This window comes from Coenobita brevimanus, chromosome 110, assembly GCF_032717465.1.
Source record: "Coenobita brevimanus isolate Jiangsu-jjx chromosome 110, ASM3271746v2, whole genome shotgun sequence".
NCBI classification, from domain to species: domain Eukaryota; kingdom Metazoa; phylum Arthropoda; class Malacostraca; order Decapoda; family Coenobitidae; genus Coenobita; species Coenobita brevimanus.
Genome location: NC_137063.1, coordinates 10461850 through 10750207, shown reverse-complemented (window position 1 = coordinate 10750207; position 288358 = coordinate 10461850). Strand labels below are relative to the sequence as shown.

General features: G+C 43.9%; 1 protein-coding gene and 1 pseudogene across 1 annotated transcript; both read left to right on the top strand.

Annotated features, from left to right (window-relative positions):
* Positions 1–56087: 56087 nt before the first annotated feature.
* LOC145417427 (pleckstrin homology domain-containing family F member 2-like) lies at positions 56088–271455 on the top strand. Its single transcript, XM_080286110.1, has 10 exons — positions 56088–56103; positions 85640–85842; positions 111026–111089; positions 115767–115892; positions 159346–159452; positions 164001–164151; positions 199751–200053; positions 203401–203439; positions 204749–204843; positions 270888–271455. The coding sequence occupies exons 1-10, from the start codon at positions 56088–56090 to the stop codon at positions 271110–271112; spliced, it is 1329 nt and encodes a 442-aa protein (XP_080142236.1). The 3' UTR covers positions 271113–271455.
* On the top strand, positions 215440–215554 carry LOC145417649 (5S ribosomal RNA; annotated as a pseudogene).
* Positions 271456–288358: the final 16903 nt, after the last annotated feature.

Here is a 288358-nt window from a genome sequence, read left to right as displayed (position 1 = left end):
TCCTCACCCGTCGTACTCGTGAGAAAAAAAGATGGAACCATGCGCTTCTGCGTTGATTACCACAGAGTAAACAACGTTACCATCAAGGACGCCACGCCCCTACCCAGAATCGACGACTTCCTTGACTCCCTGCACGGCTCAACATGGTTCTCTACCCTAGACCTGCAATCAGGTTACTGGCAGGTCCCCGTTCACCCAGACGACAAACAACAGACCGCCTTCTCAACCTCGAATGGAAAACACTATGAATTTAACGTCCTTCCCTTCGGACTCTGCAATGCCCCCACCACATTTTCCCACCTCATGGAATCTGTCCTGAGCGGTCTGACCTGGGAAACCTGCCTGGCCTACCCGGATGATGTCATAGTCTTCAGTCACACCTGGTCCAACCACCTCCACTGCCTCAAACAGGTGTTCCAACGCATACGCCAGGCTGGGCTTAAACTCAAACCCACAAAGTGCATCCTGGCTGAACGATCAGTCTCCTTCCTAAGGCACGTGATCAAAGCCTAAAGCATCTCACCTGACCCCGACAAACTACGTGCGATCACCGACATCCCCCTCCCTCGCGACATACACGAAACCAGGGCCTTCCTAGGTCTAACCTCATATTACAGACACTTTGTAAAGGGATTTGCCAACATCGCCAAACCCCTCCATGACCTGACAAAAAAGGGCGAACCATTCATATGGACAGAGCTGAGAAAAACTGCATTCAACACCCTCAAGTTCAAGTTGATCTCTGCCCCCATCGTCGCATTCCCAGATTACAACCTCCCCTTCCGTCTATATACCGACATCTCCCTCATAGCCATAGGGGCTGTCCTTGCCCAAGTCCAACATGGCCGCGAACACATAATCGCCTGTGCCAGCCGCACCCTGAATCCGGCTGAAAGAAATTACGCGGCCACCAAACGCGAGTGCCTCGGAATCATCTGGTCCCTCGAATACTTCCATTCATATATCTCCGGCACCCACGTAGTTGTCATTACTGACCACCAATCCCTACAGTGGTTGCGCCAATCCAATACCACCAACGCCCAACTCATACGATGGCGAGAGGCACTCGAAGAGTATGATTTCGAGATATCATACTGACCAGGCAAGTTGCACACTAACGCCGATGCCCTTTCCTGGCTACCCATCAATGCCATTTGCCCAGAACCAGACCTAATCCAAATGTGGAAAAATAAGCAACGTCCTACCTGGATCCTGCCAAGCACATTCGCCAAGCTCCACCTTCACAGCGATCACCTGTTCGATCCCAACGGCCACATCGTCCTAGACCCTACCACCGCACACGACGCTATGCTGCACCTTCACGCCAACAATGGCATCCACTTTGGGACTAATAAACTCTTACAAGTTTTCAGTGATATGTACTGGACAGCTAACCCATCCACCATTGCCAAAAACATCATCCAATCCTGCCGCGCCTGTGCTTTGGGGAAAGACATCACTCGCACACCCGGCCCTTCAGGAAAACTAACAGCACAGAAACCGTGGCAATTACTTTCCCTTGACGTCGTCGGCCCCCTCACACCCAAAGCAGGATACAAATACATTATCACGTTCGTGGATGTGTACTCGAAATTCATCATCGCATGTCCCGCCAAAGATCGCAATGCTGTATCAGTTGCCGACGCCCTGACCCGCCACTTCTTCCCTTATTTTGGCATTCCCCAAGCCCTGCACTCGGATAATGCCCCAGAATTCACTGGCAAAGTCTGGGAAGAACTGGCAAAAATATTCAGTTATCACGTCTCCCACTCACCCCCCTACTGGCCCCAAGGTAACAGCATCTGCGAGAGGAGCCATCGCTCCCTCATGAACCAAGTCCAGATACGCATCATGGAAACAGGGAACGACGATTGGCCTGCCCATGTCAAAATTGTTCAATGGGGCCTCAACACTTGCCCACGAGATGACAGCATAACCCCCCACGAACGAGTTTTCGGGGAAACTCTGCCCCTCCGCCACCACCTCCACCCGCCCACCCCGCCCTCCACCACTATCCCTCATCACCACCTCAAACGCCGCCTCCACCACCTCCAAGCCCAACAAGACCTTACGCCCGACACCAACCACTCCAACCCCTACAAACCTGGCCAGTCCGTCGTCGTGGCACTCCTACCCGCCCCCACCAAGACCTCCCCCCGGTTCGATGGTCCCTTCAAAATAGTCAGAGTCCCTAACCCTTACCAAGTGATCATTGACCAACAAGGACAGCAATGCACCTATTGCAATTCCCACGTGCGACCTTTTCACCCCTCCAACAATGATCACCCTCACACCCGCGTGCCCCGCACCTCTTTCCGCGCACCTGTCCCCTCTGCGTCTTCTAAGAATTACCCCCCAAACTCCTACTCTTACTCCTTCTCACCACCACCCTCCACCTCACCCACGACCACGCCGCCTCCCACAACACCCACTCCCGACGCACCACCCTCCAACACCGACCCTAACCCCCAAACCCACCCCCTTAATCACGACCATCCTACCTCTACACCACCTTCACCGCCTAAATCACTGCCCCCACCGCCCACAGCCGAATCCTCGGCCCACCAGCCTGACCACCCCCCGCCCGACGCCACCACGTCCCTGCAACCCACCACTCACCCCCCTTCCACCTGTCCACCCACCACCTCCCACACCACACCACACTCCAGCCCACCACGCACAAGCACTACCCACCCAACCACACCCCCCCTACCCCATGACCATTCTCATGATACGCCTCACACCGCACCCCCACCTGCCTCTCCCCCCCAATGGCAGCACGCCCTCACCACCACCACCACGTGCCCAACCACCCTCACCACCCACACCCACCCTCACTACCACCACCACCAGGTCAGGACATCTTTCACGCCCACCCTACAGATACACACCAACACCACCGCCCACACACCCCACCATCCACCACCACAAACCACCCACACCCCAAACACCTCCCCCATAACCCTCCCTCTCCACCAAGCACGATGGAATCCTCCGAAATCCCAATTCCCCACAGTACAATGCTCCTCCCACCGACCCATCCCCCATAAAAGCACCAATCTACCGTCACTCGCCAGCATTCAGCTTTTACCTTCCCACCAGGCACCGTTTCCCGAGATGAGGATCACCAGAGTCCATTGGCTACCCCACGACCGCCCACATGTCAAGATCCGGGAGACTCACCATCTTCTCCGCCTCTTATGCCAGACCGACCACCCATCCTCCCTCCGGCTCATTCTGAACCCCCACCGAGAGCCAAACCCCGTCACCTTCCACTGGACCAGCCTCCTACAACATCTCACCCCGGCCCACCAGACATCCACCACCACAACATACCACCTCCAGTCACGGGGTCGTGACTTCTTTACCACGGAGGGTGGTAAAATACCCACCGCCGGACCACCCACCCCGCCACCCACCACCCCACCACCGAGCCACTACCACACCACCACCCCAGGAGGACACAATGGTGGGGCTAGTGACCAAGTACAAGAGGGTCACCGGGACACTACTGTCCTGAGTCCTTTTTCCCCGCAACTACCCCAACACCAGGTGAGCGGAAAGAGGCAATGACCTTGCCAGCAGGACACCCGTCACCAGAATCGGGGTGGGACTGAACAAGATTCAGTCCCAGGTAACACCGTGTCGACGGTCACTGTACGTCATGGGGAAGGAGCGGCCACTGTACACCCTTCAGTTACCACCCGAAGGGCAGGAGGCCCAAGGCTACGGCCAGAAGTACACACCAGGATAAGGGGACCCTCGGCTACGGCCTCAGTGTGTACCGGGGAGGGCACTGCCTCTGTGCACCCCTCTCCTGCTGTTTTCTCCTACGGGAGCAACACCGAGTCGACAGCCACTGTACGTGACAGGGAAGAAGCGGCCACTGGACGTCCTACAGTTGCTTCTCTAAGGGTAGATAAGCTACTGGCTACGGCCAAAGTACGTACCAGGGTAGACAGGCCCTCAGCTACGGCCTCAGTACGTACTGGAGATGGCGCGGCGTCTGTGCACCCCTCTCCTGCTTTTCCTCCCTACGGCAGCAACACCGCGTCGATGGGGAAGGAGCGGCCACTGTAAGCCCTTCAGTTGCTTCTCATAGGGCGGGTAAACTCATGGCTACGTCCGCAGTACGTACCAGGGTGAGCAGACCCAAGGCTACGCCCTCAGTAAGTACTGGAGAGCGCACGGACTACTTGTACCCTTCTCCTGCCTTTTCCTCCTGTGGGAGCAGCACCACCAGCACGGCCACTGTACGTGCGGGGGAAGGAGCGGCCACTGTACGCCCTTCAGCTGTGTGCCCTAGGAGTCACGGAACCGCGTTCAAGGCCACTGTACGTGACGGGGAAGGAGCGGCCACTGTACGCCCTTCATTCGTGACTCTGAGAGCACTCCCAATGCAGGAAGTTCCTTGCGCGGTCGACCCCTTCCCTCTCGGCTGTGTGAGACGCCCTTTGTCACCATCTGGGAGCGTTGCCCCCGAGGTGTTGCCAGAGTGGTGGCAAGGCCCAATCCAGGCCCTACCTCCTACCCCTGGGAGATCCCTGCTCCTGCCGGACACCTGACAGAGACTGTGCTGCAGCTCACCCCTGTCGGCGCCTCCCCCTACAGGCAACCGCAGTCCTAGGACCCCCAGGCCCAACCAGCAGCCTCCAGGTGAGGGCAACCCAGGCTCTCTCTCCCCACGGAGCCAGAGGCGACAGGCCCGCCTCCTACAGCTGTTTGGCCCCAGTCCCTAGGGCCACCTCTCAGGTCGAGGCCCCCAGACTGGAGGGCCTCCCTGCACCCCACCAACGAGGCTCCAGTACGAGGGCCTCCTCTCAGGTCAAGGCCCTCAGACAGGAGGGCCTCCCTGTACTCCACCGACGACCAGGACCTGGGTAGTGACTCCCCTGTGAGCAGTGTATTGCCCTCTACAGGAAGGCTCCCCCTAGGGCCTTCCCCGCACGCCCGTATACCAGAGTGATTTATACCCAGGACACACGGGTAAATAGTGACGCCCCTTGTACCGAGAACAACCCAGGGGGAAAATAACAGTGATCAGTGACAAAGTGAGGGCCAGTGTAATACCAGTGAAAGTTACCATTAACCTATAAGAGCCCGATACCCAGGAGAATAGAAAATAGCCTGAGTCCTAAATCAGAGAACTTTTAGTAACTGTGAACTGAGACTAGGGTGCGTGGAAGAATCAAAAGTTTGTGTATAAGTGCCGCCGCAACTAAGTGACTACATCAAGTGTTGCGATCAGCACCCTGTCTAATTATAGTAGTATTCACCCCACGGACTCTTAACCTTGTTCATTCCCAGTGCATCTAACTAAATATATATTCAGCCCAAAGATGAAACACGGGTATCGCAATATTATAACTAATAACATAAGTGTACATGTATAATACTGTGTCTCAAGTGTAACTGTGAATCTTGGTGTTAAAGGCTAACTCTGTGTCCCTGTCTTCTGTATATCCAATACCACTCTGTGTTATATTGTAACGGTGTAGAAATTAAGGCAATAGATGTGTTAAGGTATACTGCCTGGTTTTTATGTCCTGTTCCTTTGTGGGTGCTTTACTTCCGGTCCGGAAAGAGGACCCCGCTCATTCGCTGGTGTTCTTAGGACGAGAAGTCGACCTAAACACACCCAGCATAACGCTGGTGGCCAGCGGTGGTTCTGGATCCGAATAAAGCACGGAGGAACGATAAAGGAAAACTTGCACAATGGCAGCCAAACCTCACATTCAATTGCCGAAATTCAACTCGGAGCAATGTGACATTCATGTGTACTTGGATGGTTAAACCCCTCTTAGACATAGGGTTCGACTCAGACAGACAAAAGATAGCCGTCACATTACCTAACCTGGGTAAAATAATCGCCACTGTCGCACCAAAAATCGTCCCAGAATTGACATGGGACCAATTCTCACACATTGTGAGACAGGCTTTCATGCCTTCTATGGGCAGAGTTGTCGCCCTCTCTCAACTCGACGCCCTCACCTACGACAGTAACCTAGACGACACCTTCGTCCAGGCTTGGTGCTTTGTCAGCGCCGCTTATCCCGAGGCAGCCACAAATACTCGGGATCTACACACTTTCAATGCCCTGCTGAGGATTTTCCCTAGCACAGTCAGGAAGCATTTTTCCATCTATGATCCCTCAGGGAACATGGATCAGGACCTGCAACTCGTCTGACGTCTCCTCGCCGCCCGTCCCCTGCCACAACCTATCCACGCGGTGAGCAGATTCCCCACAACCAAGACCCCCCACCAAAACCAAAGCCACCGCCTCACCAATTACCCACAGAGCCGCCTCCTACTGTGCCCAGGGCCCACCCGTAGAAGAAACGCCCCAACCCCAGGGATCAAGGCAACCTCATCACAATTAATCCCTGGGAATTCACGGCCTGCAGTCGCACCTGTCCCCTGCATGATATAAGAGAGCAGCTCAAGGCAAGCAGGCACAGAACCTTTCCATAGGGGCGCAAAAAGGTCTCCTCCTTAGAAGATGACGCGCCGCCCCTAGCCTACTCAGGACCGGATGACGAGGAACATGACGAACACGTCCACACTCAGCAGATGGATTTTTAGGCCCACCCCCACACCTCCTCACGGTGGCGGGGGCCACCTCACACAACTACAGGCCCCCAGTCTATGACAAAATTTGGCTGAACGGGGTCAAGGCTAGACTACTGGTAAACACGGGAGCAGCCAGGTCATGCCTCTACTCCCACTTCTACTCCCGCCACACCTCTGCTTTCGGCCTTCGTCTCCCCACATCAGCCAACCTCATAGACACGGGGGATGGCCCCCTACCCATCCGTGGGAAAACCCGGGCCCTTCAAACCAACACTTAACAACGAGTATCCACCAATCACCCCTTCATCATATTTGATTCCACATGCCGTCAGTATGATGGATACCTTGGGCTGGACCTCCTCCAAAAACTCCACGTGACCATTGATTGTCATCAGTGCCACCTCCACTTCAGTCCAGCCCCCCCCCAAACAAGCATCAATCACAAAAGGAAAAAAAAACCTAGAAGAAGAAAGAAACACAACACCACCACCCACACACCACGCTTACACACACACCCCTCTAACACTCACCTGCCCCAACCCACCTGTACATGCAACCCCACCCCAACCTCACTCCATCCCTCTCCATCCCCATCTCCCGCTCCACTTCTACTGGCCCCCTCTCCATCTTTTCCTGCCACTATCGCTTCCACAGTCACCATTCCACCCCACCACGAAGCTTGGGTAAAACTAAACAGACCCTCGGGTACCTCCGTCCTTTTCTCACCTTCCTTACCCACCGGACCCCTCTCATCCTGTTTAGTGTCCCGCACCTTCCTCCCCCCTATGCCCAGGAAATCCGTATTGCAAACCTCACCACAACACCACTAACTCTACCGCGAGGACTCCTCATTGGCGACACAGAAGAAGCCGAACCATGCCAAACACCACCCCCTAACCACCCCACTCTCCCCGACCTACCATCACACCTATCCCCTTCCAAACCAACAGCCTCCGACAACTACTCCTGAACTTTCAGGACCTTTTTTCCTCCGGCGCAACAGACCTCGGCCACACTACTTATCTCAGTCACGAGATACACACGACCGGACCTCCCATTCGCCAACCATCACGCCGGAAAAATCCTAAGCAACGAGCACAAGAAGACCGGCAGGTCCAGGCCATGCTTGATGCCGGTGTCATCTCCAACTCCACCAGCCCGTGGTCCTCACCCGTCATACTCATGAAAAAAAAGACGGAACCATGCGCTTCTGCGTTGATTACCACAGAGTAAACGACGTTACCATCAAGGATGCCACGCCCCTACCCAGAATCGACGACTCCCTTGACTCCCTGCATGGCTCAACATGGTTCTCTACCCTAGACCTGCAATCAGGTTACTGGCAGGTCCCCGTTCACCCAGACGACAAACACAAGACCGCCTTCACAACCTCGAACGGAAACCACTATGAATTTAACGTCCTTCCCTTCGGACTCTGCAACGCCCCTGCCACATTTTCCTGCCTCATGGAATCTGTCCTGAGCGGTCTGACCTGGGAAACCTGCCTGGCCTACCTGGATGATGTCATAGTATTCAGTCACACCTGAGCCGACCACCTCCACTGCCTCAAACAGGTATTCCAACGCATATGCCAGGCTGGGCTTAAATTCAAACCCACAAAGTGCATCCTGGTTGAACGATCAGTCTCCTTCCTAAGGCACGTGATCAAAGCCTAAGGCATCTCACCTGACTCCAACAAACTACGTGCGATCGCCGACATCTCCCTACCTCACGACATACACGAAACCAGGGCCTTCCTAGGCCTAACCTCACGTTACAGACGCTTTGTAAAGGGATTTGCCGACATCGCCAAACCCCTCCATGACCTGACAAAAAAGGGCGAACCATTCATATGGACAGAATAGAGAAAAACTGCATTCAACATCCTCAAGTCCAAGTTGATCTCTGCCCCCATCGTCGCATTCCCAGATTACAACCTCCCCTTCAGTCTATATATCGACATCTCCCTCCTAGCCATAGGGGCTGTCCTTGCCCAAGTCCAACACGGCCGCGAAAACATAATCACCTGTGCCAGCCACACCCTGAATCCGGCTGAAAGAAATTACGCGGTCACCAAACGCGAGTGCCTCGGAATCATCTGGTCCCTCGAATACTCCCGTTCATAGATCTCCGGCACCGACGTAGTTGTCATTACTGACCACCAATCCCTACAGTGGTTGCGCCAATCCAATACCACCAATGCCCAACTCATACAATGGCGAGAGGCACTCGAAGAGTATGATTTCGAGATATCATACCGACCAGGCAAGTTGCACACTAACTCCGATGCCCTTTCCTGGCTACCCATCAATGCCATTTGCCCAGAACCAGACTTAATCCAAATGTGGAAAAATAAGCAACGTCCTACCTGGATCCCGCCAAGCACATTCGCCAAGCTCCACCTTCACGGCGATCACCTGTTCAATCCCAACGGCCACATCGTCCTAGACCCTACCACTGCACACGACGCTATGCTGCACCTTCACGCCAACAATGGCATCCACCTTGAAACTAAGAAACTCTTACAAGTTTTCAGTGATATGTACTGGACAGCTAACCCATCCGCCATTGCCAAAAACATCATCCAATCCTGCCGCGCCTGTGCTTTGGGGAAAGACATCACTCGCACACCCGGCCCTTCAGGAAAACTAACAGCACAGAAACCGTGGCAATTACTTTCCCTTGACGTCGTCGGCCCCCTCACATCCAAAGCGGGATACAAATACATTATCACGTTCGTGGATGTGTATTCGAAATTCATCATCGCATGTCCCGCCAAATTTTGCAACCTGTATCAGTTGCCGACGCCCTGATCCGCCACGTCTTCCCTTATTTTGGCATTCCCCAAGCCCTGCACTCGGATAATGCCCCAGAATTCACTGGCAAAGTCTGGGAAGAACTGGCGAAAATATTCGGATATCACGTCTCCCACTCATCCCCCTACTGGCCCCAAGGTAACAGCATCTGCGAGAGGAGCCATCGCTCCCTCATGAACCAAGTACGGATACGCATCATGGAAACAGGGAACGACGATTGGCCCGCCCATGTCAAAATTGTTCAGTGGGGCCTCAACACATGCCCACGAGATGACGGCATAACCCCCTACGAGCGAGTTTTCTGGGAAACCCAGCTCCTCCTGCCCCTCCGCCACCACCTCCACCCGCCCATCCCGCCCTCCACCACTGACCCCCTTCACCACCTCAAACGCTGCCTGCACCACCTCCAGGCCCAACAAGACCTTACGCCCGACATCAACCACTCGAAACCCCTACAAACCTGGCCAGTCCATCGTCGTGGCACACCTACCCGCCCCCACCAAGACCTCTCCCCGGTCCAATAGTCCCTTCAAAATAGTCAGAGTCCCTGACCCTTACCAAGTGATCATTGACCAACAAGGACAGCAACGCACATATCGCAATCGCCATGTGCGACCTTTTCACCCCTCCAACAATGACCACCCTCACACCCACGCGCCCTGCACCTCTTCCCGCGCACTGTCCCCTCCGCGTCTTCTAAGAATTACCCCCCAGACTCCTACTCTTACTTCTTATCCCCACCCTCCACCTCACCCACAACCACGCCGCCTCCCACAACATCCACTGCCAACACACCACCCTCCAACACCGACCGTAACTCCCAAACCCACCCGCTTAATCACGACCATCCTACCTCTACACCACCTCCACTGCCAACATCACCGCCCCCGCCGCCCACAGCCAAATCCTCGGCCCACCAGTCTGAACACCCACCTCCCGACTCCACCACGTCCCCGCAACCCACCACTCACCCCCCTCCCACCTGTCCACCCACCACCTCCCACACCACACCACACTCCAGCCCTCCACGCACAAGCACCACCCACCCAACCATACCCCCCCTACCCCATGACCATTCTCGTTATACGCGCCACACCGCACCCCCACCCGCCTCCCCCCCCAATGGCAGCACGCCCTCACCACCACCACCACGTGCCCAACCACCCTCACCACCCACACCTACCCTCACTACCACCACCACCAGGTCAGGACGTCTTTCACACCCACCCTCCAGATACACACCAACACCGCCGCCTACCTCCCACACACCCCCACCATCCACCACCACAAACCACCCACACCCCAAACACCTCCCCCATAACCCTCCCTCTCCACCAAGCACGATGGAATCCTCCCAAATCCCAATTCCCCACAGTACAATGCTCCTCCCACCGACCCATCCCCCATAAAAGCACCAATCTACCGTCACTCGCCAGCATTCAGCTTTTACCTCCCCACCAGGCACCATTCCCCGAGATGAGGATCACCAGAGTCCACTGGCTACCCCACGACTGCCCACATGTTAGGATCCGGAAGACACACCACCTTCTCCACCTCTTACGCCGGACCGACCACCTATCCTCCCTCCGGCTCACTCTCAACCCCCACCGAGAGCCAAACCCCATCACCTTCCACTGGACCAACCTCCTACAACATCTCACCCCGGCCCACCAGACATCCACCACCACAACATACCACCTCCAGTCACGGGGTCGTGACTTCTTTACGACGGAGGGTGATAAAATACCTGCCGCCGGACCCCCCATCCCGCCACCCCCCACCACACCATCGAGCCGCTACCACACCACCACCCCAGGAGGACACAACGGTGGGGCTAGTGACCCAGGTCAAGAGGGTCACCAGGACACTACTGTCCTGAGTCCTTTTTCCTCGCAACTACCCCAACACCAGGTGAGCGGAAAGAGGCAACGACCTTGCCAGCAGGACACCCGTCACCAGAATCGGGGTGGGACTGAACAAGATTCAGTCCCAAGTATCACCGCGTCGACGGCCACTGTACGTGACAGGGAAGGAGCGGCCACTGTATGCCCTTCAGTTACCACCCCAAGGGCAGGAGGCCCAAGGCTACGGCCAGAAGTACACACCAGAGTAAGGGGACCCTCGGCTATGCCCTCAGTGTGTACCGGGGAGGGCGCTGCCTCTGTGCACCCCTCTCCTGCTGTTCTCTCCTACGGGAGCAACACCGCATCGACGGCCACTGTACATGACGGGGAAGGAGCGGCCACTGCATGCCCTTCAGTTGCTTCCCAAAGGGCAGGCAGGTTTACGGCTACAGCTGAAGTACACACCAGGGTAATCAGACCCTCGGCTACGGCCTCAGTGTGTACTGGAGAGGGTGCGGCCTCTATGCACCCCTCTCCTCCTTTTCTTTCCTATGATAGCAACACCGCGTCGACGACCACTGTACGTGATGGGGAAGAAGCGGCCACTGTACGCCCTTCAGTTGCTTCTCTAAGGGTAGATAAGCTACTGGCTACGGCCAAAATACATACCAGGGTAGACAGGCCCTCGGCTATGGCCTCAGTATGTACTGGAGAGGGCGCGGCCTTTGTGCACTCCTCTCCTGCTTTTCCCTCCTAAGGGAGCAACACCATTTCGACGGCCACTGTACGTGATGGGGAAGGAGCGGCCACTGTACGCCCTTCAGTTGCTTCTCATAGGGCGGGTAAGCTCACGGCTATGGCCGCAGTACGTACCAGGGTAAGTAGACCCAAGGCTACGGCCTCAGTACGTACTGGAGAGGGCACGGACTCTGTGTACCCTTCTCCTGCCTTTTCCTCCTGTGGGAGCAGCACTGCCAGCACAGCCACTGTACATGCGGGGGAAAGAGCGGCCACTGTACGCCCTTCAGCTGTGTGCCCTAGGAGTCACGGAATCGTGTTCACGGCCACTGTAATGACAGGGAAGGAGCGGCCACCATACGCTCTTCATTCGTGGCTCTGAGAGCACTCCCAAAGCAGGAAGTCCCTTGTGCGGCCAACCCCTTCCCTCTTGGCTACGTGGGACGCCCTTTGTCACCATCCAGGAGTGTTGCCCCCGAGGTGTCCCCAGAGTGGTGGCAAGGCCCGATCCAGGCCCTACCTCCTACCCCTGGGAGATCCCTGCTCCTGCCGGACACCCGACAGAGACAGTGCCGTAGCTCACCCCTGTCGGTGTCTCCCCCTACAGGCGACCACAGTCCTAGGACCCCCAGGCCTGACCAGCAGCCTCCAGGTGAGAGCAACCCAGGCTCTCTCTCCCCACGGAGCCAGAGGTGACAGGCCCACCTCCTACAGCTGTTTGGCCCCAGTCCCGAGGGCCACCTCTCAGGTTGAGGCCCCCAGACCGGAGGGCCTCCCTGCACCCCACCAACGAGGCTCCAGTACGAGGGCCTCCTCTCAGGTCGAGGCCCTCAGACAGGAGGGCCTCCCTGTACTCCACCGACGACCAGGACCTGGGTAGTGACTCCCCTGTGAGCAGTGTATTGCCCTCTACAGGAAGGCTCCCCCTAGGGCCTTCCCTGCACGCCCGTACACCAGAGTGATTTATACCCAGGACACACGGGTAAATAGTGACGCCTCTTGTACCGAGAACAACCGAGGGGGAAAATAACAGTGAACAGTGACAACGTGAGGGCCAGTGTAATACGAGTGAAAGTTACCATTAACCTATTAGAGCCCGATACCCGGCAGAATAGAAAATAGCCTGAGTCCCAAATAAGAGAACTTATAGTAACTGTGAAGTGAGACTAGGGTGCACGGGAGAATCAAAAGTCTGTGTATAAGTGCCGTCGCGACATCAAGTGTCGCGATCCGCATCCTGTTTATTTATAGTAGTATTCACTCCACTGACTCTTGGCCTTGTTCATTCCCAGTGCATCGGACTAAATATATATAATAAGAATTCTTCCTAAAGACGAAATAAGGGTATCGCAATATTATAACTAATAATATAAGTTAAATACCCACCGCCGGACCACCCACCCCACCAACCCCCACCTCACCACCGGGCCGCTACCACACCACCACCCCAGGAGGACACAACGGTGGGGCTAGTGACCCAGGTCAAGAGGGTCACTGGGACACTACTGTCCTGAGTCCCTTTTCCCCGCAACTACCCCAACACCAGGTGACCGGAAAAAGGCAACGAACTTGCGGGCGGGACAGCCATCCCCAGAAGTGGGGTGGGACTGAACAAGATTCAGTCCCAGGTAGCACCGTGTCAACGGCTATTGTTACCGCCTCAAGGGCAGGAGGCCCAAGGCTACGGCCAGAAGTGTGCACCAGGGTAAGGGGACCCTCGGCTAAGGCCTTAGTGTACACCGGGGAGGGCATTGCCTCTCTGCATCCCTCTCCCGCTGTTCTATCCCATGGGAGCAACACCGCGCCGATGGCCACTGTATGTGGCGGGGAAGGAGCGGCCACTGTACGCCCTTCGGTTGCTTCTCTAAGAGAAGATCAGCTCCTGGCTACGGCCAAAGTACGTACCAGGGTAGAGAGGCCCTTGGCTACGGCCTCAGTACGTACCGGAGAGGGCGCGGCCTCTGTGCACCCCTCTCCTGCTTTTCCCTACTGCGGGAGCAACACCGCGCCGACAGCCACTGTACGTGGCGGGGAAGGAGCGGCCACTGTACGCCCTTCAGTTGCTCCTCGTATGACGGATAGGCTTACGGCCACAGCCGCAGTACGTACCAGGGTAAGGCGACCCGAGGCTCCGGCTTCAGTACGTACCGGAGAGGACACGGACTCCGTGTATCCTTCTCCTGCCTTTTCCCCCTGTAGGAGCCCTTTGTCACCATCCGGAAGTGTTGCCCTGGAGGTGTCGCCAGAGTGGTGGCAAGGCCCAATACCGGACCTACCTCCTATGCCTTGGAAATCTCTGTTCCTGCCAGACACCAGACAGAGACGGTGCCGCAGCCCAACCCTGTCGGCGCCTCTCCCTATAGATGACCACAGTCCCAGGACCCCCAGGCCCAACCAGCAGACTCCAGACGAGGGCAACCCAGGCTCCCTCACCCCACGGAGCCAGAGGCAACAGGCCCGCCTCCTCCAGTTGTTTGGCCCCAGTCCCGAGGGCCACCTCTCAGGTCGAGGCCCCCAGACAGGAGGGCCTCCCTGCACCCCATCAACGAGGCTCCAGTACGAGGGCCTCCTCTCAGGTCGAGGCCCCCAGACAGGAGGGCCTCCCTGCACCTCACCGATGACCAGGACCTGGGCAGTGACTCCCCTGCAGGCAGTGTATTGCCCCTTGCAGGCAGGGTCCCCCTAGGGCCCTCTCCTCACGCCCGTACTACAGAGTGAACGCTACCCAGGAAACACGCCCCTTGTACCGAGAACAAACCAGGGGAAATAACAGTGAACAGTGACCGAGTGAGGACCAGTGTAAAGCCAGTGACAGTTACTATTAGTCTATAAGAACTCGATACCTGGCAGAACAGAAAATAACTTAAACCCTCATTAAGAGAACTTTCCCCAAATAAAAGAACTTTCAGTAACTGTGAACGGAGACTAGGGTGCACGGGCGAGTCAAAAGTCTGCGTGTAAGTGCCGCCGCGACTAAGTGACTACATCAAGCGTTGCGATCCGCACCCTGCCTTATTTATAGTAGCATTCCTCCCATGGACTCTTAATCTTGTTTATTCCCCTTGCTTCCAACTAAATATATATTCTGCCTAAAGATGAAATACAGGTATCGATACATATAGTTCATGACATTAATGTACGTGCATTATACCGTGTGTTAAGTGTGACTGCGCATTGTGGTGTCACAGGCTAACTCTGTGTCCCTGTCTCCTGTATATCAAATATCACTCTGTGTTGTATTGTAACGGTGTAGAATTAAGGCAATAGATGTGTTAAGGTATACTGCCTGGTTTTTATGTCCTGTTCCTTTGTGGGTGCTTTACTTCCGGTCCGGAAAGAGGACCCTGCTCAGTCGCTAGTGTTTTTAGGACGAGAAGTCGACCTAAAAACACTCAGCATAACACTGGTGGCAAGCGATGGTTCTGGATCCAAATAAAGCACCGAGGAACGATAAAGGAAAACTTGCACAATGGCAGCCAAACCGCACATTCAGTTGCCGAAATTCAACACGGAGCAATGTGACATCGATGTGTATTTAGATATGGTTAAACCCCTCTTAGACATAGGGTTTGACTCGGACAAAGAAAAGATTACAGTCATATTACCTAACCTGGGTAAAATAATTGCCACTGTCGCACCAAAAATCGTCCCAGAACTGACTTAGGACCAATTCTCACAAATTGTGAGACAGGCTTTCATACCTTCCATGGGCAGAGTTGTTGCTCTCTCACAACTCGACGTCCTCACCTACGACGGTAACCTAGACGACACTTTCGTCCAGGCTCGGCGCCTCGTCAGCGCCGCTTATCCCGAGACAGCCACAAATACTCGGGACATACACACATTCAATGCCCTGCTGAGGATTCTCCCTAGCACAGTCAGGGAGCATTTCTCCATCTATGATCCCTCAGGGAACATGGACCAGGACCTGCAACTCGTCCGACGTCCCCTCGCTGCCCGTCCCATGCCACAACCTCTTCATGCGGTGACAAGATTCCCCACAAACCAGAACCCCCCACCAAAACCAAAGCCGCCGCCTCACCAGTCACCCATGGAGCCGCCTCCTACTGTGCCCAGGGCTTACCCGCAGAAGAAACGCCCCAACCCCAGGGATCAAGGCGACCTCATCACCATTAATCCTTGGGAGTTCACGGCCTGCAGTCGCTCCTGCCCCCTGCACGACATAAGAGAGCAGCTCAAGGCAAGCAGGCACAGGAACTTTCACCAAGGGCATAAGAAGGTCTCCTTCTTGGACGACGACGCCCCAGAAGACGACACGCCGCCAATAGCCTACCCAGGACCGGACGACGAGGAACACGACGACCACAGCAACCTCAGCAGATGGATTTTTAAGCCTGCCCCTGCACCTCCCCACAGTGGCGGGGGCCACCTCACACAACTACAGACCCCCAGTCTATGACAATATTTGGCTGAACTGGGTCAAGGCGAGACTACTGGTAGACACGGGAGCAGGTAGGTCATGCCTCTACTCCCACTTCTGCTCCCGCCACACCTCTGCTTTCGGCCCGCTTCTCCTCACCTCAGCCAACCTCGTAGACACGGGGGATGGCCCCCTACCCATCCATGGGGAAACCCGGGCCCTTCAAACCAGCACTCACCAACGAGTGTCCACCAACCACCCCCTCATCATATTTGACTCCACATGCAATCAATATGATGGATACCTTGGGCTGGACCTCCTCTAAAAACTCCACGCAACCATCGAATGTCATCAGCGTTGCCTCCACTTCGGTCCAGCCCACCCCAACCAAGCATCACTCAACAAAGGAAAAAAAAATCTAGAATAAAAAAGAAAAACAACACCACCTCCCCCACACCACCCTCACCCCCCCCCCTGGCACTCACCTGCCCCAACCCACCTGTACATGTAACCCCACCCCGACCTCACTCAATGCTTCACTCCATCCCCCTCCATCCCCACCCCCCACTCCACTTCTACTGGCCCCCTCTCCATCTTTTCCTGCCACTATCGCTTTCACAATCACCATTCCACCCCACCACGAAGCTTGGGTGAAACTGAACAGACCCTCGGGTACCTCCGTCCTTTTCTCACCGTCCTTACCCACCGGACCCCTCTCGTCCTGTTTAGTGTCCCCCACCTTCCTTCCCCCCTATGCCCAAGAGATCCATATTGGAAACCTCGCCACAACACCACTAACTCTACCGCGAGGACTCATCATTGGCGACACAGAAGAAGCTGAACCATGCCAAGCACCACCCCCTAATCACCCCACTCTCCCTGACCTACCATCACATCCATCCCCTTCCCAGACCAATAGCCTCCGACAACTACTCCTGGACTTTCAGGACCTTTTCTCCTCCGGCCCAACAGACCTTGGACACACTACTTATCTCAGTCACAAGATACATACTACTGGACCTCCCATTCGCCAACCATCACGCCGGAAAAATCCTAAACAACAGCCAGAAGAAGACCGGCAGGTCCAGGATATGCTTGATGCCGGTGTCATCTCCAACTCCACTAGCCCGTGGTCCTCACCTGTTGTACTCGTGCGTAAAAAAGACGGAACCATGCGCTTCTGCGTCAATTACCGCAGAGTGAACGACGTTACCATCAAAGACGCTACGCCCCTACCTAGGATCAACGACTCTCTTGACTCTCTGCACGGATCGACATGGTTCTCTACCCTAGACCTGCAATCAGGCTATTGGCAGGTCCCTGTCCACCCAGACGACAAACACAAGACCGCCTTCTCAACATTGAATGGGAAGCACTACGAATTTAACGTCCTTCCCTTCAAACTCTGCAACACCTCCGCCACATTTTCCCGCCTCATGGAATCTGTTCTGAGCGGGCTGACCTGGGGGACCTGTTTGGCCTACCTGGATGACGTCATCGTCTTCAGTCACACCTGGGCCGACCACCTCCACCGCCTCAAACAGGTGTTCCAACACATACACCAGGCTGGGCTCAAACTCAAACCCACAAAGTGTGTCTTGGCCGAATGATCAGTCTCCTTCCTTGGACACATGATCAATGCCGAAGGCATCTCTCCTGACCCCGACGTGCGATCGCCGACATCCCCTACCTCGTGACGTACACGAAACCAGAACCTTCCTAGGCCTAACCTCATATTTACAGGCGTTTCGTAAAAGGATTTGCAGACATCGCCAAACCTCTACACGACCTGAAAAAAAAAGGTGAACCATTCATATGGACAGAACCAAGAAAAACCGCATTCACCACCCTCAAGTCCAAGCTGACTTCTGCCCCCGTCGTCGCATTCCCAGATTACAACCTCCCCTTCCGTCTATATAGCAACATCTCACTCATCGCCATAGAGGCTGTCCTTGCCCAAGTGCAAGACGGCCGCGAACATATCATCGCCTGTGCCAGCCGCACCCTAAATCCTGCGGAAAGAAATTACACAGCCACCAAACGCAAGTGCCTTGGAATCATCTGGTCCCTCGATTACTTCTGTTCATATATCTCAGGCACCCACGTGATTGTCATTACTGACCACCAATCCCTACAGTGGTTACGCCAGTCGAACACCACCAATATCAGAACTCCATATTATAATTACAAATCATAATAGATAGATAGATAAATAGATAGATAGACAGCTCTATGCGAGCCTGGGAATAGGAAATGAGCTTGCAAATTACACTGAGGAAAGCTGACGACAGTGGCCAGTAAGGAGATGATGCAGTTAGTTGTCAGCAATCCACCCGTGAACAAAGCCCTAGTGACCATACACACACATACATACTCACACACAGGCTTCTTAAACTTTCCATCCACAAGGAACACACGTGATACGTCTCCTGTTTCACCAGAATTTAGGAAAGAGAGCTCAGAAGGAGACAGGCCTTAGAATAGACAGGTCGCAGGGAGAAGGGCTTGGCAACTTGAGAGAGAGACAGAGAGAGCGAGACAGAGAGATAGCTAGCGGGACTGGACTCTATACTTCGCTCTGTGTGAGAGACTTGTTAATATTTCCAAGACAAATAAAAATAGTCCCATACTATTCTTTACCTCTCCTGTCACTACATGACAAATGGAAAAGAAGATTATCTACTACAAGCTACTCCAGTATAATAATCGCTCGTCCACATGTCTAATATATATATAACTCAACCACAAAGGAACCACAAAGTCTTTTATGACATTTGGTAGCAGCGAATCTACGGACATCGTCTCCGAATTAAAAGCAAATTTCTACAAAAGCAGGCGAGACTCTACAAGATTAGCTTCAGTTCTACAGTGAATTCCTATAAAATACAGCCTACAATGCAAATAGCCTACAAGTCTACAAAACAACTCTATAATCTTCACGTAACTTCAAGCAGCAACAAGAAGAATATAAAACAAAGCAAGTAAAGAAGAGGAAAGACCAAAGCAACAAGCACACAAACCCCCACCACTCTCTCCCGCCTACGCTGACGCAGAGGTCAAGACGACGAAGCAAACACCAAGTCCATATTCACAACTCATCTTACTCACCCGTCTTCACTCAAGTTACTCATCGCTACTCATTCACTCACCACAGCTACCAGTGTGGGAAGCCGACGTCACCATGTGCTGAGATGACATCACAACGCGAGTCTGCCATGCCAAGCAACGTGTGACTGACACCAGGCACTTCTCACCCACTACTCATTACTCATTATTCACATAGCTCCTACTCATACTCATTTATTTTCACAGTTAAGTTGGAAATTTGACGTTCTATGCTGAGGTTTGCCTGGGACAGCTGTTAACCACCACAAGCACCAGGCCATGGAATTTCCTGAGTAATATCGTCCATCAACACACCACTAGAATTATCAAGAGATCTTCAATCAAACCTGTATTTTTCTTCCGAGATCGACTTTTGTATCGACACACCTCTACGATCTGTATCAAGTGGGTAAAATTATACTTACTGTAATGCTGTGTTTTTAAGGCGACTTCTCGTCGTAGATACACGAGCACTGGAACGGGGTCCTTTTACTAGACCGGATGTAATGCACTAACAAAGGAACAGGGCATAAAAAGAGACAGTATACCGTATCACATCTATTGCTTAAGTCCTACTCATTACAGTGTACATACAATGATATTTAGCACATAGGAGAACAGAGATACAAGATTACACTCAACTGCACAGAATGATCACATATATATTAACACTGTGGCACAGGGAAGTCGTGGATATTCTTCACTGTCACTTGGATGGAATATTACATCACTGGGGTTGTTAGTTTGAATTAATTATTATGTCACCTCAAGATAATAATAAACTGGGGCCATTCACTTTAGATCACTGAGATTGGGAGTCTGTTTCGGGGATATTTACTATAATAGAGGTAGGGTGCGGATGGCGACACTCGACACTGTCACCAGGTCGCGGGGACACATACACTTGCCTTTCGGCTCACTCGCACACCTACCTCTAGTTTCACAGAAAACTCCCTGGTTCCTTGATGCAGGGGGGGACTGAGTTATTTACCAATTTACACTTCTTACCCTGATTGCACGAGTTTCTGTTAGGCCACTGTTTAATATATTTTCTACATAAACACTGTCACTGTACTCTGGATCACTGTCACTGTCACTGTCTTACCCTTGTTTCCTGGGTTGTCAAATCATTGGTACTTACGGTCAGGGAGGCTCACCTGTTTGGGGCCTCGACCTGAGGGGCGGCTCCTTTCTTAGGGCCGCGCTGGTGGGGTGCAGGGAGGCCCTGTGGTCTGGGGGCCTCGACCTGATCGGGGGCCCTCGGGACTAGGGCCGAACAGCCGGAGTAGTCGGGCCTGCTTCCTCTGCCTCCGAGGAGTGAGGGAGCCTGGGTCTCCGTTGTTGTAGACTGCAGTGGTGGGCCTGGGCGTCCTGGGGCTGCGGGTGCTCAGGGGAAGAGGCGCCGTCAGGGCTGGGCTGCGGCAGCGTCTCCTGCAGGGCTCCGGCAAGGCCAAAGAACTCCCGGGTGTGGGCGGTAGGTCCGTTATCGGGCCTTGCCACCACTCTAGTGTCTCCTCCGGGCCTATAAGCCTGGATGGCAACGAAGGGCTCCCCGAAGGGAAAGAGGCTAAAGGGAGACTCACGCTCTTCGTGGTTCCCTGAGTGTGTCTATAGGTCTGAGTAGGGGCTCTACTTCCCCTATTGTGCACCTTGGCTGTAGCCGTGAACTTGCCCGGCGTACGGGGGACACCTATAGGGTGATCGAGGTCGCCCTTTCGCCGTGGCAAGGTACCGCCGGCATGGTGTTCCTTCCGCAGTAGGAGACAAGCCGGAGTGAGGGGCTCAGGAGCCGCACTGTCTCCAATACGGACAGATCCTACCGTCAGGGAATTCCCCACCCTGGTACTTGCCCCGGCCGAAGCCGAGTGTCTGCCCGTACGGAAAGCGACTAACGGGTGAACTGGTTCGCCCGTCCGTTGCGGCAAGATACTGACCCCGGGACGCCGCTTCCGTAATTGGGTAGCGCTACACGTACGGTAGCAGGGTCTCTCTACCCTGGACCGTATTCTGGCAGTAGCCAAAGAGCAACTGGAGAGGGATGCACACAGGCAACTCTCTCTCCTCAGCATGTTAAAGCCGGAGCCTGGGGTCACCTTCCCCTCTACACACTCTGTCAGGCCGTAGCCTGTGTCTATCTCTCTTTCTCTCTTTAGGCCGTAGCCTTGGGCCTCTTGCCCTTGGGCCTCCTGCCCTAGAGGGTGTAACAAGACCGTCAATACGGTGTTACCTGGGACTGACCTCTTTTCAGTCCCACCCCTGGTCTGACGGTCACTACCCCGCCCGCACAGTAGTTCAGTTTGCCTGAACGCCTGGGGTTGGGGCACTTGTGGGGAATAGGGGCTCAGGGTCGGGATGCCCCGATGACCCTCTTGCCCGGAACTACTAACCTCACCAGTGTGTCCTCCTGGGGTGGTGGTGGGGTGGCGGCTCGGTGGTGGTGTGGGGGGTGGTGAGGTGGGAGGTCCTGCGGCGGGCACGGCGGGCATTTTACCACCCTCCGCGTCATTGAAGTCACGGCCCCGTGACTGGAGGTGGTAGGTGGTAGAGGTGGCTGTCTGGTAGGCTGGGGTAAGGTGTTGGGTGAAGCTGACCCAGTGAGTGGTGAATTGGTTGGGCTCCTGATGGGGGCTGAACATGAAGTGGAGGGAGGACGGCTGGTTGGTCCGGCGTAGGAGGCGTAGCAGGTGGTTGGTGCCTCTGATTCTGGTTGGTGGGTGGTTGTATGGTTGCCATCGGACTTTTGTCACCTTCATCTCGGGGAATGGTGCCTGGTGGGGAGATGAAATTTGAATGCTGGAGAGTGATGGGAGGTTGGTGCTTTTATTTGGGCTAATTTGGTCGGAGGAGCGTTGTTCTTTGGGGAATTGGGAGTTGGGAAAGTTCCAACGTGCTTGGTGGAGGGGTAGGGTTATGGGGGAGGTGTTGGGGGTGGGTGGGGATGGTGGATTTTGGGGTAGGTGTGTGCTGGGTGGAGGTGTCGGGGTGTATCTTGCGGGTGGGCGTGAGAGTCGTCCTGATCTGGTGGTGGTAGTAGTTATGGTGGGTGTGGGTGGTGAGGCTGGTTGAGTGCGTGGTGGCGGTGAGGGTGTATGGTGGTGAGGGAGGGGAATGGTTGGTGGTGCAGTGTGGCGTGTATAATGGGAGTGGTCATGAGGAAGGGCGGTGGTGGGTGTGGGGGTGGTGTGACTTTCGGGGGGGGGGGGCGGCTGTGGTGATGAGGGCGGCCTGGGTGGAGTGAGTTGAGAGGTGGTGGATGGAGGGGTGTTCGGTGGGTGAATGTCTGGTTGTGAAGTAGTGGTGGTGGTATCAGGCTGTGGTGGTGGTGTATTGGGGGGTGAGCTGGTAGCTGGAGAGTTTGAGGAGGGGGGTGAGAAGGAGTAGTAGTAGGAGTCTGGGGGGTGATGCTGAGGAAGGTCAGGGTGGCCAGGTGTGCGGGCCGGGGTGGAGGTAGGCTTAGTGCGGGGGTGGGTGGTGTCGGGTGGGTTGAAGGGGCGCACGTGGCGGTTTCTATATGTGCGGTGTTGCCCCTGTTGATCCACGGTGACTTGGTATGGGTTAGGTGCTCGCACAATTTTGTACGGTCCGTTGAATCGGGGGGAGGTCTTCGGTGGGGTAGGCAGGTTTGCAACCACAACAGACTGGCCAGGTGTGTATGGGTTGGAGTGGGTTGTGTCAGGTGCTAGGTCTTGTTTTGAGTGTAGGTGGTGGAGGCGGCATTTGAGGTGGTGGAGAGGGTCGGTGGTGGAGGGTGGAGTGGGCGGTTGCAGGTGGTGGCAGAGTGGCAGGAGTAGGGGTGGTTCCCCGAAGACTCTCTCATGCGGGGTTATTCCATCTTCTCTTGGGCACGTATTTAACCCCCATTGTATGATCTTGACGTGTGCAGGCCAGTCTTCATTCCCCGTTTGCATAATGCGTGTGCGGACCTGATTCATAAGGGAGCGATGGCTTCTCTCGCATATGCTGTTGCCTTGGGGCCAGTAGGGCGATGAGTGAGAGATGTTGTATCCGAATATGCTGGCTAGTTCTTCCCAGATTTTTCCCGTAAATTCTGGAGCATTATCCGAATGAAGGGCTGTGTGGAATCCCAAAAAAAGGGAAAACATGTCTGGTGAGGGCGTCGGCGACTGACAGTGCGGTGTGATCCTTGGCGGGGCAGGCGATGATGAACTTAGAATATACATCCACGAAGGTAATTATGTACTTGTAGCCTGCTTTTGGTGTGAGGGGGCCGACGACGTCTAGGGAGAGTAGTTGCCACGGTTTTTGTGCTGTGACTTTTCCTGTAGGGCCTGGTGTTCGGGTGATGTCCTTCCCAAGGGCGCATGCTCGGCATGATTGTATGATCTTCTTTGCGATGGTGGATGGGTTTGGGGTCCAGTACATATCGTTAAAGACTTGTAGCAGCTTCTTCGTTCCCAGGTGGATGCCGTTGTGGGCATGGAGGTGGAGCATGGTGTCGTGGGCCGTAGCTGGGCTGAGGACAATGTGCCGTTCGGGTCAAAGAGATATTCGCCATGTGGGTGGAGTTTGGTGAATGTGGTCTGTGGAATCCAAGTTGGGCGTTGTTTATTATTCTACATTTGGACCAAGTCGGGTTCTGTCTTGATGGCGTTGATTGGGAGACGGAATAGGGCATCGGCGTTGGTGTGTAGCTTGCCTGGTCGGTATGCGATTTCGAAGTCATATTCTTTGAGGGTTTCTCGCCAGCGTATCAGTTGGGCATTGTTTGTGTTTGACTGCCGTAGCCACTGTAGGGATTGGTGATCCGTAATGACTACTACGTGGGTGCCTGAGATGTAGGACTTGAAATATTCTAGGGACCAGATGATCCCTAGGCACTCACGCTTTGTGGCCGCGTAGTTTTGCTCTGCCGTGTTCAGGGTGCGACTGGCACAGGCGATGATGTGTTCCCTCCCATTTTGTACCTGCGCAAGGACAGCTCCTATGGCGATGAGGGACACATCAGTATACAGGCGGAATGGGAGGTTGTAGTCTGGGAACGCAACTACTGGGGCGGTGGTTAATTTTGATTTGAGGGTGGTAAAGGCCGTTTTTCTTGTCTCGGTCCACACAAAAGGCTCACCTTTTTTTGTTAGTTCGTGAAGGGGTTTTGCGATGTCAGCGAATCCTTTGACGAATCGCCTGTAGTACGATGTTAACGTTCAGGAAGGCTCTGACTTCGTGCACGTCACGGGGTAGTGGGATGTCTGCGATGGCTTGAAGCTTATCTGGGTCTGGTGAGATGCCTTCGGCATTAATAAGATGTCCCAGGAAAGACACTGATCTCTCCGCCAGTACGCATTTCGTTGGTTTCAGTTTTAGTCCTGCTTGGCGTATGCGGTGAAACACTTGCTTGAGGCGGTGAAGGTGGTCGGTCCATGTACGACTAAAAACAATGACGTCGTCAAGGTACGCCAAGCAAGTCTCCCAAGTTAAACCACTAAGGACGGACTCCATTAAACGGGAGAATGTGGCAGGGGCGTTGCAGAGTCTGAAAGGGAGGACATTGAATTCATAATGTTTGCCATTCAATGTGGAGAAGGCGGTTTTGTGTTTGTCGTCGGGATGCACAGGGACTTGCCAGTAACCTGACTGCAGGTCTAAGGTGGAGAACCATGTCGAGCCATGTAACGAGTCAAGTGAGTCGTCGATGCGTAGTAGGGGAGTGGCGTCTTTGATTGTGACATCATTGACTCGGCGGTAGTCAACACAGAAATGCATTGTCCCGTCTTTTTTTCTTACGAGTACCACCGGAGAGGACCATGGGCTAGTAGAGTTGGAGATTACGCCGGCATCTAGCATGTCCTGGACCTGCCGGTCTTCTTCCTCTCGTTGCTTCGGATTCTTCCGTCGCGATGGTTGGCGAATTGGACGTCCGGTCGTGTGTATCTCATGGCTGAGATAGGTGGTATGGCCAAGGTCGGTTGGGCCGGAGGAGAATAGGTCTTGAAAATCCAGGAGGAGTTGTCGGAGGCTGTTGGTTTGGGTCGGGGATAGGTGTGATGGTAGGGCGGGGAGAGTGGGTGGGTCTGGGGGTGGCGTTTGGCATGGTTCGGCTTCTTCAGTATCGCCGATGATGAGTCCTCTTGGTAGGGTTAGTGGTGTAGTAGCGAGGTTGGCGATACGGATTTCCTGGGCATGTGGGGGGAGGAAGGTGGGGCCTACTAGACAGGAAGAGAGTGGTCCGGTGGGGATGGATGGTGAGAAGAGAACGGAGGTATGGGAAGGTTTGTTCAGTTTTACCCAAGCTTCATGGTGTGGTGGAATGGTGATAGAGGAGGCGACAGTGGCAGGAAAAGATGGGGAGGGATGCAGATGATGAGTGGTGGGTGGTGGTGATGGGGGTCTAGTGGTGTGAGGGGCTGGGTTGGGTTTAGGTGTGTCTGTGGTATGGGACAGGTGAGTGTCTGATGGTAGTGTGTGGGGGTGGGTGTTCTTGTTGTGCCTTTGGTTTTTTTTTTTTTTCTTCTTTCTTCTTGACTGCTGGTTGGTTGGGGTGGGCTGGACTGAAGTGGAGGCGGCGTTGATGGCAGTCAATGGTGGCGTGTAATTTCTGGAGGAGGTCCAGCCCTAAATATCCATCATATTGACTGCATGTTGAGTCGAATATGATAAATGGGTGGCTAGTGGATATTTGCTGATGGATGTGGGTCTGAAGGGCCCGAGTTTCCCCACGGATAGGCAGGGGGCCGTCCCCCACGTCGACGAGGTTGGCTGAGGTGGGGAAGAGGGGGCCAAATGCACCCATGTGGCGGGAGTAGAAGTGGGAGTAGAGGCACGATCTGGCTGCTCCCGTATCCACTAGTAGACGTGCCTTGACCCCGTTTAGCCAAATCTTGTCATAAACTGGGGGTCTGTAGTTCTGTGAGGTGGCCCCCGCCACCGTGGGGAGGTGCGGGGGCGGGCCTAAAAATCCATCTGTTGTGGAGTGGTGTCTTCTTGGTCGTCGTCATCCGTTCCCGAGAAAGCTTGTGGCGGTGCGTCGTCTTCCTGGGCGGCGGCGTCTAAGGAGGAGACTTTCTTGCGCCCTTGTTGAAAGGTTCTGCGCCTGCTAGCTTTGAGCTGCTCCCTAATGTCGTGTAGAGGGCAGGTGCGACTGCAAGCCGTGAATTCCCAGGGGTTAATAGTGATGAGGTTTCCTTGTTCCCTGGGGTTTGGTAGCTTCTTCTGCGGGTAAGCTCTAGGGACTGTGGGGGGCAGCTCAGTAGTTGGCTGGTGAGGCGGCAGCTTAGGTTTGGAAGGGGGGTGTTGCCTTGTTGGAAGACGTGTCACTGCGTGGAGTGGCTGTGGTGTGGGGCGGGCGGCGAGCAGACGTCGGACGAGTTGTAGGTCATTTTCCATGTCCCCTGACGCGTCGTAGATTGAGAAATGCTCCCTGACTATGCTGGGGAGGATCCTCAATAGAGCATTGAATGTATGGATATCCCGGGCATTTGGTGGTGCCTCAGAATAGGCAGCGCTGACGAGGCGCCTGGCCTGGGTGAATGTGTCATCCAGGTTTCCGTCGTAGGTGAGGGCGTCGAGTTGAGAGAGAGTGACAACTCGGCCTATTGATGGCGTGAATGCCTGTCTCACTATTTGTGAGAATTGGTCCCATGACAGTTCTGGGACGATTTTTGGTGCGACACTAGTGATTATTTTACCCAGGTTAGGTAGTGTGACTGCGATCTTTTCTCTGTCTGAGTCGAACCCTATGTCTAGGAGGGGTTTGACCATGTCCAAATATACATCTATGTCGCGCTGGTCCGGGTTGAACCTCGGCAATTGGATGTGTGGTTTGGCTGCCATTGTAAGTTCCCTTTTGCGTTCCTCCGTGCGTTACTCGGATCTAGAACCACCGCTTGCCACCAGTGTAATGCTGTGTTTTTAAAGCGACTTCTCGTCGTAGAAACACGAGCACTGGAACGGGGTCCTTTTACTAGACCGGATGTAATGCACTAACAAAGAAACAGGGCATAAAAAGAGACAGTATACCGTATCACATCTATTGCTTAAGTCCTACTCATTACAGTGTACATACAATGATATTTAGTACATAGGAGAACAGAGATACAAGATTACACTCAACTGCACAGAATGATCACATATATATTAACACTGTGGCACAGGAAAGTCGTGGATATTCTTCACTGTCACTTGGATGGAATATTACATCACTGGGGTTGTTAGTTTGAATTAATTATTATGTCACCTCAAGATAATAATAAACTGGGGCCGTTCACTTTAGATCACTGAGATTGGGAGTCTGTTTCGGGGATATTTACCATAATAGAGGTAGGGTGCGGATGGCGACACTCGACACTGTCACCAGGTCGCGGGGACACATACACTTGCCTTTCGGCTCACTCGCGCACCTACCTCTAGTTTCACAGAAAACTCCCTGGTTCCTTGATGCAGGGGGGGACTGAGTTATTTACCAATTTACACTTCTTACCCTGATTGCACGAGTTTCTGTTAGGCCACTGTTTAATATATCTTCTACATAAACACTGTCACTGTACTCTGGATCACTGTCACTGTCACTGTCTTACCCTTGTTTCCTGGGTTGTCAAATTACTGGTACTTACAGTCAGGGAGGCTCACCTGTCTGGGGCCTCGACCTGAGGGGCGGCTCCTTTCTTAGGGCCGCGCTGGTGGGGTGCAGGGAGGCCCTGTGGTCTGGGGGCCTCGACCTGATCGGGGGCCCTCGGGACTAGGGCCAAACAGCCGGAGTAGTCGGGCCTGCTTCCTCTGCCTCCGGGGAGTGAGGGAGCCTGGGTCTCCGTCGTTGTAGACTGCAGTGGTGGGCCTGGGCGTCCTGGGGCTGCGGGTGCTCAGGGGAAGAGGCGCCGTCAGGGCTGGGCTGCGGCAGCGTCTCCTGCAGGGCTCCGGCAAGGCCAAAGAACTCCCGGGTGTGGGCGGTAGGTCCGTTATCGGGCCTTGCCACCACTCTAGTGTCTCCTCCGGGCCTATAAGCCTGGATGGCGACGAAGGGCTCCCCGAAGGGAAAGAGGCTAAAGGGAGACTCACGCTCTTCGTGGTTCCCTGAGTGTGTCTATAGGTCTGAGTCGGGGCTCTACTTCCCCTATTGTGCACCTTGGCTGTAGCCGTGAACTTGCCCGGCGTACGGGGGACACCTATAGGGTGATCGAGGTCGCCCTTTCGCCGTGGCAAGGTACCGCCGGCGTGGTGTTCCTCCCGCAGTAGGAGACAAGCCGGAGTGAGGGGCTCAGGAGCCGCACTCTCTCCAATACAGACAGATCCTACCGTCAGGGAATTCTCCACCCTGGTACGTGCCCCGGCCGAAGCCGAGTGTCTGCCCGTACAGAAAGCGACTAACTGGTGAACTGGTTCTACCGTCCGTTGCGGCAAGATACCGACCCCGGGATGCCGCTTCCATAATTGGGTAGCACTACACGTACGGTAGCAGGGTCTCTCTACCCTGGACCGTATTCTGGCAGTAGCCAAAGAGCAACTGGAGAGGGATGCACACAGGCAACTCTCTCTCCTCAGCATGTTAAGGCCGGAGCCTGGGGTCACCTTCCCCTCTACACACTCTGTCAGGCCGTAGCCTGTGTCTCTCTCTCTTTCTCTCTTTAGGCCGTAGCCTTGAGCCTCTTGCCCTTGGGCCTCCTGCCCTAGAGGGTGTAACAAGACCGTCAATACGGTGTTACCTGGGACTGACCTCTTTTCAGTCCCACCCCTGGTCTGACGGTCACTACCCCGCCCGCACAGTAGTTCAGTTTGCCTGAATGCCTTGGGTTGGGGCACTTGCGGGGAATAGGGGCTCAGGGTCGGGATGCCCCGATGACCCTCTTGCCCGGAACTACTAACCTCACCAGTGTGTCCTCCTGGGGTGGTGGTGGGGTGGCGGCTCGGTGGTGGTGTGGGGGGGTGGTGAGGTGGGAGGTCCTGCGGCGGGCACGGCGGGCATTTTACTTACTCATTTCTTCTCAGTGCTAAAATTAGCTATATTCATCTTATTTACTCATCTCTTTTGCTAGGACATAAATAAACAAGAGGCATATTTCATAACATCATATCTTAATGACAGGAATATTTTCGCCACCACCCACGTTAATACCAGATGACACAATTTGCCACAACATCAGACTCACAATTAAGAGAGCCTCAAGGCAGCCCACCCCTTGTACAAACCTCACCACACACTAAATATCGAGAAACAAATACGGCAGTTTCAGATGATGAGTGGGAAACCACCTCTGACGTAGGAAGTACGGACTTTGCCGCTGCCTTGCACACGTATGCCAATACACTTAACAGGGTTCACCGGTCCGGTCGTACATATTCCACCATTCCCTCACACAACGATAAACACGTCCAAGTTGAATTAACAGGGCAAACAGTAAAAATGGATCAAGAAACAAATACCGCTGATCTAACAACCACACCTCACGTGTTTGTGTATCACGAGGATAAAACTACCCCAAAATTCTCTGGCACAGACAAAGATCTCATTGATGTCATTTCATTAGTCAGTCAGTGCGAACAAATGTTCATCAAGCGCCACATACTAGATGAACAAGAGAAAATTGCTATTTTTTCATCTTGCATAAGCCAGGAAAGATGTCCAGCGAGCAACTTGCTTCGCTCCGACAAGCTCTATCGTGCTAGGACATATAATGAATTTAAAACTGAATTTCTGAAGAAATTTTCTGGAGGTATGAACTTCTTGCCAGGTATAATTCCAGAATTACATAAAATTGTAGATCTTGTAAGGGAGCACACTACAAACCATGTGCTCAGTGAAATAACTGCTGATGTCTCCACAATCAAGACAACATTATTAGCTACTTTGGAAAATTCTAATTGGATAACAGATGATGGAAAGATGTCCCCAGACCTCGTCGTGGACATCATTGGTTATGTAGCTGCCTTGTGTAAATTACCTGATAGGACCGTTAAGATCGCCAAGACGATCGCGTACACCCCAGGAATGTGCTTGCTAGACTTAATGAACGAGGTAGAGATGCAGTGCAGTAAAGTAGGTGTGGTCGACACACATGCACATTCTGGTAGAATCAGGGTACCTGAGACAGTATCAGCTGTGAAAACATCTACACCGACCCCAAACAGAGAACAAAATCGATCGCGACCAGCAATCAGGCAGGCCAAACAAGCAAACGCGCCAAGGCCTCGTTCTCAGACGCCTTCCTACAGGCAGTTTCATAAGTTTTCGCGCAGCCCGAGCAGGTCTCGCGCCATAAACAACACTTCTTATGGGAAATCACCTCGTAGGTCACAGTCAAGGGATAGGTCCATTCTATGTCATTATTGTGCAAAACCAGGACACACAAGGTATGAATGCTTTATCAAGGCAAAAGAGGACAAACAAAAGACACAAGGATTTGGTCTTTACTGTAGGCATCATAGATACCAAGGGCACTGGACTAGTGATTGCAAAACAGTAGAAAAAATTGTGTCTATGTTCAAATCGGGGGAAGACCAAGTCATGACAAAAAACGAACAAACGTAAAGAAGAACAAGGCTAAACTTCACATAGGAGGCATGTTGGGAAATGAGTGTATCTTGTTACCAGCTGTATGTGAGGATCAAAACGTTTCCTTATTTTTAGATACAGGCTCTCCAGTGAACTTAATAACACATGAAGAACTAAATAGAATTCTTAAAAATAAAAAGAAAGTAACTTTTCTGGATGAAGCTGATTTAGATTTATACACAGTAGATGGACAAGAGATTACAGTGAAGGGTATGGTAAGATTAAATCTCAGTTTCACAGAAACTACAAGACCATTCTCTGCATTTTTCTATATCGTTGAAAACTTAGCAAGTAAAGCTCATATGTTACTGGGCTTAAGATCCATGAGAGCTGAGAACATAACTATACTCCCACAAATGAATGGAATAGACTTTGATAATGAATTCATAGAGGAAATAACTTCAGAGCCCTCACCGATTGGTAGAAGAGAGCCAAAAAGAATTGGTAATATTAAAGGCTTAAACAAACATACACAAACAGATGAGTGTATAGATCCACTCCCACCACCAACCCCATCCTCCAGAATTAGTGACCCAGATAACAGTACTGATTTATCAATTTTTCCAGCCCATCTCACTAATGATTTAGTTATACCACCTAATTCATACATGAAGGTTACCATAAAGAGCAAATTACGGAATAGTACTGTTCTTGTCTTAGAAGAATTATGTAAAGGGATTGTCAGTAGAAAACGCATTATGTCATACGAACGACGAAGGGCAAACTCAGATATTCATAATTAATCACATGAATGGGGAAGTTCAGTTGAAAAAGGGAACTTGTATAGTTAATATTGACAAATGTCCCGCCCCTGTGAAGGAAATAGTTATAGCTGGAGTAACAAGTGAGATAAAATCTACGGATAGAGAAAGAATAAAAGAGAATTTAATTCACTCAGGTGAATTTGATGAAGAAAATGATTTGTTAACCCTGCTGGAAACACACAGGGACACCGTAGCATTGCCCGGAGAACAATTAGGGTGTACTAACTTGATTAATCACATGATTAATGTGCACCCAGAAACACCACCAATTTTCGTACCAGCTTACCGCATACCACACTCCCAACGTACACTTGCAAATCAGTATGTCCATGAAATGTTAAAACTTGGAATCATTGAGCCTTCAGTCTCCCCGTGGAATGCCCCCCTATTCTTCGTGCCCAAACGAAATGGAGAAATGAGTGCGGTAGTAGATTACCGTAAACTAAATAATCACACAATCCCAGACAGATTTCCCATGCCATTGCTAAGCGATGTTCTACAGAATATTGGTCCTGAGAATAATGTATTCTCGACCATCGATCTCCTAAACGGCTACTATCAGATTCCGGTATCTAAGGAGTCACGTAAATACACTGCCTTTTCAACAAACAGAGGCCATTATCAATATACAAGAATGCCAATGGGACTGAGGACAGCCCCAGGCACATTCCAGCGTCTTATGAATTACGTATTGTCCGGAATTTTAGGACAAGGAATATTTGTTTATCTTGACGATATTATAATCGCAACGAAGAATATTAAGGATCATCTCAGGAAATTAGACTTACTCTTACAAAAGCTTAGTGATGCTGGACTAAAAATTAAACTTTCTAAATGCAAATTTTGCTTTAAGGAAATAAATTTCTTAGGCCACAAATTAAGTTCTGATGGTATTCACACCACTGATGACAAAATACAGGCAGTGAGAGATTTTCCTAAACCCACTACGACTGACGAAGTTAGACAATTTTTAGGTCTGGCCGGGTACTATAGGTCATTCGTACCACAGTTCTCTCATATAGCCTTTCCTCTATTCCAACTACTCAAAAAAGATGCTGTATTCCAATGGGAAGAAGAACAAAAAAGGGCATTTAACAATCTAAAAATTAAACTAACAAATGCACCTTGTTTAGCATATCCGGATTACACAAAATCATTTCTTATTTGTACAGACGCATCAGTTAAAGGTTTAGGGGCTGTACTGATGCAGGAAGATAAAAGAGGAAAGAATCAACCAATTGCATTTGCCAGCAGACAAACAAGAGGTGCGGAGAAAAATTATTGCACTACAGACTCAGAGGCACTTGCAGTGGTTTTTGCATTACAAAAGTTTCGAGATTTGGTATATGGTTACGAAATCCACTTATTCACCGACCATAAACCACTGGTGGGTATGTTTAAAGAAAAACTCCTTTCTGGGAGGAGAGCAAGATGGAAGTGTACAGTTGAAAACTACAATGTACAGATTCATTATATACAAGGTAAAATGAACATAGTAGCTGACGCATTATCTAGGAACCCGAACACAATTCAGGTCGCGGCGTTAGATCTCAAAGGAAATATCCCAAACCACGAGGATATCGCAAAGGCACAAAGACTTGACCCAATATGGTCTAAAGTAATATACAAGTTAGAAAGTGGAGATGACATACAATTACCCAAACTGCATGTCCCACTTGAACAATTCACAATGGTCAATAATACATTATACAAAATTAACTCTAAACAACCAAAACGCCAAAGAAATACTAACCAGTTGGTAGTACCTAATGACATGATACCCCAAGTATTACTATTGATACACGACAGCCTACATGCAGGACATCCTGGAAAGGATAAGACATTCAACCAAGCCCAGCTATTATATTACTGGCCTTCATTACGAAAAGATATAAACAATCATATAGACAGATGCGAATCATGTGCGAAACACAAAGGATACCCAATCACACCTGCACCGATGGGTAATTACCCTGTACCACATCAACCATGGGACGTTGTCGCTGTTGATTTACTCAAGATGCCATTATCATACAATAATAACCTATACTTATTCGTAGCAACGGATCATTTTTCCCGTTATGTCATTTTAGCTCCAATTAAAGATAAGACAGCAGAGACAGTAGCAAAGGCAATAACAGATAATGTAATATGTCGCTTTACTACCCCAAAGGTACTAATAAGTGATAATGGAGGAGAATTTAATTCTGAGATCTTACAAGAAATATGTAAACAATACAACATCAAAAAGGTTAACGTTTTGGCCTATCACCCAGCATCGAATGGGTTGGTAGAGAGACAAAATAAAAAGGCATTAGTTGTGCTACGACACATTCTCAGTGAAAATTATGCAAGCTGGGATGATTGGATTCCCAGAGTAGAAGCCTCAATTAATGGGTCTATAAATAAATCCATCGGTGACACACCACATTTCATTATATATGGCACAGATAAAAAATTACCATATGAGCTCCTAGAAGGTGACAGCATGCCTATATACAATTACGATGATTACTCTAAATTCCGTTTACGTGAATTCCAGGACATTCACAAAAGAGTCAAAAAACAATTAACGATGTCCAAGGAAGAAATGACGGAGGCATTTAACAAGAAGGCAAAAGATTCACCTATCAGCTTAGGAGACATTGTTTACGGTGTCATTCATACGAGAGACAATAAATTATCCCCAAAATTTGAGGGCCCATACAGAGTAATTAACATAAAAGCAAACAAAGTTTTAATTAAGTCACTTTCAAGTGGCGAGGAGAAACAAGTTCATATTGACCATTTAAAACGAGTTTCAAGGGAATTATCACATAATTATTCAGCCTCGAATACAACCGAACAGGCGAACGTACCTCAAGAAACCAAGCAAGAACACAACAATGATTACAAAAAGAAATTAAGGTCATATACCAAACAATCGAACATAGGTGCAACTGTTCCAATCAAATCTACAGTACATCATTTACGAGAATTAAATATCGATTTAAACTCCTTCTATAAATGAAATAACAATCAACCGTAACGCACATCATCACTATCATCGACCACAGCATTATAGGAAATTAATAGATTTTTTTTTTTCGGTAGGTTACGATGAAGGGACTTATGCTATTGATTCTCCTCTACATAGCAAGAGGATATGCGCACTTAGACCCCAAACATATAGTACGACAAGGATGCCTCATAGCTCCAACGGCCACGACTACAATCGTTAAGGACGTCATGAGTACTGAAATAAGTCTAGATTACTTGTATGACTTACCTACTTATCTAGACAGACTTGCGACGCCGATGCGAACTCTGGACTTCATGATAGGAAATTATGTTTCACAAGCACATAACACCAAGGAAGTGAATGAAATGGTAAAGTTAGCGAAATGGAAACTAGAACAGGCGAAGTCAACTATGCTCGTCATGATCCAAGATCTCCCATCTTATGGAACGGAGGTACTGAGCGACAGGAACAACATCACACGTACTCGCCAAAAGCGCGGTTTGTTCGACCTGGGTGGCGCAGTTCTTGGGAACATCTTTGGATTGGCTACAGAGGATGACCTTAAAGAAATAAACAACAAATTTAATAAGATAGCTCAGGTACTAACATACCAAGATAAATTCATCACAGGACAGAACTCAGCAATGAAGACAATTGTGAAAAATCTGAAACAAGCAGAAAACATAGCTCTCGAGAGTGTAGATAAAATAAATAAATTGGAGGGAAACGTTACACTTTTCCAACACTTCTCCATCATCACAGAACATATTGACACGATTCTACTACAATTAGAGAACACTAGAGATCGTTTCAGGGCACTTATGCCAGGAATTTCGAATGCTGGTGATGGCAAGATCACAATTGACTTACTCCCAGTTCATGAGCTACGTCAGATAGTTAGTCAAGGCATGCATAATAAAATGCCCGTTGCCGGACCTTCCGCCCCGCCACCCCCCACACCACCACCGGGCCACCACCACCCCACCACCCGAGAAGGAGATAACGGACAGGTTAATGACCCAGGACAAGAGGGTCATCCAACCACCACTGACCTGTGCCCCTTCTTCCCGCAACTGCCCCAACGCCAGGTGAGCCTAGATCCGCAACAACTTCAACGGCGGGTTGACCATCGACAGCAGTGGGGTGGGACTGATACAATATCAGTCCCTAGTAGTTTTGTGGTGACGACCACAGCTTCACCCCAACGGGACAGGAGGTCCCTAGGTGAGCCATGAGGTGTTTACACCTACTGCCACCGCGAGCCACGGGGAAGTACCATCCTCTGCCGCAACAACCCTGGTGAGCCACGAGGGGCTAGTACCCTCTGCCACCGTGAGCCACGAGGGCGTAATACCCTCTGCCACCGTGAGCCATGAGGGCGTAATACCCTCTGCCACAACCAGGACAGGAGGTCCTTTGACGAGGGAGGAGAACCCTCTATAACAAATAGGGCAGGAGGCCCAATAGTAGATTGTACGGGGCTCACACCCCCAGCCACTCCAAGGGTAAGAGACCCTCACACCAAGCCACAAGTGGGTCCCAGGACCGATCAACCTGGTGCCACGGCAGTTGTGAAGACAAGAGAGAGAGTCACCTCTGTGCTACCCTCCATAAGTGCAAGAGAGACCACGGCCTCCGTGTGTCCTCTAAAGTCAGCTAACTCCTGCAGGAGTAGCCGGACACCACCCGGGAGAGTTGCCCAGAAAGTGTCACCTGAACAGAGGCCCGGTCCCAGTCGGGACCTACCTCCCACCCCCGGGAAATTCTTGTCTTCCCCAGGTACCAGCAGGAGACGAGGCCGCAGCCCACACCTGAGACTGACGGCGCGTCCCCCGGCAGACCTCCGCAGCCCTCGGACCCCCAGGCGAGCCCAGCAGCCCGTCAACGCCGACCTCCCCCTGCCGCAGACCCTACGACGTCAGACCCGTTGGCTACACCTGTTTGGCCCCAGTCCCTAGGGCCAACATAGACGGGCCTCCCTTCACTGTGACCAGAGGAGGGCCTACAACAGGTCGAGACCCCAGGCAAGAAGGTCTCCCTGCACCGTGACCAGAGTGAGGACCTACAACAGGTCGAGACCCCAGGCAAGAGGGTCTCCCTGCAACATCGGACCCGGGTCAAGTCTCCCCCCAGTGGGTACGGTGATTCCCGCCACGGGTAGAGCCCCCGGAGGTCCCCTTATAGTGACAGAGTGATATCGCCCCAGAAACTCGGGCAAGATTAGTGACTTTTCCTTTTCTATAGTGAGACAGAGACAGTGATCCAGTGACAAAGTGAACCAGCGGGATTACACCAAAAAGTGTCCGTAAATACCTTCCCTTGGAAAAGACTATAAGTTCTGGGCCCGTACAACTAGTGCTATTCCCAAGTCCAGTCTAGAGGAGTCCCCCCCTTGCCAGTGTACGTGCGGGCGAGAATTGCCGCACCGAGCCCAAACAGTGAAGTATAGTGATCTGCTCCCCTTGTTCTTTTATAGTAATAATCCCTCCCCGGCTCATCAAGCCCAGACATCTCGATTGCCCCAGTACACTAAGACCGTTTGGACTTTAATGCAAGTTAGTCTCATTCACTTATGGACCCTTAACCCATTGTCAAGTATAGTTATAGTGTGTGTGAACATCCCGTGTTGTACTAACGTAACTTTGTATATCTGTATCCTCTGCCCATAATATCATTCTATGTAATATTGTCAAGGTGTTAGAATTAAGGTAATAGATGTGTTAAAGGTGGACTGCCTAGTTTTTATGTCCTGTTCCTTTGTTAGTGCATTACGCCCAGTCCGGAAAGAGGACCCCGCTCAGTAGCTAGTGTTTTTGGTACGAGGAGTCGGCCTAAAAACACTCAGCATAACACATAAACATAAATTGAAGCCGTTGTTCCACAGTAGGGAATTTATGCAATATTACCCGTATTTAGAAGCAACACTAACACCAACATCAGTGGTAGTTCATGTACCATTCATCACTGAAGACCTGTTCACAGTATACCAAATACACCCCTTCCCCTATAAAAATAACAACACTTTGGTCATCATCAACATCAACACAGACACCGAACTCATCATGGTCTCCAAGAGACGGGACACTGTCACTTTCGCAAGTGAATCAACGATTGAACGAAAGTGCCGCACATCCTTACATGCTGTTCATCTTTGTCCTGCGTACATTTTCACGTTTCAGCCTACTGATACAGTCCCTTGTGAAATGGCTATCATCAGAAATGACAATATTCATCATCACTGCAACTTCACTTTTGCTCCAGATAAACTTGTACACCATCAATGCATTGGACACTCACAGTTTTTTTATTTCCCTCATAACACATCAGTTTACATAGTCTGTCCAGATATACCACCATCTCATACATCAGCATCAGGATTATACATAGCACCAGACTACTGTGCAGTATTTACACCAGCCATGTCTACTTTATCCACCATTAATCACTACGCCATTCTCAATCATACACACAAACATTTCCACCCACTGCCTGATATGAACTTAAACATGAGCACAAGTATTAAGCTGACTTCACCTAAGTTTGAAACTATGCAGCTGATCAATGAAACAATGAAGCCCTGGGAAGATTTGAGTTTGAGTATGTTCAACCCATATTATGTGTATAGCCCAGCATCTACTGTCTTTATAATCGTCTGCATTGTAGTTGCAGTACTGCTGTTCGCAATGCACAGAATGCATGCAAGAATTGCTAATTTGGAGTCATTATTTAGTGGAGGGAGAGTTAACATCAAAGTTAACCACCCTGAATGAAGTGTATATATTTTGTATATAGTATTAATTATATATATGAAAAAAAAATAAAAAAAAGAATGACCCATGTATGGCAGACCAGTACCATTATCTTTAAATGAAATATTAATAACTCTTACCATAATCTTAATTTTAAACTATTTTTTTTTCTTGCATGTATGCATTTCACTACAATAACCCAAGTATACAGTATACTGTATTACAATTAAATAATTTACTTTAATGCATTTATTCAAATATGTATACAACTTGTTTAAAATGTAATATTACTGAATAATCACTATTTACTATGAATATTATATGTATACAATATTCATACAATTATGTTACTTTTACAATATTATGTATTTCATTTAATTAGCTTATAAGTTCATTATAATGTGTATATAATGTGTATTAATATGTTAGGACTATTGACTGTCGATGGTACGCCATTTTCGCGTGACCGAGCAGATATCAGAACTCCATATTATAATTACAAATCATAATAGATAGATAGATAAATAGATAGATAGACAGCTCTATGCGAGCCTGGGAATAGGAAATGAGCTTGCAAATTACACTGAGGAAAGCTGACGACAGTGGCCAGTAAGGAGATGATGCAGTTAGTTGTCAGCAATCCACCCGTGAACAAAGCCCTAGTGACCATACACACACATACACACATACTCACACACAGGCTTCTTAAACTTTCCATCCACAAGGAACACACGTGATACGTCTCCTGTTTCACCAGAATTTAGGAAAGAGAGCTCAGAAGGAGACAGGCCTTAGAAGAGACAGGTCGCAGGGAGAAGGGCTTGGCAACTTGAGAGAGAGACAGAGTGAGACAGAGAGATAGCTAGCGGGACTGGACTCTATACTTCGCTCTGTGTGAGAGACTTGTTAATATTTCCAAGACAAATAAAAATAGTCCCATACTATTCTTTACCTCTCCTGTCACTACATGACAAATGGAAAAGAAGATTATCTACTACAAGCTACTCCAGTATAATAATCGCTCGTCCACAAGTCTAATATATATATAACTCAACCACAAAGGAACCACAAAGTCTTTTATGACACCAACGCACAACTCATATGATGGCGAGAAGCACTCGAGGAGTATGATTTTGAGATATCATACCGACCAGGCAAGCTCCACACGAATGCCAACGCCCTTTCCCGTCTACCCATCAATGCCATTTCCACGGAACCAGATCTTATCCAAATGTGGCACAATAAACAACGCCCTACCTGGATCCCGCCGAGCACATTCGCCAAACTCCACCTTCACGGCGATCACCTGTTCGATCCCAACAGCCACATCGTCCTAAGCCCTACCACCGCCCACGACACTATGCTGCACCTTCACGCCAACAATGGCATCACCTGGGGACTAAGAAACTCTTACAAGTCTTCAGTGATATGTACCAGACGCCTAACCCATCCACCATTGCCAAGAACATCATACAATCCTGCCGCGCCTGTGCTTTGAGGAAGGACATCACTCGCACACCCAACCCTTCAGGAAAACTAACAGCACAGAAACCTTGGCAATTGCTTTCCCTAGATGTCGTCGGCCCCCTCACACCAAAAACAGGGTACAAATACATTATCACATTCGTGGATGTGTATTCAAAGTTCATCATCGCATGCCCCGCCAAAGATCACAGCGCGGTATCTGTCGCCGACGCCCTAACTCGCCACGTCTTCCCGTATTTTGGCATTCCCCAAGCACTGCACTCGGATAATGCCCCATAATTCACTGGCAAAGTCTGGGAAGAACTGGCGGATATATTCGGGTATCATGTCTCCCACTCATCCCACTACTGGCCCCAAGGTAACAGCATCTGTGAGAGGAGCCATCGCTCCCTCATGAATCAGGTCCACACACACATCATGCAAACAGGGAACGATAATTTGCCTGCCCATGTCAAGATTGTCCAATGGGGCCTAAATACATGCCCACGAGAGGACGGTATAACACCCCATGAGCGAGTTTTCGGGGAAACCTCGCTCCTCCTACCCCTCCGCCACCACCTCCACCCTCCCACCCCGCCCTCCACTACTGACCCTCTCCACCACCTCAAACACCGCCTCCACCACCTACAAACCCAACAGGAACTGACGCCCGATGCCAACCACTCCAACCCATACAAACCTGACCAGTTCGTCGTCGTAGCACACCTTCCCGCCCCCACCAAGACCTCCCCCCGGTTCAATGGCCCCTTCAAAATAATCCGAGTCCCTAACCCCTACCAAGTAATCATTGACCAACAAGGACAGCAACGCACGTACCGAAATCGCCACGTGCGACCCTTCCACCCACCCAACAATGACCACCCCCACACCCGCGCACCCCACACCTCTTCCCGCACAGCTGTCCACACCGAGCCTTCCGAGAATTACCCCCCAGACTCCTACTCTTACTCCTTCTCATCCCCACCCTCCACCTCACTGACGACCACGCCGCCTCCCAACACACCCGATCCCGACTCACCACCTACCTACATCACCGCCACCGCCCAACGCCAGCACCTCCTCACAGCCCACCACTCAGCTCCCTACCACCTGTCCACTCACCACCTCCCACACAACACCGCCTCCACCGCCTACATCACCACCACCGCCCAACACCACCACCTCCTCACAGCTCACCACTCACCTCCCTACCACCTGTACACCCACCACCTCCCACACCACACCACACTCCAGCCCACCACGCACAGACACAACCTGCCCAACCTCACCCCCCTCCCCCATGACCATTCTCATTATATGCGCCACACCGCATCCCCACCAGCCGCCCCCCCTAACGGCCGCACGCCCTCACCACCACCACGTACACAACCACCCTCACCACCCACACGCACACTCACTACCACCACCACCAGGTCAGGACGCCTTTCACGCCCACCCTCCAGATACACTCCAACACCACCTCCCATCGCACACCCACCCCACCGCTCACCACCACAAACCCCCCCTACCCCAGACACCTCCCACATAACCCTCCCTCTCCACCAAGCATGATGGAATCCTCCCAAATCCCAATTCCCCACAGTACACCACTCCTCCCACCGACCCATCCCCCATAAAAGCACCAATCTCCCGTCACTCTTCAGCATTCAGCGTCTATCTCCTCACCAGGCACCATTCCCCGAGATGAAGATCACCAGAGTGCACTGGCTACCACACGACCGCCCACATGTCAGGATTCGGGAGACCCACCACCTTCTCCGCCTCCTACGCCGGACCGACCACCCGTCCTTCCTCCAGCTCACTCTCAACCCTCATCGGGAGCCTAACCCCATCACCTACCACTGGACCAGCCTCCTACAACACCTCACCCCAGCCCACCAGACATCCACCACCACGACATACCACCTCCAGTCACGGGGTCGTGACTTTTCTACCACGGAGGGTGGTAAAATACCCGCCGCCAGACCACCCACCCCGCCATCCCCCACCCCACCACCGGGCCACTACCACACCACCACCCCAGGAGGACACAACGGTGGGGCTAGTGACCCAGGTCAAGAGGGTCACCGGGACACTACTGTCCTGAGTCCCTTTTCCCCGCAACTACCCCAACACCAGGTGACCGGAAAAAGGCAACGAACTTGCGGGCGGGACAGCCATCGCCAGAATTGGGGTGGGACTGAACAAGATTCAGTCCCAGGTAACACCATGTCGACGGCTATTGTTACCACCTCAAGCGCAGGAGGCTCAACGGCAGGAGGGCCAAGGCTACGGCCAGAAGTGTGCACCAGGGTAAGGGGACCCTCGGCTACGGCCTTAGTGTACACCGGGGAGGGCGTTGCCTCTGTGCATCCCTCTCCCGCTGTTCTATCCTACGGGAGCAACACCGCGCTGACGGCCACTGTACGTGACGGGGAAGGAGCGGCCACTGTACGCCCTTCAGTTGCTTCTCTAAGGGAAGATCAGCTCCTGGCTACGGCCAAAGTATGTACCAGGGTAGAGAGGCCCTTGGCTACAGCCTCAGTACGTACCAGAGAGGGCGCGGCCTCTGTGCACCCCTCTCCTGCTTTTCCCTACTACGGGAGCAACACCACGCCGACGGCCACTGCATGTGGTGGGGAAGGAGCGGCCACTGTACGCCCTTCAGTTGCTCCTATACGACGGGTAGGCTTACGGCCACAGCCGCAGTACGTACCAGGGTAAGGCGACCCGAGGCTCCGGCTTCAGTACGTACCGGAGAGGACACGGACTCCGTGTATCCTTCTCCTGCCTTTTCCCCCTGTGGGAGCCCTTCGTCACCATCCGGGAGTGTTGCCCCGGAGGTGTCGCCAGAGTGGTGGCAAGGCCCGATACCGGACCTACCTCCTACGCCTGGGAAATCTCTGTTCCTGCCAGACACCAGACGGAGACGGTGCCGCAGCCCAACCCTGTCGGCGCCTCTCCCTATAGGCGACCGCAGTCCCAGGACCCCCAGGCCCGGCCAGCAGACTCCAGACGAGGGCAACCCAGGCTCCCTCACCCCACAGACCCAGAGGCGACAGGCCCGCCTCCTCCAGCTGTTTGGCCCCAGTCCCGAGGCTCAGGTCGAGGCCCCCAGACAGGAGGGCCTCCCTGCACCCCATCAACGAGGCTCCAGTACGAGGGCCTCCTCTCAGGTCGAGGCCCCCAGACAGGAGGGCCTCCCTGCACCTCACCGACGACCAGGACCCGGGCAATGACTCCCCTGCGGGCAGTGTATTGCCCCTTGCAGGCAGGGTCCCCCTAGGGCCCTCTCCTCACGCCCGTACTACAGAGTGAACTCTACCCAGGAAACACGGGTAAATAGTGACGCCCCTTGTACCGAGAACAAACCAGGGGAAACAACAGTGAACAGTGACCGAGTGAAGACCAGTGTAAAGCCAGTGACAGTTACTATTAGTCTATAAGAACCCGATACACGGCAGAACAGAAAATAACTTAAACCCTCAGTAAGAGAACTTATAGTAATTGTGTGAGTCCCCAAATAAAAGAACTTTCAGTAACTGTGAACGGAGACTAGGGTGCGTGAGCGAGTCAAAAGTCTGCGTGTAAGTGCCGCCGCGACTAAGTGACTACGTCAAGTGTCGCGATCCGCACCCTGTCTTATTTATAGTAGCATTCCCCCCACGAACTCTTAATCTTGTTTATTCCCCTTGCTTCCAACTAAATATATACTCTGCCTAAAGATGAAATACGGGTATCGATACATATAGTTCAGGACATTAGTGTACATGCATTATACCGTGTGTTAAGTGTGACTGCGCATTGTGGTGTCACAGGCTAACTCTGTGTCCCTGTCTCCTGTATATCAAATATCACTCTGTGTTGTATTGTAGCGGTGTAGAAATTAAGGCAATAAATGTGTTAAGGTATACTGCCTGGTTTTTATGTCCTGTTCCTTTGTGGGTGCTTTACTTCCGGTCCGGAAAGAGAAGAGGACCCCGTTCAGTCGCTAGTGTGTTTAGGACGAGAAGTCGACCTAAGAACTCAGCATAACAATAAGTGTACATGTATAATATTGTGTCTCAAGTGTAACTGTGAATCTTGGTGTTAAAGGCTAACTCTGTGTCCCTGTCTTCTGTATATCCAGTACCACTCTGTGTTATATTGTAACGGTGTAGAAATTAAGGCAATAGATGTGTTAAGGTATACTGCCTGGTTTTTATGTTCTGTTCCTTTGTGGGTGATTTACTTCCGGTCCGGAAAGAGGACCCCGCTCAGTCGCTGGTGTTCTTAGGACGAGAAGTCGACCTAAAAACACCCAGCATAAGAATAATGTACTGAAAAGTATTTAAGTTTATTACCTGTAACTATTTAGCCAATACCAGTTTTACCTATACTAATATTGCCTATCATAATATACTGAAAAGTACTTAAGTTTTTGGTGGACTACTAATGCAATATTTTCAAAGAATTCTTTAAGTTAGTTGCAGGTGTGTTTGTATTTCTAGTATGCTACTTAAATTAATAATTCAATAGGTCAGAATACTGCAGTAAGTATATGTGAATAATTTCAATGATGTAGGAATGATGTGGAAGAAAGTATTACAAATAGTTTAAGTCTAAACTTAATTCCATATTCACCTGACAGGAATTACTTAATCAGTACATAACATTCAATCAGTCTCTCTTTGCTTACGTTTCCATAATTTCTGACATTATACTGTACCTTGCACTTTTGTGACTAAAATGCTTGCCGTGCCCGCCGCCGGACCTCCCACCTCACTACCCCCCACACCACCACCGAGCCGTCACCCCACCACCACCCCAGGAGGACACACCGGTGAGTTTAGTGACCTCGGGCAAGAGGGTCATCAGGGCATCACGGTCCTGGGTCCCTATTCCCCGCAAGTGCCCCAACCCCAGGTGATCAGGGGAAGTGAACTACTGTGCGGGCGGAGCAGTGATCGACAGAATAGGGGTGGGACTGAACCAAATTCAGTCCCAGGTAACACCATATTGACGGCTTTGTTACACCCTCTAGGGCAGGAGGCCCAAGGGCAAGAGGCCCAAGGCTATGGCCTAATAAAAAGTAAAAAGGGGAAGGCGACCCCAGGCTATGGCCTAATAGAAAATGTGAAGGGGAAAGCGACCCCAGGCCCCGGCCTTAACACACTAGGGAAAGAGAGTTGCCCCAGTGCATCACTCCCTTGCTGTTCTCCCCTTCAGGAGCAACATCCCGTGGACGGTCCCAAGCCGCAGCATGAGGGCGACCCCGTTTGCCCAGCAGATGTTCCTGTTGGGGCCGATCGGCTCCCGGCTACGGCCAGAATACGGATCAGGGTAAAGAGCCCCTGCTACCATACGTGTAGCACTTCCCTATTACGAAAGCAACACTCCGTGGACAGTCCCAAGCCGCAGCGTGCGGGCGACCCCGTTCGCCCGGCAGTTGTTTTTCGTACAGGTAGACACTCGGCTCCGGCCGGGGCACGTACCAGGGTAGAGAATTCCCTGAAGGTAGACTCAATCCGTATTGGAGAGAGTGTGGCCTCTGTGCCCCTCACTCCGGCTTGTCTCCTACTACAGGAGCAACACCACGCCGGCGGTCCCAAGCCGCGGCGAAAGGGCAACCCCGATCACCCTATAGGTGTCCCCCGTACGCCGGGCAAGTTCACGGCTACAGCCAGAGTGTGTTATAGGGGAAAGAGACCCCAGGCTCCGGCCTCCAGACACACCCAAGAGGCCACGGGCAACGTGAGTCCTCCTCCAGCCTCTTTCCCTTCGGGGAGCCCTTCGTCACCATCCGGGAATATAGTCCTGGAGGAGACACTAGAGTGGTGGCAAGGCCCGATATCGGGCTTACCGCCCACACCCGGGAGTTCCTTGTTCCTGTCCGAGCCCCGTAGGAGACGCTGCCGCAGTCCAGTCCTGACAGCGCCTCTCCCCCTTGGTGCCCGCAGTCCCAGGACGCCCAGGCTAGACTCTCCAACTCCCAACGAAGGTGATTCGGGCTCCCTCACTCCCCGGAGTCGGAAGAAGCAGGCCCGAATACTCCGGCTGTTTGGTCCCAGTCCCGAGGGCCACCTATCAGGTCGAGGCCCCCAGACCAAAGGGCCTCCCTGCACCCCACCGGCGCGGCCCTAGTACGAGGGCCGCCTCCCAGGTCGAGGCCCCAGACGGGGGAGCCTCCCTGTACCCCACTTACGAGTGCAACTTAAAGTGACTATACCCAGGAAACAGGGAAAACAGTGACAGTGACTCCACAAGAAACCATAGTAAATAGTGGCCCATCAGAACTCAATGCTAACAGGGCAGAAAGTGAACTTTGTGAATTATCCTAGTCCCTCCCCATATAAAAGAACCAGAGAGTTTTCTATGAACATCGAGGTAAGGGCGCGGGCGAGTCAAAAGCTAAGTGTACGTGTCTCCGTGACAAGGTGACAGAGTTGAGTGTCGCTATCCGCACCCTACCTCTTTTATAGTAATATTCCCGTACCAGACTCCCAACCTTGTATATTCCTAAAGTGAACAATCCCATTTATATACTGCTTCCAAGTGACATATAAACCCTGTTAAAGGAAACTCACAATCTCCCTGTGTGATTATTGTAGTGTGTATGATTACTCTGTAGAGCCAAGTGTTAACTCTGTATCTCTGTGTCCCTGTATCTTGAATATCATTCTATGTGTATTGTTACGAGTAGGATCTAGGTAATAGATGTGTTAAGGTATACTGCCTGGTTTTTATGTCCTGTTCTTTTGTTAGTGCTTTACTTCCGGTCTAGAAAGAGGACCCCGCTTCAGTAGCTAGTGTTTTTACGACGAGAAGTCGCCTTAAAAACACAGCATTACACTGGTGGCAAGCGGTGGTTCTGGATCCGAGTAAAAGCACGGAGGAACGAAGAAAGGAAACTTGCACAATGGCAGCCAAACCGCACATCCAATTACCGAGATTCAACCCGGACCAGTGCGACATAGAAGTATATTTAGATATGGTCAAACCCCTCCTAGACATAGGGTTCGACTCAGACAGAGAAAATATTGCAGTCACACTACCTAACCTGGAAAAAATAATCACTACTGTCGCACCAAAAATCGTCCCAGAACTGTCATGGGATCAATTCTCACAAATAGTGAGACAGGCTTTTACGCCATCAATAGGCAGAGTTGTCGCTCTCTCTCAACTCGACGCCCTCACCTACGACGGGAACCTGGACGATACATTCATCCAGGCTCGGCGCCTCATCAGCGCTGCCTATCCCGAGGCACCTACAAATGCCCGGGATATACATACATTTAATGCTCTATTGAGGATTCTCCCTAGCACAGTCAGGGAGCACTTCTCAATCTACGACCCCTCAGGGGACATGGAAAACGACCTGCAACTCGTCCGACGTCTTCTCGCCGCCCGCCCCACACCACAGCCACTCCACGCGGTGACACGTTTCCCAACAAAACAAAACCCTCCATCCAAACTTAAGCTGCCGCCTCACCAGCCAACTACAGAGCCGTCTCCCACTGTGCCTAGAGCTCATCCGCAGAAGAAACGCCCAAACCCCAGGGAACAAGGAAACCTCATCACAATAAATCCCTGGGAATTCACGGCTTGCAGTCGCACCTGCCCCTTGCACGACATAAGGGAACAGCTAAAGGCTAGCAGGCGCAGAACCTTTCACCAAGGGTACAAGAAAGTCTCCTCCTTAGACGACGACGCCCTGGAAGACGACGCACCACCAACACACTACTCGGGAACGGATGACGACGACCAAGACGACACCACTCCGCAACAGATGGATTTTTAGGCCCGCCCCCGCACCTCCCTACGGTGGCGGGGGCCACCTCACATAACTACAGACCCTCAGTCTACAACAAGATTTGGCTGAATGGGGTCAAGGCACGACTACTGGTGGATATGGGAGCAGCCAGATCATGCCTCTACTCCCATTTCTACTCCCGCCACACCGCTGCATTCGGCCCTCTTCTCCCCACCTCAGCCAACCTCGTCGACGCGGGGGACGGCCCCCTGCCTATCCGTGGGGAAACACGGGCCCTTGAAACCCACACCCACCAACAAATATCCACTAGCCACCCATTCATCATATTCGACTCGACGTGCAATCAATATGATGGATATCTCAGGCTGGACCTGCTCCAGAAACTCCACGCCACCATTGACTGTCATCAACGCCGCCTCCACTTCAGTCCAGCCCATCCCAACCAAGCATCAATCAACAAGAAAGAAAAAAAAAAACACACATCGAAGAAAAATCAGGAACACCACCCCTCACACACCACACAAACACACACTACCATTAAACACTCATCTGTCCCAAATCACTCATACACCTGACCCCAACCCAACCTCTCACACTACCTCACCCCATCCACCCCCATCACCACCCCCCATCACACATCATCTGGACCCCTCCCCATCTTTTCCTGCCACTACCGCCTCCTCAATCACCATTCCACCCCACCACGAAGCTTGGGTAAAACTAAACAAACCTTCACATACCTCCGTCCTCTTCTCACCATCCATCCCCACCGGACCACTCTCCTCCTGTTTAGTAAGCCCCACCTTCCTCCCCCCACATGCCCACGAAATCCGTATCGCTAACCTCGCCACAACCCCACTAACCCTACCAAGAGGACTCATCATCGGTGACACAGAAGAAGCCGAACCATGCCAAGCACCACCCCCAGACCATCCCACTCTCCCTGACCTACCATCACACCTATCCCCTGCCCAAACCAACAGCCTCCGACAACTCCTCCTGGACTTTCAGGACCTATTCTCCTCCAGCCCAACCAACCTTGCCCATACCATCTATCTCAGCCATGAGATACACACGACCGGACCTCCAATTCGCCAACCATCACAACGAAAGAATCCAAAGCAACGGGCAGAAGAAGACCAGCAGGTCCAGGACATGCTAGATGCCGGCGTGATCTCCAACTCCACTAGCCCATGGTCCTCACCAGTGGTACTCGTACGGAAAAAAGATGGGACAATGCGCCTTTGCATAGACTACCGCCGAGTCAACGACGTCACAGTCAAAGATGCAACGCCCCTACCCCGAATCGACGACTCACTGGACTCCTTACATGGCTCGACGTGGTTCTCCACCCTAGACCTACATTCGGGTTTATTGGCAAGTCCCTGTACACCCCAACGACAAACACAAAACCGCCTTCTCAACATCAAACGGGAAGCATTATGAATTCAACGTTCTTCCTTTTGGACTCTGCAATGCCCCTGCCACATTCTCCCGTCTGATGGAGTTAGTTCTCAGTGGACTAACCTGGGAGACTTGTTTGGCGTATCTCGACGACGTCATCGTCTTCAGTCGTACCTGGGCCGACCACCTTCACCGCCTCAAACAAGTGTTCCACTGCATACGCCAAGCAGAACTAAAATTAAAACCAACAAAGTGCGTCTTGGCCGAGAGATCTGTTTCTTTCCTGGGACACCTAATTAACGCCGAAGGCATCTCACCAGACCCAGATAAACTACGTGCCATCGCCAACATCCCCCTACCTCTTGACGTACATGAAACCAGAGCCTTCCTAGGCTTAACATCATACTATAGGCGGTTCGTCAAAGGATTTGCTGATATCGCCAAACCCCTACATGACCTAACAAAAAAGGGCGAGCCGTTCGTGTGTACCGGACCAAGGAAAACTGTATTTACCACCCTCAAGTCCAAATTAACCTCTGCCCCAGTAGTCGCTTTCCCAGACTACAACCTCCCATTCCGCCTGTATACTGACGTATCGCTCATTGCCATAGGGGCTGTCCTTGCACAAGTGCAAGATGGGCGGGAGCACATCATCGCTTGTGCCAGCCGCACCCTGAATCCTGCAGAACGGAACTACACGGCCACCAAACGCGAGTGCCTAGGGATCATCTGGTCCCTAGAATACTTCCGTTCCTACATCTCAGGCACCCATGTGATAGTCATTACAGATCACCAATCCCTGCAATGGCTACGGCAATCAAACACCACCAATGTGCAACTGATACGGTGGCGAGAGACACTCGAAGAGTATGATTTCGAAATCGCATGCCGACCAGGCAAACTCCACACAAACGCCGATGCCCCGTCCCGTCTTCCAATCAACGCCATCTCGACAGAGCCAGACCTGGTCCATATGTGGCACAACAAACAACGCCCTACCTGGATCCCACCGAACACATTCGCTAAACTCCACCCACACGGCGAACACCTGTTCGACCCAAACGGACACATCGTCCTAAGCCCCGCCACTGCCCACGACACCATGCTCCACCTCCATGCCCATAATGGCATCCACCTGGGAACAAAGAAACTGCTACAAGTCTTTACCGACATGTACTGGACCCCTAATCCATCCACCATCGCCAAGAAAATCATACAATCATGTCGAGCCTGTGCTTTAGGAAAGGACATCACCTGAACACCACGCCCTACAGGAAAATTAACAGCACAAAAACCATGGCAACTACTCTCCTTAGACGTCATTGGCCCTCTCACACCCAAAGCAGGCTACAAATACATAATCACCTTCATGGATGTATATTCAAAGTTTATCATCGCATGCCCCGCCAAAGATCACAGTGCAGTATCAGTTGCCGATGCCCTCACCCGACATGTATTCCCTTATTTTGGTATTCCACAAGCACTACATTCAGATAATGCTCCAGAATTTACGGGAAAAGTCTGGGAAGAACTAGCAAACATATTCGGATACCACATCTCCCACTCATCCCCCTACTGGCCCCAGGGTAACAGCATCTGCGAGAGAAGCCATCGCTCCCTTATGAACCAGGTCCGCACACGCATTATGCAAACAGGAAACGAAGACTGGCCTGCCCACGTCAAGATCATCCAATGGGGCTTAAATACGTGCCCACGAGAAGACGGAATAACTCCACATGAAAGAGTTTTCGGTGAATCGCCCCTACTCCTACCACTCCGCCACCACCTACAGCCACCCACCCCACCCTCCACTACCGACCCTCTCCACCACCTCAAACGCTGCCTCCACCATCTGCATTCACAACAAGACCCAGCACCCGACAAAACCCACTCCAACCCATACAAACCTGGTCAGTCCGTAGCCGTCGCAAACCTACCTACCCCACCCAAAACCTCCCCCCGATTCAACGGACCTTACAAAATTGTGCGAGTACCCAACCCATACCAAGTCATTATAGATCAACAGGGACAACACCGCACATATAGGAATCACCACGTGCGCCCCTTCCACCCACCTGACACTGACCACCCCCGCGCTAGGCCTACCTGCACCCCTGCCCGCACACCTGTCCACCCCGACCTTTCTCAGAATCACCTCCCAGACTCCTACTCCTACCCCTTCTCACCCCCTTCCTCAAACTCACCAACAACCAGCCCACCCCCCGACACACCACCACCACAGGCCGAAACCACCACCACTTCACAACCTGCAATTCACCCACCTAACACCCATCCACCCACCACCTCCCAACCCACTCCGCCCATGCCGCCCACACCACCACCACCGCCCACCCACCCCCAAAAACCACACCACTCACCACCCCACCACCTCCACACCCACCACCACCCTCCCGCATGACCACTCTCATTATACGCGCCACACCACGCCCCCAAGCATCCCCTCCCCTAGCCCCAGCACACCCTCACCACCACCATGCACACAACCACCATTGCCACCCACATCCACCATCACTACTACCACCACCAGATCAGGACGCCTCTCACGCCCACCCGCGAGGTACACCCCAACACCTCCACCCATCGCACACCCATCCCAACACCCACCCCCTCCACATACCCCCCCAAACACCTCCCCCATAACCCTCCCCCTCCACCAAGCACGGTGGAATTTTCCCAATTCCCAATTCCCCAGAGGACGACGCTCCTCCCACCGAATTAGTCCCAATGAAACCACCAACCTCCCGTCACTCTCCAGCATTCAAATTTCACCTCTCCACCAGGCACCATTCCCCAAGATGAAGGTGACGAAAGTCCATTGGAAACCCTACAACCGCCCACCAGCCAGAATCAGGGGCACCTACCACCTGCTCCGCCTCCTACACCGGACCAACTATCCATCCTCCCTCCACCTCACACTCAACCCCCACCAGGAGCCCAAAGCATTCACCACCCACTGGGTCAGCCTCACCCAACACCTTACCCCGGCCCACCAGACATCCACCTCCACCACCTACCACCTCCAGTCACGGGGCCGTGACTTCAACATCGCGGAGGGTGGTAAAATGCCCGCCGTGCCCGCCGCCGGACCTCCCACCTCACCACCCCCCACACCACCACCGAGCCGCCACCCCACCACCACCCCAGGAGGACACACCGGTGAGTTTAGTGACCTCGGGCAAGAGGGTCATCAGGGCATCACGGTCCGGGGTCCCTATTCCCCGCAAGTGCCCCAACCCCAGGTGATCAGGGGAAGTGAACTACTGTGCGGGCGGAGCAGTGATCGACAGAATAGGGGTGGGACTGAACCAAATTCAGTCCCAGGTAACACCGTATTGACGGCTTTGTTACATCCTCTAGGGCAGGAGGCCCAAGGGCAAGAGGCCCAAGGCTACGGCCTAATAAAAAGTAAAAAGGGGAAGGCAACCCCAGGCTACAGCCTAATAGAAAGTGTGAAGGGGAAAGCGACCCCAGTCCCCGGCCTTAACACACTAGGGAGAGAGAGTTGCCCCAGTGCATCACTCTCTTGCTGTTCTCCCCTTCAGGAGCAACATCCCGTGGACGGTCCCAAGCCGCAGCGTGAGGTATTGGAGAGAGTGTGGCCTTTCTGCCCCTCACTCCGGCTTGTCTCCTACTACAGGAGCAACACCACGCCGGCGGTCCCAAGCCGCGGCGAAAGGGCAACCCCGATCACCCTATAGGTGTTCCCCGTACGCCGGGCAAGTTCACGGCTACAGCCAGAGTGTGTTATAGGGGAAAGAGACCCCAGGCTCCGGCCTCCAGACACACCCAAGAGGCCACGGGCAACGTGAGTCCTCCTCCAGCCTCTTTCCCTTCGGGGAGCCCTTCGTCACCATCCGGGAATATAGTCCCGGAGGAGACACTAGAGTGGTGGCAAGGCCCGATATCGGGCTTACCGCCCACACCCGGGAGTTCCTTGTTCCTGTCCGAGCCCCATAGGAGACGCTGCCACAGTCCAGTCCTGACAGCGCCTCTCCCCCTTGGTGCCCGCAGTCCCAGGACGCCCAGGCTAGACTCTCCAACTCCTGACGAAGGTGATTCGGGCTCCCTCACTCCCCGGAGTCGGAAGAAGCAGGCCCGAATACTCCGGCTGTTTGGTCCCAGTCCCGAGGGCCACCTATCAGGTCGAGGCCCCCAGACCAAAGGGCCTCCCTGCACCCCACCGGCGCGGCCCTAGTACGAGGGCCGCCTCCCAGGTCGAGGCCCCAGACGGGGGAGCCTCCCTGTACCCCACCTACGAGTGCAACTTAAAGTGACTATACCCAGGAAACAGGGAAAACAGTGACAGTGACTCCACAAGAAACCATAGTAAATAGTGGCCCATCAGAACTCAATGCTAACAGGGCAGAAAGCGAACTTTGTGAATTATCCTAGTCCCTCCCCATATAAAAGAACCAGAGAGTTTTCTATGAACATCGAGGTAAGGGCGCGGGCGAGTCAAAATCCAAGTTTTTTTTTTTTTTTTTTTTTTTTTTTTTGCCTATCGACCATTGAGGCCGAAGCCTCTGGTCATTAAGGCAAATATATATATATGTATATATATTGACACATATATACATATATATACAAACATATATATATACATACATACATACATACACACATCCATGCATATGAACATACACACTTTCATGCACACGTACATATATATATAATAATTTTTATTTTATTATTTTTTTGTAGTTTTATTTTTATTATTTTTATTTATTTTTTATATTTTTAACCTTATATTACTTATAAACAAAATACCTAATCTAAAGACCCTAAAACTAACCACCTAACAGACAAATCGCTAACCTATACTAAATCCTAAGAGACAAATAACTAGACCTACACTAATGTTCAAAAAGCCTCGACCAAGAGAACACCATCGAGTCATCGACTGCAGATATGTAATGCTTTTCTACATTACATACCTGCACTCATCACCTGATGACTGTCAGTCGAGGCACAACCTAATACGTGTCTCCGTGACAAGGTGACAGAGTCGAGTGTCGCTATCCGCACCCTACCTCTTTTATAGTAATATTCCCGTACCAGACTCCCAACCTTGTATATTCCTAAAGTGAACAATCCCATTTATATACTGCCTCCAAGTGACATATAAACCCTGTTAAAGGAAACTCACAGTCTCCCTGTGTGATTATTGTAGTGTGTATGATTACTCTGTAGAGCCAAGTGTTAACTCTGTATCTCTGTGTCCCTGTATCTTGAATATCATTCTATGTATATTGTTACGAGTAGGATCTAGGTAATAGATGTGTTAAGGTATACTGCCTGGTTTTTATGACCTGTTCTTTTGTTAGTGCTTTACTTCCGGTCTAGAAAGAGGACCCCGCTTCAGTAGCTAGTGTTTTTACGACGAGAAGTCGCCTTAAAAACATAGCATTACAGTGGCATATTGCAGTATGAAGCAATATCAGGGCAGAGCATATTCGGGGCTGCTGTCTTGGTCCCGGTATAAGGAAAGACTACTATTTTTGTACTTTGCTACCTAACAGACACAATTTATTAAGTTTCATATTTGTGTCAGTGTTTGACTAAGCTAATGCTGGGTCGGAGCATATTATTTTGAAGATGCTGTCTGGGCCCCGGTACAAGGAAAGATTGCTGTCATTGATATATTTTTGTTACTTAGTACCTAACAGTTATAATGGAACGAGTTTCATCCATTCTTCTTAATGTTTGAATAAGTCACATAATTTTGACCCTCAAAAAGTTGCTGGTCGGGACTAAAAAAAAAAAAAAAAAAAAAAAAAAAAAAAATTGTTGTTGCCATTCTCATATTCCATCATGTTTGTATAGATCTAGAAAGTTGGTTTTAACCGTTTCTCTCATTTTGTAAAGAAAACCAGTTTAGTCAAGAATAAGCAATTTTGCGGCTGCTGTCTGGGTCCCGGTACAATAAAAAATTGCTGTCATTGATATATTTGTGTAACTCAGTACCTGACAGTTAAAATGCAACAAGGTACGTCCATTCCTCTCCATGTTTGAATAATGCAAAATTTGACTCCCCCAAAATGTTGCTGTCTGGGGTCAGGTACATGCACAAGTTGCTGTCAGTGTGATTACTATGTCCCTTAACTTCCAAAAAGTGATTACCATATAAAAATGTCCATTCCTCTTACCCATTTGAATAAATGTTTTTTTTACACCTTAATTAAAGGTACCGTACAGGGTGTAGGTACAGGATATTAAGCGGCAGCAACTAAGATTCGTGATTCTTAGGACTGTTCCAATGTAATGAGGCCAACAAACCTTATTCCTCTGTTCACTTGAATAATTGGTCTGGGCTCCCGGACTATTATCTGTATACTCTGGCCCGGTCAAGAATAAAGAACCCAGAGCCCGCGCTGTATCTGGACCCAAGAGGTTGGGCACAATACGCTGCATAACAGATTTCATGCAAGTTGGGGTGGATATCTGTTTGTGAAAAGGGTTAACTGCTGGGTCGAACACCTTTAGTTTGAACGTCTCCCCTAGGCTAAATGAAATAATCAAGAAATTGCAAGATGGTAAGATGGACGCCATCTGAGCCCAGGGGTTAAGAACAGTTCCCAAACCCGCAGTCAACTCAAATTTTCCCGAAACCCCTCAAAACTAGCCCAAATATGCGGGAAAGGGACAACCTTGGCAACTCCGCGGCTAGAGAATGAGTCAGTGTCTTGAGTGAGTCACCATCCATAGACGAAGATTGATGAAAAATTATTTTAAAATATTAATTCAAGGTATATCTGCTAAATAACAATTAAAATCTCTGAATTATAAAGGAAACCTATATGTTAGCTAGCGGGGATAGAAAAGAAAATTAATGCAATTATATACCACGACTTTTGTCAAAGGTGCATTTAAATGTGTTAAAATATTGTTAGTACTAAATCGTAAGATGAGAAAAGGCAAAATATAAAGAGCTAACCTTAAATGATATTTTCAGGGAAGCCGAGTATAACAAAACAAAGATGGTGGACCGACTAGGTAGGTTTCTCCACAAGTTTTGATTATTTCTCAATTACTTTTTGCGTAATGCGCAATTTGTATTAGTAATACCAGGGGGGAGATGGTGCGCGGAATCTTTATTTATTTTGTGTAAGTAAATGATTGTCATTGTCATCTGTTTGCCGATTTGGCCAGACGAAGTTGAAGTGATAGAATGTTTGTTGGGTATTTACTCCACTTGACGGCTTCACGTTAAGTTTGTGCAAGCTTAAACGTTAATGGATGTATGTGGATCCGAAGAATATGCATTAGATAATGATCGCATGAGCAGATACGATGCACACACACACTCATTTAAATGGTAACTTAGGGGGTTGAGGTAGGTATATCAAAGAACTTCATGTAACTTACCTAAATTCAGGATTAGAAAGTGACTTTTCTGCCGTACCATGGTAAAATATGCACAGCATTTGGTACGTCATAAAGTACATGGACTCACTACATTATAGAACTTCTTCCACAGTGAGTACGGCACTGTAGCCTGCTACTTAGTGAATAGCAGTAGAACAGATGCCAACTGGCTGGACAAATAGCTTTTTATTTGATATTTAGATCTGACTGGAAACAATTGTTTGGATAATTTTTTAGGCCAGAACATTCATGAATTTCAGTACTTTTAATGGATTTTTTAACGTAAATAATTTCGTGTCAGTTCTCCCTACGTGTCAAGTGGGGTTGGTGGAGGATTAGTGCCCCTCCCTGTAAAACAATTAACTCTAAGCCTTTGGCCACCCCGTTTGGGATACATGGCGTCTGGCAATGAATGAATGAAAAATTTGCTGAAAGATAGAATTTTACTCAGTACCTTTACATTTTGCTTCCAGATTGATCATAACAGATGTACCGTATCCTAACATAACCTTCTTGGATATTGGATGTGGATGTGATAGGAAGCGTTAGGAGGAATACACTGAGGTGGTTTGGCCATGTGGAGAGGATGGAGGGTGAAAGACTGATGAAAAGAGTGTATGTGAGTGAGGTGGAGGGGGGAAGAGGGAGGGGGAGGCCGAGGATGAGGTGGAGGGATGGGGTGGAGAGGTATATGAGAGAGGGGGGTGTGAGTTGGGAGCAGGGCGGTGAAATGGCGGGGGACAGGGCGATGTGGAGGTGATTTGTTTGTAGCCACCCCGAATGAGATTGAGGCATCTGGAAATAGATAGATAGATAGATATTAAGGGCAATATGGCCTCCTCTGTGGAGGACCCAAATGAAAAGAAACCAGTATTCCAAATGAAATAAGGTTGAGTTACCATACATAAGACGAAAAGAAAAAAATATTGATTTATCAGACAGATATATAAAAATGATAAAATTCACAAATGTACTCTTCCAAGCAGTTTCTGGAGTTTTCACCCAACCCTGTGTAGCCTAATCAGTAAAGTTTTAGTTTAGGGGCGTCACTGGAAGGAGCCTACCAATCATTGCCCTTATTTTGAAGATCGCTTGTAATATTCTGAATACAGTAAATTCTCAATTATCCGCTGTAATTTAGCCAAGCCCTGGGTACACTGAATAACATAAAACACCGCGTATTGCATAGTATCCCCCCTGTTGCCTCAGCATTCCGCTTTGAGCCGGATATTGTGTCATTGTCCATCTTGACCCTCTATCCTAAAAAGTTTCCCATGAGTAAAAAATGAAAACTAAGCACAAAATGCAATAAATTAATCATATAGTATGGTGCAGTAATACAGCATCGGTTGGCTACCGATTACGAGCCAGTTGATAAGTCTCAATGGCGGAAATTGCATAGAACCGTCAGTTACATTCTGTTTCGGTGTCAAATATTGCCTAATTTTGCTGGATATTGCTTAAATAGAGCCGAGCCAGCAGTTCCAGGTATTGTGACGACAGTTAACTGAGAGTTTACTGTATTTGGGCATTACAGCAGTGTACAACTGGGCTGCAGTTCTGCACTTGGTGTTTTACTATTTAGCTATGTATTTCATTTGTGAGAAGGTGATACATAATAAATGCTTATAGCCTACAGTAAACTCTCAGTTATGTGGCATACTTCAGCCAAACCCTACACCGGATGTTGCAAAACACCAGATATTCCATAATACCCCCCCATAGGCTCAGTATTTGGCAGTGAGCTGGATATTGCATTATTATTTGTCTCAACTTTTTGTCCTAAACACTTTCCCTTGAGTAAAAGTTGAAAATTAGCTTTAAATGCAATAAAGTTATGATAAAATACAGTACGGTACTGTAATACAGCGCCGGTTGGCTGCCATTTACAAGCTGGTTGATACACCTCGATATCATAGCCTATACAGTATTGCATAGAACCAGCTGTTATGTCCCATTTCAGCAAAAGATACTGCATAATTTCTCCAGATATTGCATTAATAGAGCCGAGCCAGGAATGCTGGGTATTGCTTTGGGCCAGATACTGTGACAACAGATAATTGAGAGTTAACAGTATATGACAGCTCATGCCACACCCTTCTCTTGTCCGCCATGGACAGTCATAACATATCGTATCATTTATAAAGGCTCCAACATGCATGCATGCATTGGCCTTGGTCACCTGATGACTGTTTTCCATAGTGCTTGATTTTTGGCCTCCTCTGTATTCAGCCCCTTATCCCTGAGGTCACACTTGTGACCTAGTCCCTGGTCTTTCTCAGTCTGTCTCTTGCAACCATACCCTTAGCATTCACACCTCTCACTTCCCTCACGCATAATCATCCGTCCCCTTAATGTGCCCAAACGTGCTCCATCTACTCCTCATCATCGTAACACCAATACGCTCTAGTCCCATCCTTCCTCTCGCTTCTTCACCTGTGATTGCATTGTTTCCCTGGTGTTTAGCATTAAAATGGATAATCCTATGTGTGTTTTGATGCCTACATATGGCAGATTGACCTGAGAACAGTGCCAAAATGGTGGGGTACTGTATACAGTATATAGTACAGTACTGTAGTGTATAGGTAGGGTGTATTTTGGTTTTCAATGTTTTTTTGTTTTTTTTCATGGTTTTCTTGGTGTTTAGCATTACTCTGGATATTTCTCTGTGTGTTTTGATGTCTTAATATAGGAGATTAACCTGAAAATTGCCAAAATTAGGAGGGATACTGTACATATGGTAGTGTATAGGTAGGGTGTTTTTTTGGTTTTCTTTTTTTTTTTTAATGGGTTTCATGCTGTTTAGCATTACTTTGGATATTCCTTAGCATGTTTTGATGTCTAAATATGGCAGACTGACTTGACCTGGAAACAGTGCCAAAATTAGGAAGGGTATTGTACGTACAGTAGTGCATGGGTAGGGTATTTTTGGTTTTCATTGTTTTTTCTGCATGGCTTTCTTGGTGTTTAGCATTACTTTAGATATTCCTAGATGTGTTTTAATGTCTAAATATGGCAGATTGACATGAAAACAGTGCCAAAATTAGAAGGGGTACTGTACATACAATAGTTTTTTTTTTTTTTTTTTTTTTTTTAGAATTACTTTGGATATTACCATGCATGTTTTGACATCGAAATACTCTGTGGCAGATTGATATGAAAACAGTGCCAAAATTAGGAGGGGTACTGTACAGTCATAAGAAAAACTATAATTACCCTTCAGAGCTATGCACTATGACATCGGCAAAGTTTTATGGAATGATGGGACAGGAAAGTTTGTACCGCAAACCCATCAATGTCGGTTATGTGAGACACAGATATTAGAATTTCTGCTACCGGTAATAAGTAATGAAAGCCAGTTAGATCATTTGGCCTCTGTGGATAAAGACAATACCTTTTATTATCCGGCATCGAACTCATTAAATAAAAATACAGTATAACAAAATGGTGTAGAGTCGGCAACACATATGCAGACGGGCAATGAGTATGTGCACCCATGCCAGACGTATGATAGTAATTCAACCGATACAAGCCAAGTTGGTAAATTTCAGTGTAATAATGATATGTATTGCTTTCTGCATATAAATGCAGAGTGATTATAGCCCCTCGTGCACTCTGTGATGTCTCCATAAGGCATAACATGGATATACCACACCCCATCTATATTAACTCTGAAGCATCCATCTGAAGCATTTAACTACCCGTCTAAAGCAAACAAATGAACTCATGCACCCCTGCTAGAGTATCAAAAAAAAAAAAAAAAAAAAAAAAAAAAAAAATCGATGCCAATAGATTTAATACCTTTCACAATAATTTATTTGTTGTACTCCATAGGCAATAAGTATTGAATAGTAGGAAACTAATTAATGTGGCGAGTTTCACTTCTAATCCTCCGCGGAGCGCTCAGGTTAACGCAAACACGTCCTATATATTTCCCCGCCATATGGCTCATTCATGCTCATTATTCCACCTCTTGTAATGGGATTGTGATATGGCAACACTAGATAGGGGAGGGGCGAACATCAAGGACCTGCCCACATAGCCCAGCTAACGTTCGTTTAGCATCGAACGTTCCTGGGGGTAACGATAGTTTTTCCTATGACTGTACATACAGTATGGTAGTGTATAGGTAGGGTGTTTTTTGGTTTTCATTGTTTTTATTTGCATGGTTTTCTTGGTGTTTAGCATTACTTTGGATATTCCTATGTGTGTTTTGATGTCTAAGTATGCCTGAATGACTGGAAAACACTGCCAAAGTAAGCAGAGGTACTGTACAAATAGATTATGTAAAAGTTGGAGGTTGAGTATAAGTAGGGTCTGGGTATAGTAAGCGGGATATTGTTCATTATCCAGACATTGCCACTACCTGGACATGTCTTTGGCTCTATTACGTCGGATAATTGAGGGACTACTGTACATACAATACAATAATTCAATCTATGATGTACAGTTCTCGCTTCCTCCCTATATATATTTCATGGAGCTGTCTGACAATGAATGTTGCATCAGTGGTCAGAGGCATTCTCCAGATCAAGAGAATGTATTAACTCTTCCATTTTATATACAGTATTTTTCCTGAAGCTGTTGGTGAATATTGCATTGGTGGTCCCTTTGACATAAACCCAAACTGTATCTCATGAGTATTCATTCTTTCCTTCATCATACATTCCAGATCTCTCTCCATTATATTGATTACATTGCTTTGATTAGTATAATGAAAACTGTTGCCCATGTTATGGTAAACAGTCAAACCTGTTGGATTAAGTATGTACAGAGGAACACATGACAAGGATCTGGCTAGTTTATAAAAAAAAAAAAAAAAAAAAAAAAAAAAACCTGCATGTGGTTAGGCCAGTGAGTTAGACCCAGGATTTGGGGGTTATAAATTGTGTGAGAATTAATGTCTGGCCTTTATTTTCTGGACCTTTTCTCACCCCAACTTTAAATGGGAGAAACATGACAGGATAATGGTGATGACTAATGCTGAGACTTCTATGGTTTGGAACAGTAGTCTATCTATCTATCTATCTATTGCCAGACGCTATAATCCCGTAAGGGGTGGCCATTTGACTTTGAGTTAGTTGTTTTACAGGGAGGGGCACTAACCCTCCACCAACCCACTTGTTGACACGTAGGGAACACGTATAGTTTGGTTATATGGTTACCACCCAGCGTTGTAAATGGTTTCCTGGCTTACTGGAAACCATTTGGCTTGTCACTCAATGTAAAGCCACCTGTAAAGGAAAGAAAAGCAAACAGAAGTGACAGGAAAGATGGGAGAAATAGGAAGAGAGGAGGGCAGGCACAGAAAATGAATGAAAAAGGCTAAGGAAGGAGTAGGCAGCACTACATCAAGTGAGTGGATGATGGTTGCCACTATACAGTGGTTAAAATTGGTACTGTATTGCCTTTGTGGCACTATATTCCATTTTAGAAATTATGTGACCACTTCCTTGTATAGCAAAGTAATAGTAGCTAAATACAATACATTGCACTTGATTTGAGTAATTAAAGATTGAGCCATCTTTCAAAAATGGGTAATATTAGTGTGATGGCATAGGAGTCAAGGCTTTTACTTCAGTATTAATCTGTCATCAGTATCTTAGTATAATAATTGGGTAACTGGGATCCAGAAATAAAAATAGGAAAGCTTGGAAGTAGGAAAACTTAATGATGAGATCATGTTGTTGCCCACTGCTTTAATTAGGTCCATGGTAAATGTGCTTTTGATAGTCCTAGGTCATGCCAGATGATTTTAGAATAGGGAATAATGAATATATGTTCAACAGTGTTTGTTTAGTCAGAGTAAAGCTGTAATCTCTTATCTGGGTAGTGGGAGTGACCCCCAGCTGCCAGCATCCCTTACTCACTCTTTTATACTCCACATTCATTGCTCCTAGTCACACCACCTCTCAGCACACATACACACGCTCAGCCTCAGCAGGGATTTACCAGTAAAAGTTAGTAAAGGATATTTTCTTGCTTGTGTTTTTGTGTGATTATGACTGTAAATGATCAAGTAATTGGTCCTTGGCAACTCAGTACCATCCTGTGCTCAGCTCTTGTTTATAATTGATATTATTATTATTTTTTAAAACATATATCTGTCCCTTGTTTCTTCCTTATGTATCTCATTTGCCAGACTGGTAACCATAACATTAGAGAAAACATATTTGTCAAAATTGTATTGGCAACAGGGGAATATGAGAGATGCTTGTGTGATGAGCTTGTTAGGAGTTATGTTGTGGTGGCAGAGGTTGTTGGCAGCCAGGCAGGACAGTGAGGGGGAGGCACCCTATTGTTTCACTAACTGTTGGGTGCAGCAGCAGTGCAGGGGTGGTGAGGGATCTTGTGTTAGTTGTTTAGACAACAGAAGAGCTCACTAGTAAGTATATATTTTTCCATAATATTTCTTCACAGAAAAGCCATGTATTTAGTGGGATGTTTAGCTTTTGTTTGGTATAAAGATATAAAATACCACATGATTCATGAGTCATTCATTTTTTTGTTAATCAGTGTTGTAAAGTCCCTTGTAATGTGTTACAAGTTAAATGATTTCCAACCAAGTAAAGATTTTATACGGTATATATCAGTTTCATAGGAACATTGATTTTGTACAAGAATACTTTTCACACTAGTTTGTGACAAGTCTCTGATTGTTGACATGTATTATACTGAGTTTTCATTTATGTTCTTTAATGTGTTGTTTACTTAATGATGATAGACACTGATATAGGAACATGCATCTGAATAGTTAAGAAGTTTTAAGAAATGTGAATTGTCTACCTATGCTTCTCATAAGTTTTATTGTTCATATTACCAGCTTGTTCCTTATGTTTCCTTGAATTATTTTCTTGTGCGGAAAGAAATCAGAAAGAAATACAGTACTGTAATTATCAGTCAAGAGAGACTTTTTCTTATTTTATTTGATTAAGAAATGTGTGCAGGTATAACTGGTATGAATAGGGAATAAATAAAGTACTTGGGTGAGATACTAGTGAGACAGTACAGTGGTGTGGTCAGAGAGGAAGTGGGGCAAGAGGTGAGTGAGTGTGAGTTAATATTGTCAATGAATGTTTGAATGAAAGAAGGTCAGACTACCACCAGTGAAGGCAAGAGAGAGGGAGGATGAGAGATAAAGTGTTGAGTAAGATTTTGTTGAATTTTTCCTGTCTGTAGAAGTGACAGATAGAAAAAATTTTATATAGATACAGAGTCATGCTTGATACTTACAAGTTAGCACCTGTATTCATAGAAGCCAACCCAGCCTGTGACATCTCCTGGCTATACAGAGTGATTGGGCACCTCCAAATAGAGTGTTATGTGAGAACTGGTGTAACTGTAGATGGGATTGCCTTGAAATGAAGCCATACAGAGGGAGGGTGGGAGGGAGGGTTAGCCTATTCTTCAGATTATGTCAGGAAGAGGTGGAGTGGGTAGGCAGGGGGAAGGAGGGTAGAATGTGTGTGGTAGGACAGTGACAAGGAGAGTAGAAGAGAAGTAAATAGAGAAAAATATAAGTGCAAAAGGAAAGCATAAAAAAAGATAGATGGATGGAGTATAGGTTAATTAAGGAAGGAGAGGCAAAGGTGAGGGAAAGTAATAGGGCCGTGATAGTGAAAAATAGAAATGAATAAGAGTATAAGTGGGATACCAGTAAAAGTAGAGTGAGAGAAGGGAGGAAAGGATGAAGTTAAAGCCAGGTAGATGGGGGGAGGGAGGTGGGAAGTAGAGGAAGAAGAGTGTATTTGTAGCATGTGAGAGGAAAGAATATGGTACAAATGAGTAAACAGTGAATTGGGCAGAAAGAGTATGAGAAAGGAAGGATGGCTGGGGTAAAGTTAGAGAGGGAATCTAGTAAGAGGGGCGGGAGGGATGCGTGAGTGGGGGATATTGTACTGATCCTGGTAGTGTGAGGAAGTGCGCAGTGTAGGCTGAGTTACTGTTACTTGTGGATGTGTGTTTGTGTAAATGTGTGTGGTTGTGGGTTTTTGGACCAAATTGCTGTGCATAGTGACCTGTGATGTTATAATTTAATGATTCAGTATAGTGATATACCCTAAAAATGTACTGTACTTGAACTTAAATACTGTATATATATATACTGTATGTGTATATATATATATATATATATATATATATGTGTGTGTGTGTGTGTGTGTGTGTGATATCACACCACAGAAATAATATTTTTGAAAGTAAACCATTTACATAACTAATAAAATTTAGATGTGCAAAGCTCTTACTGCTATTGTTTTTGACGTGTGATGAATACAGTATATGCAACAATTTCAAAGTTATGACTTTGTAATTACTAAAATGATATATGTGCATTCTGAAACTTCTGGTCTCAGATGTTAGTTGTAAAAGATATCTTGGGCCAGTGTTATACAGTGTGCTGTGTTGATTCATTGCCACCTCAGGCCCTTCCATCAGTATCATATACATATATCTGGCTTTTTACTTCAGTTTTCATTCTTAGTAAACTTTTTCTCTGTCTTTTCATTTGTATAATGATTCTGGTTATCTCTTCATTGTATCTGTTCCTTCAGCTTCCTTGTCTCATCTTCTGTGTACAAAAATATAACTGTGTCAAGGATGGTGGAAGAGTTGGTGAAGAAACTAGACATTCCCAGTGGTGAGTGTGTGATCATATTTAAAGCAAGGAAAATATGGTGCTGTACAGTATATGGAATTAAGCTTGTAGCAGAATGTTCATACATTACCTGTTTATACAACATGCTGTGCATCCATTACATATTGTTTTTTTTCTGACATTGTAAGCCCTAGTTGTATGTCTTGGTTGTTTTCTGATGTATTAGAACTTTTTCCATATAACTAGTATTGGCAGATCTTTATTAGTAGCAGTAGAATTTTGGCAGTCAGTTTTTCTGTAAAATTTTGTTGGCCTAGTTTAATGAATGATCTTCACAAAGGTGACATAGCAGTATCATGTGGACTCCCTACGGAGGCAGTGCTTGATCCCTGAACGAACAATGTCCACTTATCCAAATTTCCATTTTTTACACCAGATCCCTTGTTGTAGGTGGGGGTGTCCATCATCCTCTCACTTGATGTAGTGCTTCCTACTTTTTCCTTCGTGTTTGTCTTCCTCTCTTCATTTATCTTGAGAACCAACTTTCCTGTCACTATTTGTTACTCTTCTTTCCACTTCTGGTGGCTCTGCACTGTGACAAACCAGTTGGTTTCCTGTATCCCAGGAAACTATTTACAATGTTGGATGGTAACCATATAACCAGATTTCAAGGTGAAGTGGAGCCTGCAATGGTGTCTCTGCTTACTGGATGGAGAGACACAAATGCAGCATCCACCCAAGAACCAAACATTTACATTATTCCATGTGCCTTGCTGTGGCAAACCTTTGTCAGTTGCATTGGAACATTGATACACTGTGTGGGATGGCCCTGCAGGGGCAGTTGCTTGCTTGTGGTTGATGGATATGATTGATCAGACAGACTGGGGTAACGCAACAACAACAACAGATCGCTTTATCTGAATTGCCATTCCCATTTATCTGGTTTCACAAATACAGGTACAAGAAAAACCCCTGTGAAAAATTTTTTAAATCGCACAAACTGCTTGACAAACAAGTACCAACCAACCCCCTAGAAAGTGTGTTTCTACTGGTACTGCATTTTTCTTGCAATAAAAACACTTTAACCCATGGACTGTGGCTATATGGTCAGTTTAGCAACCATTACAAAATAACTTCAAATGTACCTCATCTTGGAAATGGTTTGATACACCAACCCATGAAATATTTTTGCACAACTCACCATTTTTACAGAGTTATTTTGGTCGGAAAATCCCATTTGATGAGAAACTGGCAAGTACTTGAGTGGGACTTAGTGCTGTCAAAGCCTGAGTGGGTTGCCATTTAGTGTAATAAGCCATAAGTTGAGCATGATGTGCTTCTTTTGATAATGTAATTCATAATTGCCTGTCTTCCCTTAGTCACTGTCAGCCTTGTGTTTAACTTTAGCTTCAAGAACAGGTTTTTCTAGACAGATTTGAGCCTTCTTTAGCTGCAAAAGCCATGGGAAGTAGATCAGCAAGTGCATGAATTTTGTTCATAGTATCTACTGTTCCTTTGTTTCTGGGGTCACTGATGGAGATGAGAGATAATAGATAACTTAATATTACATAAAAATTATGTTGTGTTGCTCCTACAAGAAACACTGTGGTGAATTGTTAACTGGCTGCGTCTCGACCAATTTTTCACCACTGCCCCCCTCCCCCCCCCAATCCCAGCAGAGTTTTGAAAAAAAATTTGTATGGGGCTAAAACCTCTGCTTATTATGAGAAACATTGGAAAATGCTTAAAAAAGCGCTTACCAGAGCTTAGAAATGGTCTGGGCAGGTGACCCTTTAAACACGTGATACCGTGTTCTCTGGAGACGCGCTGCAGCTGTTGCATTTTCTTTGTAGCAGTAACTATTGCAAACAACTCAGAATAGGTAGATATTTGTTCATTTGGTACGAATTTATATGTAGTACATGAATATACAGTAATCCCCATACTTTCCGGATGCCCACTTTCTGGACACCCCACTTACCAGACATTATGGGCCTGGACCTTCGGAACCCAAAAATGACCAAAAAAAGAAAAAAATCCCCCCAAAATCCTAATTTTTTCCCACCCGTAATTTTAAATTGCTGCACGGCACCGAACAGCTGGTTTACACCATGGCCCCTTCACCCCTTCCTTCCTCCCCCCTCCCCTGTCAGGGTTGCCATTTTCCCCGGAAAACAACTAACTAAAAAAACAAACAAGAAGCCTCGGACAAGGACTGACCAAATGATGACGACCCAGGACCGGACAAATGACTTGGTAATGGGTACATGGAATGTAAGAGGAGCGAATGATGAGGTGAAAGAGAGAGAGATTGTCCAGGTGCTTGAGGGTGCGAAAGTGGATGTATGTGGAATAACTGAAACAAGATGGGGAGGAGAAAGTGTGAGAGACTGGGAGTATGGATGGGATATATGTGCAGGAGTAGGTGAGAATGAGAGGGCAAAGGAAGGAGTGAGTATAGTTGTGAGTAAAAGATGGAAGAAGAGCATAACATAGTATGGATCAGTTGGGTCAAGGATTGTGTGGGTAAAGTTGAAAGTTGGAATACAAATGTGGGCGATTGTGTGTGTGTATGCGCCAACGCAAGATCGTGCTAGCAGAGTGAGAGAAGAGTTCTGGACAAATGTAGAAGTATGCATGGAAAAGTTTGGAAGCTGCAATTAAGGAGAAAAGAAGGCTTTTCCGGGAATGGAAGAAGGGTGGTAGCAAAGAGGAATATTTGGCTGCCAAGCGTAGGGCTAGGAGAGAGGTATACAGGGCAAAGTCTGAGTCACAGAGACAATTACTTGATAACCTAAATCATGGGGAAAGGAAAAATATATTTAGGGTGGCAGGTCAGGTGAAGAGGGATAATCGGGATATCATAGGTGAGCAGTGTGTGAAGAATGATGAAGGAAGGGTAGTGGTGAACAGTGAGGATATTAAAGATGCATGGAGAGAGCATTATAACCGGTTGTTGAATGAGGAGTTTGACTGGGACAGGGAAGGTTTGGAGCCAGCAGATCCAGTGTCTGGCCCTTGGCCTTTGATTGATACTGCTACTGTGAGTGAGGCAATAGGCAGGATGAGGGTGGGGAAGGCAGCAGGTGTGTCTGGGTTGACTGCCGAAATGTTGAAGGCCTCAGGCGATATAGGGGTGAGTTTAGTCACTGACCTGATAAATAGGATTATTTATGAGTGTGTTGTCCCAGATGATTGGCTGAAGAGTGTAATTGTAAATGTGTATAAAGGGAAGGGTGATGCCCTGGAAAGAGGGAATTATAGAGGTATAAAGCTTTTAGATCAGATAATGAAGGTAATGGAGAGAGTTTTAGAAGGTATGATTAGAGAAAGAGTGAATATTGATGAGATGCAGTTTGGGTTTATGCCAGGTAGGGGGACCACTGATGCCATATTCATTGTTCGACAGCTTCAGGAAAAATATACTGTATTGGTAGGAGAAGGGATCTTTATTTTGTTTTTGTTGATTTGGAAAAGGCCTTTGACAGAGTCCCTAGAGAGGTGGTGAAGTGGGCAATGAGAAAGCTTGGCTTGGAGGAGTGGCTGGTTAGGGTGGTTATGGCCATGTATGTGGGTGCTCACACCCAGGTGAGAGTGAATGGAGATTTGAGTGATGAGTTTTCCGTGAATGTTGGTGTGCATCAGGGGTCAGTCTTGAGTCCCATGTTGTTTATCATGGTACTTGAAGCCCTTTCACGTGACTTTAGAAACGGACTCCCGTGGGAGTTGTTGTATGCTGATGATTTGGTGTTGATTGCAGAGAATGAAAGGGAGGCGGAGGAAAAGTTTAGGAAGTGGAGAGATGGTATGGGGCAAAAGGGTTTAAGGGTAAATGCAGATAAAACAAAAGTGATGATATCTAGGGTTGGTGGCGGTACTGTCAAAGACGAGGGAGAGTGGCCATGTGCAGTTTGCCACAAGGGCGTGGGAAGTAATTCCATCTTGTGCGGTGTGTGTGATAAATGGGTGCATAAGAGATGTAGTGGTATCAGAGGTAGACTGCGAGATAATGCTGATTTTATGTGTACGGCGTGCCGGGGTGAGCAGGTGGAGATCGTCAGACGTGAAAGAATTGAACTTGCTGGTGAATCTCTTGAGTGTGTGGAAGAGTTTTGTTATTTAGGAGACATGTTGTGTGCTGGAGGTGGGGCTGGAGCTAGCTCTGTGGCTAGGGTGAGAAGTGGTTGGAAGAAGTTCAGGGAGCTCTTGCCTCTCCTGACATTGAGGGGGCTCTCCCTACGTGCTAAGGGGTCTTTGTATGCAGCATGTGTTAGGAGTGTAATGCTGTATGGCAGTGAGACCTGGGCAGTGAAGGAGGAAGACATTCGCCGGCTCAGACGTACAGAAATGACAATGATTAGGTGGATGTGCAGTGCGTCCCTGCGTCCAAGGCCTGGAGGGGCTGGGTTTACAATGGAAGAGTTGAGAGGTAGGATGGGACTGGAGTGTATTGGTGTTGTGATGAGGAGAGGTAGATTGAGGTGGTTTGGACATGTGGAGAGGATGGGGGATGATAGTTGGGTGAGGAAGGTGAGAAGTGTTAATATTGGGGGTGGGGTTATGAGGGGTAGACCGAGAAAGACATGGGATGAGGTCATTAAGTGTGACCTTAGGGTTAAGGGACTGAACAGGGAGGCTGCAGTGGATCGTGCAGCATGGAGAGCCGCCATTAGGTGACCAAGGCCGACACATGCAAGCATGTTGGAGCCTTTAAAAAACGAAAACGAATGAGAGAGCGTTTTTGATCGGTGATATGAATGGTAAAGTTGGGAATGTGAAGGTAGATGGAATAGTTGGTGAGTGGGGTGTGCCTGCTGAGATAAATGAGAAAGGGAGTGCGTTAGTGGGCATTTGTGCTGGGAGGGGGTTGGTGGTAGCCAATACCCTCTTCAGGCATAAAATGATCCACAGGTATACATGGCGAGTGATGAGAAGGGTGGGTGGTGAACTGAATGAAAGGAAGGCAATGATTGATTATGTGTGTGTGGATGAAAGGATGCGAAGATGTGTAATGGATGCAAGAGCTTATAGAGGTTGGGGGAGTGGACTTTCTGACCACTACTTGGTGGTGGCCAGAATTAGGATTCAAGTAAGATGGAGGAATAGAAGAAGGGAAAGACGAGAGGAAGGAGTAGTTGCAAGGAGAGTGGAAAGGTTACAAGAGGATGAGAAAAAGGCAGAGTATAAGAGAGAAGTGGAGGAACGATTGGGTGGGCAAATATGAATTGGAGCAGATGGGAGACGTGGAAGGTGTGTGTAGGATATTTACAGAAGAAATATGTGCAACATGTGATGTGGTGTTTGGAAGGAAGAGAAGACGGAGGGGGGTACAAGGAACAGCGTGGTGGACTGAAGAGGTGAGACAGGCTATGGCACAAAAGAAGAAAGCATACAATGAATGGATGAGAAATAGGGGCGTGGAAGAAGTTGAGAGGCGGAAGAGAGAGTTATATGTAGAAAGAAAGAGAGAGGTGAAAAGATTAGTAAGAGAGAGTAAGAAGAGAGTGGATGAGGAATTTAAATGTAAAGTGGAGGGACTGTAAGAAAATGTTCTGGAAAGAGGTGAAAAGAGTAAGACAGGTCGGAAGTGAAGTTAGCAGGGGAGTGAAAGATAAAAATGGTAGATTACTAGTGGAGAAGGGAGAAAAAGTGAGCAGATGGAGAGAACACTTTAAGGAATTGTTGAACATAGAGGATGGAAGTAATGCGAGTATAAGTGGCTGGGAGAAGGAGGGAGGTGAGAAGACAGGAAGAAATCAGTAGGATAAAAGTTGTGGAAGCAATGAAGAAAGTTAAATCGGGGAAAGCCCCAGGAATTGATGGAGTGTGTGGTGAAATGCTGAAGCATGGGGGAGAGATAGTAGTAGAATGGATGTAGAAGATGTGCAGATTGGCCTGGGAGGAAGGTAGAGTCCCGGAGGATTGGAAGTCAGGTATAATTATTCCCTTGTACAAAGGAAAAGGGGAAAAAGAAGTATGTGGTAATCATAGGGGCATTTGTCTTCTTAGTATAATAGGAAAAGTGTATGGTAGGATACTTATTGACAGAGTTAGGGAAATAACAGAGGAATTAGTTGGAGAAGAACAGGGAGGCTTTAGGAAGGGAAGAGGTTGTGCAGATCAGAGATTCATTCTTAGATCTTTAGTGGAAACGTTTCTAGAGAAGGGAAAGAAGTTGTATGCGGCTTTCATGGAGTTGGAGAAAACATATGACAGGGTGGATAGACACGGATTGTGGAAAGTATTAAGAATATATGAAGTAGATGGGAAGTTGTTGAATGCTGTGAAGAGTATGTATGATGGTGCTAAGACTGCAGTGCGAGTGGATGGTGAACTGAGTGAATTTTTCTCTTTGAAGGTTGGGTTGAAACAGGGATGTGTCATGTCTCCATGGTTGTTCAATCTGTACATGGATGGGATAATAAAAGAAGTACAAGGTAGGGTAGTGGATGTTGGAGTGGCCGTGGTGAGAGAGGGTAGTGTTTGGAAACTCCCTGTACTGTTTGCAGATGATACTGTGTTGTTAAGTGAAGACAAAGGGGAGCTGCAAGGCTTGGTGGATGAGTTTAGGAGTGTGTGTAAGAAACGGAATCTAAAGGTGAATGTAAGGAAGAATAAAGTGATGGTCTTTGAGAGAGGTGAAGTCAGTGAATTTACAGCGAGGTTGGATGGTGAGGAATTGGAAAATGTGAGTATGTTTAAGTACATGGGTAGTGTGATGAGTAAGGATGGAGGTTTGGAGGGTGAAGTGCTTGAAAGGGTACAGCAGAGAAGAAAGGTTGCTGGTTCTTTTAAAGCAGTGATAAGAAACAGGGAAGTGAGCATGGAAGTGAAAAAGTTACTACATGACAGTATTGTGATACCAACTCTAACGTGTGGAAGTGAAGCTTGGACGTTGTTGGAAGGGCACAAGTCAAGAGTGAGAGCAGTGGAAATGAGTTATTTAAGAGGAGCCTGTGGAGTCACATAGAGAAACAGGCTGACAAATGAGGATATAAAGGAGCATTGTGGTGTGGATGCGGATGTGATAGGAAGCTAGGAGGAATGTGCTGAGGTGGTTTGGCCATGTGGAGAGGATGGAGGGTGAAAGACTGACGAAGAGAGTGTATTTGAGTGAGATGGAGGGGGAGGCTGAGGATGAGATGGAGGGATGGAGTGGAGAGGTATATGAGAGAGGGGGGGGTGTTGGGAGCAGGGCAGTGAAATGGCGGGGGACAGGGCGACGTGGAGGCGATTTGTTTGTGGCCACCCCAAACAGGATTGAGGCATCTGGCAATAGAGAGATAGATAAATTAGATAGTTACACATGGGTGACTTTAGTCACTCTTCCTGAAGAACTGGAACATATCCATTCATAATGTAATCATTGCACATTTACAGTTGCACAGTAGAAGCAACAGAATGGATATAGCACTCAATAGCTCATGGATTTTATGGGGTTATGTCTCATGGATAAAGAAGGTTACTAATGTGACATTAGCCCTTCCCCCCCAATGAGTACATATCCAGTCATCATATACTCATTACACAGCAGCACAATGCCTTTAACAGAGTTCAAACAACACTCAGTAATACGTGAGTTATGTGGGGTTATGTGGAGTGGCCATAGAAGGTTACTGTATTCCCAGATAAATTGGAATATCGGTTTGCTCAAAGAGTTTTGGTGCAAAAAAAAAAAAAATGCAGTATAAACACACTCTGTGGGATTGTCTGAGCATTTCTTTGTGTCTAGCAGTTCATATAATTGAAAAGGACATTTATGGAGGTACTTTTTGTTTCATGAATTAAAATTCAGTTAACCCTTTGAGATTCTGATGACTCGTTTTCACGTTATTTCAGATTCAACCTCAGAGATTCTGATTACGCGTTTATGTGTCATTTTAAGATGCTATCTTTAAATATTCACCATAAATTGCATTTACGTGTCATATGAAAGAGACTCATACATGATGTCGCGGAATGCCTGCTTTGTGCATGGTGGGCAATAGTTTTGTAGTTTTGCATGGTTTAAACCAGATTTATGTATCTAGTTTTTTTTTCTAAATATTTTTCTATGGCAAGGTATAAAGATTTTGTTTTTCATGTAACTTCAGCCCGTCATTTTGACTTTATTTTCTTTGTTTTCCTTTTTTGAACATGCTGTGATAAAGTGCAACTATTCAGCTTTAAAATAACACCACAACCAGCACCCTGTCGTAAAAAGTGTACCGATCAGAGAAAAAGATCACGAAGTGAATATGTGGCCGAGACTCATATAAAATTGTGCATCTCTTTCCTTTCCCTTTACTGCAGAATAAAATGCAGATATAATCATAATCTGTATATCATTTTAATTATTTTGTCGCTTTGCATGGTTTAAACCAGATTTATATATCTTAATTAGTTTCTTTTCTGCCAAATATTTTTCTGCGGAAAGGTATAAAATTTGTGGATTTCGCCTAATTTCAGTTCGTCATTTTGACTTTTTATTTTCTTTGTTTTCATTTTTCTCAACATAGTACAATTGTTCAGCTTCAAAATAACATCACAGCCAGCATCCCGTCATAAAAAGTGTATTTACACTGACTGATCAAAGAAAAAGATCGCGAAGCAAATATGTGGCTGAGGCTCATAAAAAATTGTGCATCTTTTTCCTTTCACTTTTCTGCACAATTAAATGCAGAAATAACCATAATTTATACATCACTGTAAAAGTAATATTAGTTTTGCATGGTTTAAACCAGATTTTTATATCTTATTTTTTTCCTAATATTTTTCTGTGGCAAGGTATAAAGTTTTTGGTTTTCGCCTACCTTCAACTCGTCATTTTGCCTTTTTATTTTCTTTCTTTTTCTAATTTGGACATAAAATGATAAAAGTACAATTATTCAGCTACAAAATAACACCATAACCAGCATCCTATCATAAAAAATGTATTTACACTGACCAATCAAAGAAAAAGATTGCAAAGTGAATATGTGGCCAAGACAAAAAAAAAAAAAAAAAAAAAAAAAATTGTGCATCTCATTCCTTTCACTTTACCACGCAATAAAATGCACAAATAACTATGATCTATATATCGTTATAAAGATAATTTATTTTCGTTTGGATGGTTTAAACCAGATGTACAGTATATACAATATCTATTTTTTTGCCGAATTTTTTCTACAGCAAGGTATAAAATTTTTGGTTTTTGCCTAACTTCGGCTCATCATTTTCACTTTCTATTTTCTTTCTTCTCGTTTTTTGAACATAGAGTAATCCCTCCCAAGATCCGACGTAATAGAGCCAAAGGCATGTCCGGGACTTGGTCTTGTCCGGGACCTAAGAAAGATGTCCCTGGACAGGTACTTATAGACCCCAGCCCAACCTAACTTTGAAAGCCACCTAAATAACTCCCTACCGGACATGCACAGCACCTATTTAAGACCCTGTGCACACAAATAAGGCATAGAAACCGTAAGATAAATGAAAAGGAACCAGAAAATGAGAAATTAGAAGTGAGTAAGGAAAATATTTAGCAGCATACAGGGTGCTTACGACATGTCCATGGCCGTCACGAAGATTAACCCGCCTCCTCTCAGGCTCTGACAGTGGTGAAGGTGCACTTGAAGCACGTACAGTAATCCAGTGTTGCACTGCACTTAATCCTTTGGACTCTGAAAGATAGAGAATGCGAGTTTGGGGGAGGTATAATGATTTTAACCCGCATTGACCTAAGAGCAAAAAATATAGAAATTGAAAATACCATGGCTGAACTTTTGGGAGTTGAAATAGAAGACAGTTATGGAGAAAAAATAGATGTAATAGTATTTTATATGCCTTCCAAAACTAGGGCATGGACAAAAGAAGATTATGAACAGTTAATAAGAGAATCCATTATTAAACTAAAGATGATACTTGAACGAAGAAATAGAATAATAATAATGGGAGATTTTAATTGTAGAGAAGTGGACTGGGAAAGTATAGATGCTGGGAGCAATGAGGAATCATGGGGAAATAAATTAATGGAATTGGTGATGGAAAACATGTTAACGCAAGTAAGTAAAGAAAATACAAGAATTAGGGGTGACGACGAGCCATCATGGCTTGATTTAGTATTCACAGAGGACCCAAATGATGTGAGGAACATAACCTACCAATGCCCCTTTGGTAAAAGTGATCATCTGGTTATTGAGATGGAAGTGTGGAAGTGGTGGGAGTAAGGGAAGGAGAAAGGGATGAAAAACACAGGAAGAATAGATGCAATTACGGGAGGGCAGACTTTCCCTCCCTGAGGAACTTTTTCCAAAATGTACAGTAGACTGGAGTCAAATGAATACGATCACAAATGTTGACGAGAAGTATGAGTTTTTGATAGAGGTGTATAACACAGGAGTTAGTAAATATGTCCCAGAATTTTCTGCAGCTATGGAAAGGAAGAAAGAATGGTTTAACAACAGATGTAGAGTGGCACATGAGGCAAGAAAAAGAGCATGGAATAAAGTGAGAAGAAGGTATGGTGAAAGGGCTTGGGAGGAGTACAAGCAGGTAAGAAATGAATATGTAAGTGTGTGGAGAGAAGAAGAAAGGAAATATGAAAAAGATATTGTAAATAAATGTAAAAAGGAGCCGAAATTATTTATAGGTTTGTGAATGGTAAAATGAAAGTTAAGGACAGTATAATACGATTGAGGGATAGAGATGAAACCAAGGAAAGAGAAGAAGAATTGTGTGAAATAATGAACAGCAAACTGCAGCCAGTCTATGTGCTGGAAGAGGAATTTAGGGAACCTGAAATAGAACCCAGGGTGACGGGAATGGCTGAAATTACAGCGGACGTGAATGAGGTGCTGCAGCTGATGAGGGATTTGGATGTAAGAAAAGCAATGGTACCAGATGGTGTGTCTGGATGGATCCTGAAGGAATGTGCAGACCAGTTAGTAGGGCCTGTTTATGTCATCATTAAGACTTCGCTGGAAAATGGACAGTTACCTAAAGATTGGAAAAGAGCAAATATTGTGCCAGTCTTCAAGGGAGGAGATAGGGGAGATCCACTAGCATCACTTACTAGTATTATTTGTAAAATCTGTGAAAAAATTGTTAGAAAAAGATGGATAAAGTATTTAGAAGAAAATGAAGTGACAACACCAAGACAATTTGGTTTTAGGGAAGGACGATCATGTGTTACTAACCTATTAAGTTTCTACAGTAGGGTAATAGATGTCATACAAGAGAGAGAGGGATGGGCAGGTTGCGTCTATCTTGGCCTAAAGAAAGCATTTGACAAGGTACCCTATAGGAGACTGCTGTGGAAGTTGAAGACCTTTGGAGGGGTGCATGGGAAACTATTAAAGTGGATGGAAGCTTATTTGATAGGAAGGCAGATGAGAACAGTTATAAGAGATAAGGTTTCACAATGGAGAAACGTGACTAGTGGAGTACCCCAGGGCTCTGTCTTAGCCCCAATAATGTTCCTGATTTATGTAAATGATTTACCAGGGGGTTTAAATAGTTACATGAGTATGTTCGCAGATGATGCTAAAACCATGAAACATATTAAAGGTACTGATAGTTGTAAAAAACTGCAAGAGGACTTGGACAAACTCCACAGCTGGAGCCAGACTTGGAAAATGGATCTCAGTGCCAAGAAGTGTCATGTATTAGAAATGGGAATGAGTGAAAAAAGTTCGCACTGGACATAGAAAATGGGCAATGAGATAATTTGTAAGAGAACAGATGAGAAAGACTTGGGAGTGACTATTCAGGATGACTTGTCACCAGAAAAACATATACACAAAATCATTGGAGGAACTTATGGATTACTGACCAATATGAGAGTGGCTTTTAATTACATGGATGAGGAAATACTGAGGGAGTTGATAGTGACCATGATAAGACCAAGGCTAGAGTATGCGGCTGTGGTATGGTCACCACATTTGAAGAAGCATATTGATAAACCAGAGAGGGTTCAACTGATGGCAACAAGGATGATACCATGTTTAAGAGAACTCACCTACGAGGAGAGACTGGAAAAACTGAAGTTATCAACGCTGCATGAGAGAAGAGAAAGAGGTGACTTGATCACGATATTTAGAAATGTAAGAGAATTGGAAAGGGTGGATAGAGAGGATCTTTTTGTGTTGGAGGATGGAAGAACAAGGGGTCATGACTTCAAGTTGAGGAAAAGTAGATGTCTTAATAATCTTAAAAGGTTCAGTTTCCCGATCAGAAGCATAAGTATTTGGAATGACTTAGACAAGGAGCTGGTGCAGGCAAAGAACATTTATGTGTTTAAAACTAGATTGGATAAATGTAGATATGAAGAGAGGACAACACGAGCTTAGCTCAATTCCTGTATACTACAAATAGATAAATACACACACACACACACACACACACATACAGCTTAGGTTAGAGACTCCCCGTCCTTCCACTGTACCACTCTCTTTTTATACAGTACCTGTTAGTCTTTTGTGTCTGAAGGAGCTCTGGAAAGGTATTAGTTACCATCAAGCATCACGTGGTATAAATGTCCTTCAGAGCACTACCATTACCATCCACTTCTGTGGATACACCCCTTAGGCTAAGCACCCCATATTTTCTGCCATTACACATTGTCCCTGGGAAGTACTACCATGAGATTTGAATGTGGCTGTAAGATTGGTCATTAGCCACACAATCATCACACTCCAGCAGAGAACATTCAATCACATATATATAGGACTCAAGAGTCCAAGCTAATTCTAACACTGATATAAATGATGTTCCACATCTCAAATTGTTTTTTTCCCTACAGTTTCTAGTGACTTTTGGAATGTAATTTGTTGGTTTTGGTGCTGGGTTTAACTTCCAGTCCGTAGAAACCATAAGTTGTACTATGGCCAGGCTCAGTATTGGGATTCCTCTAACAGGAAGCATTGCATCCTTTGACTGATGGATCGATATATTGATATCCCTTCAGAAACACTGTAACTAACATCAGACGTCTCCAAACATACTTCAGCATTCTCCCAAACCCTGCTTTCACACTAGTAATTCAGTCCTTTGTCAAATCATACATGCATAATCACCTATACCGTACTTGTATTCCTACTTTCAGTCTTACTCATGCAAGCCTAGATCCAACTGACCCATACTTCCTTATAGTTTCATACATTACCGGTATATAATCCCTCTTTGCTTTCTCATTTTCATCCACTGTAGCCCACAAACCCAGTCCATGCTCCCAGTCTCTTGCACATATACACTGCCATTTGCTTTCAGTCAACCTGTATATGTCCACTTTTTTTTTGTCTAGCAACTTTTGGCCTACCTACAGTATGATAAACTTCCTTAATTTTTTGAACTACTCATTCTACCAGTTTTGAGGCTGCAGGGACTGTTGTTTGAAATGTTTTTAATGTATTAGAGAAATGTTTGGAACTTCCGAGTAAAGCGGTGAGTACAGTAATGCCACGATATACAATACCCCTAGATGCGATACCTCGGCTTAGCGATGGGGGTACAAATTGCACCAGGCCCTGATACCTGATGGGCGGGCCCCGGTTTAACAATGGGCCCTCCGATGTCGCACCCGGAAATGATGGGCCGAAATTTTGAATTGCACGCATTCCCGTGGGCAGCTGAGCCCGCCCGCCTCCCAGGATGCGCAGAAACGCTTACGCAGGCCCCATACCCATTGCTCACCCCCCGCTCACCCATATTGCTCTTCTCGCACCGGCCATTTCAGAGTGAGGATCTCCCTTACGCTCGCCTGCCACGTATCGTATTGCATCACCAATATTACGCAAGTTGCTATCGTAGTGCATCGTAACTGTGTTCGAGCAGTGCCGTGAGTAGAGCAGTGATACTGATCGTGAGTGGAGTGAAATATTATGATTTTGGGCCCAAATAAATGAGATAATGTCTGGTAAGGGTGCTGCACGTGGTAAGGCTAGTGGTGGTGTTAGTGGAGGCCCTAGTCATGGTGGTAAGCAGCCTGCTAGTGGTGATGCTGGTGATGTTCCTGCGAAGCATGCACGTAAGACTGTGTCACTGGAGGTGAAATTAGACATCCTTAAGCATCACGACAAGGGCAAAGGTTAGTGTTTTATCACCTCGGCTCTCCTCCTGGCTCAGTCGACTGTCTCCACAATCATAAAGAAGAAGGAGGCCATTAAGGCTGCTGCTGGGGAGGTTGCAACCTTATCCACCTCCTGTATCACCCACCAGCGAAAGCCTGTGATGGAGGAGCTGGAGCGGATGCTGTGCACATGGGTGGAAAATCAGAACCGGCGGAAGGCACCCATGAGCCAGGCTATTATAACTAAGGCTGTCTCGCTCTGGGACCAGCTAAAGGTCAGGAATGAGCTTGATGAAAGTGAGACCTGTAAGGCTTGCCATGGGTGGTATGACTGGTTTAAGAGGCGGGCAAATCTCCACCACATGAAGATGTACGGTGAGGCAGTGAGTGCAGATATGGTGGTGGCGGCAGCGTTTCCTGATGAGCTGAAACGCATCGTTGCAGAGGGTGGCTATAGTGCGAAGCAGGTGTTGAATTTGGAAGAGAATATCCTCTAAGACATATCCTGCAATAGAGGAAAGGTCTTCGCCAGGATTCAAGCCCTTGAAGGACCGGCTGACACTGCTGCTGGGGGACAACGCCAAGGGCGACCGCAAATTGAAGCTGCTCCTAATCTACCACTCGGAGAACCCCAGGGCTCTGGTGGGGTACTTTAAGGAGAACCTTGGAGTTATCTGGAAGTCGAACATGAAGGCTTGGTTGACTTCAGATATCTGTTCGTTGTATTTTCACTCATACCTCTCTCGTACCTTGTCTTCTTAGTATAATAGGAAAAGTGTATGGTAGGATACTTATTGACAGAGTTAGAGAAAACAGAGGAATTAGTTGGAGAAGAACAGGGAGGCTTTAGGAAGGGAAGAGGTTGTGTAGATCAGATATTCTTTCTTAGATCTTTAGTGGAAAAGTTTCTAGAGAAGGGAAAGAAGTTGAATGCAGCTTTCATGGATTTGGAGAAAGCATATGACAGGGTGGATAGACAAGGATTGTGGAAAGTATTAAGAATATATGAAGTAGATGGGAAGTTGATGAATGCTGTGAAGAGTATGTATGATGGTGCTAAGGCTGCAGTGCGTGTGGATGGTGGACTAAGTGAATTTTTCTCTTTGAAGGTTGGGTTGAAACAGGGATGTGTCATGTCTCAATGGTTGTTCAATCTGTTCATGGATGGGGTAATAAAAGAGGTACAAGGTAGGGTAGTGGATGTTGGAGTGGCCCTGTTGAGAGAGGATAGTGTTTGGAAACTCCTTGTACTGTTGTTTGCAGATGTTACTGTGTTGTTGAGTGAAGACGAAGGGGAGCTGCAAGGCTTGGTGGATGAGTTTGGGAGAGTGTGCAAGAAACAGAATCTAAAGGTGAATGTAAGGAAGAGTAAAGTGATGGTCTTTGAGAGAGGTGAAGTCAGTGAATGTACAGTGAGGTTGGATGGTGAGGAATTGGAAAATGTGAGTGCGTTTAAGTACTTGGGTAGTGTGATGAGTAAGGATGAAGGTTTGGAGAGTGAAGTGCTTGAAAGGGTACAGCAGAGAAGAAAGGTTGCTGGTTCTTTGAAAGCAGTGATAAGAAACAGGGAAGTGAGCATGGAAGTGAAAAAGTTACTACATGATAGTATTGTGATACCAACTCTAACGTATGGAAGTGCAGCTTGGACGTTGTTGGAAGGACACAAGTCAAGTGTGAGAGCAGTGGAAATGAGTTATTTAAGAGGAGCCTGTGGAGCCACGTGGAGAGACAGGCTGACGAATGAGGATATAAAGGAGCGTTGTGGTGTGGATGTGGATGTGAGAGGAAGTGTTATGAGGAACACACTGAGGTGGTTTGGCCATGTGGAGAGGATGGAGGGTGAAAGACTGACGAAGAGAGTGTATGTGAGTGAGGTGGAGGGGGGAAGAGGGAGGGGGAGGCCGAGGATGAGATGGAGGGACAGGGTGGAGAGGTATATGAGAGATGGGAGCAGGGCAGTGAAATGGCGGGGGACAGGACGACGTGGAGGCGATTTGTTTGTGGCCACCCCAAACGGGATTGAGGTGTCTGGCAATAGATAAATAGATAGACCTCTCGTGTGCTGAAGAGGTATGCATCTCATGAGAATCTGGCAAACAGATTTCTCCTGGTGGTGGATAATGCGCCTAGCCACCCGCCTGCAATGGAGGAATGGGCCAGCAATATTGAGGTGGTGTTCCTACCCCCCAACACCACATCTTTGTTGCAGCCAATGGACCAAGGGGTGATCGCTGCCTTTAAGGCCTACTACCTCCGCCACACGATGAAGCAGTTGGTAAGGGCCTGCGACAGTGACGACAAGACAACAGTATGGCAGTTCTGGAGAGAGTACAACATACGCCACGTCATGGAAAATATAACTGCATCATGGGACGAGGTGAGCCAGGCGATGATGAATGGTGTGTGACGGAAACTGTGGCCGGAATGTGTTCACTCCTTCACCGGCTTCCCTGAGGGCGTGCAACCTCCACCTATCAAGCATGTGCGGCAGGACATTGTCGAGTTGTCGCACGAGGTGGGTTTCAGGGAGGTCGACGAGGATGACTTGGAGGAGGATCTTGAGAGCCACAGGGAGGAGCTCAGCAACGAGGAGCTCCTCAATATGGAGATCCAGCGGGTGCACCAGGAGGCAGAGGAGGAGGAGGAGGAGGTTGTGCCTGAGGTCCGAGCTCTCAACATCAAGATCCTGAAGGAGAAGCTGACAAAACTGGACAAGATTATAGACTTCATGAACACACACGACCCCCTCCCGGGGCGAAGCAGGGACACAGCTAATCGGCTCGAGGAGAGTATGCAAGAGTACAGGACGATGCTGGAGGAGAAGAAGAGGGTGGCCAGGCAGACTACGATCACAGCCATCTTTAATTTCTTCAAGTCCAGGACGTACGCATGCACGTCAACATGGTGCCTGGTGAGCCTGTCCGAGACGTACTGTGGTATGTCCTGATGTATCAGTTTTCCTCTAGTGTGTTTCACTCACTGGTACAGAGGTGTGGGAGAGTTTTTCAAGCCTGGTATTGGCCACTGATGCTATCAGAAGCTCTGCCCACTAACCAATCAGGAGAGATACATTTGAAAACACAGGCCCCCTTCCCCCTACAAACCAATCATAATTGTTATAAGTGATACCCCAGCCACATCACGGTGTCCTCAGCCAATTACATTGGATTTTTTTTAGTTTTTGCTCATCACTCATGAAAGGAGGACTCGTTGCCTTTGTCCTCTCCCTGTCTCACCATTTTTGGTGGCTGTTTGAATACAGACACAGCAAACGTCGCCATGGCTCACTCTATTGGGGATAGTTCAGATGATGTGTATGTGCCAAGTTATTCAGGTAGTAGTGTAACATCTGACAGTGAATTCTCTTGAGAGTGGTAGTGAATTATCAGAGGATACAGAGCCTCTCGAAGAAGAAGGCTGTCGGCTTGTGGCAGACATTTTCTCAGATGAGAGGCCTGATGATGTACCCCTGTTCAGTGACGAAAATGCTGGTGTAAATTCTGCATTGGGACCACAGTGTTTCACTACCCCTGGTGCAGTATTTAGTTACTTTTTCGATGATGAAGTGATGTCTAAATTATGTGCATGGATCAATGAAAGAGCTGAAGTTTACTTACGAGAAAATCCAGGTAAATCCAAAGTGCATGGACTGAAGTGGCGACCAGTGACGACAGAGGAACTGCACATGTTCTTTGGCTTTCTCATGGTGATGGGTATGATAAAAATGCCAAATATGCATATATATTGGTCACACAATGTGATGTTCGGAGGACCACCTATATTTTGCAAAGATGTGATGAGCAGAAACTGATTTCATTCCATTTTGAAATTTCTGAGGTTCTCTTCAACTGCATCTGTGAAAAAAAGTGACCCTAGTTCAAGGATTGAGCCCTTTTTAGAGCTACAGTACTTCGAAAACGATGCCAGACTCTGATCGGACCATGAATAGACGTAGCTGTTGATGAGGCACTCGTTTTGTGGAAGGGACAACTTGGCTTTCGACAGTTTATCAAGACTAAAAGATCTCAATTTGGTGTAAAAGTTTTTGTGTTATGCCCATCTGGTGATGAGTGGAGTAGTTATTCATGGAACTATGAAATTTATTATGGAAAGAGTAATTACAAAATAGATGACCCAGCTGCTTCTCACCTCTCGGTTTCTGAGGACATTGTTGTGTACCTAATGAAGGATTTGTTGGATCAGGGACGACACGTTGTCACTGATAATTGTTACACAAGTCTCAGACTTAGTGACTACCTGCTGACACGAAATGGGACACGAGTCTCAGACTTAGTGACTACCTGCTGACACAAAATGCAATGCTGACTGGAGTTGTGCGTAGTGGTAGTGGGCCCCCCCAAGAGAATTGTGAGTGAAAAGTTGGAAAAGCATCAGTCAGTCTTTGCTAGAAAAAATAATACTCTGGTTGTGAAATATCAAGACAAAAAAGAAGTTACTGTACTTATAACCAAATACAAAGCAGGCATGGTAGAAAAAACAAAGACATATTTTGGAAATAAGACTGTATTTTTCAACAGGCCATTACATATTGATCGCTACAACAGCAAAATGGGCAGTGTAGATATGGCAGACCAGGTGCTTGAGCCATATATATCTGAGAAAAAGAGTTTGGCATGGTTCAAGAAGATAGGGATTCACTTCATATTTTGCACTCTTTTGAATGCCTTTCTCTTCTACCGTAATGTGTGCCAGTTCAACGGTGAATTTCTCCACTTCATCAAAACTCAGTAAGCAATGGGTGTGTGACCACAGCAGTGGTGCTGATGCTCTCATTATGCAAGAAGATACAAAGACATTGAAAAGACCATTGGAAGTGATAGAGCTCAAGGATCTCGTTCATGCGTGGGTTCGCCATGAAAAGTTGAGGAAACAAAAGCGTTGTAGAGTGTGTACTAGGAAGGAACACAAGAGGAAAGACACAGTGTATTACTGCCCTGGATGTCCGAGGGAGCCAGGTCTATGTTCAATGGACCACTTCAGGGAGTGGCACACTGATGTACCAGATAATCCAAAGCCAGGCTCAAGTGGTGTGCCATCAAGAAAGAAAAAACACCTCTGCTAAGCCCCCTCACCTTTGTATATACAGTAATCAAACCAACAACACAGCATGACAGAATGTAAGTACATTGACTACTGTATTATTCCAATATATTGCAACTGATCTAGTATTTACTGTATATTATATATCCCCAACACATTATATATCGTATTTAGAATGAAAAAGTACATAAGGAAATAAATATATAAAATATATATATATATATATAAAGAAAATTGTAAGTAATGTGAGGTACACGAAGTACGTGGACGCCATTGGAGAGGCTGGGATTGACGTGTAACAGCGTGGTCAACATCTGGGTGTGAAGGGGTTAAGCAGGCCTCCACCAGGCCAGCAAGTCGCATAGGATCTCCCCAGCCCTTGACGAGCAGAGCATGTCCCCAGCCTTCAACCAGCAGGGCATCTCCCCAACCCTCAACCAGCAGAGAAACACCAAGAGACACCTCCCACCGAGGACGTGCTCGGCCCGTTGTGCTGGACCTAACCTCCAGCCGATCACCGTCTCCCATGTCACCTGTGTCTCCATTAAGGCACTCTGCCACTCCATCACTGCCTTCCTCACCCCGCCCTTCATCTCCCACACCACTTCGGCCATTGTCTCTCTCCCTTGCCACGACGAGAGCCACCGCAACTGACTCCATCGCTACCTCATCATTCATCGCAACAGTCTCCCTCGCCACCTTACCAGACATCGCAGCTGTCTCCCACACCACCTCCTCTATCATCGCATCGCACTGCATCGCCACCCCCCAGAGCCATCGCATCGTACCTCATCACCACTGCCTGAGCCAGCGCATCGCACCCCATCACCTCCGCTTGAGTCATTGCATTGCACTCCATCGCCTCCGTCTGAGTCATCACATCACACTCCATCGCCACCACTCTCTGACCTTCCCCTGGAGATACTGTTTGAGGGCTTTGAGGAGGGAGCTTGAGTGTTGGGGAACACCACATGTCCCCTAGCCTCGGGGGGGGGGGGGATAGCGAGGATGATGACCAAGACTGGACATGGCCTTACAAGAAGTTAGTGATGAGAGGTGTGTGATTTTCTCTAACATATTCCTTATGATTTTTAGGCTTTATCTGTTGCTTTCAGTGAGTTATTTACAGGTGTTAGGCTTGGGTTAGCTTCTTTGACAGCTGTCAGGCCATTTAGATTGTCTTTAAACTGGTTTTTGGGCTCATCTGGGTGGGTTTTGGACTTGGTTTGGGGGGAAACCCAAGGCTGGTAAATGGTCCACATTGAAATACCTGTATGTTAAAAGTATCCCAATATACGATACGTTGCCTAATGATGGGGTTTTACCTAACCAATTAGATTGTTAAACCGGGGTATGCCTGTATAGTTCTCATTTGTATGATTTGCTGTATAATAATCATTTATTATGTTTTATGTATTGTACATTGCCATATTGACTGATGATCTATTGTAACTGAGTATGCTAAAAGGTGCCTTTATCCACAGTGAACAGCGAGGCCAATGCACGGAGAATTGCCATGGTGGAGTCGTGCTTCGGCACCTCTGGGCAGCCCCTCAGTGAGGCTGGCCGAGTGCTGGTGGGTGAAGGTGTTCTCACTAAGATGTGCCGCAAGAAGCCAAAACCACGACAGTTCTTCCTATTCAACGATATTCTCGTCTATGGCAACATTGTCCTTAATAAGAAAAAGGTGAGAATGGGGAAGGCAGCAAAGTGGCAGAGGTTTGTGAAGAGTGGAGGGATATCTATAATGCAGAGGACTTTATTGAAGTAGGGAAGTAGGAGCAGGTATTGTACTGCTCTTGGTTGAGGATAGGTTACATATATTAAAATGGAAAAGAAGACTTTGGAAAGAGTTTCCAATAAAAGAATAAGATGAAAATGGGAGAAAATAATTTTTAAAGTTGAGTAATTAAATGACAAAAAAGGGAAGATTATCTAATAAAACAGAGTTTAAGGGAAACAGGAATGAATGGTAGAAAAGAAGAGATTTACAAAACTATGGAATGATAGGAGAGTATTGTCAGTTGTTTTATGGTGAATGAAAAGGCATGTGAAATTTAAAGAATAAGAGAATTTAGCTTATTTTAATTTATTGAGTGAATTTTGTTGAAAGAAGGTTTTTACAAGGCCCAGACCCCATTTTTCATTTTCATTGAACTTGGAGGTGCCCATAGGAGAAGATGAGCATCTTTAGTAAGATCACTCAGTCATCTTATAGCATTGTCCAGAGGTTTTAGTTGGTGATAGGAGGAATTGTGTCAGACTCAGAGAGCTGAGGATAGATTCAAGGAGGAACTGTGTCAGACTCAGAGGGATGAGGAAAGATTGCAGGAGAAATTGTCAGACTCATAGAACTGAGGAGAGATTGCAGGAGGATTTGTGTCAGACTTAGAGAGCTGAGGAAAGATTGCAGGAGGATTTGTGTCAGACTTAGAGAGCTGAGGAGAGATTGCAGGAGGATCGGTGTCAGACTCAGAGAGCTGAGGATAGATTGCAAGAGAAATTGTGCCGGGAGGGGATTGGTGATAGCCAATACCCACTTCAGGCACAAAATGATCCACAAGTATACATGGGGAGTGATGAGAAGGGTGATTGGTGAACTGAATGAAAGGAAGGCAGTGATTGATTATGTGTGTGTGGTTGAAAGGATGCGAAGATGTGTAATGGGTGCAAGAGCTTACAGAGGTTGGGGGAGTGGACTTTCTGACCACTACTTGGTGGTGGCCAGAATCAAGATCCAAGTAAGATAGAGAAATAGATGAAGGAAAAAACAGGAGGAAGGAGTAGTTGCAAGGAGAGTGGAAAGGTTACAAGAGGATGAGAAAAAGGCAAAAAATAAGAGAGAAGTAGAGGAACGATTGGGTAAACATGAATTGGACCAGATGGGGGATGTGGAAGGTGTGTGCAAGATATTCACAGAAGAAATATGTGCAGCATGTGATGTGGTGTGTGGGGTGAAGAGAAGACATAAGGGGGTGCAAGGAACAGCATGGTGGAATGAAGAGGTGAGACAGGCTGTGGTACAAAAGAAGAAAGCATACAATGAATGGATGAGAAATAGGGGCGCGGAAGAAGTTGAGAGGCGGAAGAGAGAGTTATATGTAGAAAGGAAGAGAGAGGTGAAAAGATTAGTAAGAGAGAGTAAGAAGAGAGTGGATGAGGAATTTGGAAGGAATTTAAGTGTAAAGTGGAGGGACTGTAAGAAAATGTTCTGGAAAGAGGTGAAGAGAGTAAGACGGGGTGGCAGTGAAGTTAGTAGAGGATTACTAGTGGAGAAGGGAGAAAAAGTGAGCAGATGGAGAGAACACTTTAAGGAATTGTTGAACATAGAGAATGGAAGTAATGCGAGTATAAGTGGCTGGGGAATGGCTGGGAGAAGGAGGGAGGTGAGAAGACAGAAGAAATCAGTTGGATGAAGTTGTGGAAGCTATGACGAAAGTCAAATTGGGGAAAGCCCCAGAAATTGATGGAGTGTGTGGTGAAATGCTGAAGCATAGGGGAGAAATAGTAGTAGAATGGATGTGGAAGATGTGCAGATTGGTCTAGGAGAAAGGCAGAGTTCCGGAGGATTGGAAGTCAGGTATAATTATTCCCTTGTACAAAGGAAAAGGGGAAAATGAAGTGTGTAGTCATCATAGGGGCATTTGTCATCGTAATGTAATAGGAAAAGTGTATGGTAGGATACTTATTGACAGAGTTAGGGAAATAACAGAGGAATTAGTTGGAGAAGAACAGGGAGACTTTAGGAAGGGAAGAGGTTGTGTAGATCAGATATTCATTCTTAGATCTTTCGTGGAAAAGTTTCTAGAGAAGGGAAAGAAGTTGTATGCAGCTTTCATGGATTTGGAGAGAGCATATGAAAGGGTGGATAGACAAGGATTGTGGAAAGTATCAAGAATATATGGAGTAGATGGGAAGTTGTTGAATGCTGTGAAGAGTATGTATGATGGTGCTAAGGCTGCAGTGCGTGTGGATGGTGAACTGAGTGATTTTTTCTCTTTGAAGGTTGGGTTGAAACAGGGATGTGTCATGTCTCCATGGTTATTCGGTCTGTACATGGATGGGGTAATAAAAAAGATACAAAATAGAGCAGTGGATGTTGGAGTGGCTCTAGTGAGAGACGGTTGTGTTTGGAAACTCCCTGTACTGTTGTCTGCAGATGATACTGTGTTGTTAAGTGAATATGAAGGGGAGCTGCAAGGCTTGGTGGATGAGTTTGTGAGAGTGTGTAAGAAACGGAATCTAAAGGTGAATGTAGGGATGAGTAAAGTGATGGTCTATGAGAGAGGTGAAGTCAGTGAATGTACAGTGAGATTGGATGGTGAGGAAATGGAAAATGTGAGTACGTTTAGGTACTTGAGGAGTGTGATGAGTAAGGATGGAAGTTTGGAGGGTGAAGTGTTTGAAACGGTACACCAGGGAAGAAAGGTTGCCGGTTCCTTGAAAGCAGTGATACAAAACAGGGAAGTGAGCATGGAAGTCAAGAAGTTACTACATGACAGTATTGTGATACCAACTCTAACATATGGAAATGAAGCTTGGATGTTGTTGGAAGGACACAAGTCAAGAGTGCGAGCAGTGGATATGAGTTATTTAAGAGGAGCCTGTGGAGTCACATGGAGAGACAGGCTGACAAATGAGGATATAAAGGAGCATTGTGGCGTGGATGTGGATGTGATAGGAAGCGTTAGGAGGAACCCACTGAGGTGGTTTGGCCATGTGGAGAGGTTGGACGTTGAGAGACTGACAAGGAGAGTGTATGTGAGGGAGGTGGAGGGGGGGAGGGGAAGGCTGAGGATGAGATGGAGGGATGGAGTGGAGAGGTATATGAGAGAGAGGGGTGTGGGTTGCGAGCTGGGCAGTGAAATGGCGGGGACAGGATGACGTGGAGGCAGTTTGTTTGTGGCCACCCCGTACGGGATTAGGGCGTCTGGCAATAGACAGATAGATAGACAGAAGTTTGTTCAGACTCAGAGAGCAGGGGATAGATTGCAGGAGATATTGTTCAGACATAGAGAGCTGAGGATAGATTGCAGGAGGACTAGTGTCAGACTTTGAGAGCCGAGTCCCATCCAACCCCTCAACTCTTCCATCATAAACCTAGCCCTCCCAGACCTCACAGTCTGGGATGCACTGCACTTCCACCCAATCATTGTCATTTATGTATGTTTGAGCCTGCAAATATCTTCTTCCTTTACTGCCCAAGTCTCATTACCATACAGCATTACACCCGTAACATATGCTGCATACAAAGATCCCTTAGCACCGAGGGAGAGCCCCCTCAGTGTCAGGAGAGGCAGCAACTCCTTGAACTTCTTCCAGCCACTCCCTCACTTGCCACAGACCTAGCTCCAGCCCCACCTCCGGAACATAACATGTCTCCCAAATAACAGAACCTTTCCACACACTCGAGACTCACCAGCAAGTTTAATCCTTTCATGCCTCACAATCTCCACCTGCTCTCCTCAACACACCAGACACATGAAATCAGCATTTGCTCACAGTCTACCTCTAATACCCCATTTATCATAGACACTGCATAAGATGAAATTACTTCCCATACCTTTGTGGCAGATCACACATGGCCTCTCTCCCTCTTCTTAGTATTGCTACCAGCCCTAGGTACCATCACTTTTGTTTTATCTGCATTTGCTCAAAAGCCCCTGTGCCCCGTACCATCTCTCCACTTCCTGAATCTGTCCTCCACCTCCCCTTCATTCTCTGCAGTCAACACCAAATCATTGGCATAAAAAATCTCCTGTGGGAGTCCATTTCTGAAGTCACATGAATGGGCTTCAAGTACCATGATAAACAACAAGGGGCTCTAAACTGACCCCTGGTGCACACCGACATTCACGGAAAGCTCATTACTCAAATCGCCATTCTCCCATGCCTGGGTGCGAGCACCCACATACTTGGCCATAACCGCCCTAATCGGCCACATCTCGATCCCAAGCTTTCTCATCGTCCACTTCACCACCTCCCTTGGGATTCTGTCAAGCGCCTTCTCCAAATTAACGAAAACAAATTACAGTTCCCTTTTCCATCCATTCATCCATTATTGAATCCTGTGTTTTCCCATGATGAGCATAAGAGCCCAAGGCTAGGCAAGTTGGTCCTGACATTAAAGATGAGAGTGACCTGCCTCACTCATCCCTGAGTGGTATTGCATGAGCAATAAACCCCAACCATCCCTTGGATATAAACCTGCTCCTGCTCAATCCGATTGGTGCACCGTAATTACTCACCAAACCACCAGGCATCATAATTTGGTAATATGATTACCACCCAGTGTAGTAAATTGTTTCCTGGTGTACAGGAAACCATTTGGCTTGTTACTCAGTGTAGAGTCACTCATAGGCAGAAGGAAGAGGAAAGAATGAAGGAAAGAAAGATAGAAGAGAGAGTTTAAAGTCACCTGTAGGCAAAAGGAAGGGGAAAGAATGAAGGAAAGAAAGACAGAAGAGGAAGGAAAGAAGAGAGGAAAGGGCAAATACCCAAAGCAGCACTACGTCGAGTGAGTGGATATTTTTCCTGAAGTTGTCAAGCAATGAATATGGCATCAGTGGTCCCATTGCCTGGCATAAACCCAAACTGCACCTCATCAGTATTCACTCTTTCTCTAATCATGCCTTCTAGAACTCTCTCCATTACCTTCATAATCTGATCAAAAATCTTTATGCCTCTATAAATTCCTCTTTGCAGGACATCACCCTTCTCCTTGTACACATTTACGATTACAGTCCTCAGCCAGTCATCTGGGACAACATACTTATATCATCATCATCATCCTGACCTCCTTTCCCACCCTAGGGCAGGTTGAGGAGTGCAGTGTCCAGCCCAAATTTGCCCAATCCAGTGGGCCATGCTTCCATTCAGTTATCATTCAAGCTCCCGGAATCCTGGCTCTATCGGGTACACCAATAACATTCGCCACGTTGTGTAGCTTCACATAAACATATCTGGTAGAGTCAATCTGGATGCTTCCGCTTTAAAAAGGGGTGCCAAATCCCTGATCATGCACCTCTTCTCACAACATTCATCCAGCCATCTCGATATCTTGTCAGTTCCCTAGCCTCACCGACTTCCAAAAACCTCTCTTCCTCACACACTCATCCACCATATCTCTCCACCTTCTCCTTGGCCTACCTTGCCTCCTCCCTCCTTCAAATTCGCTCAGATATACCATTTTCACCACTCTGTTGTTATCCATTCTCTCCACATGACCATACCATCTCAGTACACCCTCTTCGATTCTGGTGTCCACCGACTTCCTCACTCCACATCTTTCATGAATCACAGTATTTCGTATCCTGTCCATCCTCTGTACTCCATATACATTCCTCAGCAGTCCCATCTCCACCGCTCTTACTCTCGACTTTTAATTTTCCTGACACACCATAGTCTCACATCCATATGTTAAAGTTGTCACTAACACTTCTTCATGTAAGCCTCATGCAGCTGCAACACTCAAGCCTCTGTTTCTTATCAAGGCCTTCATTGCACCAGCTACTTTTCTTCCTTGTGTCACTCTGCTTTCAACTTCTTTTTCCTCATTTTCCTTTCTTATCTATCATTGTACCCAGGAATTTGAACTCTCACCAATTCCAGTCTCTCTCCATTCACTGTAACCACGCTGGGAATCACCTTCTCTCTCAATATCCATCACTTTACTCTTTTCTACATTTTCTCTCAAGGCACGACACTCACAGACCTCAGCAAAACTCTGCACTATCCTACCCAGTTCCTGTCCAGTATTTGCAAGCAGTACTGCATCATCAGCATACAGCAAGTTTGAGATATTCCATCCATCACCATTCATTACCAACACCATCCCCCTTTCCATTACTCGTGTTTTTACTTTTATCATCACCCCATCCATATATATATTGAACAGCCATGGAGACATCACACAGCCTTGTCGCATTCCCACATTGTTTGTGAACCATTCACGTAGATCCCCATTATTTGATCCACACATGTTCTGCCACTCTTAAATCCACCCTGTTCATCACTCACTAGAACTTCTGGTATCTCTCTTACTTTCTCTATAATAATTCTTCCATATACCTTCCCTACCCCACCCAGTAAACTTATGTCACGATAATTCTTGCACTCACTTCACTCACCTTTATTTTTGTACAGGGGTACAGTCACAGCCTTTTTCCACTCTGCTGGCACAGTTTCACTCATCCATGCCATCTTACATATTTCCAACATGCACTTCATTCCACTCTTTCCACTACACTTAATCATCTCTGCATACACCTCAGCTGCTTTCCCATTTTTCAGCCGCTTCACAGCACTCTTCACCTGTGCGAGTGTCACGTCTCCTGGCACTGCATTCCTTCTCTGCACTCCACCAAAACCAGTCATGTTTACAGCTACTCTGCTCTCTCTGTTCCCATTCATTAGGCTTTCAAAATATTCCTTCCATCTGGGTTAATAATCTACCACCTACATCCTTCACACCATCACATTTTTTTCCACTTTCACTTCTACATTTCTGCACTTCGTTCCAGAATAACTTCCTATTTGCAGAGTACAATAATCCCTCTAATATCCGAACGCCCAATATCCAAACATCCCCACTAACTGGACATAATCGTCCCGGGATCCAACATTCCCAGAATGGTCCGAAAACCGCAAAAAATAATTAAAAAAAAAAACGAAATTTTCCCGCCTGTAATTTGAACTTGCCGCGCGCGGCGCGGGACAGCATTGTTGTGGCACGTCATTCCTCCGACGTCTGATAGAGCGTTGGTGCATCCTCCCCACTTTCCACCTGTCTCTCGCCGTGAGTGCACGCTCGTCGTTATGGCTGCCCACGTGCTCGCTTTTGTGGTGGTGCCTTACCTGCTGCAGGCACTCCTCCTGCTCTCGGGCCTCCTATTAGTGTGTGTGATGATGGCCTCGCCGCCTGAGAAGAGGAAGAGAGTGGAGTTGACTCCGGAGAAGAAACGGGAGATATTGGAGAAAGTAGATGCGGGGTGGTCTTCTTCTTGCATCCTCCGCGAGTTCAACCTGGCCCGATCTACTTTGTTCGCTATTAACAGATCCCGAGACAAACTCATGCAGTACACAGCTGACTGCTCGTCGAGAAGCAAATGCAACATGCAGAGGAAGGTGATGTTTACTCCCAAGTTTGCTGAAATCGACCGCTCCACGTTGATTTGGTATCGACAGCAACGTGCTGCTGGTGTGATGGTATGTGGAACGGAGCTGAAGGCTGCTGCTGAGAAGTTCGCCAGGCTTCACGACGCCCTAGACTTCAAGGCATCCGAGGGTTGGCTCTTTGCGTTCAAGTTACGGCATGGCCTTACCAACCATAAAGCTCATGGCGAAGCTTTGGACGCTAACGAGGATGGAGTTGACGAGTTTCGGCACAAGGTAAAGGGCTTGATCGACAGGGAGGGTCTCACTCTCGGTCAAGTCCACAACGCTGACGAAACTGGTTTATTCTATCGCTCTTTGCCAATGAACACTAGCTGAGGAGACGGAGAGGCATGTATCTGGCCGCAAGCTCTCCAAGGAACGGATATCTGCTTTGTGTTGCGCCAATGCTAACAGCATGCACCGGCTTAAGCCCGTTGTTGTTGGCCGTGCAAAGCAGCCTCGGTGTCTTCGTGGGGTGATGGATGTCCTTCCTGTCGTCTGGTACCATTCTTTGAAGGCATGGTTTACAGCCCTGATCTTCAAAGACTGGTTCCACCGCCACTTCATCAAGGAGGTCATCAATTACCAGACGAAGACACTGGGAATCCCGCACGACCAGGTAAAGGCCCTGCTTCTCTTCAACAATGCACCTGCCCACCCTTGCGACAAGGACTTGGTGGCTGAGAATGGCCGGATTAGGTGCATGTTTCTGCCACCTAATATGACTGCTCTCATCCAACCAATGGACCAAGGAGTGATCGTGGCAACAAAGCGCCTATACTGACGGAAGTTCCTGGACGAGGTGATGGTTGTTCTCGAGGACGAGGACGAGCGCTGGGGGGGACAGGACACACGAGGCCAGCGGACTTTGGAAAACCTTCACCGCTACAACATCAAGTCTGCGCTCTACAACTGGGCTAGTGCATGGAAGGAAATCCCTGTCAAGACTCTGGAAAATGGTTGGTCTCGTCTGCTTCTCTGAACGGATGTGGAGTACAATTTTCTAGGGTTTGACGTGGATGACTTCCATGCACGGCTACGTACGCACGGCGACGATGTTGATGTGGACGATGTGCGTGAGTGGTTGGATGACGACGAGGGCGATCCTGGGTATCAGACATTGTCTGATATCGAGATCGCGTCTTCAGTTGCAGGTGTCAGTACCGAGCTTGAAGATTCCGACGAGGAAGGCAACGATGATGCGGACTCCTCTCAGCAGGACACTACTCCAGCCATTCCCAAGCTGAGCGCACTCCGGGAACACCTAGAGTTCGTCCTAGACTACCTGGAACACCCGGACTGCGACAGGGAGATGGGGCCCTTGGGACTTGTGGAGGAAGTGCGTGCTTTCAGGCAGCGCATCATCAATCGTCAGAATCGTCGGTCCTTGCGTCAATCAACCACTGACAGTTTTTTCAGGCCCATGACCCCCACTGTGCCCAGCCCTGGCTCCACTCCATTGCCTCCCCAAGACAGGCCCTCATGCTCCGAGCCACAGCCCAGCACATCGGCCACGGTGGAGTCACCGCTCGACGTGAGTTTGCGTCTGTCTTCAGAGTCGTCTGCAGTGGGTTCGCCATCACCACGACCCAGCGACGCACCCCTAGGTCACCTGTCAGTGATACTCTCGGACTCTGACAGTGAATAAACAGCAAGAACTTCTCCACTAGACCACACGGGAATTTACAGTGTTGTGCAGTGAAAAAAATAGTGTATTGTGTTAAGGATTTACAGTTGTGAGTGAAAAGACTAATTTGGAACAAAATTTAACGTAAGTAGACTTGTTTGTTTTTGCTTTAGAAAATTATTAGAAGAATGGGAAAAGTTAAAGTGCAAAGTGCAACACTTAGTAAGTTACAATGGAGCATTAGTTAGACAAGAGTGCGCACTGTGAAGAGAACGGACTTCTGAGTGCGATTGACTAAGTCCAGTGCAAGACTTCATGAACAGTGTACTGGAAGTGCTTCAGGAAATCTTTACTGTCAGAGTCTGAGAGGAGGCGGTTTTTCATCGAGGTGGCCATGGACTTGCTGTAAGTAGGCAGAATGTTTCATACTGTTCTTTTTTCCATACTATACTTAACTCAAACACCTCATTTCACTCTTTAATGTCCTTTATTGGTGTGAATAGGGTGTTAGGAGCTATGCATGTGCAGTAGGAAGGTGTTTTTCTGAGTTAGGCTAGGTTAGGGTCCATAAGTAGCAGTCCAGGAGCCAGTAACCAGAATGTTTAATATTGTATGTATCGTCTTCTAAACTCTCATTTTATGCTTCTTTGCATTTATTTCAGTCATTTATGTTCCTTATTGGTGTGATTTGGGTATTAAATATGTGCTATGCACGTCCAGAGGGAGTTGTATAGGTGTTTCTCTGAGTTAGGGTCCATAAGTACAAGTCCAAAAGCTGGGGCCCAACATCTGGACAGGACCAGTATCTGGACCTGCCTATGGCCCTATTACGTCGGATATTGGAGGGATTAATGTAGTTTGTATTCACTTTTCTTCCTAGGTCATCATTTACCTCCTCCTTTTTCCTCTTCACTAGTCTCTTTACATACCTCTTGCTCTCAGTATATTCAGTTCTTATTTCAATTGAACCCCTGTCCTGTAACCTCTTTAGCCACTTCTTCCTCTTTTCCTCCACTGCTCTCGTAACCATATTATTCCACCATGCTGTACCTTTGTTCATTGTTGTTACTCTTGCCACACCGCTTTAGCATTCCTAACTTAGCAATCTCTATCTGCATTCCACAGGCTGTCCAGATCCATTTCATTCCAATTCACTGATTCTAACTCCTCCTCTACTTTGGTCCTGTAATCATCTGCCATTTCTTTGATCCTCGGCTTCTCAACTTTTGGTCTTTTTTCCTGACTTCTCCTCTCTCTCCTGATCCACCTCATTCCCCTCAGCTTGATCTTGCATACCACAATCATGTGATCTGGCAGACCTCCACATCGTCCTCTCATGGCCCTCACATCAGCAACCATTCCCATCATCGACCTCTCTACGAGCACATAATCAATCAGGCTTCTTTCAGCACGATCCCCGTTCCCTCTATACCATGTATATTTATGTGCATCTTTGTGTTTGAAATACGAGTTACAAATGCACAGCCTCGTCTCCTGACACATATCTTTTAGTCGCTTCCTATTATCATTTTCTCCTGGTATTCCATAACCCCATTATGTCATGCTCAGGACCAGTGCCTACTCATCCATTCATATTCCCCATTATTATCACTTTATAGCTCCTGGGTATTTCTCCTGCCACTTCATCCAGCTCATCCCAAAACCTGTCTTTCTCTCTCTCTCACTCCTGCCCTCGCACGGTGCATACGCTACAATCACCGCAACTTTCACCTTCTCAAATTTGAACTTGACATACACACACCTCAAGCCGACACATTTGTAGTCTCTCATTCCACTCTGCCAACCTCATTCATCAGCAGGGCAACTCCTTCCTTGCATCTTCCTTGCCCATTCATTCCCAATCTTGCACATTTCACACCCTCCCAATCCTCCACTTCACTACCTTTCATCTTCGTTTCACACAATGCCATCATGGCATATCTCGCACTGTTGAACACATTCACCACTTCCACCCTCTTGCTCTCATCATTCACACCTCTCACATTCCACAGGGCCATGCGAGTCTGCCCATTTGGATAGGGCCCTGGGCAGGTATTGGGCCATCCAAGGCTCTCTGAAACAACTGCCACGATTAAGTGATTTTAGATATGGGAATCTGGGGGACACTTAACCCTGCCAGAAACCCCGGTTATATGGTTACCACCCAGCGTAGTAAATGGTTTCCTGGATACAGGAATCCATGTGGCTTGTCACTCATTGTGGAGATCATATGGCATCTCTACTTTGAGTGAGTGGATGATGGGTGTCCCTATCCACCATGCTTATATATAATTGTATTTATTTGTGGTAGGTGGGGGAGCTCATCATCCACTCACTCGATGTAGTGCGGCTGTTGGGTGTCTGCCCTTTCCTCTCCTCCATCCTTCTTTCCTTCCATCCTCTTCTGTCTTTTTTCCTTCATTCTTTCCTTGTCCTTCTGCCTACGGGTGACTTTACATTCCCTCTTCTGTCTTTCATTCCTTCATTCTTTCCTCTTCCTTCTGTCTGTGAGTGACTCTACACTGAGTAACAACCCAAATGGTATCCTGTACACCAGGAAACTATTTATATGCTGAGTGGTAACCATATAACCAAATTTTGGTGCCTGGTGGTTAAGTGGGTAATTATTGCGCTCCAGTCGGATTGAGCCGGTGAAGGTTTATATCCAAGGGATGGTTGGGTTTGATTGCTCATGTAATGCCACTCAGGGATGAGTGAGGCTGGTCATTCTCATCTTAAATGTCAGGACCAACTGCCTATCCCCGGGCTCCTACGCCCCTCATGGGGCTATGTAAGATTGGATGATGGATGGATGGATGGATCAGGTAAGTGACTAACCTCACTCCTGTATCTCCTGAGGCTTTCAACATTTCAGCAGTTAACCCAGACACACCAGCTGCCCTCCCCACCTGCATCCTGCCTAGTGTCCCACTCACAGTAGCAGCGTGAATCAAAGATGAAGGGCCAAAAACTGGATCTGCAAGTTCCAAACCTTCCCTGTCTCAGTCAAACTCCTCATGCAACAACCGGCTGTAATGCTCTCTCCATGCATCTTTGATATCCGCACTGTTCACCACAACCCTTCCTTCATGTTCATGATTCTTCACACACTGCTCACCTGTGATACCGCTATTCTCCCTCATCATCTGATTTGCCACCTTAAATATCATATTCTTCCTGTCCACATGATTTAGGCTATCAAGTAAAAGTCTCTGTGACTCTGACTTTGCCCTGTAAACCTCTTTTCTAGCCCTAAACTTGGCAGTCAAGTATTCCTTTTTGTTACTATCCTTCTTCCATTACTGGAAAAGCATTCTTTTCTCCTTAACTGCAGCTTCAACACCTTCATCCAACCACCAAGTTACCTTATGTCTTGGTGGGGCCCCTGTCCATCCACATACTGGATCAGTAACTCTCAAGAGGTTGCTCTTGAGGACTCTCTACTGTTCATTAACCCCTACACCCCTGGGATGTTTTTGTGCTCCTTGGGCGTCCCGTGAGGATATTCGCACTCCGACTGACTTTTTAAAAATATTTGCCAAAAATCAGTTATTAGTCCTAGAATATTAAAATTATATATGCATATGGCACAAACCTTCAGGTTTCCCCTGGGATGTTTGTTGAGCCTTCGTCATCTACCGGAGGACTTGTGGAGACTTTTGAAGTTGGGTAACGAAGTCTCCACTTTACACTTCCCAGTACCCCGTAATATGGTTACCACTGCCTGATATTATGACTACAAACACCATTCTATGAATTTCAAGTAGTTTGGAATCCATGTTCAAAAAAAAAAAAAAAATGTGAAAGCAATGTAAATAATGAGCGCATACGAGCTTTCCTCCCATGCTGGTTCCCCGATGGTATTCTGAGGCGGAGCTGTCATTTATTATTTATAAACACACCCACACTTTATATTCCTAGTACTTTATTATACTTATTTATATATACAATATTTATCTATTAGTTTCTTTCAGTATTAGTAGTTTATTTTCACTCCAGGCATTCACTTTCTCGTCCTGTATTCTAGCGTAGAGAGCGAATCTGTCACTTTCACTTTCATTTTCCCAGTATTCATACATGCTAGAGTGAAACTTTCACTTTCATTACTCTTAGTATATATACTCGTAATCTTATACTACTACTTATTTACACTTGTTTACATTCTCTATTTTATTTACATTATTTACATTTCTATTTTATTTACACTATGTTGTGCACTGTCACTTGCAGTAACTTATAAACTGTTTTCCACTGTTCAGCTATATTTACATTCATTGCTTTCACTTGCTGTTTACACATTGTTTACACATTATTTACATTCCCACTTGCACTGTTTTAGAGTCACCAGAAAGATCATAGTCACTGTGCATCATTATCATTGATGAATTAGCCAGTTCACGTTCCACAGCAGTCAATTAGCCCTTCACCCCTTTCCACACGAGGTTTAGTAGGGGTAGAGGTCCCATGGCCCTTTGCATGGGGCTAAAACGAGGCGGAATTGGACGGGTGGGAATCCGACATGGTTTCACCTTGAAAGAGTACAGTAAACTGAATGCTGTGGCCTAGGGGCATGGTGACAGCTGCTAATATATACACTATGAAATGATTGGCAGGAAATCTAGACAATACATAAAAAGTTAGGTAGTTCCAGGTGAATGTAAATATCACTTAGACTTCTCCCTTCCTTTCTTATATATATTTTTATTATGAGAACAGGTCATACGGCACATTTCAAGGGGAAATAAACAGGGAAAATTAGCGAACGAGTGCACGTGAGGTGTTTTCCAGGTGATAATTAGCCCATTCCAGATGTATGGCAGCATCAGTTACCTTTTCTCTTTCTTTTATATATTATTTTGTATAAGAATAGGGCAAAGGGCACATTTCAATGGATAAAATGAGTGGAAAAATCCGTCCAGCATTTGTGTAACGCAATGCAGTTGGTCAGGCAGGAGGAGAGGGTATTGGAGGGGAGGTAAGGAAGGGGGGAGTCAAGGACAGGAGAAAAATGGCTAAATTGTCAACAGTGGATGGGAGTACAGGTGACATTAGCAGAACTGAGTATAGCTGGACACTGGTAGTACTGATAGATGATATAAGCCACCACTTGAAAGCCCGGGCGAATTCAAAATAACACAGAATCACAAAAATGACGCCCTGCGGTTTGATCCCTTGCTCCTGAGCATTACGAAAGTGACGCCCCGCGGTTAAGGAGTTAACAGTTCTGTCAACATCTCCTTGTTCAGCCACCACGCTTTTCATCTCACTGTAGAAGGCACCCCTTACTGCTTGGTTTTTCAGCTTCCATATTTTCCCCTTAGGTACATATGTCCTCTTTATCATCACCCACTCTTAAGTACCATGTCACATATCAATAACTTATGTTTCTGCACACACTCCTCGCTCCCTGTAACTTTAACATCCCTCAATAACCTCCCATCAACCCTCCTGACTGGGAAATAGTCTATCTGGCTGCTATTTACCCCAGACTCTTGTGTAATCAACCTACTCTCTCTCTCTCTATCTGACTCACAGAATGCATAGTTTTCTGTTTATGTATGGATTTACGATAATACACCCTTTATCTAAGTCAGCATTATATCATTCTTGTAGGAATATCTGTCTATATATCTGTTTGCCAAATGCCTTCATCCTGTAAGGGGTGGTCACAAACAAATCGCCTCCATGTTGCCCAGTCCCCTGCCATTTCACTGCCCTGCTCCCAGCTCACACCCCCTCTCTCATATACCTCTCCACTCCATCCCTCCATCTCATCCTTTGCCTCCCCCTCCCTCTCCCCCCCTCCACCTCACTCAGATACACTCTCCTCATTTGTCTCTCATTCTCCATCCTCTCCACATGGCCAAAGCACCTCAGTGTATTTCTCCTAATGCTTTCTGTCACATCCACAGCCACACCACAACGCTCCTTCACTTCCTCATTTGTCAGTCTCTCTCTCCACGTAACTCCACATGCTCCTTTCAGACAACTCATTTCCACTGCACTCACTCTTGGCTTGTGTCTTTTCATCAAGGTCCAAGCTTCATTTCCATATGTTAGAATTGGTATCACAATATACCTCTGCCCCGCTATTCAACAGGGATGTGTTCCATATAAAGAGGTTGACTAACGAATTGGTTGAATAAAGCGATTATTCCCATGAGATTGTTAAAAAATAGGGGGTTTAGGTTCCTGACCACGTTCATCATTCTAAAAATATACAATAAATATGGAAAAAATACCAGTAAATATGAACAAAAGTGACACAGGGATTTGAGCTGTTTTCTTATAGACCTACTTGGAGTAAGTGAACATTAGGTGCTAAACTGCAGTATCACCTAGTGTTCACCCTAGTCTGGCAAGTTAACATGATCACTGGTGAACTGCCTGATAACCTTCTTGGCAATCATGAGCACTTTACATGACATTTACTCACTAACTAGAAAGGCTATCATATTAAGATGTTGGCTAGTGAGACTGCTGAGTCATCATAACAGACATATGTGGTTTAGCAGTTTAGCACCTAATGTTCACCCTACTCTAGCACGCTAACATATCACTGGTGGCCTGCCTACTAACTGTCTGAAATGCACTCATGATCACTTCACATGCCATCCATTCACTAAGTAACAAGGCAGTCATATTGGAAGGATGTTGGCTAGTGAGACTGCTGAGTCATTATAACAGATATCTGTCTCATGGAAATTCAACCTTTGTTAGGCTGGCTTCTCTTACTAATATTTTGTTTCATTTGAGACAAGATTATCGTAGAAGGAAACAGTCTTATATTACGGGCAGTGAAAAACAGGAAAAACAGTTGCAACATTAAACAATGCTTCCAGAAACAGCACAGCAACCCTGTATTTTTCAGCTGTTATTAGAGTACTTTAGCAATGTTTAAGCCTTTCAGGGCTCAGCCATTTACACAGCTGTTATGAAAATAGGATTAAATTTACTGAGTAACATAATACAGTATCTGAAATTAGCAGTGCTTGATAGGCATTCATAGCAGGCTAGCAGCATCTGCCATTTCACAGCAGACAAAGCGATTTGAATGAGCGATACCGTACATCCTCTGCCTCATTACTGCCCTAGCAAAGCTATCATGATTGGCAATGGTGAATGCATGAATGCAACCCAGTGCATGTGTGTGTGGGTATGAGTTTGGTGTGGGTGTAGTCAAGTAAGGAGGACTGGGAGAAGTCCAGGTAGGGACTCTATAAACCACTTATCATTATACAGTAAAATCTCGATATAACGGACTTCAGTATAACGGAATTGCCTTTATCGGACTCGGGGAAACTAAGTGGACTAATTTCTTATGGATCAAGAAAAGTCCAATAAAGCCAGAAGCAGTCTGTCTCTTGGAATGAACGAATAAACAAACAAACGTTGGAGATACCATAACATCGGTCCCTCCTCTCTCTCTCTCTCTCTCTCTCTCTCTCCTCCTTCTCCTCCTCCTCCTCCTCCTCCTCCTCCATTCCTTCCCTTCCTTCCGTCTCCGGTGAGAGAGAGAGAGTGAGTGAGTGAAGGTGAAAATGAAAATGAAAGTACTTGTGAAAATGATTGTAAAAGCAAAGGTGGAAGAGAGCACAGAAGAGAATATGGAATGTCAGTCAACAGAGAGAGAGAGAATAAATAGGGGGATGTCAAGTGGCGTCCCCTTGGCATAAACAAATGAGGGAGATAGGCTTAACCTTGGTCCCTCCTCTCTCTCTCTCCTTCTATCCCCTCTCTCTCTCCGGGAGAGGCGAAAATGAAGGTTAGTGAAGGCATTGTGAAGTTGAAAGTGAAAGTAGTGTGAAAGTGAAGGTGAAAGTAAACGTGAAAGTGAAGTCAAAAGTAAAAGTGAAGGTGGAAGGCAAAAGTGAAGGGGAAAGTGAAAGTGAAGGTGAAAGTTAAGATGAAAGTGAAGGTGAAGATGAAAGTGAGGGTAAAAGTGAATATGCATGTGCAGGTGAAAGTGAAGTCAAGTGGAAGTGAAGGTGAAGATGGAAGGTGAAAGCGAAGGTGAAGGTTTAAGTGAATGAAAATGAAGGTAAAGGTTAAAGTGAAGTCAAAAGTGAAAGTGAAGGTGGAAGGTGAAAATGAATGTAAAAGTGAAAATGAAGGTGAAAGTGAAAGTGAAGGTGAAAATGAATGTAAATGTGAAGATGGTGAGAGTGAAGGTGAAAGAAAAGTTGAAAGTAAAGATGAAAGTGAAGATGAAGGTGAAAGAGAAAGTGAAGGTGAGTGAAAGTAATTGTAAAGGTAAATGTGAAAGTGAGAAAGGTTCAAAGTGAAGGTGAAATGGAAATTCAAAATGAATGAATGTGAAAGTGAATGTGAACATCAGAGTGAACTGAAAGTTTAGGTAAAAATGAATAGGAAGGTGAAGATGAAGGTGACAACAAAGACAAAAATATGTGAAGTAAAATGGAAGTGCCCAGTGCGTGGAGAGAGAGAGAATAAACACATGAATTACAAGCGAGCCTCTGTGCATAACAAAAGGAGGAGGAAGTCTAGGGGGGAGTCCAGATGTCGCTTTTATCGGTCTCGCAGTTTTTGGACTGGCTTGGGCCCCAGTTTAGTTCGATATAGTGAGGTTTTACTGTACTGTCAGCCATATGTATTTTATAGGGAAATTTAATCTTGCTTGCCAGACGATTTTATTCACATCAGGAAACATATTATAATGAAGGAGTTCATGTGGATTGAATCAAATGACCTTAGTTTGAAAAGGTTCGCATGTGCAATAAAAATGTTTGCATTTCATGTGGATTGAATCAGCTGCCCCTAGTTTGAAAAGATTCGCATGTGCAATAAAAATGTTTGCATTAGTAATACAGTAATAAGAGAATGGTTGCAGTTTGTCAGTTAGTCCTTGCTCGGCAGCATCTTTGACTAAACTTTTAGAATAAAACATGATACGAAAGAGGAAGGCTTTCTCTTGCTCACCAAACCTATTGACTGAAACTGGAAGAAAATGTTTTAGGGAATGATATAGGATTTTGATATGGCATTTAATGAGAAGGAAGTGGTAGGTGGTGGCGACCATCATCCACTCACTTGATGTAGTGCTGCCTACTTCTTCCTTAGCCTTTATCATTCTTTATCTGTGCCTGCCCTCCTCTCTTCCTATTTCTCCCATCATTCCTGTCACTTCTTATAGCTTTTCTTTCCTTTACAGGTGGCTTTACATTGAGTGACAAGCCAAATGGTTTCCTGTAAGCCTAGAAACCATTTACAACGCCGGGTGGTAACCATATAACCAAACCGTATGTGCTCCTTACGTGTCAGCAAGTGGGTTGGTGGAGGGTTATTGCCCCTCCCCGTAAAACAAATAACTGAAAGTCAAATGGCCACCTCTTATGGGATTATGGCGTCTGGCAATAGATAGATACTGTAGATAGATTGTGTGTGTAGGGGAGTCGGGTGGTAGAATGTTATGTCAGTCTGTCTCGGTACCTATTCATCTGTCATTTTATTTATCCAGGTCTCTCTCTTAGGTTAGGTTAGGTTAGGTGGGGTTAATTATGTTTTGATAATTGAGAATGGGGCTGCATTTTTCTAGCACTTTTGTTAGAGCTGTCATGTACCTACAGTGTTGGGTCACTGTAATATGCTAAGCGAGTGTTGTGTGCAGCATGTACACTTATGTGTGTGTGTGTGTGTGTGTGTGTGTGCGTGCATGTGTATGTGCGCCATAGCAGCTGGGAGGCAGCAGTGTTACTAAGGCATAACAGTGGGTGTTTTTACCAGACTGTACTTGATATGTTTTGAGGTGAATGACTGTTTTTAGTAAATTCTGAACAGTTAAGTATGCTTTATTAACTGTTGATGTTGTGAGGCAAACGTAGCTGACAGCGAGGGAGTGATATTGAGGGAAGAGGGTAGAGACAGCTATATACCCTGTTCACAAATAGCCTTGCTACAGTGAACTTGAGTTGTAAAGCATTGTAATATGCTTTTTGTTTCATGGGTATATACAAATGCTACATTTTTATATTCTTGTAGAGGTATTTAGAGGTTAGTGAAAATGCATAATTAGTGATGGCAACATATTTGTGTTGAAGAGCATGTTCGTACAGTATTTTGCCAGTCAGGTGAGCAGAAAAGACTCGTGTCATATTTCATTTAATTTGTTTGTTATATTTTTTCAGCTAAGGGAGTGAATGTGTTGTGTGTAGATATTGAGACATCAAGGCCAACTTGCAGTAGTTTCACATTGCATTAAGCCGAACCTGAACGTGGGAAAATACCATAACATCGGAGGTGTTGATTACAAATCTGACGTGTGTGGGGTGCTTTTAGGAATTTAGGGTAAATAAAATGCTGTAAATGTTCACTGTACTTGACTTTTTACAATTCTGTTTGTTTTGTTTGTAATTTTAATATACATACAAGCAACTGATTTAGAGATAAAAATGTATTTCTACTTTTAATGGCCTTTATATTTTGGAGCAGGGCAGTGAAATGGCGGGGGACAGGGCGACTTGGAGGCGATTTGTTTGTGGCCATCCCAAACGGGATTGAGGCGTCTGGCAATAGATAGATAGATATTTTCTTGAATGAAAGAATAGATTTTATTGGGTTTTCATTTCAAGAAAAATAATATTTATCTCTATATACTGATACATATTAATTGTACTTTAATGGAGGTAAACATTAATTTTCAGACTATTGTATGAAAAAAAATGTTCATAAACAGTGTCAACATGGCATCCTGGAACAAAGTAACTTTTTCTAAGGAAGAGGCTGTTTGTTTTCTTTTCTTGTACTGTTCTTTAACATTATGAAACCATTGACCGATCAACAGTAATGAATACAGTGCTCGTCAGAATTATCGAGCGCCTACCGCCTGGCACACAATACTTATGTCCAAAAAAGAATCACCCTTTTTTGGGAGTAAAAATTGAGCCACAAGTTTGCGGTGCTAGCATGACGTCACGGTAGCCTGAGGCCTTCTGACGTGCTGGTTGGTTCCCGCCTCAGTTGCCCACGGGCTGCCTGAGAGAGAGGAACTCCGCCGCGTCTCCCTCTCTTTTTGCGCCATTTTTTACCGAGTGTCCCACAGTGTTTTGGCTTTCGCCACCTTGTTATGGCACCTACCCGTGAACTATCGAGTGAAATCATATCCCAGATCATTGCTCTAAAGGAGGCAGGCCAACAGACAAAGGAAATTAGTGAATTAGTTGGTGTGGCTCGATCGACAGTGCGTCGGTGGTGCGCGCGGTTTCGAGTGGAAAACAGTGGTGAAGTTCCCAGAAAGAAACTGCGGTCTGGTAGGCGTAGGAAAACTTCCCCAAGGTCTCTTAATGTTTTAAAACGTGCAGTGGAGTTTAATCCTCGTGTGAGTGCAAGGAAAATAAAGGAGAGCAACCCGGAAGTGTTTGGTCTCTTAATGTTTTAAAACGTGCAGTGGAGTTTAATCCTCGTGTGAGTGCAAGGAAAATAAAGGAGAGCAACCCGGAAGTGTTTGGTGAGGTGTCTGTGAGAACATTGTCTCGTAGGGTCCATGAACTTGGTTACACAAGTCACAGGCCTGTGAGAAAGCCTCTTCTCACAAAGAACCAGCGACTTCATAGGCTTGCCTTTGCTAATAAATATCTAAACTGGGGTGAGGAGCAGTGGTTGTCAGTGTTGTGGTCTGATGAGGCAACGTTTAGTGTAACCTGTAACAGAGGAGCATGTGTGTACCGGTGCAAAGGTAGTGACCCACTTGACCCACGGAATGTGGAAAGTACTGTTAAACATCCTGATTCACTCATGGTATGGGATTGTTTCTCAGGGAAGCGTTTGGGGAAGCTTGTTGTACTTCCCAAGTACCTAAGAGTGAATCAGAATGTTTACCTGGAGCTTCTGTGTGATCATTTACCAGACTCCTTCGAGCTAACAGGTGCAGGAGTGTTTCAGCAGGACGGTGCACCTGCTCACAAGGCCAAATCGATCACCAATTGGCTTCATAACTGCGAGGTATCATTCATGAAAGACTGGCCAGGAAATAGCCCAGACTTCAACCTGATTGAAAACCTCTGGTACCTCGTAAAGAAGAGTCTCCAAGGGAAGGATGTGAGCTCTCTGCCTAAGCTGAAAGCCACCATTCATGACTCCTGGAACAAAATACCCCTCCAGCACCTTAGGAGCCTCGCCCTTTCACTTCCAAGACGTCTCAGGTCCGTGAAGAAGCGTAAAGGCTACCCTACGAAGCACTAAAGGTAAATAAAATGCATTATTTATATGTTTTTTCAGTGTTGAAAGGTTTGTTTCTTAGGAGGGACACAGGGCGCTCGATACTTCTGACGAGCACTGTAGAGAGAGATTCTGAAAGGTGAGTGTGTATTTGAGTTAAAACTACTCATATCAAGCAACCTTTCTGCAGTCTTGGTCAAGACAAGCTTTTTTTTTTTTTTTTTTTTTTTTTTTTCTCCAGAACTGCCCTTCCAGAATTAGGGTGAGCCTTTTACACTGCAGCGTCTTACATACCGCGAAATACAGTATTCAGCTTTTCCTTGAAAGTATGGATATTCTTAGCACTTATCACACTTTCATGCAATTGGAGCCCCCACAAACTCCTGAAAGTTGCCCGTGTTCGCCGGATCACTAAATAGCGTGGGGTCACTACCCACCCAGAGTTGGTATATCTTCCTTGAAAAAATTCCTGTCGGGCTTATTACTCATGCATAAAGCATTATACCAGTATTATTTTCATCTAAGATATTTTACTGATGCTCTAAACAAGATTTACACTGAAAAGTTCTCCATAGAGTTTACAGAAAGCCATTAAAACTTATTGTGTGTTTTTGCATTCTGCACATTTTTATCAAGTGTTACGAATCTCACTTGTTGGAAAAATTTATGATACAATTTCCAAAGATCGTAATCTTTCATTTGGCAACTCCTGACATGATTCTGTCCATTAGACACTTAATACTAGTGAGAATTGTACGGCCGAAATCATACGTGGCCGAGATCAGCAACCCAAATTTTTAAAAGCATGGTATTCCTCTTGCTTTGAGAAAACGTCTCAGTTCTACTACAATCTATTTTTCCACTTGTATTTTACCTGCGCAGCGACCATGGCACTATATTTTCCGGATTTATCAACTGATTTCAAAAGGCGCGAGTGTCAGGTGTGGTGTACAGTATACACATCTCCAGTGCCGCCCTGGGCCCCTGGCGGCTGCCACACAAACTACGCCACGCTACCCATAAGAAAGCGCCTCCATGTGAGCTCAGTGAGTTCATGCCATCTTCGATTGTTTAAGTACCATATTTCCTTCATTTGTTATGTAAGATACAATTTCATTATACTACGCATTTACCATTTTTCTCTACAAATGTACATTCACCACTTAAAAACATGAGTGATCAATACTCAGGCAACATAATACTCGCATGTAGGCTGTCCCTCAACTGAGATAGACACAACCTTCCGTTTCCATTATATTTTGATAAAGAAGCCATTTTTTCTCCAGTAGTATATGTAAATAAATCAGTAAATATCCTATTTTCAGTAAAGTAACAAAACTTGTATAACAGAGGGTAATTCAAGTTGACCCTGCTTTTGCACTTTACATTAAGTTATCTAGCAAGAGGTGGCTTCTTTTTCCAATTTGTGGGGGCTCCCATTGGTTCCCATTTTATATACTTCTGTTTTGGAAAACTATATTATCTCACATCACCCAACTCCCAAACACCTTTACAGCTTAAATTTATAACTATGTCATCTTGTTTTTCCATCATCCCCAGTGATATCATGTCTATCAGTTTATTTCACTCGCATAACCCCTCGGGTGCTTATAGCATTCCTGAAATGCTGATCGGTAGGCTGCATTGCACATTCCAGAGGAGTCACGTGGAATATTGTGAACTTTTTGGTCATCTTTCATGCCTGCTGCATTCTTATGCTTGATAAGTGGGTCGTGAATCATTAGTGTGGAAAGTAAACTTTGTGTGACTAAAACGTTGTCATGTTTCATTAGGTATAAGTAGGTCAAAACACATGATGTAAACACAATTTTTTTTTTCTAACCAGTTTTCCCACATCACAGACACAGGAAATGTTTAGGGCCGCCGCAGCTTAGGGGTTAAAGGCAACCATCGGCAGTCTCCACTTGATGTCAGGTCACTTCTTAGCTTCAAAAATGAGTCATAACTTGGGAACTGGTGGCCTGATTGGACTGGAAATTGTTTTATTCTTCAAGTTAGAGCATTTTAACGGTAACTTGCTCTGACATAAATTGTGCTGCATTGCATTGTTTTTGCTATGTTACAGTAACAAACATACAGACATCAGTTCATTATAATGTAGGTTACCATGCATACCACTCAAGACCTATCTACGATCAGTGAATGAGGACAAAACAACCTTGTCTCATATAATGCTAGTAAAACTAAATACAGTAGAACCCCGGAATTTGTACACAATTCGTTCCTGGAGGCTGTACGAGTTGCGAATTGTTCGAAAACCGAATCAATTTTTTCCACAAGAAGCAATGTAATATTCATTAATCCATTCTTTATTATGGATGAAATGGTAGATTTCACCATACCATAATGAATGGCAAGATTGGAGTCACAGGTTCCACTTTCAAACTTTGCAATGAGTTTTTTTTTTTTTTTTTTTTTTTTTTTTTTTTTTTTTCAGCTCAGTTGTTGTTCTCACTGCTTTTCATTTAGCTCCAGCTGACTCACTGATCTTCTTAGGGCCCATGATTTTGTACAATTTTCTTTCGAATATATGTAATTCATAACAAAGTTTAATCGAGCCTGTATGACTGACGCATAGCTGACGGAAGACAAAGCCAGACTGGCAACCATGTTGCACCTACGACACCGCATCTCTTAGTTCGAATAACGGGTCACTGTATGAAAACGAGCGATTTTTGGGTGAAAAAGCTGTACGAAAACCAAGTTGTACGAGTAGAGAGGCGTACGAATTCCGGGGTTCCACTGTATATACAGTATACTAATAGACAGATATTGCCAGATTCGTATATTACCTTCAGTGCTACTAATATTCCCATCTCCAAAAGTATTGAAATTCTCTGCATCTCACTTAACAATGCCCTCAGCTGGACCTCTAATGTTAAATCACTTGCTAAAGCCGCCTCAAAGAAACTTGGATTATTGTACAGAGTCCGTAACTTCTTCACTGACAAGCAGTTAGCGGTAATTTATGAGAGTTATGTGCCCTCTCAGATTGAATATTGCTCACCCTTGTGGAATGGATGTGGAGAGGTTGCATTAAAACAACTAGACAAAATTCAGAACAAAGCTATTAGAATTATTAACAACCCTGCCATTACAAATAAACTACCTCCCCTGCAAGTAGGTAGGAATGTTGCCTCCCTTGCATTATTTTACGGATATTTTCATGGCAAATGCTCAGACGAAGTTGCGTCCATGGTGCCACCTCTCCATGCCTTCCCTCGTGCTACACGGGCATCTGGTAGCGCTCATGACTGGAATGTCACTCAGCCATATTGCAGAACTTCTGCCTATCAGAATTCTTTCATTCCCCGAACTGCATCTCTTTGGAACTTCCTTCCCCAGAGTTGTTTCCCTCCAAACTTCAACCTACAGCTGTTCAGATCTAACTGTTACAGATTTTTATGAACAGAGGACACCAGTAATCTGGTGTATGGATTATTATTATTTTTTTTTATTAATTTGTTTTTTCTTCCTCTGTTCTGTTATAAAAAAAAAAAAAAAAAAAAAAAAAATCCATCATTGTCATGTCTCCTCATTCTCTTCTCTTATGAAGTGTATATAATTTTAGCCTTTGTAACATCTTCCATACTGGAATTCTCTCAGGTTTGGTATCATATTAGTAGTCACTCTTCACACTTTCTCTAATTTGTTGACATGTTTTTTAGGTGTGGAGAACCACACAACTGCAGCATATTCTAGTCTAGTTCATACCATTGTCATTATTAGTGTACTTAGCATATCTTCATTCATATTATTAAATGATATTATGATATCCATTAAGAGAGAGAGAGAAAGATGTGTTGTGTGTGTGTGTGTTTGTGTGTGTGTGTGTACATCTGTCTGTTAATTTATTTTTTATTTTATTATTTTTTTATTTTTTTTTTTTCAGTACAACAAGCAACACATCTTACCCTTGGAAGAAGTACAGTTGTCTTCTCTGGAGGATGATGGACGTAAGTGTATCTTTGTGTGCTTGCATGCATTTGTGTGCCTATCACTTCTAAGCAGAAAGCAAATTTGTTTTATTTCTTTAGATATCACTTTTTTTTTTTTTTGATAGTAAGATGCTATAATCTGGTAAGAAGTGGTCACAAACAAATTCCCTCCATTTCATCCTGTCCTTTGCCATTAGGCTACCCTCTCTCCAGCTCATGCCCCCTCTCTCATATATCTCTACCTCTTCCCTGCATCTCATCCTTAGTCTCTCCTTCCTCCTTCACCTTGTCCTTAGTCTCTCCTTCCTCCTTCACCTTGTCCTTAGTCTCTCCTTCCTCCTTCACCTTGTCCTTAGTCTCTCCTTCCTCCTTCACAGTGTCCTTAGTCTCTCCCTCCCTGTCCACCTTATCCTTAGTCTCTCCCTCCCCCTTTCCCCTCCAGCTAATCCTCAGTTTCCCCCTCCCCGCTTCACCTCACTCACATACTCTTCTAGTCAATCTCTCATCCTTCATCTTCTCCACATGGCCAAACCATCTCAGCATATTTCTCCTTATGCTTTCATTCACATCCATATCAACACTATATTGCTCCATCATTTAGTCATTTGTCTGTCTACCTCTCCATGTAACTCCAAATGCTCTTCTAACGTAACTCATTTCTGCTACTCTAAGTCTTAACTTATGTTCTGCCAACAGAACCCAAGCTTGTCTTCCCTACGTTACAGGAGAGATTGCAGTATGGTACTTTCTTGTCACAACTTTCCATACTTTCCTACTCACCTCCATATACTGTATGTTACTACTGCTTTCATTGAACCAGCAGCCTTGCTTCCTTGCAGTATCCTTTCACATACTTCATCCTCTAAACTTCCATCCTTACTCATCCAACTACCTAAGTATAAAGGCACTCACTTTCTTCATTTCCTGGCCATCCAGCCTCACTGTGCATTCTGTGTCTTCATTTCTTTCAAAGACCTCAACTGTACTCTTAGCTACATTCATTTTTCGACATCATTTCTTACACACTCCCAGCCTCATCCACCAAGTCTTGCAACTCCCATTTGTCTTCACTTGACAACACAGTATCATCAGTATGCAACAGTACATGCTGTTTTGAAACCATACCTCTCTCACAAAGGATGCTCCAATACACTGTATCCGCTGCCCCATCCTGTATCCCTTCTGTATGCCATGAGGAAGTATGTATGGATGGTCTGAATAATTTAGCTAGAACAGAAGCAAGTTCTGGGGAACACTTTTTCAAAACGATTGGAGGAATTCCATCTGTGCCTGGAGCTTGTTGGTTGGTAAATTGTCTAGGATGGATTTTACGTATCTTGTCTGTACTTTAAGTGGAACAGTTTCGGGAGAGTCAAGTTCTAGTACTGAGACGTTCTGGCTGACTTCCTCTATGGTAGAATTTCTGGTAAATGTACTGGCAAAGAGATTCGCTTTCCCACACGGGTCATTTGTAATGTTGCCGACTGAAGATTTTAGTGGGGGATTGGATGATGACTTGTTAAAGTTTTTGTTGAAAAAATTGAAAATTGACCAGAATATTCTATTGTCATTAGGGTTGTTAAGTAGTTCTGATGTGTGATTTTGAAGAAAGTTTTATTTAGCGAGATTTATTATAGCTTTTGCATGGTTTCTAGCAATTTTGAATTGACGGTGATTCATATATATATATATATATATATATATATATATATTTTTTAAGTAAGAGTTATGTGCTTCCGTTAGAAAACCATAGATCGAACAGAATATTCTGGTAAATTGCTATTTTTCGTATATTTTTTTCCCCTCCCTCGTGACCTGAAGCCTACACACAGATGTTACTTGTAGTTGCTACTAAATACCTTCTTAAGCTGCACACAGATGCTACTTATGCTAGTCACAATCCAGAATGATACCCACAGCAGTCAGAATGCACAATAATGATAATAATTTTAGTAATAAATAAAACAATAGAAACCTCACCTCCAAATGTGAGGGTTTTGTTTGCAGAATTGTGCCTGACACAGGTAGCCATACAGCACCTCCAAGCTTGTGTCAGGCATGGTGGTTGGCTTTTCACTGAGTCCCCCTCCATCAGCACTAGGGGAGGCACTGGGGTGATGGTGGGGCTGGGGATCACCAGGGATGGTGTGGGTGAGGATATCACAGCCGGTGTCCCGTGGGCAGAGGTTGAGGGGAGAGAAACATTAGATTCTGTGGAGGGGAGGCTGCTGGGCGATGGCAGGGAAATATCAGAAGTCCAGTTGTCCTTGCTTTCCTTGGGTGGACGTGACGGTGGTGGTTTGAAGAATTCCTGGATCTTGTCTGCTGTGGCTCATACAGATCCCTTTGAATCTTTATTTTTGTTCACATCTCCCTCAGGTGGGGGTACAAGCTCTGCAGATCCTCATAGTTGGAGTTGAGGGTGTAGTCAAGCAGAGCTTCTACACAGTCTGAGGTATGGGAGGCTCTTTTCTTTGGATTTGTGAACTCTGTCATGTCTTCCTCGGGTAGAGGCTTCTCTGCTGTCACCTCGGTCACGATCTCGTCCTCAGTCTGGGTGTGGGAGCCAGGGTCACCAGCATTGAGATCCAGCCACTCCTGGATCTCCTCCATCTCCATCTCAGCCTCTCCTGCTCAGTGAAAGGCTTGCCAGCACTCCTCTTCGGGTTTCATACACTTGGGTTTTCTTGACCCCATAGGCGTACCACACTCCAATTTCTGGGCCAAAGAAAGACTCACCCTTTCATTTTCTCCTGCACTTTAGGCATGGCAGACAATTGCTTTGATTACTTTCACAAGAAAATGCACAAAAAAGTTTGTAATGGCAAGGTAATCACACACACTGAGGGAGAAGATGCGAATGGTACAGTGGTTGCTGGTAAACTGAGGCTGGGTGAGCTGCCTGGGACAAAGCGGCTTGTTTTCATTAGGGACACCCTTTGCTTCGTGATTGACTGGAAAAGTTCTGGTAAAGTGCGAATACCTAATGGAAAAAAATACTGTAGTTCCGCTTTTTCAAGCTTCCGCTAAATCCCACTTCTGTTAAATCAAGCTTCTACTGTATACTGTATATGTATGTACACAGTAAAACCTCATTATAACGGACTAATTGGGACCCAAGCAATTCCGATAAAAGCAACATCCGGACTTCCCTCTGCCGATCAGGACTTTTTCTGATATATCAGACATTAGTCCATCACACCAACATCATCATAATGCAGGAAGGTAATACATGAAAATAAGGTGGTGGGAGATTCAGTGGTGAGATGCAGTCAGGTGGACAGACATAGTGAGAATGAGGTAAGGCAGGCAGCTTGCTAAGGGGGGTGAGGGATGGCGGGGGAGATGGGGAGGGAGACATGCCTGGCAGCGCTGTCTCAGCAAACGAAGGAGAGAAGATAAATGAGGGAGATGCACCACCACCACCTCTCTGTTATGTAGAAAAAATATGTGGAGATGGTTTGACCTAGGAGGTAGACTCAGGATTCTGAAGTTTGAATAGTGAATGGACAAGTGCCTTGTGGCCCTATCATGCCACTCAGCACTTGCCCAAATGAGAGCTGTTTCTGAACCGCACTTCATTTTGCTCGCAACCAACAATGTATGCATCAGCGCAGGAGGAAGTCCTTCATTGCTTGCTCCTGCAGAAACACATAAAACCCCATGGAAATGGCCCACAGCATTTTCAACGTAATATAACACCAATGAAGACAATTACTAGTGGCCAAAACATCCCTTTAGGAAATTTCGCCACATGATATTGAATTGGGCCCATCTGTGACCCAGTTCCGACCATCCTGCCAAGTTTCATCTAAGTTCTTTTTCCAGTTTCAGCTGTTATGCTGACACATGCCCAGAATTGTAGTACAGTACAGTAAAAGTTCTGTAATCCGAATGGCAGGGGACTGAGGGTCTTTCAGACTGCTGTTTTTTTCAGACTATTGTGGGGAACCTCTGAAAACATTAGAAATAGTACATGATCATTAAATAAACGCTTAAAATGATATGGTTTATTGTTTTACTCACCAGTAATGCACAGACCTGTAGAAGGATAGTTGCAGGCAGGTACATCCAAGTCGAAGAGCAACTCCAAGCCAGATAAATCCGTAGATAAGCCAAGAATAATTCGTAAAATGCCCAGAAAAAAATTAAAAAGTTTCACCCCGAAAAATTCAGAGTATTGGGATATTCGGGTTATTGGTGGTCGGATTGGAGGACTTTTACTGTATATTATATTAGACCACGTACCCAGAATTATGATAGATGAGTGAGTGACTAATTTCTTTGGGCATGCTATTGATGTTTCTTCCACTTTTATACATCCTTCTTGTTCCTGGCTCATACCTCACCTCATCAGTTTAAAGTAAGAATAAGGTTGTCTCGTATTTGTTGTTCTTATACCAGTTCTTCAAAATTTATTTAATTACAGTATAGTAAAGATAAACCTTTATGGGTTTGGGGGGGGACCAAGCCTAGAACACTGTAGTTCAGAACTTAATGGGCAGGATGCTTGTCTACTTTCCTGGAAGCATTTTGCACACTAAATGAATCCAGTCACTATTAGAGCTTTGTCATTTCCATTTCCCTTGTTCATACTGTACCTGTATTGTATATAAACTCCTTATGTCATCTTGTTGTACTGCATTGTATTTAAAGAATAAATTTGTCTCCAGCTATTTTCTTCTTATATTTTAGAGTTCCGCAATGGATGGCTAATCAAAACTCCAACAAAATCCTTTGCTGTATATGCTGCCACAGCTACTGAGAAGGCTGAGTGGATGGCTCACATCAACAAATGCGTGTCCGACCTCCTTCGTAAGAGTAAGCATTATCTATGTATAGTATATTATATAGTATTTTTTGTTCATTAAGAGCGTGTTGTATTTGGCGGTTATGAGCTTTAATGAGGTATATTACAGTGCTTCACAGATCTTACCATATATAGTGCAGGGAAGGTTTGGGAATGTCCGAGGGGTGAATGCTCCCCTTATTTTCGTCATATCAGTGAATCATTTGTAGTAAAAGAACAGTGTTATTTACCAAATTGTATGTAGTAAACATCTTAAATAAATTCTGCCATTGAATCAGTTAAGTGAAAAGAGTATTTGGGAAGTAAATTATGGCGAATTTGCTTTGAATCAACATGAGTTCAAGCTTATAATTTCGCTTTGCATCCCCCCCTCCTTTTTCATAGCACTGATCCAACCCTGTTGTGGTAGTGGTAGAGAAGAGGCAGATGTGTAAGAGAAGTGGAAAGAAGAGTGGGTAATGAAAGAATAGTGGCCAGTGCTATGAAGGCCTTGCTACAAAAGAGAAAGCTCAGTAAAGATGCTGGAAGAAAGCCCCCTTAGATGTGTGTTTTAGATTTTGGTATGGCATGTTTTTCGAGATTCAAGAAAAACACCTTTGAATATAGGATTTGATATATACAGTATATATATATATATATATATATATATATATATATATATACACAGTATATACACTCAACCCTCGATTTGGCGGACCCTTATTACCCGGATTTCGGATTTCCTGGACACAGGCTGAGGCTGGACAGTATTATCAAATGCCGGACAAATGCCCGTACAAGTCTGGGATTCTCACAAAAGTCTGGCCATTATTCTCTCATATTAAACTATAAGCAGTCTGCTGCACAACACAGTATAATTTTAGCAAGGTTTTGACTCAATAAAGGCCATTTGTAACACACACAAGAAGATATTTTCATACATGAAACGCAGGTTGGTGGCCAATGCATCTTGGCCACCAACCTGCTTCACCCCACCAGTTCCTAAATTGTGGCAATATCCCATTTGCCACTTACCTTTCTCAAATGCCACTATAAATAGTTTATTGCTTAACAGTAAAATTTCAGGAAGGCTTGGACACAATAAAATTCATAAGTAAAAAATATATATTTTCATTCAAAGTCAGTGAGATCCATTCCTACTCACTTAGCTCACCTGACTCGGTGCGACTAAATACCAAATCGGCACTTTTCACTGGAAAATATTTTAACTTATTTCGCCACAGTGGCTCATACACACCTAATTATCAGAAATCCACAAAAACTAATTTTACTTAATATAACAATTTAAAAATTAGGTTTCAGGGCTAAAATGCACCAGTAGTAGCACATATTTCCCCTTTAGATCATGAGCACGCCTGGACACTTTTGTTTTGCATAAATATTTATTGAGTAAAAAAAAAAAATGTATCTGCATTGTAAATCGATATTTATATAAAACAAAAGTCTGTCAAGACAAGTTTTTAGGCTAGAGGCAAAACACTTCTGCTGACTAAGAAATTTTTGCTCTGAATCCTGATTTTCTGTTAATAATTAAATTAAGCACAAACTTTTGACTGAATTTCAAATAATTAGGTGTCCAAACCTATATGGTGATCTATCTATCTATCTATATACCTAGGCTGCTTCCCCCAAGGAAAGGGAGGTAGCCGAGACAGGACGATTCACTCTCCATTTACTCATCCATTCAAACACATTCATTCGCATCTTAGCCCCAAAGGGGAGAACGGACAGATCCTCACCGCACCACACCGCACAAGGGTCAACTGGGCAATGCAATCAGTGACATCCGCAGCAGGGCCCGACAGCAGAACTGGTTTACCCCTGCCACATCATAACAGACCCATCCCCTTACCCGCACCTGACCTGACTAGCTGATCAGACCAAATGCGGGAGAATATCCCCTCAGGGCTGCGTCATCACTTATTCATTCACAATTTCTCTCCATTTATTTCTGTCACGCACAGCCACTCTTCCTTGCTCAACAGACATCCCTCTCGCATCCAGCGCTCTCTTCACACTGTCCATCCATCCTATTCGTGGTCTTCCTCTCAGCCTTACACCTCTCACATCAGATCTAGTTATCTTTTTCACCAATCGCTCATTATCCATTCTCTCCATATGCCCAAACCATTGCAACACCCTCTGCTCAACTCTACCAGCCATCTCCCAAACAACTCCAGTTCTCCTTCGCACTTCATCATTTCGCACCCGATCCATACGCGTCACTCCACACATACTCCTCAGACATCTCATCTCCATTACATTCAAACTTTTCCTCTCTGCTACACCCATATTCCATGTTTCAGCCCCATATAATGCAGTCGGTACCACAACACCCTTATACAGCCTTCTCTTTACATCCATTCTAAGCGAACGACATTTTAACACTTTTTTCATTCCTCCCAGCACCTTTCCTACTTCATTTATTCTAAACTTCACTTCTGCATCTATTCTTCCATCCACAGCAACATGTGACCCTAGATATTTAAAACACTCTACCTCCTCAAGCAACTCACCATTCAAAACTATATTCATCCCCCTACCATCTATCAACCTCGTACACTTCATCACTTTACTCTTATTCTCATTTACTTTCAATTTCCTCCTTTCACACACCCTTCCAAACTCCTCTACCAACTGTCTCAATCTCTCCTCTGAATCAGTCACCAGTGCAGTATCATCCGCAAACAGCAGCTGCTTCAGATTCCACTCTCCTCCATCAACATTTACCAGACTCAGACCACCTAAAACTCTTGCATTCACCTCCCTTACAACACCATCCACGTAAATATTAAACAACCAAGGCGACATCACACATCCCTGTCGCAGCCCCACTCTCACGGGAAACCAATCACTCACAGCATTTCCCACTCTTACACACGCTCTACTATTTACATAAAAACTTTTCACCCCTTTTAGTAACCTACCATCAAGTCCATACAATCTTAAAACAGTCCACAAAGCCTCCCTATCAATTCTATCATACGCTTTCTCTAAATCCATAAATGCCCAAAACACATCCTTGCCTTTCGCTAAATACTTTTCACACACTTGTCTCACGGCAAACACCTGATCAACGCATCCCCTCCCTCTCCTAAAGCCACACTGCTCATCACTAATCACTCCCTCTGTACCCTCTCTAACTCTCATAATTAACACTCTACCATACACCTTACCTACAACACTCAACAGACTTATACCCCTAAAGCTAGTACATTCATACTTATCACCCATGCCTTTATACAACGGGACCACACAAGCACTTGCCCAGTCAATTGGCACCATACCTTTCTCAAAGCACACATTCAACAATCTTACTAACCAGTCAACAATAGTCACTCCACCACCCTTCAGGCATTCCACAGCACACCCATCCATACCTGCAGCTTTCCCTGTTTTCATCTCCTTTACTGCCTTCTCCACTTCCTCCTTCGTGATCAAAGAATCATTCAACTCTCCCAACACATTTATTCCTTGCACCCTTCCATCTGCCACAATCTCAGCCACCCTTTCCTCCTCTACATTTAACAATCTTTCAAAATACTCTGCCCATCTCTTCCTTACTGCATCCATCTCAGTTAACATCCTTCCATCCTCTGCTTTTACTCGTTCTTCCTTCCCAGACTCTCCCTTTCGCACCCTTTTCACCTCCTTCCAAAACATTTTCTTATTCTGCTGAAAATTCTCTGTCAGCCGCCCACCCCACCTCTCATCTGTTGCCACTTTAGCATCACGCACAGCCCTTCTCGCTCTATTCCTCTTCTCCTTATACCTTTCATATGACATCTCATCCTTCCTCTGCAGCCACACTTCATATGCACGTCTCTTCTCAGCCACAGCCATACTTACTTCCTCGCACCACCATTCACTTCCTTTTCTTACACCACCACCCACACGTCTCACACCACACACCTCTTCTGCATGCCCCACCACAGCACTCTTAAACAACTGCCATTCCTCCTCCACGCTGCCATTTTCCCGATCTTTAACTGCGTTCCACTCATCTTTCAATTTCTCCTGATACTCTATCTTTTTCTCTCTTTTATCCAACTCACTCACTTTCAAAACCTCTCTGCCACACCTAACCCTCCTATCTCTCATCCATCTCTTACCTACTCTTAACTTTCCCTCCACCAGGTAGTGGTCAGACATACCTCCACCCTCCCCTCTCAGAACTCTCACATCCAACAATCTTCCTATTACATTCCTAGACACAACCACATAGTCCATCAAGGCTCTATCAACAACCCTTCCACCCTCCTGTCTCACCCATGTATACTTATAAATATCTTTCTTCTCAAACAGCGTATTCCCAATCACCATCTCTCGCTCAACACACATCGATATCATTCGTTCCCCATTTTCATTTCTTCCAGGCACACCTTGCATACCAACTACGCCTTCAACTGCTACATTTCCCACTCTAGCATTCAGATCTCCCATCATTACCACATTCACATTCGCTTCAAAACTCTGCAGACACTCATCAACATCATTCCAGAAAGACTCCCTCTCTTGTTCATCCCTTTCACTACCAGGCCCATATGCACTCACAAACACCCACAACTCACATTCAAATTTCGCTTTCACCCACATCAGTCTCGATGACACCTCCTTCCATTCAATCACACATTGCTGAACTTCCGGACTCACTAACAAGGCCACACCTTCTCTTGCCCTTCCTCTATCAACACCTGACAATCTTCCATTCACACTTCCAAACATAGATTCCCCCTTCCCTTTCATCTTCGTTTCACTCAAAGCTAACACATCCAACTTTCTTCTCACAAACATTCTCCCAATCTCCTCCCTTTTAGCCTCAATCGTACTACATCCACGCACATTCATAGACCCAATCTTCAGGGTACGGGGATAACTCCTTCCCCCATCCCTTTCTCTGGCCTGTCTCTTTTTAGGAACTACAAAACAGAGGAGGGGGTCCCTAGTCCCCTCACCCCGCCCCTTTTAGTCGCCTTTTACGACACGCAGGGAATACGGTGGCAGTATTCTTCCTAACACAACCTGGCCGCAGAGTAGTAGTACCACCCCATAGTGTGGCCAGGTTGTGTCCCCCCCCCCTGTGGTGGGGGGGACACAACCGATTCCATCCAAGATTGAGGTCACATTCGATGATTGTTTGTATCTCGATCAGCTGATTAGTGGCTGGCCAGTTTTAACAGATATTTCCCTTTCAGAGCATCAGGATGCCTTGACAGACATCTGTTTTGCATAGATATTTATTTTGAGTACAAAAATATGTATCTGCATTGTAAATCGATATTTATTACAAAACAAAAGTCCATCAAGGCGAGTTGTTAGGCTAGAGGCAAAACGGTTATGCTGGCTTTAACCCCTTAACCGGGGGGTGTCACTTTCATGACACTTGAGCACAATGGATCATACCGCTGGGCGTCACTTTTGCGATTCTGTGTTATTTTGAAATCTCCCGGGCTTTCAGGTGGTGGCTTGTATCATCTATCAGTACTGCCAGTGTCCAACAATAGCCAGCACTGCTAATGTCATCTGTACTCCCATCCATTGTTGACAATTTAGCCATTTATCCCCGTTCTTGACTCCCCTCCCTACCTCTCCTCCATTACCCTCTCCTCTCGCCTGCCTGGCCGCACTGCGCTAAGCAAATCTTCCCCAGAATTTTCCACTGATTTCATCCATTGAAATAAGCCCTATGCCCTATTCTTATACAAAATAATATATACAGTAAAACCTCACTATATAGGACTAATTGGGGCACAAGCCAGTCCGAAAAAAGCGAAAGTCCAATAAAAGCGACATTTGGACTCTTCCCTGGACTTATTCCTCCTTAACCCCTAAAACGCGGATCGTCGCGTTTGCGACGCTCGGCCATAAGGGCAGGACGGCGGGTCGTCGCGTTTGCGATTTTAGTAAATTTTGAATAACCGCGGGCAAGCAGGCTCCAGCTGGTATTGTCTATCAGTACCACCACCCTCTAGCTACAACTAGCATACTTTACCTTTGTACTACTGACCTCATTTGTTGCCAAATATCGCGTTTTCCCCCCGTACCCCCCCCTACCACGGCCCGGCCAGCCTGGCTGTGATACATGGCAGCGCTCTGAGCGCTCAGAACTGTAAATCTGCGATCTCCTCTCACAAGCAGTTTATGCTACTAGGAAACGCTTGTTTCCCCAGTTGTAACACTAGCTTTTTTTCTCAGGGTTTGCCTCTGTTTAGCGTCAGTTTACTGCAGGCTTTCAAAGTGAGATTATGGCGAGTTCTAGCTCTTCCCAGTCAGTGCAAGCGGCCGACAGGAACGAGAATAAAGTGGCGGACGTAAGGCAGAATAAAAAGCGCGCCGTGGTGATCTTTTGGGAAGTAATATGATTGAAAATAATGTAGTATACATGTTTTTAGCTGTGAAAATGGAAATGTTTGTTGAGTGACAGGAAGACCGCCGCCACAGTGCATGTCGGCCGTACGCTCCGTTGATTTTAGCCTTATTTTCAGTGCTTATTGTACAAATACGGATTCCTAACTACCTTTACGTTGTAGTATAAAGTTTACTGTGACAGAATGAGGCTGTGGTAGAGGGGAAACCGGGTTGCTGGAGGTGTGAAAGTGAAAATTTGGTTACCCAACTTTGCAAGTCTCCACAAGTCCTTGGGTAGTCCACGAAGGCTCAACACCTGTCTCTGGAGAAAGCTGAATGTAAGTACTATCTGCCACACCAAGTATAATGTTCTAGGGTTAATCTCTGATTTTTGGCGAATATTTTCCTACAGGTACTCAGACCGCGATACAACCCCGCCACTCGGGGGGGATCGACTGTAAACACCCGCATTTTAGGGGTTAAGCAAAGAAGCGCTTGTCATTCGTGCATTTATTGTACACTCTCTCTCTCTCTCTCTCTCTCTCTCTCTCTCTCTCTCTCTCTCTCTCTCTCTCTCTCTCTCTCGCACTTGGCACTTCCATTTTACTTCACATTTTTTGTCTTCCTCGTCACCTTCATCTTCACCTTCCCATTCATTTAGCCTTTGTTTTCAGTTCACTTTGACATTCACATTCACTTTCATATGCAGTTCCTTGCTCACTTTCACCTTCATCTTCACACCTACTTTCACTATCACTCATTGTGAATTTCCGTTTCACCTTCACTTGCAATACTACTATCATGTTTACCTTTAGAATTACTTTCACTCACCTTCACTTTCACCCTCCCTTTTACTTTCAAATTCCCCTTCACCTTCACTTTCATTTTCACCTCTCACCTTCACTTCCACTTTCATTTTCACCTCTTTCACCTTCACTTTCACCTTCATCTTCACTTTCACTTTCACCTTCACCTTCACATTCATTTTCACCTTCACTTTCATCTTAACCTCACATTCACCTTCACTTTCACCTCCATTTTCACCCAGTTTCACTTCACCTTCACTTTCATTTTCACCTTCACTTTCACAATCACCTTCCCCTTCACTTTCATTTTCACCTTTCTCACCTTCACCTTCACTTTCATTTTCACCACTTTCACCTTCACCTTCACTTTCACTTTCACCTTCACTTTTACATTCATTTTCACCTTCACTTTCATCTTAACCGTCACTTTCACATTCACCTTCATTTTCACCCACACTTTCACCTCACCTTCACCTTCACTTTCACTTTTGAGTTCACTTTCACCTTTGGTTTCATTTTCACCTTCACTTTCACAATCACTTTCACCTTCCACCTTCACTTTCACTTTCGACTTCATTTTCCTCTTCACTTTCACCTTCACCATTTTCACATTCACTTTTACTTTCACCCTCACACTACCTTCACTGACCTTCATTTATAAATTCACTTTCGCCTCTCTCTCTCCTGAAGAGAGAGAGAGAGAGAGGAGGGACCAATGTTATGCCTATCTCCCTCATTTGATTATGAGAAAGGGGACGCCAATTGTCATTCCTGTATTTATTCCCCCTCTCTCTCTCTCTGTTGACTCTGACATTCACATTCACTTCCATGCTCTTTCATCTCCACCTTTACACTCATTTTCATGATTACTTTAATTTTCATTTTCAATTTCACCTTCACCTTTCTCTCTCTCTCCCAACTCGGGGAGGAAGAGAAGAATTGGAGGAGAGAGGGAGGGGGGACGATGTTATGGTATCTCCTCCGTTTGTTTGTTTATTCATTATTCCAAGAGGTGGACTGCTTCTGGCTTTATCTGACTTTTTCTGATGCATAAGAAATTTGTCCAATTGGCTCCTCGAGTTCGATAAAAGCAAATTCCGCTATATTGAAGTCTGTTATAACGAGGTTATACTGTACCCAAAAAAAATAAGGTAACTGATAGTGCCATACACCTGGAGTTGGCTAATTATCACCTGGCAACCCCCCACATGCACTTGTTTGCTAATTTTCCCTGGTATTTCCCCTTGAAATACAGGTAAGCCCTTAATTCACGCAAGGGTTACATTCCCAGACCCTTCGCGTATGTGGTAAATTCGCGTACATGTTCTTCCCTTGTGTGCTCATAATTACGCATGTCTACTAAGTATATTACATCTGAATAATACTGTTTATGCACTACATACACCTTATAAACTAGCATAAAATATGAAAAACAACAAAAATGTAAGAAATTTAACACTGAAACCTGACAAGCACAGGCGTAGATGGAGACACTTCAGCAGTCTGGTGCACAAGCCCTCACTGTCTCCCATATGCTACATTCTGCCTTCTTTATTGTCCAAACAGTTGACTCATTCACCCAAAACACACGGTTCCAAGCCAGTTCACAGGCGTAGGTGGAGACACTTCAGCGCAGTCTGGTGCACTAGCCCTCACTGCCTCCCGTATGCTACATTCTGGCTTCTTTATTGTAAGAACAGTTGACTCACCCCAAACACACGGTTCCAAGACAATTCACCACGAAGTCAATTCACCATCAAAACATGGATGATTTCCTGTCATTCTATAAATATACTTATAATTGATTAATTAATACTTTAATAACTAATTTTCAGGGGGATTTTATAACTCATATAAGTAAAAAACTAGTGTACTGTACTTTGCTAAATAAACTGGTATGTAAATAAATGATGGGGAATCGTCCTGACGGAGAATTGTCGCTGACATTCCTCCCTTAAGTTTGTCCAACATTTTAACTTTCTCTGTCAGCAACATCACTTTACTAGTCCATTTTGTGTGTTACCACATGCATCATTAGCACTACTCTTAGGCCCCATATTGGCAGACCAGGCAAGCAATCACTGGAAGGCAGAAAAATAAGCCACAAATAACGATTCGCGAGTCACGCATAGTTCGACCGTCGGATTCAAACTGACTGTGTGGTGCACTGGTGCGTGGTAGACCGACCTCCCACACACACACACACAAATGTATGTACACGGGCAGCAGGTAGGCATTTTTATATTTTATTTATTTCTCTTGTATATTAAAATTATTTATTTGAATACTATAATTTTATGTTTTAATTACTGTACGAAAAATTCATGGATAACCGAAATCGCGTGAAAAAAGTTCGCGTGAATTAAGGGCTTACTTGTATGCCATATAATCTATTCTTGTAATAAAAATATATATAAGAAAGGAAGGAGAAGCCTAAGTGATAATTACATTCACCTGGAACTACCTAATTTCCTGCCAATCACATCACAGCATATAAATTAGCAGCTGTCACCTCGCTGATGTTGTCAACCCTTGGCGGCCCCATAATCGCCTCGTCATTTAGTTCAGCATTGTTTCTTGAGATGAAAGCACGTAGCACTCGCACCCCTCCATTTCCGCCGCTTCTAGAGGGCCCTGTGACCTCTACCCTTACTAAACCTTGTATGGGAAGGGGTAAAGGACTAAATGACTGCTGTGGAGCGTGAACTGGCTAATTTATCCATGATAATGATGGACAGTGACTACAATCTTTCTGGTGAATTGTGTGATGAGCCATTGCAGGAAATGGTGATAAACTACGAGTGCTTCAGTGTCCCAAGTTCATCCTGGCTCCAAGGGAAAGGAGCCCTTATTTACTGGAAGTGACAGTGTAAAACATAGTGTAAATAAAATAGAAATGTAAATAATTACTAATATAAGAATAAGAATACAAATACTTGGAGTAATGGCAGTCAAAGCTTTGCTGTCTACGCTAGTTTACTGAACGAGAAAGTTAATGCCTGGAGTGAAAATAAACTACTATTACTGAAGGAAACTTATGGATAAATACTGTATATATATATATATATATATATATATATATATGTATATATATAAGTGGAATAAAGTAATAGGAATATAAAGTGTGAGTGTGTTTATGAATAATAAATGACAGAATACCAGCGGGGAACGAGCGCAAGTGGGAAGCTCGTACGCGCTTATAATTTTCATTGCTTTCACAGTGTTTTTGTTTTTGTTTTTAGGTGTATGGATTCCAAACTACTTGAAAATCATAGAATAGTGTTTCTAGTGATAATATCAGGCTGTGGTAACCATATTACTGGGTGTTGGGAAGTGTCAAGTGGATAATTTGTTACCCAACTTCAGAAGTCTCCACAAGTCCTACGGTACTCGACAAAGGCTCAACAAACATCCCAGGAGAAAGCTGAAGGTATGTGCCATATGCACATGTAATTTTAATATTCTAGGACTAATAACTGATTTTTGGCAAATATTTTTAAAAAGTCAGTTGGAGCGCGAATATCCTCGCGGGACGCGCAAGGAGCGCAAAAACATCACCGCGGTGTAGGGGTTAAGAAATTTTCGCTCTGAATCCTGATTTTCTATTAATAATTAAATTAAGCACAAATTTTTGACTGAATTTCAAATAATTTGGTGTGCAAACCTATATGGTGATAAAGATTAAAATATTTTCCAATTAAAATTGCTGATCCGGTCCAGGATTGCATATTTATATCTCAGTCAGCTGATGAGTGGTTGGGTTACCTTGTAGTGTTCCATTCCTTGTTCATTTTCCTCTTTTTCCTCAGCTTTCTGATCTTTTATCATACCCTCCACCTTCTCGTCAACAACTGTCTAAACATCCGTTCTTAGGGTTGTAGCTAGCAAAATACAGCTGTTGTCAGTTATTATTATTGTTATTTTGTCATTGTTATTATTTTATGTACTGTATTGTGTATGTTAGTTATGTTGGTATAGGTAGCCTACATTCCAGAATGCCCTAGAATATCGGAATAATTGGCGAACAATATTGGAGAATTTGGACAAAATAGTCTGGGGAATGGTATGTGGGGCCGGACTTTTGTGATTCCCGGACATTCGCAAATGCCAAACTGGTCTCCCCCCGCTTTTAATCCGGCAGATCGAGGGTGGACTGTATATATCAGTAATCCCTCCAATATCCGGACGCCCATTTTCTGGACATCCCCAATAACCGGACATTTTCGTCCCGGGATCCAGTATTCCCAAAATGGGCCAAAAACCGCAAAAAATTCTAAACAAATCCAACTTTTTCCCACCCATAATTTGAAGTTGGCGCGGGCCACCTGTGTTCTGGTGCGTTGTTCCACCGACGTCCGCTAGAGCGCCCCTGCATCCTCTCCACTTATTGCCCGTCTCTTGTTGTGTGTGCACGCTCGTCGTCATGGCCGCCCACGTGCTCGCTTTTGTGGTGGTGCCTTACCTGCTGCAGGCTCTCCTGCTGCTCTCGTGCCTCTCTTTCGTGTGTGTGATGATGGCCCCGCCGCCTGAGAAGAGGAAGAGAGTGGTTTTGACTCTGGAGAAGAAGAGGGAGATATTGGACAAGATGGATGCGCGATGGTCTACCTCACGCATCCTCCGTGAATTCAACCTGGCCTGATCTACTTTGTTTGATATCAAGAGATCCCACGACAAACTCATGCAGTACACGGCTGACTTCTTGTCGAAAAGCAAACTCAGCATGGAGAGGAAGGTGATGTATACTCCCAAGTATGCAGAAGTTGACCGCTTCACGGTGATTTGGTATCGACAGCAACGTGCTGCTGGTGTGATGGTGCGTGGCACAGAGCTGAAGGCTGCTGCTGAGAAGTTCGCAAGGCTTCACGATGCCCTAGACTTCAAGGCATCCGAAGGTTGGCTCTTCACGTTCAAGTTACAACATGGCCTTACCAACCATAAGTCTCATGGCAAAGCTTTGGACGCCAATGAGGCTGGAGTAGATGAGTTTCAGCACAAGGTGAAGTGCTTGATCGACAGGGAGGGCCTAACTCTCGGTCAAGTCTACAATTCTGACGAAACTGGCTTATTCTATCGCTCTTTGCCTACGAACACTCTAGCCGAGGAGACGGAGAAGCGTGTACCTGGCTGCAAGCTCTGCAAGCAACGGATATCTGCTTTGTGTTGTGCCAATGCTAACGGCATGCTAACAGCTCAAGCCCGTTATTGTTGGCCGTGCAAAGCAGCCTCGGTGTCTTCGTGGGGTGATAGATGTCCTTCCTGTCGTCTGGTACCATTCTTGAAGGCATGGTTCACAGCCCAGATCTTCAAAGAGTGGTTCCACTGCCATTTCGTCAAGGAGGTCATCCATTACCAGACGGAGAAACTGGGAATCCCACGCGACCAGGTAAAGGCCCTCCTTCTCCTCGACAATGCACCTGCCCACCCGTGCGACAAGGAGTTGGTGGCTGAGAATGGGCACAATAGGTGCATGTTTCTGCCACCTAATACTACTGCTCTCATCCAACCAATGGACCAAGGAGTGATTATGGCAATGAAGAGGCCGTACTGCCAGAATTTCCTGGACAAGGTGATGGTTGTTCTCGAGAACAAGGACGAGCACGGAAGGACGGGTCACACAAGGCCTGCAGACTTTGGAAAACATTCACCACTACAACATCGTCTGCCATCTACAACTGGGCTAATGCATGGAAGGAAATCCCTATCAAGACTTTAGAAAATGGTTGGTCTTGTCTGCTTCTCAGAACGGATGTGGAGCACCATTTCCTAGGTTTTGACGTAGATGACTTCCATGCACGTCTACATGCGCATGGGGACGATGTTGATGTGGATGAAGTGCGTGAGTGGTTGGATGACGACGATGGCGATCCTGGGTATCGGACCATGTCTGATATCGAGATCACATCTTCAGTTGGAGGTGTCAGTACCCAGCTTGAAGTTTCCGACAAGGACGGCGATGATGATGCGGCCTCCTCTCAGCATGACACTACTCCAGCCATCCCCAAGCTGAGCGCACTCCGGGAACACCTAGAGTTCGTTCTGGACTACCTGGAGCACCCAGACTGGACTGCGACAGGGAGATGGGGCCCTTGGGACTTGTGGAGGAAGTGCGCGCTTTCAGGCAGCGCATCATTAATCATCAAAATCGTCGTTCCTCGTGTCAATCAACCACTGACAGCTTTTTAAGGCCCATGACCCCCGCTGTGTCCAGCCCTGGCTCCACTCCATTGCCTTCCCAAAACAGGCCCTCATGCTCTGAGCCACAGCCCAGCACGTCAGGCACGGTGGAGTCACCACTCGACGTGAGTTTGCGCCTCTCTTCAGAGTCGTCTGCAGTGGGTATGCCATCACCACAACTCAGTGATGCACCCCTAGGTCACCTGCATGTGTTACTCTCAGACTCTGACAGTGATTAGACGCCAAGAATTTCTCCACTAGACCACATGGGAATTTACAGTGTTGTGCAGTGAAAAAAAAAAAAAAGGTGCATAGTGTCAAGGAATTTGAGTTCTGAGTGAAAAGACAAAGATTTAATGGACTGTCAATGTAACATAAATTAACTAGAGTGTGTTTTGTTTAGAAAATGTTTTTTTGAGTGGAAAGACTTAAATTGCTGAGTGCAACACTTATTTCATTAAGGTACAATGGAGCGCAAGTAAAACAAGAGTGCGCAGTGTTAAGTTAAGAGAATGGAATTCTGAGTGCAAATGACGATAAGTTCTGTGCAGACTTCATGAACAGTGTACTGCAAGTGCTTCAGGAACCCCCTCTTACTGTCAGAGTCTGAGAGGAGGCGGGTTATTCATCGAGATGGCCAGGGACTTGCTGTAAGTACCCAGAATGTTTCATACTGTACTTTACTGTATTTTCCATACTTGCCTCTAACACCTCATTTCACTCTTTTATGTCCCTTATTGGTGTGAATAGTGTCTTAGGTACTATGCATGTGCAGTAGGGAGGTGTTTTTCTGAGTTAGGGTCCATAACTACCAGTCCAGGAGCCAGGGACTTGTTGTAAGTACCCAGAATGTTTAATATTGTATAAACCAACCTCTAAAACCTCATTTTATGATTCTTTTGCATTTATTTCAGTCTTTTATGTCCCTTATTGGTGTGGTTTGGGTCTTCAATAGGTGCAATGCAGGTCCTGAGGGAGTTGTATAGGTGTTTTTCTGAGTTAGGGTCCATAAGTACAAGTCCAGGAGGCTGGGGCCCAATATCCAGACAGGATCACTATCCGGACATGCCTTTGGCTCTATTTCTTTGGATATTGGAGGGATCACTGTATACATATACATATATATATATATATATATACAATAGGCTCACACAGTGCGCGTCATCACAGTGCACAAATCGCATTGTGCGCGAGTGACCAAAAATCATAACAAAAACCCTTGAATGCGCGAGTTTACCCCACAAAACACGAGGTAGAGGCAAGAAGTGGCTTAAAAACGCCATTTTCCATCAGTACGCGACCCCCCCACACACAACGCGCCACTAGTGACCTAGAGGCTCATGAGGAAGGTGCTGAAGAGAAGTCTACAATAAGATATCGCCAATAACAGCTTCAATATTAACGTTTTCGGCAATAACAGTATGTTAGAATAGATACCCAGTTTTTATAATAATGATGTTTATTTCGTGAATACCAAGTTGTTATACTGCCAATACGTCCATAACAAGATGAGGAATGAAACAAACAAGCAAGAAGAGGTGAAGGAAATTGCCGAAAATGTGAGCAGTAGCTAGGAGGAGAGGGAGGATCCTCCCCTCACCACCTCCCCTGACTCACCCACCGCCGTCCTCCACTGCCCCACCTGACTCACCAGCCGCCCCCCTCTCCACCTTCACAGCCCCACCTGACTCACCTGCTCCACCTGGCATACCCGCAACCCCCACCATAATGACTTGCTGCATTCTGGATGAAATGTAACATTCAACAGGCTGTAAATTTCTTTGTCAAAGCCTGGAATAATACAACATTGGCAACCGTTAAACAAGCGTGGTGGGACCGGGATGGTGGCGGGGGCACTGTAAGTGCGTTGCCGCGCCTCAGAACTCTTGTTGTTTAAATCCATCAGGCCTGTTGTCTACTGTTGTTAAGGTGACTGCCCGTATTTTTGTTATTGCAGCTATATCTGTAGTACAATGTCTGAAGAATTTGACCTTTTTTATGTCTCTAAGGGCCAAGAGATGTCCAGGTATGAGGGGGTACCGCCCATATGTAATTTTTCCCATAAGATTATGTATTCCCAGTGCGCGAGGTCGTGGACCGCCCAATCTCTCGTGCACTGTGCGAGCCTACTATATATATATATATATATATATATATATATATATATATATATATATATATATATATATATATGGATAGATGTGGGTTGCATAGGGTAGGTAAAATATGAAATACAGATTAGATATTCAGGTGTGTGGAGTATAGAAGTTTGTCGAGCAGGGGGTTGAAAATACTGTAGTATGTTCTGATGGTATGGTCACTCAGAAGAATGAATGACGTATGGTGGCAAAAAATGAATATGTGAATAAGTCTGTGGATGAGAGGATGAGGATGGGAGGAGTAATGGAAAGCCAAGAAGCAGGTATTTTGGTATGGTAAGTGACTATCAGGAAGCAGGGAATGGACATTGTGGTAACCATAGATTTAAGTAAGTACAGTACTATAAATGGATGGCTGATTTGTCTGGAGATGCACATGACAAGGGTTGCTTGTCCTTTATACCTTTGCAGTTGATGGAATGGTCTCTGTCATACAAGCGCTGCAAAAGCAACTTAATCATTAAAGCACATAGTGTGGAAGGTGTATTCCTGTATGGAGTAGCTGAGAATATTGATGGCTAAAAATTATTAGAGAATGGATTTTACAGCCATTTCACTTGGTACTCCATTCATGGTACTATGTTTATGCCTTTTTTGTTTTAGGTTTATTGTTGGATCCTGCACACTCCATTTAATACTTAGAAACATTTGTAGTAACAGCAATATCATATGTGATATTTTAAAATTCCTGTTAATTAAAATAATCCAGTTATAGCACATTTGTTTACCTGTCAAGTTAAAAAAAAAAAAAAAAATGAGTTGAATAGTTCTCGCATCTCTGCATTCAAAACCTGCAGATTTGAATCTTGCTGTATTTTAAGATGGAAAAGCTCCCATCTTAAATCATATCATAGTTAAGCTCTCAGTTCTCTCATTAGTGCTGTAAAAAAAAAAAAAAATAAAAAAAAGTATATATATATATATATATATATATTTTTTTTTAATTATTATTATCATTCTTTTGGTACAGGAACAGGCTTCAGTTTTGTTGTATCATGAGATAAAGATCCCTGATGGTGTAAAATTTTACAAACTGGATATATGAGGCGTCTAGCGGCAGAGTGACATATGTGCCAAAATGGCCGATGGTGAGTTATTCCCGCCAATATGTAGGTGGAGCCTTCTAGATCCTTCCTGTATAAAGCTACATACAAACAGAACCCTTATGGCTGGCTGGCAGATGGGCAAGCGTCGCATGTTTTAGGCCTTGAAAACCCACAGTGGAAGTCTACTCCCACATGGCAGAAGGACGTACGGGCCACGATCAGCTAGCCATTGGGAGGCCGCGTCTCAGTACTAGCCCCCAGCCTCAGCCAGTCCCCCACCTGTGTCCCCCTAAACCTCGCATGTGGTTGATGGGCTGCACTGTCCTCAGCCCATTTTGAGTGCTTTTAATTAAAAATTTACAGGATAAAAATTAATCAAAAATCATGAAATTGCATTATTAATATAAAACTTTCACAATTTCTTAATTTTTATGTTTGTTTTTATTTGGATCACACAGTTATAACTCATGTTTATTATTTTGTGTATGACCCCCAATGGGGGGGTTTGCATTTTTTTTTTTTTTTTTTTTTTTTTTTTTTTTAATAAACAACTGATTCATTAAATTGCATTTTTTGAGAGCATTACATTGATATAAAACAACATTAGTTTTTTCTTTATATGTTTTATGTACACATTCTTCAGATTTAAGCATCAGTTGCTCGAAAGTAACCCCCTGGTGCATACGTCACTCTGCCGCTAGACGCCTTATATGTATCTTAAATATGTATTTACTATAGGAATAGCTTTTTTTTTTTTTTATTTTTTTTTTTTTGAAGTTGAGATTAGTGAAGAGGAAAAAGAAGGAGGTAAACGATGATCTAGGAAGAAAAATGAATGCAAGCTACTCCGAAAATAGGAAGCTATTCTGGAAAGAGTTGCGGAAATGTAGAAGTGAAAGCAGAAAGATATGTGATGCTGTGAAGGATGTACCGTAGATGGTAGATTATTTACCCATAGGGATGAAGTAAGGACCAGTCGAGAATATTTTGAAAGCCTGATAGATGGGAATAGAGAGAGCAGAGTGGCTGTAAACTTGATTGGTTTTGGGGTGTGTGCAGAGAAGGAATGCAGTGCCAGGAGACATGACACTTGCACAGGTGAAGAGTGCTGTGAAGCGGCTGAAAAATTGGAAAGCAGCTGGGGTTGATCAGATGTATGCAGAGATGATTAAGTATTGTGGAGAGAGTGGAAGTGACTTCACTTGTTGGAGATATATAAGAAGGCATGAATGAGTGAAACGATGCCAGCAGAGTGGAAAAAGGCTGTGATCGTACCCCTGTACAAAAATAAAGGTTACCGAAGTGAGTGCGTGAATTATCGTGGCATAAGTTTATTGAGTGTGTTAGGGAAGGTGTATGGAGAGATTATTATAGAGAAGGTAAGAGAGATATCGGAAGTCCTAGTGAGTGATGAACAGGGTGGCTTTAGGAGTGGTGGAGGATGTGTAAATCAAATATTTGCAGTGAGACAGCAGAGAAGACTTGTGAGAAGGACCATATGGTGTTTATGGCAGTAATGGATCTGGATAAAGCATACGACAAAGTGGACAGAGAAGGATTGTGGAAAGTTTTGTGCATGTATGGTGTAGATGGTAAGCTGCTAGATGTCAAGAGTTTTTATGATGGTAGTGAAGCATGTGTAAGGGTTGATGGGCATCTAAGTGAATGGTTCACAATCAGTGTGGGCGTGCGACAATGTTGTGTGATGTCCCCATGGTTCTTCAATATATATATGGATGGTGGTGATGAGAGAAGTAAAAACATGAGTAATGGCGAGGGGGATGGTGTTGGTAGTGAATGGTGTTGGATGGCATATTGCAAACTTGTTGTATGCTGATGATGCAGTACTGCTTGCAAATACTGGACAAGAACTGAGTAGGCTAGTGCAGAGTTTTGCTGATGTTTGTGAGCATCATGCCTTGAGAGTAAATGTAGAAAAGAGTAAAGTGATGGTTATTGAGAAAGACATGCAATGTTACAGTGAATGGAGAGAGACTGTAATTTGTGAGATAGTTCAAATACCTGGGTACAGTGATAGGAAAGAGGGAAAAATGTGCAAAAGAAGTTGAAAGTAGAGTGACACAAGGAAGAAAAGTAGCTGGTGGAATGAAAGCCATGATTAGAAACAGAGGCTTGAATGTTGCAGCTGCATGAGGCTTTCATGGAGGAGTGTTAGTGCCAACTTTAACATGGATGTGAGACTATGGGGTGACATGAAAATGGAAAGTCAAGAGTAAGAGCACTGGAGATGGGACTGCTGAGGAATGTATGTGGAGTACAGAGGGTGTATAGGATACGAAATACAGTAATGTGATTCATGAAAGATGTGGAGTGAGGAAGTTGGTGGACACCATAATCGAAGAGAGTGTACTGAGATGGTATGGTCATGTGGAGAGAATGGATAACAATAGAGTGGTGAAAAAGGTATATCTGAGCGAATTTGAAGGAGGGAGGAGGCGAGGTTGGCCAAGGAGAAGGTGGAGAGATATGGTGGATGAGTGTATGAAGAAAAGAGGTTTGGAAGTTGGTGAGGCTAGGGAACTGACAAGAGATTGAGCTGGCTGGATGAATGTTGTGAGAAGTGCATGATCAGGGATTTGGCACCCTTTTTTAATGTGACAGCGTCTGGATTGACTGTATCGGGTACATTTATGTGAAGCTGCAGAACGTGGTGAATGTTTATGGTGTATCTGATAGAGCCAGGATTCCGGGGGCTTGAATGATGAGTGAATGGAGGCATGGTCCACTGGATTGGGCAAATTTATGCTGTCTGGACATTGCACTCCTCATCCTGCCCTAGGGTGGGAAAGGAGGTCCGGATGATGATGATGATGATGATGATGACTAGAAGTTGAGAGATAAGGTAAGAAAAGTTTGTACTAATATACAGTAATCCCTCTAATATCCGAACGCCCAATATCCGAACATCCCCACTAACCGGACATAATCCTCCTGGGATCCAATATTCCCAAAATGGGCCAAAAACCACAAAAAATTCGGAAAAAATCTGACTTTTTTTCCCTCCCATAATTTGAAATTCCCGCCTGGCGCCAAACAGCTGTTACACCATGGTCCCTTCACCCCTTCCTTCCTCCCCCTCCCCCCTCCCCTGTCATGTTGCCATTTGGTATTTTTCATTACCAAGTGTGGGCCTTTTTGGTAATGAAAAATTCGTTTGGTAATGAATTAGAATAATGCATTACCAAATGGATTTTTCACATGTATGAGGATACACAGGATGGAGATGGTGGATTGTTTGCTCTCTCTGATTAATCTGCTACCCTACATAGTGTGAAAATAATCAACATGGTGTTAGTTATAAGGAGAGTGATTACATGTACAGTATTTCCACTTGTATATATAATTAGTGAAGAATATATGCTAGCTTTATGAATTTGGTAATGAAAAGTTATATTTGACAATGAAAGTTGAGGAGATTGGTAATGTGACTGTTGCGATCTGGCAACTCTGTTACCCCACCAACATCAACAGTCACAGCTTAACTCCGATGGAGAGCAGATACTCATAACAGTGCAAGCAACAGGTGCTTGTTTTTTGTGAATAAACAGTGAATAAACTGCAATACCTTGCCACTAGAACACACAGGAATTTACAGTGTTGTGCAGTGTTAAGAAATTAGAATTTAGAGTGCAGAGGATTAACTGTGGACTGCAAACTGGCGGTTCAAACCAGTCCAAGAGCAAGGGACTTGTAAGTACCCAGAATGTTTAATATTGTATAAACTCACCTCTAAAACCTCATTTTATGGTTCTTTTGCATTTATTTCAGTCTTTTATGTCCCTTATTGGTGTGATTTGGGTCTTAAATAGGTGCAATGCATGTCCAGAGGGAGTTGTATAGGTGTTTTTCAGAGTTAGGGTCCATAAGTACAAGTCCATAAACTGGGGCCCAATATCCGGACAGGACCACTATCCGGACCTGCCTATGGCTCTATTGATCCGGATATTGGAGGGGTTACTGTATACATATATCTATCTATCTATCTATAGCCCGATGCCCTAGTCCCAGAAAGAGTGGCCGCAGACAAAATGCTTCCAAGTCGCTCTGTCACCCACCATTTCCCTACCCCCCCTAACTCACTCCCCCCTCCCTCATATACCTCTCAACTCCATCCCTCCACCTCATCCTTGGTCTTCCCCTCCCTCAGTATATATATATATATATATATATATATATATATATATATATATACACACACACACACACACACACACATACATATTCACTCTCATCTTAAATGTCAAGACCAACTGCCTAGCCCCGGGCTCCTACGCTCCTCATGGGGCAATGTAGGATTGGATGATGGATGGATATATATATATATATATACATACAGTATATATGTATGTATGTGCGTATATATATGCTATAATCGCCTCAAAGAAACTTGGATTATTGTACAGAGTCTGTAACTTCTTCGCTGATGAGCAGTTAGTTATTATTTATATGAGTCATGTGCACTCTGTGCTTGAATATTGCTCACACTTGTGGAATGGATGTGGAGGGGTTGCATTAAAACAACTAGACAAAATTCAAAACAAAGCTGTTAGAATTATTAACAACCCTGCCATTACAAATAAACTACCTCCCCTCCAAGTAAGAAGGAATGTTGCCTCCCTTGGATTATTTTACAGATTTTTTTTAGCAAATGCTCAGACGAAGTTGCGTCCTTGGTGCCACCTCCCCATGCCTTCCCTTGTGCTACACGGGCATCTGGTAGCGCTTATGACTGGAATGTCACTCAGCCATATTGCAGAACTTCTGCCTATCAGAATTCTTTCATTCCCCGAACTGCATCTCTCTAGAACTCGCTTCACCAGAGTTGTTTCCCTCCAAATTTCAACCCACAGCTGTTTAAGTCTAACTGTTACAGATATTTTATGAACAGAGGACACCAGTAATCTGGTGTATGAATTATTTTTTTTATTCATTTGTTTTTCCTTCCTCTGCCCTTGGGTGGGAAAGGAGGTCCAGATGATGATGATATATATATATATATATATATATATATATATATATATACATATATATATATATATACATATATATATATATATATATATATATATATATATATATATATATATATATATATACATACATATACAGTACCCTCGCGTCCAACATGGTAATATTGTCATGCATGGGTCACGTGTTGGACCAAAAACGTGTTGGACAAACATCAGAGCTTATGGGGAAAAATGAATTATGTCAGCATCCCTAGGAAAAGTCACCCTAAATACATACCATATACCTATACATATATTGGTACTACTGTAATTATAATAAATGGTACTGTACTATGAATGATAACTAACCTTGTAGGATAATGTTGGTGGGCTTGCTGGGAATGGAAGGTGATATCCGAGACTGTAGGTAGTCCTACTGGGTCCCTGGAGGATGGCTGCTGGCGTCACTAGCGGGTAATGGCTGCTGCTCCTCCTCAGCCTCCCTCATAAATCCTTTGAAATTCCTCTCCCCTTTCTTCTGCCTCTCGATGAATTCTAGCTTGGTGGCCTGAGGGAGGTGCTGCAGCTTCTTGGGGTTCTCAGAAGGCTTCTTAGGCATCGTGAGCAGGGTAAAATGCAGTAGCAAGGGCAGAAAATGCAGTGAGAAAAAAGCACCGTCCAATGCGAATTATGCAACTGAGTGGCGCTGTGGCGGGAGAAATTTAAACAAAACAACACGTGAGAGCAGAAGCGTTTTTCATTGGGCGACATCACGATCTCGTCACTATAGCGGGCGGGGGAGGCTACTTGATCGGAAGTTTTGATTGGCTGTCAGCGTCACGGGAATGTCCAGTATGACCGTGTTGGACCGGGGGTGATCGTGCTAGAGGCAAACTCTGCGGATTTCACCCACTTCTCGGAGCTCCGTCAGTGTTGTGCTTACGCATCCATTTTACAGTACTGTACTTAAATCATATTAAACCGTACTAATTTTTTACTCTCCGTGCTGGACGTGAATCGTGCTGGACAAACGCATGTTGGACGCGAGGGTACTGTACAGTAATCCCGCATTTTTTGCGGATTTTTTGTCTACGGTTTTGCCCTCTCGTGGATTTTCTTAGCATTAATAAGTTCAACAAAAATATCCTTGAATATACAGAAAAAAAAAAAATTGAAATTCCCACAGCTTCCAATTGTAGCGCGGTAAACTCACGCCACCCTCTGTCCCTTTCCCGTGGCCCCTCTGCCAGTGTTACCATATCTAGCATAATTTTGATCAAATTTTCGAGTCTGGAATATTTTTTAGCATATTAGAAGTTTTAGAATCATTCTAGCATAATTTAGAATGGAATGGAATATTTTTAGAATAATTTTATAAAAGCTACAAATCAGAGAGAAAGAGAGACGAATAAGGTAAGATGTTTGAATAGTTGGTTACTTTCAGTTTGGGCTTGGTTGGGTTGGATTAGGTTAGGTTAGGTTAGGTTGGATTAGGTTAGGTTTTAGGTTAGGTTCGGTTTGGTTCGGTTAGGTTAGGATAAGTTTGAGCTTTGTACTTTACCCATGAAACCTAGTTTTTTCCGATGGATTTTGGTATGATTCATTCGATTTTCAGCTTCATTTCAGTCGGAAATGACCATTTTCTGTGTTTCCCCCCTCCTTATAACCCCCGATTCCCCAAAGATCCCTCATTATTTCAGGGGGATGGGGGGGGTCATATCTCAAAATCTGGTTATTTCCGACGGAAATGATGCTCAAAATCGAACGAATCACATCAAAATCCATCAGAAAAACGTAAGTTTCGTGGGAAAAAGCAGTATGGGTAGATACCGATATTTATCCTCTTACTGTATGTAGGTTCATTTTAATATTTTCATAGTAAACAATATATAATTAATATGTTGCACGAATATGTATAGAATTTTATCATTTAGCTTCAAGTCAGCATAATTCATTTTTTACTTGGAACAAATATGCTCAATCTAGCATAATTTTTTCATTGCCCTAGCATAATTTCGTTGTTTGGATATGGCAACACTGCTCTCTGCCTCGCATTCTTCAGTCTACGCCTGACTGCCTTAAGTGGCTGTTGTGGTTGTAACCACACTATGATATGAGCCTCTTGCCTCCCACTTGCTTTCCACATGGCCCCAGGACGTAAGCCAGCCTCACCAAAGGCTAATAATACAATTAGTAAGAACTCCAAAGTGACAAAAACGATCAAGTTATGACCTTAGCAGAGAAAATTGTGTTACTGGACAAGCTAAGAAACGACCGTGCGAGTGTTTGCTATCACCAGTTAATGCATCTTTTTATTTTGTACTGTTTTGTTAATAAATGTGTAGATAATTGTGTATTACAGTACGGTGTTTACGTTTTTCCTTCATAATGGAGTATGTGCTTTCAATCTTGTAAGAAGGTATTTCGGGATGAGTATGGAGGTTTCGGGACAATTCGCAGTCACAACAAACACAAAACAATTCGCCTTCATTAATGAAGATAGCTATGGGTGACGCTAGAATATAATTCAAAGGCGACTACAGCGAGGAAGAAACAAGTTAATTATTGACTAAAGGTGCAACTAATAAATAATATTCAGAACCTACGCTACTGAACATAGACTTTGCTGGATCCCCCTGAAATATAGTCATTAAAGTATTGATTAATTAATAATAAGTATATTGATGAAAGTATTGATTAGTATATTTATAGAATGGCGGGGAATCGTCCAGGGTGCGAATTGTTCTGAAGGGGAATCGTCCATGTTTTGACGGGGAATTGTCTGACGGCGAATTGTCTCTCAATCAGTATGGACGTGGACTGTGTGATGGGCAGCATGGTGGACACAAGTGCAAGTTTTCAATTGTTAATAGAGTATTCGCGGAATTGACTTTTCGCGGGGGTTACAAGAACATAACTACCGCGAAATATGCGGGATTACTGTATATATATATATATATATATATATATACAATATATATATATATATATATATATATATATATATATATATATATATAATGGCCACATGGAATGTAAGAGGAGCAAATGATGAGGTGAAAGAGAGAGAGATTGTCCAGGTGCTTGAGGGTGCAAAAGTGGATGTATGTGGAATGACTGAAACAAAATGGAGAGGAGAAAGTGTGAGAAAATGGGAGTATGGATGGGGTATATGTGCAGTAGGTGAGAATGAGAGGGCAAAGGAAGGAATATGTATAGTTGTGAGTAAAAGATGGAAGAAGAGCATAAGACGGTATGGATCAGTTGGGTCAAGGATTGTGTGGGTAAAGTTGAAAGTTGGAATACAAATGTGGGTGATTGTGTGTGTGTATGCGCCAACGCAAGATCATGCTAGCAGAGTGAGAGAAGAGTTTTGGACAAATGTAGAAGTTTGCATGGAAAATTGAAAGGAATGAGAGAGTGTTTTTGATCGGTGATATGAATGGTAAAGTAGGGAATGTGAAGGTGGATGGAATAGCTGGTGAGTAGGGTGTGCCTGCTGAGATAGATGAGAATGGAAGTGCATTAGTGGACATTTGTGCTGGGAGGGGGTTGGTGATAGCCAATACCTTCTTCAGGCATAAAATGATCCACAGGTATACATGGCGAGTGATGAGAAGGGTGGGAGGTGAACTGAATGAAAGGAAGGCAATGATTGATTATGTGCGTGTGGATGAAAGGATTCGAAGTTGTGTAATGGATGCAAGAGCTTATAGAGGTTGGGGGAGTGGACTTTCTGACCACTACTTGGTGGTGGCCAGAATTAGGATACAATTAAGATGGAGGAATAGAAGAAGGGAAAGACGAGAGGAAGGAGTAGTTGCAAGGAGAGTGGAAAGGTTACAAGAGGATGAGAAAAAGGCAGAGTATAAGAGAGGAGTGGAGGAACGATTGGGCAAATATGAATTCCCACCGTCATTAACTCAAGAGTTGCCATTGATCGCCAGATAGTTCAATATGGAAGTCGGGCTACTCATGCATGGGCCACAGAAGTCGCATATCTTTAAAAATCTCTCCTGATAGTTAATGATATACCGTACATAAGTTCTTCATGACATTATTCTTTAGCAGTTATACTGATTTCCTAGCTATGCTTTAATGCGGAAAATGCAGGAAAACATTACTATAGAAGCCATGAAGGCACACCGGGTGTGACAGCATTCATCACATATGTACAAGTCTCTAGCTGCATCTTTTGTTTGAAACCCATATAATTTAGTTTTCTAAAAGAACAATACTTCATCTTTAAAATGCTGAAGAAAATCTACAAAGTTTTTCATATGAAAATCATACAATGTTTAAAGCCGAAATCGTGCAGAGACGAGACTGCTGGCCGAAATCCGACGATGCCGAGGGCTCCAAAATACCGTACAAAAAGTCAAAACAACACACCAGTGGTGTACCCTGAACATCGTATTCCTCAAGATTTCAGGAAATACTTCAGTCTCGGCACTGTCCATTTTTCTCTGCAACGGTTTTCCATGATCTTTGTACGGTAGGTCCAGCGGGTCAGTAGACACGCGTGAGTTTGTTCTTGTTTATAATCCTAACGTACGATCTTTAGCCGTGTCGTGCTAATATTTGTTAATGGAGAATCATTACATGTTTCTCATAACACAGTTTATTTGTTTTGATTGACAAATACATGAAGTGGATGTAAAATAAAGCTTATCGATATTTAAGGAAGGAAAGAATAATAACCGTCCGCAAACCGAGATGGTAAACTCAGCCCACCATTTCTTTATTTTCTTTGACTATAATACAGCCTCTGTTCCTTGTAGCAGTGACTAAAATAATGTTGTTATAAATTCTCCCTTCCATTTAGTGACATAGAGGGCACATAAAATGAACGGAGTTTAATAAACCGACTTTGATGTCAAAAATGAAATGATCTGGTGAAGAGAGGCAGTTTTTCCTTGGTTAGTGACATCGGGAATTGGAGCAGATAGGGGACATGGAAGGTGTGTGCAGGATATTTACAGAAGAAATATGTGCAGCTTGTGATGTGGTCTGTGGGAGGAAGAGAAGACGGAGGGGAGGTGCAAGGAACAACATGGTGGACTGAAGAGGTGAGACAGGCTTTGGCACAAAAGAAGAAAGCATGCAACGAATGGATCAGAAATAGGGGCGTGGAAGAAGTTGAGAGGCAGAAGAGAGAGTTATATGTAGAAAGAAAGAGAGGTGAAAAGATTAGTAAGAGAGAGTAAGAAGAGAGTGGATGAGGAATTTGGAAGGAATTTGAGTGTAAAGTGGAGGGACTCTAAGAAAATGTTCTGGAAAGAGGTGAAGAGAATAAGACAGGGTGGACGTGAGGTTAGCAGGGGAGTGAAAGACAAAAATGGTAGATTACTAGTGGAGAAGGAGAAAAAGTGAGCAGATGGAGAGAACACTTTATGGAATTGTTGAACATAGAGGATGGAAGTAATGCGAGTATAAGTGGCTGGGGAATGGCTGGGAGAAGGAGGGAGGTGAGAAGACAGGAAGAAATCAGTAGGATAGAAGTTGTGGAAGCAATGAAGAAAGTTAAATTGGAGAAAGCCCCAGAAATTGATGGAGTGTGTGGTGAAATGCTGAAGCATGGGGGAGAGATAGTAGTAGAATGGATGTGGAAGATGTGCAGATTGGCCTGGGAGGAAGGTAAAGTCCCGGAGGATTGGAAGTCAGGTATAATTATTCCTTTGTACAAAGGAAAAGGGGAAAAAGAAGTGTGTGGTAATCATAGGGGCATTTGTCTTCTTAGTACAATAGGAAAAGTGTATGGTAGGATACTTATTGACAGAGTTAGAGAAAGAACAGAGGAATTAGTTGGAGAAGACCAGGGAGGCTTTATGAAGGGAAGAGGTTGTGTAGATCGGATATTCATTCTTAGATCTTTAGTGGAAAAAGTTCTAGAGAAGGGAAAGAAGTTGTATGCGGCTTTCATGGATTTGGTGGGGGTGACACAATCTGGCCGCACTATGGGGTGGTACTACTACTCTGCGGCCAGGTTGTGTTAGGAAGAATACTGCCACCGTATTCCCTGCGTGTCGTAAAAGGCAACTAAAAGGGGCGGGGTGAGGAGACTAGGGACCCCCTTGTCTGTTTTTTAGTTCCTAAAAAAGAGACAGGTCAGAGAAAGGGATGGGGGATGGAGTTATCCCCGTACCCTGAAGATTGGGTCTATGAATGTGCGTGGATGTAGTACAGTTGAGGCTAAAAGGGAGGAGATTGGAAGAATGTTTGTGAGAAGAAAGTTGGATGTGTTAGCTTTGAGTGAAACGAAGATGAAAGGGAAGGGTGAGTCTTTGTTTGGAAGTGTGAATGGAAAGTTGTCAGGTGTTGATAGAGGAAGGGCAAGAGAAGGTGTTGCGCCTTGTTAGTGAGTCCGGAAGTACAGCAGTATGTGATTGATTGGAAGGAGGCGTCATCGAGACTGATGTGGGTGAAAGCGAAATTTGAACGTGAGTTGTGGGTGTTTGTGAGTGCATATGGGCCTGGTAGTGAAAGGGATGAAGAAGAGAGGGAGTCTTTCTGGAATGATGTTGATGAGTGTCTGCAGAGTTTTGGAGCGAATGTGAATGTGGTAATGATGGGAGATCTGAATGCTAGAGTGGGAAATGTAGCAGTTGAAGGTGTAGTTGGTATGCATGGTGTGCCTGGAAGAAATGAAAATGGGGAACGAATGATAGCGATGTGTGTTGAGCAAGAGATGGTGATTGGAAATACGCTGTTTGAGAAGAAAGATATTTATAAGTATACATGGGTGAGACAGGAGGGTGGAAGGGTTGTTGATAGAGCTTTGATGGACTCTGTGGTTGTGTCTAGGAATGTAATAGGAAGATTGTTGGATGTGAGAGTTCTGAGAGGGGAGGGTGGAGGTATGTCTGACCACTACCTGGTGGAGGGAAAGTTAAGAGTAGGTAAGAGATAGGTGAGAGCTAGGTGGGTTAGGTGTGGCAGGGAGGTTTTGAAAGTGAGTGAATTGGATAAAAGAGAGAAAAAGATGGAGTATCAGGAGAAATTGAAAGATGAGTGGAATGCACTGAAAGATCAGGAAAATGGCAGTGTGGAGGAGAAATGGCAGTTGTTTAAGAGTGCTGTGGTGGGGCATGCAGAAGAGGTGTGTTGTGTGAGACATGTGGGTGGTGGTGTAAGAAAAGGAAGTGAATGGTGGTGCGAGGAAGTAAGTATGGCTGTGGCTGAGAAGAGACGTGCATAAGAAGTGTGGCTGCACAGGAAGGATGAGATGTCACATGAAAGGTATAAGGAAAAGAGGAATAGGGCGAGAAGGGCTGTACGTGATGCTAAAGTGGCAGCAGATGAGAGGTGGGGTAGGTGGCTTACAGAGAATTTTCAACAGAATAAGAAAATGTTTTTGAAGGAGGTGAAAAGGACGCGAAAGGGAGAGTCTGGGAAGGAAGAACGAGTAAAAGCAGAGGATGGAAGGTTGTTAATTGAGATGGATGCAGTAAGGAAGAGATGGGCAGAGTATTTTGAAAGATTGTTTAACACACTGAGGTGGTTTGGCCATGTGGAGAGGATGGAGGGTGAAAGACTGACGAAGAGAGTGTATGTGAGTGAGGTGGAGGGGGGAAGAGGGAGGGGGAAGCCGAGGATGAGATGGAGGGATGGGGTGGAGAGGTATATGAGAGAGGGGGGTGTGAGTTGGGAGCAGGGCAGTGAAATGGCGGGGGACAGGGCGACTTGGAGACGATTTGTTTGTGGCCACCCCAAACGGGATTGAGGCGTCTGGCAATAGATAGATAGATAGATAGTTTAATGTAGAGGAGGAAAGGGTGGCTGAGATTGTGGCAGATGGAAGGGTGCAAGGAATAAATGTGTTGGGAGAGTTGAATGATTCTTTGATCACGAAGGAGGAAGTGGAGAAGGCAGTAAAGGAGATGAAAACAGAGAAAGCTGCAGGTATGGATGGGTGTGCTGTGGAATGCCTGAAAGGTGGTGGAGTGACCATTGTTAACTTGTTAGTAAGATTGTTGAATGTGTGCTTTGTGAAAGGTATGGTGCCAATTGACTGGGCAAGTGCTTGTGTGGTCCTGTTGTATAAAGGCAAGGGTGATAAGTATGAATGTACTAGCTTTAGGGGTATAAGTCTGTCGAGTGTTGTAGGTAAAGTTTATGGTAGAGTGTTAATTATGAGAGTTAGAGAGGGTACAGAGGGAGTGATTGGTGAAGAGCAGTGTGGCTTTAGGAGAGGGAGGGGATGCGTGGATAAGGTGTTTGCTGTGAGACAAGTGTGTGAAAAGTATTTAGCGAAAGGCAAGGATGTGTTTTGGGCATTCATGGATGTAGAGAAAGCGTATGATAGAATTGATAGGGAGGCTTTGTGAACTGTTTTAAGATTGTATGGACTTGATGGTAGGTTACTAAATGGGGTGAAAAGTTTTTATGTAAATAGTAGAGTGTGTGTAAGAGTGGGAAATGCTGTGAGTGACTGGTTTCCTGTGAGAGTGGGGCTGCGACAGGGATGTGTGATGTCGCCTTGGTTGTTTAATATTTACATGGATGGTGTTGTAAGGGAGGTGAATGCAAGAGTTTTAGGTGGAGGTCTGTGTCTGGTGAATGTTGATGGTGGAGAGTGGAATCTGAAGCAGCTGCTGTTTGCATATGATACAGCACTGGTGGCTGATTCAGAGGAGAGATTGAGACAGTTGGTGGAGGAGTTTGGAAGGGTGTGTGAAAGGAGGAAATTGAAAGTAAATGAGAATAAGAGTAAAGGTTTGAAGTGTACGAGGTTCGTAGATGGTATGGGGATGAATATAGCTTTGAATGGCAAGTTGCTTGAGGAGGTAGAGTGTTTTAAATATCTATGGTCACATGTTGCTGTGGATGGAAGAATAGATGCAGAATTGAAGTTTAGAATAAATGAAGTAGGAAAGGTGCTGGGAGGAATGAAAAAAGTGTTTAGATGTCGTTCGCTTACAATGGATGTAAAGAGAAGGTTGTATGAGGGTGTTGTGGTACCGACTGCGTTATATGGGGCTGAAACATGGAATATGGGTGTAGCAGAGAGGAAAAGTTTGAATGTAATGGAGATGAGGTGTCTGAGGAGTATGTGTGGAGTGACGCGTATGGATCGAGTGCGAAATGATGAAGTGCGAAGGAGAACTGGAGTTGTTCGGGAGATGGCTGGTAGAGTTGAGCAGAGGATGTTGCGATGGTTTGAGCATATGGAGAGAATGGATAATGAGCAATTGGTGAAAAAGATAACTAGATCTGATGTGAGAGGTGTAAGGCTGAGAGGAAGACCACGAATAGGATGGATGGACAGTGTGAAGAGAGCACTGGATGCGAGAGGGATGTCTGTTGAGCAAGGAAGAGTGGCTGTGTGTGACAAAAATAAATGGAGAGAAATTGTGAATGAATAAGTGATGACGCAGCCCTGAGGGGATATCCTCCTGCATTTGGTCTGATCAGCTAGTCAGGTCAGGTGCGGGTAAGGGAATGGGTCTGTTATGATGTGGCAGGGGTAAACCAGCTCTGCTGTCGGGCCCTGCTGCGGATGTCACTGATTGCATTGCGCAGTTGACCCTTGTGCGGTATGGTGCGGTGAGGATCTGTCCGTTCTCCCCTTGGGGCTAAGATGCGAATGAATGTGTTTGAATGGATGAGTAAATGGGGAGTGTGTCGTCCTGTCTCGGCTACCTCCCTTTCCTTGGGGGAAGCATCCTAGGTATATAGATAGATAGATAGATATGACAGGGTGGATAGACAAGGATTGTGGAAAGTATTAAGAATATATGGAGTAGATGGAAAGTTGTTGAATGCTGTGAAGAGTATGTATGATGGTGCTAAGGCTGCAGTTCGTGTGGATGGTGAACTAAGTGAATTTTTCTCTTTGAAGGTTAGGTTGAAACAGGGATGTGTCATGTCTCCATGGTTGTTCAATCTGTTCATGGATGGGGTAATAAAAGAGGTACAAGGTAGGGTAGTGGATGTTTGAGTGGCCCTGGTGAGAGAGGATAGTGTTTGGAAACTCCCTGTACTGTTGTTTGCAGATGATACTGTGTTGTTGAGTGAAGACGAAGGGGAGCTACAAGGCTTGGTGGATGAGTTTGGGAGAGTGTGTAAGAAACGGAATCTAAAGGTGAATGTAGGGAAGAGTAAAGTGATGGTCTCTGAGAGAGGTGAAGTCAGTGAATGTACAGCGAGGTTAGATGGTGAGGAATTGGAAAATGTGAGTATGTTTATGTATGGGTAGTGTGATGAGTAAGGATGGAGGTTTGGCGGGTGAAGTGCTTGAAAGGGTACAGCAGGGAAGAAAGGTTGCTGGTTCTTTGAAAGCAGTGATAAGAAACAGGGAAGTGAGCATGGAAGTGAAAAAGTTCCTACATGACAGTATTGTGATACCAACTCTAACGTGTGGAAGTGAAGCTTGGGCGTTGTTGGAAGGACACAAGTAAAGAGTGAGAGCAGTGGAAATGAGTTAAAGAGGAGCCTGTGGAGTCACATGGAGAGACAGGCTGACGAATGAGGATATAAAGGAGCGTTGTGGTGTTGATGTGGATGTGATAGGAAGTGTTATGAGGAACACACTGAGGTAGTTTGGCTATGTGGAGAGGATGGAGGGTGAAAGACTGACAAAGAGAGTGTATGTGAGTGAGGTGGAGGGGGGAAGAGGGAGGGGGAGGCCGAGGATGAGATGGAGGGATGGGGTGGAGAGGTATATGAGAGAGGGGGGTGTGAGTTGAGAGCAGGCCAGTGAAATAGCGGGGGACAGGACGACTTGGAGGCGATTTGTTTGTGGCCACCCCAAACGGGATTGAGGCGTCTGGCAAGATATATATATATATATATATATATATATATATATATATATATATATATAGATAATATATATCTATCTATCTATATATATATATATATATATATATATATATATATATATACATATTATATATACACATATATATATATATATATATATATATATATATATATATATATATATCTATATATATATATCTCTGTATATATATATAGATAGATAGATAGATAGATAGAAAGATAGATATATATATATATATATATATATATATATAGATATATATATATAGATAGATAGATAGATAGATAGATATATATATATATATATATATATATATAGATAGATAGATATACAGTGCTCGTCAGAAGTATAGAGCGCCCTGCGTCCCTCCTGAGAAACAAACCTTTCAACATTGAAAAAACATATAATTAATGCATTTTATTTACCTTTAGTGCTTCGTAGGGTAGCCTTTACGTTTCTTCACGGACCTGAGACGTCTTGGAAGTGAAAGGGCGAGGCTCCTGAGGTGCTGGAGGGGTATTTTGTCCCAGGAGTCACGAATGGCGGCTTCCAACTTAGGCAGAGAGCTCACGTCTTTCCCTTGGAGACTCTTCTTTACGAGGTACCAGAGGTTTTCAGTGGGGTTGAGGTCTGGGCTATTTCCTGGCCAGTCTGTCATGAATGATACCTCGCAGTCACGAAGCCAATTGGTGACCGATTTGGCCTTGTGAGCAGGTGCACCGTCCTGCTGAAACACTCGTGCACCTGTTAGCTCGAAGGAGTCTGGTAAATGATCACACAGAAGCTCCAGGTAAACATCCTGATTCACTCTGATGTTCTTGGGAAGTACAACAAGCTTCCCCAAACCCTTCCCTGAGAAACAACCCCATACCATGAGTGAATCAGGATGTTTAACTGTGCTTTCTACATACCGTGGGTCAAGTGGGTCACTACCTTTGCGTCGATACACACGTGCTCCTCTGTTACAGGTAACACTAAACGTTGCCTCATCAGACCACAACACTGACAACCATTGCTCCTCACCCCAGATTAGATATTTATTAGCAAAGGCAAGCCTACGAATTCTCTGGCTCTTGGTGAGAAGAGGCTTTTTCACAGGCCTGTGACTTGTGTAACCAAGCTCATGCACCCTACGAGACACTGTTCTCACTGACACCTCACCAAACACTTCCAGGTTGCTCTCCTTAATTTTCCTTGCACTCACACGAGGATTAAACTCCACTGCATGTTTTAAAACATTAACAGACCTTGGGGAAGTTTTCCTAGGCCTACCAGACCGCGGTTTCTTTGTGGGAACTGCACCACTGTTTTCCTCCCGAAACCGCGCACACCAACGACGCACTGTCGATCGTGCCACACCAACCAATTCACTAATTTCCTTTGTCTGGTGGCCTGCCTCCTTTAGAGCAATGATCTGGGATATGATTTCACTCGATAGTTCACGGGTAGGTGCCATAACAAAGTTGTGAAGGCCAGAACACTGCGGGACACTCGGTAAAAAATGGCGCAATTTGAGAGGGACACTCGGCGGAGTTCCTCTCTCTCAGGCAGCCCGTGGGCAACTGAGGCGGGAACCAACCAGCGCGTCGGAAGGCCCCAGGCTACCGTGATGTCATGCTCGGAGCTCAAACTTGTGGCTCAATTCTTACCCCCCAGAATGGGTGATTCTCTTTGGGCCATAAGTATTGCGCGCCTGGCGGACAATGCTGAATACTTCTGACGAGTACTGTATAGATACAGTATATAGTAAGGTCCCGGGTTACGTCAGAGTTCCGTTCCTGAGACGTGACGTAAGCCGATTTTGAACGTAACCCGAGTTTTATACAGTACGTCGTATGATTATGCTTACCGCAATGCATCTTACAGATTTTTCAACCATACATTGCATACTATACATGTAATAATCTTATAACAGGTATGTATAAGAAACATAGTCTTTTGAACTGATGATATTTATTGAATAAAATATTAGTTGTACTAGCTAAGAGTCTTCGTCACAGTACCGCACTCACTGCGGTAACAGCACTTCTCATCGTCATGGCAGCAGAGTTACGCCACCACTGCCTCACCCACAACTGAGTCTGGCTGCCGCTCCCTCACTCTCCCGTCCTTACACACGTGCACACTGCCACCACACATTTTATTCCTATATTCAAGCACTTTTCATACTTCATCATACAATAAAGTTTACTGTAAATTACTGCCGTAAAATATGAAATAACATCATTACCAGCACGATAATGTAAGCATTTCTAACATCGTTTGATGGCTTTTTTTTTTTTTTTTTCTCACTCGGACAGCAAAATTATTTCAGTGATAAAATGACCGATTACTGTATGGTACTGTAATAAAAGATGCATACTATGTGTCACTACATACCTTCTGACATCAACTTGACTCGTTACTGGGGTTGCGATGTGGAAGGCACTGCATCAGGGGAGTCAGGGACCGGAGCAGGGGAGTCCAGGGCTGAAGCAGGGGAGTCCGGGGCTGAAGCAGGGGAGTCAGGGGCTGAAGATAGGGAGTCAGGGGTTGACGATGAGGATAAGGTAGCAACTGGTGGTGAAGTTGTGGCTCGGTGTTCAGTTCGCTTGAAAAACTGGAGAATTGAAGACTGCTTGGCGGCATATTTCTTTTCGTCATAGATTTGACGATAACAGGACACTGCATCCTCAATTCCCCTGTACACTTTGGCAAACCTCTCTGCATTTGGGTCCTGATCTTCAAATGCAGCCATTGCTTTTTCTAGGAAGTCGAAAGCATTTGCCATTTCCTTAATCTTAAACTGTCTTAGCGGTTCTGCCTCATCATTTTTTTCATCATTTTCCATTTGCTTTCCTAGGTATAGCAAGTCTTCATTACTCAGCTCTTGATCATGTGAATCAACAAGTTCATGTACATCACTCTCGTCTATGTCCAGATTTAAATCGTTTCCAATTTTCACACAGTTGCGCTTGACTTCGTTTATACTGTCTTCATCAAATCCTTTAAAGTCATTTACGAGGTTAGGGCACACTTTTTTCCACACTCCGTGCATATTTGTCTCAGTCACTTCAGCCCACCATTCTCCAATATTTTTAACTGCCTTATAGATGTTGAAATCTTTCCAGAATTCTTTGAGTGTTACTTTACCATTTTCTGTTGCTCGTATTGCCTGTCTGAATGTTTTTCTCAGGTAGTAAGCCTTGAAAGCTCTTATTACACCTTGGTCCATGGGTTGTAGGATTGATGTTGTGTTTGGTGGCATAAACACAACTTTTACATTAGGGTGAAACTCTGTCAGGCTCGAAGGATGACCAGGAGCATTATCAATAATGAGAAGAGCTTTGAATGGCAGATTCTTCATAGCACAATACCGTTCAACCTCTGGCACGAAACACTTTGAAAACCAGTCAATGAAAATTGCACTAGTCACCCAAGCCTTTAAATTACTTTTCCAGTGAACTGGTAGGCTAGCTTTAAGGATCCCCTTAAGAGCTCTTGGATTTTCGGAGTGGTACATGAGTAGCGGTTTAAGCTTGAAATCGCCTGCACAGTTTCCCCCCAAAAGTAGCGTTAGGCACTCTTTGGATGCTTTGTGACCTGGCATGGTTTTTTCTTCTTTAGCAATATAGGTTCTGTTAGGCATTCGTTTCCAGTTTAGTCCCGTTTCATCAACATTAAATATAAGTTCTGGAATGTAGCCTTCCTTCTCAATCAACTCTTCCAACTCTTTAACGAATGTTTTTGCTGCATCGTCATCTGCACTGGCTGCTTCTCCGAAAATTCTTTTGCTGGTTAGGTTTGCTCGAGCCCTGAAACGAGTAAACCAACCTTTTGATGCCACAAATGTCTCGTTGGTCTCACTTTCCTCACTTTTTTCTTTCTTAAGGTCTTGGTAGAGTGTGCGTGCTTTTTCACAGATTAACTGTTCACTCAGAGGCATGCACCGTTGATTATTGTCCTCAATCCACAGCATTAGCATCCGTTCCATGTCAATCATCAGTCCCGATCTTTGCTTGGTAATCACAGTTGATTGCATGGGAGTTGCACCTTTAACGTGAGTCAAGATACGTTCCTTGTCTTTGAGGATGGTAGCTACGGTAGTACGGCTCATCCCAAGCGCACGCCCGATTGCTGATGCCTTTTCTCCTTTCTCATTACGCTTAATAATATCGACTTTTTCACGTAATGTGATGGTCTTGCGTTTCTTGGAGTCGTTATGGTCACCAGGAAGCTGTCTCTTAGGCATCTTGGAATCAGGATGGCGAAAAACACAAGAAAATGACGGTATCACTGTATCAGGCGGTGGTAGCAGTGAGACTGAGAGCGATTGTTGGTAGTCAAGCGTGAGGCGGGAAAACGCCAGAGACATCTCGCGGTACTTAGCAACACTTCAAAACCCACGCTTTACGTATTTTTTCTTTATTTTCTTATATTTTAAAATTTCCTCTCACGGACCGACTGTCGTAACCTTGAATTGACGTAAGTCGATACTGACGTAACCCGGGACCTTACTGTATAGATATATATATATATATATATATATATATATATATAGATAGATATATAGATATATATATACTTTATATATATAGATAGATAGATATATATATATATATATATATATATATATATATATATATATATATGTATATATATATATATGTATATATATATATATATATATATATATATGTATATATATATATATATATGTATCTATATATATATATATGTATCTATATATATATATATATATATATATATATATATATATATATATATATATATATACAGTATATATATATATACAGTACTCGTCAGAGGTATTCAGCGTTGTCTGCCGGGCGCGCAATACTTATGGCCCAAAAAGAATCACCCATTTTTGGGGGTAAGAATTGAGCCACAAGTTTGAGCTCCAAGCATGACGTCACGGTAGCCTGAGGCCTTCCGACACGCTGGTTGGTTCCCGCCTCAGTCGCCCACAGGCTGCCTGAGAGAGAGGAACTCCGCCGAGTGTCCCTCTCATATTGCGCCATTTTTTACCGAGTGTCCCGCAGTGTTTTGGCCTTTAAAGCTTTGTTATGGCACCTACCCGTGAACTATCGAGTGAAATCATATCCCAGATCATTACTCTAAAGGAGGCAGGCCACCAGACAAAATAAATTAGTGAATTGGTTGGTGTGGCACGATCGACAGTGCGTCGTTGGTGTGCGCGGTTTTGGGAGGAAAACAGTGGTGAAGTTCCCACAAAGAAACCGAGGTCTGGTAGGCCTAGAAAAACTTCCCCAAGGTCTGTTAATGTTTTAAAACGTGCAGTGGAGTTTAATCCTCGTGTGAGTGCAAGGAAAATTAAGGAGAGCAACCCAGAAGTGTTTGGTGAGGTGTCAGTGAGAACAGTGTCTCGTAGTGTGCATGAGCTTGGTTACACAAGTCACAGGCCTGTGAAAAAGCCTCTTCTCTCTAGCAGCCAGAGAATTCGTAGGCTTGCCTTTGCTAATAAATATCCAAACTGGGGTGAGGAGCAATGGTTGTCAGTGTTGTGGTCTGATGAGGCAACGTTTAGTGTTACCTGTAACAGAGGAGCACTCAAAGGTAGTGACCCACTTGATCTACGGTATGTAGAAAGCACAGTTAAACATCCTGATTCACTCATGGTATGGGGTTGTTTCTCAGGGAAGGGTTTGGGGAAGCTTGTTGTACTTCCCAAGAACCTCAGAGTGAATCAGGATGTTTACCTGGAGCTTCTGTGTGATCATTTACCAGACTCCTTCGAGCTAACAGGTGCACGAGTGTTTCAGCAGGACGGTGCACCTGCTCACAAGGCCAAATCAGTCACCAATTGGCTTCGTGACTGCGAGGTATCATTCATGACAAACTGGCCAGGAAATAGCCCAGACCTCAACCCGATTGAAAACCTCTGGTACCTCGTAAAGAAGAGTTTCCAAGGGAAGGACGTGAGCTCTCTGCCTAAGCTGGAAGCCGCCATTCGTGACTCCTGGGACAAAATACCCCCCCAGCACCTCGGGAGCCTCGCCCTTTCACTTCCAAGACGTCTCAGGTCCGTGAAGAAACGTAAAGGCTACCCTACGAAGCACTAAAGGTAAATAAAATGCATTATTTATATGTTTTTTCAATGTTGAAAGGTTTGTTTCTCAGGAGGGACACAGGGCGCTCCATACTTCTGACGAGCACTGTATATATATATATATATATATATATATATATATATATATATATATACACATACATACAGTATGTACATATACAGTAAAACCTCGATATAACAGACTTCAGTAGTCCGGAATTCGCTTTTATCGGACTCTTGGATCTACCGGACTAAATTCCTATATATCGGAAATAGTCCGATAAAGCCAGAAGGAGTCCGGATTGCCTGACCACTTCAGCTATGTTCACCACAATAAGGTAAAAACAAGACTTGTTTATCAGTGCACAGTACAGTATTATTATACCATTTGATTAATGTAGTGAAGTTATAACACAGTACACTGCGACAGTGGTAGCCAAAACAGTTTAACCCCTTCTTTACCGAAAATGTTTTTTGATGTACCCCCGTACATCGCCTGTAAACACCCGTGAGATACCGGAACCACTACCGTGGTACGCTGGTACACCCTCTAATGAATGGCAGCTGATGGGCCTCAGGGTAGCCTGGTAAGGCTGTTTCTGAGGACCTCGTGTTAGCAACAACTCTGTGTTTTGACAACAATGACTGTGACGAAGTTCTGACGAATTCTGACATCATAAGATACGTCATGACTGAGTTGCAGTGGCACCAATGGCTTACTTACTCATCTGTGATGTAACCCCTTTTAGAACAATCATTATTTTATTTATAATTTCTACTTCAGATATCATATTATATTTTCTGCTGACATACGCAAAATTTACACCCCTTGGCCTGCCTGAGAGAGTCAGTTACCACGCACTTGACCTCGAGAGAGGGTGTACAGGATATTTTTCCCTCATGGCGTCTCTGGTGGATTCAGATAGTGACGAGTTTATTCCTCATGAGGATACTTATCTAGATGTATCAGTTGATGATGCAGCAGTGTCTGATGTGTCAGTAGATGACTTTGATCCTGAAAATGATAGCGAGGTTGATGTGAGTGAAGAGGAGGAGGAAATTAGTAGCGAGCTTAGTGATGCTGCACTCTCGGCAACAAGTGGGTCAAGGTCGCCATCACCATCATGTGTGTCCACATACTTCATGCTCAGCTTACAAGGTAAATAAATAAGCCATCCGTCTGTGCAGGACATTTTTTTCAAGTCAGTTTGTACAGTCGTTACCTGGGTAACAGTACTTCAGCATAAGATGTGTAAACTTATATACCGTAATGATTTATTTTATAATTTTTTTTACTACCAACATCTTGCTGGGTTTATGTGATCATCAGTATACAAATAAATCACAAAGAGTGAGTAGTTTCGACGTGGCAAAAAATATACACTACCCCTCACACTACTGGAGAGGGAGCTATCAGGTCAGTATGGGAGGTAAACGTAGTGTTTACATTGGGGGGAGGGGTCGGCAAAGAAGGGGTTAAATCCGTTCATGCAATCCAGACTAATGTCTGATATTTCGGAAAAAGTCCGGATTAGCAGGGGGAAGTCTGGATGTCGCTTTTATCGGAACTTCGCATTTTTCAGAATGGTTTGGGCCCCAATTAGTCCATTATAGTGAGATCTTACTGTGTGTATATATATATATATATATATATATATATATATATATATATATATGTATATATATATATATATATATATATATATATATATGTATATATATGTATATATATATATATATATATATATATATGTATATATATGTATATATATATATATATATATATATATAAAGCAAGCTCGCCCCCAATGCGTGGGTTTCGTTCCTAACATTACGCGTGAAACCGCATAAGCTTTAACTACTCCATATTTTGCTCCCTAGATCTCCTAAATGTGGTCTTTTGCTGTTATCTGCCATTGGTAATCAATATGAAGCACTTTAAGTGGTTAGAAGGTTTATTTAATGTTATAACTTACAAATACAGTACTGCACAGCATAACTTCAACATACAAATACGTAAACACAAGGCAACATTCTGATGCCGAAACCAATCGGCGTCAGAATGTTTCCTAGTGTTTACTTATTTGTATGTCTAAGGTTTGCTGTGCAGTACTGTATTTGTAAGTTATAACATTAAATAAACCTTCTAACCACTTAAAGTGCTTCATATTGATTACCAATGGCAGATAACAGCGAAATACCAAGTTTAGGGAGTCTAGGGAGCAAAATGGTTTTGGGACTATTCGCTGTCAAGCCAGTTCGCCATCACAACAATAACAAGACAACATAGACTTTGATGGATCCTCCTGAAATATAGTTATTAAGGTATTGATTAATTAATAATAAGTATATTTATAAAAGTATTGATTATTTAATATATCATTATAGAATGACGGGGAATCATCCAGGGTGCGAATTGTCCTGACGGGGAATCGTTCATGTTTTGATGGGGAATTGACATGATGGCGAATTGTCTTGGAACCCACCAATCGTGTGTAATCTATAAATCAGGTTAACTGGTTACAAGGCTTTATTTAATGCTTTAACATTCTTTAAGTGCTTTACCTTACAAGTGCATACCAGAATAGTAAATATTTAACTTACAAATACAGTACTGTGGAAAAGCAGTACAGCAAATATTTAACAAACAAATAAAAAAGGTAATATTCTGACGCCTATCAGAAAACTGGTTATAAGACTTTATTTCTTGCGTGAATGTAATTTAATAATACTTTAACTTGCACATAAACTTATCAGAAGAGTACTGTAAATATTTAATTTACAAATACAGCACTGAGGAAAAGCAGTACAGCGTATTACATCACATGATCAAAACAAACCGTGCATGCCGAGCTGATGTTCGAGGATTTGGCCTTTCAAAGGCCTCTCTTGCGTAAATTTATAGTTTTTGTAATGGTTCTTTAATCTTCCATTGTCTTATACATATCCCAGCACTAACCATGTATATATATACTGTATATAACTGATAGTACAATCCAGTTTTATATATATATATATATATATATATATATATATATATATATACACACACACACACACACATATATATACATACATATATACAGGTATATATATATATGACTGGTAGTACAATCCAGTTTTCTACCATAGGTCAGCTGTATCTCATGTTTTAGTTGTATGTTAGATTTACACCAGTAATACCCAGATGTTAATTTTGATAAGTTGTGTTAATTGCTGCTCATGAATTTGCATTTCTCTGACCTTTGGGTACATATTAGATTAAAAAATGTACAAGAGCCCTGTAAAAATTTATTTCAGGTTATCAGTAACTTGTTCAGCTGGATACAATTTCCTGGCACAGTTCATTGCATAATTTTGCAAACTTTCCAATGATTGAATCAAATAATTGATAACTAGAGAAAAATTATGTCATTACAATGCTGCCAGAGCAAGAGAAAAGGAATTTCCTGCCTATGCACCAGAATTTATAGCTTCTTATACATTAACCCAGAGATTAATACAGTAATCCCTCCACTGTCCGATGTAATAGAGCCAAAGGCATGTCCGGAAAGTGGTCCCGTCTGGAAAGTGGGCACCTGCCTGCTGGACTGGTACTTAAGGACCCTAACCCAGCCTAACTTTGAAAGCTACCTAAATAACTCCCTACTGGACATGCATAGCACCTATTTAAACCTATTATGACCCTATTCACACCAGTGATGGACATAAAGCATGAAATAAATGAAAAGGAACCAAAGAATGAGGAAGTAGAAGTGATTGTACCTCAGCCAGCATGTCTGTGGCCGCCTTCTTAAGGCTTTGGCAGTGGTGAAAATGCTCTGAAGCACGTACAGTAATCCAGTGTTGGGCTGCACTTACAGTAATTCTTTGCACTGTGAGTTATAATTGTTTTACACTGCACATAGTTAATTGCACCACGCCAGTTTCAACCGCCAGTTTGCACTCCACAGTTAATCCTTTGCACTCTAAATTTTAATTTCTTAACACTGGACAACACTGTAAATTCCCATGTGGTCTACTGGCGTATTGCAGTTTATTCACTGTTTATTCACAAAAAAACGAGCACGTGTGGCATCCATTGCGATAAGCATCCACTCGCGATCGAAGTTAAGCAGTAACTGTTGGAGTGTTAGTGACGGGGAAACAGAGTTGCCAGATCGCAACAGCCACATTACCAAACTCCTCAATTTTCATTACCAAATTTGTAAAGCTAGCATTTATTCTTCACTAATTATATAAACAAGTGGAAATACATGGAATCCTTCTCCTTATAATTAACAGCATGTTGATTATTTTCACGCTAAGTAGGCTAGCAAATTCATCAGAGAGCAGACCATCCACTATCTCCATCCTGTGTATCCTTATACATGCAATAAATTCATTTGGTAATGTTATTCTGATTCATTACCATACAAATTTTTCATTACCAAATTAGCCCACATTTGGTAATGAAAAATACCAAATGGCAACCCTGACAGTGGAGGGGGAAGGGGGGAGGAAGGAAGGGGTGAAGGGGCCATGGTGTAAACAGCTGTTTGGCGCTGCACGGCAATTTCAAATTACGGGAGGGGAAAAAAATCTTTTTTTTTTTTGGTGGGGGGGGGGGCATTTTTGGGTTCTGAAGCTCCAAGTCCACAATGTCCGGTAAGTGAGGTGTCCAGAAAGTGGGCGTCCAGATAGTATAGGGATTACTGTAATATTATGGCATGTGGTACTAAAAATTCATTGCTGGAAGAATACTTTCAACATTTTTTACAAATTGCCACATTGGGTGCCAACGTAATGCGGTTAGTCCACGTTTATCATTGTATCACATAAGAATGTTTCATTGATGATAGTCATTAGTGAGCATCTTCTGTTCTCTTTTCCCCACTGTCACGAACCAAAAGCCTGTCTTGCCTACATCTTTTCCACTTGAAGGAACATTTAACCTGTACACAACATAGCCTTGTGACTGACTGTTACAACTGTTGGACCCAGACATTCACATCAAGGAGCCTGTGGGGGCCCATGGGTTGGGTATAGTTTATATTTTGACTGTCCTGTTGCTTTTCGAATGTTTTATAAATTTTACGAGTCAGTTAACCAGTATCCAATGTCAGGTGGGAAGAAGGCAGCTGAGAATCATGCAGCAGTGTGGGTGCCGGACAAGGAAACGCAGGTGTGCATGCACTGTAAGAAGACTCAATTCACACTTATCAACAGGAGAGTGAGTATCTTAGTATATTGTTTATTGTTATCCTTTGAGATGTTTTATGTGAACACTGTGACCAGCATACCATACATTGATTTACAGTGAGTGAACTGCTAATGAATAAGTTGGGTAGAATGATGAAGTTACCTCCACTGATTCAAGGTATCGGGTCAGTTCTGGGTGTCATAGGTATTCCACTGTTTATACCAGATGATTTTATTTTAGCTTACAAAAGATGTCTTGGGATTGTAGGTGCCAGAAACAAGCAATTTTTTTTTTTTTTCAAACACCAGATGATTTTACTCAGCTTTTAAATAAGACATCCTTGAGCCATAAAGGTTAGATAGTCTGGGGGAAAGGATGGTGGTGGCTTTTTCTTGGTATTATGAGTTAAAAATCTGGTACTGTACAGTATTTTACAGATAAACTAAAATGGTAATTGAATAAAAATATGTAGGATGAAAACTGGAGAGAAGTAAGTGCCAAATGGAAGGGCTAAAAGTTGATCAATGGGAATAACATAATTGATACTGTTAAAAATTATTGGAGTTAGTAGTACACAAAGAAGGAATATAGTCCCTGAGAATGTAACAGTGACAGAAGTGAAGAGTGCTATGAAAAAGTTAAACTTTGTAAGGCATTAGCAGTTGGTATGCTGGTTTAGAACAGATAAGATAAAATATAAGGGAGTGAACAGTTCATGGCATATACCCTGAAAAGCCAGGATTAGTGAACTTCTGCCAGTAGAATGGAAGAAGACTGATGTTAATCCATTTTATAGAAGTAAGGAAGACCAAAGGAAGTGAAAGACCTAATGTGGAGTAATTTGCCAGTTACCGAGTGTTCGGATCATTTATAAATGCTCCAACATGCTTGTATTTATCGGCCTTGATCACCTAATGGTGGTTTTCCATGCTGCTTGATCTCTGACAGCCTCCCTGTTCAGTTCCATATTTCAGAGGTCACACACTATAGCCTTGTCTCAAGTCTTTTTCGGTCAGCCTCTCATAGTCTTACCCCTGATGTTCACACTTCTCACTTTCCACACCCAGTTTTAGTCCTTCATCCTCTCAGCATGCCCAGACGATCCCAGTCTACCCCTTTTCATCACAACACCCATACACTCCAGTCCAATCCTTCCTCATAACTCTTTAATCGTCATCCTATCTCCGCTAGGCCTTTCATTCAAGGACATATCACTAATCTATCTTATCATTGTCATATCTGTACGTTTGAGTGTATGAATATTCTCTGCCTTTACTGTCCAGGTCTCTCTGTCGTACAGCTTAACACTCCCACACATGCCGCATACAAAGATCCTGTTGTATGGAGGGAGAGCCCCCTCAGTGTCAGGAGAGGCAACAGCTCCCAGAGCTTCTTCTAACCACTCCTTACCCTGTCCACAGAGCAAGCTCTAGCCCCTTGTGAATACCTGGAAATGATATACTGTATTCTGTCCAGAGTATATGGAATAGTATTTCTCTACTGTTTTAGAGAAAGTAAGGTAGATGTCATGTTCCATGATATATGAGAAACATTGGTATTTCCAGAGAGGTAGAGGGTGAGTGGATCAGATACATTCAGTAAAGCTAATTGTGGAGAAAGCGTGTGAAAATTTAATCTGATCTAATCTAAAAATGATGCCATGTTTCAGTTTAAGGAATCCCTGTATTGGGAATGGCCACAGAACAGCTGATGTTTTGTATTGGCTAGAAGCTAAATTCAAATGCCAAAGCCAGCTAATTGCTTCATAGCAGTAGCTGGAAGCTGCTGGAAAAAAATACTGGTATGTGAAAGAGGAGTTGTAACAACGTGAGACTCTTGGTTTATACTTTGACGCTGTGTAGAGTCACTCAGGAGAAAGAACACACAGTGACTGTACTTGTGAATGATAAGAGTGAAGATTGTGTAACCAGCTACCAAGCATGTATCCACCCATCTACTTATGCCATCTATGAAGAGAGAAGTATGGAGGTAAATCTGGGTGTTTTTAAAAGAAGTAGAGAAAAGATGGAGAATGCTCTGAAAAACACTTTGAAACATGAATTTTTGGCCCACCGTAGGCCATCATCAGGCACTGTGTTTGCCCTATATTGTCAGTGTAAGACTTACCTTGAAATATAAAGAACGTTATTCAGACTCATAATCATTAAAGAAAAGAGTTAAAGAAATATAAGTAAATCCAACAACCCTTGCTGTACTTGTAATTCCTTGCTGATAATTTATATAATTCTTTAATTTTCTTTAATAATTAATAGTTTGAATAAGGTCCTTTACATTTAATGATAAGTGTAATGCCGATACATTTAATGATGTGTAGTGCTGACAATATAGGACAAATAAAGTGACTGATGCTTTCCTGTGGTGAGTCAAAAATTCATGTTTCAAAACATTCTTCAGTGTATTTTCCATCATTTTGCTGATACTTTGGAAATTGCGATGCCTTGGTTCACCAGCATTTATTTCACGTGGATACTTTTATATTTGAATAGTGTGGATGGAAACCTACCTAATGCTGTAAAGAGATCTTATGAGTAACTGGATGAAGTACTGTACAGACCTGAATATGAAAAAGAAATCCCCTGTTAGCAGACAATGGAAACTAGAAGATCCTGAGCAGGAATCTCAAGGTAAGGGGACTCAACTGGACTGCCATAGGAAACTACAGCATGGGAAGCAGCCATCAGGTGCAGAAGTCCTTGCAAGCATGGAGCAAAATGTGTTAATGTACTGTACTTAAGTAGTGAGATATTTGAATTATTCAGATTAAGTGATGGAATGAGACAAGGGTCTGTGATAGCCTCATGGTTGTTACATGATTATTTGAGACAAAAAAAAAAAAAAAAAAAAAAAAAAAAAAAAAACATGCAAGTGGGAAATACATAAGATGAACTACTTTTAGAGAAAACTAGTTTAGGATGAGACCCCTCCAGAAGTCAACCCTCCTATCCCCTCCAAACCTAACCCAACCCATCTTTTTCAGGCAAGTTGTACTAGCTTAATCAGACATTTTTAGCTGTTTTAAGCATATTAGACAATATTAAGCACAAAGAAATGGCAGTGGCAGCAGAGAAATTTTTAAGTTTATCAGCAAGTAATATTGACATTGTAAGAGAACTTCGGGATTAGCACACTGTACATTAGGCATAGACGATTTTGTTACTACTGTACTGTATGTGTACATGCTTTACCATGCTGTATAAGCTATAAAAAGATAAATGACTAGTAAAAAATACATGAATCTAATTAATATACACCAAATATAAGGGTTTTGGAAGCTGCATTTTTTTTTTTTTTTTTTTTTTTTTTTTTTTTTCAGATGTAAATAATGAATGAATGGATAAATAATGTAAGACTATATTGTTTTTGCTTGAGGAAAAAGAGATTCCAGTTGGGCACCTGCATAAATCCCTAACCTGTCAGCAGAATTGTGTGTGTGTGTGTGTGTGTGTGTGTGTGTGCGCGTGTGCGTGCGTGTGTGTGTGCGTGCGTGCATGTGCATTTGTGGAGGGGGTTGAAGAGAAAGTCAGAGCAATAAATGGTGTGGGATGAAGTATTTCAAATCTAATGTTTGTAGATGGTCGTCATAAACTGGCAGAGAGTTATGTGAATGTGTTCAATGCTGTGAGGTTTGAAAGTAGGTGGTGGTGATAATATTGAAAGGGTGGTTGTTGAGAGAGAAGTTGACGGAGTTTGATGTGCTTGTGAATGGAGAGAGACTGGAATTGTTGGATGATTTTAAGTAATGCACTCCTGGTGATAGAAGTAAATATATAAAAGCTGAAGAATGGCTTTCAGGAAGGAAAGTGGCCGGTGTTCATAAAACCTTGACACAGAAGCTAAGTACGATATGTAGAGTGCAAGAAGATTGCTTGAAGTGTGTTTTTGTCCTTGTGGGTGTAAGACTGGTATGACATGAGTTTGTAAATTCAAGAGTGAAAGCTGTGGAAATGCAGACATTAACCCCTTCACTCCAAGAGCATACTGTATCTTTATTTTATTATTGCTACTGCTTGCTGATTTTATTCAGCTTTGGAGTGGCTTTTCGCACTGGAGGAGTTAGTTACAGCCTACATTGACCCCATCTCTACTAGATGCTTGTCCAGGTTGATTCATCAACTAGTAGCAAGACTAAAAGAGAGAATACATCATCATATTGATGGGATGAAGGAATATACGAGTTGCATAAATTAGGTAGGGTGTGACTCATGGAGATTATGATGTCTGTTGAGTACAGGATAGGAGAGAGTGTGCTTAGGTGGTATAATCATAGAGGGAGAGAATAGATATGAATAGGGTAGTAAAAAGGTGTTTACATATTGTCCTCATTTCAATTGTTACTCTATTGTGTTCAGGTATGCAGGGAGTGTCTGTTCAGTGCTTGTTATTTTTGTTGTTTTGGTGATGACATTTCTGACACATAGCAGTTGGTAGTACCTGTTCTGTCTTCAGAGTTTTCTAGCAGATACACAGTATGATGTAAGGGTTGTTTCCTCTGAAGTTTATATACTGTATGTAGTCCATGCACAATACATCCAGCTGCACCCTAATCTGTTTACATAGCACCACTGTCGCAACTGTGGACGTGTGGTGTGTGGGCCATGTTCTAGTAAGAAAATCATGCTCCAGCATCAGTCAAACAAGCCTCTCCGTGTCTGCCTTTCTTGCCATGATGAACTCTCGTCTTCCCAGTCATCTGGACCTCTCAAACAAAGTAAGTTATCCTCTTAGCATCAGGCTAGTATTGTTTTTATTGTTTTTTTCCCAACAGCAGTGGTTTCATTCTTTATCTTCCTTGAGCTTCTGTCCATCCCTATTGTCTCCTTTAAATTTTTTCTGTATTCAGTAATTTTAAAGTAAGTTTTAAATTGCAGTGGTTGTCATTAACAATGTCTGGTTATGTCACACCCTTGCTTACATTGCACTGCATGCTTTGTGGTATGTACAGTTGATCAAAATAATGATACAGTGATATCCATAATGACCAGTGTAGCTTGTAAAGTCAAGATCAATCTGTTGTTATCTGAATGTGCTTATAATAAGAGATCCAGCTAGAAACTGTCACAGGCAAGTAATGGATGACATCCTTGTGAATGCAGATACTGTATATAAGTACTAACTTGGAGAATAATCATTGCGCATCTTCCAGTAGCCCGTGTCTGTGGTGACTAATTGTTTCACAGTGTGTACACTGATATTTTTTGATCAACTGTACATATCTTAGAGGCTAAGTAGTTCACATCTTATATGGGTGGAATGTGTGTGATGCTTAGAATTACTTGCTTCAGGATAGAGTTTGTAAGCAATAAATGTTTTATGATTGTGGTTATGTATTGTTCTTAAACAACTGATAAACAAAGTACAAATGAGAAATACTGTAGATGTTATACTCATCAAGATAGTCACCTGAAATAGATATAGCAAAGGGACATCACATAGACTAAAGTAAAGCAGCAAGATTTTACACATATATATTTGGAGGTTATGGAGATGCCTATAAAGAGGAGAGTGAAGCCCTTGGTCTCAGTTCTACACGAGTACAGTGACATTGTGGGGTACATTTCTACACAGCAAGAAGTTGAGGAGAGAAGTGCTGTAACTCTCTTGCCTGATGTAAATACTTAGAATCTCCTGAAAGTATATATCCAAAGCAGTTAAATAGCAACTAGGAGTTGGTAATCAGGCACTGAAACTCTGCCTCCTTCAGTGTGCCATTTTTTGTTTCTTAGTCCCAGATGTATCTTCATCCTGTAGTGATTTGAGCACTTACTTTCACACTAGGAGTAAGTTGGGAAGCAGAGCAAATCTACAGATATAGACAGTCCGGTATAAAGTTAATTCATCAGGTAGTGTTGTTTTCATAGGGAACCTCAACTTTAGTAGGAAGAGGACAATGAGTGTAGAAACAAACAGCATCTTTATTTCAGACATTTTGATATTTAAAATGACATCACCAGTAATCCAAAAGGAATAATAAAAAATAGGAACACTAAACACCAGAAAATCTAACAAAATTGTGTAATAGAAAAAAAAACATCATCATCATCATCATTATCTGGACCTCCTTTCCTACCCTAGGGCAGGGTGAGGAGTGGCAACGTCAGACAGCCCAATTTTGCCCAGTCCAGTGGGCCACACTCCCATTCAATCATCATTCAAGCCCACAGCCTGGCTGTATCTGATATGCCAAAAAACTTTCACCACATTCTGTAGCTTCACATAAACATATCCAGTACAGTCAGTCTGAATGCTGTCACATTAAAAAGGAGTGCCAAATCCCTGATCATGCACTTCTTACAACATTAATCCAGCCAGCTCAATCTCTTGTCGGTCCCCTAGCCTCACCGACATCCATACCTCACTTCCTCACACACTCATCAACCATATCCCTCCACCTTGTCCTTGGCCTACCTTGCCTCCTCCCTCCCTCAGATTTGCTTAGATATACCTTTTTCACCACTCTGTTGTTATCCATTCTCTTCACATGACCATACCATCTCAGTACACTCTCTTCGATTCTGGTATCCACAGACTTCCTTACCCAGCATCTTTCAAGAATCACATTATTTTGTATCCTATCCCCTCTCTGTACTTCACATACATACCTTAGCAGTCGCATCTCCACTGCCGTCACTCTTGACTTTTCATTTTCATGCCACACCATAGTCTCACATGTATGTCAAGGTTGGCACCAACACTCCTTCATGTAAGCCTCGTGCAGCTGCGTTATTCAAACCTCTGTTTCTCATCAAGGCCTTCATAGCACCAGCTACTTTCCCTCCTTGTGTCACTCTACTTTCCACTTCTTTTGTAAATATTCCTCTCTTTTCTGTCACCGTACCCAGGTATTTGAATTCTCTCACCAATTCCAGTCTCTCTCCATGCACACACTGGGAGTCACCTCTCTCACTTACCATCACTGTACTCTTTTCTACCTTTACTCTCAAGGCACAACGTTCACAGACATCAGCAAAACTCTGCTTCAGTCTACCAAGTTCTTGTCCAGTATTTGCATGTAGCACTGCATCATCAGCATACAACAAATTTGAGATACCGTATTCCATCCATCACATTCATTACCACGCCATCCCACTCTCCATTACTTGTGTTTTTACTTCTCTCATCATCCCATCCATACATACAGTATATTGAATAACCATGGGGACATTACACAACCTTGTCGCCTGCCCACATTGATCATGAACCATTCACTTAGATGCCCATTTACCCTTACACACACACACTCCCTGCCTAAAAATGCCAGAAAGGGGGGAGGGAAGGGTGAATGTGGACTAAAACAGATTCACCATCATCATCATCATCATCATCCAGACCTCCTTTCCCATCCTAGGGCAGGGTGAGGAGTAGCATTGTCCAGACAGCCCAAAATTGCCCAGTCCAATGGGCCACGTTTCCATTCACTCACCATTCAAGCCCCCAGAATCCTGGCTCTGTCTGATGTGCCAAAAACATTCACCACATTACGTAGCTTCACATGAACGTATCCGATAGAGTCAATCCGGATGCTGTCATGTTATAAAGGGACGCCAAATCCCTGATCATGTGCATATCCTCACAATATTTATCCAGCATGCTTGATCTCGTCAATCCCCTAGCGTCACCGACTTTCAAACCTCTCTTCCTCACACAGTCATCCAACATATCCCACCCCCTATCCAACATATCCCTCCACCTTCTCCTTGGCCCACCTTGCCTCCTCCATCCTTCAAATTCGTTCAGATATACTGTACCTTTTTCACCACTGTTGTTATCCCTTACTATCTCAGTACACTTTCTTTGATTCTGGTGTCCACAGACTTCCTCGTGCCATATCATTCATGAATCACATTATTTTGTATCCTATCTACTCTCTGTATTCCACATACATTCCTCAGCAGTCCCATCTCCACAGCTCTCTCTCATGACTTTTCATTTTCATGCCACACCATAGTCTCACATCCATATGTTAAAGTTGGCACTTCATGTAAGCCTCGTGCCACTGCATCACTCAAGCCTCTGTTTCTTATCAAGGCCTTCATTGCACCAGCAGCTCTCCTTCCTTGTGTCACTCAACTTTTCACTTCTTTTACACATTTTCCTCTCTTTTCTATAACCATACCCAGGTATTTGAACTCTCTCACCAATTCCAGTCTCCCTCCATTCGCTGTAACATCGCACTGGGAGTCACCCTCTCAGTAACCGTCACTTTACTCTTTTCTACATTTACTCTCAAGACACGAAGCTCATAGACATCACCAAAACTCTCCACTAGTCTACGAAGTTCTTTTCCAGTATTTGGAAGTAGTACTGCATCATCAGCATACAACAAATTTGAGATATTCCAACCATCGCCATTCATTACCAGCGCCATCCACCTCTCCATTACTCGTGTTTTGACTTCTCTCATCACCCCATCCATGTATATATATATTGAACAACCATGGAGTCATCACACAACCTTGTCATACGCCCACCTGATCATGAACCATTCACATAGATGCCCATTAACCTTTACACATGCTTCACTATCATCATAAAAACTCCTGACAACACCTAGCAGCATACCATCTATACCGTACATGCACAAACCCTTCCAAAATCCTTCTCTGTCCACTTTGTCGTATGCTTTTTCCCGATCTGTTAATGTAATGAACACCTTATAGTCCTTCTCACAAGCCTTCTCCACTATCTGTCTCATTGCAGATATTTGATCCACACATCCTTTGCCACTGCTAAAGCCACCTTGTTCATCACTCACTAGGACTTCTGATATCTTTCATACTTTTAATATAATAATTCTTCCATATGCCTTCTCTACCACACTCAGTGAACTTATGCCACGATAATTCTTGCACTCGCTTCGCTCACCTATATATTTGTACAGGGGTACAATCACAGCTTTTTTCCACTCTCCTGGCACAGTTTCACTCATCCACGCCTTCTTATGTATCCCCAACAAGCATTTTATTCCATTCACTCCACTACACTTAACCCCTACACTGCGGGGTTTTTGCGCTCCTTGTGCGTCCCGCGAGGATATTTGCGCTCCGACTGACTTTTTTAAAATATTTGCCAAAAATCAGTTATTAGTCCTAGAATATTAAAATTATATATGCATATGGCACATACCTTCAGCTTTCCCCTGGGATGTTTGTTGAGCCTTCGTCATCTACCGTAGGACTTGTGGAGACTTCTGAAGTTGTGTAACGAAGTCTCCACTTGACACTTTCCAATACCTCGTAATATGGTTACCACTGCCTGATATTATAACTACAAACACTATTCTATGAATTTCAAGTAGTTTGGAATCCATATTCCAAAAAAAAACACTGTGAAATCAATGTAAATTACGAGCACATACGAGCTTTCCTCCCGTGGTGGTTCCCCAATGGTATTCTGAGGCGGAGCTGTCATTTATTAATTATAAACACACTCACACTTTATATTCCTAGTACTTTATTACACTTATTTATATATACAATATTTATCTATAAGTTTCTTTCAGTACTAGTAGTTTATTTTCACACCAGGCATTCACTTTCTCGTCCTGTATACTAGCGCTGAGAGCGAATCTGTCACTTTCAGTTTCATTACTCTCAGAATTCATACATGCTAGAGTGAAACTTTCACATTCATTACTCCAAGTATATATATTCATATTCTTATATTACTACTTATTTACATTTCTATTTACATTCTCTATTTTAATTACATTATTTACAATTCTAGTTTATTTACACTATGTTATGCACTGTCACTTGCAGTAACTTATAAAACTATTTTCCACTGTTCAGTTATATTTACATTCATTGCTTTCACTTGCTGTTTACACATTATTTACACATTATTTACATTTCCACTTGCACTGTTTTAGAGTCACCAGAAAGATCGTAATCACTGTCCATCATCATCATTGATAAATTAGCCAGTTCACATTCCACAGCAGTCACTTAGCCCTTTACCCCTTTTCACACGAGGTTTAGTAGGGGTAGAGGTCCCATGGCCCTTTGCATGGGGCTAAAAAACGGCGGAATTGGACAGGCGCGAATCCGCCGAGGTTTCACCTTGAAAGATGTCAGTAAACTGAATGCTGTTGCCTAGGGGCAGTGAAGGGCTGCCAATGTCAGCGTGGTGACAACTGCTAATATATACGCTATGAAATGATTGGCAGGAAATCTAGACAATACATAATAAATTAGGTAGTTCCAGGTGAATGTAAATATCACTTAGGCTTCTCCCTTCCTTTTTTATATATATTTTTATTATGAGAACAGCTCTTTCAGTAATTCCAGTTCCTCTTGTGTTAGGCATCTTTTTATCCATACATTTTTGAACTCCTCTTTTTCCATAAGATTCTTTGCATTTTTTAGTATCTCCTCCACAGTGTTTACACTCTGGAAAGTTACCTTTAGAGGTCTTGACTTGCTTTTCTCGTATTTCCCTAACCTTTTGTGTTCCTCTATGTCTTTACTACAGATTTCCTCTGATACTTCTTTCAGTAAGCTCATTACATTTGCCATCTCCTTTTTGTCTCTTGAGATCTTGTTTTTTACTTCTTCCTCTTCTATACCAGTGATTACTATAGATTTGTTGATATCTACTGAATCTCTGACTAACTTTGGATTGTTTTGGATTATTCTTTTCATTTCCTTTTTAATGCTTTTTTCTTCCACCCTTGTTTCTAAGTCTTTCTTTACTTTCACCATTTCAGCATACGTGGTTTCCACATCATTTTTGTAGCTTTGCATAGCTTCATTCACCTGTGTTATCTTCTCCTCAGTATCACTGCTCTGGTCTATCAGACTGCTTACTTACCTAATTGTTTCTGTATCATTTTTGAACTCTTCCATAACACTCTCGTGGTTGACTACTGTACTTGCCATTTCCCTCATTTTCCTCCTAAGTTTTTTTTTTTTTTTTTATGCGAGGAAGAAGGAACCAAAGGCCATGAGCCCGCAGTAACAGTTCCCTCCAAGAGAAAAACAAAATACAATAGAGAGCCAAATTCAAGGTCCGATCATTTTGAGATGCCTGGACACACTACGTTTGAAAGACTGGAGATCATAGGCAGCAGGAAATACAGACGGACGGAGACAGTTCCAGAGCTGACCTGTTGCATAAAAGAAAGACTGGGAGTAACGGTTAACTCTTGCATTAGAGAGCTGGACAGAAAAGGGATGAGAGTTAGCTCAATTCCACTGTTAGTTCACATATGGTTGTGTCTTTCTTGTTAACCTCCCTTCCTAGTTTTTCTCTTTCTTCCTTTTGCAAGTGCATCTGCTTCTTTATTTCATCAATTTCATTTTGGAAAGCCATCTCCAGGCTTTGTACACGCTCTACCAGTTTATTGTGAGTCTCCATTTCAACCAGTTCTTGGTAGAAATCATGATCTAGCTTTCTACCTTTATCCCTTTTCTTTTCCAAATTTGCTTTACTAAAATATGTGGCCATTTTGCAATACTAAAAGCACAGAGTACTTACATTCCTTTGGGCAGTTGTAGTCTAAACAAACAATCAGCTGATTGAGCGCATTCTTTCGCTACTCGGTTCTCTTTTCTGTTTGAGCAAGTCTTATTTAAACGTTTTTTTTTTTTTTTTTTTTTTTTTTTTTTTAAAATAAAAAACCATTTAGTCTAACCTGGTACAGAGCTTGACTCATATAAAGATACTAATTTAGGTAATGCCACTGGCCATGCTGGCTCAGTATGGAGCGCTGTCGGCCCATGTCTGCTCTCCTTGGTAGCTCTCGTGTGTGTATGTGTGTGTGCGTGTGTGTGTGTGTGTGTGTGTGTGTGTGTGTGTGTGTGTGTGTGTGTATGTGTGTGTGTGTGTGTGTGTGTGTGTGTGTGTGTGTTTAATTATTGCACAGTTTTGTGAGTCTTTTTAGTGTTTAATCTTGCTATTTATTATTCCTTTTACATCACTGATGACATTTTAAATGTCAAAACGTCTGAAATAAAGATACTGTTCATTTCTGCACTCGTTGCCCTCTTCCTAATAAAGTTGTTTCATAATTGACTTGCATTGTTAAAGCACATTTTTCACTTAAAGTTGTTCTTGGTTTAGTATAAAATTGTTTTGAAGTTAGAAATGAATGTTTTTATACATTTAAATCCTCATTCATTAGCCAAACATATGTTCCTTTTCATCCATTCATCCATCCATCATCCAATCCTACATTGCCCCATGAGGAGCGTAGAAGCCCGGGGATAGGCAGTTGGTCCTGACATTTAAGATGAGAGTGACCAGCCTCACTCATCCCTGAGTGGCATTACATGAGCAATCAACCCCAACCACCCCTTGGATATAAACCTTCACTGGCTCAATCCGATTGGAGTGCAATAATTACCCACTAATCCACAAGGCGCCAGAATTTGGTTATATGGTTACCACCCAGCATAGTATTTGGTTTCCTGTTGTACAGGAAACCATTTGGGTTGTCACTCAGTGTAGAGTCACCCACAGGCAGAAGGAAAAGGAAAGAATAAAGGAAAGAAAGACAGAAGAGGGAGTGTAAAGTCATCCATAGGCAGAAGGACAGGGAAAGATTGAAGGAAAGATAGACAGAAGAGGATGGAAGGAAAGAAGGATGGAGGAGAGGAAAGGGCAGACACCCAACAGCAGCACTACCTCAAGTGATTCCTCTTAAAGTAGTATTTTGTCTACACACATGAAGACTTGGTATTGACTGTAGAGAATGAAAGGGAGGCAGATGAAAGATTTAGGAAATGGAGAGACACAATGGGGCACAAGGGTTTGAGAGTAAATTCAGACAGAACAAAAGTGATGGTATCTAAGGCTTGTGGTGGTACTGTCAGAGCAGAGGGAGCATGGTCATGTGCTGTTTGCCACAAGAGTGTGGGAAGTAACTCCATCTTGTGCAGTCTTGGCCGTAAAGGGTGCATAAGATGATGTAGTGTTGTCAGAGGTAGACTCTGAGATAATGCTGATTTCGTGTTACGGTGTGTTAGGGAGTGCTTAGAGATTGTCAGGCTTGAAAGGATTGATCTTGCTGGTGAGTCTCTTGAGTGTGTGGAAGTTTTAATATTTGGGGGAACATGTTATGTGCTGGAGATGGGGCTGGAGCTAGCTCTGTGGCTAGGGTAAGGAGTGGTTTGAGGAAGTTCAGAGAGCTGTTCCCTCCCCAGATATTGAGATGGCTCTCCCTTCGTGCTAAGGGATCTTTGTGCATGGCATGTGTTAGGAGTGTAATGCTGTATGGTAGGGTGACCTGGGCAGTAAAGGAAAAGGATATTTGTATGCACAAACCTACAGAAATGACAGTGATTAGGTGGATGTGTAGTGCATCCTTGAATGCGAGGCCTGGTGACTAGGAGTATAATTGAAGAGTTGAGAGGAATGTTGGAACTGGAGTTTATTGGTGTTGTGATAAGGAGGGGAGGATTGATATGGTTTGGGCATGTTGAGAGGATGGAGGAAGATAGTTGGGTGCTGAATGTGAAAAGTGTGACTATCAGGGATAGGGTTGTGAGAGGCAAACCAAAAAAGTCCTGGGACGAGGTCATAGAGTGCAGACCTGAGGGACAAGGGACTGAATAGGGAGGCTGCCAGAGATCAAGCAGTGTGGTAGATGGGGATGCCCATCATCCACCCACTTAGTGTGGCAGTAATCTTGTTTTAGGGTAGTTCCACATTGAATGGCAACCCAGATTATTTCCGGTGATGAGAATGTGAGGGAGTCCTTGTATGGATGGGTTACATGCGTGGGAGTAAATGAGCATGCGAGGGCAAAAGAAGGAGCATGTTTTGTTGTGTGCAAGATATACCTAGGCTGCCTCCCCCAAGGAAAGGGAGGTAGCCAAGACAGGATGAGGCACTCCCAATTAACTCATCCATTCAGACATATTCATTCGCATCTTAGCCCTAAGGGGAGAAGGGACAGATCCCCACTGCACAAGAGTCAACTGCTCAGTGCAATCAGTGACATCAGCAGCAGGGCCCGACAGCAGAGCTGGTTTACCCCTGCCACATCATAATGGACTCATCCCCTTAACTGCACCTGACCTGATCAGCTGATCAGACCATATGCGGGAGAATATCCCCTCAGGGCTGCATCATCATTTATTCATTCACAGTTTCTCTCCAATCATTTCTGTCACGCACAGCCACTCTTCCTTGCTCAACAGACATCCCTCTCGCATCCAACGCTTTCTTCACACTGTCCATCCATCCTTTTCGTGGTCTTCCTTTCAGCCGTACACCTCGCACATCAGATCTAGTTATCTTTTTCACCAATCGCTTATTATTCATTCTCTCCATATGCCCAACCATCGCAACACCCTCTGCTCAACATGATCAGCCATCTCCCGCACAGCTCCAGTTCTACTTCGCACTTCATCATTTCTCACTCGATCCATATGCGTCACTCCACATATACTCCCCAGACACCTCATCTCCATAACATTCAAACTTTTCCTCTCTGCTACGCCCATATTCCATGTTTCAGCCCCATATAATGCAATCAGTACTACAACACCCTCATACAGCTTTCTTTTTACATCCATTCTAAGTGGACGACATCTGAACACTTTTTTCATTCCTCCCAGCACCTTTTCCTACTTCATTCATTCTAAACTTCACTTCTGCATCTATTCTTCCATCTACAGCAACATGTGACCCTAAATACTTAAAACACTCTACCTCCTCAAGCAACTCACCATTCAAAACTTGTTTCGGCTTGTAGGAATTCCACCACTGGTCACTAATATGTATCAGCTTATTGGAACCCCACGGCTGATCACCAGTTTATGTATCAGCTAAGGTGTGACTGCACTGTTCCAAGCAGATTACCAAGATATAATATTCCGCCTGGTCGAAGTCACTTCCGGCTGACACTTTCTCCACCAGTGTCTCTCACACACACACAGGAGATGGTGGGAATCGGTGTAGATCCTGTTGAAGGAATGGTAGGTAGGTAGCATGTGCAGGTGGCAGAAAACTGAGCAGATTTATCTCTCTTTATTGGCCACAGAAAGATACAACTGCAACACAGCCCAGAGTAAATACGTCCCTCTTGTTTGAATGATAAGTGCGTTCTGCCATAGCTGGCTGGCTTCCCCGCTGGGAGTGATCCTGAGGTTAGCATAAATCAGAGGTGCCAAACTCCACAGACAACTGGGATTTATACATGAATAGAAGCATCACAACTTTACCATGCACATTATACATCTCAATAAAGTAGTATTGATTACATTAAAGAATACCAATAGGGTATATGTGTTCCCCCAAGACTTAACATACATACAATTCATATTTCTCTCTTGCCTTCCCTTACCCTCGTTGTTTATGATAGAAAATGATGGGCTTTGCAAGTCTGGTCACTCATACGTTCCCATGCCACACTTTACAGTAAGATGGTGTTTGGTTGATTATCATCACACTATATTACACACTCTTTAATTATTGGTAAGCACCTTTGTATGTTCATTCATGCAATGAATGAATGAACCTTTGTATGTAATATGTAAAAATAGTGTGAGACTACAACTCATCATGAAAATGATGTCCGGCACCAGAACAAACTATATTCATCTTCCTGCCATCTACCGACCTCGTACACTTCAGCACTTTACTCTTATTTTCATTTACTTTCAATTTCCTCCCTTCACACACTCTTCCAAACTCCTCTGCCAACTGTCTCAATCTCTCCTCCGAATCAGCCACCAGTGCAGTATCATCTGCAAACAGCAGCTGCTTCAGATTCCACTCTCTATCATCAACATTCACTAGACTCAGACCTCCACCTAACACTCTTGCATTCATCTCCCATACAACACCACCCATATAAATATTAAACAACCAAGGCAACATCACACATTTCTGCCACAGCCCCACTCTCACGGGAAACCAATCGCTCACAGTATTTCCCACTCATACACATGCCTTACTATTTACATAAAAACTTTTCACTCCTTTTAGCAACCTACCATCAAGTCCATACAATCTTAAAACAGTCCACAAAGCCTCCCTATCAGTTCTATCATACGTTTTCTCTAAATCCATGAATGCCCAAAACACATCCTTACCCTTTGCTAAATACTTTTCACACACCTGTCACACAGCAAACACCTGATCCATGCATCCCCTCCCTCTCCTAAGGCCACACTTCTCATCACTAATCACTACCTCTGTACCCTCTCAGACTCTTTTAATTAACACACTGCCATACACCTAACCTACAACACTCAACAGACTTATACCCATAAAGCTGGTACATTCATACTTATCATCCTTACCTCTATACAGTGGGACCACACAAGCACTTGCCCAGTCAACTGGCACCATACCTTTCACAAAACACACATTCAACAATCTTACTAACCAGTCAACAATAGTCGCTCCACCACCTGTCAGGCATTCCACAGCACACCCATCCATACCTGCAGCTTTCTCTGTTTTCATCTCCTTTACTGCCAGCCACACTTCATCATGACAAAGAGTCATTCAACTCTCCCAACATATTTCTTCCTTGCACCCTTCCTTCTGCCACAGTCTCAGCCTCCTTTTCCTCCTCTACATTTAAGTCTTTCAAAATACTGTGCCCGTCTCTTCCTTACTGCATCCATCTTAATTAACAACCTTCCATCCTCTGCTTTTACTCTCTCTTCCTTCCCGAAGTCTCCCTTTTGCACCCTTTTCATTTCCTTCCGAAACATTTTCTTATTCTGTTGAAAATTCTCAGTCAACCGCCTACCCCACCTCTCATCTGCTGCCACTTTAGCATCACACACAGCCCTTCTTGCCCTATTCCTCATTTACCTATACCTCTCATATGACACCTCATCCTTCCTCTGCAGTCACACTTCATATGCACGTCTCTTCTCAACCACAGCCATACTTACTTCCTCACACCGCCATTCACTTCTCTTTCTTACACCACCACCCACTCATCTCACACCACACACCTCTTCTGCATGCCCCACCACAGCACTCTTAAACAAGTGCCATTTCCCCTCCACTCTGCCATTCTCCTGATCTTTCATTGCAGTCCACTCATCTTTCAGTTTCTCCTGATACTCCGTTATTTTCTCTCATATCCAACTCACTTACTTTCAAAACCTCCCTGCCACACCAAAATCTCGTAGCTCTCACCCATCTCTTACCTACTCTCAACTTTCCCTCTACCAGGTAGTGGTCAGACACCTCCACCCTCCCCTCTCCAAACTCTCACATCCAGCAATCTCCCTATTACATTCCTGGACACAACCACATAGTCCATTAGTGCTCTGTCAACAACCCTTCCACCCTACTGTCTCACCCATGTATACTTATAAATATCTTTAATCTCAAACAAGATATTTCCAATCACCATCTCTCTCTCAACGCACATTCCTATCGTTCGTTCCCCATTTTCATTTCTTCCAGGCACACCATACATGCCAACTATACCTTCATCAGCTACATTTCCCACTCTAGCATGCAGATCTCCCATCATTACCACATTCACATTCGATCCAAAACTCTGCAGACACTCATCAACATCATTCCAGAAAGACTCCCTCTCTTCTTCATCCCTTTCTCAACCAGGCAAGAGATGGAAGGAGAATATAAGAAAGTATGGATCAGTTGGTTCAAGGATTGTGTGGGTAAGATTGAAAGTAGGACTACAAATGTGGGTGATTGTGTGTGTATGCGCCAACGCAATTCCGTACAAGTAGAGTGAAAGAAGAGTATTGGGCAAATATAGAAGCGTTCATGGGGGGAAAAAAAAAAAAAAAACACAGGGGGAATGAGAGAGTGTTTATGATTGGAGATATGACTGGAAAAGAAGGGAATGTGAAGGAGGAGAAAGTAGTTGGTGAGTGGGGTGTGCCTGCAGAAGTGGATGAAAATGGCAGTGCTTAAGTAGACATTTGTATGGGGGGGGGAGTTGGTGATAGCCAATACCCTTAGACACAAAATGATCCACAGACATGCGTGACGAGTGATAAGAAGGGTGGGTGGTGAACTGAATGAACGAAAGGCAATGATTGATAATATGTGTGTGCATGACAGAATGAGAAGGTGTGTAATGGATGCAAGAGCATACAGAGGTTGGGAGAGTGGACTTCCTGACCACCATGTGGTGGTGGTGAAAGTCAGGGGTCAAATGCAGTGGAGAAATAGAAGGAGGGAAGGACAGGAAGTTATAGTCCATACAAGGAGGGTAGAAAGGTTGCAGGAGGATGGAAAAAAGGCAGAATAAAAGAGAGAAGTGGAAGAGTGATTGAGTAGATATGATCTGGAGCAGATGGGGGAGGTGGAAGGGGTGTGCAAGATATTCATAGATTAAATCTGTGCAGCATGTGAGGTGGTGGGTGGGGTGAAGGGAAGACTAATAGGGGTGCAAAGAACAGCATGGTGGACTAAAGAATTGAGACAGGCCATGACGCAAAAGATGAAAGCATATATTGAGTGGATGGGAAACAGAGGCATGGAAGAAGATGAGAGACAGAAGAGAGAGTTATATGTAGAGAGGAAGAGGGACGTGAAAAGATCAATAAGAGAGAGTAAGAAGAGAGTGGATGAGGAATTTGGAAAGAATTTGAGTGTAAAGTGGAGGGAAAATAAGAAAATCCTCTGGAAAGAGGTAAATAGAGTAAGACAGGGTGATAAAGAAGTTAGCTGGGGAATGAAAGATATAAATGCAGATTGCCAGTGAAGGGAGAGAAAGTGATCAGATGGAGAGAACACTTTAAGGAACTGTTAAATATTGAAAACGAAAGTGATATGAGGATAAGTGGCTGGGGAATGGCTGGGAGAAGAAGGGAGGTGAGAAGAGAAGAAGAAATCAGTAGGATGGAAGTAGAGGAAGCAAAGAAGAAAGTCAAATTGGGGGAAGCCCCAGGAATAGATGGAGTGTGTGGTAAGATGCTTAAGTTTGGGGGAGGGATAGTAGTAGAATGGATATAGATGTGCAGATTGGTTTGGGAGAAAGATAGAGTCACAGAAGATTGAAAGTCATGTATAATTATTCCCGTGTACAAAGGAAAGGGGGAAAAAGAAGTATGTGGTAATCACAGAGGCATTTGTCTTCGTAGGAAAAGAGTCTGATAGGATATTTATTAACAGAGTTAGGAAAATAACAAAGGAATTAGTTGGTGAAGGACAGGGAGGTTTTAGGAAGAGAAGAGGTTGCATAGATCAGATATTCATTCTTAGTTCTTTAGTGAAAAAGTTTTTAGAGAAGGGAATGAAATTGTATGCAGCCTTCATGGATTTGAAGAAAACATATGATGGGGTGGATAGAAAAGACATGAGGGAAATATTAATAATATATGGAGTAAATGGGAAGTTGTTGAATCCCGTGAAGAGTATGTATGAGGATGCTCAGTCTGTAGTGTATGTGGATAGTGAATTGAGTTAATTTTTCTATTTGAATGTTGGATTGAAACAAGGATGTTGTCATGTCTCTGTGGATATTCACTCTGTTTATGGATGGGGTTATAAAAGAGATACAAGGTAGGGCAGTGGATGTCAGAGCAGCTTTAATGAGAGATGGCAACGTTTGGAAACTCCTTGTACTGCTGTTTGCGGATGATACTCTGTTGTCAAGTAAAGACAGAGGGGAACTGCAAGGTTTGGTGAATGAGTTTGAAAGTGTGTGTAAGAAACAGAATCTAAAGGTGAATGTAGGGAAGAGTAAAGTGATGGTCTTCAAGAGAAATGAAGTCACTGGATGTACAGTGAGGTTGGATGATGAGGAAATGGAAAATGTGAGTGCATTGAAGTACTTGGGTAGTGTGATGAGTAAGGATGGAAGTTTGGAGGATGAAGTGCTTGAAAGGGTACAATAAGAAAGAAAGGTTGCTGGTTCTTTGAAAGCAGAGATAAGAAACACGGAAGTGAACATAGAAGTAAAAAAGTCACTGCACAACATTATTGTGATGCCAACTCTAACGTATGGGAGTGAAGCTCGGACGTTGTTGGAAGTACACAAGTCAAGAACGAGAGCAGTGGAAATCAGTTATTTGAGAGGAGCATGTGGAGTTACATGGAGATAGAAACTGACAAATGAGGAAGTGAAAGAGCATTGTGGTGTGGTCGTGGATGTGATAGGAAGTGTTAGGAGAAATACATTCAGGTGGTTTGGTCATGTGGTGAGGATGTAGAGTGACTGATGAGGAGAGTGTATGTGAGTGAGGTGGAGGGGGGGGAGAGGGAAGGGGAGGCCAAGGATCAGTTGGAGGGATGGAGTGAAGAGGTATATGAGACAGGGGGGTGTGAGCTGGGACCAGGGCAGTGAAATGGCAGGGGATAGAGTAATGTGGAGGCAGTGTGTTTGTGGCCACCCCTTATGGGACTGAGGTGTCTGGCAATAGATAGATAAATACACTGTATGTTATATGCGTGAGGTGGGGCTGGAGCTAGCTCTGTGTCTAGGGTAAAGTGTGGTTGGAGGAAGTTCAGGGAGATGATCTCGCACTTGATATTGAGAGTGCTCTCCCTCTATGCTAAGGGATCTTTGTATGTGGCATGTGTTAGGAGTGTAGTGCTGTATGGTAGCGTGTCCTGGGCAGTAAAGGAAATGGATATTTGAAAGCACAAGCATACAGAAATGACAGTGATTTGATGGATGTGTAGTGCATCTTGAATGCACTGGTGACTAAGAGTATGATTGAATAGTTGAGAGGAAAGTTGGAACTAGAGTTTATTGGTGTTGTGATGAGGAGGGGTAGATTGAGATGGTTCGGGCATGCTGAGAGGATGGAGGATGACAGTTGTGTGTGGAATGTGAAAAGTATCAACGTTGGGGGTGGGTTGTGAGAGACAGACTAAAAAAAAACTAGGATGAGGTCATGGAGTGTGACCTGAAGGATAAGGGACTGAACAGAGAGGCTGCCAAAGATCGAGCAGCATGGAGAGTCACCATTAAATGACCAAAGGTGATGCATGCAAGCGTGTTTGAGCCATTATAAACAGTACACTGTAAAATGAACCTAAACCTGTGATGAGTACCAATTGTACTTGGATAAGACACTGGGTTAGTTTCTTCTGTAACTTGCTTGTGAAGGAAAAACAGGATTTCAACTAAAAAGATGTACTGTACTTCATTGACTGTGGTTTCATTGTTGGCATATTTAGGAAGCATTCCCCTACCACCCCCCAAGGCGTGTGTGTGTGTGTGTGTGTGTGTGTGTGTGTGTGTGTGTGTGTGTGTATTTACCTATTTGTATTTACCTATTTGTAGTATACAGGAATTGAGCAATGCTCGTGTTGTCCTGTCTCCATATCCACATTTATCAAGTCTACCTTTACATACATGAATGTTTTTCTCATGCACCACCTCTTTGTCTAAGTCATTCCAAATATTTAAGTATTTACCTAATATACCTAATTGTGGTATACACGGAATGTACTATGCTCGTGGGTTTCCGTCGCTGTTTCTCAATAAGTCAAGGTTAGCTTTAAACTCGTTTAAGTTTTTAGACTGGACGATCTCTTTGTCCAGGCTATTCCATAAGTCTATACTTCTGTAAGGAAAGCTATATTTCTTGATATCCTTCAAGCAGCTTGACTTTTTCAATTTCATTCCGTGTCCTCTTGTTGCTCTCTTATCCCATACAAACAGATCTTCTTTGTTAATTTTATCTACTCCCACCATGGTTCTGAACACTGCAATCATGTCTCCCCTCTTTCTCCTTTCCTCTAAGGAAGGCAAATCCAGTTTTTCCAGCCTCTCTCTGTAATGACAGGTCTGTCAGTCTGGGGACCATCTTGGTTGCTGTTCTTTTTATTCTCTCAATCTTGTTTATATCTTTCTTTTTGTGTGGGCACCACACTACCGCTCCATATTCTAACCTGGGGCGGATCATGGCCACTATCAATTTTTTCATCATTTCCTCATCCATATAATGAAATGCTACTCTTATGTTAGTCAAGAGTTTATAAGTCTCTCCAACTATCTTGTTAATATGCTTTTCTGGTGACAAACTATCTTGGACCAGCACTCCCAAATCTTTCTCTTCTCTCCTTTTTGTGATTAATTCATTACCCAACCAGTAATTCAGTGATGGCCTCCTGGTACTTTTACCCATTTCCAATATTTTGCATTTCTTTACATTAAATTTCATTTCCCACGTCCGGCTCCAATTGTGTATCCTATCCAAATCCTCCTGCAGTATTTTACAATCCTCCTCAACCTCTACCTTCCTCAAGATCTTTACATCATCAGCAAACAGACTTGCATAACTGTTCACTCCATCTACCATATCATTTACGTAAATCAGGAACATTACTGGTGCCAACACTGAGCCTTGAGGGACTCCACTTGTTACTTCCCTCCATCCAGACATCCTATCCTTTATCACTGTCCTCATTTGTCTGTCTCTCAAAAAGTCTTTCATCCATTCCAGAAGTTTCCCCTTTAGTCCTCCTATATATTCTAGTTTCCACATTAGTCTCTTATGAGGTACCTTGTCAAAGGCCTTCTCTAAGTCTAAGTACACACCATCCACCCAACCATCTCTCTCCTGTACCACATCAATCGCTCTTGAGTAAAAGCTCAACAAGTTAGAAACACATGACCTTCCGCCTCTGAATCCAAACTGACATTCGGCCAAAATATTCATCTCTTCCAGATATTTTATCCATCTGTCTTTCAGGATTCTCTCACATAATTTTGCGACCATGCTGGTTAGAGACACTGGTCTATAATTCAGGGGTTCTTCCCTGTTTCCTCCCTTGTAAATTGGTACCACATTTGCCCTCTTCCATTCTTGTGGCACTTTCCCGTCTTCCATTCTTGTGGCACTTTCCCCTCTTCCAGTGAGCTTACGATTAAACTGTGAATTTTATCCGCCAGTTGTTCTCTGCATTCCTTCAGTACCCAATTAGAAATTCCATCAGGTCCTGGGGCTTTCCTTACATCTTGAGTTTCCAGTAATTTATGCACTTCCTGTAGCTCCACTTTTATATCTTTCATCACCGGAACATTTCTAATCACTCCCTCCCCTTCCACAAGCTCCTTTTCTTTAGTGAAAACTGACTGGAAACGTTTGTTCATTATTTCTGCTTGCATTGCCGCATCCTTAAAGACCTCTCCTACTTTCAGTTTGGTGATTCCTTCCTTTTGTTTCAGTTTGCCATTAACAAATCTTTAAAACAGTTTGGGTTCATCCTTGCATTTGTCTATTATACCTTTTTCAAAATTCCTTTCTTCTTCTCTACGTATTCTTGTGTATTCATTTCTTGTTCTTTTATATTCTTCCTTTGGTCTGTTGTTACCTCTCTTTCTCCAATTATTCCACGCCTTATCTCTCTCTTTTTTTGCTATCATACACCTTCTATTAAACCACTCCTTTTTCCTGTTTTCTTTCCCTCTTACTCTTGGTACAAATTTTTCCACTCCCAAATTATAGAGGTCTAGAAAGATATCCCACTTCCTCTGTATCTCTCTGGTTTCTCTGAATTTTCTCCAATCCGCATTTTCAAAAAAAGTTTCTCAATCCTGTAAAATTTGCTTTCCCAAAGTTGTATCTTCCCTGTCTATGAAGCTCGTCTCTTGGCTCGACGTTCCCTATTAACATCTGGAACTCAATGACCACGTGATCACCTTTTCCTAAAGGACAGAGATATTTCAATGATTCTATTACATCGGGTTCTTTGGTGAACAGTAAATCTAACCTTGCTGATGTGTCCTCACCTCGAAACCGTGTCTCTTCTTTGACCCATTGCGTCATCACATCATTCATTATTATATTTAATAACATAGTGCCCCACGAATCCTCGCCGCCTCCCAGTACCATTCCTCCCAGTTCACCTCTTTACAGTTAAAGTCACCCACCAAAATTATATTATTGCTTTTCTCAATTATTTTTTGCAAATAGCTAGCCATATCTGACAACATCTCACGGTATTCATCCTCCTTCCATGCTCTCGTCTTTGGGGGAACATACAGTACCGCCATATCTCTCTTAACATTCTCTCCAGTTTCTAATTTCATATATATCACTTCAGCCCTGCCTTCTCCCATTTCCACAGTATCTACATTTATGTTGTTCTTCACGGCTATCATCACTCCTCCTCCCTTTTTTTCTTTTCTGTCTTTTCTCCACAGTTTGTATTTACCATCTCCCAAATGAACATCAATATCTTCTCTTAATTTGGTGTCTACAAAGCACATGACATCAGGTTCATGTTCTCTCAAGAAATCGTTAATTTCGATCCTTGTCGATATGAAACCATCAGCATTAGTATGTATCACCTTCAAATTATTTTTGACGTTTTTAATACCCTCTTCTCTCCTACTCTCTCTCCGTACCACTTCCTCAACTTCTGATCTTTCACAATTATCCCCCTTAGTTTCCTTCACTTCTATTTCCTTAAATACCATTTCCATACTTTCTTATCCAATACTCTCCAAAAAAAAGTATTACATTCTTCCTCTGTCCTCTTCTCATTTTTTTCCTTTACTTCTTCCTTTAATGATTTTAAAACTTCTCTTTCTTCTTCATTCAGATCTTTTCTTATTATAATATTTTCCATCCCCGCCTCTTTACTTAATTTCCAGGTCACTTTAAGTATCTCATTTATTACACTTTCTGATGTAAACTTTACTCTCATTGGTCTTGTTTCCCCTTTCTTATAAGGCCCTATCCTCCTTACTTCCTCAATTTCTTTTACCCACTTGTCTCCTTCGGGGTCAATCTTGCCTAATATTTCTCTCACCAAGTTCGTGTCTCTCTCGAGTCTTACAAACCTAACCTTTTCATCCTCTTCCCTGTTTCCAAATACAGTACTACCACACATCTGCTCCTTTCTACAGTTTCTCTCACTATTTTCTCTTTTTTCTTCAGTATTTTCACTACATTTTCTTCCATTTTTTTCTTGTTCATTTCCCTTTCTTCCTGGATGATCTCTCTTAAGCTGACCACTTCTTTCTGTTCTTCTTCTACGTGTGTCCACTTTGCCTTATGTTCTTCTAATGCATTACTCACCTTCTCTGTTTTATTAGTACTTTCTTCTAGTTTCCTCCTCAATTCAACATTTTCCCGCTTCAAATTTTCTAATCTCTTCATTCGCTGTTTCATTGGATTGGATCAGACTCTGTATGGTAGTTTCCGTATTTTCAGACACATCCTTTATCACTAGATTCTCTACTTTCTTTTCAAGTTCACTAATCCTCATGATTAATGTTTTAACCAGGTCCATGACATTGGTATTTGTATCAAATCCTTGAAATTCTAGTCCCTCATTGTTTACATTTTCTGCCATGTTTGATGTTGGTTAAATACCAAAACAGCTGTTACCGAAAAAAAACTACAAACATTCGTGTATAGTCCAGCCAATAAATCTTTACATTTTTGGTAGTCTATTAACTTTCATTATTTTAAATTTAAAACAAGACCTTAGGAGACAGGACAGACAAAATTCCTGAAACTACTTTAGGTTAGCAACGATGGCTGGGACGTCTGCTCTCTTCTGCTGTTTCTCTGTGTGTGTGTGTGTGTGTATATTTATCTAATTGTGATATACAGGAAATGAGCTACCGGTACGCTCGTGGGGGCCCATCTCTATTTCTCAATAAGTCAAATTTAGCTTTAAACTTGTTTAAGTTTTTAGACTAGACAGTCTCTTTGTCCAGGCTATTCCACAGATCTATACATCTATAAGGAAAACTATATTTCTTGATATCCTTCAAGCAGCTTGGCTTCTTCAATTTCATTCCGTGTCCTCTTGTCACTCTTTAATCCCATAAAAACAGATCTTCTTCGTCAGATTTATCTACTCCCATCATGGTCCTGAACACTGCAATCATGTTGCCTCTCTTTCTCCTTTCTTTTAAGGAAGGCAAATCCAGTTTTTCCAGCCTCTCTCTGTACGACAGATGTGCCAGACTGGGGACCATCTTGGTTGCTGAACTTTGTATTCTCTCAATCTTGTTTATATCTTTATTTTTGTGTGGGGACCACACCACTGCTGCATATTCTAACCTGGGGTGAATCATGGCCACGATCAATTTTTTCATCATCTCATCCATATAATGAAAAGCTACTCTCATATAAGTCAGGAGTTTATACTTCTCTCTAACTGCCTTGTTAATGTATATTTCAGGTGACAAACTGTCCGGGACTGGCACTCACAAATCTTTCTCTTCTCTCGCTTTTATGATTGGTTCATTACCCATCAAATAATTCAGTGATGGCCTCTTGGTACTTTTATCCATTTCCAATATTTTACATTTTTTTTTATTGAATTTCACTTCCCGCATCTGGCTCCATTCATGTATCATGTCCAGATCCTCCTGCATCATTTTACAATCCTCGTCAACCTCTACCTTCCTCAATATCTTTGCATCATCAGCAAACAGACTTGCATAACTTCACTCCATTTACTATGTCATTTATGTAAATCAGGAACATTACTGGGGCCAACTCCGAGCCCTGTGGGACTCCACTTGTTACTTCCCTCCATCCAGACATCCTATCCTTTATTACTGTCCTCATTTGTCTGTCTCTCAAAAAGTCTCTTATCCATTCCAGGAGGTTCCCCTTCAGTCCTCCTATATGCTCTTGTTTCCACATTAGTCTCCTATGCGGTACCTTGTCGAAGGCCATCACCAAATCTAAATACACACAATCCACCCAACCATCTCTATCCTATGGGGTATCTTGTCGAAGGCCATCACCAAATCTAAATACATGTACACACAATCCACCCAACCATCTCTCTCCTATGGGGTACCTTGTTGAAGGCCCTCACCAAATCTGAATACACAGAATCCACCCAACCATCTCTCTCCTGAAGCACATCAGTCACTCTTGAGTAAAAACTCAACAAGCTGGAAACACATGACCTTCCACTTCTGCATCCAAACTGACTATCAGCCAAAATATTTAAAATATTCATCTCTTCCAGATATTTTATCCATCTGTCTTTCAGGATTCTCTCACATAATTTTGCGACCATGCTGGTTAGAGACACTGGTCTATAATTCAGGGGTTCTTCCCTGTTTCCTCCCTTGTAAATTGGTACCACATTTGCCCTCTTCCATTCTTGTGGCACTTTCCCGTCTTCCATTCTTGTGGCACTTTCCCCTCTTCCAGTGAGCTTACGATTAAACTGTGAATTTTATCCGCCAGTTGTTCTCTGCATTCCTTCAGTACCCAATTAGAAATTCCATCAGGTCCTGGGGCTTTCCTTACATCTTGAGTTTCCAGTAATTTATGCACTTCCTGTAGCTCCACTTTTATATCTTTCATCACCGGAACATTTCTAATCACTCCCTCCCCTTCCACAAGCTCCTTTTCTTTAGTGAAAACTGACTGGAAACGTTTGTTCATTATTTCTGCTTGCATTGCCGCATCCTTAAAGACCTCTCCTACTTTCAGTTTGGTGATTCCTTCCTTTTGTTTCAGTTTGCCATTAACAAATCTTTAAAACAGTTTGGGTTCATCCTTGCATTTGTCTATTATACCTTTTTCAAAATTCCTTTCTTCTTCTCTACGTATTCTTGTGTATTCATTTCTTGTTCTTTTATATTCTTCCTTTGGTCTGTTGTTACCTCTCTTTCTCCAATTATTCCACGCCTTATCTCTCTCTTTTTTTGCTATCATACACCTTCTATTAAACCACTCCTTTTTCCTGTTTTCTTTCCCTCTTACTCTTGGTACAAATTTTTCCACTCCCAAATTATAGAGGTCTAGAAAGATATCCCACTTCCTCTGTATCTCTCTGGTTTCTCTGAATTTTCTCCAATCCGCATTTTCAAAAAAGTTTCTCAATCCTGTAAAATTTGCTTTCCCAAAGTTGTATCTTCCCTGTCTATGAAGCTCGTCTCTTGGCTCGACGTTCCCTATTAACATCTGGAACTCAATGACCACGTGATCACCTTTTCCTAAAGGACAGAGATATTTCAATGATTCTATTACATCGGGTTCTTTGGTGAACAGTAAATCTAACCTTGCTGATGTGTCCTCACCTCGAAACCGTGTCTCTTCTTTGACCCATTGCGTCATCACATCATTCATTATTATATTTAATAACATAGTGCCCCACGAATCCTCGCCGCCTCCCGAGTACCATTCCTCCCAGTTCACCTCTTTACAGTTAAAGTCACCCACCAAAATTATATTATTGCTTTTCTCAATTATTTTTTGCAAATAGCTAGCCATATCTGACAACATCTCACGGTATTCATCCTCCTTCCATGCTCTCGTCTTTGGGGGAACATACAGTACCGCCATATCTCTCTTAACATTCTCTCCAGTTTCTAATTTCATATATATCACTTCAGCCCTGCCTTCTCCCATTTCCACAGTATCTACATTTATGTTGTTCTTCACGGCTATCATCACTCCTCCTCCCTTTTTTTCTTTTCTGTCTTTTCTCCACAGTTTGTATTTACCATCTCCCAAATGAACATCAATATCTTCTCTTAATTTGGTGTCTACAAAGCACATGACATCAGGTTCATGTTCTCTCAAGAAATCGTTAATTTCGATCCTTGTCGATATGAAACCATCAGCATTAGTATGTATCACCTTCAAATTATTTTTGACGTTTTTAATACCCTCTTCTCTCCTACTCTCTCTCCGTACCACTTCCTCAACTTCTGATCTTTCACAATTATCCCCCTTAGTTTCCTTCACTTCTATTTCCTTAAATACCATTTCCATACTTTCTTATCCAATACTCTCCAAAAAAAAGTATTACATTCTTCCTCTGTCCTCTTCTCATTTTTTTCCTTTACTTCTTCCTTTAATGATTTTAAAACTTCTCTTTCTTCTTCATTCAGATCTTTTCTTATTATAATATTTTCCATCCCCGCCTCTTTACTTAATTTCCAGGTCACTTTAAGTATCTCATTTATTACACTTTCTGATGTAAACTTTACTCTCATTGGTCTTGTTTCCCCTTTCTTATAAGGCCCTATCCTCCTTACTTCCTCAATTTCTTTTACCCACTTGTCTCCTTCGGGGTCAATCTTGCCTAATATTTCTCTCACCAAGTTCGTGTCTCTCTCGAGTCTTACAAACCTAACCTTTTCATCCTCTTCCCTGTTTCCAAATACAGTACTACCACACATCTGCTCCTTTCTACAGTTTCTCTCACTATTTTCTCTTTTTTCTTCAGTATTTTCACTACATTTTCTTCCATTTTTTTCTTGTTCATTTCCCTTTCTTCCTGGATGATCTCTCTTAAGCTGACCACTTCTTTCTGTTCTTCTTCTACGTGTGTCCACTTTGCCTTATGTTCTTCTAATGCATTACTCACCTTCTCTGTTTTATTAGTACTTTCTTCTAGTTTCCTCCTCAATTCAACATTTTCCCGCTTCAAATTTTCTAATCTCTTCATTCGCTGTTTCATTGGATTGGATCAGACTCTGTATGGTAGTTTCCGTATTTTCAGACACATCCTTTATCACTAGATTCTCTACTTTCTTTTCAAGTTCACTAATCCTCATGATTAATGTTTTAACCAGGTCCATGACATTGGTATTTGTATCAAATCCTTGAAATTCTAGTCCCTCATTGTTTACATTTTCTGCCATGTTTGATGTTGGTTAAATACCAAAACAGCTGTTACCGAAAATTAACTACAAACATTCGTGTATAGTCCAGCCAATAAATCTTTACATTTTTGGTAGTCTATTAACTTTCATTATTTTAAATTTAAAACAAGACCTTAGGAGACAGGACAGACAAAATTCCTGAAACTACTTTAGGTTAGCAACGATGGCTGGGACGTCTGCTCTCTTCTGCTGTTTCTCCGTGTGTGTGTGTGTGTGTATATTTATCTAATTGTGATATACAGGAAATGAGCTACCGGTACGCTCGTGGGGGCCCATCTCTATTTCTCAATAAGTCAAATTTAGCTTTAAACTTGTTTAAGTTTTTAGACTAGACAGTCTCTTTGTCCAGGCTATTCCACAGATCTATACATCTATAAGGAAAACTATATTTCTTGATATCCTTCAAGCAGCTTGGCTTCTTCAATTTCATTCCGTGTCCTCTTGTTACTCTCTTATCCCATAAAACAGATCTTCTTTGTCAGTTTTATCTACTCCCATCATGGTCCTGAACACTGCAATCATGTTGCCTCTCTTTCTCCTTTCTTTTAAGGAAGGCAAATCCAGTTTTTCCAGCCTCTCTCTGTACGACAGATGTGCCAGACTGGGGACCATCTTGGTTGCTGAACTTTGTATTCTCTCAATCTTGTTTATATCTTTATTTTTGTGTGGGGACCACACCACTGCTGCATATTCTAACCTGGGGTGAATCATGGCCACGATCAATTTTTTCATCATCTCATCCATATAATGAAAAGCTACTCTCATATAAGTCAGGAGTTTATACTTCTCTCTAACTGCCTTGTTAATGTATATTTCAGGTGACAAACTGTCCGGGACTGGCACTCACAAATCTTTCTCTTCTCTCGCTTTTATGATTGGTTCATTACCCATCAAATAATTCAGTGATGGCCTCTTGGTACTTTTATCCATTTCCAATATTTTACATTTTTTTTATTGAATTTCACTTCCCGCATCTGGCTCCATTCATGTATCATGTCCAGATCCTCCTGCATCATTTTACAATCCTCGTCAACCTCTACCTTCCTCAATATCTTTGCATCATCAGCAAACAGACTTGCATAACTTCACTCCATTTACTATGTCATTTATGTAAATCAGGAACATTACTGGGGCCAACTCCGAGCCCTGTGGGACTCCACTTGTTACTTCCCTCCATCCAGACATCCTATTCTTTATTACTGTCCTCATTTGTCTGTCTCTCAAAAAGTCTCTTATCCATTCCAGGAGGTTCCCCTTCAGTCCTCCTATATGCTCTTGTTTCCACATTAGTCTCCTATGCGGTACCTTGTCGAAGGCCATCACCAAATCTAAATACACACAATCCACCCAACCATCTCTATCCTATGGGGTATCTTGTCGAAGGCCATCACCAAATCTAAATACATGTACACACAATCCACCCAACCATCTCTCTCCTATGGGGTACCTTGTTGAAGGCCCTCACCAAATCTGAATACACAGAATCCACCCAACCATCTCTCTCCTGAAGCACATCAGTCACTCTTGAGTAAAAACTCAACAAGCTGGAAACACATGACCTTCCACTTCTGCATCCAAACTGACTATCAGCCAAAATATTCATCTCTTCCAGATATTTTACCCATCTATCTTTCAGAATTCTGTTGCACAATTTTGTGACCATGCTGGTTAGGGACACTGGTCTATATTTCAGGGGTTCTTCCCTGTTTCCTCCCTTATAAATTGGTACCACATTTGCCCTCTTCCATTCTTGAGGCACTTTCCCCTTTTCCAGAGAACACACAAACTGTGAATCTTATCCGCCAATTGTTCTTTGCATTCCTTCAGTACCCAATTAGAGATTCCATCTGGTCCTGGGGCTTTCCTTACATCTTGAGTTTCCAGTAATTTATATACTTCCTGTACTTCCACTTTTATATCTTTTATCACTACATTTCTAGTCACTCCCTCTCCTTCCACAAACTCCTTTTCATTAGTGAAAACCGATTGAAAACATTTGTTCATTAATTCTGCTTGCATTGCCACATCTTTATAGACCTCTCCATCTACTTTCAGTTTGGTGATTCCTTCCTTTTGTTTCAATTTGCCATTGACAGATCTATAAAACAGTTTGGGTTCATCCTTACATTTGTCTATTATACCTTTTTCATTATTCCTTTCTTCCTCTCTACCTATTCTTGTGTATTCATTTCTAGTTCTTTTATATTCTTCCTTTGTTTTGTTGTTACCTCTCTTTCTCCAATTGTTCCACATCGTGTCTCTCTCTTTTTTTTGCAATCATACACCTTCTATTAAACCACTCCTTTTCCTGTTTTTCTCCTTATTCTTGGCACGAACTTTTCCAGTCCCAAATTATAGAGGCCTAGAAAAATATCCCACTTCCTCTGTATCTCTCTTGTTTCTCTGAATTTTCTCCAATCTGGGTTATCAAAAATTTTTCTCAAACCTGTAAAATTTGCTTTCCCAAAGTTGTATCTTCCCTGCCTATAAAGCTCATCTCTTGGCTCCACGTTCCCTGTTATCATCTGGAACTCAATGACCACATAATCACTTTTTCCAATAGGACACAGATATTTCAAGGATTTATTACGTCAGGTTCTTTGGTAAACAGCAAATCTAGTCTTGCTGGTGTGTCCTTACCTCGGAACTATGTCTTTTCTTTGACCCATTGCGTCGTCACATTGTTCATTGTTATATTTAATAATATAGTGCCCCACGAATTTTTGCTGCCTTCTGAGTCCCATTCCTCCCAGTTCACCTCTTTACAATTGAAGTCACCCATTAAAATTATATTGTTGCTTTTCTCAATCTTTTTCTGTAAACAACTAGCCATGTCTGAAAACATTTCCTGGTATTCATCATCACTCCATGCTCTTGTCTTAGGGGGAACATACACTACCTCCATCTCTCTCTTGCTATTCTGTCCTGTTTCTAATTTCATTTTTATCACTTCAACCCTGCTTTCTCCCATTTCCACGATATCTACATTTATGTTGTTCTTCACTGCTTTCGTGTGTGTGTGTGTGTGTGTGTGTGTGTGTGTGTGTGTGTGTGTCTCCCACTTGCCTTGGACTTTATCTGATGAGAGATATTGAGAGAAATTTTTTGCTACTATGCTGGGACCAGAATTTCTGACAGATTCCCCCACGTTCTTACAGTGCAAATATGTTGAGATTCTAGACAAGTGCTATCGTGATACCAACAGCCATCAAGGTCAGGTGCCAGAAGGCAAACTACAGGATGTCAATCAAGGCTCATGTAGCTTTCTGTTTCACACTCTGTGTGCTGCAGTAGAGGATCCTTCACACTTGAAAGAGATCATGGCTGTCTATTCCTTATGCCTCTTATCAGTAAAATCACTAAACTTTAAGAATTTATCAGCTTTCCCTCATGCTTACTTGCAGCCCAACTATGACAGTCCATCCCCATTGATGCATATTTAGATCCTCTCCCTATTCTTCAGATCTGGTCCCTTCTGCTCCCATTTACAACTTCTGGCACCTTTTCTCCATTAAAAGCCTTCCTTTGTCATTGACAGCTTCAAGGTTTTTCTTTTAGTTACACTGGGGATGCTGGCAGCTGCTATTGCCTCGGCAGCCAGGGTAAATGTAAGTGCAGATGGTAGGGCGGGCAACTGGCAGAGTGAGACAGAGCCGTCCTGCCATCATCTAAGCGACCTGCATTACCTTGCCATCACACTTCACACGTGCATAATGCAGCCTTTCATATATTAGTTTTCTGTATCTCTGAGCCCTTGTCAGTTCTTCCTTTCTCTTGTACATCTTTTTTTTTCAGTCCACTCATTTTCCCTTCTCAGAAGTGGTAAGAGCTTGGGTTGCACTGTTTTTGACATTGACACCTTAGCCTTGGATAATGGTCCGATCTTACTTAGACTCATCAGTTGACCCCTTCCAGTGATGCAGTGCCTTTTACCCTTTCCCTTGCATCCTCTTTGTTGGCAGTGGATGATGTTATCCTTTGAGAAGAAGACATGGATGTCCATGATCACAGACCAGTGTTTGCAAAAGGTAGTGCAGATTCTTCCCATCAAACAGTTCTGAGTTTCGGCGAATATTTGTCACGTATCATTTTGCTTTTTTGTGTGTGTATGATTATTTATTTTTACCCTATTTTTATCAGCTATTTTGGGCTTAAAGTTCTCAGTTTTTTAAAACTAAGATGAAAACATACCATCCATCCATCCATCCATCGTCCAGTCCTATGTCGCCCCAGGAGGAGCGTAGATGCTTCGGGCTAGACAAGTTAATCCTGACATTTAAGATGAGAGTGACCAGCCTCACTCATCCCAGAGTGGCATAACGTGAGCAATAAACTCCAACCATCCCTTGGATATAAACCTTCTTTGGCCCAGTCCGATTGGAGTACGGTAATTACCCACAAAACCACCAGGCGCCATAATTGGGTTGTATGGTTACCACCCAGCATAGTAAATGGTTTCCTGGTGTACAGGAAGCAGTTTGGCTTGTCACTCAGTGTAGAGCCATAGAAAGACAGAAGAGGGAGTGTAAAGTCACCCGTAGGCAGAAGTACGAGGATAGAATGAAGTAAAGAAAGACATGAGAAGGAAGGAAAGAAAGAATGAGGAGAGGAAAGGGTAGACACCCGAGAGCAGCACTACATCGAGTAAGTGGATGGCGAGTGCCCCTCCAAAAAACTGGAGGCTTTTTTTTTTTTTTTTTTTTTTTTTTTTTTTTTTTTTCCAGCTCTGGTATACTGTACTGTGGATGTTCTTTCAGTCAAACTTTAAACATTGGGCTGGTGACCCATCCCAGTAGAGTGATTCATAGTTACAACTCCTCAGGGCCTCTAGGCATTCAGGAGCCAGAACAGTACATACCTCCATTTTTGTGACACTGAAACCTAATACTTCACCATGTTACATTGCCTTCCCTGTCATTTAGCCATAGAGGACTCTTGCACTGTGTGGTTAGCAGCCTATTGAGTGGAGAAGCTCGTGCAGTGCAACAGTCTCTGCATTTGCTAGCTTCTTTCAGTTTCTTGGTGTTCAGAACTCAGGAATGTATCATCCTATTGCCACGCATAGGTAATTTTCGACATTAAGAGAAAACTATAAATTGCCTAATAAGAGAAAACCATAAATTCCCCAAGATTGGAAATGATGGTGCAGAAGGTTAGAAGATCAGTGACTGTCTGTTGCTGTGGTTCCTAAAACCTCTTTACTGTCACATTCCAACCTTGTTAAAGCTGGATGAACCTGATGGCTGGCTGTTTACAAAGAACTGTCCCTCTCCCCCCTCCACTCACTCGATGTAGAGCTGCTTTGGGTGTCTGCCCTTTCCTTTCTTCCTTCCTTCCTCTTCTGTCTTTCTCTCCTTCATTCTTTCCTCTTCCTTCTTTCCATGGGTGACTCTACTCTGAGTGACAAGACAAATGGCTTCCTGTAGTTCTGTACACCAGAAAACCATCTACTATGCTGGGTGGTAACCATAACACCAAATTATTGCGCCTGATGGTTTAGTGGGTAATTAAGGTGCTGCAATTGGATTGAGCCTGTGCAGGTTTGTATCCAAGGGGTGGTTGGGGTTTACTGCTCATGTATTGTCACTCATGGATGAATGAGGCTGGTCACACTCATCTTAAATGTCAGGATCAACTTGCCTAGCCCCATGCTTCTACACTCCTCCTGGGGTAATTTAGGATTGGATGATGGATGGATGGATGGATCCCCCTGCCTCATATATTAAGGCTCCAACATGCTTGCATGCATTGGCCTTGGTCACCTGATGGCAGCTGCCCATGCTGCTCAGTCTCTTGCAGCCTCACTGTTCAGTCCCTTATCACTGAGGTCACACTCTGTGACCTCATCCCAGGTCTTTTTTGGTCAGCCTCTTGCAACCCCACGCCCTGCGTTTACACTTCTCACTTTCTACACCCAATGGTCATCCTCCATCTCCATATGCACAAATCATCACAATCTACCCTTCTTATCACAACACCAACACACTCCAGTCCCATCCTTCCTCTCAGCTCCTCCATCATAAACCTAGCCCCCCCAGGCCTTGCATTCAAGGACGCACTGCACATCCACCAAACCATTGTCATTTCTGTTCATTTGAGCCTATAGATATCTTCCTTTACTGCTCAGGTCACACTACTATGCAGCATTACACTCCTAATGTTCCACATGCATAGATCCCTTAGCTTGGAGGGAAAGCCCTCGCAATGTCAAGAGAGGCAACAGCTCCCTGAACTTCTTCCAAGCACTCCTCACTTATAGCCACAGAACCAGCTCCAACCCCCACCTCCAGCACATAACATGTCTCCCAAGTAACTGATCCCTTCCACACACTCAGTGGACTTACCAGCAAGATCAGAGTTTTAATGCCTGACAGTCTCCACATGCTCTCCCCAGCACAAAACACACATGAAATCAGCATTATCTTGTAGTCTACCTCCAATACCACTACATATCAAATGCACCCACTTATCACAAACACTGCACAAGATGGAATTACTTTTCACACCTTGCGTCAAACCGCATGGCCACTTTCCTCATCTTTGACAGTACCGTCACCAACTCAAGTTACCATCACCTTTGGTTTATCTACATTTGCTCTCAAGCCCTTGTGCCCCATACCAACTGTCCACTTCCTAAATCTTTCCTCGCCTTCTCTCTAGTCAACACTAAATCATCAGCATACAACGTTTCCCACAATTCATCTCTGAAGTCATGTGAGAGGTCTTCAAGCACCAATATAAACAATAATGGGTACAAGATTGACCCCTTATGCACACCAGCCTTCACTGAAAGCTCATCACTCAAATCTCCATTCACTCTCACCAGGTGCGAGCACACTCATACATAGCCATAACCACTCTAACCAGCCACTCCTTGATCCCATGCTTTCTCATTGTCCACTTCACTACCTCCATAGGGATGTCAAAGGTCTTCTCCAAATCAACAAAAACAAAGTACAGGTCCCTTTTCTTTCCTTTACACAGTATTTTTCCTAATGCTGTTGAACAGTGAATGTGGCATCAGTGGTCCCTTTCACAGGCATAAACCCCAACTGCATTTCATCAGCATCCATTCTTCCTGTAATCATTCCTCCTAGAACTCTCACCATTTCGTTCATTATCTGGTCCAAAAGTATTATGCCTCCATAATTTTCTCTTTCCACGGCATCACCCTTCCCCTTGTACACATTTACAATCACTCTCTTCATCCAGGACACCACACTCATATATTATCATATTTATCAAATCAGCAACTAGCCCCCTGTCCTATATCTCCTGAGGCCATCAGCATTTCGGCAGTCAACCCTGACACACCTTCCACCTTCCTCAGCTGCATCCTGCCTATTGCCCTGCTCACAGTAACAGTATCAATCAAAGGTCAAGGGCCAAACACTGGATCTACTGATCCCAAACCTTCCCTGTTCCAGTCAGACTCCTCATTCAGCATCTGGTTATAATGTTCTCTCCAGGCATCTTTACTATCCATACTGTTCATCACTACCTTTCCTTCATTATTCTTTGCACACCGCTCACCGATGATTTCCTTGTTTTCCCTCTTCATCTGATATTCCACTGTAAATATATTCTTCCTTTCATTGTTATTTAGGTTATCCAGTAAAACTCTGAGATTCAGATTTTGCCCTGTATACATTTTTCCTAACCCTGTGCGTGCCAGCCAAGTATCCCTCTTGGTTACCACCCCTTCTTTCACGGAAAAGCCTTCTTTTATCATTAACTGCAGTACCTACACCTTCATGTCACCACCATGTTACTTTATGTCTTGGAGGTCCCCATGTCCATCCACATTCTGAATCAGTAACTGTAGAGATTGTTCTTGAGAGCTGTGTACTGTTTATTATCACTTCTGTCAACAGCCTGTTCAGCTACCACTCTGCTCCTCCCACTGTAGAAGGCATCCCCTACTGATTGGTTTTTCAGCTTCATATTTTCCTCCTAGGTGCATAGGTCCTCTTCTTCACCACCCACTCCTTAAGCACCATGTTACAGTCATTGTCTCCCCAAACTTGAGTATCCTTTCCCCTCCGACATTCCTTGTACCATATGCACATCCCCCACATACCTCTTCATATCCATGAGCTGCTTTGTCCACATGACCATTAAATGTAAGTCCCCTCCCAAAACTACAATATCATTATCTTCCTTACCATTTACTACATGGATCAAGTTGTCCCAGAATCTATCATTTTGTACAAAATCCAAGGCAGCCTGTGGAGTTTATGCCATCATAAATGATATTGTCAGCCTAATGAACAAAATTTGCACTACTGTAATCCTTTCGTTCACCCTCATTACATTCATGACATATTTTATCCATTTTTCCTTAACCAGCACACTCACACCACCATATCCATCTGCACGTCCCTGCCAAATTAGCTTATCTACAATCCCTTCCAGCAGTCATTGTGGCTGATCCACCCCTTTACCTAACCTCCTGTACACAGCGAACACTCACCCATCTCCTACTCATGACCTTAGCTACTTTCCCTGCTCTACCATTCAAACTACCCACATTCCAAGATGCCACTCAGATCCCCTTGAGTGCTTTAGTTTCCTCAGGCTTGTGCTTTTTCTCGTTGTTTTTTGTCATGTTGGTAAAATTAAATATAGAGGAAAGACAGACTGCAGGTCCTGCCCACCTGCACAGTCCCAAGTCTAAGTATGGGACTCATAGCCCATAGCCGTGACCAGTGGCTCTGGCAGTGGCCTTGGGGCACCCTGCCAGGACTGCTACAGGGACTCCCTCCAAGTGTGTCTGGGCATTGTAACTGTCCTGCCATTATACTCTGACTGATTGGGCTTCCTCCTGGAATGCTGCTCTCGGGTTCAGGCACTTCTCTATTGGGCGGATGTGGCAGCCTGGAAATCGCAGTGATCTGTACTCTCTAACATAGATCCGAGCCCCATCCCACCTCAGTCCCAAAAACAACGCTGCCAGAGCCTGCGTCACACCTCCCCTCAATAGGTTTGCCACTAGAGAGCAGGAACAAGATTTTCTGGCTGCATGCCCTTGCTGACGTCAATGTGTGTGACATAGTGGGGTATGTTATGTGGTATGTAGAGTAGTGTGTGAGATAGAGAAGAGTTCCTAGGAGAGTATGCTGGCCTGCTCTCCATGTTAGTGTCACACTGAAAAGGTCAGCAAAGAAGGATGGTCATGATATACTGATGGCTAGTGAAACAGGAGCTCCAGCTCTCCTTACCACCAGCATTCCCATCCCCCTCGGGAGTACCATTCTGATCTGCTGGTGCCACAGGTATAAAATCAGGCTCTTGCTATAACATCCTGACTCAAGGAAGAGGCAGACATGATAGCCACATAAATCAGTGAAAATGTTTCCTGCATTCATTATGCTAATTTCTTGGAAAACGAAGAAAATATTAGAATGGAAAATCATGTTCCTAAATCATATTTGTGGACATTAATGAATACTGAATTGAGAAAGGCAGAAGGGAAATTTTATTAAACCAGCAAGTCCTTTGATTGTTCATGTGGTAGGTGTCAGGAGAACTTTCACTTTACTGCCTGTAATTACTCCCCATCTCTGTAACAGATGGGAATACAAAACTGTCTTTCCACCTGACCCATCACTGAACCTGAGATATGTCTTTATTCACAAGTCTTTTCTTTTGTTCACCTCATTGTTAGTTTTCTTTCTTTTTCAGTTTTTTCCTTCTTTCTCATTTCACTGATAGCAGATGTATTACCTGTAAAAGTACCTGATTTCTCCTGTGTAGATTTTATTCAGGTTTTTAAGTGCACTAGATTGCCTATATTTAACTATGTTTGTTATGTTTTAGTAGATAAGTAAACATGTATCTTCTTACAACTATATAAAGATCATGAATACAAGTTGGTTTGGGTGCATTGTACCATAAGTGAGTGCAATACACTGTGTAGTCCAAATTCATTATTTATGGACCATGATTCATTTGTAGGGTAGAAAATATTTTATGCCGCTACAGTATAACCAGTTCCACAGCTTTTATACTCACCTTTATTATGTCTTTTTGCTGATGTTCACCATCCTTACCAACATCTCCATGATTCAGGGCAGTTTACTGATGAATAATATAAAAATAATGTGTGAGGTGATTGGAGCTCCTACAACACTGCTGAGGATACTAGCTTTGTTTACATCACTGCATATCTAATGATTTCAGCAACACTGCATGTTATATCACCTCATACTGGTATTCATTACATGAAAATCTTGTTCAGTAGCTGAGAGAATCCACTTATTGCTGAAAATTGACTGTAGTGAGGGCTTACTATACTCTGTCCTCTTTAAGTTGGGCTGATATTGTTATCTTGTTATTTTGAATACTGTTGTAACAAGGTTTAATACTGTACTAGAATACAGTGCAAGTCACAAAAAATTGTTTTGGATAGGCTTTGCAGCAATTGTATAGTATTGTCTCATTCTTCCATTGAACTTCTGGAAATAAGCTGCAAAGTAATGAAAATGTCCATGAAGGTAAAATGAATGAATTATGGCTGAAGTGAAGGCACAGCAGTTGAAGGAAGGGATCTACATCAAATATGCATTTTTTTTTATTTTTTTTTTCCCCGTATCATGTTTAGGGGGTATCAGAAAAGGTTGAGCACTTGTTAAGGAAGTAAATGTATGTTTTTCAGCTTAAGTTTCTGTTGATCACTTCTTATGCAGGTAAGATTTCTTTTTCTAATTTCTGGATTGCATTCATTCTTGTACTACATAGAAGACTTGAGTAATGTGTAGTGAAATTTTTATAAATCTGAATGCTTGGGTATGTACAGTGCAAGGTAGAATGGAGGACATTATCTCAGTCGAGAGTGAGGACAAGGTTAACAATGACTCGGATGATGAGGACATGACCATCGCCATCATGACCAACCCCAGTGAACTTGGACCTCCCCCACCTCCCCGTCGCTCTCGGGACCAGTCAGACATCTCTGCTGAAAAGGAGTCAGTAGAGGAGCAGAAAAATGATGAGAAAGTGGAAGAAGTTGGAGATTTGATTGACATGAGTGGGGGACTATTTGGAGATGATGATCAGGATGAAGATGCCCTTCCTCCAACGCTTTGGTGGGATGACATTGGTATGCCACCTGGAGACTTTTCATGTGAGAGTTTCTTATGGATTGATTATCTCTTGAACTTGTTCTTTCAAGATTTCAGGGAACATAACAAACATTTTGACCACTTGATTGACTTGTTCCCCAATGCTTTTTCACTATACAGTATAATAATTTTTTAAGCACAGGTGCATTTGTGGGATGATGGCAGTTTGTGGACTGAAATTTGTGTCATATATATGAATGTATTGGGGGTTCTGTACCATACTATATTGTATTGTATTTAGTTATAAAGATTGATGTGATAACTACAGTCTTCTCTCCATATCATATTTTGCGGCTTGTATATGCTGTGACTGGAAAGGACCTTTATTACATTAACTTAAAGTGAATTATGTATTGTGTTATGTACAATCACTCAAGAAAGTGATGATTTGCTCTCTTTAAGTTTCGAATAAAACTCCCTGGGTCTGGCAACCTTCTACTCAATAGGGCACCAGAGATGGCAGTGCTTTTTTTTCCTTTTTTGGATGTTTTCCATAACTTGCATTCCCTCCAGACTTAATTTATGGTGTTGAAAAAAATAAAAGAAACTAATCTTGCAAAAGTATGTCAAATTTATCTTTACTGTTTTAGATTAATAGCAGTAAGTAAATATTAAGTGGAGTCTGGTGCATTTTCAGTCACACCCAAGTAGCCCAAGGATGTCAACGTTAGTCATGATCATGCTATGAGTGTGAGTGGATCTCTTCAAGCCTTCATTGTCACATTAGCATCTTGTTTTTCATTACTGACTTGTTCGTCTTTAGTTCTCTTCATTGTAGCTCATGCTTCTGACCACCACCCTTTCTATCTTCTTTCATGAGACTGCACTGTAGATTCTTTTACATATTGAAATTTCATCATCAATAAAAATGACTTCCCCTTTTTACTTTAACTTGGTCTAAAAATGCCATATCTCCAGCTTGAATGCTGGGTTGTAAAAATATGTGGACACTAAGCTGTGATGCTAGTCAGAAAGTAGTGCCATGGAAATAGTGTGGAACCTTAGTATTGTCTTTTTCGTCCATTGGCCTATGTGAAGTAAGCTGCAAAAGGACAGAAGTCTATAACAGGTTAAGGTAAAAGAGTATGGTTGTTCCCTAATAATTTCACCTTTTCACCAAATTCAGTGGATGCTCGTCTTTGTTACATTTTTTTACTTCATTGTTTGCTCACAGCACTCACGGCCTTGTTTTCCTGCCTGAATTTCATCATGCATAAAGATTTAAATGCGGATAAGAATATCCTTTTTTTTTTTTTTTTTTTTTACGCTTATGATTTGGACATGACTTTTAACTGTAGATATATTTTATGCAACATTTCTCCCCCAGTATTGTTGGATTTAGGATTTGAAACAGCATTATGCACGTTTCTCTCCATATCAACCCTGAAAACATTAAGCAGTAGGCAGTGCATTTCGCATTCTTTCATTTGGCTAATCCTCAAGTTTGGTATACTGTACTGTATTGTGGTTTCCTCTCACGTAATGTGAGATATATATGGTAACAGCACTTATAAATTGCTGTTTGGTGTTATTTTGCCTAAATACTGCTCTAACTGGTGTGCAGTAAAAGAAATATCTCTAGGCTGCAGCAGTTGCCAGATATCCCTGAGGGAAAGGTATTGGGAATTGGGTCATCACTTCTTTGGGTAGTTGTATATACACTCTCACATTTTGTGTGCGTGTGTGTGTGTGTGTGTGTATGTGTGTGTGTGTGTTAAATAGTCTTCACTTACTGAATTCTGTCAGACATTCGTTGTGTAAGTAGTGAGACATTAAAGCCCATTGCTGTGTACAGAATCAAAGCTGTAATGTACGCATGTCTTGTAGTTTTTCCACTTTTCTTGCCCTGAGCAGAACTTAAAAACTTGTGTATGTGACTGCTGTGCATTGCTTGTGCTTCTATGACTGTGGGTTTTTTTGGCTGTTTTAATATGTCTTTCATATTGACTTTTGTTGCTTGTTGCATTTAATGTACTGTATGTCATATATATTGATTATGTATTGATATGTGGAAATTATCATGGTCTTAACCATCCAAGACCATATCTTTATCTACAGTACTTTGTTCATTTATTTTTTTAAGCTCCTCGTAAATTATTGACTCACATTTCTTACAGTATTCACCATTTATCTTTAGTTTTACTGTATTTACTACTTAGTAACTTAGCTTGAAAATTCTTGGGAATCTCTCTTGCATGGGAAAACTTATTTAATTTTAGTACTATGAATATCACCATGCATAGCATGACAGTGGAGAGGAATTTTCAGGCATGAGGCTAAAAGATCAGACAGTTGAAAAATATATACATACATATATATATATATATATATATAGTCAAGTCGCCTAAGGTGCGGCTAATTGGTTCTGGACCCAGCCCGCACCATAGCAAACCGTGCCATACAAATAACTAAACCTATGGGAAACATGGACTTTGGTTCTGGACGTTCGCCCAAAGTCCCCCCTTTTCACCCCATTTTTCCCCACTTTACACACGCATACAATCAAGCAATCAGTCAGTGCATGTTTTATACTTATCAATAGGCACAAAAAACGGGAGGGTGATCAGCCTTGTGTCTACTTGGACAATACCACGCACTGCAGATCGAACGAAAAAATGCTTGGCCAAGTAGACACAGATCAGCTGACCGACCAAAACATTAAAGGTGGCGGAAGCTGCCTGGTCAAGCACTGATTGAAGAAGTTTATTTGATAAAGTTTTTATGCTCAAGTGTCAACAAAACTCATATTTAACACATCAATAATCATTCTTATATACATGATGATGATGATGATGGGAGGCATTATACTTCATCTTAGCTCAGAGATAAGTGCATTATCACTAACCCGTTCATAGCGGTTTTACGAATAAACCTATAAACAAGTCACAATACCCAAAGAATCTTTAATGTTTCATTACTTAACACGATGAATTTGGTGAAGTTTAACCTCCTCATAAGAGAGAAAAAAGTCCATAGTTGGAACACTTGTAGTATGGAGCTGAAGTGGTCGCCATCTTCTCTTGTTTACAAACGGGAGCACGCTGCCAGGGGCATTTGCCCGCGCGTTTCAGACCTTGCCGTGCCCATGCCATTGGTATTTTATGCGCGTGGTTCATTTTCTTTGGGTCTGGCACCTTGTCGTGTCATAGAAAACCGTGCCATAGAAGTCTGCACCATAGGCGACTTGACTGTGTATATATATATATATATATATATATATATATATATATATATATAAATAACTTCACACTTATGAAAACATCAGGAGTTGGACACCAATTCTTTGTGTGATCCAGCACCTTATTCTGGCATTCTGGCCTTACAGACTTGAAGGAGCCGGAACTGGAAGGAGAGGATGAGGAAGGTGAGTAGGGGAAAAGAGATAAAGTGAGAAGCATGGTGAGCTTATGGTGTAGAATAACTGACGGGGAGGTTGAATAGAAGGATGGTAGTTGTAGCAAGCAAGAGATAAAGAGTAACTGTACAATAGCGGAAGTATACCACTGCATATCCAGTAGCATCACCACATAGTATCTGGTACTTTTTTCTTTTTTTTCAGTAACTTTAATTGCCACATGACAAAATTTAAAACCTACCCCAGTAATGCATATTACTATAACTAATTTAGGGACTAAGTTAGCAGTTTTATAATCAGACCCAAAGATCCTATTTCCATTTAGCTTTTTTTTTTTTTTTTTTTTTTTTTTTTTTTTTTTAATGGACTGATGCCAGTTGTTTGCAATTTTAGGTTATTTCATAATGATTTCATAAATATTTTTTATGCTTAATAGCAGTCTAACACCTTTTCAGAGCAATTATGCCTAATAGCAGTGTAATACCCTTTCAGAGCAATTGTGTTGAACAGCAGTCTAACACCTTTTCAGAGCAGTTGGGCTTAATAGCAGTCTAACACTTTTTCAGAGCAGTTGGGCTTAATAGCAGTCTAACACCTTTTCAGAGCAAGTTCACTTACCCCGGTGAATCTGGTCTCCTGTCAAACCCGTTGCCCCTTCAATATCACTTTGTTGTTTTTCCTAGAGTACAAAAGGAGAAAATACATGAGATAAAAAATGAAAGTTAAGCTTGAAAAATGTTGACAGTAAGTAGGAAAACAGAGTATTGAGAGAGAATGGGTTTGAGATTAGGAGTGGAAAAAGTAAAGGCAAAGTATACATGAGCTATGGGGAAAGGGGGAGGTTAAACAGGAAACAAGAGGAGAGAATAACATAGGGAAAGAAATTAGAGAGTTGTATTTAGAGCTGGAAAGTTAAGATATGGGTAGAAAGCAAGACTAGGCAGACAGATTATGTAATGTGGCTCACCAGAGAAAATAGATATAATGTTACTCAAGGAGAGATAAGTTAATCTGTCGGAAGACAGGATATCGTTTTGCCAAAAAATTTTGGATATGTAATAGAGATAGATTAAAAGAAAGGATCAGAAGAAAGTGAATAAGTTAGAAACAGAAAAGTTTAAACATAGAGGAAAGTGCAGTAGTAAATAGAGAAAAAAACCTCTACCCTCCTTATTGTTAAAAGAATATGTATATATATAGTATATAGATAGTTGCACACACACACACACACACACACACACACACACACACACACACACACACACACACACACACACACACACACATACACACAAATAACCATTTCACTCCCCCCCAGGTATGAAGGACCGGAACAATGACTCTTCTGGTGACGATGATTCCGATGATGATGCCGATGATACTCCTGCAACCTCACCCCAGTCTACCACTGAAGTCAGTTACTATTCCTTGTTTGTTATCCTACCTAATTGTTCTTACCTAATTGTATCTTTACAGGAATGAGTCAAGCTCGTACTGTCCCGTGTCTTAAACCATATTTATCGTACATATCCTTAACTTTGTGAATTGTTTTGGCACACACTATTTCATTCGGTAGTGCATTCCACTGATCAGTTGCTCTGTTTAGGAAACTGAATTTCCTTACGTCTTTATCACCTCTCTTCTTATGCATTTTTTTGCAGTGTCCTCTTCCTGATGCTTCCCCATATGTTAAGTAATCATTTATGTCTATTTTCTTCTTCCCTGATATGCATTTATATAGGATTATCATGTCACCTCTTTTCCTTCTCTCCTGTAGTGTTGGTTCAGTTTATTTAGTCTTTCTTCATAGCTTAGATCCCTTAAGCTTGGTGCCCATCTTGTAGCGGCCCTTTGAACTTTTTCAATCTTGTCTATGTGTTTTTTGAGATGAGGACTCCAGACTACTGATGCGTACTCCAGGGTTGTTCTGATGAATGATGTTATTATCCTTCTTAGCATGTCTTCATTTATGTATGTGAATGCTATTCTCATATCTGCAAGCAGTGTATACATGTTCCATACCTTCTCACTGATGTGGTCAGCCGGAGATAGTCTGTTACTGATAATCACACCTAGGTCCTTCTCTCTTTCTGATGTGTGTAGGGTTTTATTTCCTAACGTATAGTCCCAATCAGGTCCTTTTCCACTTTTACCAAACTTGATTACATGACACTTGTCCACATTGAATTCCATTTGCCATGTATTACTCCATTCATGAAGTTTATTTAATTCTTCTTGTAGCTCTTTACAAAAGTCTGTGTTAGTAATTCTCCTTTGTATTTTTGCATCATCTGCAAACATATTTAGATAGCTTTCATTTCCAGTGTTACTATCTATATCATTTATATACACAAAAAACATGATTGGTGCCAGCACTGAGCCCTGTGGTACTCCACTAGTCACTTCTTTCCATGATGAGTAGTTTCCCCTTAGTACTGTTCTCATTTCTCTTCTTATGAGAAAATCTTGCATTCAACAAAACAGTTTGCCTCAAATTCCTCCTTGATGGTAGTTTCCATTAAAGTCTTTGGTGTGGTACTGTGTCAAATACTTTCTTGAAATCTAAATAGATACTGTCCACCCATCCTTCTCTTTCCTGTATTGTGTCTGTTACTCTGTCATAATAGCTCAACAGATTAGTAACACATGATTTTCCTTTTCTGAAACCAAACTGTCTTTCTGTTATCATATTGTGTTCTTTTAGATGATTTACCCAAGCTTTTCTTATAAGCTTTTCTAATACCTTGCTTACAACACTGGTCAGTGATACTGGTCGGTAGTTGAGTGGATTTTGTCTATTCCCTTTCTTGAATAAGGGTACAATATTTGCTTTCTTCCAAATATCAGGTAGTTTACCTTGACTCAAGGATTTCTTGAAAATTAAAAATAATAGTTTACTTAACTCCTTTGCACATTCTTGTAGCACCCAACATAAAATTTCATCATGACCAGTTGCTTTTCCCCCGTCTAATTTACTTAACTCCTCCTGTATTACTTTTTCTGATATTTGTATATCTTGTAGTATGTGTGGGCATGCTTGTTCCACATAGTCCCTCTCAAAATTTTTTTCTTCTGTAAAAACTGATTGGAAATTCTTATTTAGTGCATCACAAATATCTTTCTCTTCTGTATAGGTGATTCCCTCGTCCGTAATGGATTGTATTTTATCTTTTATTTTGGTTTTGCTTCTGATGTAGCTGTAAAATAGCTTCGATTGATCACTACTTTTATTTATGATACCCTCCTCAAACTGTTTTTGGGCTTCCCTCCTTATTCTTGTATAATCGTTTCTTGCCTGTTTGTAATTATTATATGCCCTTTCACTTTTGTGTCTTCTGTATCTATTCCACAACAAATCTCTTCTTTCTTTTGATTTTTTACATTCTGTATTGAACCATTTCTCTATTTTCTTTTCTGCTTCTTTGTGCAGTGGGATGTACTTCTGGACTCCTATTTCATAAAATTCACAGAATTTTTTATATACAGCATTTAAATCTTGTCTTCTAAGTTCATTTTCCCAATCAATTTCTAAGAAATACTTCTTTAGGTCATGATAATTTCCCTTTTTATAGTTTAGGCTCTTTTTGTAACTTTATTGCTATTAACTATGTCATATGCTATCCTGAAGTTGCACTTTAGTACTGCATGGTCACTTTTGCCAAGTGGAGGGTGATATATTAAACTGTCAATATCATTTTCTTGCCTAGTAAATATAAGATCTAGCATTGAAGGTACATCGAGCCCTCTTTTTCTGGTGGTTTCCCTCACATGTTGCATTAGGAAAAACTCTTGCACGAGATCCAGGAGCTTTTGGTCCCAGCAGCTTTCTTGACTTATTATATCTAGAGTATTCCAATTTATATTTGTATTAAAATCTCCAATTAGTATAATTCTTTCCAATTTCTCTTCCATTTTATGTAGTAATGCTCTTAAACTCTGAGTTGTACTTTCTGCCAGGTCCTCATAGTCGTCTCTTTCCCATGTGTTTGATCTGGGTGGCATGTACAAATTGGCTACAGTTACTTTCCCTTCAGATATGTTGATCTCTACTGCAATCAGTTCTACTTGTGAGGGTATATCTAGTTCTATTTCTTTGACTTTTAAGTTTTTCTTAGTTAATATTATAATTCCTCCTCCTTTTTTTAAATTCCTATCTCTTCTCCATATATTATATTCCTCTAAGTTTAGTATGTCATTTGATATCCTTGGTGCTAATTTTGTTTCAGTTAGGCATATTATATGTGGTTCATTTTCTCTGACATAATCATTCATCTCTAATAATTTAGATACCATTCCATCCACATTTGAGTACATCAACTTAATCATCTTGTTTATATACTTGTCATGACATGGTTCTACTACCTTCCTTCTTTTTATTCCGTCTTGTTTATATACCACTTTCCTACCTGCAATCCTATTACTTTGTAAAAAAATGTGTTCTTCTCCTCTTCTGATCTTCCCTCATTTTTTGTTTTTGCTTCCTCCCTCTTCTCTTTCAGGAATTCCAGTTCCTCTTGTGTTAGGCATCTTTTTATCCATACATTTTTTAACTCCTCTTTTTCCATAAGATTCTTTGCATTTTTTAGTATCTCCTCCACGGTATTTACACTCTGGAAGGTTACCTTTAGAGGTCTTGACTTGCTTTTCTCGTATTTCCCTAACCTTTTGTGTTCCTCTATGTCTTTACTACAGATTTCCTCTGATACTTCATTCAATAAGCTCATTACATTTGCCATCTCCTTTTTGTCTCTTGAGATCTTGTTTTTTACTTCTTCCTCTTCTATAGCAGTGATTACTATAGATTTGTTGATATCTACTGAATCTCTGACTAACTTTGGATTGTTTTGGATTATTCTTTTCACTTCCTTTTTGATGCTTTTTTCTTCCACCCTTGTTTCTAAGTCTTTCTTTATTTTCATCATTTCAGCATACGTGGTTTCCACATCATTTTTGTAGCTTTTGCACAGCTTCATTCACCTGTGTTATCTTCTCCTCAATATCACTGTTCTGGTCTATCAGACTGCTTCTCTGTGTGTGTGTATGTGTGTGTGTGTTTGTATGATATATATATATATATATATATATATATATATATATATAATATATATATATATATATATATATATATATATATATATATATATATATATATATATATATATATATATATATATATATATATATATAATATATATATGAGGAGTCTCTTGGACAAGGGGCGACTGCGCCTTTTTGTTTTTTTTTTTTTTTTTTTTTTTTTGAGTGTTTAAAGTTCAGGAATAGGTGGCAGACATAGAATATTATAGAATAGCATGTTATTATATATCATTAGAATCCTCTGGAAGAGACAAATTTATACTGCAGGAAAAAATGAAAACACACACACACACACGCACACACACACAGTAAAACACGCGATGGTGTTTTTTCAGCATATAATAATTATTGTTCAATCAACTTGAAATTCATTCTTGTATTAGATGTACATGAAACTAAGATACTGTGAAATTTTCAGCCAAAAATTCCCATAATTAATATTTTTCCTATAATTATTAATTAAATATTTTCATCTCCTTATCGGCAACAGGTTGTTTTATTGTGTGTATGATAACCATTATATTGTTAGTGACTGACACAATGAAGTTATAAGACTCACCAAGTATTTACAACTCCAACCGCACACCAAGATGAAGAGGGGGGGGGCCTAATGGTTAGTAGTTGAGGACGTCATCGGAGTGTAAACAAAGCCAGGCTTCATTCACGTGCTTGGCGGGATGACTAGCGGGGATGCTAGCGCGCGTCTGATTGGCTGAGAGGCGGCCCTTTAACTCTGACAGAGGGAGCCGCTCGCCCATTGGCTGGGCGCATGCCGACATTCGCCCCTACAGCTCTGAAATCACAGACCCTCCCCACCCTCCTCCTCCTCCCCTCCACGTGTGCAAAACAAGGGAGATTGAACCGAGAATTCTGAACCCACATGGGTCGGAATCGGAAAACGCTCTTCACCACGAGATTTTCAGTGCTTCCATCTATCGGAAAACATGCATAACTCATTTTTGATGGGGGTGGCGCATTCGCCCCTTGTCCACGAGACTCCTCATATATAATATATATATATATATATATATATATATATATATATATATATAATCAGTTTACTGTATATATACATACAGACAGTATATCCTCTAGCCAGGATGTGACTGATGTCTTAACATAGTGTTGTGTCTTTTTTTTACCAGTATTTTTTTCCCTCTTTAAAATTCAGGTTTTGCAGTGCATATTGTTTGTCAGGTCCAAGCTCCTTTAATATACAAAACCATAATGTTGTAATATTAGTTAACTGCATTGCAACAAGCAAAAGATTGGAATGAATACAAGTGCGTATAATACAAAGAGGTGTAATTGTTCTCTCTTTGTTTGCCTTTCCATTGTTGCCTTTTCCATACAACATGAGGAAGTGAATGGTGTTGAGGCACCACTCAGGCCAGTCAAAAGTCCTGGGTCATTGCTTTATACATTATTAGATTGTTTTAGATTTCTTGATGACTTGGTGGTAGAAGTCACAAGTCAGAAAAGGCTGTGCAGTAATACACCTCATTTCAAATCCGAAGTGGCTGGTGACTCCCCCTCCCCCCCCCCCCATGTAAATGCTTTTTTTTTCCCTGTGTAAATGCTACCAAAAATGTAGGTTCCCTATGGCTTATATTAGCTAAATTTTGGTAGCATAGCCCAGGCCTATCCTATGCCTGGATTGGCTGTCTATTGTATCTTCCTAAGTAGCCCTACAGTATCTTTTTGTAGATATGCCATTATAAGTTATCAGTGCTTTACAGATCATCAGCATATTTATTTGGAATTAGATTACCGAATGAATGAAGCAATCCTGAGCATTGCAAAACTTAATGTATTTTTTGTCTTGGTACTGCATACACAACAGGTATAGTCGTGGCACGCAACTGTGAGGTTATTATCATGCCTTGGCAACCGACCTCTCAACAGTGCGTCTGATTTCGTGTATATATGATATGTATGTGATTCATGTATAATATGTTTGTGTACAATAATATTTGTATGTAATATATTCGTGCATAATAATATGATTCATCTATAATGTGATACGAAATCGGATGGTATGTTGCCAGGGTACGATAGTGACATCTTCAGAGTTGTGTGCCATGGCTGTATTCTCATACCATCCCTTGCAAGGTATAGGGACTTAGAGCAAGGCTACTGTAGTCTGGAACATTAAAAGATAGGTAACTGGCCAACACTTCTAGTGGCATAATGTGATTTTAAAACCTTCAGCTTCCTTTTGGCAGTCCAGACTGATGCATGAAGCACATCACCATCACTATTATAGATACTCAAGACCACTAGTACTAAAAATTTTAATAAGAGTTTTGTACATAACAGATATAGATATTATTTTATTATTATTATTATTATTATTAAATCTCTATACAGTTCTGTATATAGTTTCTAATATTTGGTACTACTTTTCAGTTTGGTAATATAAACCACAGTGATACTAGGTGATCAGAATGAAGAGGGCTTGTATTTGATAGAATGTATTTAATTCAGTGTACAGTAAAAGTCATTTCATTCGGCATCTGGTCTCACAGTATGTCCGGTCTTTTGGCAATTTTCATAAATAGTCCCATTGTGAAAGTTCTCTGTTCTTCCGGCACATATGCTGAGTCATTCGAAATCCTGACTGGGTCACCGGCTCACCACTGGTACCCATGCACCCATAGTTGCCAATTTGGTGCTGTTGGTGCAAGATCTAGCACTTTGCATAATAATTTAGCGCATCATAATAGTGTAGCACCAATAAATATTAGATTTTCTTCTGTATCTAGCGCGTTCTGAAGTCCAGTTTAGCGCAAAAATTTGAAGCATTCACCTATAGCTTATCGTATTTTAAAGTTGAGTGTAGTGCTTTTGAAGATTTCGTCTTGCCAACACTGCATGCGCTGTCGGCCATCATGGCTCATGTCTGGCTCTGTGAGTGGGACCTTTCAAAAGTTTGGAAACTTTGTCGTGCTAATTTACAGTGTACATGTGTAAATACACCTAGGTTAACCGGCAGCATCCCGTCGACGTGTGGGTACGTCACAACTTTTTTTCACGCAGAGACCTGACGACGTGCTGGTATGTTCTGTAACTGCTAGGTCCGGCATTTGCGCATTTTTCAAGTTTGGCAGGTGATTTTTGGTAGCCATGTGTGGGAGATCTTCCTCTACCAGCCGCCAGGCAACAACACTGCCTGATCCCGTGGAACCCCCACATGCCATTGGTTCGGCAACTCACCTGTCAGCAGTGACCTGGCCAGTAAAGACATGATACGCCATGATCTCTTTGACGACGAAATTCAACCCGCCCTTGATGCCTTCACAGGCGAGAGTGATTCCCCAATCAATGACGATGTGGAGGACAAAGATTATGTGACACTGGAGGAAGAAATGAGCAGAAGTGATGAGGAGTTAATGTCGCCAAGGAAGTTGCTTTATGTTGATATGTTCGGTGAGTGAAACAACGCTTATATTGCCTATACTGTTGTGTAAAAACCAATATATTCCTGTACTACATATAAATTCGTACCAAATGAACAAATATCTACCTATTCTGAGTGGTTTGCAATAGTTACCCCTACCATAGAAAACTTGACAGCAGCAGCACGCGCCCAGAGAAGATGATACCAGCTGTTAGGAGGGACACCTGTATAGTGCAGTTATAAGCTCAGGTGAGCACTTTTTTTATATATTTTCCAATGTTTCTCATAAAAAGCGGAGGTTTGAGGGGGGGGGGAATAAAAATCTGCAAGGACTGGGGGGAGGGGGTCATTGGTGAAAAATTGGCTGGGACGCGGCAGGTTAAGGTAAGTTCATGTATATTGTATCATTCAGTACATTAACGATCAGTTGCTTATTAACCCCTTAACCGCAGGGTGTCACTTTCGTGACGCTTTGGAGCAAGGGATGATACCGCGGGGCGTCACTTTTGCGATTCTGTGTTATTTTGAATTCGCCCAGGCTTTCAAGTGGTAGCTTGTATCATCTATCAGTACTCCCAATCTCCAACACTAGTCAGCACTCCTAATCTCATCTGTACTCCCATCCATTGTTGACAATTAGCCATTTCTCCCCGTTCTTGACTCCCCTCCCTACCTTCCCTCCATTACCCTCTCCTCTCGCCTGCCCGGCCGTGCTACGCTAAGTAAATCTTCCCAGGAATTTTCCACTGATTTCATCCATTGAAATAAGCCCTATGCCCTATTCTTTTACCAAATAATATTTACCAAAAAGAAATAAGAAGTGAGAGTGCCATACATCTGGAATTGGCTAATTATCACCTGACAACACCTCACGTGCACTCGTTCGCTAATTTTTGCTGTTTATTTCCCCTTGAAATATGCCGTATAATCTATTCTCGTACTAAAAATATATATAAGGAGGGAAGGGAGAAGCCTAAGTGATATTTACATTCACCTGGAACTGCCTAATTTATAATGTATTGTCTAGATTCCCTGCCAGTCATTTAACTGCTATATATTAGCAACCCTCAAGAGGCTGACATTGGCAGTAATGCATTTCCCTAGGTAGGCCACCCCGGCCCACCCCTATCAGATCACTGTTGTCTTCCAAGGTGAAAGTACGTCGGATTCACTCCTGCTAACTTCTGCCACTTTTTAGCCCCATGCAAAGGGCCCTGTGACCTTTACCCCCTACTAAACCTCGTGTGGAAAGAGGTAAAGGGCTGACAATTGAAAGAGAGTGACTGTGATCTTTCTGTTGAGTAAAACAGTGCAAGTGGAATTGTAAATAATGTGTAAACAGCAAGTGAAAGCAGTGAATATAAATATAAGTGAACAGTGGATAATAGTTTTATAAGTTACTTCAAGTGACAGTGCATAACACAGTGTAAATAAAATAGAAATCTAAATAATGTAAATAAAATAGAGAACGTAAATAGAAATGTAAATGAGTAGCATTATAAGAATACGAGTATATATACTAGGAGTAATGAAAGTGAAAGTTTCACTCCAGCATGTATGAATACTATGAGTTATGAGAGTGAAGGTGAAACTAGTATACAGGATGAGAAAGTGAATGCTACGTATTTTACTGAAAGAAATTGAATGCCTACAGTGACAATAAACTACTATTACTGAAGGAAACTTATGGATGAAGACTGTAGATACCGGTATATATAAGTGTTCTATAGTAATAGAAATATAAATTGTGTGTGTTTTTATGAATAATAAATGACAACACCAGCGGCGAACTAGCGCAAGTGGGAAGGTCATATGCCCTCGTAATTTTCATTGCTTTCACTGTTTTTTTTTTTTTTTTTTTTTAATATGGATTCCAAACTATTTGAGAATCATAGAATAGTGTTTCTAGTGATAATAATAGGCTGTGGTAATCATATTACGGGTTGTGGGGAAGTGTAAAGTGGAGACTTCATTACCCAACTTCAGAGGTCTCCACAAGTCCTACGGTACTCGACGAAAGCTCAACAAACACCCCAGGAGAAAGCTGAAGGTATGTGCCATAAGCATATGTGATTTTAATATTCTAGGACTAATAACTGATTTTTGGCAAATATTTTTAGAGAGTCTGTCGGAGCGCGAATATGCCCGCGGGAGCCGCAAGAAAAAGCAAAACAAGCCCGCGGTTAAAGGGTTAAATAATATTCGGTGCATAGGGTTGACCAATAATACTTGCTAGACATTATGATTGCACTGGGGTTACCGACCACTTTTGCTAGAAACGTTTTGGCAGGTTTTCCCGGTCGTTTGGCAGTGTCTGCTCTTTCGGCACCTGCTTGGTCCTGAAGATGCCAAATGAGAGGATTTTTACTGTAATTGGCTATATATTATTTTCTGAAATTTTTTATATACTACTTAGATTTAGAAATGGGCAATATAGCATTGTTTTTATTACCTCTGAACATATTCCTAGTCAGCAGTAGTTCATAATTTTTTTTTCAGTCTTCTGTGGAAACATTGTGGCTTGATTATATAGATTTTAATATTCTGTTCATTACATTAATATACAATAAATGTTTCTTCATTTAATTTCATTCAATGTAGAAGAATTTTCTTATATTTGTTTTCCTCTGCTTTTTCTCTTTCTTATTTTTTTTTTCTTTTTGCAGGACAGTTTGCCCTGGTTGTCTATTTCATGTCCATTCTTTAACTTTAGCATATAAGAACTGATTGAAGAAAACTCATAACTTGCACCAGATTTGAGTCATAGAGTAAGATCATTCTGATACATCTACTTGAAACTTTAATATCATTGAGAGAAAATTATTGCTATCAGTGGGACTCTCCTCAGTCTCCCAAGATAATGTTTCATCAGGTAAAATTAGTGTCAGTGTTTGCTCTTCTTGTTCCTTTGAATTAACAATTTTTCTCTGTCGTCTGTCAAATAATGTCTTGTTTCACCTTCTCCTTTTACCCCTCTCTCTTTGCTGCCAACTTCGCCTCAGCTCAAAATAGTATCGATGGACTGCCTGGATGTGTGAGTTGGTTTGCTGTTACTCTCAGAAGTATTTTTTACTGTTGCTTTCTTTGTTTCACCTGTGCATGAGAATTAACATTCAAGGTCAGTGCAGGATTGCAGACTCTGTACTCAGTTGAAGCTTCTGCCCAAATCTCTAAATGTAATTAAAGTTATGCATGAGATAAACTCTCAGTGCTTTTGTTAAATTACATAAATATATATACTGAGCATATATAGATATAGATAGATATTTATATATATATATTTATAACTATATATTTATATCTATATATCTATATCTATATATTTATATCTATATATCTATATCTATATAGATATAGATAGATAGATAGATAGATATTAGCTGAGAGGCAGGAGATTCCAAATCCTCATTTCTCTGGGTTGTGATATGGGCAACACCTCAGGAATATTCTTGTAGTCATACTGTATGTATATATATATATATATATATATATATATATATATATATATATATATCTATATACCACTTTGAGTACACCGCTTCCCGTCAGATCAGCGAAGTTAAGCAACATTGGGTCTGGTTAGTACTTGGATGGGTGACCGCCTGGGAACACCAGATGCTGTTGGCATCCCTACGTGTCAAGTGGGGTTGGTGGAGGATTAGTGCCCCTCCCTGTAAAACAATTAACTCTAAGCCCTTGACCACCCCGTTTGGGATACATGGCGTCTGGTAATGAATGAATGAATGAATATATATATATATATATATATATATATATATATATATATATATATATATATATATTTATGTATATATGTATGTATGTATGTATCCATCATCCAATCCAACATTGCCCCCTTGAGGAACATAGGAGCCCAGGGCTAGGCAAGTTGGTCCTGACATTTCAGATGAGAGTGACCACCCTCATTCATCCCTGAGTGGCATTATGTGAGCAATAAACTACTACCCCATGGACATAAACCTACACAGGCTCAATCCAATTGGAGCACCTTAATTACCCACTAATCCACCAGGTGCCATAATTTGGTTATATGGTTACCACCCAGCATAGTAAATGGTTTCCTGGCATACAGGAATCCATTTCCTTTATCACTCAGTGTAGAGTCACCCATAGACAGAAGGAAGAGGAAAGAATGAAGGAAAGAAAGACAGAAGAGGGAGTGTAAAGTCACCTGTAGGCAGAAGGAAGAATAAAGAATGAAGGAAAGAGAGACAGAAGAGGAAGGAAGGAAGAGAGGAAAGGGCAAACACCCAAGGCAGCACTACATTGAGTGAGTGGATGGTGGGTGCCCTCACCTACCCTATATATGTATATATATATATACAGTAATCCCTCCAATATCCGACGTAATAGGGCCATAGGCAGGTCCGGATACTGGTTTTGTCCGGATATTGGGCCCCAGCTTATGGACTTGTACTTATGGACCTTAACTCAGAGAAACACCTATACAACTCACTCTGGACATGCATAAAACATATTTAAGACCCAAATCACACCAATAAGGCACATACATAACTGAAATAAATGCAAAAGAAGCATAAAATGAGGGTTTAGAGGTAGGTTCATACAATATTAAACATTCTGGTTACTGGCTCCTGGACTGGTACTTATGGACCCTAACCTAGCCTAACTCAGAAAAACACCTTCCTACTGCACATGCATAGCTCCTAACACCCTATTCACACCAATAAAGGACATTAAAGATTGAAATGAGGTGTTTGAGGTAAGTATAGTATGGAAAAAAGTACAGTATGAAACATTCTGCCTACTTACAGCAAGTCCATGGCCATCTCGATGAATAGCCGCCTCCTCTCGGACTCTGACAGTAAGAAGGATTTCCTGAAGCACTTCCAGTACACTGTTCTTGAAGTCTTGCACTGAACTTAGTCAATCGCACTCAGAAGTCCGTTCTCTTCACAGTGCGCACTCTTGTCTAACTTATGCTCCATTGTAACTTACTAAGTGTTGCACTCTGCACTTTAACTTTTCCCACTCTTCTAACCATTTTCTAAAGCAAAAACAAACAAGTCTATTTACGTTAAATTTTGTTCCAAATTAGTCTTTTCACTCACAACTGTAAATCCTTAACACAACACACTGTTTTTTTCACTGCACAACACTGTAAATTCCCGTGTGGTCTAGTGGAGAAGTTCTTGCTGTTTAATCACTGTCAGAGTCCGAGGGTATCACTGGCAGGTGACCTAGGGGTGCGTCGCTGGGTCGTGGTGATGGTGTACCCACTGCAGACGACTCTGAAGACAGATGCAAACTCACATCGAGCGGTGACTCCACCGTGGCTGATGTGCTGGGCTGTGACTCGGAGCATGAGGGCCTGTCTTGGGGAGGCAACGGAGTGGAGCCAGGGCTGGGCACAGCAGGGGTCACGGGCCTGAAAAAACTGTCAGTCGTTGATTGACGCAAGTACCGACGATTCTGACAATTGATAATGCTCTGCCTGAAAGCACGCACTTCCTCCACAAGTCCCAGGGGCCCCATCTCCCTGTCGCAGTCCGGGTGTTCCAGGTAGTCAAGAACAAACTCTAGGTGTTCCCAGAGTGCGCTCAGCTTGGGGATGGCTGGAGTAGTGTCATGCTGAGAGGAGTCCGCATCATCGTCGCCGTCCTCGTCGGAATCTTCAAGCTCGGTACTGACACTTGCAACTGAAGACGCGATCTCGATATCAGACAATGTCTGATACCCAGGATCGCCCTCGTCATCATCCAACCACTCTCGCACATCGTCCACATCAACATCGTCGCCATGCGTACGTAGCCGTGCATGGAAGTCATCCACGTCAAACCCTTGAAAATCGTACTCCACATCTGTTTCTAGAAGCAGACAAGACCAACCATTTTCTAGAGTCTTGACAGGGACTTCCTTCCATGCACTGGCCCAGTTGTAGATTGCAGACTTGATGTTGTAGTGGCGAAGGTTTTCCAAAGTCCTCTGGCCTCGCGTGTCCCGTCCCTCCCTGCGCTCGTCCTCGTCCTCGAGAACAACCATCACCTCGTCCAGGAACTTCCGTCGGTATAGGCGCTTTGTTGCCACGATCACTCCTTGGTCCATTGGTTGGATGAGAGCAGTCGTATTAGATGGCAGAAACATGCACCTAATCCGGCCATTCTCAGCCACCAAGTCCTTGTCGCACGGGTGGGCAGGTGCACTGTCGAGAAGAAGGAGGGCCTTTACTTGGTCGCGCGGGATTCTCAGTGTCTTTGTCTGGTAATTGATGACCTCCTTGACGAAGTGGCGGTGGAACCAGTCTTTGAAGATCTGGGCTGTAAACCATGCCTTCAAAGAATGGTACCAGACGACAGGAAGGACATCCATCACCCCACGAAGACACCGAGGCTGCTTTGCACGGCCAACAGTAACGGGCTTAAGCCAGTGCATGCCGTTAGCATTGGCACAACACAAAGCAGATAGCCATTGCTTGGAGAGCTTGCGGTCAGGTACACGCTTATCTGTCTCCTCGGCTAGAGTGTTCGTTGGCAAAGAGCGATAGAATAAACCAGTTTCGTCAGCATTGTAGACTTGACCGAGAGTGAGGCCCTCCCTGTCGATCAAGCCCTTCACCTTGTGCCAAAACTCGTCAACTCCATCCTCGTTAGCGTCCAAAGCTTCGCCATGAGCTTTACGGTTGGTAAGGCCATGCCGTAACTTGAACGCGAAGAGCCAACCCTCGGATGCCTTGAAGTCTAGGGCGTCGTGAAGCCTGGCGAACATCTCAGCAGCAGCCTTCAGCTCCGTTCCATGTACCATCACACCAGCAGCACGTTGCTGTCGATACCAAATCAACATGGAGCGGTCGATTTCAGCAAACTTGGGAGTAAACATCACCTTCCTCTCCACGTTGCGTTTGCTTCTCGATGAGAAGTCAGCCGTGTACTGCATGAGTTTGTCTCAGGATCTCTTGATATCGAACAAAGTAGATCAGGCCAGGTTGAACTCGCGGAGGATGCGGGAAGAAGACCACCCTGCATCAACTTTCTCCAATATCTCCCGTTTCTTCTCCAGAGTCAACACCACTCTCTTTCTCTTCTCAGGTGGCGGGGCCATCATCACACACACTAATAAGAGGCCCGAGAGCAGCAGGAGTGCCTGCAGCAGGTAAGGAACCACCACAAAAGCAAGCACATGGGCAGCCATGACAACGAGCGTGCACTTGCGGCGAGAGACAGGTGGAAAGTGGGGAGGATGCAGCGGCACTCTATCGGATGTCGGAGGAATGACATGCCACAACAAAGCTGTCCCGCACCGCGTGCGGCAAGTTCAAATTACGGGCAGGATTCCCCCCCCCCCCCATTTTTGGCAGTTTTCAGACCATTTTGGGAATGTTGGATCCCGGGACGATTATGTCCGGTTAGTGGGGATGTTCGGATATTAGAGGGATTACTTATATATATATATATATATATATATATATAGTATATGGTGTGCCAGTCGGATTGAACCGGTGAAGATTTATATCCAAGGGGTTGTTGGGGTTATTGCTCACGTAGTGCCACTCAGGGATGAGTGAGGCTCATCACTCTCATCTCAAATGTCAGGACCAACTTGCCTAGCCCCGGGCTCCTACACTTCTCGTGGGCAACGTAGGATTGGATGATGGATGTATATATATATATATACAGTAATCACTCCAATATCCGGATCAATAGAGCCATCGGTAGGTTCGGATATTGGTTTTGTCCGGATATTGGGCCCCAGCTTATGGACTTGTACTTACGGACCCTAACACAGAGAAACACCTATACAACTCCCTCCGGACATGCATAGCACCTATTTAACACCCAAATCACACCAATAAGGCACATAAATGACTGAAATAAATGCAATAGACACATAAAATGTGGATTTAGAAGTATGTTCATACATTAATAAACATTCTGGTACTTATGGACTCTAACCGAACCTAACCTAACCGAACCTAACCGAACTCTGAAAAACACATTCCTACTGCACATGCATGAGGTAAGTTTAGTATGGAAAGAAGTACAGTATGACACTTTCTGGTAAGTATAGTATGGGAAAAAATACAATATGAAACATTCTGGTAAATATAGTATGGAAAATAGTACAACATGAAACATTTTGGCTACTTACAGCAAGTCCCTGGCCACCTCGATGAATAACCGCCTCCTCTCGGACTCTGACAGTAAGAACGATTTCCTGAAGCACTTGCACTACACTCTTCCTGAAGTCTTGCACTGAACTTATTCACTAACACACAGAAGTCCGTTCTTTTCACAGTGTTCACTTTAGTCCAAATAATGTTCCATTAAATTTAAGTGTTGCACATTAACTTTTCCCAAGCCATGGCGAAGAGCGTAGGTCTTGTCGCGGTGAGAGACAGGCGGGAAGTGGGGAGGATGCAGCGGCGCTCTATCGGACGTCGGAGGAATGACGAACCAAAACAATGCTCTCACGCGGCGCACGCGGCAAGTTCAAATTACGGACGGCAAAAAATCGATTTTTTTTTTCCAATTTTTTTGGATTTTCGGACCATTTTGGGAATGTTTGATCCCAGGACGATAAGGTTCGGTTAGTGGGGATGTTCGGTTATTGGGCGTCCGGATATTAGAGGGATTACTGTATATATATATATATATATATATATATATATATATATATATATATATATAAACATATATATATATATATATATATATATATATATATATATATACACACATATATATATATACACATACCAGGCCCTCCACATTCGTGGATTCTACTTTCATGGGCTTCGCACATTCTTGGATTGTCCCTCTGTGGAACCAAGACTGAGTTTATTGGATATGATTGCAAGAAGTTGGGGTATATATGTAGCTGATGACTTGCCCACACGTGTGTATGGGCAAGTCATCAACTATTTGTGATATTTATGCCGCTTTCAGGTCCCAGTTATGGTTTATTAGGTACAGTATGTGCGCACTTGCTCACAGAGGGTGATTTGCGGCTGTAAAGGCATTTACAGGAGAGTGCACCAAACTTTCGCGGAATTTCCACTTTCGCAGAGGTCTGTGTCCCTTAACTCACTTGAATGTGGAGGGTCTCGTGTATACATACACCTACCGCAAATTGACTTAGGACCTACACACAGAATTGCTATGGGAGAGTTGTCTGTCTTTGCTTTGTTTCCACCTCTGCCAAGTGATTTTTGGGGCAAGGAGTAACTGGCAACTTCTGTGGTGTTGGTGGGAGGTGGTGAAACACTCAGCACATCAGTACTTGCCCAGAAGCGAGAGTGGAAGTAGTGTATGTGTTCCTGTTCCTATGAGCTTGCACCTCCCTCTTTTTTCATATACATTACTGTTTGCCCTGTTATTTTCCTAGAGTTAAATTTTCATGCCTGGAAAGTACTGCTCAAGGATGAGAGGGTCTGTATCTTTGCATGGAGGCAGGATAATGTCCCTATCAACACAATTTGTGAACCTACTGGATGTGCAAAGTCAACAGTCATGAAGATTCTTGCTGCAGTGTGTGGCCTGCCACCTGATATCGTACCAGAGCACAAGCATGGCGGTGGAAAGAAGAGGATGACTTCCAGAGGTGCAGATATGCCTCTGAAAAGGGAAGTAATCAAGAATCCTCGGCTGACAGGAGCAGAATTGAAGAGAATGCATCCCCAGCTGTTACAAGACATCTCAATTCGAACTATCCAACACTGCTTGCAGAAGGAGCTTGGTTTGCCAAGCCACACCGCAGCCAAGAAAATGCTTCTTACTGACCGCATGAAGAAGCAGCGCATGCAGTTTGCCAAGAAGTATGCACACTGGACATCAGAAGAATGGAGAAGAGTTATATTTTCTGATGAAAGCTCATTTCAAGTGTTCCAGGTGCGTTCTGCCAGGGTTCGTCGCCCTGCCTCCTGTAGTTGATATGACCCTGCTTATACAGTGCTGACTGTTAAGCACCCACAATCAGTAATGGTATGGGGGTGTTTCTCATGTGAAATGGGAAGCGGAGACCTCTACTTTCTTCCTAAGAACTTGATGATGAATGGTGGCCGGTACATTCACGTTCTGAAAGATCATTTGTTAAACTTTTTTGCTATTCATGGATGTGACTTTTTCATGCACGATTCAGCTCCATGTCACAAGTCAAGAAAGGTAACAAAATGGCTTCAAGATAATCGGATTGAGGTCCTCGACTGGCCTGGCAACAGTCCAGATCTAACTCCAACAGAAAACTGCTGTGCAATGATGAAGAAAATCATGGCAGAGAAGAAGACACCCAATCTGGACAACCTCAAGACTGAACTGACAAATGTTTGGTGCAAAGAAATGTCCTTAGATTACTTTAGAGATCTAAGTGATTTCATGCCAAAATGCAGCCAATTGGTCCTGAAAAACAAGAGAAATATGATTTCATATTTATGAATGGCATTTCATGAACAGTCATTTTGATATACTATGATTTCTGTGTTTTTTGATACCTTGTGGGGGGAGGTCCTAAGTTTGTGGTAGTTGTATATATATATGTGTGTGTGTGTGTGTGTGTGTGTGTGTGTGTGTACAGGCAGACCCCGAGATACGATACCCCTAGATACAATACCCTGACATAGCGATGGGGCTAGAAATACCACCCCACCCCACCGAATGATGGCCAAACCCCGGTGTAACTTTTTTTTTTTTTTTTTTTTTTTTTCCCCCCAAGACAAATTTTGTGTTCAGGTTGAGTCATAAACTGTTTTTAGATTTATCTATCTATCTATTGCCAGACGCCTCAATCCCGTTTGGGGTGGTCACAAACAAATCGCCTCCAAGTCGCCCTGTCCCCCGCCATTTCACTCCCCTGCTCCCAACTCACACCCCCCTCTCTCATATACCTCTCCACCCCATCTCTCCATCTCATCCTCGGCCTCCCCCTCCCTCTTTCCCCCTCCACCTCACTCACATACACTCTCTTCGTCAGTCTTTGACCCTCCATCCTCTCCACATGGCCAAACCACCTCAGATTTAAATTAATGTATTTTAGTCATAGGTGGGGCAAACATTGTCATTTTAAGGTACAGTTTACTGCAGTGTTTATGTATAACATGAGGTAGATTACGTGGATCCAAGCCTTAAATCAACTTTGTTTTAAATGGTGACATATATTTACAGTGTAAATAGGGGATTAGGTTCTGGAGACCACATATTTTCCCTGAAACATATGAAATTATTCAGGAAATGCCATTGGCATTGCATCCAAGTCCACGAACAGTGAACTCTGACCATCAGCTTTGTTTGTTTTTGTTTTTTTATGCTTTTAAATAAGAAATATAAGTCTCTCAAGCAGTATAAATTGTATGAAAACTTAATTTACATTGACTCAACTACTGGATCAACATTAACACGTAAACCCGTCACATACTGTAAGAGCCGAATTTTTCTGATCCCGAATCGTCAGAAAATCACTATGGCAGGCACAAAACCTGTTCTCAGTTACCGCACTGAAGTTAGCTATATGTAAAATCTCTTGAATATTGCTGTTCCCCCATCTACAGTTTGCACCAGAGTTATAATGACCACCCTGTACCTCCCCTGTCTCTATCTCTTTATCTGAAGCCCTCTCACCCTTTGACAGATGTACCTGTCCAATCCAGCCCTATTCCCATAATTGCTAATGACACAAAGTTCTTTCCCTCTAGCCCATCACCTTTCTACTTCATACCTACCACGCTGCACTGTGATACCTACTTCTGTGCTATCTCTCTCTCTCTCTCTCTTCTCCTCCTCCTCCTCCTCCTCCTCCTTCTCCTCCTCCTCCTGATTAAAGCCAATTATTGCCTCCACTCCTCCACTTATCACCTGTCCTTCCCCGAACAACAATTATCACCTCGCCTCCCTGTCAGTGTCTTCACCTAACCACATCCTTCCTTGCTCTGATGGACCACACACACACACACACACACACACACACACACGCACGTGCGCATCGCCCAGTCCGGCAAGAACACATGCATCTGGTAACACTGTAAAGAGCCTTGACGGCAAGGGACAAAAGCATGACACACGTAAACAAGCGCAGCCACGTAGAAAGTGGATACTAACTGTACCCATTTTGAGTCTTCCGTAATTGAGTGATATTAGTGTTGTTATAAAAGATTGGGAGAAATTAAATGTTCGTGTTACCGTAAGGTTGTTGCTTCATTTTCTCTTTAATTGCAACTCTACTTGATTTTTTCCAAACTTATTTTTCTTGATTGTCAGATTTTATTTTTGGGTTTAGTTGAGTTATAAACTGCTCTTAGGCTTAGTTTAGCTTGTTTTAAAGCTTTCAGGGGTTTAGGTTAGCTAGAAACTTGTTTTTGCTTGGGTTTAATTGGGGGGGGGGGGAACCCAAGGCTAATAAATGCATCCTTATACTTTGCATGTTAAATCAACCCCAAGGTATGATACCCTGCCTAGTGATGGGTTTTTACTTAACCAATTGCATTGTTAAACTGGGGAATGCCATATATATATATATATATATATATATATATATATATATAGGCGAATGGGAGTATGGATGGGGTATATGTGCAGGAGTAGGTGAGAATGAGAGGGCAAAGGAAGGAGTATGTATAGTTGAGAGTAAAAGATGGAAGAGGAGCATAAGACAGTATGGATCAGTTGGATCAAGGATTGTGTGGGTAAAGTTGAAAGTTGGAATACAAATGTGGGCGATTGTGTGTGTGTATGCGCCAACGCAAGATCGTGCTAGAAGAGTGAGAGAAGAGTTCTGGACAAATGTAGAAGTGTGCATGGAAAAGTTTGGAAGGAATGATAGAGTGTTTTTGATTGGTGATATGAATGGTAAAGTTGGGAATGTGAAGGTGGATGGAATAGTTGGTGAGTGGGGTGTGCCTGCTGAGATAGATGAGAATGGGAGTGCGTTAGTGGACATTTGTGCTGGGAGGGGGTTGGTGATAGCCAATACCCTCTTCAGGCATAAAATGATCCACAGGTATACATGGCGAGTGATGAGAAGGGTGGGTGGTGAATTGAGTGAAAGGAAGGCAATGATTGATTATGTGTGTGTGGATGAAAGGATGCGAAGATGTATATTGGATGCAAGAGTTTATAGAGGTTGGGGGAGTGGACTTTCTGACCACTACTTGGTGGTGGCCAGAGTTAAAGTTCAAGTAAGATGGAGGAATAGAAGAAGGGAAAGACGAGAGGAAGGAGTAGTTGCAAGGAGAGTGGAAAGGTTACAAGAGGATGAGAAAAAGGCAGCGTATAAGAGAGAAGTGGAGGAACGATTGGGCAAATATGAGTTGGAGCAGATGGGGGACGTGGAAGGAGTGTGTAGAATATTTACAGAAGAAATATGTGCAACATGTGATGTGGTGTGTGGAAGTAAGAGAAGACGGAGGGGGGTGCAAGGAACAGCGTGGTGGACTGAAGAGGTGAAACGGGCTGTGGCACAAAAGAAGAAAGCATACAATGAATGGATGAGAAATAGGGGCGTGGAAGAAGTTGAGAGGCGGAAGAGAGAGTTATATGTAGAAAGGAAGAGAGAGGTGAAAAGATTAGTAAGAGAGAGTAAGAAGAGAGTGGATGAGGAATTTGGAAGGAATTTGAGTGTAAAGTGGAGGGACTGTAAGAAAATGTTCTGGAAAGAGGTGAAAAGAGTAAGACAGGGTGGAAGTGGAGTTAGCAGGGGAGTGAAAGATAAAAATGGTAGATTACTAGTGGAGAAGGGAGAAAAAGTAAGCAGATGGAGAGAACACTTTAAGGAATTGTTGAACGTGGAGGATGGAAGTAATGCGAGTATAAGTGGCTGGGGAATGGCTGGAAGAAGGAGGGAGGTGAGAAGACAGGAAGAAATCAGTAGGATAGAAGTTGTGGAAGCAATGAAGAAAGTTAAATCAGGGAAAGCCCCGGGAATTGATGGAGTGTGTGGTGAAATGCTGAAGCATGGGGGAGAGATAGTAGTAGAATGGATGTGGAAGATGTGCAGATTGGCCTGGGAGGAAGGTAGAGTCCCGGAGGATTGGAAGTCAGGTATAATTATTCCCTTGTACAAAGGAAAAGGGGAAAAAGAAGTGTGTGGTAATCATAGGGGCATTTATCTTCTTAGTATAATAGGAAAAGTATATGGTAGGATACTTATTGACAGAGTTAGAGAAAGAACAGAGGAATTAGTAGAAGAACAGGGAGGCTTTAGGAAGGGAAGGGGTTGTGTAGATCAGATATTCATTCTCAGATCTTTAGTGGAAAAGTTTCTAGAGAAGGGAAAGAAGTTGTATGCAGCTTTCATGGATTTGGAGAAAGCATATGACAGGGTGGATAGACTAGGATTGTGGAAAGTGTTAAGAATATATGGAATAGATGGGAAGTTGTTGAATGCTGTGAAGAGTATGTACGATGGTGCTAGGGCTGCAGTGCGTGTGGATGGTGAACTAAGTGAATTTTTCTCTTTGAAAGTTGGGTTGAAACAGGGATGTGTCATGTCTCCATGGTTGTTCAACCTGTAAATGGATGGGGTAATAAAAGAGGTACAAGGTAGGGTAGTGGATGTTGGAGTGGCCCTGGTGAGAGAGGATAGTGTTTGGAAACTCCCTGTACTGTTGTTTGCAGATGATACCGTGTTGTTGAGTGAAGACGAAGGGGAACTGCAAGGCTTGGTGGATGAGTTTGAGAGAGTGTGTAAGAAACGGAATCTAAAGGTGAATGTAGGGAAGAGTAAAGTGATGGTCTTTGAGAGAGGTGAAGTCAGTGAATGTACAGCGAGGTTGGATGGTGAGGAATTGGAAAATGTGAGTACGTTTAAGTACTTGGGTAGTGTGATGAGTAAGGATGGAGGTTTGGAGGGTGAAGTGCTTGAAAGGGTACAGCAGGGAAGAAAGGTTGCTGGTTCTTTGAAAGCAGTGATAAGAAACAGAGAAGTGAGCATGGAAGTGAAAAAGTTACTACATGACAGTATTGTGATACCAACTCTAACGTACGGAAGTGAAGCTTGGACGTTGTTGGAAGGACACAAGTCAAGAGTGAGAGCAGTGGAAATGAGTTATTTAAGAGGAGCCTGTGGAGTCACATGGAGAGACAGGCTGACGAATGAGGATATAAAGGAGCGTGGTGGTGTTGATGTTGATGTGATAGGAAGCGTTATGAGGAACACACTGAGGTGGTTTGGCCATGTGGAGAGGATGGAGGGTCAAAGACTGACGAAGAGAGTGTATGTGAGTGAGGTGGAGGGGGAAAGAGGGAGGGGGAGGCCGAGGATGAGATGGAGAGATGGGGTGGAGAGGTATCTGAGAGAGGGGGGTGTGAGTTGGGAGCAGGGGAGTGAAATGGCAGGGAACAGGGCGACTTGGAGGCGATTTGTTTGTGGCCACCCCAAACGGGATTGAGGCGTCTGGCAATAGATAGATAGATAGATATATATATATAATCTGTCTCTCTATCTATTGCCAGTGAGGCCATGGCCGAGACCGAGCTTTCCCACAGAGCTCTCAAAGAGTGTATGTTGTGTTGTTGGCGTAGGTGACTGTGTGCAATGCAGTCTTCCATAATGTGGTTAATAGTGTGGGGTGCTGTGTTACAACCTGGACAGGCATCAGCGACGGAGTCATCCAGCCTCTTCTGGTAGCTTAAGAGGGCTGGATGGTGCCCACATCTCAGCCTGGCCAGGTGGACCCTGTCCTCGCGAGGGAGATAGGATTCAGAAGGGTGGATGTCAGGAGGCCCTGCATGCAGCTGTATGTTGTCTTTGACTGAATGGAGTGGCGAGTGATTTGAGTGTGGATATGCTTCTGGAAGCTTGTCTGAGGTGGGTGAGGGGGGAAAGATGACAGTATTTGTGTATGGTATTATGTGCTGGGTGTTGTTTTGATGTTCCTTGGTGTGGGTGGATGTGCTGCCATGTAATGTAGTGGATGTTGTGGGTTTGTGGAGGCTGCAGCAAGAATCTGGGTGCCTCTCATGTCTTGATGATCCTTGACTTTGAGGACTTTGGTTTCTTGATGTAAGTGATCTGTGGGTGTAGTAGCTGTGCAGCCTGTGATTATTTTTAGGGCCTTGTTCTGTATGTCTGTAGAGTGTTGTAGTGTGTTTTAGTGAGGTTAGGAGCCCAGGCAGGGCTTGCATAATTCATCACTGAACGTATGTAATGTTTGTATGCTGTGGTGGTGGTTTCTTTGTTGTGTCCGAATGTTGTATGGGCAAGTGACCTCAAGTCATTGAGTCTTGGTGTTATTTTATTTTTAATGTTTGTAATGTGTTGTTTAAATGACATTGATGTATGTTATACCAAGGATTTTGTGTGTGTGTGTGTGTGTGTGTGTGTGTGTGTGTGTGTGTGTGTGTGTGTGTGTGTGTGTGTGTGTGTGTGGTAGGGGAGTGTTGTTTATGGTGAAGTGTGGGATATGACTGTGTTCTGCTGTCCAGTTTGTGAGAAGGGTCACGGTAGATTTGGCTGGGGCTATTTTGAGCCTGTTTTTGGTGAACCATTCGTGTAGTGTGTTGAGGTAAGGTTGGAGGATGTGTGCAGCTGCATGTGCATTTTGGTGCATACATGTAAGTGTTATAACATCTGCATAGGAAGCTATGTGTATCTGTGGGGTGTGGGTATATCATGCATGTACAGTGAGTCCTTGATATACAAAAGGGATAGGGACCAAAAAAAAACTTTCGTAATTCGAAATTTCGTATATCGGAATTATTTTCCCCATTGAAATATACATATAAATGGGGGGGATGCGTCCCAGGACCCCCTCGGACCCCCCCCTAAACTTCACCCCCCCTATTAAGAAGTAAGCAATACCTGTATACAATTGTAGAGAAGGAGGTGGCCATATTCTTGTACATCTCCTTTTTCTTCGTCACAGTTCCAATGGTGGAAACAGCAAGGCCTAAAGCACGCTCAATCTCCGAGACTCCCTGTCCCTCCTCATGGGGTCTTATAATTTCCAATTTCCTTTTCAGAATTAGAGTACAGTGCTGCTGCTGCTTTGCAGCGGGCTTCCCCAATGCTGGAGATGATGCAGGGCACTTGGGAGGCATGGCAAAACAATACGAAAAGGTGAAAGGTTGCGAAAAATATCCTCATGTACAGCGAGGCTGTGAGGAGAGGAGGGATGTGAACTCAACTGAGAAACGCGCAAAAATTTGTTTACCAAGAGGGATTAATTCGTTTTCTCTCGGCAAGCGAGTGCAGCGCTATGCACTTCGCTCATTTTGAATTTTTCATACAGTATTCCATTAACCCCTTCATAGTTGCCGGCCTTGAACAACACTTCACTGTTTCGGTGTGAATGACGTTGAGTTAGGGCGTTATAAAAAACTGCTAACATTTACGGGAAGGGAATGAAGGTCACTGGTGTGTGTACATGACCCTACTCTACCATCCCATCAGTCAGGCGTTCTCTTCACTCCACGCTAATGTTTACATGCTAATGTTACATGCGCCCTAATTTTGAGTAAGTTTCTTTCAGCAAGAGAACATAATTTACCACCCTCAAAATAGTCAGAAAAATATAGAAGACAAACTAGAGGAATATGAACTAAATAGGTATGGTCTTTAGGCTGTATGCTTACACGAAAGGTTATGGGTTTTACAATTTTAAGAGATGATATGGAACAATAATGTTTGCTAATCAGAAAAAAATTACTCTTTTATCCCGTATGTTCTTGTAGGTTAGCATTCAGTTCCACATTCTTCATTCGGTATCACTCTTCCCAATATATTTCGGACCGACTGAGCAGTTATTTCTGCTTCCTAGAGTTAGTGTACATTTACTGCTCATTCTTTTGTTTGTTCTTATGTGTCTGAGTGAAAGAGAGAGGACTGATACAAACAATAATGTATTCCATTATCGCTTTCATAGGTGCTGGCCCTGAACAACGCCTTACTGTACTGGTGTCAGTGACGTTTAGTTAGGGTGAGCTAAAAAAATCTGCGAGCAATTATGGGAAGGGAATGAGGGTCACTGGTGTGTTTACACAACCCTACTCTACCACCTCAAGCAGTTTGGCGTTCACAGTTCACTTCGTCCCAGATGTTTTCGGCCGATGTATACATGCTGATGTAACACGCATCCTAATTTTACTAATTCTTACACGAATCATAGTAAATCACAGGATGTGTTTAGGGGAAAAAATAATTTAAAAAAAAAAAAAAACAGGTGTGCCAGACGAGTCTTTTCACACATGTAAGCAAAAGAAATTGATTTTAGAACTTTGAAAAAATGGTCCCAAGGCCGACCACGGGAGCACGCAAATATCTGAACCCACAGCCAATGAAAGGGCTAAACATACATTTTTGCTTTAAGCAGTAAAAGCACCTAACCAAATCAGTTCTTCCTGATAGTCTGTTATATTTTTCAGATTATTTCTGGGTTGGTAAATACAGTAAACGTTTCTGTTTCCCCGTCATTTTTAGCTGTTCTGGTGTGACAACTCTTGTTTATTTCGTTAACATAATGGCGGCAAGGACTGTTCTTCCCTAAGTGTTTAACTAAACCTGCCCTAACCGAGCTTATCTGTACCTAGTATTTTTAACCTAACCTAACCTCCAGTTGGGAAATTGGGAAACGAAATCCACCTTTGAGCACGTTGAGTTTCCTCCACTGCGCTGGAAACGATCATAGGGGAAAGTGACGATAATAACAGGGAGGAAATTTTTCAGCAAGAAAAAGTGATTTGCCATACTGAAAGTTGTCAGCAAATTACAGAAACAAGCTGGAGGATTATGCATTGAATTCGTAAGGTCTTTCTGCTGCTTCAACTGTACAATGCAAGTATCTTCCCAAAGTTTGACAAATATAGCATGGAAAAATCGAACCATTTGAAACACACACACGTAGAAACAGGGTTTTCATTGTATTTCACCTGGTGTAAATTTTCTTCAGACTGAACTGGGAAGGTAGTTGTGTCTTTCATTGTACATTTTCTGGTAAATAAATCAATCTAACTACTGTATTTCCAATTTCTTCTCAAGAGTGAGAGTACTATGCTGTTTCTTCTTTGCACCTGGTTCCCCGGATCCTGGAGATGATGCAGGGCGCTGGGGAGGCATGGTGAAAATACGAAAAGGTGAAGAACAGCGAAAAACAGTGTAACGTACAGCGAATCTGAGAAGAGAGGACAGACGTGACTCGACTGGGAAGTGCGCGAAAATGTGTTTACCAGAGAGGGGTTAGTTCATTTTCTCGCCGTAAGCGAGTGCAGCGCTGTGCAGCATGCCCATTTTGAATTTTTCGTATTTCCTCGTATCGTTTTTCGTACTATCAGACAGATACTTTCGTATTGTGGAATTTGTCCTACATTTATCGCTTTCGTACCATCAGAAATTCATACTTCGAGTCTTCGTATTTCAAGGACTCACTGTATAGGTTAAGGAGTGTAGGGGACAAAACAGATCCTTGGGGGATGCCATTTGTGATGAAGTTTCTGATGATAGAAGATTGAGTGGCAAATGTTACATGTGCACATCTGCCTGCTAAGTAGTGTGCCAACCATCTTTTTGTGATATTGTGCATGTTTTGTGTTCAGTACAGTATTTTGTTTGTGAGGTTGTGGGGGGGATGGCATCAAAAGCTTTGCTGATGTCTAGTGTGACTAGGAGTGTTGTGTGTGGTGGCCTAGCTGAATTCATGCCATCGAAAACTCTCTGTGTAAGGTCTGTAAAAAGAGTGTTTGTGGAGTGTAGTGGCCTAAAGCCATGTTGTGATTGGGCGAGGGGAATGTGAGGTGTGACTAGTTGTAGTACCAGTCGCTCAGTGACTTTAGAGGGGGTGCAGAGGAGTGTGATGGGGCGGTATGAGGAAGGTAACGTGGGTCTTTGTTGGGTTTAGGGATGGTGATGACAATGCCATGCTTCCAGATGTTGGGTATTATGTTGTGTGAGTAGCTGCAGTTTGATATGTTGGTGAGTGCTTGTATGCCTTGTGGTCCAAGGTGTTTAAGGTGAATGTTGCTTATGTTGTCTGGTCCACAGGCAGATGAGTGCTTAAGGTTGCTAATGATGTGCTTCGTCTGGTTGTAAGTGAAAGGTGCGTAGTCTGGGCCTGTGGGGAACTGTCTCTTACGTCTGATGATACGTCAGTCTTCAGGATGGGGGTTTAGATGGCTGACTTGAGAAATGTGATTGATGAGAGTGTTTGCTTGTTGTTTGTTTGAGGGTATGGTGTCTGTTGTTGTGATGGCGGCATGTGAGTGTGTAGTGCTGCTGTTGGAGAGTGTGATGCTGTTTAGTGTTTTGTAGAGTTTACTGGTGTTTGTTTTGTGGTCAGGTGTTTGGAGATAATTATTCCAGTTTATTGTTTGCTGTTCTGATATTTTATTGTTTATTTGAGTGTTGAGTTCTTGTATTTGTTGTACGGTGTCTTGTGTATGGGGTGTTTAGATAATTATTCCAGTTTAGTGTTTGCTGTTTTGATATTTTATTGTTTATTTGAGTGTAAGAGTTCTTGTATTTGTTGTACGGTGTCTTATGTATGGGGTGTTCGGGAGTGTCGCAGTGTGTCCTGTTGATTGATGGGGTCTTGAATTTCTGGTGTGACGTTGGGGTTGTGTCTCTTTCTGTTGCCTCTGGGGATGTGTTTTTTGTCTGCGTTTTGTAAAATTGTATTGAAAGTGTGCACAGCAGTGTTGATGTTTGTGATGGGTGTACTGTTTAGTGTTTCGAAATGTTGTTCTGTTTCATTTGCAAAGGCCTCCCAGTTGTCTCTCTTATAATTAGTGTATGTGTGTCTGTGGCCAATAGGGGTGATTCTGGTTTTGGTTAGTGATGATAATTGGGAGGTGCTCAGAACCTAGGGTTTTGACCACTCTCCAGGATGTAGTGGGAGTGAGGTTTTGGGAGCAGAAGGTGATGTCTGGGGATGATGGAAGAAAGAAGGCTTGGTGTGGGATATGGATATGCTGATCTAGGTTATTCAGTATGAAAAGATTATCTGTCTGGGATTGTAGTACCAGCCCTCTGTCTGTGTCAGGGTTGTTCGCATGCCAGGCCGACGCCTTGGCATTGAAATCACCTCCCAGGATGATTTTGGGTATGTTAGTGATGTTCATGTGATAGTGTTTTATATTGCATGTGGTTCAGTGTGAAATATATGTATACAATAGTGTGGTGAGTGTTCATCGAGAAATATTGCGTGCATTGACTGACTTAGCTCAAATCTAGCGCAAGTATCCATCCATCCATCCATCATCCAATCCTACACTGCCCCATGAGGAGCATAGGACAGAGACAACAAATATGCCATACAATCACAGACTTCAGTGAAAAGGTATTGTACCAATCTCAGACAGTGCTATATTGCGTATGGTCTGGTGTGAAACATACGAATAAAATAGTGCAGCGAGTGTTCCCCGAGAAATATTGCATGCATTGACTGACTTAGCAAAAACCTAGCACAAGGATCAGAGACAAGAAATATGTCACACATATATACGTATGTTGTGCAGTGAATGTTTGTGGAGAAATCTATTGTGTGTATTGCATGTGTAGTGCAAGGAGGAGAGAACAATATATGACACACACACACACACACACACACACACACACACACACACACACTACACACTACATACCTCCTCGTCTTCAAACCCTTTGAGGTTCTGCCAACATCCCAACACCTCTGGAGGAAGTGAGGTATCCGTATTTTGTTGATTTGTATATGGACCTATTGCTATATTTCTATATTTTTTACACAAATAAGTATTGTTTTTTACATATACACATATGAGATGGAAGAAAGTTCAGCTTCAGTATCACTACCTAGCAAAAAGACTGGTGGTCATGTTGAGTTTCTGAGAACACTATCAAAAAGCTTATGATATTTTATGTGTATACTTTGAGTAAAAAAAGAAAATAAAATCTAACAAGCAAAAATATGTTGATGTGAGTGAGGCAAAGAAAGGGAGTGTTTTTTATCTCGCTTCCGGGCAAGGAGGAGTATTCTACTTTGTTGCCCGTTTACTCGAAAACTATTAGACGTATCAATTTCCTGTAAGAACCATAATAAAGATCAGTGAATTCTACATATGTACAGGACATAACAATGTAATATCTCTGATGAAAAGTCGTTGTTACATAGGCAGGAATATAAAGGTTATTGTGCGCACATGACAAAAGTGCAGCACAGCTGTGAGTACCCCGTAGTTTTTTGCAATTTACACGGAAACTATGAGGTCTATCAAAAATCTTCGTGGCCCATGAGAAGGCTCATGAAATTCTACACAAGATTATGAAATAAAAATATAACGTGTGTGAGAAAACTTGCAGAAAAGCTCCCTGCTTTTTTTTTTTCAAAAAATGGCTTTCAGTTTTTGGCTGTTTTCTCGAAAACTACAAATCGCATCATAACCGGACTTTCCCATTAGAAAGCTGATGAAATTCTCTATCAAAACTTCTAATAACATTTTTCTGTATGATGGAAAACATTTGAAGTAGGATGTTGGGAAGTGAAATTGACGTTTGGAAATGTTTATTCATGGTGGCCTAATGTACTTTTATTCGTTCCCCCACCCCCCCCCGGCTAGAACAAACATTGGCAAATAAGATATGTAGGTTTCATGGCAATATATAGAAGTTTGGGTGGTGAAAATAAGGCGAGAATACATGTTTTCAGTGGCGTGCGGGCAGGCTGGCAGGGAGGGAGGTGGAGTAAAATCATGTGTCAGCAAAACTTATAAAACTTATGCATGTGCGAGAGGGTTAAGATGAGAGTGACCAACCTCACTCATCCCTGAGTGGCATTGCATGAGCAGTAAACCCGAGCCACCCCTTGGATAGAAACCTTCACCGGCTCAATGCGATTGGAGCTCAATAATTATCACTAAACCACCAGGCACCAAAATTTGGTTATGTGGTTACCACCCAGTGTAGTAAATGGTTTCCTGGTGTACAGGAAACGATTTGGCTCGTCACTCAGTGTAGAGTCACCCACAGGCAGAAGGAAGAGGAAAGAGTGAAGGAGCCAACCCAACACTGAATCACATCTTTTTTATGTTTCTGCCCGGAATCATGCTAAGAATGTTCTTCACACTGCTAAAAATAATTTCATCCGTACTAAATGCTCTCGACTCTCCAACTCAAATTCTTCCTGCTCCTTCTGGCAACTTGTCAAAAACCTTTCTAACAACTTGACCTCATCATCCTTCCCTCCTCTTTTCTACTCTGATGGTTCTGTAGCTATTTCTTCTACAGTACTGAAAAAGCAGATCTCTTCGCTCAGACTTTCTCCTCCAGTTCCACCTTAGACGATTCCAATGCTGTTCCTCCATCACTTCCCCCATCTGGTTTCTTCATGGCTGACATTAAAATTTCTTCAGCTGATGTATTTTCTGCCATCACAAGCCTCAGTACTAACAAGGTATATGGGCCTGATGGAGTCCCTCCTGTTGTCCTCAAAAACTGTTCTTCTGTGCTTACACCCTGCCAAGGCAAACTCTTTCGCCTTTGTCTGTCAACTTGTACCTTTCCTTCTTGCTGGAAGTTTGCTCTCATTCAGCCAGTCCCAAAGAAGGGTGACCATTCCCAACCCTCTAACTATCGTCCAATGAGGGACTTTCAGGTGTTGTCTGCTACCTAGCTGGTGAGCCAAAACTCAGCCCTAGACCTGAAAAAGTTACATAAATATTGTGACTATATGTCTGTATAAACTTACAAGAGTTAGCAACATTATAGACCATTCAAGTCACTAAAATACTCATGGATAAAAAATATCACACTCATGAATGAATACTTTTGACTGGCTATTTTGCATATGCGTACATTGGGCTTCTATCTGGCAATCCCTTACACACAGTCATTTCGTTGTGTTACTGATGAGTTCAGTGCAATTGGCTTTCATATCTACATTCATAATGTCTTTTTGAGTAAGAACAGTGCTTTCTTGAAGCTTGTCATATCCCTAGTTTTCTGAAATTTAATATTTGCCAGATACCGCCACTTGACATCTGTCTCCATAAGTCGTAGGCGACCGTCCCTATCCTGGGATAAAATATTCGCTAGTTGTCAGTGAAGACGGTTGTGCATAGGGTTCATTTAGTAGACCATTGTGGCGATTAATCAAGGTTTTTAAGTCCAATATTTGCCTGATTCGTATGATGTACCTTTATTTATACGAGGAAAAAAACAAGAAGACAGTTACAAGTTAGCCTAGGGCATGTGCTGTTCCATGAGGGTGATTAAACTACTTCCTTCACTCTGACGACGTAAATCATTTTATTCTTTATTCCGACAACTTTGTTCAGCTGAGGGGAGCCTGAAGTGGATGATACAGCTTCATGAACCCCCTTCAGTATGAGTGTTCTAAATGGTAAAATCGTTTGGCAGCAAGAAGAAAACTATGTATCATTGGACTGAAAAAGTTAGGCTTCTGACATCACTTTCTCATTCAGAGGCTCAGAGGCTTACCTGATCGTTTGGTACATTTTTTATGATTTATTTTACCATCCCTTCCAAAAATTGAAGGAACATACGTGATTCTAAATGGCACTGGACACTTGGTATGACTTTATCTTTATTATACATTACTATCCTCTTGTACGTTAAATGTTGCACAGTGTCGATGTTGAAATATACATACCTTTTGTTTTTAATGTTTTCATATTTTAAATAAACAGTAAGGTGGTAACTTTTTTCTGAGATGTCTATTAAATGCAAGGTATTATACAGTTAAAACTCGGCTATGTACTGTAATTTCATCATAAATACAGATCAAAGGGTAGCCTAGCAGCAAAGTAATAACACTAGTAATAAAAGTAACTAGGCATTTTTTTTTTCTTTCTGGTGCATTGGTGCAAGCCATTATTTCCCTTTGTACATTAACTGATAAAAAAAGGATAAATCTCTCTCTCTCTCTCTCTCTCTCTCTCTCTCTCTCTCTCTTTCTACAGTGAGCGAGTTTTGAATCTTGGCGTTACGAGGATAGGATATTGATAATAATGAAGACTGATAAGTAGTCCCTGATTTGATTCGGCAGCCTCTGAATTTGAGCTGTTGCACTTAATCCCTTTAATTCAGTATAGTTCATTCTCAAACATTAACCCGCTGTGTCCCATTGACATATATATACGTCCACAAGTTTTGTCACTGTCAGTCCCGTTGACATATAAACGTGCATCAATTGCAAGGTCCCTAATTTGCACAATTTTCAATTTTCGCGCGTGATTTTTGGTACGTATACACGAGACACCTTCCTCTACAAGATGCCAGGCAGGAACAATGCCTTACCCAGCATGACCCCCCCCCCCACATGCCATTGTTCAACAATTTACCTGTTACCAGTGACCTGGCCAGTAAAGACATGTCGTGCCACGGTACGAAATTCAGGGCCAGAGTGATTCCCCAATCGATGACAGTGTGGAGGACAAAGTTTACATAGCATTAGAGGAAGAAACAGTCAGAAATGATGATTAGGTAATGTTGCCAAAAAAGGTCAGGTATGTTCATGTGTTTGGTGAATGAAACAATGCTTATATTGCATATATTACTGTGTGAAAACCAATATACTCTCGTACTGCATATAAATTTGCACCAAATAAATAAATAAGTACCGTTTATGAGTGGTGTGGACTAGTTACCCTCCCATATAACTTGTTTTCTTTGGAGCCAGCCTGATAGAAAACCCAGTAAGTTACAAGGTACTGCTACCTGTATCGAGTATTTTAAACCTCAGGTGAGCGATTTCTCTATGAATTTTCGACGTTTCTCACCAAAAGCAGAGGTTTGAGCCAAAAAAAAAAAAAAATCCAAAATTGGTTAGGATTGGAGGGAGTCAGTGGTGGAAAATCGGTCGAGATGGGGCGGGTTAACACTGGACGGACGAAACAAGCACTGGTCTTCGATAAACATTGAGCATGGGCTGTTGTCCTATTTAGGAGTGTCCCTTTAATGCGCATGTGCAAGTCTCGTGGCAGTATGTTAAATGCTTAAATTTACAAAATATTAAATTTCAGATAATACAAGGACTCTCAGTACGAAAGTTGATGTTATTAATGTACAATAGGTAGGCCTTAATATATATGAGAGACTGGCTACAATGTCCAGCAAATCAAATATAATTTATGCAAGGTGTAGTTGTGACAGCCTGACACTTCGGTATCGAGTCTATGATCATAGATTATAAAATTCGGAAAATAAAGGAGATTATTCTTGTTTTTTATGATTTTTCTGAGTAATATTTTAGTATTTTCAATGGCATATGCCATTACTATGTCTCACTGTTAGACACTGGAGTACAAATAATCCACGGCTATTACAAGCATGGCACCCAGCAAAAGATTAGTGTAGGACCGAGTTTGGAATGACTCAGCACTCTGAAAGTCCCCCATTGTTTTAACATCCTGTATCTCAAAAGTTTTCAAGTCAATTCTTAATAGAAAAATTTTAAAGCATCTTCCCCATCACAACCTTCTTCTTGATTGTCAGTATGGGTTCCATCAGGGACGCTTCACTGGCGATCTTTTCACCTACCTTTCAGACTCCTGGTGGTCCTCCTTTCGGGACTTTGGTGAAAGCTTTGCCATTGCACGTGACATCTCAAAGGCTTTCGATCAAGTCTGGCATAAATCTTTATTTTCCAAACTGCCCTATTACTGTCTCTATCCTTCCATCTGTGCCTTCATCTATAGCTTCCTTTTTGGTCGTTCTATAGCCGCTGTTGTAGACAGCCATCGTTCTTCTCCTAGATCTAATAATAGTGGTGTTCCTCAGGGCTCTGTCCTATCACCAACTCTCTTCCTGTTATTCATCAATGACTTTCTAAGCTGTACATCAAACCCTATCAACTCATACGCTGATGACTCCACCCTTCACCTTTCCATTCGGTTCCCACAACGTCCATCTCAGCAGTTACTTCAACAAACAAAGGATGAGACTATGGCACACCTAATGTCTGACTTGGTTTGTATCTCTGACTGGGGTAAAAATAGTCTTGTTTTTAATTCATCAAAGACTCAGTTCTTACACCTATCAGTCCGACAAAATCTTCCACTTGTGTACCCACTAATGTTTAATAATATTCAGTTTAATCCTGCATTATCCTTGAACATGCTTGAGGTTTCACTCACTCGGGACTTATCTTGGAAAGATCATATTACATCTTTTGTAAAATCTGCTTCCAAGAGATTGGGTGTGCTAAGCTGACTCCATTCCTGCTTTACCCCTACACAATTGTTGACTATACACGGATTTTATCCGCCCCTGTGTAGAGTACAACTTTCATGTGTGGGGAGGTTCCCCACATACAGCTCTTCTCAATAGGGTGGACTCAAAGGCTTTTCGTCTCATTAACTCTCTTCCTCTTACTGGCTCCCTTCAACCTCTGTCTTTTCGCCGCACTGTTGCATCTTTATCTCTTTTCTGTCGCTACTTCAATGGTCACTGCTCCTCTGAACTGTCTGCTTGCATTCCTCCACGTTTATGACAGGCGCGTAGCACCCGTCTAGCAGCAAACTCTCATCCCTTTTCTGTCCAGCTTTCTTATGCAAGAGTTAACTGTTACTCCCAGTCCTTCATTTATGCAACAGGCCAACTCTGAAACTGTCTCCCTCTGTCTGTATTTCCTGCTAGCTATGATCTCCAGTCTTTCAAACGCAGTGTGTCCAGGCAACTGGAAATGATCGGATCTTGAATTTGGCTCTCTCTTGTATTTTGTTTTACTCTTGGAAGGAACAGTTATTGCGGGCTCGTGGCCTTTGGTTCCTTCTTCCTAGCATAATTTGGCATAGCCATATAATGAATTCTAGTATAAAGAAACACGTAACTAATGGTATAATGTTGGTTGGGTTCAAGGACCCCATCGAAGGTAAGTTTTCAAGCTAAAATATATGATACCAAACGCAACAAACACACAGTAGGTACTCACAGTACGCGAGTTCCTAGTACAAGATCCTCATTGTATGCGAGGACCTATTTTTTTCCAAATTTTAGTGTATTTTTTAATGGTACACGAATTGAACTCATTGTAGGCGAGCAGGCAGCAAACAGTGGCCCAAATCCGGTGTTTACTCCGAGCACGCGACGTTACCACCCCAAGAAGTGCCAACCACCAGTGATGGAGAGTGGAGACTTGTCGATGATGGAGCTCAGCCGGGTACTGTGTGCCCTAGATAAATTCATGGAAGAATTCAAGATCATCGAACACTCTCAATTGCGAGTGGAGGAAGTGATGACTTCATTTTGAAGGGTTTATGAACGAAGTGAGTGCATTAGCTAGTGAAAGTGTCGAAAGTGCTGGTGACGAGAGTGGTGTGGAGGGTGGTGCAGGTGCACGCTGGGGTTCCGAGAAAATTCGCCATCAAGTCAATTTGCCATCAGACAATAATTAACTTGTTTCTTCGCCTTTGAATACATATTCTAGCATCACCCATAGCTGTCTTCATTAATGACGGCGAATTGTCTTGTTATTGTTGTGATGGTGAATTGACCTGACGGCGAATTCTTCTGAAACCCATGCTAGGTGCCTCACCCTGCCTCAGATCCCCTTCTTACCTCCATGAAGCCTGTTGTCCTCTTGAGTTAAGGTGAGCAGCCATATTCTTGTTGGTTTACTTTATCTTAGGTAATATGTCTTAGATAGTTTCCCTGTACAGTACAGTACAGGTAACTCGCACGGAACACGTGGGTTTCGTTCCTACCGTGCCGTGTTAGGTGCGAAATCGCGTATATTTAAACTACTCCGTATTTTGCTCCCTAGACCCCCCAAATGTGTTGTTTTGCTGTTATCTGTCACTGGTAATCACTAGAAAGCACTTTAAGTGGTTAGAAGGTTTATTTAATGTTATAACTCACAAATACAGTACTCCAGAGCAAAACTTCAACACACAAATACTGTACATAAACACAAGGAAACATTCCGACGCCGATCATAGGTAATCATATAAATTAACTGGTACCAGTGCTTTAACTTACAAGTACATACCAGAACAGTACATATTTAACTTAGAAGTGCAGTACTGTGATATCGAATTATTTCAGTACATAATCTGTTAAGAATGGCTGAAAAAAAAAAATGTTATGAATACATTTTCACCTTTTTGATACATATTTATGGTAGTTTCGAGTTATTTTTTACGTTATCGTTGTGCCCATGCTTGGAAAAGGGAGCGAAAGAGTTGAATTTTCAGTCCTAAATGAGAAATCTGCACGTCCTCCAAGGCTAGACTCTGCCACGGGAGAATAAAGTGGAGGGTCAGTCCGATTAGCAATAAGGAAGTTGTGTCACAACTTCCAGCTCCCACACCACGAGAATGGCTAAAAATAGAATCGTAATGCAGTTTCAGAACTAACAATAAGTCTAATTATTACGAATACAGATACAAAGCAGAAATAAATACGTTTACAGACGGGGAAAACGTACTTCTTCCGTCATAACATGTTCATCTTTCTCTATCATTTTACGTTCATCTTTATCATTTTACCTTGTTATTTTCGCAATATATATTGCTGTCTCGTAAACAGGGTGGTTGTTTGTGTTTTGCAAGGGAGGAAAAAGATTGTATTTTCTGTCTGGGTCGAGATAATGGGTGTACCTATGCGTAGTTAGGCATGGCCACGAGCGAAAAAATCGTACACCCACTCATCACGATAGCAGGTGGTGAACTGACAGATGATACATGAGAGGGTGAAGTCAAGGTCAGTCTCATGTCCCAGATTTTCGTTCACTTCCCGAAAGTTTATTCACAGTTTTCTACAAGTTGCATTGCATCAAATGATCCAAACCATTACAGCAAACCTGAGCAAATAGGTAAAGATACCAAGACAAAAATGTATTTTTCTTTTATTATAAGTCTTTAATTCCCTACCTGTCAACAAGTAGGTTGGTGGAGGGTTAGTGTCCTTCCCTGTAAAACAAATAACTCAAAGTCAAATGGCCACCCCTTACGGGATTATGGCGTCTGGCAGTAGATAGATAGATAGATAAGTCTTTAAAGAACAAACAAAAAAGGCAATATTCCGACGCCGATCATGGGTAATCATATAAATCAGGTTAACTGGTTACAAGGCTTTATTTAATGCTTTAATTGCTTACAAGTACCTACCAGAACAGTAAATATTTAACTTACAAATACAGTACTGTAGAAAAGCAGTACAGTAAGAGTTTAACGAACAAACAAAAAAGGCAATATTCCGACGCCGATCATGGGTAATCATATAATTCGGGTTAACTGGTTACAAGGCTTTATTTAATGATTTAACTTTATTTAAGTGCTTACAAGTACAGTACATACGAGAACAGTAAATATTTAACTTACAAATACTGTACAGTATTGTGGAAAAAACGAACAAATAAAAAAGGCAATATTCTGACGCCTATCAGGTAAACTGGTTATAAGACTTTATTTCTTGCTTTAACGTTATTTAATAGTACTTTAAGTTGCACATAAACTTACCAGAACAGTACAGTACTGTAAATATTTAACCTACAAATACTGTGCTACTGTACTCGGGAATGTCTCACTCACTGAATAATTTCCCGCCTAGATCGTCACGTAATCAAAACAAACCGCGCGCTGCGGTGACGTTCGAGGATTTGATCTTTCAAAGGCCTCTCCTGCGTTAATTTGTAGTTTTCATGATGGTTTTTTAAACTTACGTTGTCTTATATGTATCCCAGCCCTTACCGTGTATAATTGCGAGCGGTGACGTTCGAGGATTTGATCTTTCAAAGACCTCTCCTGCGTTAATTTGTAGTTTTCATAATGGTTTTTTAATCTTACGTTGTCTTATGTGTATCCCAGCTCTTACCGTGTATAATTGCGAGCGCGTTCCGTGAGATCGTGTTCCGTGCGAGTTACCTGTACTTAGGTCTGAAAGGAGTCTCAAGGGTTGCCCATGAAGGGGGGTGCCGCGCATATGAAATTTTTCCGATAAGTTTATGTATTCAGAGTACGCGAATGCCTAGTACGCGACGTCCTCTGCTGCCCATATACTCACGTACTGTAGGTACCTACTGTATCTATATTACTGAACTGTTGAGAAAGCAACCTGAAAGAGCAAATTGTATGCAAATAACATGACTGCATATAAACTAAACATAATTATAAAACATCCATAACACTCATTCATAGGTGGTAATGGTGTGTTGGAGGTGGGAAGCTGGCCTGGCGGTCACCAGCTGAGCAGCGTTCCCAGATTCTGAAACCCATATTATCGTACCCGGCGCGTTAAAATTATCGCTTTTTTATCAAAATTATCGCACTCATAAACAAAGGCATTTGTTCACATAAATTGGTAGTTACTTTGGAATTAATATATTTATTAATTAATTAATGTTATTGAGTTTGTTTAACTGTTAAGTTTGTACCAGATTATAATACTGGTTATCGTATGAGTTACTAAATCCTACTGTTGTACTGGTCTTACAGTAGACTTGTTAAGTTTGTAATCCCCGATTTATTTTTCAGATTATGAAATTACGAAAGTTATCGCATAAGTGCATGCATGCTCTCGCATATCACAATGTGTGCCAAAATATCGCATTTTGCAATAATTATTGCATGTCTGACAACACTGCAGCTGAGCAGTCTCGCTATTTCTCTCCGAGGTTGAGAGAAAACAGTGGTGACTGCGTTTGCTGGGATGACTGATGTCGTATCATTGGATTTTTCGAGATCATATATCGAAAATAGCCTGTAATTTACCCAGGTAGTATCATTGGTTTCTCGTATATTGAGTGGTCATATAGCGGGACCAACCTGTATCATCATCATCATCATCCTCATCATCCAGACCTCCTTTCCCACCCTAGGGCAGGGTGAGGAGTGGCAACGTCCAGACAGCCTAAGTTGGCCCAAGTCAGTGGACCATGCTTCCATTCACTCATCATTCAAGCCCGCGGAATCCTGGCTCCATAAGATAGGACAAAAGAAATTTCACCACGTTCTGTAGCTTCACATTATACCTATCTGATAGAGTCAATCCGAATGTTGTCATATTAAAAAGGGTGTCAGATCTCAGCTTATGAGTGTCTTCGCACAAAATTTGTCCAGCCAGCTTGGTCTCTTGTCAGTCCCTTAGCCTCATCATCTTCCATACCTCTCTTCCTTACACACTCATCCACCATATCTCTCCACCATTTTTATTGGCCTGCCTCTTCTCCTCCCTCCTTCAGATTTGCTCAGATATACCTTTTTTTACCACACTATTGTCATCCATTCTCTCCACATAACCAAACCATCTCAGTACACTCCCTTCGGTTCTAGTGTCCACAGACTTCCTCACTCCGCATCTTTAATGAATCACATTATTCCATATCCTATCCACTGCTCTTACTCTGACTTTTCATTTTCATGCCACACCATAGTCTCACATCCTTATGTTAAAGTTTGCATTAACTCGCCTTCATGTAAGCCTCATTCAGCTGCAACACTCAACTCTTTGTTTTTTATTAAGGCCTTCATAGCACCAGCTACTTCCCTTCCCTGTGTCACTCTACTTTCCACTTCATTTGCACATTTTCCTTAATTTTCTATCACTGTACCCAAGTATTTGAACTCTCTCACCAATTCCAGTCTCTCTCCATTCACTGTAATGTCACACTGGGAGCCACCTTCTCTCTCAGTAACCATCACTTTACTCTTTTCTACATTCAGTCTCAAAAAATGACGCTCACAGACATCTATAAAGCTCTGCCCTAGTCTACCAAGCTCTTGTCCGGTATTTGCAAGTAGCACTGCATCATCAGCATACAACAAATTTGAGATATTCCATCCACCACCATTCATTACCAACTCCATCCTTCTCTCCATTATTCGTGTTTTTACTTCTCTCATCACCCCATCCATATATATATATATATATATATATATATATATTGAACAATCATGGGGACATCACACAACCTTGTCGCACACCCACATTGATCGTGAACCAATCACTTAGATGCCCATTTACCCCGACACATGCCTTACTACCATCATAAAAACTCTTGATGGCACCAAGCAGCTTACCATCTACATCGTACGTGTGCAGAACCTTCCACAATCCTTCTCTGTCTACAGTGTCGTATGCTTTTTCCAGATCCATAAATGCCATAGGCACCTTATAGTCCTTCCCCCACGCCTTCTCCGCTATCTGTCTCACTGCAAATGTTTGATCCACACATCCTCTGCCACTCTTAAAGCCACCTTGTTCGTCACTCACTAGGACTTCTGATCTCTCCCTTAATTTCTGTATAATAGTTCTCTCATATACAGCACAGGCAAACCCCGGTTTAGCGATGCAATTGGTTAAGTAAAAACCCATAGGTGGGGCATTGTATCTCAGGGTAGATTTAACGTTTAAAATATAGGGATACGTTTTTGCGCCTTGGGTTTCCCCTCCAACCAAGTCCTAAACCCATCGAAATGAGTCCAAACATAAGTTTAAAGCCATAATAAATGGCCTAACAGCTGTAAAAGAAGCTAACCTAAGTCTAAAACCAGTGCCCATCTCTCTTGTACCCGGTCAAGGTCACTGGGGAATGCGATCTCTGACTCATATTCAAACTCAGCGGAGAAGCAGCAGCAATATTGTATAAAATCCCACCATCAGACGGTACCAGGACGATTACATAAACATGTTATGCATAATAATAATGTATGAATGACGCAGAGTTGTTCAAGGTGTGAATTGTTGTGACGGAGAATCGTTGATGTTTTGATGGCGAATTTTCTTGAAAGGGAATACAATTTATGATGCAATAGGGATAGCCTTTTCAGCGGCCCATCTTTATGTCATTTTAGCTACCGTTCTGGATGTTGAGCTTCCTTATTTTCTTCTCTCATATTTCCCAACATTTACGAAGTATTTAGAAATTCCTTTGTATTTTCAAATCATTTTTCCTTGAACAGCCCGAATGTAAACACATTATTTATCAGTCGATGATGAGATCAGGATAGTCTTTTGAACAGCCCCTCTATATGTCATTTTAGTTGCTGTTCTGGTTTCTGAGGTCCTTTATTTTCTTCTCTCTTATTTTCCAACATTTCTTAAGAAATTCCTTTGTACTTTCAAAGCTTTTTCCCTTGAACAACCCTAATGTAAACTCATGGTTTATCGATTGATGATGCGATCAGGATAGCTTTTTCAACGGCCCCTTTTTATGTCATTTTAGTTACAGTTCTGGTTGTTGTGCTTCTTTATTTTCTTCTTGCATATTTTCCAGTATTTATGTAGAAATTCCATTTATTTAGAAATTCCATTGTATTTTCAAAACATTTTTCCTTGAACACTCTGAATGTAAACATATGGTTTATCGATATCACAGCTTTCATCACTGCAGGAAATATTTACTCTTTAAGGCATTCATAATGATTAATATTTAAAGTTATTATTATGTATTCCATGATAGGTTGGATGTTCAGGGGTCAAACACAAAATATTCTTTGTTGAGTAGCTTAGTTGTCCACACTGTTTTGTACCTTGTCTGGTGGGCGAGAATCCATACCCCAAATGACAGTGTTCATATCACCAGTGACTAAAACATTAATCTAAGTCTAAAAACAGTTTATAAATCAACCCGAACACAAAATTTAAGTTTAAAATATCATCAAAATTGATATAAGAACAAAATAAAAACCTCTCGCAAAACCAGGGGTAGGCCTACAATAGGTGGGGTAGGGTGTTATTTCTACCCTCATCACTATTCTGGGGTATCACATCTAGGGGTATCGTAAATGAGGAATTGTCTGTACTTTCCATACCACACTCAGTAGACTTATGCCATGATAATTCTTACACTCACTTCGCTCACCTTTATTTTTGTACAGAGGTACAATCGCCACCATTTTCCACTCTGCTGGCACTGTTTCACTCATCCATGCCTTCTTACAGATCTCCAACAAGCACTTCATTCTGCTTTCTCCCCTGCACTTAATCATCTCTGCATACACCTCATCAACCCCAGCTGCTTTGTCATTTTGCAGCCGCTTCGCAGCTCATCCCTGCAAGTGTCACATTTCCTGGCACTGCATTCCTTCTCTGTACACCTCTAAAACCTGTGATGTTAACAGTCACTTTGCTTTCTCCATTCCCATTCATCAGACTTTCAAAATATTCTTTCTATCTGGTCCCTACTTCATCCCCATGAGTTAATAATCTACCACTTACATCATTCACACTTTCACGTTTCTTTCCACTGCCCCTTCAACGTTTTCGCACCTCTTTCCAGAGTAAGTTCCTATTTTCAGAGTAATTCGCATTCCTTTTTCTTCCTAGATCATCATTTACATCCTCCTTTTTCCTCTTCACAAGTCTCTTCACATGCATCTTAATCTCAGTATATTCATTTTTCATTTTAACTGAACCCCTGTCCTGTATCCACTCTAGCCACTTCTTCCTCTTTTCCTCCACTGCTCTCTTAACCTCTTCGTCCCACCATGCTGTACCTTTCTTCTTTGCTGTTACATTTGCCACACCACACACTGCTTTAGCATTTCTAAATAAGCAGTCCCAATATACATTCCACAGACTGTCCAGATCCATTTCATTCCAGTTCACTGATTCTAACTCGTCCCCTACTTTGGCCTTGTATTCATCTGCCATTTCTTTCATCCTCAGCTTCTAAACTTTCAGTCTCTCTCCATGACAGCTCCTCTCTCTCCTGATCCACTTCACTCCTCTCAGCTTGATCATGCATACCACAATCATATGATCTGACAGAACTCCACATTATCCTCTCACTGCCTGTATATATATTTATATGCATAATATTTGTGGAAAATATCAAAGTATGCCTGCATGGGTCTTGGCTGGTGACTGAAGCCATTTTAAGACTGACAGGCCAGACCTCTTGTTACTTGCAGCATTTAGGTCTGATCTGTATCAGTGGTGTTCAGTTCTTTTGTTGTTTTTACTGATGTCGCTTTCAATTTTGTACTCACAGTGTGGATTATTTTTTTTTTTTATAATTTTTTTTTTGTCATGTTCCCATCTTGTGCAGTTGTGTTAGTTGACTAAAGTTAAGGATTACCACACTAATTGTTCAGTTTGAAAACAGTCTGATTATTTACTGTATGTATGTGCTGTATTCAGTCTTCATGAATTCAGTAAGGACCCTTAAGTTCACCTTTGATAGACTTTGTTAGATAATACTCTTTCCATTTTAACGGTCTGCCTCAAAGTAAAGTGGCCTGCCCGAGGTGGAAGCCAGGTACTTCAGCACATACATACATACTGCAACTTGGAGTGAAATATGAAAATTATTTGGTTAAATTTTAACTTACTTGGTAGATACTTCCTACTGTGAGAAATAATTTTTAATAAAATTTCAAATCAGTGCATTTTTCCCTCTGCTTTTATTCAGTGGAGACACCCATAAAGACCACCACTCTTTGTGGGATCAATTAGGCTCATACCAGACCTGAAAAAGCTAAAGCTAGTGTTTCCATGATTATGTCTGAAAAGCTGAGGAATCTCTCCTGTGGTTTCTGATGAAATGTCAACAGTTTGAACTTCCTGTTTAGGTGCTTTGCACCATGTAACATTCCTGAATTGGAGGTAGCCATGGCTTTATACTTGTGTGGTGTAGGTCTTTACATGCTGTACCTCAAGTGCTTCTCATTTTTTCCTGCATTTTACACTACCTTTGATGAACTGACCACTATTTCTCACACTAATGGTGCAAAGATAGGAGTCACTGAAGGAGACTGTGTCATGACACCGCTGTGGTAACTCGCAAGGCCATACAGCACAAGTGTTGTTGTTGCTTAACACTGGTCTGTCTGCCCAAGCAGTCCCATCAACCACAGATAAGCAACTACTGTGGGGCCATGCTGCAGTTACAGTACAGTGCATACACTGGGCAGGAAATCAGTGCTCCAGTGTGTTAGACAGTCCCTTGCTAGGATTGGCCTGGGGTCCCTCCCATGGCAAGGTACTGCTATACACCAGTTTAACAGTGCAGTTGGTTAGGTAAAACCATTGGTTAGGTAAAATCCATCACTAGGTGGGATATCGTATCTCGGGGTAGATTTAGCATGTGAAGTAAAGGGATGCATTTTTCAGCCTTGGGTTTTCCCCCCCAGCCAAGTTCTAAACCCACTCAAAAGAGTCCACAAAAAAGTTTAAAGCCAATCTGAATGGCCTAACAGCTGTAAAAGAAGCTAACCTAAGCCTAACAATTGTAAGTAACTCACTAAAACCAACAAATTAAATCTGAAAATCATTAAAAATAGGTCAGAAAATATCAAACACCTCTCACCACTTCTTGCAAGTCTGTGTCTCCTCCTGTCGTCATCCTTGCTATCCCTCTCAGGCTAGGGACATGTGGTGCTCCTTAGCACTTACTCCTCCTCAAAGCCCTCAAACCCCATCTCAGGGGAGGGTTGGGGGGGTAAGCCTGGTGAGGTGGGGTAATGGTAACAGGACGCTGATGTGCTAGCTCTGGGGGTGACGATGGGGTGCAATTCGATGACTCAGAAGATGGCGATGGGGTGAGATGCGATGGCTATGGGGATGGCGATGGAGTGCGATGCGATGACAGAGGAGGTGGCGAGAGGGACAGCTGCGATGACCGGTGAGGTGTCAAGGGAGACAGCTGCGATGACTGGCAATGTAACGAGGGAGACAGATACGGTGGCTCACGTTGTGGCGAGGGAGACAGAGGCAGTGGCTGAAGTGGTGTGGGAGATGGAGGCTGGGGCAAGGAATGCAGCAATGGAGTGACGGAGTGCCGCAGTGAAGACACAAGTGACATGCGAGATGGGGATTGGCTGGAGGTGAGGTCCAGCACTAGGGGCCGAGCACATCCTCAGCGGGAGGAGGCCCTGGGTGTGTCTTTGCTGGTCAGTGGCTGGGGAGGTGCTCTGCTGGTTGAGGACTGGGGAGATCCTCAATAGGTTGCTGACGTGGTGGAGGCCTGTTTGAAGAAGGCAGTGATTGTAGTCTGCCTGGCCGCCCTCTTCTTTTCCTCCAGCATCATCCTGTACACCTTCATCTCCTCCTCCAGCTGATCAGATGCGTCCTTGCTTCGTCCTGGGAGAGGGTCATGTTTGCACATAAGCGCAATGACCTTGTCCACCTTGGTCACCATCTCTCCTAGAAATTTCTTATTGATGGCTCACACTTCAGGGACAACCTCCTCCTCCTGTGCCTCCTGGTGTGCCCGCTGAATCTTCATATTGAGGAGCTCCTCATCGCTAAGCTTCTCCCTGTGTCTTTCCAGGACCTCTTCCATGTCCTCCTCGTCAACTTCCCCGAAGCCCACCTCATGCGACAGTTGAACAATTTCCTGCTGCACATGTTGCACTGGCAGAGCGTGCACGCCCTCTGGGAAACTGGTGAAGGAGTGAACACACTCTGGCCACAGCTTCTGCTGCAATGATAGCCTTTCTAGAATGTTTGCACTGTCATCTTGTCGTCACTGTCACAGGCCCTCACCAACTGCTGCATAGTGCAGTGGAGGTAATACGCCTTAAAAGTCGCGATCACCCCCTGGTCCATGGGTTTCAACAAGGGTGTGGTGCTGGGGGGCAGGAACATCACTTCAGTGTTGCTTGCCCATCCTTCATCGCAGGAGGGTGGCTAGGCGTGTTGTCTACTACCACGAGAAAGCTGTTGACTAAGTTCTCCCTGGAGACATACCTCTTGAGGACATGAGAGAGGTAGGAGTGAAAATAGGAAGAACAGATATCGGAAGTCAGCCAGACCTTCTTCGACATCCAAATCACCCTAAATTCTCCTTCACATACCTCAGTAGAGCCCTGGGGTTCTCAGAGTGGTAGACAAGCAGCATCTTCAGCTTGAGGTTGCCTTCAGCATTGCCCCCCAGCAGCAGTGTAAGCCGGTCCTTCGAGGCCTTGAGCCCTGACATAGACTTTTCTGTGTCAAGAAATATCTTTAAGGACATTCTTTTCCAAAAGAACCCTGTCTTATCAAAATGTAACACCTGCTTCATGCTGTAGCTGCCCTCCGTGGTGATGTGCTTCAGCTCAACCCGAAACATTGTCACCGCCTCCATATCCACATTTGCCGCCTCACCATACATCTTCACATGGTACAGGCTTGCCCACCTCTTGAAGTGGTCAAACCACCCATGGCTAGCCTTTAATGTTTCACTATCATCAAGGTTCTGCCTTACCTTTATTTCCCCTCACAGTGAGAGAACCTTGGTGCATATGATAGCCTGACTCATGGGTGCCTTCCTCCTGTTCTGGTCCTCCATCCACATGCAGAGCATCTGCTCCAGCTCCTCCATCGCAGGCTCTCTGTGGCAGGTGATATGGGAGGCGGATAAGGTTGCAACCTCCCCAGCGGCAGCCGTGATGGCCTCCCCCTTCTTGATAATGGTGGAGACAGTTGACTGGGCCAGGTGGAGAACCAAGGCGATGGCACACGCTCCCTTGCCTTTGTCGTGGCATTTAAGAATATCTAACTTCACTTCCAGAGATACAGTTTTACGAGAACGCTTCGTGGGAACATCACTAGCACCAACACTAGCAGGCTGCTTACTATCATGACCAGGGTCACCACTAGCACCCCCTCGTGCAGCGCCCTTACTAGACATGATCACACTTATTTAGGCCAAAGTTCATACAAAGTCGCACTCAACACACGTTTAATATCACTGCCCTACTCACGGCAGTGCTCATACACAGTTACAGTGCACTACAATAGCAGCTTGTGCTTGCATAACATTGGTGATGCAACTCGATGCGTGGTGGGTAAGCGTAAGTGAGTTCCACACTTAGAAACGGCCGGTGTGAGAAGAACGATGTGGGTGAGCGTGGTGTGAGCAATTGCTGTGGGGCTGCACAAACGTTTCTGTGCATCTTGGGAGGCAGGCGGGCTCAGCTGGCCACGGGAACGCACGTGATTCAAAATTTTGGCCCATCACTCATGAACGAGACCTTGGAGGGCCTATTGTCAAACCAGGATGCGACCATCACCAAGCGGGATATGGTGGTGTTTCTACCCCAATTGCTAAGCTGGGGAATTGCATCTAGTGGTATTGTATATTAGGGTGTATCTGAACAGGGAAATACAGTATGAGGAGGTTTGACTCCTAGGTGGATTCTGTAACCTCTTAGCTCCACCCTGGGTGCACAGCTCCACAACATGTAGGCTCCTGGTCAGTGGCACAGCACAGGTGTAAGAAAAGCATGAATAGGTGCCCGAAGCTGCAAAACGCTTCTACCTAGCAATAAAACTAATAATAATACCAGTATAGGAAGAATGGCATTAAATTGTAGTGCAACATGTAAGGAAAAGAAGAAAAAGCCTGAATGCCAAGGTGAATCTATGACTGCCCAGGCTGCTCTCCGATCCAAAAAACTGCCCCCCACCAAGAAAAAAAAAATGCATACAACCCTCTCCAAAGAAAAATAAGAAATAAAAGTTACTGAGCTCAAAATGGTGGGTTGCCAAGCAACAGAGGGGGACAGGACTCCAAATGATCACACAGAAGAAGAGAATAAAAAGAGATAATAAGTTGGTGGTGAAGGAAGGTACACCATCATAGAAATGGCAGTTGCCACATTGTGAGGAGGAAGTTCAGTGTCAAGCATTCTCCTTGAATAAGCGTACAAGACATTGACAACCTTGGTGGAAGGTCACTATGCTTTGTGAGCCATTTAACTGGAGACAGGAAGTAATACACTATCTTCTTAGCTTTGATTTGAAAAGGTTCCTCCTGTCACCATTTAAAATACCTGCTTGGTGTCAGAAAATGGCTGAAAGTATCTTTCTGAGGGTGCTGTGAGGGTGAGAATGTGGATTGAAGAAACGGGTTTTTCTGATCCAGCATCCCATTTTTTTTGCACATTAAGAGACCTGGAGAAACTCACTTTACTGCCCATTGTGAGAAGCAATGTTCCTCCTCCTTCCCATTTCACTATCAGCAAGCAGAGAAACAGACAAACAGTAAAGTTAGGAGAGTGTATGATGTCATGACCATCCCACACCACACAAGGAAGCTCAAAATGCATATATTTCATAGACCTCCTTAGCCTCAGACTCATAAGTTTTGAGATGAGTCTCAAACCCCACAAGATGTTGGTGGTGGTCACAGGGGGGGAGTAACCTCTTATGGGAGCACCCTTTTTTTTCTTTTCTTTTTTTTCTTTTTTTTTTTTTTTTTTTTTTTTTTTTTTTTTTTTTTTTTTTTTGAGATAAAAATGAGTTTTTGGCCCTTCATTTTTCAAATGCTATATGTATGTTATTTAATGTATATTTTGATAGAAGTGACAGTATTTAGTCTGTGCCTTAATGATGCCTATATTATAGCACAGTAGTAAATGTCAGTTTTATTATAGTATGCTTACAAATAATAATAAGTTACCATAGTTTTATTTTCTAGTATATATTGATGTTCATTAGTGATGATAGTTTATCCAGTCCTTGGTGGGTGGATCTTTACTTTTAAAGCTGATTAGTAAAAAGTTTTCAGTTATAGAGAACATGTGTTGCTGCTTTAGGAATTTAAATGTGAAGTGACATTGTATCCATTCAGTAACTTTGAGGTTCCCCTCCTCCCCCTTTTTTTTTTTTTTTTCTACAGAATTCTTTTAATGATCCTTTTTGAGGTACATTTAATATTATACGTGTAACCAAGGGACAGTAGGCATAGTATTATGTGTTTAATTAAATTCAGTTCATATTCATTGTCCAACAACTTCAGGAAATATATACAGGAAAGAAAAGGGAGCTGTGCTTTGTCTTTGTTGATTTGGAATAGGCCTTTGACAGAGTCCCTAGGGAGGTGGCAAAGTGCGTAATGAGAAAGCTTGAGATTGAGGAGTACCTGGTTAGAGTGGTTATGGCTATGTATGTGAGTGCTTGCTTTCAGGTGAGAATGAATGAAGATTTGAGTGATGAATTTTCTGTGAATGATGGCATGCATCAGGGGTCAATCTCAAGCCCCATATTGTTTGTCATGGTGTTTGAAGCCCTCTCACACGACTTCAGAAAAGGATTTCCATGGAAGATGTTGTTTGCTGATGACTTTAGGTACATTGCAGAGAATGAAAGGGAGGCAGAGGAAAGATTTAGAAAATGGAGAGACAGAATAGGGCACAAGGGCTTGAGAGTAACTGTATATAAGACAAAAATTATGATATTTAGGGCTGGTGGTCGTACTCTCAAAGCAGAGGGAGTGTGGCCATGAGCGGTTTGCCACAAGGATGTGGGAAGTGACTCCATCTTCTATAGTATTTGTGATAAGTAGGTGCATAAGAGATATAGTGGTATTAGAGGTAGACTGAAAGATAATGCTAATTTGTGTGTGCGGTGTCTTGGAAAGAGCATGTGGAGATTGTCAGGCATGAAAGGATTGATCTTGCTGGACGGTCTCTTGAGTGTGTGGAAGAGTTCTGTTATTTGGGGGACAGGATTTGTGCTGTGGCTAGTTTAAAGAGTGGTTGGAGGAAATTCAGGGAGCTGTTGCCTTACCTGACATTGAGAGGATTCTCCATCCGTGCTAAGGGATCTCTGTATGTGGCATGTGTTAAGAGTGTAATGCTGTATGGTAGTAAGACCAGGGCAATAAAGAAGAAGGATATCCGTAGGCTCAGACATACAGAAATGGCAATGATTAGATGGATGTGTAGTGCAACCTTGAATGCAAGGCCTGTGGGGGTTAGAATTATGGTTAAAGGGTTGAGAGACAGGATGGGACTGGATTATATCGGTGATGTGATAAGGAGGGGTAGGTTGAGATGGTCTTGGCATGTTCAGAGGATGGATGATGACAGTTGGGTGCAGAAGGTGAGAAGTGTGAATGTCGGTGGTAGAGTTGCGAGAGGCAGAGCAAAAAAAGACCTGAAACGAGGTTATAGAGTGTGACCTCAGGAATAAGGGATTGAATAAGAAGGCTGTTAGAGATCGAGCAGTGTGGAGGCCACCATTAGGTTACCAAGGCCAACGTATGCAAAACTGTTGGATTCTTTATAAATGATTTGATAGAACTAGTTCTGCTTGTCATGAGCAATAGGTTATAATTTGTCATAGAGTTCAGCATTATAATGAAACACAGTAAGTCAAGGGAACAGTCTTATTTATCAGTTAGGAAGTTATTGGTTATTTACCAAGGCCTTTGACACTGTAATTTTGTCTCACATATAAGTAGTTAGTATGTCAGGTATTAGTACTGGCTATGATCTGCCCTGTTCTGTGGATGCAGTTTACTCTGCATAAATAGTATGTCAGAAATGAGGTTTGGGACTTACAGTAGACTGAGCACAGTGGACTAGTTCCTGTGCTGAACACCTTGGAACACGTGTAGGTAAACCATCAAAAGTGGTACAGAGGCTCATGCTCAGTGGTGTGTGTAATTTCCCTTCTGTTGGATAACTTACCCGTGTTTTGCAAGCTGTGAGGGATCCAGTGCTAGGGAAGTGACTCAAGTGGGCTCCTCACGAAGAATGACAGCAAAATGCTTGTGCACTGTGCATTAACATGTGCTATAATATATTTTAAAAGAGCCCAAAGGGTTTATTGAGTGCCAAGTCAGTGCTTTTCAGTATCTTTGTTCCTTGCTTTTTTGTAGGGGTGATTAAGTAATGAAAAAGTCTAATCTAGACCCATTTTACACTGTATAGCTACTCAGGCACTAATCCCTGAGACCAGTAAATTAAATGGTTGAAATACTTATGGGTTTTGAACTTGATGCAGCATCCAAAAAAATGCATCATCTGTACCATGGCCAACTTCATTAAGGGAATTCCTTTTAAGGAAGTATGGTGTCATTGATTTGATTGATTGAAATATTTGTGAAGATGCACAGCAGTTGGGTTGCAACCCTTTTTTGTAACCTTAAAAGACTGATAAGAATCAGTTGAATGTTGGCCATTGCAGCAAGGATGACAGGTCTCACTTCATCCTGTCTTTTAAATACTAATGCACCTCCCATACTGCCTGTTGTCACCTTATGTCATAATGATGTCATTTAAGCAAGTCAGTGATGGCTAGTATCTCTCTTCTCACTCGTCAGTCTCTCATTAGGCAGTATGGAGAGCATCTGAGTTAAGAAAAAATATGACTTTGTGTTGACCAGAGTAGAAAATTAACGGAGTAGTTACACTTTTTTTTTTTTTTTTTTTTTTTTTTTTTTTTTTTAATGACAGCAGTTTACACATTCATCATTCAGCATACCAAATTCTAGGATACTGTATTTGTAAAGCATATAGTAAAACAGTGGTTAAGCTTTTTGTAAATTTATGGAACACAAGGGCATAATTTCCCAGTTCATGGTGAGATGTAGAAGTATCATACCTGAATTATGAAACAACCTGACTGGCAACACCCAGATATCAACCTGCCATCCAATAAGGGTGGAACAGACTTTTCACTCTCTTTCATTCCTGTATCATGCTTTTCTGCCTGGTTTTGTACCATGTGGTTAACGGGTTGCCATGCAGTAGTCTCATTCTCCTTTCCTCTTATTTTGGGCTTTTCCTCTTTCTCTTGTTGTTGGCCTTGTCTTTCATCTCCTTGTCAACATTCTGGTTTCTCAGAGATACTGCTTCGGCCAAGGCTCCTCTGCACACTCTGTTATAAGGAGAGATATAGTTGGACTCAGTCATATTGGAGGCTAGTCAGAGCATGGTTGAAGAAATGCTTCACCTCAATCCAGAGCATTATTTAACCCCTAAACCGCAGGCTTGTTTTGCTTTGACTTGTGTGTCCTGCGGGCACATTTGCGCTCTGACAGACTCTCTAAAAATATTTGCCAAAAATCAGTTATTAGTCCTAGAATATTAAAATTACATATGCATATGGCACATACCTTCAGCTTTCTCCTGGGATGTTTGTTGAGCCTTTGTTGAGTACTGTAGGATTTGTGGAGACCTCTGGAGTTGGGTAACGAAGTCTCCACTTTACACTTCCCGACAACCCGTAATATGATTACCACAGCCTGATGTTATCACTAGAAACACTTTTCTATGATTCTCAAATAGTTTGGAATCCATACTCCAAAAAAAAAAAAAAACTGAAAGCAATGAAAATTACGAGCTCGTATGACCTTCCCACCTCCGATCGTTCGCCGCTGGTGTTCTGTCATTTATTATTCATAAAAACACTCACAGTTTATATTTCTATTACTATATAACACAGTCTTTATCCATAAGTTTCCTTCAGTAATAGTAGTTTATTGTTACTGTAGGCATTCAATTTCTCTTTCAGTAAAATACGTAGCATTCACTTTCTCATCCTGTATACTAGCGTTGAGAGTGAATCTGTCACTTTCACCTTCACTTTCATTACTCCTAGTATATATGCTCGTATTCTTATATTACTACTCATTTACATTTCTATTTACATTCTCTATTTTATTTACATTATTTATATTTCTATTTTATTTACACTGTGTTAGGCACTGTCACTTCCAGTAACTTATAAAACTATTTTCCACTTTTCAATTATATTTACATTCATTGCGTTCACTTGCTGGTTACACATTATTTACATTTCCACTTGCACAGTTTTACTCACCAGAAAGATCGTAGTCACTTTCTATCATTTTCATTGACAAATTACCCAGTTCACGTTCCACAGCACTCACTTATCCCTTTACCTCTTTCCACACGAGGTTTAGTAGGGGGTAGAGGTCACAGGACCCTTTGCATGGGGCTAAAATGGGGCGGAATTCAACAGGCGCGAATCCAACGTGCTTCCACTTTGAAAGATGACAGTAAACTGAATACAGTGTGTGATGGCCTGCCTAGGGGAAGTGCAGTGCTGCCAATCTCAGCCTGGTGACAGCTGCTAATATATACACTATGAAATGATTGGCAGGAAATCTAGACAATACATAATAAATTAGGTAGTTCCAAATGAATGTAAATATTACTTTGGCTTCTCCCTTCCCTCCTTATATATATTTTTATTACGAGAATAGATTATACGGCATATTTCAAGGGGAAATAAACAGCGAAAATTAGGGAACGAGTGCACGTGAGGTGTTGTCAGGTGATAATTAGCCAATTCCAGGTATGGCACTATCACTTACCTTTTTTCTTTTTTGTATATATTATTTGGTATAAGAATAGGGCATAGGGCTTATTTCAGTGGATGAAATCAATGGAAAATTCCAGGGAAGATATACGTAGCGTAGCACGGCCGGGCAGGCGAGAGGAGAGAGTAATGGAGGGGAGGTAGGGAGGGGAGTCAAGAACGGGGAGAAATGGCTAAATTGTCAACAGTGGATGGGAGTACAGATGAGATTAGGAGTGCTGACTAGTGTTGGACATTGGCAGTACTGATAGATGATACAAGCCACCACTTGAAAGCCCGGGCAAATTCAAAATAACACAGAATCACAAAAGTGACGCCCCGCGGTATGATTCCTTGCTCCCAAGCGTCACGAAAGTGACGCTCCACGGTTAAGGGGTTAAGTACTCTCGTTGCTGCTCCTGGTACTCCATGGCAACCTTTCAGATTTTAAACATGATAATTATGTAGAATTAGTTTGATTCATTGCAGAGGGAGTAAGCTAGACCTTGTACTATAGGTTGTTGTGAGTTAGTGAGTTGGGATATGCATTTTTTTTTTTTTCCCTTACATTTTACAATCATGGTGAAGCTTTAGCTTCAGTTCCCATGGGGAAGGGGGGTAAGAATACTTCCCCAATATCCCCTTCTTGATATTGTAAGAGGCAACTAAGAGGGACTGTATTTGTCTCCACTCTTTCTTTTCTCACTGCCCTCTTCTCTTTATCTGTTCCCACTCTCTTTATAATTTCCTGTTTCTTCCTACCTTTATTTCCCCTCTATGACTATCACATCACTGGATAGTGAGGGCCTCCTAGTAGTGTTGCTTGTCCTGCCATTTTGTCATCTAAGGTGGGATTTTTGCCTCCCCACGTGTTTGCCGTGCATGCCGTCCCCTACCGCTGGGAAGCGGGAGTCCTGGAGGTTGAGCAGTGCTGCATGATGTTCCCTATAGCTAGCAACAAACCTCTTTGGTCCCATATTCTGGCTAGACGAGCAATCTGGTCGGGTTCAGTCGGCTGGTCACGTGTTGGCTTCAGCTGGTCATGCATTGGCTAGGGTCAAGTGGGCACTGGGGGGCTTGGTGGCTCCTATCATCCTGGAGCCACTCTTGTCCGGGTCCCCCGGTGATTACCCTCATATACTCGCATGCTACAACTGGAGTCGCCAGTGGTATTATCCCTAGCATCTGACCTCCCCTTGTTGGTCTGCATGGTGGGTGGAGGGGTGGGTGAATGAAGTTTTATTACACTTACATGGCCACTTTTTCTAATGTAACCCATACCTCTGCTTCCCATTCCATCCCAGTGTCTTCCTCTTCTTGCCCCCGTTCCTCTGTTATTACCCTACCTGACCTCTATAGTCCACCTTCCCGGACAAAATTTTTTTAATATTCCCACCTCTGCTCCTGTAGCAGGTATGACCTAAAATTTCACCTTCGCTTGCTGTCTCATGTAGGCCAGGACGTTTCTTTCCATTCCTGGTCTGATGGCTCCCAACTGGTCACTGTTCAATCTGAAGATCAAGCTTCTCTCATGGCGAGTCTCATGGGTTGTTTGGGGGCTTCTATCCCTGCGGAAAAGGATGTTCACTTCAGTTCCAGTGATGGTTCGATATTGATCCCTCCCGAAATTAAGTTTGGTGATCGTCCATTATCTGAGTGTAGTACTGATATTCAAACCATCGTGGAGCTCCAACAGCTTTCTGTCATGACTGTGTCATGCTTCATCCTCCCTGTGACTACTCGTCATAAATGGTCGGCAAACATATCCCGTATACTCTTTGACAGTCGCACTATCCCCGTTTATGTTATCATTGGGGGTATCTGTCTTCCTGTACAAGAACATTTTCCTCCTCCATGCCAATGTCAGTTGTGTTAGTATTTGGGGCACCCTGCAGAGTTTTTCATGTCTGCAGTTGCCTTCCATGTGGTCAGGTTGGTCATGCCAGGGATGCTTGTTCCACTACTGCCCGGTGCTGTCCTATCTGCCGTGAACCACACTTGGCTTTGTATAGGGGATGCCCAACCATCCATTTCGAATCCGAGGTTGCTAAACTGCGAACTCAGCTGGGACTTTCCTTTTATGTGAAGCCTGTGACAAGGTTCAGTTTCATGGTTTTTCCATCTCTGACTCTTATTCTCAGCATCTGTGAATCTCTCGCACTGTTACTCAGGTGTCTTTTGTCTCTCGGCCCTCTGGAGTCCTGTCCTCACCCTCTCCCGCCATTCCCTCCACTTTATCTTCTCCTTCCTACCTCCCTCACTTCATCTCATTTTCCATCCAAGACTACTCTTTCCCCTCCTCTGGCCCTTGCCGGTCTTCGTCCTCTGCCCTCTCTCGTGTCTCAGCCTCTGTCCTTGTCTCTAATTCTTTCTCTGGTCTTGTTTCTTTCCCTGGTTCTTCCTCCCTTCAATGTTCCTCATCTCCCCCCCCCCCTACCCCGTTCTATCTCTGTAGTCTGTCTTCCCCTCCATCCTGTTCTCCTCCTGTAGGCAAACGTCCATGTGTTCATGCTTCCACCTTGTTTCACGTCCCTGGTCTCTCTCCCTCACCTTCTCCTGTCCAGCCCTCTAAATGTTTCTTGTGCTCAACTTCACCCCATACCCTGCCCTCCCCCATGCCCACCTGTCAATGCCCTCAGATCATCTCAACAGTCTCCACCCCTCCTGTTTCTACCCCCTTGGACACAGTGACCATTCATGATATCGTCTCCTACTTTTACCTTACAGCACTTCCTCTATGTCCTCCCTTGCTCCTGTGAACGTAGATCCACCTTCCTCCTCCCTTCCCCCAACTCCCGCTCCTCCTTCCTCACCTGTACCTCCCACTCCCCCCAACTCTGTCCTTCCCTCCCCCTCTGTGATTTATGTCTCTTCTTACTCTTCTCCTATTCCTTCGGTCCTCGATCTGCCTATGCCTCCCGGGTACTCTTGCCCTGACCATCATGCGCACCCTCCACCTTCTTCCTAGTCTTAATTCTTTGTTTCTCCTCATGGCCCTTCTACAATAGAAATATACATGGTTTTGTATCCCATCGTCCATCCGAACGATACCTCTTATCCGTTCATGATTTTCTTCTTGTATCTCTCGAGGAGACTTTTCTCCATGCTTCCTCAGTTCCTAGTTCAGGTTTTACTTCTCTCAGTTCTCCTCCTTCTTCTTCTGCTGCTCTTCTTACCCTCAGCAGTGTTCCTTTTGAACCCCCTTCCTGTTTCTTCCACTATCCCCTGTGCTTTCCCCCATCTTTTTCTTTCCTGCTGGGTCACTGTCTGCTCTCTCTCTCTCTTCCTCTCCTATTCCTTTTGATTTTTCTACCATTTCTTCCCTACTTCAATCCCTTCCTCCCCCGATTGTCCTCCTTGGAGACTTCAATTGCCGTCATACCCTTTGGAGGGACTCAGTGGTCACCCCCAGGGGTTGCCTCTTTAAACAGTTTCTTTCTACTTCCAATCTCTTCTGCTCAATACTGACCCTCCTACTCACACTGACCTTCGCACTCATTCCTTTTCTTGCATCCATCCGTCTCTTTGTTCTTCTGTTTCCCTTGACTTCCACTGGTCTGTTCTTGATGACTTTCAGTGATTACTTTCCCATTAAGCTTTCTCGTACTTCTTTCTATCCTGTTCCTCGTCCTCCCAGTTGCCAGTTTCGTGCTGCCGACTGGAGCTTATTTTCCTCGTACGGTCGCCTCCTTACCTTTTTCCACCTTTTCTTCTCCCCACTACTTGCTTTCTTTCATCTTGGTCCTGCTTTTAGGAGCTGCTGAAATACCAGACCTCCTACAGCCAAAATTGTGCTGTGGTGGACTCCTGAATGCATGCATGCCCTCTGTGTTATACTTGCTGCCTGGAAAAGCTTCCGTCATTGACAATCTACACCAGACCGTACCTGTAGTCTCGTACTACAGTATTTCAACATGCATCTACTGCCTTCCACCGTACTGTACGTCAAGCCAATGCCACAGTTGAATGTCCTTTGTTTGTAGCATTTTGGGGGAGACTCCAGTTGTAGCACTTTGGTCTCATATCCTTAAAATCTATCTATCTATCTGTTTGTCTTTCTATTGCCAGACACCTTAAGCAACAAACAGATCATCTCCATGTCTCCCTGCCCAGTGCCATTTCATCTCCCTGCTCCCAGCTCACAACCCCCTCTCTCAAATACCTCTCCACTCCATTCCTCTATCTCATCCTCAGCCTCCCCCTTCCCTTTCCCCCCCTCCAACTCACTCGAATACGCTCTCCTCATTAGTCTCTCACTTTCCATCCTTTCCACATGGCCAAACCACCTCAGTGTATTTCTCGTAACGCTTTCTGTCACATCCACATCCACACCACAACACTCTTTCACTTTCTCACTTGTCGGTCTTTCCCTTCACATAACTCCTCATGCTTCTCTCAAATAACTCATTTCCACTGCTTTCACTCTGGACTTGTGTCCCTCCAACAAGGTCCAAGCTTCACTTCCATACGTTAGGATTGGTAGCACAATACTGTCATGCAGCAACTTTTTTACTTGCATGCTCACTTCCCTGTTCCTTATCACTGCTTTCAAAGAACCAGCAACTTTTCTTCCCTGTTGTACCATTTCAAGCACTTCACCCTCTAAACTTCCATCATTACTCATCACACTATGCAAGTATATTTCCACTTCCTCCTCATCCACCCTCACTCTACAGTCAGTGGTTTCATTTCTCTGGAAGACCATAACTACTCTTACTCTTCCCTACATTTACCTGTAGATTCCATTTCTTGCTCTCCCAAACTCATTCATCAAGCCTTGCAGTTCCCCTTCATCTTCACTTAACAATACAGTATCATCTACAAATAACAGCACAGGGAGTTTCCAAACATTGCCTTCTCTCAATAATGCTGCTCCAACATCCACTGCCCTACCTTATATCTTTCTTTTATAACCCCATCCATAAACAGATTGAACAGCCATGGGGACATGACACATCCTTTTCAATCCAGCATTCAAGTAGAAAAATTCATCCGGTTCACTATCCACACAAACTTCAGCCTTAGCCCCCTTGATGCATAACTCTTCACGGCATTCAGCAGCTTCCCATTTACTCCATATATTCTTAATACTTTCCACATTCATTGTCTATCCACCCTGTTATATGCTTTCTCCAAATCCATGAAGGCCGCATACAACTTCGTTCCCTTCTCTAGAAACTTTTCCACTAAAGACCTAAGAATGAATATCTGGTCTACACAACCTCTTCCCTTCCTAAAACCTCCTTGTTCTTCTCCCACTAATTCCTCTCTTATTTCCATAACATGCAGTGAGTAGCCTACCATACACTTTTCCTATTACACTAAGAAGGCAAATGCTTCCATGATTACCACACACCTCTTTTTCCCCTTTTCCTTTGTCTGTCTGCATACCTATTGCCAAATGCCTCAGTCCCACAAGGGGTGGCAACAAACAAATCACCTCCATGTCACCCTCTCCCCTGCCATTTCACTGCCCTGCTCCCAGCTCATCCCCCCCCCTCTCGTATACCTCTTCACTCCATCCCTCCATCTCATCCTTGGCATCTCCCTCCCTCTCCCTCCTTCCACCTTACTCACATGGACTCTCGTCGTTAGTCTTTCACTCTCCATCCTCTCCACATGGCCAAACCTCAGTGTGTTTCTCCTAACACTTCCTATCACATCCACATCCACACCACAATGATCCCTCACTTCCTCATTGGTCAGTCTGTCTCTTCATGTGACTCCACATGCTCTTCTCAGATAACTCAATTCCACAGCTCTCACTCTTGACTTCTGTCCCTCCAGCAAGGTCCAAGCTTCACTTCCATATGTTAGAGTTGGTATCACAGTACTGTAATGTAGTAACTTTTTCACTTCCGTGTTTCTTATCACTGCTTTCAAAGAACCAGCGACCTTTCTTCCTTGTTTTACCCTTTCAAGCACATCATCCTCTAAACTTCCATCATTACTCATCACACTACCCAGGTACTTAAAGGCACTCATATTTCTCATTTCTTCCTCATCCAGTCTCACTGTACATTCACTGACTTCACCTCTCTCGAAGACCATAACTTTACTCTTCCATACATTCACCTTTAGATTCCGTTTCGTACATAATCTTACGTACTCTTCCAGACTCATCCACCAAGCCATGCAGCTCCCCATCATCTTCACTTAACAACACAGTATGATCTGCAAACAACAGTACAGAAGTTTCCAAATGCTGCCATCTCTCATTGGGGCCACTCCAGCATCTGCTGCCCTACCTTGTATCTCCTTTATAACCCCATCCATATACAGATTGAACAACATTGACACATGACACATCCCTGTTTCAATCCAACCCTCAAATAGAAAAATTCACTTAGTTCACAGTCCTCACGCACTGCAGCCTTAACACCCTCACACATACTCTTCACGGCATTCAACAACTTCCCATCTGCTCCATATATTCTTAATACCTTCCACAGTCCTTGTCTGTCCACCCTGTCATATGCTTTCTCCAAATCTGTGAAGGCTGCATACAACTTCTTTCCCTTCTCTAGAAACTTTTCCACTACAGATTTGAGAATGAATATCTGATCTACACACCCTCTTCCCTTCGTAAAACCTCTCTGTTCTTCTCCAACTAATTCCTCTGTTATTTCCCTGACTCTGTCAGTAAGTATCCTACCATATACTTTTCCTATTACACTAAGAAGACAAATGCCCCTATGATTACCACATACTTCTTTTTCCCCTCTTCCTTTGTACAGGGGATTAATTATACCTGACTTCCAATCCTCCGGGACTCTACCTTCCTCCCAGGCCAATCTGCACGTCTTCCACATCCATTCTGCTACCATCTCTCCCTCGTGCTTCAGCATTTCACCACACACTCCATCAATTCCTGGGGCCTTCCCCATTTTATCTTTCTTCATTGCTTCCCACAACTTCCATCCTACTGATTTCTTCCTCTCTTCTCACATCCCTCCGTCTCCCAGCCATTCCTTAGCCACTTATACTCGCATTACTAACATCCTGTATGTTCAACAATTCGTTAAAGTGTTCTTTCCATCTACTCACTATTTCTTCCTTGTCCACTAGTAATCTACCATTTTTATCTTTCACTTCCCAACTAACTTCTTTGGCACCCTGTCTAACTCTCTTTACTTCTTCCCAGAACATTTTTTCTTACATTCCCTCCACTTTACACTGAGATTCCCTCCACATTCCTCATCCACTCTCTTCATACCCTTCTCTTACTAATCTTTTCACCTCTCTCTTCCTCTCTACATACAACTCTCTCTTCCGTCTCTCAACTTCTTCCATGCCCCTGTTTGTCATCCACTCATTATATGCTTTCTTCTTTTGTGCCACAGCCTGTCTCACCTCTTCATTCCACCATGCTGTTCCCTGCACCCCTTTTGTCTTCTCTTCACCCCACATACCACCTCACATGCTGCACAGATTTCTTCTGTGAATATCTTGCACACACCTTCTATGTCCCCCATCTGCTCCAATCCATAATTACACAATCACTCCTCCACTTCCCTCTTATATTCTGCCCTTTTTCCATCCTCTTGTGACCTTTCCACTCTCCTTGCATATACTACTTCCTCCTGTCCTTCCATTCTTCTATTCTTTTCATTTGGACACTGATTCTGACCACCACCAAGTGGTGATCAGAAAGTCCAATCCCCCAACCTGTATATACTCTTGCATCCAATACACACCTACTCATCCTGTCATCCACACATACATAATCAATCATTGCCATCCGTTCATGCAGTTCACTATCCACCCTTCTCATCACTCGCCACGTATACCTGTGGATCATTTTGTGCCTGAAGAGGGTATTGGCTATCTACCAACCCCCTCCAGGCACAAATGTCCACTAAAGCACTGCCATTCTCATCCATCTCTGTAGGCACACCCCACTCACCAACTACTCCATCCACCTTCACATTCCCTACTTTTCCATGCACACTTCTACATTTGTCCAGAACTCTACTCTCACTCGGCATGCACGATCTTGCATTGGCACATACACCCACACAATTGCCCACATTTGTAGTCCAACTTTCAGTCTTACCCATACAATCCTTGAGCCAACTTATCCATACTCTCTTATATTCTCCTTCCAACTGTTACTCAGAACAATATACACTCCTTCTTTTGCCCTCTCATTCTCACCTACTCACGTGCATATACCCCATCCATACTCCCATTCTCTCATACTCTCACCTCTCTACTTAGTTTCTTTTGTAGAGGGAAATACTGTAATTATACCTGACTTCCAATCCTCCAGGAAAATCTGCACATCTTCCATATCCATTCTACTACTATCTCTCCCCCATGCTTCAACATTTCACCACACATCCCATTTATTCCTGGGACTTTCACCATTTTGACTTTCTTCATCACTTCCACTACTTCCATCCTACTGGTTTCTTCCTCTCTTCTCACCTTCCTCCTCCTCTCAACCATTCCCCAGCCACTTATACTCACATTACTTTCATTTTCTGTGTTCAGCAATTCCTTAAAATGTTCCCTCCATCTGTTCACTTTTTCTCCCTTCTTCATTAGCAATCTACCATAATCTCTGGCAAGCATATCTCGCCTCGGGCTTCTGTTCCTTCTTCAGATGGTCATTATGTAGCTGATGCTTCCTCGGTTGCCGAAGCTTTGGGTAGTTATCTTAGTTGTGTAATCACAGGGTCCCACCGTTCTCCAGATATTTCACTGTATTAAATCTATCTGTCTATCTATCTATCTCCATCTATTGCCAGACACCTTAATCCCGTAAGGGGTGGCCACAAACAAATTGCCTCCATGTTGACATTTCCCCTGCCATTTCACTGCCCCGCTCCTAGCTCACCCTCCCCCCCTCTTTCATATCTCTCCACTCCATCCCTCCATCTCATCCTTGGCCTCCCCCTCCCTCTTCCCCTTCCTCCACCTCACTCACATACACTCTCCTTGTCAATCTCTCACTCTCCATCCTCTACATATGGCCAAACCACCCCAATGTATCTCTCCTAACGCTTCCTATCACATTCACATCCTTACCACAACGCTCCTTCACTTCCTGAGTTGTCTGTCTCTCCATGTGACTCCACATGCTAGAGTTGGTATCACAGTACTGTCATGCAGCAACATTTTCACTTCTGTGCTCACTTCCCTGTTTCTTATCACTGCTTTCAAGGAACCAGCAACCTTTCTTTCTTGTTGTACCCTTTCAAACACTTCAGCCTCTAAACTTCCATCCTTACTCTTCACTCTACCCAAGTACTTAAATGCACTCACATTTTCCATTCCTCCTTATCCAGCCTCACTGTACATTCCTCACTGTACATTCACTGATTTCATTTCTCTTGAAGACTATCTCTTTGTGAATCTGTCCTGATTTCTTTTACTTTGCATGCCAATGAGGCTATCAGTGCTGCTTTGTCTCTTCGTGAATTGTCATCCATGCTTCAGTTGTGCAAATATTCCAGCAAGGGTCTTGATGGTATTCATTATAGTAAGTTGAAACATCTCTTTCCTGATGCCTGATCTTTTTTCCTAGCCCATTACAATAGGTTTTGGTCCGAGGGTTTCTTTTCTCCTACATGGCGTGTAGCGGTCATTCTCCCATTCTTAAGCCTGGTGAATTTGGTCGCCTTCCTCAAAACTACCATCCCGTTTGTTTGAACGTATGATCAGTCGTTGAATTATGTGGCACCTTGAATCCCGTTGTCTTCTTTCCCTCTTATGGTTCAGATATTGAAAAGCTCCTAGTACAGAACTGTAGATCCTCTCCTTCATCTGGAGTATTTTATCCGTTCTGCCTTTTCCCTTCTCCAGTCTGTCATTGCTCTATATTCTGATTTGGAAAAGGCACATGGTACTACATGGCGATGTCATATTTTGCATTGTCTTTGTTCCCTTGGTCATCATGGTAACATCAGTGTTTTTCTTCAAAATTTACTTTCCCTCCGCACCTTCCATGTCCGCCTCGGTGCCCATCTCTCCCATGCCTTCCCATTGCATGAAGGTGTCTCTCAGGGCTGTGTCCTCAGTACTACCCATTTTCTCATTACCATTAACGATATTTTCTCTTCCCCGCCTCCTGCTGCTTCCACCTCTCTCTATGTCGATGATTTTGCCATTTACGCCGCAGATTCGGACCTCCCTTATCTCAAATTTCTTATTCGGTCTGCCATTAGAGCAGCCTCCACTTGGGCCACCATTCATGGTTTTTGTTTCTTTCCCACCAGGTCTTATGCTATGTTATTTACCCATTCCTGCACTATACCTCAACCACCTCTTTACCTGTATGGCACCCCTCTTCCTCATTGATCTTCTGCAATCTTTCTTGGTCTGTCTTTGACTCTCAGTTAAACTGGAATGTGCATGTTTCTTTCGTTCTTTTACTCTTCATAGTCTTCGCTTACTACAAACTCAATCTCATCTTTCGTGGGGTGCTGATCACACTATGTTTTTTTGTCTCCACTCTGTCCATATTCTTTCAAAACTCAATAATGGGTGTCAGGTCTGTTCTTCTGCCTCTGCCCATACTCTTTTGAAACTTGATGCCCTTCATTATACTGGTCTTCATTTAGCCATAGGTGCCTTTTGATCAACCCTGGCCACAAGCCTTTGTTTCGAATTGGGCTTCCCCCTCAAAACCTCTTGTTATCTCTCCTTACAGTCAAGTCTTATGCACGTCTGCTTCATTTTCCTTCTAATAAATATCTCTGACCCCCTCTCTTTCTCCGCTGTTTTTTTCAATCTGCCTCACATCTCTTCTTTCCTTTCTCCCTCCGTGTCCATGCTCTTCTTCAGTCTGTTGGTTTCACTTTTCCACCCGTTCTTTCCCATCATCCTGTTTCTTTCCCATCTTGGCATCTTCCTCCTCCAGTGGTCTGTTCTTTTCTCGCTTGTTCTCACTCTCTTCTTTCTTCTTTCTCCTGTCCCTCTCCACTCCCCTTTTCTTGAACACATGTCTTCTCACTCTTCTGCTACTTCTATCTTTATCGATGGTTCCAAATCTCTTTATGGTGTTAGTTTTGCTCTCGTCTCCCCTGAACCTTCTATTTCATTTCCCTGCCTTCTGTTTGGGTGTTCTTACTGCAGAACTTTATGTCATTCTTTTCGCTCTAAAGTCTCTGTTTCATTCTTTTTCTTCCTCTTTTGTTATCTTTTCCAGTTCCCACAGTGCACTTTCTTCTCTACGGGCCTTTATTTTTCTCATCCCCTTGTCACCCAAATTCAAGAGGCAGCTCTTCCATTCTTCTGTGTGCAAGAAGTCGATTCAGTATTGCTGGGTCCCTGGTCCTGCTGAGATTGCCGATATTGAACATGCAGACTCACTGGCTCGTTCCACTGCTCTCTCTCTCACGTCTTCTCGACCTATTCGCTGATATTGAACATGCAGACTCACTGGCTCGTTCCGCTGCTCGCTCTCTCACGTCTTCTCCTTGACCTATTCCTGCTCTAGATTGTTTTCCTATTCTTACTCACCTCTTCCGTGGTCTCTGGCATACTTCCTGGGACTCCTAGGTCGCCAGTAAGCTTCATCTCGTTAAACCTTCTGTTCTTCCTTGGTCTGTTTCCACTCACCCCAGTTGTCGGCAGGAGACTGTCCTTGCTCATCTTCACTTGGGGCACATCTGCCTCATTCACGGTCACTTAATGAGTGGTGACCCCCCTCCACTTTTTCACACTGTAACTACCCCTTGACTATCTGACACCTTTTCCTTGACTGCCCATTCATACTGTGCAACTGTTGCTGTGTTTTCCCTTCCTCTCATTATTACCCCACCCCTTGTTGTTTACTGATTTCCTTGGTGATTCTCCTAGTTTTTCTGTTTCCAATATTATTGCTTTTCTTTCTGCTCCGTCTGTTCTGCATCAAATTTAATTGTCCTTCATCCATTGCTGCCTTAGTGCCACATAACCTCTCTAGGCTTGATGCCAGTTTTTTCTCACTATGCATTCATTTGTTTTAGTTTCAGTCTTCTTAATGTAGGGACTGTACTGGGATACTCCCCTTGGAACTACCCTACTTGTACAATTGCATGACACCTGAACCTGCTTTTTTTTAGGTGCTATCATTATCTTATGGAGGAAAAATGGATTTACAGTGTGTGTGTGTGTGTGTGTTTGGGGGGGGGGGGGAAATAGGGCAGTGGATGTGGGGGTGGCTCTAATGAATGAGGGTGAGATTTGGAAGATTCCGGTGTTGCTGTTTGCTGATGATACAGTATTGTTGAGTGTAGATGAATGGGAGTTGCAAGGTTTGGTGAATGAATTTGGGACAGTTTGTAGGAGGAGGAATCTGAAAGTTAATGTAAAAGTAAAGTTATGGTGTTTGAGAGGAATGAAGTCACAGAGTGTGCAGTGATGTTGAGTGATGAGGATATGGAGAATGTGAGTGCATTCAAGTACTTGGGTAGTGTGATGAGTAAGGATGGAACTTTGGGATATGAAGTGCGTGAAAGGGTACAGCAGGGAAGGAAGGTTGTGGGTACACTGAAAGCAGTGATGAGAAATAGGGAGGTGAGTATGGAAGTTAAGAAGTCACTGCATGATAGTATTGTGATCCCTACCCTGACGTATGGAGGCGAGGTGTGGACCTTGCAAGAGGGGAACAAGTCAAGAGTGAGAGCAGTGGAAATGAGTTACTTGAGAGGAGCAAGTGGAGTGACGTGGAGGGACAGGTTGACGAATGAAGAAGTGAAGGAACGTTGTGGGGTGGATGTGGATGTGGTTGAGAAGATTAGGAGAAATACACTGAGGTGGTTTGGACATGTGAAGAGAATGTGAAGACTGACTAAGAGGGTGTATGTAGGTGAGGTGGAGGGAGGGGTAGACCGAGGATGAGGTGGAGGGAGGAAGTTGAGAGGTATATGAGGGAGGGGGGGGTAAGTTTGGGGGGAGGGTAGTCAAATGGTGGGTGACAGAGCGACTTGGAAGCGTTTTGTCTGCGGCCACCCTTTGCAGGATTAGGGTGTCGGGCTATAGATAGATAGATATACAGTATATATATATATATATATATATATATATATATATATAATTTAAATTATATTGGTAAACAAATCATATTACTGTATTGATCATTACTTTCTTCCTCCCTCCCCAGACCATGACCTTCTATGAGGGGGGTGATGCCAGCAATGGGGAGACTCAGGCCCCCATAAACTCCCCAGCTGTCTCTCCCCCAGCTGACTCTACTACCAGTAATGAGCCAACACTGGAGGCAGCCACAGAAGCCATTTCAGCGACTATGGATACTGCACTATCAACCTCTGATAGTGTTGTTGCCCCAGCCCCTGGACCAGATGTAACAGTAGGTATGGGTATCTGAGTGGCTTGATCATCCTACATCCTAGATGGTTTTGTCATCCATTGTGAAGCAACACTTCTTATCATTTATAAGAAGATGGACATTGGCCTCTGGTAACAGTTGATAATTGGTGTAAGAAAAATATTAACATGACCTCTTCATGCATATATATGCTTGGGGCTACCGCAAAACTGTATTTTTCCTCTGTGTATAAGGGCAAGGATTACTTGTATTACAGCAGAACTTTGTCCTCATACATGTCTTGGTGTCTGTGGCATGGAAAAGCCAATAGTATTACAGTCTTGTGAATTGTCTTGTGATATTAAATAGTAGTACAGTATTTTTGTAATCTTTCAGCCTGCTGTATCCAGTCCCTCATATATGATTGTAAAAAAAGTGCTATTAAAGTTACTGTTCTTTATGGCTTTCCCAGGTACAGTTTATATAGTAAATGTTGTCATATGCTGCATTCAGTAATTACAAAAGAATTTGCTTTTCGAGGTTTCATTTTAATATATTGTAGTATATATTCTCATAGCACAGAAAAGTAACGTCTGGACAAAGACCAGGAAAACTATAAGTTCGTAATTATAGCTTTCTTTTGTTGTGGACACTGTAGATACATTCCCACTTATGAGTGGTGAGCCCATCATAAAACATGAAATTTTTGCCAGACCCTGCAGTCACTGGGACCTGCTGTCTGTCACATCTCCCATTGCTTTTTTCTTTGGCCATGATTTACAGTACTGTATTTAGTAGTACTGTAGTATGTTTTATTACAGTGATTATAACAGAGTTCCAAAGAAGTTTTTCAGTCTGTACTCTCATTTTGCATGTAGAGCAGTGCTAACACACTCCCAAACTGTCCATCATTAGGCTAGTAGTCAGTAAGAATTGTGAAGAAATGTGGGCTTGACTGTAAATTTCCATTACATGTAAAAATTGAATTTTAATTTGTTGGTAGAAGTGAAATGATATCGCTTCAAAATGACCATACCACTGTAATTGAACAGATTTATAAGGTTCAGTTGTGGACTAAGCTAGTTAATCCTTTAACTACATTGCAGCCTGAATAAAATCTCCATCATTAGTTGGAATGAAATATGTTCTTTATTTTTAGCCAAACATTTATTGATTTTTTTTTTTTTTTTTTCCCCCCATATTAGTACTATCATCTGATGATAGCCAGAATACAATGCAGAGTAGGTATTATGCAGCCAAAGGGCTAATGATAGATTGGGATAGTTTGGGTGCATCCATGGAAGACATACAGAGCTAATGTCCGGTAGTGATAAAATCAGATTTGAATGATAGTTTTCAACCTAAAAAGGTTTTAGTAGTCCATACCACACTTTCTAAAAATGGCTGTGGAAGAGGAACTGTCCTGTTGAGAATGTTGTTATAGTGTGTATAATTCTTGTAACTACCACTTAAATTATGTTAATCAGACCCAGCATTTATGCTGCAGTTCATCTTCAAAATTTCTCTCTCTCTCTTTCTCATATATATATTGTATATATATATATATATATATATGTACACTCACATCAGAAAATATCGATTGCAGAATTTGTGTTTATTATGATACACGGAACAAAGGAAACTGGAAATGCATTTTTGTCTTCCCACACACAGGCATCCCAGACAACAGAAGACTGATATATCAGATACCACTTGTGTCCATAATGAGTAGGGAATGGCCATAAATGTTATAATATATACAGGTATTAACGGGCTGGCACTGCCACATGGTCGAATCATTCCAGATGGCATTGTACCCACAGTGCACCGATACTTTCTGGAGCGAGTGTACCTTGCATATACTTGATAATTTAAACCATGTTTCATTAACAGCTGTTTTGTTGTTTTATCTTATTCCATTTGTCATAGATCAGTATTAAGCAGTGTGACTAAAGTTTATGAGCCAAGAGTTAATCATATATTGTGCATCTTGTAAAGGCTTGTCATGTGTCACGCGCATTGTTGTTTCCTCATACATATATTTGTAGCTCAGTTTTTTATATGGTTAAGTAGAAATATAGTTTGTTATCAGGTAAAATTATTTTTGCAGTTGATGAATGAGCTGACCTAATTCAAAATGTTCTGCACATGGGAAAGTGGAATATAAATGTTCAGGTTATATGGAGTCAGTTAGTGAACTATCTAAGAGAGGGAAATCCTGTTTTTCTGTACTCTACCTAATATCAAACTAATCTTTATACAGAGGATAATGTGGAATCAATTTAGCTGAATATATTTATGTGTGGGAGTTGTGATGATGTGGTAGGATGCACCCACTTGCATTCCACTTAACAAATATTCATATAGTGTAATCTGTATTCTTTTCATGTTTTATGCAAACAAATGAGTTTGGGAGTTATTCTTTTTTTTTTATTATTATTATTATTTTTTTTGTGTGTGTGTGGAAGCAGTAGTGCTTAATTCATGCTGATAAGCACAATAATAGTTATCCACATTGCAAGTGAGTAACTTGTACAATTTCTGTAGTTATTTTTATTCTTTGCTTTTGATGATTGTACAGCAGATAAGACACACCACAATTTTTATGGTTTATGAGTTACTGCACACTGTCATATATTGTTTGAAACACTCTTGTGTTTTAAACTCATTGTAACATTTTCTAAGAGTTACTTGTGAATGGGAGATTGTTTTTGACAAGAATCACACTACTGTGCCCTCCATTGATTGTGCCTTGTGCAATTTAACAAAAATAATTTTACAGAAGTTTATATATACTGGTATATGTCAAGATAAAGTATACATTAAACAACTGAAGGCATCATTGCATTATGAATGGCATGTCAGGATTCAGCAACATTCGGTTGAAAGTTATTGTGTGTGTCCAGGTTTTATATATAAACTTAATGAATTTAGGATAGGTCTCCCAACATTAATGCCATCAGGTCTGGTCAGTTCAGGTCAGGATAGTTTATTAGGTTAGAGAAAAGATCAAGGTAGATAGGGTCAAGATTAAACAGATAGGATCACCCTGTATTACCATTACTTTATTCAACATAAATGTAAACACACACACACACACACACACACACACACACACACACACACACACACACACACACACACACACACACACACACACACACACACACACACACACACACACACACACACACACACTAATAACAAAAGACAAAATGGTTAGAGTTAACGATTTTTGCCAGTAGCCTTTTTTATGAGGTGAAGAGTGTTTATGTCATGTGAGGGTATGGATTTTCAGTATATGAATCATTATAAATAATACAGTTAATGCAATTGCTTAAGTATTTACCATTGTTTTGTTTAATGTGTAAATTGAAATTTATCACAATGTTTGGGAATATAAATGTGCCTTAATCAGTGCTTTTCTTCGTATGTTGAGGGGTTGATGTTGCTTTAGATTTGCCACTTTCATCTCTTTCATCCATTTCATTGTCATGCTGTAGTGTTGCAAGTTCAGGCCTTGCTTGTAATATATCATTTGTGCTTTTGTTGAAGTTGTTTATTATTCAAAGTCTGTGTGTACACTCTAGGCCAAGTTATTTCCCTTACTGGAGATCATGGTAAAACTTTGCTCAAATCTCATTCTCAAAGTTCAAGATGCCCATGATTTCATGTTTATTTGAAAAAAAAAAAGAAAATCATGTAATGAGATTTGTGTTAAGTTTTCTTCCTTCTCTCATGGTTTTTTGTTAACACTACACTAATCCTCTTATAAGCACATATTCTTTTCAGCCGTGGCAATACTTATACATACCTTGTTGCCAAGGACAGCCTTAAGATATATTGTAGCCTAGTGTATTATAACTTGTAATTTACCAACCTTATATGGTCATAGTTTCCACTAGTATAAGTTTGAGGGATCATCATTGTCAGGCTGCCAGGAAATAAACAGTACTGTACTTCCTAATTTTAATTGAACAAATGCTGTAGGACCCAAATATTTTATGAACCTCTTACTTAATACTGTATTCTCACTACTGCTACACAAAGTTAGTTTTTTAATCTTGTAAAAATAAACTGCCTAGTGAAAGTGTCATGGTGAGGATGGAGTGCTGTCAGTTTAGGTACATGTTCTCCAGGGTTAGAAATTATTGCAGTTAATTGATATGAAAAAAGAATCAGTTGAAGTACAGTACATCCATACTTAATCATTTTTTTGTGATTGGCTGTAGCTATATTCGACACAAAATGCACCATAGATCAAAACTTAGTTATGCAAAATGAAAGGTATGGAAGTATGTTACTACATGTGTACTGCAGATAGTGATTGGGAAAAGTTGTCTTCCATGTTTCTCAAGATGTCATAATTTCTTTGATAATAAATGCTTTCCTCCCATATGTTTTACCAGTGTGTTTGAATTCTCGCTTTTAAACACAAAAACATTGCAGCACCCCATTTTAACGTGACAGCATCCAGATTGACTCAATCGGGTACGTTTATGTGAAGCTACAGAATCTGATGAGTTTTTTGGCGTATCTGATAGAGCCAGGATTCCAGTGGCTTGCATGATTGGTGAATGGAAGCATGGCCCATTAAACTGGGCAAACTTAGGCTGTCTGAACGTTATACTCCTCACCCTGGCCTAGGGTGGGAAAGGAGGTCCGGATGATGATAATGAACATTGCAGAACATTGACCCAAGGACACACATAGGATGCAGGCTCCAATAACACATTTCAAAGGAGATTTCTCATATCTTCACACTTTCCAAAAAGTTGTTTTTGTTGTCTTAATAGTAGCTGTAGAGCAACCTAGGTCTGCCTGGCCAAGCAGACTCATGAACCACAGGCAAGCAGTCACCCTTGCCAGGCTATTCCATGCGGTGACCCAATATTCCTTTGCGGCAGCCAGTGCCTCTTTGTTGTTGCTTAACCCTGGTCTGTCAGGTTTAGCAGACCCATTGACCACAGGTAGGAAGCTGCTTTTGTGGGGCCGTCCTACAGGTACCTGAATGCGAGGCCTCGAGGAGCTAGGTTGATGAATGAAGAGTTAGGAAGGATGGGACTGGAGTGTATTGGGGTTGTTGTTTCTATAAGTTTGAGCCTATGACTGTCCTGACTGTCCTCGTCCTTTAATGCTCATCTCAAATATATTGCATGACACTCCTAACATATTACCATATACAACGGGGTGCGACAAAATACCGAAATGGTGGTCATTTACAGGATTGGCACCTTTATTTGGAAAATACTGATTTGATTTGATATTATTGAGAAAGTTACAGAGTAATTACAGTATACAACAAAAGGTGGTGGATCTTGCCACACAAATATAATTTTTTCACCATATAGGTTCATACACACCAAATTGTTAAATCCGGCCAAAATTTTGTGTGATAAAAAATCAGGATTGAGAGTGAAAACTGACTGAAGTTAGCAGAAGTGTTTTGCCTTTAGCTCAGCCAAGATCTAGGTGTAATGCTAGGTGTTATAGGTTCGGCTTCCTGTTCCTTAAGCACCTAACGTGTAGCGGGGTTCTCTTTCGAGACCGGAGCTTAGACAAATAAGAGAGAGAGGCAGGACACAAAAACTCCAGGCAATAACCTTACATGTGTATTACTCAATTAGACAAGTGAATCAGCAGATGTTACAGACTCGATATTCTGAGTATTCATAAACGCTTATAACTAGATAAGGTTAATAGTATCTTGCAGGATACTGTTTGGGAATACAGTGAAAACAACACTTGAGGTGGAATATTCTAAATTAGTATATAGACAGGGTGAAAGTGAGGTTAGCAGGGGAGTGAAAGATAAAAATGGTAGATTACTAGTGGAGAAGGGAGAAAAAGTTAGCAGATGGAGAGAACACTTGAAGGAATTGTTGAACATAGAGGATGTAAGTAATGCGAGTATAAGTGGCTGGGGAATGGCTGGGAGAAGGAGGGAGGTGAGAAGACAGGAAGAAATCAGTAAGATAGAAGTTGTGGAAGCAATGAAGAACGTCAAAATGGGGAAAGCCCCAGGAATTGATGGAGTGTGTGGTGAAATGCTGAAGCATGGGAGAGAGATAGTAGTAGAATGGATGTGGAAGATGTGCAGATTGGCCTGGGAGGAAGGTAGAGTCCCGGAGGATTGTAAGTCAGGTATAATTATTCCCTTGTACAAAGGAAAAGGGGAAAAAGAAGTGTGTGGTAATCATAGGGGCATTTGTCTTCTTAGTATAATAGGAAAAGTGTATGGTAGGATACTTACTGACAGAGTTAGAGAAAGAACAGAGGAATTAGTTGGAGAAGAACAGGGAGGCTTTGGGAAGGGAAGAGGTTGTGTAGATCAGATATTCATTCTTAGATCTTTAGTGGAAAAGTTTCTAGAGAAGGGGAAGCAGTTGTATGTGGCTTTCATGGATTTAGAGAAAGCATATGACAGGGTGGATAGACTAGGATTGTGGAAAGTATTAAGAATATATGGAGTAGATGGAAAGTTGTTGAATGCTGTGAAGAGTATGTATGATGGTGCTAAGGCTGCAGTGCGTGTGGATGGTGAACTAAGTGAATTTTTCTCTTTGGAGGTTGGGTTGAAACAGGGATGTGTCATGTCTCCATGGTTGTTCAGTCTGTTCATGGATGGGGTAATAAAAGAGGTACAAGGTAGGGTAGTGGATGTTGGAGTAGCCCTGGTGAGAGAGGATAGTGTTTGGAAACTCCTTGTACTGTTGTTTGCAGATGATACTGTGTTGTTGAGTGAAGACGAAGGGGAGCTGCAAAGCTTGGTAGATGAGTTTGGGAGAGTGTGCAAGAAACGGAATCTAAAGGTAAATGTAGGGAAGAGTAAAGTGATGGTCTTTGAGAGAGGTGAAGTCAGTGAATGTACAGCGAGGTTGGATGGTGAGGAATTGGAAAATGTGAGTACGTTTAAGTACTTGGGTAGTGTGATGAGTAAGGATGGAGGTTTGGAGGGTGAAGTGCTTGAAAGGGTACATCAGGGAAGAAAGGTTGCTGGTTCTTTTAAAGCAGTGATAAGAAACAGGGAAGTGAAAAAGTTACTATCTATCTATCTATGATAGATAGTAACTTTTTCACTTCCCTGTTTCTTATCACTGCTTTAAAAGAACCAGCAACCTTTCTTCCCTGATGTACCCTTTCAAGCACTTCACCCTCCAAACAAGAAACAGGGAAGTGAAAAAGTTACTACATGACAGTATTGTGATACCAACTCTAACGTATGGAAGTGAAGCTTGGACATTGTTGGAAGGACACAAGTCAAGAGTGAGAGCAGTGGAAATAAGTTATTTAAGAGGAGCCTGTGGAATCACATGGAGAGACAGGCTGACGAATGAGGATATAAAGGAGCGTTGTGGTGTGGATGTGGATGTGATAGGAAGTGTTATGAGGAACACACTGAGGTGGTTTGGCCATGTGGAGAGGATGGAGGGTGAAGACTGACGAAGAGAGTGTATGTGAGTGAGGTGGAGGGGGGAAGAGGGAGGGGGAGGCCGAGGATGAGATGGAGGGATGGGGTGGAGAGGTATATGAGAGAGGGGGGTGTGAGTTGGGAGCAGGGCAGTGAAATGGCGGGGGACAGGACGACGTGGAGGCGATTTGTTTGTGGCCACCCCAAACGGGATTGAGGCGTCTGGCAATAGATAGATAGATAGTATAGTCCAGGGTCTTTAAGCGAGTGGAGATGCTAGAGCTGTTTCTCACTAAAGGGGGGGAGGGGGTGTAAGGCACTGGGGTCTAATTTTGATTATGGTAGTTTGAGGTAAGAGTCTAATGGTAGTGTGTTCACTTTGTTATTTACTACTCGTAAGTTGCTTTTGGTCAATTACCGTCACTCACTCCACTGCTTTGAGGTTTATCTTATTTCTGTTTACCAGTTTACTGTGTCTGTTCTTTCTAACACTTTGGTCTATTACTGACAATTCACAATTCCGCCTCATCACTGCTTGATCACTATTATTGTACAGTCACAGTCACTCTGGTTCATCTGGCGCCAAGGGTACGGCTGAGGGGCAACGCAGCTACGCTACTGACTAGGCTGGGCACCACCAGGAGACTCTGTGCTCAGGGGGCACGGGATCATGCACAGGGGTGTCTGCTCTCATCCAGGGATGTGGGTGGTGAAGGGGCCCGTACTGTCAGGGCTGGGGACAGGATTGCGGCCCTCAGGACAGGGGCCGAACAATTACCTGAACTGGTCGTTCAGGCTCCTGACGGAGGGGGAGGTCCTCCGCCATCGAGGTGTAGGGAGTTCCTGCCTGGACATTCTGGGGAGGGTCTGGGGTTCCCGAGGACTGCGGTTCCCAGAGCTAGGTAGCGCTGACAGGAGGGGGCTGCAGCACCGGTCTGCATCAGGGTCCGTCAGGTGGGTCTTCTCCAGAGCCAGTCATAGGGAGCAGAGGCCGGGGGAGAATACAGGCCTCTCCAATGTTCCTCTACGCCCTCTGCGCTGGGGGTCGGGGAACAGGTGTCAAGCTTAGGCGGCTGGGCGGCTCTCGACCACTTCCTGCCGTAGGGCCCGGCTACTGGCTGTGGCTTCCTAGGGGCATGGCTACAAGCTGCCAAGGCCTGGCTACTGGCCATGGCCAGAGAGGGGGAGTGTCTGCCAGCAAACCCGGGGACACCTTCGGAGCGGCTACAGGCCGTCTGACAAATGCGGGAGTGGCTACAGGCCGACTCCTGTGGGAGGGGTGTAGAGCAGCTACAGGCCAACTCAGAGGGAACACCTTTGGAGTGGCTACTGGCCGTCTGACGAATGCGGGAGCAGCTACCGGCCATCTCCTCGTTACCATCAGAGCAGCTACCAGCCATCTCAGGGGAAACACCTTCGGAGCGGCTACAGACCGTCTGGCTAAGGCGGGAGCGGCTACAAGCCGACTCCTTCAGGAGGGATTTGGAGTGGCTACTGGCCATCTCAAGGGGAACACCTTCGGAGCGGCTACGGGCCGTCTGACGAAGGCGGGAGCTGCTACCGGCCGTCTCCTCATTACCCTCAGAGCGGCTACCAGCCGTTTCCTTAGCAAAGGGCGAGCGGCTACTGGCCATCTCAGGGGGAACGCCCTCGGAGCGGCTACAGGCCGTCTGACGAAGGTGGGAGGGGCTACAGCCCAACTCCTGTTTGGAGCAGCTACCGGCCATCTCCGGAAGGACACCTTCAGAGCGACCACAGGTCATCTCTTGGCGAAGGCGGGAGTGGCTACCGGCCGTCTCCTTATTACCCTCAGGATTGCTACTGGACGCTTCCTTAGCAAGGGGCGAGTGGCTACTGGCTGTCTCAAAGAGGATGACACCTTCAAAGAGGCTACTGGCCGTCTCCTGACAAAGGCGGGAGCGGCTACTGGCCGCCTCCTTTGGGGTGCCGGCAGGAGCTGGATAGGCAGCTCCACCCCTTAGCTTGTTGGTGAAGGCTCGCCCGGAAGGTAGTGCAGTATTCCTGCTATGTCGACAGCGGGCGGGCCCTGGGTCGTAGGGGCACGCGGCCTGGGCTGACTTAGGCCGTTGTCGCACCGAGTCTCTGCGCGCTGCTGCTGCTCCTCCGTGGGCTCCTTGTGGGGGTGTCTGGGGGTTCATGGGGGCACTATGCTGTATTCCTTGTGGGGGTGGCTGGGTGTTCCAGGGGGCACTATGCTGCATTTTACTATTTTTTTTTTTAAAGTAACAGAACAGAGGATGGAAAAACAAATGAATAAAAAAAATAATCCATACACCAGATTACTGGTGTCCTCTGTTCATAAAATATCTGTAACAGTTAGACTTGAACAGCTGTGGGTTAAAATTTGGAGGGAAACAATTAACTCTGGGGAAGTGAGTTCCAGTGAGATGCAGTTCGGGGAATGAAAGAATTCTGATATGCAGAAGTTCTGCAATATGGCTGAATGACATTCCAGTCATGAGCGCTACCAGATGCCCGTGTAGCACGAGGGAAGGCATGGAGAGGTGGCACCATGGACGCAACTTCGTCTGAGCATTTGCCAAAAAAATATCTGTAAAATAATGCAAGGGAGGCAACATTCCTTCTTACTTGCAGGAGAGGTAGTTTATTTGTAATGGCAGGGTTGTTAATGATTCTAACAGCTTTGTTCTGAATTTTGTCTAGTTGTTTTAATGCAACCTCTCCACAACCATTCCACAAGGGTGAGCAATATTCAAGCTGAGACGGCACATGACTCTTATAAATTATAGCAAACTGCTCATCAGCGAAGAAGTTACGGACTCTGTACAATAATCCAAGTTTCTTTGAGGCGGTTTTAGCAAGTGATCTGACATGTGAGGTCCAGCTGAGGGCATTGTTAAGTGAGACGCCAAGAATTTCAATACTTTTGAAGATGGGAATAGTAGCACGGAAGGTAATGTACGAATCTGGCAATATCTGTCTATTTGTAAACTGTATATATTTAGTTTTACTAGCATTAAAAGAGACATGGTTGTTTTGTCCCCATTGACTAATCGTAGATAGATCTTGATTTATGGAGATGGCTGTACTTACTTGAGAGGTAGAGATATTCGACTTTGTAAATGGGTGTCTGAGTGTGAATGAACTATGTAGTGTTGCGTCATCTGCATATGAGTGAATGGGATTGTGAGTGACAGATAAGAGATCATTAATATGAACCAGGAATAGAGTTGGCGCAAGAACAGATCCCTGCGGCATGCCGGCGTTGAGTGGAAATTGGAATATACATCATCTACTTTTACTCTTATTTTCATGTCACTAAGATATGAAGAAATCTAAAACACACACCTTCGCCGCCGCCGGACCGACCACCCTGCCACTCCCCACTCAACTGCCGAGCCACAGCCCCACCACCACCCCAGGAGGACACCACGGAAGGCCAGTTCAGAGTGAGACTGACCCAGAGCGAGAAGGGCGCTGGGGCGCCCCTACCTTGAGTCCCTCTTCCGCTCAACCAACCCAACAACAACCACGCAGGGAGAAGAGACGACCCTGCGAGCGGAGCAGCCTTCACCAGGTTCGGGGTGGGACTGCTCCAGGTACAGTCCCAAACAACACTGCGGTAACAGCCATTGTATGTGCCGGGGAGGAAGCGGCCATCGTACGCCCCTCAGATGTTTCCCCCTGTAGCGCCGCCACAACGGCCATCGTACGTGTGAGGGAAGGAGCGGCCACAGTACACCCTTCAGCTACAGCCACATCTGGAAACAGCCTCGGAGCATCAGCTATTGAGCGTGCACCGACTGGCAAAGGAAGGAGAAGTGGAACCGCGACAACGGCCATCATACGTGTCGGGGAAGGAGCGACCACCATACGCCCCTCATCCACTTCCTCCTCCTATGGGAGTAACACCACGGTAACGGCCATCATACGTACTGGGGAAGGAGCGGCCACCTTATGCTCTTCAGTTACTTCCCGTCGGGCAGGCAGAGCCACGGTAACGGCCATCATACGTGTCGGGAGGGAGCGGCCACCATACGCCCCTCATCTGCCTCTTCCTCCTTCGGGAGCAGCACCGCCACAACGGCCATCGTACATGTGGGGGAAGGAGCGGCCACAGTACGCCCTTCAGCTGCTACCCTCAGGAACTGTGGAACCGCCACAATGGCCACCGTATATGTGTAGGAAGGAGTGGCCACAGTACGCCCTTTATCCGTAGTTCCTAGGGCTCTCCCAGAGAAGGTCCCTTGCGCGGCTGACTCACCGCCTCTCAGCTACGTAAGATGCCCTTCTCTCTCTCTCCCTCCAGGTGTGGTTCCCCGGAGGTGCTGTCATTCCAAGAGTGGTGGCGTGGTCGTGTCCTGGTCCTGCAGCCAACCCATAGACGACACCGGCCTCTGACAGATGCCCAGCAGAAGAGGTGCCGCAGTTCATTCCTGCCAGCACCCCACTCTGTAGGCGACCGCAGCACCCAGACCCTCAGGGCCAGTCAGCAGGCCCCAGAGCAGGGCTGCCTGGGCACCACTCTCCCACAGCCCTCCTCCCGGAGTAAGAGGCAGCAGGCCCGTCTCCTGGAGTTGTTTGGCCCCAGCCCTGAGGGCCACCTACCAGGTCAAGGCCCCCAGACAGGAGGGCCTCCCTGCACCCCACCGACGAGGCCCCAGCACGAGGTCCACCTATCAGGTCGAGGCCCCCAGACGGGAGGGCCTCCCTGCACCCCCCTGTCGAAGCAGGCCCAGGCGATGATGCCCCCGCGGGTGGTCCATTGCCTCCTGCAGGAGGGCTCCCACGCCCGGGCACCACCTTTGTTAGCCCAGGAACCAAGGGTATAGTGGCGACTTCAATGCATCTCCAACGTCGCGCCTAAACCACAGAGACAGGAGTGAAAGTGACAGTGAAACAGTGAGGACAATAGTATAAAGTGACACACAGTATACGTGAGCACCCAGGCAGAAAGTAAGGGTCAGTGAGCACGGACAGTAAGGCGACCGGATGTAAGGAAACATTGTGTCTATACCAGCGGCGCACCGAAAGGAAACAAAACCAGTGAAATAGTGTCGCCGCGGCTATGTGACAATTCCGGGTGCCGCAACTCGCTCCATAACAAGTGTATAGTAATATTAACCAACCTGACCCTTTATTCCATCCACACATAGTGCATCCAGTCCAGAACATTAAATGACAATTATGCCCTAATTATAATACCTATGTCGTGCTCTAGTAACTACCAATCTGTGTATATATGAATATCACCATACTCCGCCCTTGACATCCTTGTGTATTTGTATACATCTTGTATTGGAAAGCCAACTCTGTCATCCTGTCTATTCCACATCCAGTGTCTCTTTGTTCTTTTATTGTAAGGTGTGTTGAGTTAAGACAATAGATGTGTTCAGGTGTACTGCCGAGTTTTCCAGTGTCTCTTTGTTCTTATGTTGTAAGGTGTGTTGAGCTAAGACAATAGATGTGTTGAGGTGTACTGCCGAGTTTTTATGCCCTGTTCCTTTGTAGGTGCTTTACTTCCGGTCCGGAAAGAGGACCCCGCTCAGTCGCGGGCGTTTTTAGGACGAAAGGTCGAACTAAAAACACCCCGCATAACACTGGTGGCAAGCGGTGGTTCTGGATCCGATTAAAGCACGGAGGAACACAATAAGGGAAACTTGCACAATGGCAGCCAAACCTCACATCCAATTGCCAAGGTTCAACCCTGAACAATATGACATTGACGTATACTTGGATATGGTGAAACCTCTCCTAAATATTGGGTTTGACACCGACAGAGAGAAAATAGCAGTCACACTACCCAACCTGGGCAAAATAATCGTTACTGTTGCCACAAAAATCGTCCCTGAATTAACATGGGACCAATTCTCACACATTGTGAAACAGGCTGTCACGCCTTCATTGGGCAGAGTTGTCTCCCTTTCACAACTCGGTGCCCTCAGAAACACTTTCATCCAGGCACGGCGACTCGTCACCGCCGCCTAGCCCGAAGCAACCACAGCCACATGGGATCAACATACCTTCAACACCCTGCTGAGAATCCTCCCAAGCACAGTCAGGGAGCATTTCACTATCTATGATCCCTCTGGCGAAATGGACCGTGATTTACAACTTGTACGACGCCTCCTCACCCCCCGCCCCAGTCTATCCTCGCTGTGAGCAAATTCCCAACAACCAAGGCCCCACCACCCAAGCCGAGGACGCCGCCCACCCAACCTACTATGGAGCCATCAACCACCATCCTCAGGGCCCACCCCCAGAAGAAACGCCCTGACCCCAGGGAAAACCTCAATCTCATTTCCATCAACCCCTGGGAATTTTTGGCCTGTAGTCACACCTGCCCCCTGCACGACATCAGGGAGCAGCTCAAAACTAATTGACGCAGGGCCTTCACACAAGGGCGCCGAAAGGTATCCTCCTTGGAAGACGATGCCCCACAAGATGATGTCCCACCCATAATATACCCAGAGCCAGGCGATGAGGAGCTCGACGAGGAAGACCACGCTCAGCAGATGGATTTTTAGGTCCGCCCCCCCCACCTCCCCACAGTGGTGAGGGCCACTTCACACAAGTACAGACCCCAAGTCTACGACAAAATACACCTGAACAGGGTCAAGGCAAGGCTACTGGTGGACACGGGAGCTGCCAGGTCATGCCTGTACTCACATTTTTACTCCCGCGACAGTTCCTCCTTTGGCCCCCTTCTCTCCATCTCAGGCAACCTCATAAACGCGGGGGATGGCCCCCTGCCTATCCGTGGAGAAACACGGGCCTTGCGGACTGAAACCCACCAACAAGCTTCCACCAGACATCCCTTCATCGTCTTCGACTCCACCTGCCGTGCATACGACGGGTACCTGGGGCTGGACCTCCTACAAAAGCTGCACACCACCATCAACTGTTACCAACGCCGCCTCCACTTCTGTCCAGCCCCCAACACCCCCCAAAACAAAAAACAAAAACATAACCCTTCACGCAACACATACACACCATCACCACCCGCCAGTCATCTCCCCTAACCACTCTGCACATGCAGCCCAACAATCCCATCACCCAACACCTCATCTCCTCACCCACACCCTTCACACTCTCCCTCACCTATACCACCTTCCCCTCCAACTTTTCCCGCCGCCATCGCTTCCGCTATCACCATTCCACCCCACCACGAGGCTTGGTTACAACTAAACAGACCCTCCGGTACCTCTGTCCTCTTCTCCCCAGCCCTACCAACCAGACCCCTTTCGTCATGTTTAGTGTCCCCAGCCTTCCTCCCTCCCCATGTCCGTGCGGTCCGCATCACGAACCTCGCCGCCACACCACTTACCCTACCACGAGGGTTGATCGTAGGCGTCATGGAGGAGGCCGAGCCCTGTGAAACACCTCCCTCCAACCATCCCACTATACCTACTCTACCTTCTCACCTCTCCACCTCCCAAATTAACAGCCTCCGACAGTTACTCCTGGACTTCCAAGACCTTTTCTCATCAGGCCCAGCAGACATCGGCCACACTACCCACCTCAACCATGAAATCCACACCACCAGCCCACCTATCCATCAACCCTCATGCCGCAAAAACCTCAAACAGCGCGCAGAGGAAGACCAGCAGGTCCAGGACATGCTCAATGCCGGCGTTATTTCTAACTCCACCAGCCCGTGGTCCTCTCCCGTCGTGCTGGTTAGAAAAAAGGATGGCACCATGCTGTTCTGTGTGGATTACCGCAAACTCAATGATGTTACCACCAAGGACGCCACGCCCCTATCCAGAATCGACGATTCCCTCGACTCACTACACGGCTCATCATGGTTTTCTACCCTCGACCTGCAGTCAGGTTACTGGCAAGTCCCCGTCCACCCAGAAGACAAACAAAAAACGGCCTTTTCAACCTCAAACGGCAAATACTAGGAGTTCAATGACCTCCCCTTCGGACTCTGCAATGCCCTAGCTACATTCTCCCGTCTCATGGAGGAAGACCGGCAGGTCCAGGACATGCTCAATGCCGGCGTTATTTCTAACTCCACCAGCCCGTGGTCCTCCCCCGTCGTGCTGGTTAGAAAAAAGGACGGCACCATGCGGTTCTGTGTGGATTATCGCAAACTCAATGATGTTACCACCAAGGACGTCACGCCCCTACCCAGAATCGACGATTCCCTCGACTCACTACACGGCTCATCATGGTTTTCCACCCTCGACCTGCAATCAGGTTACTGGCAAGTCCCCGTCCAACAAAACACTGCCTTTCAACCTCAAACGGCAAACACTACGAGTTCAACGTCCTCCCCTTCAGACTGTAATGCCCCAGCTACATTCTCCCGTCTCATGGAATCCGTCCTGAGCGGTCTGACCTGAGAGATCTGCCTGGCGTATCTCGATGACGTCATAGTATTCAGCCGTACCTGGGCCTACCACCTCCACTGCCTCAAACAAGTCTTCATATGTATACGCCAGGTTGGACTTAAACTGAAACCCTCCAAATGCATCCTAGCCGAGAGATCCGTCTCCTTCCTAGGAGACGTGATCGGAGCCGAGGGCAACTCGCCCGACCCTGACAAACTCCGTGCCATAGTCGACCTCCCTCTACGTAAAGACGTCCACGAAACACGAGCCTTCTTAGGCCTAACCTCATACTACCGGCATTTCGTCAAAGGCTTCACTGACATTGCTAAACCACTACACGACCTAACAAAGAAGGGCGAACCGTTCTTGTGGACAGACGCAAGAAAAGCAGCATTCGACACCCTCAAATCAAAGCTCATTTCAGCCTCTGTACTTGCTCAGGTGCAGGATGGGCGCGAACACATCATCACCTGCGCCAGCCACACCCTCAATCAAGCTGAACGAAATTACACTGCCACCAAGCGCGAGTGCCTTGAAATCATCTGGGCGTTGTACATTTCTGTTCGTACATCTCCGGCACCCACGTGGTCATCATTACAGGTCACCAATCACTCCAATGGCTACGTCAATCCAACACCACCAACACCCAACTCATTCGATGGCAAGAGGCTTTGGAGGAATTCAATTTCAAAATATCCTACCAGCCCGGAAAATTACACACCAATGCCGATCCCCTTTCCCACCTCCCCATCAACGCTATTCGCCCCAAACCTGACCTAATTCAAATGTGGTGGAATATGCAATGCCCCACCTGGATTCTGCCACACACCTTCGCCAAACTACACCAGCACGGCGATCATCTATTCAACCCAGATGGCCACATCGTCCTCGACCCTGGCACTGCACACGATGCCATGCTACACCTTCACGCCGGCAATGGCATCCACCGTGGCACAAAGAAGCTTCTACAAGTCTTCATTGACATATATTGGACACCAAACCCCTCCACCATCGCCAAAAACATCATTCAAGCGTGCCGAGCCTGTTCCTTAGGCAAGGATATCACATGCACACCTGAACCATCGGGGAAACTGTCTGCACAAAAACCATGGCAGCTACTCTCGGTTGATGTCGTCAGCCCTCTCACACCTAAAGCAGGTTACAGATACATCATCACCTTCGTTCATGTTTATTCAAAATTCATCATTGCCTGCCCCACTAAAGACCACAATGCTGTCACAGTCGCCAATGCCTTAGTCTGCCACGTCTTTCCCTACTTCGGGATTCCCCAAGCCCTACATTCAGATAATGCCCCAGAATTCAGAGGCAAGATCTGGGAGGAACTCGCAACAATCTTTGGTTACCATATTTCCCACTCCTCTCCATACTGGCCACAGGGAAATAGTGTCTGCAAAAGAAGTCATAGATCCCTCCTAAACCAGGTAAGAACCAGAATTGTGCAACTGGGTAACGACGATCGGCCGGCCCACTTAAAAATTGTGCAGTGGGGCCTAAACACATGCCCCAAAGATGACAGCATAACCCCCCATGAGCGAGTCTTCGGGGAAGCCCCG

Coding starts and splice junctions, on each gene's coding strand:
- LOC145417427 (XM_080286110.1), top strand. Junction 115,893..159,345: donor GTCCGACCTCCTTCGTAAGA/GTAAGCATTATC, acceptor ATCCAATGTCAG/GTGGGAAGAAGGCAGCTGAG. Junction 204,844..270,887: donor CACCCCAGTCTACCACTGAA/GTCAGTTACTAT, acceptor CTCCCTCCCCAG/ACCATGACCTTCTATGAGGG.